Source organism: Camarhynchus parvulus, chromosome 1A (assembly GCF_901933205.1).
Source record: "Camarhynchus parvulus chromosome 1A, STF_HiC, whole genome shotgun sequence".
NCBI classification, from domain to species: Eukaryota; Metazoa; Chordata; class Aves; order Passeriformes; family Thraupidae; genus Camarhynchus; species Camarhynchus parvulus.
The window spans coordinates 55,127,569-55,415,926 of record NC_044586.1 but is presented as its reverse complement, the minus strand read 5'-3'; the positions used below and the strand labels follow the sequence as shown (position 1 = coordinate 55,415,926).

General features: G+C 43.2%; 5 protein-coding genes across 6 annotated transcripts; 3 read left to right on the top strand and 2 right to left on the bottom strand.

Moving 5' to 3' along the window:
• Nucleotides 1–45,918: 45,918 nt before the first annotated feature.
• LOC115910399 (putative Dol-P-Glc:Glc(2)Man(9)GlcNAc(2)-PP-Dol alpha-1,2-glucosyltransferase) lies at nucleotides 45,919–50,177 on the bottom strand. Its single transcript, XM_030960526.1, has 3 exons — nucleotides 49,928–50,177; nucleotides 49,475–49,672; nucleotides 45,919–47,747 (listed from the first exon to the last, which is right to left on the bottom strand). The coding sequence occupies exons 1-3, from the start codon at nucleotides 50,090–50,092 to the stop codon at nucleotides 46,692–46,694; spliced, it is 1,419 nt and encodes a 472-aa protein (XP_030816386.1). The 5' UTR covers nucleotides 50,093–50,177; the 3' UTR covers nucleotides 45,919–46,691.
• Nucleotides 50,148–52,399, top strand: TPRKB (TP53RK binding protein). The gene is made up of 4 exons (XM_030960527.1): nucleotides 50,148–50,421; nucleotides 50,867–50,989; nucleotides 51,277–51,453; nucleotides 52,279–52,399. The coding sequence occupies exons 1-4, from the start codon at nucleotides 50,281–50,283 to the stop codon at nucleotides 52,363–52,365; spliced, it is 528 nt and encodes a 175-aa protein (XP_030816387.1). The 5' UTR covers nucleotides 50,148–50,280; the 3' UTR covers nucleotides 52,366–52,399.
• Nucleotides 52,400–62,237: 9,838 nt separating this feature from the next.
• On the top strand, nucleotides 62,238–72,354 carry GTSE1 (G2 and S-phase expressed 1). Of its 2 annotated transcripts, none has more exons than XM_030961035.1 (11): nucleotides 62,238–62,250; nucleotides 62,901–62,984; nucleotides 63,630–63,693; nucleotides 63,770–64,373; nucleotides 65,237–65,387; nucleotides 66,563–66,934; nucleotides 67,122–67,194; nucleotides 67,672–67,920; nucleotides 69,037–69,235; nucleotides 70,831–70,971; nucleotides 71,916–72,354. In XM_030961035.1, exons 2-11 carry the CDS (start codon nucleotides 62,906–62,908, stop codon nucleotides 71,997–71,999), a joined length of 2,016 nt encoding a protein of 671 aa, XP_030816895.1. In that variant the 5' UTR covers nucleotides 62,238–62,250; nucleotides 62,901–62,905; the 3' UTR covers nucleotides 72,000–72,354. The 2 variants fall into 2 exon arrangements, with proteins under 2 accessions (XP_030816895.1, XP_030816897.1); XM_030961037.1 differs by lacking the exon at nucleotides 62,238–62,250 and adding an exon at nucleotides 62,261–62,283.
• Nucleotides 72,355–72,812: 458 nt separating this feature from the next.
• Nucleotides 72,813–83,289, top strand: TRMU (tRNA 5-methylaminomethyl-2-thiouridylate methyltransferase). Its single transcript, XM_030960108.1, has 11 exons — nucleotides 72,813–72,925; nucleotides 73,354–73,519; nucleotides 75,655–75,761; nucleotides 76,323–76,445; nucleotides 77,587–77,759; nucleotides 78,701–78,754; nucleotides 79,265–79,331; nucleotides 80,098–80,198; nucleotides 81,225–81,369; nucleotides 81,606–81,688; nucleotides 82,849–83,289. Exons 1-11 carry the CDS (start codon nucleotides 72,838–72,840, stop codon nucleotides 82,993–82,995), a joined length of 1,254 nt encoding a protein of 417 aa, XP_030815968.1. The 5' UTR covers nucleotides 72,813–72,837; the 3' UTR covers nucleotides 82,996–83,289.
• A 9,905-nt stretch (nucleotides 83,290–93,194) lies between these two features.
• On the bottom strand, nucleotides 93,195–256,801 carry CELSR1 (cadherin EGF LAG seven-pass G-type receptor 1). Its single transcript, XM_030959311.1, is given in 36 exon segments — nucleotides 93,195–95,356; nucleotides 96,662–96,926; nucleotides 97,226–97,468; nucleotides 98,347–98,514; nucleotides 99,321–99,424; nucleotides 99,880–100,016; nucleotides 100,327–100,452; nucleotides 102,376–102,502; nucleotides 104,052–104,131; nucleotides 105,418–105,530; nucleotides 111,194–111,368; nucleotides 114,770–114,970; nucleotides 115,353–115,479; nucleotides 117,846–118,013; nucleotides 118,335–118,536; nucleotides 119,730–119,873; nucleotides 122,559–122,742; nucleotides 125,335–125,544; nucleotides 125,849–125,943; nucleotides 127,711–127,812; nucleotides 128,677–128,788; nucleotides 128,791–128,862; nucleotides 129,956–130,076; nucleotides 131,760–131,901; nucleotides 132,586–132,760; nucleotides 133,087–133,200; nucleotides 133,491–133,676; nucleotides 134,136–134,302; nucleotides 138,883–139,008; nucleotides 140,027–140,190; nucleotides 141,090–141,247; nucleotides 161,290–161,378; nucleotides 163,995–164,110; nucleotides 168,447–168,669; nucleotides 189,428–190,066; nucleotides 253,921–256,801. Coding segments are annotated over 36 exon segments (8,283 nt in total). The 5' UTR covers nucleotides 256,604–256,801; the 3' UTR covers nucleotides 93,195–95,331.
• Nucleotides 256,802–288,358: the final 31,557 nt, after the last annotated feature.

Below are 288,358 nucleotides of genomic sequence, written 5' to 3'. Positions count from 1 at the left end.
GAGCAGAGCCCAGTTTTCCTCCCTCTGGATTTTGACAGCAGCACCTTTGCAGCAGGCTTACCAGGTCTGCGAGTCCACCCTCCCTTTATGAGCCTTGGCACTGGCTTGTCCACACACAAAGCTGCCTCTCAGCAGAGGAGACAGCACTAAATGTCCCTGTAAAACACAGAGATCATGGGCAACGGCAAGCCCAAGTGAAAATCATTATTAAAGCAATTTTAATCTGCATGCTGAGATAATTTTTAGGCTTTGAGTCCCAATGTTGAGGCTGTCCCCATGGCAGCAGGCTGGCTGGGGAACATGTCAGGCTAATAGCCCCTTTTGGGGCTGCCTGGATGTTCCCCATCCACAGGACCTCCTGTGCAGCAAAGTGAGCTTTGAGCAGTAGATCATGAAGATCATGTTTGGTCTTGGCTCTGCTCGTTCCTTGTTCCATGCTGACTGTGTTGTAGGAGATGAAAGTCTCCATGGCCCCAGGTCAGCCCGGCTGGCAGTGGAGGTACCCCTGAGACAGGAGTGGGGAGGACAAGGTGCTGAGACCGCCTTGTCTGTGAGCCCTGGGCTGAGGCCACAAGGGGTTTGGTAGGACCCAGCAAGGAGACCTTTGGTGCTTGAGCTCTCAGATGGGCCACCCCAGCCAGCTACAAAGCATTACAGAAAACACATCTGATTTTGGCAGGATCAGTCAGAAGCATTCTCACACCTCACCCCATCCCCTAGTACATTCACAACCCTTACCAGCATCCTGCTATTTAAAAGTTGAATGAATGTACTTCTTAGTTTATCACAAAGTCATTGGCAAAAATATTTGGTTCCAAGGGGTCCAGGAGAGGTGCCCATGGAAAGCACGTCTGGTGTGTCTGTGTTGGCCATGGAGCCTGGTCCAAGCTAGCTCATCAGAGTGCAGAAACAGGAGCTCTGTGTCACAGCCTTTCTGAAATGTGGTGCTGACCTCCTTCCTACAGCCCACGAGGCCTCTCATGCTGCTGTAAATGGAAATTACCTTTGTTAAAGATCTTATGTTACTGACAAATCCCAGATAGCTGTTGCTAAGTCTTCATTATCTTCTGGGTATTTACTGATGGTTGGATTATTTCTTCCCATTTTGGGAGAAGAAGACTGCAATTCCCCAGTTCACTTTATTCCCCATCATAATAATAAGCAGGCCCCCAACTCTATCCATCCTTTGGTTTCCAGTGATTAGCCTCTAATTGCTGTCAGATGTGTTTCATCTGGTTTTCAAAATTGCCTGTGAAATTTCATTAGCTACCGGAGAAATTTTTGGGGAAAAAATCAATTTACCGATTTCTCCTCTCAGCAGATTTTGTATTTCTACCTGAATTCATAGCCTTTTTCACTCTTCTTCCATGGAATGCTGAGGCAAAAAAGAAACAGAACAGTCTTCTCAGTATAATTTACAAATAGCTTTGTCTCTCTCTGAGAAGAAGACCAACTCTTCCTTTCATAACCCTCTCACTATTAATTTAAACCTAGTATATTTTCTTGTTACCTCTCATGTCCACTGTTAGATGTATGAGATTTTATGCACAGACTTTCTAATTTTCTCCTTATATGCCTGCACTATTCTTGCATGTGCCCTGGTGTCTAGCCCAGAATACTTTCAATATGCCATCTATATGAGATCACTGAAAAGCTCACTATTTAATCTCGTTGTCTTTATGATGCTTTCTATTTCCTCACCCTTTTCTTCTAATATGCAGATTTCTCTGGTGTACTGACTAGTAGGCACATACTCACACTAAGCCTTGGTTAAAATATTTGCCAAAATAGACTCCACAGTCTGAGCAGAGTACAAACTGTTTACTCAGTGGTAAATATGCTAACAAGGTCAACAGGGTGGTAAACATGAACATCTGCTGAAGGAGTGAGTAATGGAGAAAAGCTCTCCAAGGCTTGCACAGTGCTCATATGATAAGGGTGGAATGTGGATATACCAGTATGAGGGCAAATCAGGCACAAAGTACAGGACAATTTGAGAGAGAAATGCAACACCTTACTTGCTTTAGTCAAAATGTAAGAAGGAAGTGAAAAACTTCATAAATTTGTATTAGCCATGAAGATTACTTTTTTTGACATAATGATGTCCAGATGGATGATGCCCCATGGTATTCTCTTGGTTCTTGATCACGCTGAAGGCTCCCTGGCATTGCAGTAAGGTTTGGAGATACAGAAAGAGCTTCACAACCATTCATATTGAATTATCTCCCTTCAGATTTGCCACACTGTTCATCCTGGCTGCAAATCAAGCTTTCCATACCTCCTATCCATTCCTCACAGTCCTACCTCAGTGGTTCAAAAGCTCCAGTGCCAGCAGCAAGCCTCCTCCTACTCCCTCCTTTCATGAACTTATCACGACCAAACCCATGTGTCCCAGTTTATGAATCCTTCCTTGGCCATGCTTGCTCACACCCACAGCAGGGCATGTCTCTGTCCAGCTGAAGGCACAGAGGAAAATATGAAGGAGGAATACTCAATAGATGTAAGGGAATTGGAAGGGAAGGTGCCAAGAGGATGAAGCCAGGCTCTCCTTGGTGGTCAAGTAACCAGAGGCAACAGGCACAGGCTGATGCACAGGAAGGTGCAAGTGAATGTGAGGAAGAACTTCACTGTGCAGTGACCATGCACTGGAACAGGCTGCCTAGAGAGGCTGTGGAGTCTCCCTCACTGGAGATATTCAAGACCTTTCTGGATGCAATCCTGGGCAATGTGCTCTAGGATGACCCTGCTTGAGCTGGGAGGCTGGACCAGATGACCCACTGGGGTCCCTTCCAATCTCACCCATTCTGTGATTCTGTGAACAAAGAAATCTTCTGTAGCCTTTGCCCTGCAGATCCAGCTGCTAGTTATGGTCATTAGTTATAACTGTTACACGCATACATAACATAACATTGATGAGTACATATATTAAAAAACAGATAAGCGCCTCTATTTTCTGGGTGTACATTTCCATTGCAGGTCTCCTTGGGCAGTGTTCTTGCTGACTTGCACTCATACTGCAAAATAATTCAAAATCATCAAACTCTTGAAAATCATCATACAGGTACTGTACAGGGGAACAAGGTGCTCAGCCCAGGACAGGGTTCCACAGTAGGGTCTAGATATATGGAAATATCCATTGATTAAATTCAGTAACAAGCCATGATTACCCAGTTAATGGAAAAATAACTGCATCATTTGACTTGTCTTCATTCATCAGTGGAATAAACTCATTAAGGAAAAAGCAGTTGTCTGTGTTTCTGATTTGAGCTATTCACTGCACCACCTAAAACTAGCAAAGTGATTATTTTATTGTCATTTGCCCAAGGAACTGAAATGCATTATTCTCTTATTTTGCTGTAAGCAAAGTAAAGCTTTAAAATATCTCATCTCCTTATCCGTTATTATTCTTTGTCACCATTAAATTGTAGTCATTAAGAGAGTCTAAAAAGGACCATCTTGGTGCTTTCTAGTATACTGAAGTTATTTGACCTTCAGCTCAGCTCAAGAGGAAAGAAATTGAGACTCCTTGAGACTGTATTAACTGTATTCATTATTCAGCTCGCTTCCATTACTCCCTAAGTGAAGACTTCAAGTAACAATAAGAAATGCAGAATAAGAGTATTGAGAAGTTTTCTTCCTGCATTTTAATGGTATTCTGTCATTATGAATCACCTCATTTGATTAGATGGTAGCTCAGTGGGTTCTATGTGTTATGTTTCATTTTATTTCTAAGGATTTTCCATGGCATCTAGCAGTAGATAGAGATAATAAAAGCTCTGCTTTTTTGAAGAACATTTAGTATTATCTTCAAATCTTCTTAGAACCTCTCAGAAGTGCAGGAACAAGAATGAATGTTAACATTTAAATTTCTTTTCATGCCATATTTATTCAAGAATCATGATGGAAGTAATACAATTCAGAGACTATATAGCAAGAAAAAAGACTTGTAAAGAAGTTTGCTTCAAAGCTTACAGAATATATAGTAGAAACCAAACAGCATCTTTGTAAACATCTTTGGAACTCTCTAAAACTGTTGAAAAAATTATGGGAATTATATAATCTACTACATCATATACAGCTTTTCTGTCAGCCAACATATTAAACTGATTCCTCTGGACCCATTGCCAGTTGGGGCCAGAGGTCAAGTTTGATGGTCAAGTTTCTCTTCACTCACTTGTTAAATTGGCATGTGTCCCCTTCTTCCTTGCACTAGATTTTAGGGTTTTGCCTTCCACTAAGGCAAAGTCTTTTATCTCACAGATCCAAAATTCAAATGACAGGAACCCATTCTGGCATTGTCCCACATGTCTGGAACACAAGACTGCCATTTCCACAGTCTCATCCTCTAGGAGATCAACGTCTTTAGTCTGGGACATTAATGTCTTAGGCAGAACTGTGTTTATCCCTGAAATGTATAGTGTTCCACTTACCTTAGAATAAGGGAGCCAAAGGAAGCAGTTCTACACTTCATATTAGTCCAATAGTGATTGAAAAATTAATAGAACTTTCAAGAAGACGAGAAGGCAGATTTAAGAGATAATGGACACCCTGTACTCAAATAAAAAATCAGTTAAATTCAGTGGAAACAGCACAACTGGAAAAATGTCCTTTGGAAAATCACTTCTACCCCAGCAGCTCACAGTCTATGTATCCTGTCCTGTCCCTCCACTAATCTGTTTGTCAAGAGTCAAGCAGATCATGTTGTAAAGATATAGAGAGACAACGTTGTGTAGTACAAAAATACTCACATTGGTTGGCCTAAACAGAATCAGGCAATTCAAATAATGCACACAGTGCAAGCTGGGCACAGAACCACTGTTTCAGTCATTCCAAGGTTGGCTGAACCAAAAATATTTGAGCATTTTGAGAGTCCTTTCCTCCCAATATCCAAACTTGTCACTTTCATTATATGCCTTACTGCTAGTACAATAGTCTTCTCCCTAAAGTCACAAGTGCACTTTGCTTCTATATCCTTGAGCACTAGATCTACAAAAAGTAGATCTATTTTGCACTTTTTGATAGAAAGAATGTGCATTTTTCTGCCCACTCATTTAAAAATATTCCAGCTGAAATGAAACCTAATTACCTCTTTTTTTTTGTACTTGTTTTAGAGGTCAGTATTATGGCTTCTCTAGTCGAATATATCTCTGAATCCAGGAGATACATTAATTCAGAGCTTGATTTGCAGCATTCACAACTGGTGTGAGAGAAACCGGATTTTCAAGGTGGGGTCAAATTAAAAATGCAGAATAACAAAGTGTAAAAACAAAATAATGAACAAATTCCAAAACTATAAACAAAGCCTTTATTGCATGCTGGGAGACCTGCAAACAAATTTTGAATTTGTTGAATTTTGAACCAGAGAGCAGCATGAGTCATTGGTGCTGACCCACTGTGGAGAAGGGCACACATCCTGAGGGTGAACAGACAACTTGTCCTGAAAGACATAAGGATTAACCCTTCTATGGCTCCCAGCACTGCTGGTGGCCCTGCTGCAGCCCCATGTTCAGCTGTGAGTAATGCATCCCCAGGAAGATGTGGTGCAGGCAAGGAGGAGTTAAGAGGATGAAGATGAGAGGTCTGAGGTTCTATCCTTTGAAGGAAAATTGGAAAAATTGGAATTGCATAGCCAGGAGGAGAGGAGAATCAGTAACACTCCTTGAGGTCAGAAAAGGCTGTTGTGAAGAAGAATGCAATAAACTGGATTTTGTGTCCTAAAAATATCTGTACTGCATCAGACTAAAATTTTGCCTGCCAGGATGATCTCTGACAGCATCAAAGTGAATATCTGGGGAAGTAAGAAAACAGGGTAAGTAAGTGAAAAATACTTTCCCCAAGAACTCCAGCTCCCAGTTGTTGTCAGCTTGGAGACTTCCCTGTTGAGACTTTCATGTTTGCAATGAGTGGGACAAACGGACATGGACCTGCAAGAGGAAGTGGCATTTGAGGCATTATCAGGAAATCTTTCCAACACAGGACAGCAAACCATGAGCAGCCTGGCTGGGGAACCAACACTCCTTTCATCAATGCAAAGCAGAGATGCACCATGGCTGGGGAACCAAAACTCCTTTCATTCCTTTCATCAGTGCAAAGCAGAGATGCATCATGGCTGGTGGCCCTGCCACCATAGCTGGTGGCCCTGCCAAAAAAAAAAGCCAACAAGCCTCCATTTAGAAACAAATGCCACCAAATTCAAAATAACAGAGAGCAGAATTACATGTTACATACTTCTCCCCTAATACTCTGACCTTCTGCCAGAGTATTATCTGGCCTCTGAATTTACAGAGCTGGCACCCCTCATCTAGAAGGAAGGAGCAGAGTCACAAATGTAGAGCAGTCTGTTGGATTTACACACTGCCAGCTGTGCCACAATTTGGGAGAGAAACAAAATTAAACTTGCTGCTATTTTGGCAAGAGACAGAAGGAATGAGGCTCCAACAAACTGTTATTGGAAGAAGGTACTCTGAAAATAACCACTGAAAAAATATGTGTAAGGTGGGTCTGAGGGGTATGTGTAAAATTTAACAATTGAACACATATTCTTATATAATATGTATATTATTATACCATGTTTATGTTTTGAATTAAATATTATAACATGCCAGCTGGATCTTAACATAAAAATCTATTAGATATTTATACTTTTTAAAATTCAGTAAGTGACAGTCAGAGAGATTATGTTTCTTTTGCAGCTTTGGAAAGCTGTTGCACAGACAAAACACAACAGTAAAAATGCCTATATAGTACATATATGGTGTCTATATATACTGTGTGTATATATATAGTATATATATGTATATAAATGCCTGTATGCTATATATACAGAGAGATAAATATTGAAGATTGCTTCCTGTCCCTTTGATAAATCAGAATTCACAGAAAAACTGAAAAGAAAACATTAAAGCAAGGCTTGAATCCTCAGCTCACCTCTCCCCATTATTTCCACCAGCAAAGTGTGAGCTGGGCTATCACTTTTCTATACAGTCCCAAAGTTACATAGTCATTACTGGAGCTGACATTTGCTCTCACTCCATCCATTTCCTAAAGATTATTAACGTCAAACAAAAAGTTGGTTTTACACAGTTGATCCTTGACCTTCGCTCATGCTCCCAAGGAGCAGGCTCTTTTTTCAGCAGCTCCAGCCCCTGTTTCCTTCCATGAGTCATCCAGCAAAGAAACACTTGCATTACTAAACTTATCCTTCAGATCACCCTGTGATCATAGTTTCTCTGGCATATTGTTTGCTCCACTGTGCTTCTAATTTTCTCCTGGAATAGCTGTGTCTGAGGTACAGCATTTGACTGCTTGACACTCAAATAATTAAAATACTTTTTGTTTGGTGGAAAACTGGTGAGAAGTGACTAAGATCATTTTATTCTCGTGGATATGTAAAATTCACACACCAACGTGCCAGTGTCAGGGATCAAATCTACTCCTGCAGGAGCAGACAGGGAGGTGGTTTAGTCCTCCCTGTTTAGTTTAGTTTTTAGGTGGTGTTCCTGATATTTCTTTGACAGGACCAGACATCCCAAATGCACCTGGGAATGAATTATGAACATGCTTTTTGTTCCAATGTTTCATAGAGATACCTGTGTAAATAAACACATCTTGGTAAGGAGCCTTGTTTCAGTGGTTCTTTTGGGCTGTGGTCCAGCAGCCCTGGGAGCTCAGAGGCAGTTTTAGGGAGTCTGAGGGTCCATCTGAGACCCTAAAAGCATCAATGTTTCCCCACCCCATTTTGTAACCCTTCTTGATTTTTATTTTTTTTTTTCCTGTGCTCAGTCACACAGTCTGAACCGCACTAAAAATGGACAAGATCAGCCTCATCTTCAGCGTACTCAGACTGGGCATTGCTTTGCCAACTAAATACAAGTTTATTGTGGAAAAGATCTTAAAACACCTGAAGGTATTTCAAATAATGCACACAGTACAAAGACAGTTTCACTGTATCCCGCATTAAAGAATCAGATTTTAAAGCTGGCATTGGAATTAGCAGTTAACAGAGTCACTCAAGTGCAGTGCCTGAATTCCCTCTCTATGATCTGGTGGCACAACACAATGGAAGCATTATGTACCCAGCTCTTATTTGATGAGATCACTTTGGGTCTTGCTTTTTTCTATATCTCATAACAAAAACAAAGCATTCAAAACAAGAAATATGTGAATTCTTGTTTAGGGAGGTAGCAGAAGGACAGAAAATATAATCCCTTCAAAGGAGACCTGACCCCAGGTTGAACCTAGCTACTCTCTTCAAATATTGGACTGTTAAATACAGGGGACCTGTGATCTGCAAAAATGCACTTGAGAAGTTTTTATATAACTTGTTTATATATCACACCAGCATTGAGGTCAAGAGGGCTTATATATGAGCCAGAAGAACAGGAAAGGCATGTAGCAGCAAATGCCAGACACTCTGCTAATGGACTCGAGTGGCGTGGTGGGGAGCAGAAGGGCTGTTGAGTGATGGAGAGCTCCTGGTGACAGCACCAAGGTACAGCAATATGCCAACAATGCCTTGGCTTCCCTAGCCAGCATCTTGGCAATCCCTCAGGAGGAGATTTCTGTGAGAGCACATGCTGACCATGCAGAGCATTCCCTCATGGATAACCACAGAGCTCCCAGGCACTGCCTGCTCCTGACTTTCCCCCTCAGGGTTTGTTCTTTTCCTTCTGCATTTATAGACTGCCAGGGCAGGACCCTGTACTTGTACTCTATTTCCAGTAGCCAATGTGGATGTAAGAACAAAGTGAAACATTTACTTTTCCAATTCTTTTCAGCTCAGGGTAAGATCCTGGGAGGTGTATTTTCACTTCTACATTCTCTACAGACACCAAAGAGCTTTCTCCTTGTCATCACATCTTCCAAGGACCAACTACTGCCTGCAGGGACTTAGAAAAGGAAGAGACAGAAAGTTACAGAATATCCTGAAAAGCAGATTTGTGGGCAGCCAAGCCAGTAGGACATATTGTCCTACTAATACATTTCCTTTGTCGCCTGAACATCCTCCTTCCTTAAGTAACCTCCATTCCTCTCTTGTCATCTGTGGCATTCCCACTTGGCAGGACAGAACATGGGCTGTGGTTAGTCCAAACTAAATCTGGGGCCTTGCACTTACTGCTTGATTGTCTAGGGGTTGAAAAGCAGTGGGAAATACCAAAGCTTTCTGACCTCTTTCCTTGGTGGAGACACTAAAAACTGTCTTTAAAAGACTCTGTAAGCAGCTTCCCACCAATTTGCACGGAATCCACAGGGAAAATTGATCTTTGAGGCTTCCAGCCCTCTGTCTCATGGAGGCCAAACCAGTCAATGGGCTCAAGAGTTGAGAGAAAAGAGGAGAGGGAAAGATAGAGGTCATGCTCAGATGGTTTTGTTTCCTTAGGAAACTGGGATAAAGTCACGGTGGAACTAGAGAAATGCTTCAGGCAAGCTGTCGTGTGCTGTGTTTGTCTAGGACAGGTAGGATGCCATGGACCAGGGAACCTTAGCATTGTCCACGTTTGGAAATCACGCTGCTGGTTGCTGGTAGCAAACCATGGACCTAAATAACTTGGTTTTACAAGCAAACATTTTTAAGGTCTGCTTTTTTCAGTGTTTTTCATGGAATGCATAATATCATGGCACCAAAATCCATTATTAAATACAAAACAAACAGAACTCCCCCCAAACTTAATACATAACAATTAAATAAAAAGACATTTAGCCATACTGCTATACAGAGCTCTTCTCCATTTTGGCTATACATCAGTGCAGAGCATTTTAAGCCATTTGTAAAATAGAGCAGTTTGTTTCACCACCAAGATCCCTCTTGAAGTAGGAAGTAAAGGGCAAAGTGGCTCATGTTGCACCACAGGAGAGAAAGCAAATGCTAGACTCATGGGCCTTTTGTCAAAAGACGGTACCTTTCAGGCAAACATCATTTCAGATGTAGCAGCTCCTGGTTTTTTGCTGTTTTTTTGAGAGAAAACATTCAATTCTCCTCATAATTTGTTAGACCAACTCCACTCCAAGCAATGCTTGTTCTTGTTTTTTCACATGGGGGCAGTGGGGCATGACAGGTAATGGTTTACAGGTAGTCCTATTTACCTCTGCTGCTCAAGCTCAGAATCAGAAATAAATCTTTCTGTGGTGAACATAAGCAGCTATTCCAGAGTTATTTTCTGCTGTATGCCTCAAAGTGCTACAGGCAGGTCATTTTTCAATTTGTTTAGATTCAGTTGGCGTAGCCAAATGAAATGTGGCTGATGATTTCAGCCTCCCTTTTGGGTGGTGTTCCAAGAACCTGCAGTGGGATGCAACAAGTGCTCCTTGTGCAGAGACACTGCAGTGATTATGGCAGCACACAGACTGAATTTCCTATTGCCCTTTAGGCAGGTAAAACTGATCATGTACGTGGCACACTCTATAGAAAAGCTCAGACTTTGGCACTTACACTGTGTTTGTCTGGCTGTCTGCTGCCACAGTCTCTTGGTTTTTGTGAAAACAAATATTTTCTCAATTTGTCATTTTCTCCTGTGACTTGTGAACACATGCAAAATTAAGATAAACATCAGAAGGCAAAGCAAATCCTCTTTGCATGTTGCAGCACAAAGTAAAAAATGTAGCTGCCAGACTCAGAGGGACTCAGTGCAACTCAGTTCCTGCAGCACTGACCATCTCAATGTTCTCTTCACCACAAAAATACTGCAAGCTCAAGCTCAACCTCAGCTGCCATGTGGCATTAGCTGTCATGTGCTGCAAATTCAACTCTGACATGAAGGTTTCTTGGGGGATCTGCATTACTTTTCACTCCACTGTACAAAATGTATGAGAAGTCAGTGAATCTAAAAAACTCCCTTCAACCAAAAAGAAAAGCATTCCCCTGACATTTCCATGTTTGCTTTGGGACACCACAACACATACCACAGTGTGGGCAGGAGCTTGGCTGGCTGCTGGGTAAGGATGGGGTCCACAGCTCCTCTCCCCAGCTTCTCCCAGTGTTATACTGTCTGTATCACAGCTATCTTTCAAACACCCTTGCTTCCCCCACTTTCCTTTTTTAAAAATTTTTTCCTGGGATCCTCAATCGAGCTGTCTCCTTGGAACAACTTACTCCGATCCATTTTTCAGCCAACAGTCCAGCACTCCTTTGTCTGCACATTTTTAGGGATTTTTTCTCCTAAAAGTTCCCGTGCTAGGAGAACAATTCATTGCTGATCTTGCATTTTCAGTAGAGAAACACCTCAAGCTTTCCAGGCTGACAAAAGGGAAGGTGTGTGGCCTGCTCTCATCCCAGATCTCTCCTTATGGTTCTCCCTTGGCCCATCTCCCAAGAAGGCAAAGGACTTAAATATTTAGTTCAAGTTCTTACTTTGTTGTTCTCATTGCAGTATCTAATCTGCTTCCAGAAATACATGAAGCAAAGTGACTGGCACTTATCACATCTCTGCACTTTCCTCCTCTGCCCTGGGGAGGAAGTGTGTGCAAAGGAGTATCTTGGCTTTGAGCCCATCTATTTTAAGCTTGGTTTTTCTAATGTGGGGTTTATGTGTCATTTCCCCACCCCAGACACTACCAGAGCATCTGCTCACTTTTGATCTAACTCTACAAAGGGACAATAGTCCTGAAGACAAAATGCCCTGACAGGAGCCAGGCAGAAGATAGAAGAGAGAGTTTTCCACACCATGAATTCTTTCGTAGGTGCTATGCACTGCCTCAGTTGAGCAGTCACTGTCTGCTCTTTGTCCTGGTCCTCCAGCTCATGTGAGGGGACATGGAGCAGTTTGAGGCACAGTGACTGGCAAGCTGATGAGCAATTCCATGGGAAGACATTTCAGTGATGATGGTGGCAAGCCATGCCTCAGCCTTCTGTGCCAGCTGGTGCGCAGGGGTTGCCTTAGACTTCATTCCAGGGATGTTGTGATGCTCTAGGCAAGCTGAGAGGTCCAAGCTATGGAGGCCAAGTCAGTGCTGTGTAAAGCTGTTTGCTGAAGGAAAAGGAGGCTGTTGCTCCTAGGCACTGCGGCAGAGCAGTCAGCAAACACTGGAGCAGTGCTGTAGCTGAGGCTGAGGGATGCACCTTCAGACAACAGTGCTGTGTGTGGATGGGTTCCTACCAAAATGCTGCCCCACACCTGATACCTCCATCGTGCTTGGATCTTAGACAAGATGAATCCAACTGCATTGGCCATGTGTGGCTCAAGACCTGATCTTGGCAAATGGGAAGATATATTTTAGTGTAGGGGGATACAGTGTGGGTAAATGAAGGTGGTATAGAACGTAATCTTATCCCCCAACAAGTTGCAGCTGGACAGATTACTAAAGATTACGAGCAGGCCTGATCTTAACAGGCCACACCTGTAGCTAATAAGAGCAGTGTTATAAAAGAGTGGATTGGTGGGAAGAGGAGTCAGATGACTACTGTAAGGACCAGGAATAGTTAGTGATTAGAGGAGCTGCCAATGAGAAACATTGAGGAGGTGTGAATCTCTGGTGACATGGAATCCTTGCACTATAATGATAATGGAAGTTTTGATATATAAGACAACATTTTAGGGTAAAGATGAGACGTGTAGCTGATCACAGGGCTCTCAGTGCTCCTGCAGAAAGGCACTCAGTGCTGGAGGGCTCACTTGAAATATGGGGGCTTGCCACCACCATGAGCAGCCCTCAGAGCAAGTGTCACAGTAGTAAGCGAGTGCCTAAGTGTAGGACACAGCATGGGGACAGCCCTGTTGTGACACATTTTTGGCATCTGCATCACAGCTGGTGCACAGCACTCAGGACCAGGAGCATCTCTAAGGCAGCTATTGATCACAGCAACCCACACAACTGATAGCTCCTCTAGCTGCTCTGTTATCAGCCCCAAATGTTTTGGCAGCAGGCAGGAGCTGGGAGAGCTGCAAGGGGCTGCCTTCCTTATACTCCTCCTTGCCTGGGAGCAGCTGTGGTTCCTGCCTGGGCTGCCAGGGACTCATGGGATGTGACTCCGAAAAATATTTTCTCTTGGATCTGTTCTCTGTTCCAAGCATTACTTCAGTCAGGGAGGATTAATAAAGCTTCTCATTTATTAAATGGGAGCATTTGGCTTCAGCAAGCTCATGTGACTGTTTACTATTTGCTTTCCATGAACATTGTTTTTGACAAATGTTTCTGTTTTAATCTGTACATTTGCCTAATCCCTTCTTTACCTCAGCATTTCTCCAGGTTAACAGCATTAATAAACGTTTTTATGCCACATACTGAACAAAACTACCTGCCCACAAACAATATTTACTTAATTTGCTTAAGCCAGTTGGTTGTTTATTTACCTGCCACTTAGTTAAAAGGATAGCAGGCAGCTTTCTATCTTAACAGTGCTAACAAAACATATTGACTTAAAATTTATACATATGAATTTGATAGGAGTGAAAAGCAGCTCTCTGAAATAATTCTGAGCTCCTGAATAAACTTAATATCTTCTCTTGCTTGTTGATCATTTATTTTCTGGGCTTTATTGTGACTTTTTTTTGGATGTAAAGAATTTAGAAAAAGAGAATGGGGAGGAAGTATTTCTAAATCTCTAGCTCCTTTTAAAGCACACTAAATAGGTGGGTATTTTTCTTTTTATGCTTCTAAGAGCTACTGAGAATGTGGGAAAGTGAATTTGCTGGATGCACCAGACAGTGAATATTTGCCCATGTTTTATTTAAACAGCTATAGATTGGATGACTGATGCAAGCAGACTAAGAGGAGGGCTGAGATGATAACACGTGAGCTACCTTTAGACTCACTACTTAATACTTGCTTTGGTTTAGGCTTTTCTTTTTCTTTCATTGTCTTTCAAAATAGATGAGTTTTATGAGGCCCATGAACTGCAGATGTCTGGGATATCTGCCTGTTGTCCAGGTCAAAAAATAATGGTCCCTGAGCATAACTTCTCAAAGAAGCAAAGTGTGGTCAGCATATGTATGTTCTGATTCTGAATCTAAATATTTGAGAAAAAATATAAAAATATGTGAGAGATATTAAAAAAATGAAAGTGGGTGTAGTACAGTCAAGATGCTGAATTGCTGGAAGAAGAGGATGTCATGAAGGTGAACTGCAGTAAAAAGTTACCTGTGTTATTCAGTAAGTGGCAACACCTTGCTTGTCTGCAAAATACCATTTATCTCTGAATTTCTGATTGTTTCTGGCTCCAGTCAAAGACTGTTAATGTATTTTATCTTTCATGTTTTAAAAAATGTCAGGAACTAATCAAGAAATCAAGAGCAAAGCTCAGATCTGCTCTTGTTCAGTGAGACCCCTGTCAATGAGGTTAAAATTCTACCACTGATCCTTTCCAATTGCATGTTCTATTGGTGCAAGTAGAGATAGGTTAAGCTCTTCTGACTCCTCCTGGTTGCTACAATTTTTCTTTTGGAATTGTGTCTTTCCACAAGAAAGGCATCAGGATGGCAATGTCAGCTCTCTGAATTACCCTTCTGTACACTGTTTCTTTGTTAAGAACATAAATTATTGCAATTTATCCGCTGTGAAAAAGGTTTCTGCATCAAAATGTTTCTTAACTGTGTCGCGTGTGTTTTGCTTCTCAGCAAAACCATAAAAAACACGTACTCTTTTTCTGTAGTATGAAGGGGCTAAAGGTCTCCCATGAAAGTCAAAGACACGTCAGAAACAGTCTTGACAGCTCTTGCTCTGAGAGATGGGCAGCTGAAGGAGGAAGCATGGGAGATTAGGGGAAATGGCAGAAAGAAATAAAGAAACAATGAGGCAAGGAGGAGTTTTTTATCTTTTGTGTGAGAACAGAGGAAGGACATCAGAGGCAAACTTTATTATTTATTATTATAGCAAGCCAAAATATCAGAGCTGAGCAGAGGTGACAGCCCAGCAAACTCTGGGCAGGCTGGAAAACAGACCTCCCACACCTTTGGCATTGTTGCCCAGCACTATCACAAGCACCTTCTTCTCCCTTTTTGGAAGAAAAGACCTTATCTCTGTCATCTTCCCCGTTTCTCTGTTGGACAGACACCAAGCTGTGGGAAAGGCTGCAGGAGATGCTGCAGGGTTGGGGTGTCAGCCCAGCAAACAGGTGATGCTCCCCTTGGGGAGCCCAGTGCAGACTGCCTGAGTCTCCTGACAGAGGTGTGGAGAGCCTCGGAGCGTGATGCTGGTGTCTGGTCATCCTTCCTGGGTCTTGGAGCAACAAAGATTTAGGCACCATTATTGCTTTAAATTGGCCTCAGATTAGTAAAAGAAAAAAAGTAAAAAACCAAGGATTGGATTGAACAATGCAGGAGTGAATCAAAGAAACCACCTACGTCCACTTTGGAGTTTGTTACCTTCTTCCACTACATCCAAAGATCCAGCAACATTTTTTTACTTCCAGCAGTGAATTCATCAAGACATGCTAATTCCTTTTTTCAGATAGCAACTGGCCTAATCAGATTATAATCTCAAAAAATTAATTTTGTCTTCTTTAATTTATTTTCCAGCATATTCAGGATCTCATTACAGAACAGTGTTTCCATTCCAAGTGTGACATAAAGTTTAATAAAAGCTTTAAAGGATTCAGTCCTCCAAAATAAAATGTTTATTTTCCCATCAGATTAATCATTATTCACACAATTCTGTACCTCAGTTGTGCTGATGACTCTTGAACACAGACTATGCTGTCACCTTCCAGAAAAAAGCTTTGCATAGCAATCTAAATTATCACAAACCACAGTTTGTGCTTGAAATTCCATCATTGAGAATGTTTTTTATTAGTTTATGTTTTCCCACCTTCTATTGCCTTACACCAGAACTGCCTTTATCTAACTTGTGAAATATTTGTTCTCTGAACCCTTTTTATGTAAATGTCCTTCCATTTTAAATTAAAATGTGTTTCAAGGGGAGATTAGAACACTCTTAGAAATGTGTTGGTTTGTTTTAACAAACTGTGCCATCTGCTGAGGTAATATGTCCTTGTCACTCTGCTTGTAGCTTTATTATCAGAAACTTTCCCAGTACCTGAGGCTGAGTCTGGGCTGCATATTAATCAGTGCATATTAATTAGCTGCAAAGCTTTAAACATGTAGCATAATATAATGGTAATAATTTCTGAAGATCCTAAATGTGAATTTGGGTGAATGTGTTGATAATGAGTTACTTTATGCTGACATCAAGTGGTGTCTCTTCAGTCAAAACACACCAGCACAGCTGCTGGATGCTGTAACTGATTTGGCACAGGCACAACAGGAAAATATTTGTGTTCCCAGCACAAGTGAGGCAGTGCTGGAAATTCACAGCATGCAAAAGGGCCACCACTCATCTGCTCGGCAAACTTGTGACTCCAGAGCTGATGCAAAGCTTTCTCCCCTTCCCTTCCCAGCACCACACTGCTGTGTTGTGCCCTTTTCCCGTGGTCAGCATGGGTGCTCTGAGCAGGATGTGTCCCATGCTCTCCTGCACAGCCCTGGGGGAACAACTCCACTGAGCACCCCATGGCTGACTGACCCTGGGCAAAGCAGACTGCAGGGGGGCAGCTTTGTCCTGCCCTGAGCAAGGCTGATGCCTGCTTGCATCTCCTGGGTAACATTTCTGCTGCTGAAAAAATGCTGCACCTGCTGAAAAGCATCAGAAGAAAGAGAAGGGTGAGGCTGTGCTATGTCTGTGCTCACACTGCCAGGCAGCTGTGCAGCACAGGCAGTCCTGGGGCTCAGGTTTGGGGGACAGGCTTGTGTTGAGATCCAGCCACTCACTACAGATCATGATTAAATAGCCATTGTTTGTTGGATGGAGAAATACAACTGGCTTGAACTTTAGTCTTCACCTAATCCCAAGAAAATGGATCCATGGTACTGCCTTTTGGCTTGTTTTGTACATCACCCCTCTCCACTCTGTCTCTCCTGCAATTTTACATGAAAACTTTTTTCTACTTTCCTGAACTTTTAGATCAGGCTGGAAGAGCAGATCTTTTGCAGCACGATGATGAAAGCGTAGGAGCAGTGGGGGGTGTCAGCAGCAGCTGTGCTGTTGCTGCACCTTGGACTGTCCCTGCAAACTCCCACCATCACAGCTCCCTCCACAGCTGAGCCAGGTCAGTGGGGTGTGAGGACAACCTGAAAACACAAAAAGTACAACCAGCACCTCAGAGAAACACGCTTCTGCTTCCTTTTATTTCCCCCTCAATGTGATTAGTCTGGGTCTGGAGAGACTGGGCCAGGAGCAGGGTAGAGGTGGTTAATGAGGCTTTAACCAAAGGCTGTGCTGCTGGTCGTGAAGTTCTGTCATAATTGCCAGGTTTGCCTGCATTAGGGTTCAGCTGTGAAGGCAGCATGAGGCTCAGAGCCCCGTTAAGCCTGACACGATGTGCTCAGCTGGAGGGAAGCTGCTCTCCACAAGCTGTGACTCAGGCGGCCCTCAGCACATGCACACTTGTTAAGCCACCCCACACACTCATCCAGCCTTGTTAAAGCCCAACATAAAAATAAAATCATTCCTCATCTTGTGATTGAATTAGTGCCACTATGAAACTTTGATATGCCTTCTGAAAATTAGTCACATTCAGAAAGCGCTGTCCTAAATATTTCATCACAAGCTTTCCACGGCAGTGGCCACACTGCAAATCTTTTTATTTACAAGAACAATGTTTTAGGTTAATTGCAGTGTTAAAGACAATGCAAGTTCTCTGCTGAATTGCCTCTTGCACAGAGGCTCACTCCCACTTGCCAACCAACCTTTGTGCAGAATGTGTCTCATTGTGTTTTGAAACACACATCATTTCTTATGCAAAGATTCATAATTTGGGTAGGTTATTTTGAGTAGTCCAAACAAGACACCGTGGAAGCAGTGCTGGGATGATTAAAGGTGTTTGTGTGTTGCACAATGCCGTTCCCGAGGCACCTGGGGCACTCACCCTGTTTGCAGCATAGGCTATGTAGGAGGGTACAATTCCTCTCTGTGTGCTTTAATAATCAGGGTTCATGGTTTAAAGCCAGGGTAAGGTCTACAGTGCAGCACAATGCAAAGAGAAGCATAAAGCTACCAGTACAGCAGTACAACTGTTATCGTTAGTGTTATTTGTTCAGTGGTAATTACATTCTAGACTTAATGCGAGTCAGGAAACAACAGCTCCTGCTCTGAACTGTTTGCAGACTCTCCACCAGGCTGGCCAGTGGGTCTCCAGCCCTGCTGCATCCTTCCCCTCTCTCTGTGGAGGGGTTTGTTCCTCTGGCACCAGCAGCCAAATGCTGAGCAAGCTGAATGTGTGCTCTAGCTCTCGACAGGGAGAACATGCTTCATCTGCAAGTGTTTGCAAAGAGGGAGCAGGAGTTTGGAGCTGGGGCTTTCAATATTGGTGAATACCACCAAAAACATGCAATGGAGCAACTGTAAAACATGGATGTCAGTTTTCTTATAAAATCATAAACAATCTTAAATTCACCCTCACTTGGGAATGAAATTTTTGTATTAATAATTTATATCAATTAGTGAGGACTCTGAATTGCAAAGCAAAACTTGATGTGCTATTACATAAGGCACAGGAACAATGTTTTAGGGCTCTTTGTTACACAGGTAACAGGGACCAGCAAGTTTTCCTGAAACCAGGATATATCCCAGGGTGATGCCTTGTGTTCCAGCCCTCTGAAGAGCTAGTTATTCCTTCAGGAGTGACTCTGCAGTCTCAAACACCTTCATGTTTTTTCTTGACTAAAATTGGTAAAAATATATGTCCTCTCCTGGGAAAAAAAACCAAACAAACTGTCTCTGGAAATCTTTACTGTTTTTTATGTTCAGGAAAACACAAGTGCTCTCTGATTCATCTATTCTCTGGAGAACTCAATTACAGAGTTTCAATAACGACTGGAACTTTTCAATCTTTTAACATAAATAAGCTCAAGATACCAACAAATCCTTCAATAGATATCCTTACTGCCAGCTTTGCAAGGAAAGAAGGGCTCTCAGTTTAAAAGCAAAACCATATTAGCATACATGGCACACACAGTACTGGAATTTTTAAATAAGGTTAATGTGTGCTCAGCAATAGAATAAAAGAGCCATTTAGTGGTATCACATTTTCTTATTCTTCAAACATTGTTTCCAGGCTGCCACAATTTCTCACCATCAGAAGAGGCTTCAGGCAAGACATGCTGTAGGTAAGAAGAGAGAAAGCAAATGCTGCTTTGCTGATATCAAGTCTTGCCTGCCCCATTAGATGTGGATTTTCCATGGGGACTGGGGCTTTCCCAGAGCCACATCCCAGCACCAGCTGTGGCAATCAGCCACGTGCAATGAGCCCAGAGACCCATCTCATGTGGGCACAAGCTGCCAGTGCCCCAGAGCTTTCAAACAGCAACGTCATGGTGGTGGGTATTAGTGAAACCATGGAGGAGGGTGATGGGACACAGCTTCAGAGGAACTATAAACATGATTATGTGCTCATGCAGAACAAAACCTGCTTTTGAATGGTGTTATGTAAAAGAGCATGGCAGCAATAACTCTGAGAAGGAAGAAAGCTTTAGGGAGTTAGGAGACAGGCTCTGTAGAGATTCATAACCCAGGAAACACAGAGACCTTTCATCAGAAGGAAAAACAAAGTGCAAAGGATTTGTGAAGCACTGGTAACACTGCTTAGAGGTTATGTGCTATAGAAAGTGTCTTACCATTTGTGTACCAGAAATTGACAAATTAATAGTGTGAAATACTGCAAAGTAGGGTGTCCACTTTCTGAATTGCTAAAATAGAAAATGTCAGATGAGGAGTGTTTCCAAGTCCTAGGAAAGCTTACTAGCCCAGAGGCAGAAGGAACAACTGCTACCATAGCAAGAACAATTGCGTCTTTGAAGTCACACAAATCCAGTGAGATTCAGCCACAGAGGGTATCCTTCATAACAGAGATGGTCAGTCAGGAGGCCAGCTCCCCATCATCTATGGATGATGCACGGAAAAATATTTCAGCTAGCCCAACCACTTGTTGCTTCCTTGGCTAACCCACCAGCCTGCTGTAGATCAGCAGGTGCTGACGGCTGAGCTGAGAGCAGCAAAGAGCCCACCCTTCAGGCAGACCCTGCAGTGGGTGAGGAAACTCTCCTGGTGAGAGATCCAAGTGATTGAGCTTCTCAGTGCTCAGAGCTGAAGCAAAATTTCATCAATATGCCTCCTTCAGGCAAGCACTTTTGTATCATTTCAGCAGTTCAGAAAGAGGACTAAGCTCATTAGCTAGGCTGGAACTGATAAACTCCTCTACCAGGATGTACTCTTTTCAGTTGCACACAGAAGAAAAATCATCTGTCAAAGTATGTTTAGGTGCTGTGTGCTTTGAAGCCATCAGCATTAGCATGGATCTTATTCAAATCCTAGGTAAGCTGGGAGACCACATGCTTTATTCAATTGCTGAGGAATCTGATAAGGCCATTTTCCTCCAGACGTTAAAAAATCCTCCAACCAAGATATTTTCCTGACAGTAAGAACTGACCCCTACCCACACAAATCTTATTTGGGAAAACATTAATGAGGGGAAAAAAATTAAAATGACTTTTTGTGTCATGTGAGTGGGATTGCCCAGTCTGCTTTCCCTGGATCACAGGAAGATGGCTGGGGCATTTACCATGTATGACATGAAGAAGAGTCTGATGTGGACATGCCATGTTTAAGCACCAAAATGTACTCACCAAAAATGGGGTTCAATCAAGCTTACACAGCTGTGTTTTGGAGAGCCTGCAGTCTTGCCCATGATCAAGTCCTCTTAAAAAATGTCTGCACTCAAGGAGATGATGCAAAACAAGCCATTGCAGATCATGAAATTACAATACTTGCCAAAGCATTTTTGGGGTTGACCCAACTCTTCAGCAGAAAGGACACAGAAAACTACTGTGTTTTTCAAAACCTTGGTTTCAGGGCATTGGCCATCTCAAACCAACACATTCTTTATTGCTGTCCAGGATGTCCTCCTCTGCCCCACTCAGGTTTGTGTGGCTAAAATTTAACCCTGTCAAGCTGCTTCAGATGAGAGAAGCAGATGAGCCCTGTGCAGCAGCAGCATGGGTGAGCAGGGAGGGCTGCACACAGAGCCCAGGGGACGGAGAACAGCTCAGGCCAGACTGGCCTCTGCCTTCTTCTGCTTGCAACTTCTCATTTTTCCAGGGCTGAGGTGTGGGATCACCATGGGTAGGATAATGTAGCCTTGACCAAGAGTTATCCAACAGATGAGGAAGGAGCACCCTCATAACTGTGCAGTAGAGCTCCAAGAGGCTGTTTATGAAGCCTTTCTTGCATTAGCATGAAAAGCATTACTTCTCTGGGTATGGTATAATTTTGCTGCCAAGCATCCCATCGTCACTTGCTGGAAGAAGTGTTTAAGTATTTCAGCAATGTTTGTGACAACATCTGCCAGGCACAATTCAACTCAATGCCTTTTAATGATTCATTTTCATGAATTGTACAACTATTTTAAGTGCACTGCAGTTACTTCAGAGGCAGTAGTAAGGAAAACTTAGCACTTTGGATTTCTTACACTGTCAGGGTAAGCACGAGATGTGGACCATTGCAGGCACCCAGGGTAAGTGCCTTTACAAGAGCTCTAATATAATTTCTTGGGAAATGATCCAGATTATTTATGGTATAATCAAAGATAGGGTATAATTAATTTGTAATTCTTCACTTGCACTGCAAATTTCCTTTTGATTAGTAAATATGCAATGCTTAAGTGCTATTATGAAAAAATATATTTATCATCAGACAGAGGGGGTGTCATCATTAAGTACATAATTACAGATCTATAATTATAAGAAAGGCTATGTAGGCAATGTCTAGAGACACAGACATCTTTAAAAAACACCATTATAATTTGTGCTCTCAGGGGGCACAAGCCACTGAAATGTGTACCTTTGAGTGCCTGGCAAAGCACTGTGTGCACACCAGGAGCTCAGGACAGCCCACAGCACACAGCTGTGGTTCAGCTCCTGGAGACATCCACCTTCTCCAGCAGTCCTGCCCTTGCTTTAATTCACAGCTTCAGCTGTGAAAGGGGCTTTAAACAGAATGGCAGAAAGAGAGGACAAGTCTGCTTGGAGAACTCACCTTGTAGGCAGTGCAGTGATTTACATTCTACACCAGGGAAACAAAATTGGTGTAAAGTTCTTCTTCTCAAGGAAGGCCACATTTCAGAGCAACTTTGCCCTTCTTCTAGAGAGCCATAGATCATCAAAAGATGTGCAAAATAGTGGAAGATCAAGCTTTGACTGTTTTGTTTAAATCCTCAGGGTCACACATTTTTCCTCTGTCAGGGGGTTATTGAAGGTGAGCTGCAGAGCATGGGACAGATAGTTGAGATAAAATGTCAGTGCCAGAAACTCCTTCAGCATATGACACTGAAATGCCTCCCTATCACTTTGGCTGCATACACTTTGGGACTTGCTTAGTTCCTGCTGCTGGTACAGCTGTACAATAACCTACTCCAGCCATTTACCCCTGAAAGCTGGACTTCAGACACTTTAAAATACCCCATTACAATGTGGAAATATAGGCATAAGAGGATTTCCAGAAAAGGGTTCTAGCTGCTCTCCTAAGACTTCCAGAGATTTCTGATACTTCTTTTTAACATTTTGTCCATTTAGCCCTGCTGTTTGCAAGGAAGCAGGGATAAAGGCCATAAATAAAGTCTGTGGTGTGTGATCTGCATTTAGAGCTGGAAGCTATTGCTCTGGCACAAAGAATCATAGGTAATATTGTAGAGTGTCTAGAGTGTCGTGTGTGTGACTAATGGTAACAAATGTGCTTATTCCCCTGATTTTGCAGAACACAGAATTCGTGAGAGCATTTATGTAGAATTGGAAATGATTGATTTCTATGCAAACTTTCTAACTGGGCTTCTCCAATTCATCCTGAAGGAGACATCAAGTATTTGTTCTTGTATCATAAGTGTTCCGTTGAGATAGAAAATTTTCAAGTGTTTATCAAAAATAAATTCTCATTTACTGTCTACTTTTCACAGCAAATTAGTTGAGCTGCCTTGCTCAAAGGATACACCTCACTTAAAGTACAGTGCCACAGAAATATCACTCCAAGGGGAATGCTATGAATGTATATTCCCAGCAATGAACGGCTGGAGATTGCTTTTTTTAGGCCAGCCTCTTGCAAAAAAAGTTGACTTTTGCTTTTACACGCATCACATGAGACATTTCCCAAGTAGTGGGCATGAGACTAAATGTCCAATAAATATTTAAAATTAAGATTAAGCAGCTCTGCCAAAGTGTGGGCAGGGGAAGCAACCTCTGCAGGAGCAGAGTATCTCTGCTCCAATGGACCTGCAAGAGCAGAGAATGGCCAGGAAAGTCAAGGGCTTGATCTGCAGCAGATTTCCCCCAGTGGAGGCTGCAAAGGCACCGCAATAAATTCCCATTGCCTGCTTGTGTCTCTGCTCAAGGAAAATCTGTAGTGCTGCAACTCTCTGATGTTGGTGCCAGGAAAGCTTTCACCTGCAGCCCCTGGTTCTCTGCCAGCCAAGGCAGGTGCTGCCCACCACACTCCAGGGCTGATGAAGTGACCCCGACAACTCCAGGAGGGGCCGTGCAGTCCAGGCTCCCCAGCTGTCTTCTGCACCTCCCTGCTGTCTGCTGGAGTTGGGAAAGATCATTACTTCACCACCTGAAAAGCCAAGCAAATATGCTTTAATTGGATTCAGTGTTGACCACAATATTGATTTAAGTCGGAAGATAGCCTGTGTGTCTCTGTGCATTGAGGCAAAACGTATTTGGACGAAGAGGAGTCATTTAGAGCTTCCCAGGGGAGAATAATTCCACTTATAAGTGATGCTTGCCAAAATGCATTACCTGGCATTATAGATGAAGGAGATAAATTAATATAGTGATTACCTTTTTTAAAAGTTAATGCATTTATCTAAGCCTTGCAGTGAGTGCAAATGAGCTCAGAGACACACAGTCCTCAGTCAAATCCTTATAGCCAGGGAATGTACCCAGTTGTAGGCTCTGCCTACAACTAGTTGTGGGGGTTTTAAATAATTTTTATTTCTATGACTATATTGAGGCGTATGTTAGAAGCAGAGTCAAATCCTAGTGTTCTCATTTCAAGTAAGAAAAAATTGGTGCAGTTACTACTGATACATGTTAATACAATGCTCTGGAAATGATGGGTTAGTAAGAATGGGCAAGTTTCTCCCACATAATATTAATAAGTAAAAAAAGTACATTCTCAATTCTGATCTTATGGAAATACAAATTAACTCTGCCATTGCAGATATAAATTTAATATGGTCTTTTTAAAGGTCTACCTGGGGTACAACTTCTGTTCATTTTATTAATTAGTCTCATATGTTCTTCTGAAAATTAAGATATGCAGTCATTTGACTTCTGATGTCAGACAAAGCCTGAAAAAAACCTTCAGATATTTCCTTAGTTCCACCTCTTCATTTAAATTAGTTGTAATTTAAATAGCATCTGAAATAAAGGTATGCCATTGGCTGGGTGTAGAACATGATTCATAAGCCTTTCACAAACAGCAGGGAAATAACAGATATTCTGACTGCTATTTCATATATTTTTGGCTTTAAAAGCCCCTCTACCGTGTCAGTTAATAGTATCAATTTGAGCCAAAAATAACTGTCACTTTTTCATTTTTAATTACTACATCTGTTGCCCTATTTAATCTTGGCATAATGAGACAATTGGACATTTCCAAAAATAATCCCACCAATTATTTCCAGGCTCATGACTGAACTGCCGCTGCATAGCTGGAGCACAGACCCCCAGAAGGATTTGCAACAGTAAACAATGCTTTTTCTTGCACACAAATGGTTATAGTGACTTGCCAGATGTTTTCCTAACTAAAGATGCCTTTCTGGCATCCTTAATTTGACTCAGTCACCAGCGCTGCTGTGGTCCCGAGGGCAGGTGGGAGAGGAGCTGGTGATGTGCCTGGGCAGCTCCTGGTGGCACACCCACAGCGTGGCATCCTCTGCTAAACAGGCATTGATGGCACCAACGGGGCTGCTCTGCCCATGCCGTGCTCCCTAGCAGGAAATGGTTGCATTTTTTGTATCCTGAAGCGCAGAAGGCCCATTCATATGAGTGGCACTGGGTGTACTGGGTGGAGCTGGGCTGGAAACACTGGTGGGACAACAGGCACCAAGTGCAGCCTGCCCTGAAGTCACATCTGGCCATGAAGGGGTGCAGGCAGCTGCCTCATTCTCCAGTCTGCTGTGGGAGAGCCCAGGAGAGCTGGCAGAGGCAGAAAAAGCAATGCAAACCCTTGGGCTGGTATCACAGCCACATCTAGCAGCCTGTGGCAAGGCAGCATTGAAATGCTACACATGAAAGCAGCACAGGCATTCCTCACCACAGACAGACAGACAGACGAACAGACAGACTGTGTTTGTGGCATCCTGACTGTGCTTGGGTTGGCACAAAACCAAATGGCATAATTTCTGCACAGCACTAGGCTGGAGGGAGAAGAATTCATAACAAAAAGCATCAGTTCAGAGGGCTCTTCTGATTTCTCTACAGTGCTGCTCTTGAAGAGCCTTCTTTTCAAGGAAAACTTAAAAAACCTTTTCCTTTGGTTTCCAGCACATGAAAGCACGGTAGAGTATGTGGGAAGGGTTGTCCTTCCTGGCAATTTGAAATCTATTTTGACAGAGCAGCTAGAAAGAGTATTGTAACATTTTCTATGTACATTTTTGTTCATCTCCAGTTGCTGGGGCCTCGTTAGGTTTTTGAGTAATTTTAAATGAAAAAAAATTCTAGAATAATTCATGGCGCTTACTTTTTGTTTTCATCTGCCTTGGAGTTTTTTGGAAGTTAATAAAATCAACCTGCATATCTCAGTAATTGTGTTTACAGAAAGCCAGGCTGTAAATTCTGATTTCTAGCTTAATATTCTAAGATTACTGTCTTTGATTGCTTATTATCCATCCAAAGCACCTTATTTTTGCTGGAAACTTCAAATAAATTCATAGATTTATCTGCACCTATCAAATCTTTTAGATGAAATGCTTATTTTCCCTCCTTTTAGTATAACAAAGTCTGTGGGGAATGCTGGAAGCTATTTTTTGAGATGTATCAGAGTAGAAGAAATGGCAGGGAAGAGGAAGCAAAAGACTGAGAGCATGGGGAAGGAGAGACTGAGCTTTATTCAAATAACTGGCTCCCAGTGGCAAAAAAAAAAATTCAAAAGAAAACTCTCTTGCTGACAAATTAGTGGTAAAAGCTATGAGAGATTTGTGCCTTTCTGCAATGTTGATGGAGGTCCTTGTGTGCTGAAGCCAGCTGAATTAAATGCCATATTCTTCACACGAGCATCACAGCTGTATCTTTTGCTGGGTAGTGAACTGTAATAAGTTGGTGTTGGATTTCAATGGGCTGCTATAAGGTGTCAACATCAAAAGAAAATAAAACATCCCCTAGGAATCAAGGCTAGATTATATGACCCCAATACTGCTTTTATAAATGTTCTCCAAAAATTTTTGTCTCGATTTGCACGGATTTGAAAACTGCGTTTTTGATTCGTCAAATGAAATTATCAGAAGGAGACTACTTCAGATAAATACATCACTTGAAATGTGGATGAGTGCATTTCTGGCATTCAGGGAGCATTTCAATCAGCAGTGAAAAACATACCCCTTTTAGGTATATGGAGGAAAGACTACAAAACTCCCCTATCATGGAATATCAAAAAGACAACTAATATATATTGGATTATCTTCAACAGTATCAGCAACCAGATACTGGAGATTAGCTGAAAAAATGTATTTGCTCCATGCTGCAGGCTGTGTCTATTTTAAGAGAACATCTTTTACAAAACAAGCATGCATTATGGAAAAAAGATGCTCAAAACCTCCATTGGTTTTGAGCTCTACTGATCACCTGCTACACCATACAGTAGAGGACTGAACTATGCCATGGGCCACATCCTGCCCCCCTCAAAGCCCTGGGGAGTTCTGCAATTCACTCAGTAAACCAGAAAAAAACCCTTATTTTCTTGTTCAGGCAAGGCTGTGGCAGGGTTGGGGACCAGGCTCTGAGAGCATCACTGGGGCAGGGACTGGTGGTCCTGAACTGTGCTGAAACGGGATCCCAGGCCATGGGCAGCCTGGGCAGGGACATGAGTGCCCTTGGGACTGTGACACATTCTCAAAGACCCTGCATGTCACCACAAGATATAAATATGGGATAGAAAACATAATCTTCTGCTTTTACCATATAGGAAGCAGAAAGCATCCTTACTTGCAGGACACAAAGGAGCACAGAGGATTACAGAGGATTTTGAGGTGATGCTGCCTGGTTATCTCTCTTTTCCTTCACCAGGCAATCCCTTCTTAAATTACTACATTTCATTGATGCATCATCACTATTCTGTTCTTGCCTAAATCTGATCTTGTGCTGTTCCTTTTCTTTCTTTCTGACTGTGCTGTTTGATCCACTTCTCTGATAGTTCAAACTAGAGAGTCCTTTGTAACATCTGAGCTGGAAGTGTGTCTGCTCGCAGAGAGAGATTCCCGGGCTTTATCCATCCCTGTAAGCTGTTTGCCTTTTTTCTTTGTTTGTCCCCTTTTAGGGAGGGTTTTTTCTCTGTTGCTTCTCTAGAGGTGTATAATGGTTATTAATCCTCACCTATTTCCTACCTGTAAAAACAATATGATTTGAAAGCCACACATTGCTTCTGTGGCCTTTGAGAGGAAACCAGAGAGCCTAGGCAGGCTGGTCCTTCTGCTACAAAATACTTTCTCAAGTCATTGACAATGACTCTGGGAGAAACCAAAACTTGAAAATGAAAAACATTAATAAACAGCAGAGAAAGCAGGAGATTCTTGATGCAATGAAATCACTGATTTAATTAAGATATTTTTCTTGGTGACATTTCCCTCATTTTGTCCAATGGGAAATGAATTAATCCAAAACAGATTTTTTTCTTTAAAAAACCAAACCAATGGTCTGAGGCAAAAGAAAACAAGTATTTTTATTTTAAACTGTTTAAAGAAATTCTGAACATAAAAGTTCAAATATTCTTTAAAGCACTAGACTTCTTTATTCATCCTTACTGAGGACCTATGGTATAAATATTCTGATTACTCAAAGATAGCATTTGTTTTGCTGGGAGCAGGGCTATGGAGGACATAAATAATACAGCCCATTACAGTGTCTGGTGTAGTGGAACAACACTGAGTGGTGCAAACATTGACACATACAGTCCATATTTTCTGGTCTTTTCACCTCCTCAGCTTCTACATGCATTCTGTCACAAATGAATAATACTTGCTAGACTGGGTGACCTCAGAAATATAGAGGTCTTCCTTTTCACATTATGCTTCATTCCACCTGCAGTTTTTCCAGTTTTTCTTTGCTCTCTCTCCTTTTTTTTTTTTTTTTTTTGTGTGAGTTATTTGACTGAATTCCATTTTGTCTTGTGCCTGTGAAAACACCCATGCATTTTCCCTCCAAGCAGTTAATATCAACAGAAACAGGAGAAGTCTCTTGTCATGGTCTGGGCATATGGACAAAATTTCTGACAAAATATTTCATTTTCTCAGAGAATGATGATTATTGAGATTTTAAATTTGTTTTTCGTTAAATTGCAGAGAAGTTCCACATATTCAAAGGTATGATAGGTCTGGTAGAGGAGCTGTATAATGCTATTACTGTTAACATAAAATAATTAAATGGAGATGTTACGAGATACCAGTGTGATTAAACTCTATTATTACTAATATCAAGAGATCTAAGTCAGGCTTTAGAGACAGCTGGACTAGAGTGCCCTTGGACTAGACATCTCCATCTGAGTGCTAGGACTCATCTTCCTGGTCATCTGGTCGCTACCCATTTCAACAAAAGATTCCCTCAGAGTTTAGGTAGAAGAGAAGGAAATTAAGGGCAATAAAAAGGAAAGGAGGGAAAGTAAAACAAGCAAAGGACCTACTATCAAAATTCTGATTGTCAGTCCATGCAAGTGGCACCTTCAGGCCAGTGGGTCAAATCCAGTTAAATTATTCCACAATATTGCATGTTTCAGAAGTAAATACAAATATAATTTTAAGACTTTGTGGACAGATAACATAGACAGTTTTTTGAATATGTTTCAACACAAGGCACAGAGTAAAGTCCATGAAATCTTTGTATTGTTTATAGACAAGCTAAAAGGAACCTTTTGCTTACATAGAAATGTGCTTGTAGTGTTAGACACCCACTGGCTAATCTAAAAAGTACTTGTAAAAAAAACTTCAGAAAATCTTGGAACTAGTGGAGTGTGGGATGTGAAGCCAGTAGCTACTCCCATTGTCACTGAGAGCCCCAAGTGGTTCTTTGGGAGAAAATTCAAGCACCTGCAGTTCTTTGGGAGAAAATCCACCATAGGGATCAGAACACAGAAATTGTGACATTCATCCTATTTTTTACACCCAGAGGCATCCAGATATTTGTACAAATATGCACCAAGTGCAGCTATGCAGGGAAACATGCAAAGTGCAGCACACACAGGCTTTTAAAGTGCTAAATGAGCAGGGTGAAACATGGGCACTGTAGTCGTGTGCTTTGCAAGATCATCTGCAGCGCCAGAATACTGGAGTCAGCTCAGAAACCACATCTTAAAAGGATCTGGTAAACCTGACAGCTGCCAGTGACAAATGACATCCTTTTCAGAGCAAATACCCTGCCCTGAGTCCCCAGGTAAAAGGCTAAGTGATCTGCTTTAGAGCATTTTTAGTAGAACAGGCTCTGGTGGAACAGGAGATGCTGAGCAAGTAGGGAGGGAATGTGAGTGAAGGGAAGGAGCACATATTTCTGTCAGACACAGAAATGTAAATAATTTGTTACTGCATTCTTGAGATGAGTGATTAAGCCCGTGTTAAGAACTGTGATTTGTAAACAGATGGCTTCACAACCCTGCTGCTGCTGCTGCTTGCAAATAAACACCACCAAGTACCAACATCAGCAGAAATAAGTTCTGGTCTCTGTTATTCACTAGAATAACAGCAAATGGCCTGTTGGTATATTCAGTCTTCCTTACCCATACTGCTTGGAAATCTGATGGCACCCTTCAATTTGTTCATGTTTTACAAGTTGACATGCAGCCTTTGACTCTAACTGGAAGAGATGTGCTTCACTACAGATCAAAGAAAAGCTGGTTTCAGAATGCTTGTTTTAGATTTGCAACCACAGGCTCAACTAGAGCAAACAAGAGCAGGAGGAGTGGCTTTTAGCCAGACTTGTAGTAGGGATCTTCTCCAGAGCAGCTGGATGAGCATCAAAATGAGGTGACATGTAGTACCACTACAGTAAAGGCAGCCAAATTTTCACAGACACCCAGACAGGTGGTCTTAGGAAAAAACCTATGTATATTTGAGCACACTTCAGAAATTCAGAATTTGTTGGAGTTCATTTAAACACGGGTAGCTAAGTCCCTGGCCAAAGCTGATCTGACTTAGGCTTTCAGAGAGACATTTTCATTCCCAAATTCAGGCTGACCTCTGAGATATCCTGTGGTGTTGATGGGGGCCCCCAGGACAAGGTGAGAGATGAGAATTTGACTCCATGTTCCCAGAAGGCTGATTTATTACATGATGATATTATATTATATTAAAAGAAGTTATATACTAAAACTATACTAAAGAAAAAGAAAGGAGACATCAGAAAGCTAGCAAAAATGAATAATAAAAACCAGTAACTGACCAGAGTTCTGACACAGCTGGACTGGGATTGGTCATTAAGTCAACACAATTCACATGGAACAAATCAAAGATACACCTGTTGGTAAGCAACTTCCAGACCACATTGCAAAGCAATCAGATGATTATTGTTTACATTTCTTTTCTGAGGCTTCTCAGCTTCTCAGGAGAAAAATCCTGGGCAAAAAAGATTTTTCAGAAAATATCATGGTGACAATATCCCTCTTTTTTTCATCAAACACTTACAGTAGTAAAAGGCTACCTACAGATTTTATAATAATTCAGAAATGCACTCACTGACCTGAGTGCCCCAATGCCCCTGAAGAGGGCTCACCTGTCACCAGTGGCCACATCAGACCACACCCAGACCAGCCTTCCATCTCCTTCCCTGACCTGGGACCTTAGAGAGCATGGAACCTCTCTAACAGTGCTGTAGACTGAAACAAGGTCTTGGCTAATTTCCCAGGTAGATGTTCATCCTGCCCTCCTCCTGGCACTTTACTCTCTACCATCATTTCAAGCCAGTGCCTGGGGTCATGGCGTTGCTCCAATCTCAGTGAACAGCCTTTAGAAACAAAGTGGCTCCAGTGCCAACATCAACACAGACTTATTTCGTCATTCTGTATAAACTGTCTGACACTAATTAAGGCTCATTTTGGCAAGACCTATGGAAAACAGGCATGCTGGCATGGTGAAGTAATTTAAAAACACACCTGCGGTGTTACATTTTAGTTAAATGGTATGCTCTGTCTCACCCCTTGAAAATGTATGGTTTATTCCAGGCCTGTGATCCTCTCCTGAAGTAACATGGATCCGTAACCCCATTGGCCCAAGGCTTATTCTGTGCCCACTTTGAATCTCCCTGTTAAACTGTGTGAGGGAGACAAGAAGCTCTCTTGGCCCTTTTCTCCCTGGCTCTCCCTCTCTTCCCCTTCCCCCTTCTCCCTCAGAAGCCATGCTGCTCCCGGGGGTGGCACCCCCAATAAACCCTCACCTAATGAGCACCCTCAGAAGCCCTGTGGAGCCTCCTTGCCTGCCTGCTGCTACCAGGGAACACACAGCTTAGGGGGGCCCCGGGGACCCTCAAACAAACTGCATCACACACCTTCTCTGCCCTGCTTCTTTTACCCAGAAATCCTGCCTCAGGAAAGCCCTGCATGGTTCCCCTGACCCCTTGCAGCAAAGCCAAGGGGTCCTCAGGGCGCTGGGATGAAGGCCAGGAGGGACTTTGAGCTGATGTGGCCCAAGGAGAGGACAGTGCCTGCCCCATGGCAGCCAGGGCCTGGCAGGTGGTGCCCCAGGGCAGGAGCCCCATTACAGCCGGGGCCATGGGCTGGGGGCTTGTCTTGGTTTGGAAAGACAGGAGTCTGCTAAGGAAGGCAGGAGCCTCCCCTGAAATGGAGAATGTAAACCCTCCCCACCCCTCCAAATTGCTATAATTTTAAACTAAGGGGCTCTCAGGCAAAAATATGGGAGCAAGAAATAACAGTTCTTTATTAGGGAAGAAAAAAAAGAATAAAAAAAACAATGCAGTCCACTAGAACAACACTGACAGAGTCAGAACCCAACCTGACACCCTGTGGGCCAGGGTGTTGGTGGCAGTCCGATTGAAAATGTGGCTGCAGTCCTCTGAAGTATCAGGTGTGGTTCTGTTGGAGCAAGGAGGATCTGTAGAGAAGGATGTAGTCTTCCTCTGGAGATCCAGTGGAGGAAGAGACAGCTGCTGTTCCTCTGGGGAATCCCCTGGAGAAAGCCATGCTGGTTCTCCAGAATCTCAGACTATATCTGGGTCGCAGTGCTTGGCTCCTCCCTCTGGGCGGAGCATCTCACAGTGGGATGTTATAGTTCTTATCAGTCATGCACCGATATTCAATAGTCTGTTATCAGCAGAGGTCCCCTCCCGAGGGAGGTGTGAATGTGGTCACTCAAAGAGAGAGATAAAGCAAACTGCCCACTTGACAAAGGTAATCTGCCATACAGATGGCAATGGAAAACATCTTGCATGCAATCTTCAACTGGGCTGCACCTCCTGCACCTGAGAGTGCCCAGCAGGTAATGCTCACTAGCAGGAAAACCAAAATGAAAAGCAAACTTCTCTCTTCATCCTTATTGCAAAGATGAGAAAACAGAGATAAAAAATCAGCTTTCCCAGATAAACTCCTGGCCTTAATCACGCATTTTCATCAAACATGGTATTTCCCTTCACTTCATGCTTTTAAAAGGAGCTCTGGGAATGTGGTTTTTAAGTCTTGTAGGTATGATGACACAATACAACACTGCAAATGGAAAGGGTACTTCTTCCATTGTTCTATGGATGATTAAAATAGAAGATCCAAGGTAGTACTTAATGTAATACTAATCTCCCACACAAAGACTGTCTCTCTTCCCCCAGAATGAATTACAGGCTTTGTTACTAAAACAGGGAATCAATATGCAGACACCAGAGTCATTGATAACTTTGCAATCTTCTAACTCTGTTAGGTTATTTAATGCATATATAGAGACTCCCAGTTACTAGGCAGCATTTATATGTGAATCCATATTTCTTGCAAGTATTTGCTATTTTATATTAGGAATATAATTTTTAAGCCGTCCTCTGGGATCCTGATGCTATTGAAAATTTCTTTATTATTTTGGGTAAGCTGTGCTCTGTAGAAAAAGGATATTTTGCAAAGTTTTGGCATACATTATAATCAAGAGAAGTTAGCGTTCTGAAAGAAATAAAAATGAAAATACAATTATTTTTAAATTACGGCACATTGTGTTTGTACTATGATTGGTACTAGATTTAAGGGTCAACATAAGAACTTGCAATAAAATACATAAATTAAAATTAGATAGGGTTTGAGTCTGATACAGTAACTTCCTTTGACTCCTTACAGGCAAGTCTTCAGCAAAGTGATTCTAATGGATGGTCATCATACTAACTGTGAAGCTGTAGGACTTTGTTGATCACCATGTCACTATCAGCTTCAATTACAATATTTTGTCTCTGGCCAGGTGGATCAAAATCTGAATGATTTTAGTAACCAAAGTTTGAGTAAGAGTATACTTTTTTTTTTAAATCCAACAGGATCAGAAAGCTCCTTTTCCCTGAGCTGCGTAGTCATTTATTTGTGAGAGATGGATATACTTGGAACAGCTCCTGATACAGGGAGATGTCTATTATTCTGTGACATCCCATCCTTAAGGAGAAGGGAGTTCCTGAGATTCGTAGATGCTCACTTGAAAAAAAAAACAAAAGTCAGAGGATCTGCAAAACATACAGAGTTTTATTAGTAAATCACACACTTGCCATGTAAGTTAGTCCTTTATCTTCTAGTATAAGCATATGACCAGCTATGGGCATTTGAGACATGCACACCAGCCCATTATCTTCTGGGCTTCTGCAGGATCAAAACAGGAACTAAACACAAGGAGAAAGTTAAAATACCCTTTCAGTTTAATTTCAATGAACCTGGTATCTATTGAACAATTTCTTTTAAAGCAAAAACAAATAAAGGTTTTGGAAACCATTTAAGTCACCATCTGTTACGTCTCCCCAGATTGTGACCACAAGAACATGACAGATTTTTTTCTTTGCATCTTGTTTAATTAACGTGCCTTTGGAGGAGCAGTGGCAGTGGCAGCAGGGACCACCCCTGACACTCACTGTATTCCAGTAAGCATCTTCTGTCCTCCTGCAGACAGGCTTTATATGACAAGTGATTCTTTATGGCTGACTAATAAGCCTTGGGTCATGTTTATGGTTAGCACAGATACTTGTAGTGCAGATATGACTAACTGCAACATGTGCCACTTGTAATTTTCTAATGAAAATCTCATACTCTCCAAGAGAGGGAAAAAAAAAGAAACAAGCAACAGCTTCATAAAGGAACATCTTTCAGGATGTTCTACTTACACAATACCTAATTCCAAGCATTACCAACATTTTATTTTCATCTGAACGGAAGATTATTACTTTTTAAGGCAGGAATGTTTTGTGTTACAGAAATGCTATAAATCAAATACAGTAAGTTTCCAATAGTAAGACACTCAAGAAATCCTGGCTATTTAAGAGCAACACAGCTCTGTTTGCAATGAACTGAAAATTTGAAATGACAGAGTCAGTGGCAGGGTCTCAGCTTTCTCCTTATTATCCATGTTGTACAGTAATAGGTGAGGTGGACAACAAAACCCATCATTGTTTGAATCAGGAGCTCTCAGCTCTGTGGCTTTCATCCATAGGTCACCTGCCTGCTCTCAGGTTTAAACTGTCAGTAAGTATTTTAAGTTTCCAGAAAGGAAAAGGAGCAAATTGGGCACATTGCCAGAAAAGCAAAGGCTGATGGGAGCTCAGCTCTTCAAGAAATACAGAAAGTATTGCAATAGCTGTCTTGAATTCTTGACCCACCACGGCACCACGGCTCACTCCTGGGAAGGAGCTCTTCAGGCAGAAGAAAGAAACCATCTTACTAGAAATCTGGAAATGGAGAGATTACTGTTGATAAATACATAGTACTCAGGCTTCTCTTCTTCATCCACCTACTTTGGCTTCCCCTTTTTCTAGAAAATATATTTTTATTGATGTTTTATTTGCAAATGATTTATTTAATTTGACAATAAAGGAAAGGTTTAATAGGAGCAGTAGGAATTTGAGTATATTGACTCTCATTGTTCCAGAGGGGAATGAATCCAATCTGCGCTTTATGATTGAAGACAAAATGTACATCTTTATTTTAAAGCAAAATCTCTTTTTAATTAATGATAAAAGAGTAATCTTGAGTCTAATGGTTTTCCTTCCATGAGGACTTGTATTTTCTCAAATAGCTACAAAGCAAGGAGACTATCCAATACATTTCCTTCAATAAACACTGATTGTAATTTTTTGTTGGGTTACATGCATTGGAAATATATTTATCCAAAGCAATTTTTAAGTATTAAAAAGTAAATAAAGGATAGAAGAGGACAAGACTGGTTCTATGTAAATAACTCATTGTCTGCTTATAAAAAAGCTTTTTAAAAAGCCATGCTATGCAGGGAGAAAATAAGGGCAACACACAAAAAATCAGAAAAATGTCCTTATCCACTAAGAGGAAAGCCAATGACAGTAGTTTGTCACATATCACAGACAAAATGCAAAAAGAAGAAAGTGAGTGGAAATTGAAGAAAAAAGCCATTCATGAGTGCCACTTGACTGCTCTCAGCAGCTGCACTTAAGCATTTTGAAGGACATCAAACTCTTAATGGGACACCAGGGAACCTGTGTCACCAGCAGATACCAATGTAAGGTCTTTCAGTCTGTTAGATTCATGTACATGGAAAACAGTGAAAAGTGTATTTTATTCTGTAGTCACATGTCTAGTAAAAGTATTCTTTCATGCATTATCTTGTCCAGTCACCGCTACCTTCTATGGGAACCACACAACAAAAAGTACAGAACAAAGCAAGAGTGTTATAAGATGAACAGTTTTCCATGTTCATTTCAGTTCTAAAAACTACATTTAGCATACTCTTGAGTACAAGAAATTAAGAAAATATGACAGAAATTGTTTCTTCCTTCGTTTCTAAATCTTAGGACTTCTGAAGCCTGATCAAAAGACTTAAGGGCAGGTCTGCATTTGTGCCTTTCAAAATATCTTCCATGGGTGAATTAGGGACACAATTTATATTAGATCAAATAAGAAGCAAAACATAAAACAACCTTGGCTTTTGGGTTGCTGAAGACCCATCCATTCCCAGGCTGAGCAAATGCTGATGCTGCACCATCTCAGAGGAGGAGGCCAGGCTGGGCTAATAACTGACACGCAATTTTATGGCCATCTTTTGTGCTTCTTGAGGGTGGCGCAACACAGCCTGCTGAGCTCAGAGCTTTGTTACATTATCTCAGGACAAGGTGAAAGGGCTGTCAGCTCATCCCAGCTAAAAAAGATCAATCATCTGAAGAGGTCCTGCCAAGAAAACCAAGACAAGCAGAATTCCCACGCTGCATATTTTGCTTCTGACAGCCAGGGTAGGATGAACACATGCCCCTTTTGCCAGGCCAGTCTTTTTGATGCCATCCCAATGAAGCTGATGATAAGTACAGCCCACATTTACATCAATTGAAATCCTTGTCCAAATGAACACTGAGTTTTGTTTTTCAGCAGCAGGAATGACATAAAGAAACAGCCTCAGCATGCCAGGATGGCTAGGACAAAGCCAGCTACAACTGTGGACAGTCTGTGGCACATGCTTACATGGAGAAGAGAGCTTGGCACAAAAGGAAGAACAGCCAAGCAAAAAGAGGTACAGCCTATGGTGGGAGGAATGGGATCACTCACCCTAGAAAGGGATGAAAGTGGAGGCTGAGGGTCTTTACTGTGTAATTTATTCCCGGCCTAAGCTTCCTGCAAATGCACACAGCATTACTTCACAGAATTCACAGAATGACTGGGTTGGAAGAGACCTAATCTCAAAGATCATTGAGTCCAACCCATGCCCCAACACCTCAACTAAACCATGGCATCAAGTGCCATATCCAGTCTTTCTTTTACTTTTATCTTTTTTCTCCATGCAACTTACCAGGAATCCTACAGTTTTTACTTTTATTTGTTATGAAAATACAGAAGTCCTAGTGAAGGTTCAAAGGAAAATATCAGATTAATAAAGGTATTTAGAACGATAAAAATGCAGATGAGCACAAGAACAAGTAGATCCACCTTTTCAGATTTGGTGCACAGCTGCTTTCTACCTTATATGAGCTGACAACAGAAAATCTGTAAAAAGAAATCTTTTCACCTTTGTATATCTTTGTATTGTTCCATTGTTGTAAATATCAAACAGTAGTTTTACAAAAAAAAAAGAGTAGTCACTGCCCTGAGTTTTATTTTATTTTTAACATTATACATTCTAGTGGATATACAAATCCAAAAATCTGTAAGGTCTTTATGCCTGTTCTTTCAGGTTGTAGATTGAGTGCATGCAGCTGAAGCGTTCCAGAAGGCGTTATTATTTCTTTAGTGTGTAGTTCCTGTTGATTTATATCCTCTAGTGTCCTTGGAGAAAGCAGTATTGAAATGAAAATAGATCAATCTCATGAAGTTGCACTTACTACAATTTCAATTAAATTAGTGTGTGGGTAATGGAAAAGAGAGTTGGATGGTAATTACCTTCTTCAACTCTGCCTCGGAAGTATATGTTCAAAGGACCAAGCAAATTGTCAATATCTATACACTTGCAGAATAACATGAAAGATTAAATCTGATACCAAATTATCCTGTCTACTTTATGCTAGATTTAATGAGAAAATAAAGTATTGAATGGATTCTGTCAATACACACTGTTGTTTGCATTTTGACTGCAGGGTATAGATCCATTTGGTCGAAGTATTACTTGTGTTAATGCATAAATACTTCTCTAATGTCATAAAATAGACCTCCAAACCAATTTTTCATCCAAGAGGCAATAAAGCCACATTGAGGGAAGAGGATCTTGCATTGTGAAAGAAAACACAAAAAGGGCTGAAGAACATTTACCATGAGATCCATCACAGCAAAATCCCTAAAAGGAGACTAGAAGCTGATTTTGACAGGCTAGTTTTTTGCCAAGCAACTGCAGACTATCAGTTAGTTAAATGTTAGGACTGACTTTAAAGGCTTTTCTTGCTTGCTTATTCTCTGACAAACTGATGGGCAAGAAAGTTCAAGAGCATCATGTACTCTGTTGTGTGTGACTTAAATAACAAGGTAGAATCTTCACAGGTGGTAACATCTTTGATTCAGATTCAGTCACAAATGGCTTACTTTAACTCATCTTTGCTGTAATTGCATGCTAAGGCTTATAGAAGACTTAATTGCTAGTAGGATGGACAATTGTTTTCCAGAAATACTCTTTATTCACAAAGAAGTTTTAATTATAATGCTAGGATTTGAAAGTGCAAGAGGAATGAGCCCACCAATTGATAGTGGTGGTGAGCTTTTAATTCAAAATCAAAGGCTTCCTGCAAAGTTAGCTGATCTGATAGCTGTTTAAAACAATGCCTAAAGTCCTCTAGCCCTCAGGCAGAGTGATTCCATGTATTAGAGAGTACATAGAGCCTCATCAGGGCGAATGAAATTTGGTTTAGTCAGTATAAGGATAAGAAAAGCAGGCTTCCTTACAGAAATCTTATAATCTGAACACATTTATTTTTAATTTGACAGAAAATTCCTGTGCTTGATCTCCACAAAGAAACTGTGTCTCAAGGCAAACACAGCCAACCTCTCAATACAACAGCAAGCTACTTGAGTTAGCCCTGGCTTTAGAGGTTAAGACAGTAATCAATCAATTAAATTTGCCTCCAGAAGCATTTAACTTCATGGAGCTCTACAGGAAACAGCCAAATCAAAAACTGCTCAGCCAAAATTTCACGTGTCCTACTATTAACATAGTAATAATCAAGGAGAAGCAAGCAAACTGTTGTGCATATCTCCAGCCACTTCACTAATAAAGATGAAAGCAGTTGTTGTGGGAATTAATATATTTGTTTTGGAGTGATTTTTCCATTAGCTTGACTTTGGAAGTCAAAAATTGATGTTTTATGTACAAGGTAGGCAGCATGCTCCTCACAGTCAGCGTATCCATGCATACAAGGTGCCACAGACTTTGTTTCAGCTAAACAGAGCAGGGGCACAGGTCTAGGTAGATGATACTTCTTCCTTATAGAAAAATATCTCAGAAGTTTTGTGAAGTCTTCAATTATATTAATCATAACTTTATGTGCTGAAAATAAAGCTAGGGAAAAGCAATCTGGGATGCCAAATTCTCGTATCTCTGTAGGTCAGTAGGTTAAGAAGCTGTTATGATGTGAGCTGCACACACAAGCACAAATTGTATGTATCTGCACAAGTGGAGGAGGAAAATGGGGAGAATTGTCTTCGCACAATTGATGTCGCAAGAAGATCACAACTAGAGAGAAAAGGTTCCTAAGAGTAGAAGTAATTAACCTCTGCAAAAGCTTGTCTAATAAAATGGCAAAGTCACCACTACTTGACTGCTTTAAATAGAGTATGTTTTCAAAATATGAGCTCCCTTTCAGCTTCAAAATATTAAACTCCACAGGATTCACTTACATAATGTGGAGAGTAACTTCCTCCTTGGTAGGAGTTTTAGATAAAGTTTTGTGGCCTCCTGTCAGGCAAACAGCCAGACAAGGCCATTGTAATGCTACACCCCTCTTCCACCCGCCCAGAATTTAAGCAATATATATTTTATAAGCAGTATAGGAGGGAGAAGTGAAATTACTAGTATTTCTCTTGAAGGCGAACTTAAAGCTTCTCTCAGACAACAGCTGTTTCCAGAATCTCTAATATATTTTCTTAATTCTTAAGAAAACTGCCAGACAACTAATTTATTTTTTGTTTTAAGCAAACTATTCTTCTTCCTTGTTTCAGAAAAGAAGGCAGAAAGTTCCATCCTAGTCATAATTAAGAGAACAAAGCTCACTGTTATTGAAGCAAATGTGCACTGATATCATTTTAGTAAGGATACATACAACTCTTTACTCTAAACAGCAAATAAATTCCTTTTCCTTTGACGTGTTCCTGTTTCTTTCTCCAGAGGCTGGACCCGAAGAGAGAAGGTAATTCCATAAGGCTTCTTGAGATTTTAAAGCAAGTTAGCAACACATTGGATTGGGAGGAAACTTTCCAAATTTAGCTAGCAGAGTGGCTGTGAGGAAAATCAGCTGAAACACTGATCATTCTGGCCTCAAGCCTTGGATATGAGGCTTCCTCAGCTCAGGAGTGCCCTGCCTGGCACCAGCAAGCAGCTCACACAGGAAGGTGGTTTCAATGAGATGCCTGGCAGATGAATTCTCACCTTCACAACTATCTCTAATGTAAAATAATGCTATTGGCAATAAGCATGTAGTGCTGTAGCTGCTCAGGAATGCACAGAGCAGCTAGTAAGGAAGGAATCCCACATGCAGCATGCAAAACACCCTCACCAGGACTATGGTTATACTATGCTCACTCCCACACACCAACAATGTGGTGGCATTTGATCAGCACTGACCCCAAGGGTGAAGTGCTACCCCTGGAATCAGTGATGTTCCCAACTGTGTTTCCTTTGTTCTTTTGAAACTTGTCATTTAAATTGCAGTTCAGCCAGGCACTGCTTTGAGATTTGATGGGAACACCGGAAAATGCAGCATGATTTACATGTACTAAACTTGCAGGTCTGAAGTATCACCCTAAAATTAGACTCTTGCCAGTGATAATCACCATTCCTTTTTCATTATATTTCCACAAGATTATTTCTATGACAATACTTTTAGGAGGGTTGATATGAAAATGTCAAAATGTAATTTCATTACAGAAGATGCGAATGTATCTAAGGACATGAACTCTTGTAATTACATCTTTGAAAAGACATACACTGCTGTTATTAATAAGAGTTCAAGACAATTTGAATTAAATGCATGGGATATTAATTTACATCTACTTAAAACCAGCATATAGGGCACATGGGAAACATTGCTCTAACAATGTTTAATTTTTAAGATACATCAGTTTTGTATTATAAACCTATCAGCAATGGAGAGAAAGCTGGGGAGACTGAGTGGGTGGTGGTCAGAATCCCATTTTACTATGCATGACATATGCTTATATACTATTCTAGGAAGGCTAGTAATTTTTTACTACAATGATTGGGTTAATCATCACATAAACATACACATTTTGCAACATCTCTTGCTTGTAGAAGTTGATTCAATCTTCTTGCCTGTCACCAGTCTGATCCAATCCTCCCATAATCTTCAAAGTCCTGCTTGTTCTTGCCCAGGTCCAAAGTAGATCAGAAACCCACTAAAGTATCTGGGCAACTGACAACGTGAAAATCAGACAGACAATGTTTTTTTGAGATTCAATGGGAATCAAATGGGAATCACAGGAAAATGTGATTTACATATATTAAATTCATAGGTCTGAAGAGGGTGTCTGAAAGTGGTCTCTGAACCAAGGTTGTAGTGAAGTCAGGGTTGGTTTCTTCTCACATATAACAAGTGAGAGGACCAGATGAAATGGCCTTAAGTTTAGATTGGATATTACAAAAAAATTCTTCATGGTACAGGTAGTCAGGCTTTGAAATAGGCCGTCCAGGGAAGTGCTGGAATCACCGTCCCTCCAAGTGTTCAAAAGGTGCATGAATGTGGCAGGTGGGGATATGGTTTAGTGGTGAAAAAGGTGGTATTGGGTTGATAGCTGGACTCCATAGTCTTATGAGTCTTGTCCAAACTTAATGATTCTATGATTCCATAAAAATGAAAGTAACTCCTTCCACATTTGTGAATACTCAGCTGGGTTTCAAGTAAGCTCACATCTCCTGAACACAGCAAGAACAGTTTTTTTATTTACAGACGCACAGTGAAGCCCTAAAACATCTTCCAACAAACCAGTTCCCTGTCAGATTTCAGCAGGATCATTCTCCCAGAGATCCAGGCAGCTCTAGCAACAAGCAGACTCTCCTTGCAGCTGGAGAAGACATTCCCACTCATGTATGGCAAGCAGCTCTCCTGATCACCACATACTTTAGCCAGCCACAGTGCTCTGCTAAATTCAGTGGTGCCCTCTAAGCCCCAGAAGCATCCACTGACTCCTGCTCCTGGCAGCTTTGCACACTCCCACCTAGGGCAGCACTGCCATGACAATGACCTGCAGAAACATTTTTCCTCTTGCTTCCTGCTCCTCGTATCCCAACTATTCGTGAAGCTGAAGGAACAGCATGAGGTCCTGAGCATATTCTGAGATCAAGCAGAAAAACTGGCAAATTAAGGGCATTTTAGCTACACATGGCTAGGTAGATTAGCATTGCTGTCTCATACAGATCCTTTTTGTTTGCAAAAGGATGTTTGTTAGCAAAACCAATTATCTGCATCTATCTAAAGCATACTTTTGAGAATGATATTTTTCCATAAAACATGCCTCAGGTAACAGAAAAATGTCACTGAATTGAAAATAAAAAGTATGTCTTATCTAACAAGGGATGAGCAGGGAGTGCAATGATTTTCCGGGGAAAAAACCAGGATGCTGAATATAGACAAAATTTAAGATAATTAGAAGCATTTTCATGGACTGGACTTTACAATTTTTCATTACATGAAAACTAGATGATGTATGTAAAAGACGGTATATTGACTACTATAGGGCAAACAGACACTTCAGCATTTACAGTTAGTATGTGCGTCACCCAAAAAAAGACTGAATATTTCAGAAAGTCACCATGTGTCAGCCTCAAAAGCATAATTATTGCACTTTTCTCAATTTGTCCTTCAGAGTTTTTTTTCTTCTTAGACAGAAACAAACAGAATGAATATGCAAAGAAAGTAAGAATACTGTGAAATTTAATAATAAAACACCCAAAGGAAATCTGCTAATCTGCTAGAAACAACATCTTTACAACATTAGGATTTCAAGTTTCATTTTGCTCTCTTAGAACAGACATGAAAATTTCACAAACAGAAAAAAATGCAGGAAAGACACTTTAAAGACGAACAAAACTTGTTCTAGTAAAACTTGACATACTGTATATATTTAAAACTAACAAGGATATTATAGCTAAATCAGTTAGCCATGAGAGAACTTGAAGTTTTCTAATTATCAGAGTGTTGCTGGAACAACATTATGATTTCAAGCAGCATTGTACAAAGCACTTGGTCACCTCAACAAGACAGCACAGGACTGCCACCTTGTGAACAACAAAAAACACCAGAACTGCATTAGCAGGACAGAATTCAACTGCCCCCAGACACTATAAAACACTTTTTCTTTACTTTCTAACAGAAGTCATCCATCTTATTTATCAACCCTCTAGAAAATTAACAGAAAAAAATGTTTCAGCATTGCTTATGGTATAAAATTCTTGCTAATTCTGAACTTGAACATGTGTTGTCAAGGAAGTTATAAGGAATGAAATATAGAATGCTCATAAACAGCAGGAAATGCAGTTCACAGCATAAAGCATTATCAAACTTCCTATCTTGCTGAATAACAACATATTTTTAACTGAAAGAAAAAAAGGTTCAATTGTTTACACTTTTTCCTCCATTTCAAAACAATTCAGCTATCTTTATTATTCCAACAGTTACTAAAAATCATCTTATTTCTAAGAAAAAACAGCCTTTTTTTCCAAAGCAGCCTTTATAGAAATGTTAGCTATGCTATTTTTGGTTTTACCTTGAATACTTCAAGAAATTAGTAATTCTATTCTAAATTGATAACTAACAAAATTTACAAGAAAATAACATTTTAAAGCTGTTGTAAGAAATTTCACTGACACCTGCTGAGAATTAACCTAAAGTAAGCAATTATGGTTCTATTGAATGCAGAAGACCTTGGCAACATGAAGCACAATAAATACAGCCCTTTTTGCATGTCTTTAAGAAAAACAGCTAACAAATTTAAAACAACTACAATGGAAATATTTCAGGAGCAAAATACAAAATACTAAAATCCATTTTTCAATGGATTTCCACAGTGTTACTGCTATTTGTCAAAATTCTAGGAAATACTGATGGAATTTGGAGATCTTTCTTTATGACCAGTTCTGATACAATATAATGCCTCTGATTTCTGGACTGACTTGGCTAACATTGAATATTACCTGCAAACACCCTCAGGCTCATAGACAAAAGTGAAAATGTAGCTTTATTCTACAAATACATTCTCCTTTCATACTTTAGTAATTCATCAACTTCCCTCTTTAAATAAACTTTTATCAACTCAGCCTGCTTTCAAATGAGCAAAATATATTATCATTTTACTTTTAAATTAAAACCTGTAAGTGTGGTGATAAATTATATTATAAAACATTATGCCATTTCATAATACTGCTTAAACAGCCCCAACAGGTCACAGACATCTATGTGTCATTTTTCTAGTGTCTCCTGGGGTGGAGCTCATTAGAAAGGTATTGTGCTCTAAATTTTGGTGGGTGTTTTGCATTCACTTTTCACAACAACAACAACAACAAAAAAGTTTTTAAATTGTTTTTAAAATTGTACATATTTAAACTGGTTCTTTTCACTTGAAACACAGCAGCTACTTCTTTTAAAAATAGGAAGCATGAACAGTCTCTCAACAGAGTCGATCAAGGATGGCATTTGAAACCAGTGAAAATAGACATGCTGGATAAAACACCTGTTGACTACCCAGGGATCTTTGCAAGATGATTTTTTTTGTCAAGGGAATTAACACCTGCTCCCCTACATAAAACCAGAAAAAAACCTTGGATCTATGATACAACTTGGAATACTACACAGAGTCCCATGCCTTTCCATGTTATCATTCCAACTCAGTATTTCAGGGCACAAATGAAGTTGTACTTAAGCAGGCAAATGCTCTTTATCTTATGATTTTATTGGCATGGCATACAAAAACAAAACTGGAAGCAGAAGGCACACAAGACTTCCCCTCCCAAATCTGTGATACTGAAATCACAACACAGCAACCTGGACTCTGCCAGAACCACACTGGATTCTTCAAAAGCTATCAATTTCAGGTTTCTTTTGTTCCTTGAACCTGAAGAATCAAATAGGGACTGATTGAAAATGGCTTTCCCTATGGTACACATCGACAAAAAATTACCAGGCTGGCAAAAGGCCAAGAAGCAAAAAGGGACCGGGCAAGTATCTTGAATTCAATACAAATACCTACTCACTGAAGAGTGGCTGGAGGTTTCCTTAAGAGAAACAGGTTGCAGAGGCATTGATCAGAATCTGAGCTCACCAGACCCACAGAGGGCTAGTACAGGGAAGGAACTGGAGCCAGGACAGGGATCTTCGTGGTAAAACAGTAACAGTTCTGACCTGAGCCTGTAACTCCCCAGAACTGACCTCTTGAGAAATGATTCCAATTCCCAGTGACTTGAGTGGCAATAATAGGATGTTTGCACAGATTTGGCTGAAGTATTATCATCACAGAACAATAATGAATTTAAAGAAGCCACACAGTGCCTGAAGTTTTGGAGACCACTCTCCCCTGCCATATACTGTAGCAATCAAGTATATCTGAGACTTGAGATATAAGTGATTTACTCAGAGGAACTATTAAAGCCTTCATTTACTCTGATGTTAGTGCACACTAGATGCTTTTAAATATATATACGTACATACATGTATAAAAACATCACTTTGTAATATGAAAAATACTTAAAAGAATAGTTCAATAATGCCATTAGCACTTCTTGAAGATTACACATCAAAGATCTTTGAAACACTCAGTGCAACTCCAAAGTGCACTCAGAGTCGATTTCAGCACAAACCTGTGAGCACAGAGCCACAGGACATAAAAGCTCAATTATTTAAGAGGGCTGCAATCCACTGCACGTTGCAGTCTGACATCTGTAAACTGCTCCCTTTCTAACAGGTCACATTACCAACTGCCATTTATGCTTTATTGTACAGTAACACTTAATCCTCCAAAAGAGGTGCACACACATAGCATCCACTGTGTTTTCTAAATATCAGTTTGAAATAAAGTGTTCAAAGTACTCTAGTGGTTTAAGAGTCCATTCTCTTACAAAACTAATGTAAGCATTTACTGACAAAAAAAGTAATGAAAATTCAGTGAGACATAGGAGGCTTTGAAAACATTGTACTTTAATAGTGGTTTATACTTTGACCACTAGTAAACCTAGAAGGAAATGGCCTGATCTGAGGAATAAATATGAACACAGATAAATAAACAAAAAGGTTGAGTAGACTGAAATCCTTCCTTTGTAAAACAGAAACCTCTGAAACATATTTATAAACTATTTTACCTTCAAGGGCATGTTATATAATATTTTATTATCATGAAAAATGACAGTAAACATCCCCCTTATTTTACATTAATTACAGAAAGGTGTTCTCACATTTCCCCTCATACTGAATTTTTAAATTTTCATAAATTCAATATATGGAGTATCTTCACATTATAACAGATCTTGCATTTGGTTGCAACAATATAAGCAAAGAGGTTACTTCCCAATTCCAGCTAGGGAAAATAGTCCTTACATGATGCAAAACATACTGTTTCATTCCAGAGTCCAGTCCTGAAACAGAACTGTGTTTTCCTATAGGTATAAAAGTATCAAAAAAAAAAAGTCACCACATAAACCTCTGTACTTCATCACTATTTTCCCATTGGAATGTTCTATTTAGAAAAAGATAAAAAGTTACAGCATTTACTAAAATATAAAAAGCTAGCTCCAGAAGTTGTCTATATAGAGACAGAAATGGAATATTGAGCCTATATATTAAGAATGGCAAAATAAAGTAACGAAATTCTAGCAATTTTTGAGGAACTGTGACTGCTAACAAACACACAAAATACATTAAGATCCAGAATATTGATTTTGATTTTAGAGTATCAGCAAAACTCCAGCCAGCAAATAGATAGAAAGGAACTAAAAGGTATTTTACAAGCTCGTGTCTTTGGAACACTTTTCTCCAGACATAAAATGTATAATGTCTGTTGTCTGCTAGTAAATACTTATGGACATAGGTAAATTTCCAGATCAGGAATAAAGAGATGACAGTGACTAAACTATACTGCACAGGGTGCTTTTTCAATGACAACAGGAATTTCCTGATTTTAGTGGGGGTCAGTAAATGAGGAAATGAAAAAAAACCAGTAAAGGACAGAAAATAGAACAGCTGAGGAAAGTGCAAACAGGCTTCATGACTACTTCTGTCACCAACAACTATTCCACCATTGATGAAGACAAAAACAAAGAAGAGGGATACTAAAATGATGTATGGCCAAGTTAAAGCAATAAGTGTAACTAAATTTTTGGGTGACAAGAGATATTCAACAAGAAACTGCAGTATTCTGGTCAAATCTGAAAATGATCCTTTCCTGGAAGAAATCTTTTCATCTTTCTTTTTCTGCAACTCAATCTTCCAGGCTTCATTTAGCTTCTCTGCAACAACATTTCCAGCACAAAAAACTGTCCACACAATATTTGTCTGACGAAACATGAAGCCGCAAAATCCAAGGAGAGCAGAAGTTTTATGGTTACCATAAAGGCACATTAAATAGGAAAAAAGAGTAAAAAATACTGATCCTGGATCCGTATAATAAAGGAATGTAAAAAAATAAAGGGTGGGAAATGCTGCAAGAGTTAATGCAGACAAGATCCTCTGGAAACCAGACACAGCCTAAAGAAGAAGCAGAAAAATGTGGTTAGACAATGCCCAATAAAATAAAATACTATGTTAAAAGAAAACCAGTATAACTCTTCAGAATTCCATTAACACAATATAACATCTCCTATGTTGTTTCCATTATTGCACAAATGCTGTATTTTTCTTAAGTTCCTGCTATGTTAACACAGTTACACAATTTTAAAATCCAAGTGAAAAGCACAGAACTTTACTACAGGAGATTTAAAAATATGGCAATGAAAATACACCAACTTCTTTCCTATGTCAGGTGTGCACATATTTGTGGTATTAAAATCATGGTGGGGGCATAACTGCTCCCATACTTTGGATAAAAGGGCATCAATGGGCAGAAGAAGATAAAATCAATGGTTTATTCCCCTGCAATCTCACCATGAGATTCTATTTATCTGTGTGACAGCACCATTCTCTGCCTCTACTATCACCTCTTTTGAACCCAGTCCACAGAGAGGCCAACTCCAAGTTTCTGATCTTTAATGTAGCTTTTATTATTTATCCTCATTATAATTAGTCAGAAAATAAATTTTAAAAAATGTAGGAGACCATGCAGTTAAAAACTCTTCCCAGTTATTCCACTCACTACATAACAACACTACAAATAAATCACAAATGAAAAAATGCTGCATGATGTTTCTGAATGATGAAACCAAAGAAATGTCAAAGGATAACTAAATGCTCAGACTACCGTCATGAAATTTGTTCTTACATTTATGTTTCCACTTTGAAGTATAAAATTAAAAGTGGAAACCATTTATTTACTCTAATCTAATTCTATACAGTGTTATCATTTGCTTAAAAATTAAGATATTTCCTCTAAGAAAATACACCAATTTTCTTTGTAGTAAGGGAATCCTTCAGTTATCAGGGAACAGGAAAAAATGTTTTAAGGTTAAAAGTCAAAAAAAGTAACTTTACTAATGTGCAGCATTTTAAATAGGCCATTAACCACTAAATTCATTTACTGCAGTGGTGGATGCTTCAGATTTTTAAATATACAGCATTCTTGTATGTAAGCTGAACTGTTATGGTCTGGATGTGTGGACAGCTAGACAGGTAAGAACTGGCTGGATGGTGAACTGGTTACCCTCTACCCAAAGGACAGTAACAACCCAAGGACCACAGGGAGCAGTACTGGGACCTGTCCTGTTTAATGCCTTTATCAAAGACAAGAAAGCAGCAGGAGTACACTGTCACCAAGTCTGTAGTTGACACTGTATAAGCAGGACCAGGCAATTTGCTCAAAAGCACAGGTGTCATCTAGAGTGACCCACACAGGCTGGAGGAATGGGGTAACGAAAATATGATGAAATTCAACAAGGCCAAATCCAAATGCCTGCAGCTGAAAAATGATAAATCCCCTTAAATGGCACAGGCTGCTCACAGAGCAGCTGAGGAGCTGCTGTTCAAGTTGTGTGAGACTCTTAAGCAATTCCAATGACATGAGCATCCAGACCTTTGGATAACAATCTACGAACTTTTATTTCAACAGGACTCCTACTTATGTGCAAGAATGAATTTTTAGAGGACTGAACCTTATGCGAAAAAAAAAGATTAAAAAAGAAAAAGAGAATAGGAGTGTGCCTTCTTGGCCAAACTGATGGTGGTACTCGCAGTTACATAAAACCGAGTCAGTGAAGGGAACACCCACTAAGCCATCAAAGTTGCTTGCACGAGTGCATGACATCGCTTTACTTTGACCGTACCTTATTCTTCTGATGGATCTTGAACAGAAGCAAGTACAGTAAGTAGAAGTTCCCAGCACTGAAGAGGAGATTGATAAACCTGAGCATTCCCACAGAGCATACCACGCTTCCCGTCCAGCCGAGGAGCCACGCCGCGGGCTTCACCACTCCCACCGACAGCAGGTACAGGCCGGGCAGCGTGGTGATCATGGGGTCCCACTGCAAAGCGAACACAGCGTCACGGAGCCGCTGCCTTCACAGGGCTCCGAGCCCCGCCACGGCCACACCGCCCCGCCACGGCCCCCGGTTCGGCCCGCAGGTTCTGACAGCTCCCGGCACTGCTGCCCTGAGGGCTCTGAATTCTGCCCTTCCCGGCTGCTGCTGCGGCTCCACCCGCTACACAACCCGCGTCCGGCCAGCCCCGACCCCGAGCGCTGCTGTGCTGCCGCTGCTGCAAGGGTGAGCCCCCCTGACCTGCAGGAAGCGGCCGTGGCAATAGGCCTGCGCCTGCGGGACGTGGAACACCTCGTCCATGTAGGGCCCGCGCTGCCGGCGGCTGACGGCCGCGAAGAGCAGGCAGGAGAGCAGGAAGGCTCCGCTCATAGCGCCCGAGAAGCCGTAGGCCTCGGCACGCTCCATGCCGGCTCCGCGCCGGCCCCGATGGCGCCGCCTTTCCGGGGAGGGGCGAGGGGCCGCACCCGGCCGGGCGGGAAGGGACGCGGGGCCGGGAACCGGGGGATTCCTGTGGGAAGCGCTGAGGCCCCGGTCTGAGCGGCGCCCTGTTGTCAGCGCAGTGTTTTCCACGGTCGAGCTGCGATACCCTGTGGATGGAGCGAACGCACCGGCTGGAGCTGTTCCCTGAGCGCAGCGTCACGCTGCTCCTCTTCCAGCACGTGAAAAATGCCGCTGCTCTGCGGAAAAAAGCGATGGAGGGGTCCATTGAGGGAGCACTGATAAACCCTGCGATGGTGAGCGAGTGCGAGTGCCGCCCTGGCGGAGCGGGATGCCCGCGGCAGCTCACGGAGCCGGCCCGTGCTCTCCGTCGCTGTCACACGAGCGGCTCTGCGCGTCCTCCGGGCCCTGCGCGAGTGCCTTCTGATTTCATTATTGTGCCCTACCGCGGAAAGGGTCGGCTCTGTTAAACAGAGCCTTGGCAAGATTGGCCAAAAACATTATGTTTTGATTAATTTCACATCCTGCTTGGTGGAGTTTAAATCTGCCTCATGTGCTAATTAATTCATGCTGTCTAAAATCTACTGTTTGGTGCCTTTATTCTCATTTAACCCATAAATAGTTTCAGAATCTAGTCTTTATTTGTTAGAATTAGGCTATCAAAATGAAGTGGTCGGGATTTTTTTCAGATTTCAAAAGACTAAGTTAATTCTGTGTAACTCTTCCTGTTGTGTTTTACAGATTGTAGATCCTTTTCAGATTCTTGTGGCAGCCAACAAAGCAGTGCATCTACAGAAGATAGGTAAAATGAAGACCAGAACACTCTATGCAGAAATTATTTTCAGCCTTTCACCAAGCAACAATGTAAGATTTATTGAACAAATTTCTTTTTTGCCAGAAAAGCTTGCTAAGATCCACACAGCCAAACTAAGTATATGTGTTCCTTTAACACTCTATATAGCTACTAATAGAAGTTTTTAATTCTTATTTTTAATATGCTGTTATGGTTTGTAGCTTGTCAGAATTCCATTAATGTAAAATGTCTGTCAATTTATACTCTTGGTGTATCTGACGCAGTAACTGAAAAGGTTCCTGATATGTAGCGAGAAAGTGACTCAAAATATTTTGGGGTTTTTTCTCTTTTTTTTCAGATTTCAGATGCATTTAAAAAGTTTGGCATTTCAGACAGCGACACAGCAGTACTCATTGTGCTGGTCGTGGATGGAGACAAGAATGTAAATCTGGCAGACATAACGTCTCAGGTGGAAGGCCAGCAGGTTTCCCTTGATGAGCTCCCCCAGCTAACAGACACTGCCAAAGTTAAAAAGGTGTGTAGCCAAAAGAGAGGACTGACATGGAGAAAAGGGGCAGTTTATTTAGTTGTCTGATTAAATATCAACAGAAATAACTAACTTAGGATCTGTATTTCTTTAGCACAACTGAAAACTTGTTTTAAGCGGTGATTATTGATTATTTCTTAGAATTTTTTAGTTGAAACAAATTTTAGTTGTCACACCCTAACATCACAAAGTTTGAGTCTTCAAATTATTAATGTTGTCAGGGAATAAGAGCATAAAGATACATTCCTGATTGCTGCCTACCATCCAAGAACTTTTGTTTCCTGTTTTTCAGGCAAATATTAATTTAATTAAAAATTTCAGTCTAGAGCATTTTCATAAGCTTAAGTACATAGATAGTCCCAGAAGGGGTGGTTAAAATAGGAACAGGTTAATTAGCTGTTAGGAGCTGTCTTGGGGCATTTATGCTCTTAACAGATTTCCATATGCTAAATAGGTATTTTGAAGCATATGTCTTCTATGTGATAAAATTCAAGTAACTTAAGTCATCTTTATCATGTCTGTCAAAGTACTGATAGAAGACATATTTCTAAAATTGGACAAATCATAGCACTTAACATATGGAGCTAAAAGTGCTGCTCTCATTCAGTTTCGTAGCTTTCCTTATTCTTGCAGTTTCAGAATTTGCCTCAGTCCAAATTTTGTCTTGCAGTCACAAGAAGATAGGAATTTCCAATATAAAAGTAGGGGAGAGGGGAATAATCTTTTCTTGTGTACATAGTTTTAGAAGGTATGTCATCAGTTTTTTTCCTCCTTATACATCTTTCCTGTTTTTCTTGGTTTTTTTTTCTGCAGATGTACAAAGTCACTCCACAGGAAGAAAAAATTGGCACCTTATTGGATAGTGTTGTTTGCAGAATGTCAACAAAAGATGTTTTGTGAAAAGGTGGAAATAAATTTCAGAGGAAGTGAAGTAGTACTGAGTAGTGTGATAACATCTGAGTTTTAACCAGGCTTGGACACAGGCTTGAACTGTGTTCTGAGCACAGACAGCATGCCAAGCAGAATTTGCCATTGACACTTTGGTCCTTTTTCTTGACAAGGGAAGGTTGGCAGTACTTTAAGCTGAACTTAAACAAAAGGCTTGGAAATTTGTACTTAATTTTGTCTATTGTCAAATGTTTTGGTAGTCCCAGAGAGAGTTCAAACATTGTAAATCATTTTTATTAACCATGCTCTGATTTGTTTCGGTTTGGCAACCTGATGGATGATACCCTTTTAAGAATACTATTGCCAGAAAAGGCATCTTTACAGCCCAAGTATTTCTGATGGATTAGAAAGAGGAAATTTTCCATAAACAATCAGCAACATCTCCCTCTTTGTGCTCCTGGGATAGAGTTGCTGCCCACCCTTTGAGGACAGGAAGGGGCAGAGGGGTGCCATGCCAGCCAGTGGCAGTGTGGAGCAGGGGCACCAGAGATGTGTACAATGAAAAATAAGGTCAGTGTGGGTAATGTTGTGGTGGTGTCAGCGCCTGACAGTCTGATGTCATCCACTGCTGGCTTTAAAGGATAAAGAGTGGAGCTTTTGCTTCATAACACTGGGTTATGCATGGTGGTGCTGAACTCACAGAGCCAGGTGACAGGTGCAGAATTCATAGACAAATTTGCACCATAGGTTGTATCCACTTAAATTGTCAATAGAGCTTACATAGTATTCTTAAAGGACGTAAAACTTGTGTTTTGAACCACTGCTGGGAAAGGCCATCAAAGGGAACTAGGAGGACTATTGATTTCCAGTAGTCACCAGGTGCAACAGCTGTGAATGTGTATCATTTAATCACATGCAAGCATCCTGTTTAACTACTGTCCTAATTAGGTAGAAATCCATACTGTTTGTTATTTTTATGCTGTATTGTTTTTCTAAGATTTGCATAAAACTATAGCTGTCTGCATTTTTTTTTCCTGATGTTTTCTGAGGTATTATGTTTTGTGTAATTAAAAGATCTTGGGAAGAGAATGCCTCACATTCTTACACATACATTTTGAAGGAGAGGTAGGTCTTAAGAGTTGATTACGGTAAACAGACCAGTGAACTGACATATAGACCTGGTTTTGTCTGTGTTTCTGTGTTTAATGCAGAAATGTACAGCTTCAGTTTTGCATTTTGATTTAAGTCTTCCCTTAGTTAAAACACAGTAGTACAAATACTGTCCTTTTCTTACCAACCAGACCAATGGCAAATTCAGTTACAAAGTACTAAGGAATGACAAGGTTTATCAAAGGATTAGGGGCAAATGGCTGTGCTGACATCTTGCTTTAAAGATGGCTTTACAGAATGCATCATCCTCTCTAAAGGGAAATGTGATGCAGTAGTAAAAAATGGAGCTTGGAAGGAGTTGAGTCTTCAAAAGTCTGTCACATCAGCATGTGAGAATGACCATGGAAAATAAGAGACTTGTTTTCCTTTTCTGACAGTCTGGTTGGTACATGGAATATATCTTAAGGTTCACTGGCTGAACTACAATGTTTTTGTTAGTTTAAAATAACAGCAGACAGGCTTCCTTAAACCATTGCCTTTTTTGAACGCATGTAAAACATCTGTCCAGTCTGTTTAGTACAGGAGAAATAGTAATAAAATGATGACTGCATAAAGTTTTGACATACAAGTTCCAAACTTGGGTTCCCAGTTTCTACTGCTCCATCTATTTCATTGGTGTAGAAGCATTAAGTATCTCGTTACTGTTGACATAAGTTAAATTGTGATTTACTGTGAGACCCAAATGAGGTGTTTTCATGGGTGGATTTACAGGAAATTATTTTGGGAGCTGAAGTCTCCAGTGTCATTCAGGCAGGCAGATGATTTGAGTCTGTTTGTGTTGAAGACTATGTCCTGCAAGACCACAGGTTTTCTCTAGATGTGGTTGCATTATCCAAGTTAAATGAGTTATTTACAAAAACTGGTAATAAAAGTAGATTTTGTTCACCCTGCAAAGATACAGTTGTCTTTCTGAACACGTTAAAACTTACTTAATTTAGATCTCTAATGTTACTGTTAAATCAACTAAGGCTGTTTTCCAGGGAAGCAAAATTTTAAGAAAATTGTTTTTCAAAATATTTAATGTTCTGCAGCAGTCTCTTCTAAACTTTCATACCTCATCTCCTCTATCACAAGGTGAAAGAGGAAACTGTATTTTCAATACTGTATTTGGACCTCCAGTGCTTCAGAGGCAGGATTATTCCTGCAGAATTTAACAATTAAATGCTACATCCTGATATGTGGTCAATAGTTCTAGGTTTTTTTTTCCCTTGGTGGGGTGCATTTGGATTTTTGTGTTTGACTTCCAGCACCCTGAGGCCCACAGCCCTGATCACCAGGGGTTTTTGTGCTGCTGTCAGAATGTGTAGGTCCCTCTCCCATCTCATATCCTTCAAACATATATTGACAAGGGAGGGCCCATCCTTCTGTGTTCACTTGTAATGTTCACCCTACATGTTTTATGACTGGGTCCCTATGTTCTATGACAATGTATTTAATTTTCTAGTCATCTGTTTTCTTAAGTATTCCTTTGTGTGCTGTTCTCTGGGGACCATCACCAAAGCTCCCATGTTAAAGCAGGCTGAGGTGGTGTCTGTGCAGGTGGGGTAACGCTGGAGGAACAGCAACTCCACCTCACTGCCTGCTGAGAGCTGACACCGGTGTCTCTGGTGCTACACTGACCTTTCTTAACACTCCTGGAGCTCTTCTCAAAGACATTTCAGTTTATATACCCCTCCTGATTATGGATGGATACCAAAATGGGGTACACAATACTTTTAAGAATTGTTTTGTCTGCAAGTACTACCTAATTACAAATGTGTATCTGAGTCTGTAAAATGTCTAAATATCTTGCAGAGTTTTGGGGTGGTGGTTTTTTCTGGGTTTTTTTTTGGTTTGGTTTTTTTTTTGGGATACTGTGTATTAGTTTAGGCAATGCTAAAATTTGGGGTTTAAGCTGAGTTTAGGCTCCCAAGGCTTGGCCTATTGTCTCCAACAGTCACTGTCCCTCAGAGCTGCCAGTCCACTAACATGTGCTCATCAGCTGTAGACAAACCAACAGAGTTGAACAGAAGCTGCCAAATGGCTCTATGTTCAGAAAGCTTGCAGGTTGTCTGAGTGGGATTACTTCCTTGAAAATGTGGGAGTATGGAATGCCTCCATCAGTGATGGGCTGGTGTACGTAGGAGCTGGTGCTGCCATGAGATGTTAGTGAATTATGGAAAAGCAAGTGGTGGTTGCAGATAAATATATACACGGTGAAGACTGAGCCAGCTGGTTCTGTGACAAAAGATTCACAAAAGCAGCTTTTTCCATAATTTTATTCCTGAATTTACGAAGTCATTACCATAAGTTAAAGATAATGGATGCAAATCCCATATAAACTATTCAGCAATGGAGAAGAGAATTTGACTTTTTCAGTATTTTCCTTTGCCAGCATAATACCTGGGTTTGTTGATTATTTTTTCCTATGTTGTTGTGACACAGCAGATTATTTCCCTGCTTACAGTGTATGTTTTACCATGGATTGGGACAGGCAAATTTAGCAGAGGTAGAGACTCATAAAGTTCACAAATGGAAAGTTGGGGTGGATGTACAAAATATTGACCAATAAAACAGAAGTTGAACTCTTCTTTCTAGAATATCATGCTTAAAGTTTCATATACATGCTGAGGGTAATATAAATGTGTACAGGTCAAAGAGGTCTCTGTTATTCACAAAATGATGTTCTGTACATGGCTTGTTAAATTGCTTCATAGATTCACTTCCACAAGCAGCAAGCACTTAAGCAGTTTCAAGAAATACGCTGAGACCATTTTTTGTACCTCTTGAGTATGGATAATTGACACAAACATTTCCTTTAAATATTGACAAAGAAAGTTCCTATATTGCTGCTATAAGGATGAATCCTTTCTTGACCAGGCTCCCCAGAGTGCCCCTAGAAGGATCATGATGATCACTGTGTAAAGGGTGTGGACTGTAACAAGATCATCTCCATACTGGTGCTTGAACCCAGAGGTGCTGTTCCAGTTCTCACTTCTGTTTCCATTAGGTTTCTGTCTGTGAGCACGGAGAGAATGTATCCTGACATAATAAAAAGCAAGATTAAGGTTAAAATTATTCTTCTATATTAAGAGTTCAGTAGTGTTTGTAATTAAATCCAGAGTGTGCATTGAATCATTGACTAGATTTGGAAAAGAGCTCTTCAGATTGTCTGGAGCTAATAAAATAATTCCTATAATTGGAAATGCAAAACATTTACCAGCCATTTGGTATTTCTCTCCCACTGACAGGCACAGTGACAGGATATGGGCTTAGAGGAAAAACAATGTTCTTACTCCTCACTATTGATACAGATCATTGTATGAGAAAAAACATACCCTTTCATTTTGCAATATTATGAAAGAGGCAGGGTTCAAATAAAAAATTACAGTTTTCAAGCTTTAATGTACAGGAATAAGCACAGCATGTGATCTTCCCATCCTGTTCTGGCATGTTTTTCTATCTGTGCTTTTCAGAGGGGACTTGTGTCAAGGTTTTCATTAGGCAAAGATACCAGTCAGGAGTAACTATATAAAGCATATCTGCAGGATTCTCTGCAGTAACATTTGACATTGCTTTGTCACCTTTCCCAAAGGGTTTGAAACTAGAAGTATTCACCCATGGCAACAGACCTCCAGTTATTATCTTCACTGAAAATTGCCTGCTAAGCCCCTGTGCTAAGTCCTTGTTCCTGCTGCTTTTGCCTTTTTTTTTTTTTTTAAGAGAAAAGAAATGTTTAATGTGCACAATTACATCTGGAGTGCCAAAAAGAGATTAACTAGCTTGTGATTTCATTTTCATTAAGAAGGGGGTCTGAGATTGATTAGAGGTATTGCAGGTCTGGTTCATACATGTTCCTGCTGTTACTGTGACAGAAGAGATTACCACAAATGTTAGCACAGATAGAGCTTATGAGTAAAAACAAACTTTAAACCACAAATTGCATACTTAGGCACACTTGGAAGAGAGCTGTCAAAACTGATTTGTTGAAACTCTAAGACTAGGAAATGCAATCTCCGAAAGGGAATTAATCCATAAAACAGAAGTTCTGCCATTGAGCCTTTACAGTAGGTAATTGCAGAATTAGACATTTAACATTTTTATCAGGACAATCTGTCATGTGTAGCTGAAAATCAAGTAACAGTTCATGATCATTTGGGAGCATCATGTGAAGACCATGAGAATAATATTCTGGCAATAGTTTGCTTTTCTGTTCCTACCTGAGGGGAATGCAGTATATGCAGCTTACCTTCTGCAAGCATTCATGGTGTCTGGCTGATTGAGTTCCCACTGCGTCAGATTTCTTCTTGCAGAGAGGGAAAAAGCTTATTTTATCCTCGTTTCCTTGCACAAAATGAGAAAATTTTCTCTCAGTGCCAACAAAAAGAATCTTCTTTCCAAGCCCACCACCTTGACCAACAGTAATCTCAGAACACTTCTTATGTGTCAATGAAAGCTCTTAAATTAATGGTTTCTGAAGCTGATTTTGACACAGTTCTTCAAGAAATTCCCTTGAGCAGTTCACAAGGCAAATTATGAGTAATCCCAGTGACTGGCTTCTTTTAGCCGCAGGGATCTCTTGTTATAAACAGTAGCTTGCTGCTGAAGTGTTGCCAAATTTATAACGACACAAGTAATGCACAGATGGAGGGTGGTGGTGATGAAAAATGCAGGACGAGCTGTAACAGAATTACTTTCTATTAGATCACAAGCTATTTTGGGGTAAAACTTAGTTCCTTTCTACAACTGCAATTTGGTTTAAATTGCCTTGAGTGAAATTTCAAGCCACAATCACTTATATGTGTGGTAATACTAAAATATTTTTTATGAAAAAAGCAGATGGCTTTTTAAAAAAAACTTTGACTTTTATAATATAATCACATTCAATAAGCAGTCAATAATATCACCACAAAAACCACATTTTGACATCCAGGGTTAGCAACAAAGTCACATACATCCTATTATTCCCTGACCACCTGGAGGCATTCATTACCAAGAGGCTGTGCCAATGCAGAGTTCCTCCCAAGCTGGGTGTTGCATGACCAGCTGGGTTAATGGTGGGTTTGGTATAACCAGTTCAATGCCCCTGCAATGATCTGTAGGGCTTGTAAACAAACACATTTAAATTTGTAATTTATAAAGACAGACCAAAAACCTTCTTTCCCAAAACACTTTATTGCATCATCTTGAAAATAACTGTATTTCTCATTTAACTGTTACTTTCAGCTTATTGTCACATATAATTGCTATTAAGACAAATCTGAACTTGTAGTTCTGGTACATTTCTAAAAGCTTTTGCCTTTCCTTCACATTTTTCTTGGTTACAGCATTTAAGTTTTTATAAAAATAAAACTGGTTCCTTTTAGTTTTATCAAAACAACTAGTAATTTCCAAATATGTCCTGGAAGAATCACTTACACTTCAGAAAATTAAAACTGGGTTTGTTGACCCATGTGACTAAAACTGTGTCACTGGAACCAGTGAAGCTTGAAGCTACCAAGGACAAAGACTCATTCTTCATTATTAGTAATATATTAAATACAGAAAATATTACAATGACTTGGAGGAAGGAATCCAAACATCAGTAAAGAATTACTGACTCGAATCAGTTCTTGCTTTTTCAGACCTGATCCTGAGAATATAAGAAGTTACAACTCTTGGATTTGGGTTCTTAAATATTTTTCTTAAATAACAGATACATGGATAGATGCAACAATAAAAGGTGTATTCTGCTCCAGGGACACTCCAACTACAAAGGCCTGCCAAGGGGAGCACAGCCCTGCCCCGAGACTGCTCCCTGCACACCTTTCTGCTGAGCAGCACCCATGTGCTTGGCACCTGAGCCTCAGCAACAGGCTCCTCTTACTGCTCTGCTTAGGGTTAGGCTCAAGCTTAGGGCTGAGGAAAGCACAAAGCCAAGAACTTCAGGGACATTGCAACTACAAACTGCAAATGGGAACAATTCATGTCATCTCCCTACACTTGATGACAATAGCTTTATTTCAGAATTTTATTTTTGACTATTGAATTTCTTATCATTATAACCTTGCCCCAGTCTGTTTGTTTCACTTTTTTCTCTGACTTTTTTTCCTTTCAGGAAAGGAAATTCTTCATTTCCTGAAAGGAAATGATATCTTGTGATTTCAAACTGTACCAATTCAGCAAGGTTTGGTCCATTTCCCTGTGCTTCATGTCATCCCATTACCTTATAATTTTTTCACTTTGGTTCAGAAATTTCAACAATGAAATCTTGAAAACAGAGAAGAAAGTGTAACAAACACTCTGGTAAGGAGATATGATATGATAAAATAAAATGCAATTAAAAAACAAAGGAAATTTGGGAATGCAGTGATTCCAGCCAAATCAATTGGGATGAAATGAGGTGCAGTGAGAAGAGCTAATAATTACCAAAATTAAATCTACTAAAGTCCCAGAATCCGGGAATGAAGTCAAACAAAAAGACAGGAGAAGAAATAGATGAAATGAAACACTTAAAGAAAAAAAACATTGCAACAAAGGGAAAACAATCAAATGGCATGGAATGACATTAAGTGCAGGGAAATAGACCACACCTTTCCAAATTGATTCTTTTTGAAATGTCAAGTTTTCCTTCGAGGAAATGAAGAATTGCATTTCCTTTGAGGAAGTGAAGAATTTCCTTTATGAAAATAAATTAAGTCTTGAAAAAAGTGAAACAATCAGAGTAGGTAAGAATTATCATGACGTGAATTTGAATGGAAAGAAATAAAAGAAACCAATAAATTGAAATTGTTACATCCATAAGAGTAATTCAAGGAGCAATGAGGAAAACATCAAAGAGAAGAGGTAGAAAATTCTGATGTAAAAAGCTGGAAGACAGAAACTGTGACAATGAGGATTGGCCTATTTTACAAGCAACTAAGCTGGACAGTTCCCCATGACCACTGCCAGCCAGAAGGGACTCCCCAAGGGAGGGAGAAGTGTGAGGTGAGCATGTTCATACTCAGCAGAAACCTATTTGTCCCAGCCATTGACTGTGCATATTCTGCAATACATAGACACTTGCTATATACTCAAGTCACATACATACTGCTTCTGGGGCTCCATGAAAGGTAAAAAAATGACAAATGGTCAACTGGAGAAAGGATTAGAGAGTATCTTATCTATATGAAAATCTGCAGGTTATGATTAACTATTCTTATTCAGCTGATAAATTCCAGCTGGTTGATTTAGTCATCTAAAAATACTTAGAACAGAATACATCACTGGAACTCAATTTCTCATACCATGCATGCATGAAGAGAAAACCCTAAGCACTGCACAGCATTAAATGTCAGAAGAAATGTAAAGAGTGGTGTTTTCCTAGTGCTTTTTATGAACATGGTTCTACTTTTAAAATGATTCTAACAGTCAGGCTTGTGAAAGATGCATATTTTATGATTGGCTTTTCACAAATATTAAAATTAATATTATATGTGTTGTGTTAGAAAGTAATGCTGTATTAATTCTCTTAAGTAGTGTGTTAAATATAGTTTTAGGTTATAAAAAAATGTTAAAATAGAAACTATGCTATATAAGATGCTTTGTTTAAAAGAAAGGACTTGCAGTGAGATAGAAGCCACAGGACACATAAATCTTTCAGAGAAAAAGAATTTATTGCTCTCTTATCAGAAGAAATTAACTTCTTCCTGCCTCGAAGGTGCCATTAGGATTCAGAGGAATAAGTTGACAATGACCAGACAGAATCCTGTATTTGAATAGAATTTATGCATCATGTATGAAGTGTATGAATATGCAACAGGTTATTGTTTTTAAGGGTTAATCCTCTGTTAACATGTGTCCTTTTTCAGGCTTGTACTGCCCAGAAGAAGGTACCCGGACGTCCATAACTCTTTGGTTCTATTGCCTCATATTGTCCTAATTAAATTTGTCCAAATTATTATTATTCTAATTGTATTACTATTTTTATAACCATTTTATTACTATTAAACTTTTAAAAATTTTTAAAAACAAGTGATTGGCGTTTTTCATAGGCTGTTTTAATGGGACTGATAATTAATAGTTTGTAGCTGGGACTGACATCCATGGATCTTATTATTCCTTATGCCATTTTAGGATTAGATATAAATCCTCTTCACAGAAAGGGATATCACAGAATCTATTAGGCTGGAAAAGAGCTCTGAGTCCAACCTTTGAGCACCACCTTGACAACCAGACCTGGCACTGAGCGCCACATCCAGTCTTTCCTCAAACACCTCCGGGATGATGGCTCCACCACCGGCCCGGGCAGCCCATCCAATGTCTAGTCATGCTTGCTGTGATTAAATTCCTCTTATGTCCAAGCTGAACCGCCGCTTAGCTTCACTTCTAAAGTTAAAGCCACTAGGACAACCATATCCAGCAAAGGTGTCAAGGAAACCAAAGGAATGGGCGCAGAGGAGGCCGCACCGCAGCCAGCATGGCGCCTCCGCCCACTAGCACAGCCTCATGGCGAGACCTTCGGCAATGCCCCCGCCCTGCTGAGGCTGAGCCAGCACCGAGGCCGGCCAGGCAAGCCGGGCTGAACGGGGGGACGACGCACCACGGCCAGGGCCCGAGGACAGGATGGGGGGGGGCGGCCTGCGCAGCCCAGCCGAACAGAGCAGCCGTTGGGAGCCCCTGCTAACTACAAGCCCCAGAATGCACCGGAAGCGCTCGTGTATCCTTCGAACCGACCAATCAGAACGCGCGGGGCGCGTCACGTGAGCGGGGCGCGCTTTCCGAGTACGGGTAGGTGCGCGGCGCGGCTCGTGCGCGGTGGCGGTGAGGGGCGAGCGGTGAGGGGCGCGGGGGGACGGCGGCGGCCGCCTCGGCTCGGGCCCTGCCCCAGAGCCCCAGCGCCGTGCCCGGGGGCCTTTCCCCGTTTGCCGTCGCGGTCGGGGAAGGGGGGGGCCTGTGCGAGCTCGGCTGAGGTGGGGCGTTGGGCGGTCGGTGGGATGGTGAACTGCGTGGCGTCTCATAAGCCACCTTTTGGGTGGTGCCCAGCGCCAGGATGAGTAGCAGTGCTAAATTAAACTAAACCACAGGAAGCGTCATTTCAGCGTGAATAGGAACTTTACATTGAGAGTACACTGGAATAGGCTGCCCGGGGAGGTCCTGAAGTCGCCCTCTCTGGGGATATTGCTAACCCACTTGAGGCGTTCCTGTGTAACCTGCTCCATGTGACCCTGCCTTGATATGGGATTGGACTAGACACTCTCCAGAGGTCTCTTCCAACCCTCACTATTCTGTGATTCTGTGTGGCAGTCCCTAAATATGAGAGTCTTTAAAGGGAATGTTTACCTCCTCACTAATTCAGCAGTGTCATCAAGGTCTGTGACCTTGTTGTTCGGTTTTGGGTTTTTTTAAACCTCTTGCATGTCTACTTCTTTATTTTCCAGGTACTATGGAGGAAAAAAAAGAAATGTCAGTAGATAGCCTGAGTCATTTGACTGAAGAAAAGCTGGATATGTGCATGAGCAATGGTAGGTGGAGAACATGTTGAGTTATTGTCTATGTGGTATATCCCCTGTTACAGGCTAGGCCAGCTCAGAGCAGTAGACATCCTCTGTCTGCCTTACATCATGCTCTGTGTACTCACCTCCTTGGATGGGCTGCTGTTGCTCAGAAGCCTTCTGAGGAGCTTGTGGAGCATGGTGCTAAAGCTTGTGTAATAGTGATAGATGTCACCAACCTCTCTTCTGTATATCTAATCTGAGTTCATCCCTTATCCATCAGCTGCTGATTTATTTAATGTATATATTAACTAATAAGAAAAGTAATCTTTCTCACTGACTCCTGCTACTGTTCTGTAGTAACTAGAACAAGAAGATTACATGTTCTCACTTATTTTGATTTGAGGCTGCTGATAAGCTGCATTCCATGTTGCTGTTACAGCTGCTTAGAAATTACCATTAAGCTGTTTCCCACAGTATTTGGGCATCTCACAATTATGCTCATATTCACAATTGTACCTTAAATTTCTTGGACCTAAAATATGTTTTCCTAAGTTTAACATTTTAAACTTGGTAGCTAAACTTATTGCCAGCTGACATCACTCACCAAATTGTCAAAGCATAATGCAATCATTTTCATTGCAAATCCATGCTGTGACAGAATCCTTTTTATAGTTTCAGACTTTCCTCTTCTGACTGATGAAAAGTTTGATTTTGACCTTTCACTCTCTTCAACAAGGTAAGTTATGTAAGTACTGTAGACCCTTCAAAATGGACACATGCACGGTGCTGGCCTAAATTATTTTTCTTTGTAGTGGAAATGAAGATGAAGTTTTTGTTGGACCTGTGGGACACAAAGAAAGATGTATTGCTGCCAGTATTGAAGCAAAAAAGAGTGTGTCTGCTTTTGATGATAAACGCATGTGGAGCCCACTTCAAGGAGAGAAATTTGTGGAAATTTTCAAAGAAGCTCATTTGTTGGCACTGCAAATAGAGACTGGAAGCAAGGACGAGGAGACCAAAATAAGCCAATCAGAAGAACAGGAAAACAAGATTGTAGAAACATTTGTGGAGGACTCAAAGTCAAAGCTGAAGATACTGAGAAACAAAAACATAGCAATAAGTCCCAGGCCCGTTAAACGGGAGACATACTGTGTGCAGGATAGCCCAGCATGTCAGCTGCCACCTTGTTTTCAGAAGCCATCACAGAAACTTGTGTCAGATGGCAAAGTGCATGCTCTTCCTGCTCCTCCTAACAGAAGCCCTGTTAAAATTAGCGTGTCTCCTACAAAAAATGCCAGTTTACCCCTAACAGAGGAACGGGAAACTAAGGAGACAAATACAAAGGCAATTGGCAAACTGCCAGTGGCAAAACCTTCATCTGCTTCTGGAAAAAGCAATTTGTTGACAATTGACAAGGTAAAGTCAGGTTCTGGGCAATGTTTTCTTCAAGTGAAGTCTGTGTTTTATGAATATTTAATCTGTCTACAATATTTTTTTTTCAAAAGCAAACTTTAATCTTCTGGTGCTTCTCTACCTCAAAATCCTTAGTCAGAAAACATATATAGAACAAAAAATGAGGGTAGGTACCATGGTATAGTAACTGATTACTTTGTCTATTATGACTATGTAGAGCATTTGCAAGTAAATTTCTTTTGTGTTCTGGTTTGGTGAATACTATAATTCTTGGCTTCTCTTCTAACTGGTTTCTGACACTGCTGTGTTGCTGGTAAAATTACTACACTGTTACACTTCATGTGTAATTTTATACTTAATGTGTAAAAGCGGCTTTATTTAAACCTTGTCAATGGAAATGTATCCTTGCATAGCAAGGAAACAGTTGTGTTAGTGACCTTGTGAGCACAAATCCCAGTCTTTTGATAGAATGTATTTTATTGCTCTACACTTTATAGCTTGGCCTCTAGTATGTATTACAGATTTTACTGAAAATGTGGTAGAGGCCTCTCAAGAACCATCACCTATAGAAATAACAGGATTCTGATATACTGCTGCCTAGGCTGAATCTTTTTATTCTCTAATTCCTTTAAGTCCATACTCAATTTTGTGGCAGAATAAAAATAACTGTTTGCTTCCTAGATCTGATGTTCCAATTCTGTATAATAATCCAGATACAATGATTTGTCTCTAAGAAAATTCAGTTCTTAAAATGTCATCTGAGTTAAAGAGCTCCTCTAAAATTCACAAGTAAAAAGTAACAATACCAATATAAATAATGACAAAATAATGTGTTAAATAGGGCATTTTTTTTTCTTTTGATTCAGCCTGGCTTAAGGAAGATGACATATCTGAAATGTCCTCGTGTTGCCAGTGGTCTCACAAGGAAGACTGCGTCATCATCATCTTCATCATCAGTTTCCAGCATGAACTCAAGTCTTAATTCAAGTTTACCAATTTCTCCTATAGGCAAAAAAGGTAATTGCTGTTACTACAGATTTGTGACACAAATCAATTTTGGAAATAGCTAAGCATTTTCCGGACTTTGGATTTGGAAATATTTTAATGGTATTCAGTACATTCAAGCACTAAAAAGTATTTTGTATGGAGAATAAAATTTTCTAGGCTAGCCCAATAAATCCCTGTGGACTAAAGATAAATATTAGACATCCATGATTTGTAGATTGACTAGATTAATGCAAACCTGATGCCTACATGTGAACATCTGACACAGCTAGAAAGGAAGCAATGCCCCAAGAATTCTCTTCCCTTTGTGCATGATCTCCTCTATTGGAGCCAAGAACGTGAGCTTCTGAATGCTCTAAGATTGTCTGACTGGAATTAAAAGAAAAAGAAAACACCAAAACAACTGAAATTTGGAAGGAAGTGGGGAGGCATTATTCCATGTTTCTGTAAGCCTAAATAAAGGATGAGCTTTACTCAAGCGGATGGGAATAACACCTTTAGGGAGATAACACAGCCAAGAGGCTTGGACTGTGTTGAGACCATGAATTTGACCATTTCAGTAAGCCTCAAAGGATGAGGAAAATAGTCTCCTAGTAGTACTGATTGATGTAAGGACTACAGTTCTTGTACATCTATCAAAATACCAAGTTTGAGCAAATTTTTATTTTGCACCTTCTTTTTGGGAGATTAATATCATATTATAAGAAGCTTAGTGTGAACTATTTTATGCAACAGAACTGTCTAATCAAGATTCCTGTTAAAGTAACCTACAGGCTAAAAGTAAGAACTTCACAGAAATCTGGGAAAAATGCTTGTGTGGTAGTTTAGCCTGTAGTGTTAATCAGTGTAACTCAAACTGTTAGCTCCTTGAAAGGCTGCTTAAGGGAACAGGGCCAGCTCTGCCGGGGGTAATTGCTGGAAGTAATTTGAACCTGCATGCTGTTCTGGCATTTCTTGAAGAATATTCTTTCACTTGATTGCAATAATTCAGGAATTTGGTGAGAAGATTATAAAATAAAATTGCCAAAGAATTTGAGGAATAAATTTTCAGTACTTGTATATATTCTCCTTAAACTTGTACTGTTTGAACCTGAAGTTAAATGCTGTAAATTGCTGCTTTTATTTCCTGTGTTAGTAAAATTATTCTGCTTAGTCAAAAACTATAGAAGTACAACTTTCTATTTCAGGAAAATCAAGCATGCCATCAAAAGCTAGTGTGAGTAAGCTTTCAACTAGTACAGGCAGGCTGGCCCTTGTCAGACCTGCCACAGTGTCATCTCTGCAGGCTGCCAATACTGAGAAATTCAGGAAGCAAGTGAGATCAGCTAGCACTCCCAAAATACCTAGTGCCATGAGCCTGCCTAAATCTTCAGCTTCTACAGCATCATCTGAGGCTGCAGGCAGTGGAATTCGGAGACCAAGCTCTGTTTCCAGTCTGCAGCAGCTCTGTCAGCAGAATAAAGATGGGACTTCAGCAAAAGGAAGCCTGTGTCCAAAGCCCAAGGCTAGAATTTTGTCTGCTTCCACAAGTCAAACTAAGGCTCCTGTGAAGACTCAAGGTAAGCACATAATTTGTATGGCCTGTCTTCTACTTTGGTTATTAAAAGCAGATGTTACCTTGAAGGCTTGTTATTTGTTTCATTACAATTCCACCTTTGGGAAGGAATTAGTATTTAACTGAAAGATAACTGCTATATAAGAAATAAATATGAATCTGATAGCAATTAACAAAAATTTTCTCTTTAGATGCAACACCAAACAAGTTGGCACCAAAAGCAACACCGTCTCTTGGATTAACATTTTGTGGCACACCTGGAAGGTAGGGCTTCACTGAAAATTGAGTGCACTGAGGCATCCTTCTTAGCAGGCAACATGGTTGGGTGTCACAACAGTCTTTTTTAAAAGTTCTAACCTCATTGTCTAGTCCCTTGAGACCTGCCAAGTTAGACACATTCATTGGAACTGAGTCTTCATGTCAGTTCAAATTCAGAACTCCAGTAGAGGGGAATCCAGATAACGCCTATTGGAACTGATTTAAAACAAATCAAAACCCAAAACTAAACCAAATAACCCTCTCACTCTATTCAGAAGAGGTTTCTTTGCAGTGCTAAATAGACTAAAATAATTCATAAAAGAATTCTGATTGAGTAAAGCCTTTACTATGCTGTGATCATCAAACTTAAGGTGACTACTGTTCCCTTACTGACCGAAGGGAAATAGATTTCTGTCATTTGGTAGAATAGTGTTATTCAAACAGTTTCTAGAAGGTATTGGCTAAGGTATGTTCCTCTTCTAGTGCCATGGCAGTCAGCACTCCTATGAAAGGCTCAGAAGATAAGGCCTTCCAGGGTTTTTGTTTTCCTGAGAGGTTTGCCACCATGACTCCGGCCAGTGTGAAGCGGTCTGGCCTGCCTACACCTGTCCGTCGGATCTCAGGGTTCCCAGCAGTGACTCCCAAAACTATACCAAGAATGCCAACTTCTCCACATGCTGCATCTCTTCGGCAGAGCTTCAGCTTTTCTACCAAAAAGACTTTTACAGCTGGGTAAGACAGAAATCTTCATGTATGAAATGAGTATTGTAGGCAAACTGCCTCTTAGTGAACTCTAGTGATGACTCTCGGGTTTCAAGGGCTTCTGCGAAATGTTAGAATGAACCATTTGAGCATACAAAGCTGTGTAGGCCTAATAAAAACTTAACACTTGTGACTGGTAAAATAGTATAAGCCGTACTGAGGTGAATCAATATCTAACACTAAAGAATTACAGCTTTAATAGGAAATTATTTGTATTTCTTGAGCAAGGGAAAAATTTAAGACTTGTGTCTGATGCTCTGTTGTTGTTTTGCTATTGCCTTCTGATGAAGGGAAACAGCTGATTAAAATGCATATTACTTTTAACTTTTGTTTTATATTGTTGCCAATGGTCTGTAAAATGACACTTTTTAAAGCATCAGTCAAAAACCCAAGGATTTTGTTGAGTTGAACTTTATTTTCTGAGCAGTTTTACTTATGTTTTAATTCTCTTTTTTTTTCTTTTCTGTGAAAGTAGTGTTACCTTCTTCATATTATCCACCCAGCATCTTCTGACAAGGGCCATGTATATGTACGCAGGCCTGTTTTATGGCTGGTGGAGAGGAACTGTAGGAATGATTCATGGCTAGAAAACTGTGTCATGTTACTTAGGCCAAATGTCTCAAATAGTCTTTTCTCTCAAGGAAACAATTATTCTGTCTACAGTGATTTTATCATACTAATCAGATTACAGCCCCTGGTCCTCCAGCCAGTGTCAGCACTTCCTTTCAGCAGGGACTGAAGTGGGCTTGCTCAGTGATACACAAAATCAATGCCTCTTTGCTAGCTGTTCCAAGTTTAGAAAAAACAACAAAAATACTTTGTGTGAAGTTTAGGCTGGATGGAAATGTCAAGTAAGATTAAATTCTTCATAATCCCTTTTTTGCATGAGTAGGCTATACTTTTTCTGCAGAATAAAGTATTTTGTATTTTGTGGGTAACTAGCATTTTTTTGGATAAAAATATGGGAAGCCTTTTGGTCATTAAAGCTTGGGGTAAAAAAGGAGGCAATGAGGTTAGAAATCGGCTTTTCTGTCTTTAGTTAATACTGATTAAAAACTCAGTTATCTCTGATACTCTTTTCCCTAGTTCTAGACAGAAACAAGAGAGTAAAACACAGACATCTTCAGAGGATGATACGTCTCCTCCAGCTGTGCTACCTCTTGTACTTAACTTCTCCCCAGAGAAAACTGCTACGGAAGGAGCAGAAAATGCATTAAAAGAGGCAGAAGTACACAACGAGCTGGCTAAAACACAAAATGAGCTGGCAGAAGAGAAACAACCTGAGGTAAGAAATGAAAAAATATTTTTCTACAAAACTGCTAAGTAAAGTGCTTGAGTTATTTCAAGATAAGGAATAAGTAGGGAAACCACTTCAGTATACATGAAGTTAAAATGTATTAGAATAATGAAATAATAGGATATTCTGAGTTGGAAGGGACCCATCAGAATCGTCAAGTCCAGCTCCTGGCCCTGCACAGGGCACTCCAGTAATTACACTGAACACTTCTTGAATTCTGTCGGGCTGGTACTGTGACCACTTCCCTGGGGAGCCTGTTCCAGTGCCCAAACACCTTCTGAGTGAAAAACCTTTTCCTGCTGTCCAATCTCAACCTCCCCTGACTCAGCTTCATGATGTTTTCTTGAGTCCTGTCACTGATCATGAGAATGAAGAGATTGGTACCTGCCTGTCTACTTTCCCTCATGAGGGTGTTCAAGACCACAGTAAGGTCTCCCCTCATCTCCTCTTCTCCAGGTTGAACAGACCAAGTGCCCTCAGCTGCTCCTCATAAGGCTTCCCCTCCAGCCCCATCACCATCCTTGTTGCCTTCCTCTGGATGCTCTCAATTAGCTCAATGACTTTTTTTTATATTGTGGTGCCCAATTGGCTCTTACCATGTGCACCCTCTAGTGTCTATATTTAGCACTGATCATCATATGCTCAGTATTTCCATTAAGTGTGTTTCCATCTTAAATGCACTGTCAAATACTTGCAGATTGCATATTAAATTTCTACTTTTGGAAGAGTACTGTGAAATCCTTGTAGCTTCAATTAGGAAAGTAGTGTTGCAGTCATAAAGCTCCTTCAGGGATTAAAAAACCCCTCCAAACCCAAAACACAGCTTTAGCTAAATTCAGTCACCTAAAAGGAGTGTAAATCTGCATACAGTGAGGGAGGATTAAACCCCAAAGTCCATATAGCAGTAAACTTCAGTGCCAAGTAATTATTTCAGTGAACACTTCCCCTCTCTCAGGAATGTAGTGGCTTCATGCTGAAAGCTGGCACTCCACAGGCATTAAGAATAAAAGGGCTAAAGTTGTAGTTCTGAAATATTAACCTGACAAAGTGGCTATTGATTTACAAATATTGAGGTTTAGAATAATCTGTGGATTAATGCCTTGATGTTATTTTATCAGTATGTTCCTTGTTAGCTTACTTGGTGGCATAAGTGTGTGTTTCAGAATTGCTTAGTACATGTATGGGGTAGTTAAACTGGACAAAAGGATAACTAGAGTGTGAAGCTGTAGAGAATAGTTTATATGGCTAAATAACATTGCACAGTAACTGTAGTTAAATCATTTAAGTATTAAGATGATTACTAATCTTCTGTTTTAAATTTAACTATACTTTTAAGTGTTTTATGCCCCAAGGCATCTCTTTTGCTTTGCCTTACTGCATTTTCCCTGTGATGCTAGCCAGAGAGTAAGAGCTGAGGGTTTTACACTATGTGCAATGAATCCTGCATGAAAGATACCAAGCTGTAAATTAAGCCTAATCTGTGGTTATTACAGCTGTATAAGCTAAATTGATTGCCTCAATGTATATGAAGGAAACTTGCTGAACAGGGAGAAAACCTGATTTTCTTTTTATTTGTTTTAAAGGCTTTACTGCTAGATATTGGAGCAGACAAATCACTCCCACACACTTCTGAATGTGAAAGCAGACCTTTGATTGACCTTTCCAATACTCCTGAAGTGAGTAAGATTACTTCTGCAAAGCCTATGTTATCTGGGCAGATAAAGGTAAGCTTTATTCACATCATCTGGTGCAAATTATGTTAGCAGAAAAATGTTAACTGTCTGCAGAGCAGTTCCACACTATAGGAATTATTTAATATTAGCTCAATAGGATATGCATAATTAGGTGCTCTTAAGAGAATGTCTTGTTTAAAAACAAACAATGTGTTCTGAACTAGAGTTCCGTAAGCAGTCTGTAAAGGAAAAGGAGAAGGATGGAGAAAGAACTTAGGACCTAAAGCAGTTGTTACAGAATAAAACTGTTCTGAAGCAGGAAGTGAATGTTGTCTTCAGTAGAGTTGGCATGCTTATTCTTGTTTAACCTTTCTTGCACATTTTCAGTTCTTGGTAGCAGCTCATTTTTATCACAAAAGAAGGGATGCCTCTCCTGTTGAGCTCCTCTCCTGAGTTGGAAGATGTGTGCTGTTTGAATCTGCTCTAAATTTTACAAGCATTTTTATGCATTAGTGGCTTGAAGGCAGATGCCTTTAGATCATTGTTAGATGAATGCTGGTAACTGTGAGGATGCAGCCTTTGACAGAAGGTGTAGTTGAGCTCAGTTAACCAGGCCCTTCAAATTTTGTCAGAAGAGGAGTATTGCAGAACTCTGCCTTTGGGGGGCATGTTCAGAGGAGTTCAGAAGTGCTGTGTCCTGTCTGGATGGCACTGTCACTATAATATGCATAGTAGTGAAACTTAGAAAAGGCTTTGAGGTTTTTAAGGTAGGTATGGGCAATAACCACCTTTTGAGAATCTTGTGCTTGTCTAAAAATGAGTGTGTTTTTAAAAACCTGAACACAAAAGCTGGAGTGTGGTGCTTGTATTTGTCTTCTAGATACTAATAGGAACCCTAAACAAGAAAAGTACTTGAGAATAATAGAGATTATAGCTGCTAGTAGCTCTGCACAACAGTTGACTACAATAGCTAAATGTTTCTGTTTTTCTTTCAGCTAATTGATTTGAGTTCTCCTCTTATCACTCTGAGCCCTGATGTAAACAAAGAAAATCTGGATTCCCCTCTACTGAAGTTCTGAATTTGAACTGAAATGAAGAATTCTTAGCAACTGTGATCTTTGAAGTGGTTTTGGTGTTATTCCTCATTTGTGTAATTTTTTGAAGATGGCTGTAGATTGTCTGATGAACTGCATTAACAAAATAGAATTCTAACACTCTTGATACAGTCAGTCTGATAAAGGTTTTGTTCATGGATGTGCTGCAATGGATGTATTTAAACTATGTTGTTCTAAGGCAAAAAAAATTGGAATTGTAATTCCAGTTTCTGAGTTGTAAGCCTGGCTTCTTACTTCTTAGCAATTGTCATTTGATTCCTCTATGTACAACAAAGTTTTAATTTAAAATAAATGAGTTGTTTACTAAACCTATACAAAATAGCAACTTTTTATTGTGTGCTTTGGGTAGACTTTTCTAGTGTTTTGCTAACAAATGCTAATATGTAGGTAGAAACTACTGGACTTCAGGGTGGTGTAGCAAGTTTGTAAACAGACATTTTAAGTGAATGCCAGTAGAATAAATCAACAGCAAGGAGAAGATAACAGCTTGTTACTGCCAGATGATTTAGTCTTCCTCCAGCTGGGATAAACTTTGGCTTATTGAGGGATAACGGACATGAAGCAATCGAAGGGAGATGTTGCCTTTATCTGACTCCCGGCGCTGGTCCTGTGCTTTAGGGGCAGTGGGAGGGGGTCGGGCCGAGCCTGTGTGCGGGTTGCGGGTGGCCTGGAGGGGGCCAGAGGTGTCCCGGGCTCCTTGGCCCGGTGCGCTCCCCTGCCCGGCCCTGCCCGGCCTGGCCCTGCCCGGCGCGGCGCGCAGGCGCAGTGGGGGCGCGGGGCGGGCGGAAGCGGCGGCGGGGCGATGCTGGCGGCCCAGGCGCGCCGCGTGGCCTGCGCCGTGTCCGGCGGCGTTGACAGCGCCGTGGCCGCGCTGCTGCTGCGCCGCCGAGGTGCGGGCTGGGGCCGGGCGGGGGAGCGGGAGCGGTGGGGCCCTGCCCGCCCCTGGGCCGTGCTGCGGGGCCCGCGCCTCCCCTCCGGCCGGCGCCTCCCCCGTGCTCGGCCGCCCCTCGGGCCGGTGGAGCGGCCCCAGGCCGGGCAGGGCAGCGCGGGGAGCCGGGCACCGCGGGGGCGGCAGAGCGGCCCTGAAGAGCGGGCGGGAGATGTGATTTACCGTGGCGTTAGGTTGCTATAAGAGTTTGGATTAGCTATTACGGACAGCAAAAACCAGCTATGCAGTAACTGTACTGTAAAACGTAGCACAGGGCTGCTCACGTCTTTGGTAAGATGCAGTTACTAGAGCCATTCTTGAGAAACACTGACTTTGTGTCCAGGCTGTAAGAACTTCACTTTCTAAGTCATTCTTGCCTTCATTTCATAGGCTACCAGGTGACAGGTGTGTTTATGAAGAACTGGGACCCTCTGGATGAGCAGGGAGCTTGCTCCGTTGACAGAGATTGTGAAGATGCTTACCGGGTGTGCCAGAAGCTTGATATCCCCTTTCACCAGGTTTCCTACGTGAAGGAATACTGGAATGAAGTATTCAGGTAGAAACACATTTACAATAGCTGCTCTTTCAATATGTTGTGGTATATAATATACTGATATATATGTGGTGTTGTGTTACAATGGGAAGGAAGAATGGACAGATAATGAGCAATGGCAATTCATTGCAGTTTTATCGGTGCTAAGAGAAAGCCACGAAGCCTGTTAATTATTGAGGAATTATTTTTTTCTCTTGTTTGTATTTAAGGCCAGAATTTATATTTTGCTTTTAATATGTTTTTTTTTTTTTAGTTAGTAAGAGATTTCTGCTTGTGTGAGTGTTTAGCAATTGCTTTGTTGCAGCTTTTCTTCAGCTACTGATGTACTGGCCCAACCTTACTGCAACTAGAAAAAAATATTTAACGGGGTAGTGTTATTGTCTGTGTGTGTGACTTACACAGTGCATTTTACATAATGTGTGCTGAATCCAGTTTAGCACAAAATGATTGTGACCTAGGCTTGCTTCTTTAAACTTAGAACAAATCTGAAACTGTTCTCTAAAGAGGGTGCTCAGATTTTCTGTGAATTTGTTGCGCTTTAGGCAAAGTTCTACATAGGAAAAGCTGAGAGATTTTTATGGAAGGTAGGACAAAAAGGGGCACGTTGGTATAACATTATAACTTATCTGTAGGCACTGGACAAAAGTACATAAAAATTGTACCCTGATCTTCATCACCCCCTTTAAGTAGTGCTGTTATTACCTTACATGAAGCTGAGGAATAACCTGGTCATGCTACTTGTACTGCATGTTGAAATGACGTCAAGCTGAGCACCAAATTTTTGGACAGTCAGTGAAGAAAACAGCAAAACAGCTCTTTTCTGGCAAAGTTCATTCCATTTTCCCCCTTTTGGTGTGAGAGGATAACTAAGTGCTACAAAACTTCTTGGATTTATTTGTACAGTGTTTCCTAACATTCTGTTACAAGTTTGTTTCAGAATCCTTTTTTCTTTACTGTCATCACTGATCTTAAATTTACTCCTCCTCTGGATCTCTCTTTAAAGAGTTATCCACCTCCTCTTTTATCATGAGGACTGTTCCAGGTCTTGTCTTTTCCATGGTTTATGCAAAGCCTGTTTCAGTTCATCCTGTCAGAGAGAGATCCAGTAGACATTGCCTTCATTGCCCTCTCTCTGGCTCTGTGCTTTACTAGAGGCTTTGTGGTGACTGCTTTGTAGAGCTCCTGGGGTACCATAAGAGTCAGGTGTGAGGCAGCTCTGGGTAGACCCAGGTGATTTAATTATTAGTATGAGTTGTTGAATTCAGAACTTTTAAAAAGGAGTTAGAGAAAATAAGAGATATGTTGCTTTATTTTCTATTTTTTAATGTAGTGTCACATGGTAAAGAAGAATGAATTGATTCTGTTTCAGATGGAGAAAAGTAGAACCAAATAATAGGGTTGCTGTTGTTCTTTTAAATCCAGTCTGTGCCCTCAGGTCTTTAGTGCAGTGGCTACTGACAGCAACCTGGCAAACAAAATGATGCAGTGATAAGGCCTTTTGATATCTCAGGGTAGCAGTGTATTCTGGTTTAATTTCATTAGTTATTATTTCAGCAATTTCGAAGTAATTATGCAGCAGTGTAGAACTACAACATAACTTTGAGAAACTTGGAATTTCTAGAAGGGGGAAAAAAAGGACAGAAAAATGTCTCTAAAATTTAACCCCATGAGTGACTGCTTGTGATGATATTGCAGCTGAAGTTACTGTCTGTTCCGCTGAGACTCTCCTGGTGTGTACCACCAAAGTGTCCCACTGAAAAAATTAATAGGGTTGTTTAATTCTGTAGGTAAGTATTCCTTGAGAGATGAGTAGGATGTGCACAGAGGACAGCCACATCTGTCCAGAGATATGTATTAAATGAATATTTAATATTTATTAAATATTAATTTAATAAAGCACAGTTACAAGATTGTAAGTGATAATTTGACCCTGTCCTCAGTGCACTTTGTAGAAAATCTTCCAAACGTTGTTTTTTTTGCACAGCAAAATCAAATGGACATTTTATTTCTGGCATGAAATGTTTATGGTGACTGAGTCTTCTCTGGGACTGGCACTCAGCTTCTCATATTTGAACACTGTCCAGTTTCTGAGAGTATGATGTATGTTAATGATTCTGATTTGAGTCTTTATTTTACAGTGACCTCTTAAAAGAGTATGAACTGGGAAGGACACCTAATCCCGATATTTTGTGTAACAAGCACATCAAATTCAACTACTTTCTGCATTATGCTATGGATAACCTTGGTAAGGCATTTTCAAGTGTGTCAGTACAGAGTGTGTGCCATGGAAATGCTTAAAGGAAACAAACTCTTTAAAAGGTGGGGAAATGCATGACTTCATGTGCATGCCTAACTCTCATCTCTGTAGTGGTGTGTCAATCATTGCAAAGTATTTGGTTTTGCGGTTGCTTTTACATAAAGAATCATAGAATTGTTCAGGTTGGGAGGGATCTTCAAAGGTCATCTAGCCCAGCTCCCCTGCCCTGGGCAGGGACATCTTCCACTAGATTAGGTTGCTCATATGTAGGAACAGATTTATTTCAGAGACATGCATTGACCTGACCATTAAGTTCTACATTCTTAGGTGGTCCTTAAAATACAAAAGCACAAGTTCTGGCATGCTGGTGAATAGTTTGCATTATTTAAATAGCACAGGAGTATGATTATTGTCAGTATTAGACTTCTCTTTAGGTTTTCTTCTTTCATTACTTTCTGCTTTTTTTATTGTGTGTTTGCAGTTGTGTTTTGAACTGTGATTTCCAAGTTTGTACCTTTATGTTACGTTTGATTTTTCTTTCCTTAATAGGAGCAGATGCAATTGCTACTGGGCATTATGCCAGGACCTCACTGGAGGATGAGGAAGTGTTTCAACAGAAACATACTAAAAGACCACAGAAGCTTTTCAGAAACCGTTTTGAAGTTAGAAATAGTAAGTTGTGTCTTCATTTCATGTTTTGTCCTACATATGAAAGAGAAATTTAAACTATATTTGGTCTCACAGAATCAGGGATGTTAGTGACCTTACACGCAATGGTTACCAATTAAACCCCAGCCTTTGTAGATGATTGTTTGTGCTAAACAAGGGTTTATATTACTGAAAATGACCCTGACTTGTCAAGTATTACATTTTCTTGTTTTGAGAGTCAGATGAATGTCTGATATATGGTGATAAGCATGCTATACCCAAAGAGAAAACCTTGTAAACTAAAGGTATGCAAAGCTGCCCCAGTGATGATTTTACATTAGGGATTCCCTACTTTCATTTGTCCACCCCTGGGCTTAAAGGGCTTTATTTCTTTCTTTGTTTTAATCTTACTTCTGGAAAGTTGAAATGGCCCCAGCTGGACCTATGGTCTGTATATGTGCCAGACTGTGGTTTCAGATGTTGTGTGCTGTGATGGGCTTCCTTGCCCTGTGACTGAGATTTTGTATCATCAGTTGTAACTGAGCTATTGGCCTCTAGTTTGTGTTCGAGTCAAGAAACACTTAAGTAGTGTTTGTACAACAGCAGAGCTATTCATTTTAAAGAGAGGGGGCAGAACATGATTGAAAAACTGTACCAGTTCTATTTCATCTGGGTAATCAGGAGATTTCATCTATTGTAAAGAAAAAGGTCAAACTCTCATCTCTGAGCATGGGTAATAACTCCACTGATTGCTCAAATCATTGATTTCTGGTAGGGTGATTTCAGAGCAAAACAGTGTTTTTCTGAAGAACAGTACACTCCATGGTATTTGAATCTTCATTCTCTATTTCACAGGAAATGTGAAAGTTGTTTTTGTTTTTTGCATTGTCGATGTCCTTGCCAGGGATACATGCAGTATTGAAATAGATGAGGCAGTGTAAGTCTTTGTAGGATTCTGCATAATACAAAACCAGAATCTTCTAGATCTTTTTAGTGATACAGAAATATCCAACTATTTTTGTTGGATTTTGAAAAACATGTAAAATACTGTCTCTAACATGTATTTGAAAATAATAAATCAGAAATGTTGTCGAACAAAATACTAAATAAATTTGAACTATTAATAGTAGTTATGTTGAGATGCTTTATGTGTTTCACTTTGCAGCTGTGAAACTCCTTCAAGGGGCTGACCTCTTTAAGGACCAGACCTTCTTTCTAAGTCAGATTTCACAGGATGCTTTGAGAAAAACCATCTTCCCTTTAGGGGATTTAACAAAAACTTTTGTAAAGAAGATAGCAGCAGAACATGACCTTCATCATGTGCTAAAGAAAAAAGAGGCATGGTAACACTTAACACTTTTATTTGTATTTCTCTCTAAAACCAACTTTCTTGAACTTTTTGAACTTTAACCTGGGACAACACATCCATTTCTGATGAAAAAGAATAATGTAATAGGTTGGGAAGCATTTTTCATAGCTGGCTACTTCCTTAAAAGTACTTTTAGGAGCTTGTGGTTAGTTGTGTATTTTAGCTTGCAGGTATTTTGTCTGCTGTTGTATCTCAGAAGAATTAAGATGAAGGTGAATGTGTGGGATGCTATGAGCCTAAAGGAAAACATCCTCTATCACAGCAAGGGAGAAGCTTTTTTTATTCTCCATAGCTTTTAAGAGCTTCTTCACTTAAAATTATTTCCCAATATGTCTTTAGAGATTGGATCATACTGTTTGTCTACATTTACTCTTTGAAAAAAAAGTTATGTTTCTCTGACAGATGAGACTTCATGAGTTGATCTTAAAAGCTGTAGTGCAGGCAGTAGTTATGTTGCTGATGCTGCCTTGATTGCTTTTCGTGTTTATTATTCAGCCTCAGTAAATGAGTGTTTGAAGAATGTCAGCAGTAACTGGAAGGAAGAGAAAAGCCTATTTGGTTCTGAAAGTGTTTTTTTTTCAAGAGATGGACCATTATTGTATCATTTTGTTACTTTTGTACTTTAATATGAAAGAGACATCTGTTTTTAATATACATCCAACCTAGTCACCAAGGTTAATGTAGTTATTGAACAGATGTTCTATTTCCTATTGTCCCTCTTACTTCTTACAGCTCTCACTGATTCTGTATAGAATTATTTTACCTGTGTTGCAGAAGATGTTGTGGATTTGTTTATGAAATGCCTAGGATAGTTTGGGATACATGGGAGGGGAAAAATCTTGGACAGATAGACATTATTTCAAATATTTTTCTCTGCTTTTGTGTATTCAACTCCATGTTTCTTTTTCAGAGTATGGGGGTCTGTTTCATTGGGGAAAGAAACTTTGAAAATTTCCTTCTTGAGGTAAGCACCACTAAATCTCTGACAATCTTTGTTTTGTTCAGGTGTTCAGTTTTTAAAAGACTGTCTATAGAAAAATCTCAAGCAGCTTGTGGCCCACTGTAAGTAGCAATGTCCCACCTCCAAGCCTAGTTAGAAGCTGGCACCCACAGCCTGTAGGAAGTATCTTGCCCCTCTACCAGCTGTCACTCATTTTCTGGAGCAAAAGAAGTGAACATCCTGTGCCTGCCAGGCTCTGACAAATGGTTGGAATGTGAGAGGGACACAGTGCTGGATCCTGCTGCTCCTGACATATGTGAGGATAGGGGAAGTGAAGCCTAGAAGCTGCTCATAGGGGCTGCCCTTCCTGATCTTCATTGAGAGCAGCATCAAGAGGAATCAGTAAGCTGCTTGGGCAGAGTTTGCTTCTTAAAGAGTTGTTTTTCAGCTTTGAGAGAATGTAGTGACAGAATCTGAAATATGCTATGAGGTTTTCTTGGACTGTCTTGTGACTTACCTCTTCCTCTTTGTTAGTATTTGGAACCTCAACCCGGTAACTTTGTTTCCATTGAAGATAAGAAGGTGATGGGAAGACACAAAGGTAATTGGCTAACCCACCTTAATAACTTACTTTTAGATAAATGGAACAATACTGCTTCTAGTTGGAAGGATAAGTTTTGGGAAACTCCAAAGGAGTGTACAGGTTTTACCTAGTTTGGTAAACCATGGAAAATTTGCTGTATACAATAGAGGTTTGAACTACAACTGATTCTTTGTTATTTGTTCCATGTTGCAAGAAAGCAAATAATTATTAGGGTTACTCTGTTGATACTATCTACTTGTTAGTTTAATACCAAGAGACCATTTTTCACTTAATTCCTTCAAAATGACTGTGCCTCAGTTCCATATTCTTTAATACCTAAACTTTGCAGAAGAAAATGCACCTCGGTGATGCACCTTGGAGCACCTCATCATGGACACATTAACTTTTCCTTTTCTCCTGTGTGTTCTTCCTCTGCTGTCCTTAGTTCAAGCTGCCAGAACTGAGTTCCTCTCCCAAGTAATTTTTGACAACAGGATGCTATATGGGTACATAAAAGTGAGGGGAGACTGGTGAGACTAAATGGTAGATAACCCACAAATTGAAACTGAAATAAATAAAGTTTTAATCTTTAGTTTGCATTTCAGGTACAGATGAAATTTCAAGTAAATGTTAGTTTAGTTTGTGGCTGGCCCTCTTCTCTAAGACAGCTTGGTTTGTTGTTCTTTGTTTAGTGGTAAAGTTTTGAGGAAATTATTTTAATGTGTTCTTCTGAGAGTAAAAGATGAAAAGTTGCTAGCAGCATTCCACTTTCATATTTCTTTAGGTTGGTTCCTCTTCACAATAGGCCAGAGGGCTCGGCTGGCAGGCCTCAAGGATGCTTGGTTTGTTGTAGATAAAGATGTCAGCACTGGAGATGTCTTTGTGGTGAGTTAATTAACACTGGGTTTGCAAATGACTAATGCATGCATTTTGTGACTGCTGCTGTATGGAACATGGCCTAACTTGGGCAGAATTCTTGGCTTTCCTCTTGGGGGAGACAAGAACCAACTAGCATAGCATCAGCAGATGTGAAACATCTTTTCCAAACAGGCTTTTCATGAGCACCAAATTGTGTTAGATTTTGGCATAGAGCTTTTCAAAGCAAAGGGCAAATGCTGAAAAGAATCAGCCAATCTCTGAACTCTCATTTTCTACTCTAAAGCATGAGGGTTTTATCTTAGTTATTATGATATGGTTTATAAAATGTGTGTTACCTTGGTTTATCATATATCACTGCTTTGTTTTTCTAGTCAAAGAATGAGGAGTCAGTGACACAGTTTTACAATTTTGAAAACTGAGGCAGAACATATATGATAAATAATAAATAATTGGTATGTTAATGGCTAATCATATGAGGTGATGCAGAGCTCTGCAGCTTGCTAGCATTGATAATGTTGCTTCCTGTTCATGCAGTTGTTATGCTTCCTGGATTCTGATGTGATTATAATGAGGTGTGCTGCTACTTGTTGATGTTCTAGTGCAGGGGACCATAATCAAATGAGAATTGAGAACAGACAGGAGAACTAAGAAAAATTTGTATGTCCTGCAGCAAGTTTGTCAAAGGCAATGCCTTTTCTGGGGAGGTGTTAATTTGGGAAGTTGGGGAAGAGGGAGGTAGCATCTTGTTGAGATAGGATAAAGAAGTTCAGATTTCTGAACTCAGTCTGAAGAAGGCAGAAATGCAGTTGGAGGGAAAAGCATACAAGAAGAGAGACTAACTCTGAGGAGTAGGAGACTGACAAATCATTCAGGCTTGCTCTAGCCCAATTTAAGTGCTAATAAGTGTTTGCTTTCTTGCTCATATTGCCTTCACTTTGCTATGGCTTGATGCTTCTTCTGCATTTTGTGCTTCACTTTACAAGTTACATGCTCTTTGGCAAAGCCATCAGGCATAAATAAATGTATTTTAAGGCCCCATCACGAGATCACCCTGCCCTGTACAGAGACCTGCTGCGGACAAACCGGGTGCACTGGATCGCAGAGGAGCCGCCCGCAGAGCTGGTCAGGGAGAAGATGATGGAATGTCATTTCAGATTTCGGCACCAGATGGCACTGGGTAGTCAAACCTTGTTTTCCTTTTGTCTTACTCAGTTTGTGAAACTCTGTTAGCATGCTCATGTAGTTCTGCAGTAATAGTGGATTGGCTTTGGCTTGGCCTTCCTGTTTCTGCAGTGTCTTACAAAACAATTCTGTACAGTAGTATCTTTACTTAGATCTGTTTACCCTTGGTTTTCCTTCTTTAATGTAAACATAATAGTTAATTGTCAGATGTTTGATCATTTTCTGCTCTAGTGCCTTGTGTCCTGACTCTAAACCAAGATGGGAGTGTGTGGGTAACCCTAGTGAAGCCAGCAAAAGCTATCACACCTGGACAGGTGAGTTATTAGAAGTACTTTTCCTTCCACTTTTGTGCCTTACCTTATCTGGCTAACAAATCAGAGTGGCTTTTTATTAGCTGGAGCAAAGTAATTAATTTATTTGCATATGAGAGTGGTTTGCTCTATTTTGACTGTTTATCAACTATTTTAAGGGAGATTGTTTCTAGTTTCAAATGATCTGTTGCTATCTGTATAGTCTAAGACACTTGCTTAGAAATTTTAAAAATAATAGAAGCATCTCTGGTAATCAGTTGTATATGCAGAAATAGAAGCTGTTGTTGTTTGCAAGAAATAGATTTTGAAAGGCATTAATTTGGTAATTGCCTGCTTAATATGGGTTTAGTGTTCAAACCTTGTAGTGAGACTCTGTCTGGTGAACTCCATTGTCCCAGCCAGAGCTGAGAGGAGGTTCTGTGCCTAAAAGGGATGCCTATAACATTGATATAGAGATACTCCATCACATTCCAGCACACTGGCTCTCAAGCATTCCCTGCATCCCTTCTCCCAGCATACATTCCACCCAACATCCCCAGTACCAGGGGGTTTGTGGGATGCATCAGGAGGGAAATTATCTGAGAAGAATCCAGGCAGAGCTTGTGGGAGGCATGAGAATCCCCTGAGTGTCAGGAGCCGCTGAGCCTGTAGCCAGGCTCTTACTGCCAGGGAGTGAGACAGGGCAGGAGGTCTGGGCTGCCCTCTCCTGCAGGAACCTGCTGAGCACATCAGGGAGCTCCAGTTGCTTCCTTGGTCTGCTGCCATAGTCCTTAGCCCCCTTCATGTTTTGACAAGTGCCGCCATAGGCTGGGCACAGTTTTCTGGGGAAAAAAAAGTGAAGATGCAGGTGATGTTACATATGTCATCCCCTTTGGAAAAGAAACTTTCCAGCACAATCCACTCTGCCTCAGTGACTGAAGAGTTTTGAGATAGCCTTGTAGAAGTTCGTGATGAAATTTCCACCAACGTTGTAAATTTACACTCATGTGAGCCTACAAATTCTCTGTAATTTGGGGGGTTTTGTTTGTTTCAGGGTTTTTTTTTTAAGATTTAGACAGAACAGATAAAAATTGCTCGCTGTCCAGCAGGTCTTGCGCAGCCTGAAGTTGCTCACTGTGGGTTTTGCAGCTGCTAAAAAGACTCTCCCTGTGTTTGTCTCCTAGTTTGCTGTGTTCTACAAGGGAGATGAGTGCCTGGGCAGTGGGAAGATCCTGAGGATGGGCCCATCAGTGTATACCTTGCAACAGGGCAAAAACCGAGAGGAGAGCCCCAAGAAGGAAGAGGTTGACAAAATAGAACCAGCAACATAACACCTGGGATTGTTTATTGAAGGACTTTGGAGAATTTGCTGCCTGAGAACAATAAAAACTATAATAAATGTGGTTCATAAGGCCAGTTAACCAGAGAGTCCCAGCTCTTGACTGTTAGCACTGAAGGAGTTTAAAACTAAAGCCAGTTTGGTGCAATTTTGCTGGACTGTATGGTGCTGTTTGTATTAATATGTATCAAGGAATGTCCTAAGGTGTTCTGTAATAGCAGTAACACATACAGGAATTTTAATACAAAAATCATGGCTGAATAATAAATCTATCTCTCATGTGTAAGTGAAATGCCTTTTTTTCCCCTTACTTAAAGGTACCTGTCCTTAGTAAAGTACTTATGTTATTTTACACTAGGTGTATGTTTGTGCTTTGAACTCTGCAAGAGGAATGAATGATGTTTAAATTCAGCATTTGGAATGAACTCCAGGCAACAGATGCTTATTTTTCATTTTGCATAGTTTTACAAAAAATGCTTTGGATTCTTCAGCTGTATTAGGTAGTCACTTCAGATGTTTACATAAAACAGATTTACAAATCTTAGGGGCTTAACAGTCTTGAATGCTAAATGTTTTCACACAACTGACTAATTTTCTGTTAACTGCTGAGGTCTGAGGCTGTTTGGTTTGTCTCCTGGAGAAGAGAAAGCATTGTTGTGCTTGAGAAATTCACAGGGATTTCCTTATTGTAGATTAAGCTTAATATAGACCTGATAATGATTGTATCTTGCCATGTCTCAAAACTGAGTGCTCTTAGGAGGAGCTGAATACTTCATCTAAATCAGATACGTTTATAAAGACTGGGTGCATATTGAGGACACCGCAAGCTTATAGTAAAACTTCATTGCAGCAAGTTAGCAAGAATGAATTCCTGTCTTTCAGCATGGTAGTAGAAGGTAACTGTTCCTGAGGTACAGTTGTGCAGGAGCAGGATTTCTGGTGGTGTAGAATTTTGAGCTTTTAACTGGCAGTGAGATCCCAGGTTTGCTGAGAGCTGCTGAGCCAGTGCCTCACAGCAGGGAAGGTTAACTTTGTCCTGCTTGTAGCACAGCTGGCACTGGATGCAATGAATGTCTACAGAACCTGCAGAACAGAGGCTATTATATTCTCTGCTCCCTTCTTTTTGTTTAAGCATCCTTAACACTGGACACAGCAGTAATCCAGGATGGCTAATGCAGAAAATTCAGAAGCTAACATGCTGCTCTTCGGTGGAAACCTCTCCAGTAATGGTCTCTGTTCACTGTATAGGCTCGGGGGACTTTGGATTTTATCATCAGAAGTGAACCTCGTGGTTCTGCTGAAGAATTGTCATGTGAGGTAGAGATGAATATGAACAATGTTTGGTTAGTACATTGTCTGAGAAGGGTGAGGGCTGCAGCTCAGCCTCTGGCCAAGGTGGCAAGCAAAGCCCTTGGACATGATGAGGTGATTGCTGCTCTTCTCTAGCTCACCACACTGCTGTGAGCTGGGAGTCAGTGGGCATTTGTGAAATTCAGATTGCACATAGCTTCTTGCATGGGGTGCTTCACAGGAGGCTGCACGTGTGCAGCAACACCACACTTGCATGTTTAAAGCATCCTTTCCAAACAGCTTGGAACCAGGGAGGTAAAGGAGTGAGCTGGGAGCAGAGGCTGGTGCTGGGGTCAGGCATCCGTGTGCCCTGCAAGGGACCATCACTGACACCATTGCTCATGCAGCCTTTGCCAAGGCTGGAATTTGGCCAAGATTATGCTTGAATGAGGTAGAAGCACTCTGGTAGGTCAATTTTCTTTTTTATATCTATTGCAGAAGATTAGCATCAATGTGCTTTTTAAAATTCATTGGCTTTTCACTTTTATTTTGGTCATTTCTTCTGCTGCTTTGGGCAACAAATTGCAAACAGGTGATTTCACTTTCAAGATGTCATTAAGCTTTTCAGGTCTTGAAATATTTGGTTTCAAGGACTCACATGCATAACAATTTAGTAAAGGACTTTCCTTAAAAAGTAGAAAATGTGATAGCACACATTATGTGCTATCACAAATGTGATTAGGATCATGTAACTGAAAAACCACGACTCTTGTCAGCTAATTTCAATTTCTGAATTGAAATCTCTGTTGAGCCCTGTGAGTATATTTGAAGCCTGTGTTTCTGAGTGTATAATGGCTGAAAAATTGCACTCCAAGTGCAGTTTTATTCCAGAAGTGCTTGTGTAAAACCCATCTTAATTGCAGTCCTGGTTTTGCTCCATCTTGGCAGTGTTCCTGCCCCAGCTGGTGCTGGAGGACAGGAGTGTCCCCATGAAAGGAGAGCAGGGCTGTCCTGTGATTCTCTCTTCACCTGGGTAGGATCTTTGGAGCACTGAGATGTTGCACAGGTGTGGTGAAGGATTTCATTTGCACTGTGGCAGTGCAGTATTTACAGTCCTGCAGTAAATGCATTGGCTCTTGCTGTTTGCATTGACTTTTGGGAATGAGAGAGGCTGTCATCCTCTCATTTCAAAACTGAATGTTCACTCTAACTACTTTCCCTCTTTAGCTGCAAACCACAGGGAGCAAAGCTGCTGTTGTTTTTATAAAGCTTTATCCTTTTTACAGTAGGTCTATATTTTTAGCATACTTAAAAGCAAAAAAACCCCCAAATTTTTGGATGCAGCATTTAAATTTGTACTTTTATATATGTGAGTATTGAATCCAGCCCCTATGGACATGGCTGAGCTCTCCCTGGAAGCTGGGAGATGAGTGTGTGCAGGTTCCTGTGCAGACTCTGCCCCAAAGGCAATGAGGTGGGACTGGAGTGAAGGTTCCCAGCACAGCCTCTGCTGCTGGGGATTTCAGAATCAGGCTGTTTCAGAGTAAAGGATACAATTTCCCCTTCCACCTTTATTCCCAAACCAGAATTTTCTAACCTCTCTTTGTCCAAAAGAGCCCTTTCGGCCTGGAGGCTTCAGCACAGGGAGGGCTGGAGGGTCTCTGCTGTCCCAGCTTTGCTGGGACTGTGCTGGGTTCTGCAGCCAGGGACGGCACAATGAGCTGCAGGGGGATCTCAGGGCCATCAAACACTCTCAGATTTAATTTTAAAACCAGTTTCTCTGCATTTGTATGTATTTTCATGCTTTAAAGCACTGAACAAAATGAAATTATCTATAAGCGATAATCACACCGATGTGGCACGCAGGTGATGTGCCATTTCCAGCTTCAGCGCCAGGAGGCACCAGGGCATCATGGTTGGGTCTCCCAGCCGTGGGCAGCATTGCTGGGAGATGGGGACAATTAACACATCTGTAACTGTGAGTTTTTCCCTTTTGTTTTAGATTTGTGCTGAGCCAATCCATTGGAAGAATTGCCCCTCAGTGGGTTTGCTTTATCCATGGGCAGGGATAACGCTGCCCAGGCCTGGCAGCTCAGCCATGGGCTGGCTGAGAAGCAGCACCTTTAAGAGCCAAACTCTCACTGGGGCTGGGCAGAGACCACGGGACAGGTCGGGCCGGTGACAGCCTGGCAGCAGGGAAAGCAGCCACCTTTCCCTCAGAGTGCAGGTCCTGCCTGCCCTCTTGCCCCTGGGCCAGGCTGTGCAGGGCATTTGTTTCCTGGTCACTCTCAAATTTCATCTCATCTGGTTCCTGAATGGGTGGAGGTAAAAGGGAGTTTGGTTTTTGTTGGTTTTTTTTTGTTTTTGTTTTTGTTTTTCTCTCTTGAGAACTGGTACCAGATTCTTACACTTCTTTGAATAAGTGAGGGTTCTGATGAGCGCTGACTTTTGGGGTTTTTCTTTTCTAAAATATCTTGCTTTTACTACAGGCATAGCACCAGCTACAGAAAGTTGAGAATACAGAAACTGAATGGACCCCTCATTCTAGGCAGGTTTGCAGCATACAGAGTAATTTCTTCAATGCAAAAGAGCTTCCAACTCATTCTGCAAGCTTAAGGTCCTAGAAAAAATGACACACATGGACAGATACCCCTTAAACAGAGCCTACCTGGAGAAATTAAGTTTTTTTGGGTGGCTGCCCCACTCTGATAATTCAGTGGCACTTTTCCCATTCAGTAGCACCATCTTTTAGGAGGCTCAGGAAAATACCAGTCTTGTGATTACAGCATATCAGTCCCTGTGGTGAAAAGCAACAGAAGACCTACTTCCAGTGAGGAGATTCATCAAGAAAAAAGTGACCTGACTACTGTCCTGGGTTTCTCCAGAATGTTGTGGGGACTCATGACAGAAATTCCTCTGGTGCTTTGCATTCCTGCAGGGCTCCTGGGTTTGTGTCTCTGGGGTTGCAATGTTGGTGGCAGTTCTGGCTAGCAGATGGGACATCTGGGTTCTATCAAAAAACTTCAAGTTGGACTCCTAGACAAATGGTGAATTCTTCCTTTTCTCTAAGAATGCCCCTAGGGAGGGAGGAGATCTATGGAGCACTGACTTTGTGGGAGCCAGCTGTTTCATCCCTCTGTGCATCCAGTTCTCTTTTTATTTCCATGAAATTTGATCAGAGCAGAGACAGGAAGTTCAGCCATGTCCTTGGGAGCAGGGAAGATGCCCCATGTGCTCCTCTTCCCTGTGGCAGGCGCTGTAGAGATTTCCTCTGTCTGCCTCCCAGTCTGCTGTGCTCTCCAGGGCTGCTGAACACCAGCACAGCAGGAAAATCCTGGGCTCTGCCCCCTTCTCAGTGCAGCACAGGAGGAGAGACTGAGTGAAAACCAGTGATGGAACATTTCTTCTCTCATTTGAAGGACTTCAGTGAAATTTGCATATCAAAAAGGGTAGCACAGATCTCTGTGGAAATCTGTCCCAAAGGCTGGGTCCCCAGCTCTGCTGCAGCTCCTGCCTGGTGGCAAAGCAAACTCAGCTGGTCTGGTGTGGTCTCATTACACTGGATGAGGCTTTCCATGAAACTGTAAACATCAAAGAAGGATGGATTGTAAACATAGAATGGACTGGTGTGCAAAAATAGGATAACTAGCCATGTAGCATCTGGTGGATTTCAGATTGGTGCTGGATTAAAGGTACTTTTTATTTTAATCTAGTCACTTAACTACTCTTCACACATTTTTATCTCTCCTCTCTGAGAATACATGAAGGACTCCATAGGCCATGTCACACCAACAGCTCCATGCCTGTTAGCAAATTTGCTATATGTAGTAAACCCATGTGACCAATCTATTACAAGTTTAAAAGCTTTCAGATGTGGCTTTTAAACTTAAAATCACTTTACGTACTATTAGTACTTACTCATATGGTAACACCTTTAGAAATAAATCAGAAAAATCTACACTGGGTTTAAGTATTAAAGGTGTTTTATGGTATAAGATTGTTACACTGGGTTAGTTTTACACCTGCCTTTTAGGGTGAAGGAGACAGCACAGGAAGAATCTCTGAACTGATTAGTAGCCAGGTGTTGAGCCTTATTTAACACACAACCATTTCATGGAGCAGAGATTGTCCTCATGTGGTGTGTCCCCTCTGCACTGCAATGCAACAGCAGTGCTTGAGCTCCAGAGCAAGCAGGGGAATTCCATACTGAGGGGAGAGCTGATGACTTTGGGGGCTGAGACTGATGACTTTTAACGTGGCTCTCTGCAAGCTGCCTTCTTTCTGAGGCCAGAGGAGAGCATCACTGATGGATCAGGAGAAGCATGTAAATACTGTCTAAGCTCAATAGATTGATCCTGGGAATTGGAGCAGGCAGCTCTGCTCTGGTGCTTCTTGCCACAGCTGTGCAAGGCTTTAACCACAATGGACTTCCTGCAGCTGATGCTGCTGTACTGAGCACCTGGCATGAAAAACCAGCCCAGCAATAGACTAAAATGGAAAAAAATCAATAAACTAAAAATCAATAAACTAAAAATCAATAGACTAAAATGGAAAATTAGTCCAGTACAAATTGCTTCTTTTAGGGAGGAGAAGTGAGTTACACAGGTGTGAACAGGAGCATAAAGGCAGGCAGAACCTCTGCAGAGGAGGCTGTGAGGCCCAAATGCATTCCAGGCTGCTCCTGTTGCTGCAGGTGGTATGATGTGGGCAGTGGTGATATCTCACCAGGCTTGAAGCTCCATGTTAAACCTCCTAAGAGGCATGTTTGACACAGATGGAGCTTGCAGAAAATCCCAGGGGATGCATGGTGTGTCTGTGTATCACCACAGAGGCAAACTGAACACTCTGCAAGAAACAGGAGTGCTTTGTTGCTGCTCTGCTCCAGCAAAGGAGCAGCCTTGCTGGAAGCCCCTTTGGGTTTGTCTCTGTGGTGATGGCACTGGCTCTGGCATGGATCACATCACAGGGAAGTGATGCAGATGGATGCTTCAGGACCTGCCCTGTCACTGTGCTTGGCATAACCCAGATAAGATCAGCCAGGAAAACGTTTTTCCTTGGACAGCCTGGTGGAGAAAGCTGGGTGTCAGGAGTGCTTTGGTGGCAGCTCAGTCCTTCCTGACCAGCTGCTCACTCCCATTCATTTGGCCATTTTGTGCCAGCAGTATGAACCCTAACCACTAAAACCCCTAAGCCAACCGGACTTTTCCCTGATCCTTTCCATCCCTGAAACCTGTGCATCTATAAGTGATGGAGTTAATCATTCCTGATTGTTTTATTCAGGAAATAAACATGTAATAAAAGGTATTGATTTTTCTCAAAATCAATGGCCGATTCACGGTTTCCCCTGGAAACTTGTTCGCTGTGCTGGCTCCCAACCACAGCTGCCCCTGCTTTGTATGGGATTCAGTGGGATGTTCCAAACCTGAAGGGAATGGATCATTTACAAGGACCCTCTGCTTCAGCTGCCCTATTTATACATACACAGGGCTTCCCATGCTCGCTGTTTCCTTGAGTGAATGAATATCTAGCAAAACCACAGACCCAACTCTATGTTCTCTGCTTGGAAAAAACAATACAGGCCGAGCATGCAAACAAGATCATTCCAGTTGAACTTCCAAAGAGCTTCCATTAAATGACCAAAAGCAAGAGGTTTTCCTACACACTAACCCAGGGGCTTGGTTTGCAAACTGTTACATCTCTGGAGGGGAAAAGCCCCAGTCTGTAAGAAACTAATACAGCAAACCCAGTTGGTTACACAACTGTTTTAATGAAAGAGAGTGGCAGCACCTGGAAAGCCAGAGCTGTGAGCTCTATTCTATTTCCTGGGTGCATCTCATGTAAAATGATGGCTTTGAGGAGTCTGGGGGGGCCCAGAAGTCAGAGCATGCTGGGCAGGGCACGCCAATGGCCCTGGGACATGTGGCAGCTGCCAGGAGACAGGGCACCTCTCACCTCCAGCACAGGAGACAGGGCACCTCTCACTCCCAGCACAGGAGACAGCACACCTCTCACCTCCAGCACAGGAGACAGCACACCTCTCACTCCCAGCACAGAAGACAGCACACCTCTCACTCCCAGCACAGGAGACAGGGCACCTCTCACCTCCAGCACAGGAGACGGCACACCTCTCACTCCCAGCACAGGAGACAGGGCACCTCTCACCCCCTGCACAGGAGACAGCACACCTCTCACCTCCAGCACAGGAGACAGCACACCTCTCACCCCCTGCACAGGTCTCTCCCTATCAGGGGTCTCAGCTCTGCTCCACCTCTGCAGTGTCTCCTGACCCAGGGCAGAGGCTGGGCTCTCACAGCACCTCCATGAAGCATCAGTCCACAGGGAAATCAGTCTGGGCCTCCCTTGAAATACAGACAGTATGTTCAGACTGTGCAAAATCTTCATTTGAAGGAGTGGGTACTCTTCTATTCAGAAGTATCTTTGAGCAGAGGGATGGCAGCAGCAGATGTCTGACCAAGGCACACACCAGCACACTACAGAGCTCTGGAGGTTCCTGGGGGCACTTACAAATGCTTTGAAGTATTTAGAAGACAATCATGAATTAACACGGTCTCTTTGCCACACACACTTCAGATTAATCTGATTTTCTTTAATACAGTGCCTGGCACAGTGCATAAAGGAGCAGCAGCAGCAGCAGATGGAACATGTCTCAGTAAATGATACTGCCCCACACTTTATTCTCATACACAACACACTGTCAGGGCAGCTGATGTTAATCAATATGAGATAGGTGCAAAACTTGCTTGGCAAGAAGTGTTACAAAAACTCTCTTGGGTTTAGTTTTATTGATATTTTCATTCATAGTTTGAATGATAAAGTAAGAAGTAGCTTGTAAAGGTTGCAGATGCTGCCTCCAGGCATCCTCATGGACAGGACTAAAATCCAAAATGAGTGTGAGAAACTGGAGGATGGATCAAAAAATCAATAGACTAAAATGGAAAATGAGTCCAGTACAAATTGCTTCTTTTAGGGAGAAGTGAGTTGCACAAGTGTGAGCAGGAGCATAAAGGCAACAGGAGCATAAAGGCAGGCAGAACCTCTGCAGAGGAGGCTGTGAGGCCCACGCATCCCAAGCTGCTCCTGTTGCTGCAGGTGGTGTTGGTGTGGGCAGTGGTGATAACTCACCAGGGCTGCTGGGGATCTCCTTTCTGCGATCCCCCAGACCTTGGCAGGAGCATCCTCTGCAGCTGAGAAAGAAATGCTCAGAAATGCTATTGCAGGCAATTCTACTGGAGTTATTGTTTAGGATTTTAGACAGATCCCTGAGTATATTTGAAGATATTTGAGTATATTGAGTTGTTGAAGAGGCTGAGCTACATGACTGCTTGTGTTACTGCAGCCTTACCATGCCATGCTGCTGCCAGTGGTGCAACTCTTATGGAATTTTTTGCTACAATTTGCTTAGGCCAAATATCATTGTAAAGATTAGGACAGGAAAAGTGAATGACATGCAGAGTTCTTAAATTATTTCCTTTTTTTGGGGGGTGTTGACAGGCCTACTGCTTGCATTTTGTGGACTGCTCTGGTCTCCCCTCTCCCTGCCACCACCAAAAGGGCTGTAGTTGACCTGGTAATGGGCTGAAGAAGGGCAAGAAGGAAGGGTAAAAGATGCAGCAGTGTTTCTGCACATGGAACAGAGATCCAAGCTGCCCAGCTGGAAAGAGATTACTCAAGTGCTCTAGGACAGAGCCTGTCTCTCTCTTTGACCTGGGCAAGGTGACTGAGAGATGATTATCACTGACTCTCCTGCTGCAAGCAGCAAAGGTGTAGGGGACAGCAATGAAGCTGAAGGAAGAAATTTTTCTTACTGCTTGTGACTGAGTGAGGCAGCCTGCTCTGTGCTAGAAGTTTAAATGGATCCAAAACAACATGAGAGATGTATGAGGGAAATGGATGAAATGCTGGAGACAAGCACAACCCCTCCCTCTGGGAAGGCCTGAGCTGCAGAGAGCTGGGGGCTGTGGACCCTGCAGGGGCCACCTTGCCACGTAATGTGTGTCTGATAATCCTCTTTTCCTAAACATATGCTGTAGGTCACTGCTGGAGACAGGATCACAGGCTGGCCTGTCCCTTCACTAACCTGCTTATGTGAAAGCCTGAGGCTTATTTCTGCTTCTCCACAGAATGGTGAACTAATACTTGAGAAAAAACTCTGTGTTCCACCAAATAATGCACTTGTACAATAAAATTAAAAACAGTTTCCCTTTGGGATAAATACTTGAGTTTGTTTAGTGGCAAGTTTTGGCAGAACTGTTTCCAAACTGAAGATCCTGAAGATTTGATTTTGCTCCTAAGTCAGACGGCAGGCTCTCTCCACCTGGCTAGTTGACACTGAGAAATACTTTTATTTCCAGAAAGCTGACAAGACCTGTGCAGGTCACTGCTGGGCCTTGTGAGATGCATGAATGAGGACTTGCACAGCAGCCTGGAAAGGACTGGGTGAGCAGCACCATGGTTTGGGAGAGCCAAGGATGGAGCCCAGACTGTCCAAAAGGCCCTTGTCACTCACTGCAGGCTGTCGTGGGCTGGGCTGGCTGCCACTCCCCTCGAGCTGCTCTCACATGTCCTTTTCTAAATCTGATGCTTTCCTGGTGATCTGCTTTGCTCTGGGTTAGCAGAGGGCATTTCTCTTCCATGGGCCGTTTCCCAGGTCTGATGGATTCTGCAGGTTTGGGCTGGAATGGGACGCACACTTGGCATCCTGTGCCAGCATGGAGCCCTGGGCTGCAGGGGCTGTGCATTGGCTGCTTGGTGCTGTACAGCCTCTGCTCAGATGGGTACCTGGACGTTCCTGCTCCTGCTAATCCCCAGGAAATGACATTTGGACCCTCATTATCTGCACTGCACTTAGAAATAAACCACCAGAGGAAGAATACAAGTTCAAAAAAATTTCTTAATTTATTGTAAATTCTCCTTTCATCTGTGCTGCAATTCCAGTGTTCTGCACATTAATAAATATACATTTGTTAAAAAAAAACAAACTTCCAGTGTCTAATCTGCCATAAAGCTTTTAAAAAGTCATAAAAATAGGTTTTAATTTTTTTGTCATTAATACAACTGACCCTCATTTACTGCGACAATTCTGATCAAAATAAAAACTACCTACACCTACTGGGACAAAATATACATACACAGATATAAGAACAACTAGCGTGGGTTATACACAATGCCTGAGCACACAGCCAAGTGCCAGACCCTTAAAACATTCAAAATTTTTTTTCTGTCAGAAAATGTCACACAGGATGTTGCATAATTTTTAAAGGAACAGCATCTTTCCTCCCTCTCCCCTTCCAAAGGCCCCCTTGATACTTTGAAAATGCATAGGAATATAACGAAACCCAGATTACAGTACACAGTTTCTCATCTTTTCCTCAACTCCTGCATTTTATTTAGCCCCATTTTCTGTTTCTTCTTTTTCACACACATTTGCACAAACAATGGCCAGTAGTTTCCCAAAAGGGCTGCTGTGGTGAGCAAGGAGCCCCTAAGAGCCTTGTTGGCAGAGAGCAGGCACAGGCGCACCATTGTCATCCTTGGAGTCGTGTATTCCCCCCATGGGAGCCATTGGCTATGATCTGCCTCACACTGTTGGATGCAAACTTTTTCACATCTTACTTTTCCTCTTTTTTGTAAACATTGCAGGAAGGTAAAGACAGCAGACAGGTCACGCTTAACTTGTGAAACCAGCACATTTTGTGGGAAACATAAAACCTTAAGCTTTCCATGAAGCTTTCTGAAATATCAAGAAGGCCAGGGCTTTGTCAAAGAGCTGGGCAGACAAATCTGGACATCTTTGAAGTCTTGTATTTCTGCTTTGATTAGCGATGTGCTGAATCCAGTGAGCAAGAAAGAGGAAAAAAATATTGCACCTGAGGCAGAACTTGAGCCATGGGAGGAGGGCCCTCTCCCTGGGACTTGCAGAGTGCTGGTTTGTTGCAGGCCATACAATCACACCAATTATTTTCTTGTTCTTAGTAAGGGAAATACTGATTTGACTTCTTCAAGACAAGGACTATGTTGAACATTACACAAAAATATGTGTAGACCTGAAGTTCAGTTCCTGAACATTTCAATGCACTTGTGAGATGAGATCAAAATACCAAAAAATGAAAAAAAAGAAATTTTTGTGGATTTTAGAAGAGGTTATGAGAAAAGCATACTGTGCCCTCAAAGAGTTCCAAAATCTGTTAACAAAAGTTATAAATTACAGTCATGGACTCTGATGTAATCTTTACTGTATTACTTTGAAAACTGCATTGTGTCTGAAAGTGGCTTCCATGCAAACCTCAGTTACTTATCAAACGCCAAATTCAAGTAAAATTGTGCAATGTTCATATAAAAAATATCAAAACATCTTTTAAATCGATTTCCTATTATCAAATCAAGAAGATCAGTATAAATGTAAAATATACAAAGGAACTTTTTCTTTAGCAACACCATACAAAATATATAAAAGTATCTACACTTTTTATATATATATATAAAAGATTTTTTTTTCTTAAGACAACGTGTCCATAGAGGGGTGGACAGAGATGCTGGCATAGAAACCAAAGGACACTTGTTGCAATATTCCTCCCTAGAGCTCAGCAACCTCAAGGGTTCACTCTGTAGCCATCAAAACTCCACAAGAGACACCTCCTAGTGCTTGTCTTCAGGTTTATTGTAGGTCCACTAGGAAGCAATGTGTTCTTCCTTGGCTCTCCCTTGTAGCAAGCAAGCCCCGCAGCACTGCCTGCACCGTGCACAGGTATCTGTCCATCACAGTTCATCCCTGTTTCCATTTTCATGTTTTCAGCGTGGGTTCCTGTGGGAGGAGCGTACCACCCAAAGCCCTTACTGCCAGGGCAGCCGGGCACTGCGTCTGTGCCGGGAGCAGTCAGGGTTCTGCCAGAAGGTGAAGCCATGTGGGAGTGGATGCCCACCTCATCCTCCTCACCGTGCGGCCACTCTGGTGGAGTCCGAGGCGGCAGCGCGGCGAGGGGGCGGAACCGTGCAGAGGCGATCACGATTTCCTGATGGTTCAAATTGAAGTTTCGTTACTGCCGCTGTTAGTGAGAGAAGTGATTGTGCAGGCTTAGGGTTAAACAGGCACAGGCAAACCACTCCACCCAAACCCACCTAATCCTTCTTAGTAAGGGCTCATGCTCTGTGAAGTTACCATGCCTGTAAGGGGGATGCTGTCCTGGAGGGGAAGAGCAGTTGGGAGAAACAATTTCAGGCAGTACACAACAGAAATGCTTTAGAGGGAGTTCTACAGAGGGCTTGTATTTGTCTAATGCTTTGCTGAGGATACAAGGTTCACACACAGATCTTACAAGCTGCTAGAAGCCTGGTGTACCAGATGGATTCATGCAATCTGCTGCCAACAGCAGAGCTTTCCATTATGCCAAAGCTCTGGAGATAACACAGTTGCTTAGTACCAGTGGGTGAGTTATTCTCCAGTAATGACTGTGTTACCTGGTAGCAGCTTATTCAGTTATGGCTTATTCAAAACATCCATGTTTCCTGGCTAGCTAGGATCTATTTCATCAGCCAACTTCCAGCAGCCCAAAGATGTGCTTTTATAGTGAGGTGGAAATGGTCTGTGCACCAGACAACGGGGTATTTAAAGCCTGGTGGGAAGTGCCAGAGTTAAAGCTGGGTGAGAAATTTTCTCTTGCTTTGGTGAAAGACTATTATTCATGTTAACAAAAAATCAGACTATATGCATAAAATGCCAGCAGAGACTTTACATACGGCTGTTGTCATAATTTGAAATGCAAGAATTATGATGAGTAATGAGGTTTCTGAGAATTCCCTTTGGCTGAGAGCTTGCTCAGCCTTTTGTTTATATTTGATTTAGTTTACAGTGGTAAATTCACACACTGATTGCCATGCAGCCGGTGGGAATTACATGCCTGGTAATTTAGGATCAGTAGCTTGGTGTTCTCTCCAGCCTTAGGGTCTCCTGCCTCAGCCATCATTTCCCTCTGCCCAGATGGATGCTCACACCATGCCCCCCACAGCCTTGTGCCTTTCCCCACCCAATCCTGGCAGGATGGCAGGGCAGAGCAAGGCTGCTCCTGTCCAAGTGTGCCAGTACCACATCAGCCTGCCAGTTCAGAGCATGCCAGGGTGACCCAGTCACAGGTGTCTGTCACAGCACCTTGCCCATGATACCTGTTTTGGCCTTCTCATGACTGAAACCCCATGGCCTGGGGACATGGCATGGGCAAACCATCAAGACAGTCAATGGTGAAGGACTCTGGCCAGTCACCAGAGGAAAGTCTTGTTCATGTGTGAGTCTGGGGTTGGAAGGTGAAGGGTGAGGCCATAGGAGGTCAGCCAGGGCATCCCGACGTGGCACTTACTCTGAGTCTGAGGTGTCAGCATGCCCTGTTGCCACGTGGAGGCTCATGGCCATGCCATTGAGCTGGTCTCGAGACTGCTCCCTCCGAACATTTTTCACTGTTACCCCTGAGTCCGAAGGAGAGCGGAGCCCCTCGTTTGTCCCTAGGGAAGTAGTCCTGGATGAGACTGTGCTCTGATTGTAATCCGACAGCTTCTCCCGCAAGCGATTCTTCATATTCTTATCCACCAGTGGGGGAGGGTACGTAACTTTATTTTTTAAGATGCCTGTGAAGGAAAGAAGAAAATAATAAATTTTTTAAGTGTATCAGTAATTTAATTGATCAAGGTAAGCTTGATGTTACAGTCTCTATTTCTTACTAAGACTTCTACTTTGGCACTTCATTTCATAACCAACAGATTAGACTACAGCAACTACCGACTAGCTTCCCATGGTGTATCTGGCTACACAGGTTGGAGCCATTTGGAAAGTATTTTTCCCTGACAGAGCTACATTTTAAACTAATTAATGCTCGTTAACCCCCCAGTCTCCCAATCCAACTGTGAGGCTGGGTTGGCTGTGCTACCTTTCCTCTGTTCCGGCTGCTGGTTATTCTGGTGGCCCAGAGGTCTGTTCTCCTTCTGCTGCCCTTCATTCTCCTTGTCCTGGGGTGCTTCATTGCTGTGGTTCACCTGGTTTTCCCTGTGAAGCTCTACGTTGACCTTGGTCTCTACTTTGAGTTTTTGTTTCCTACCGGGGTCCTCGCCATCGCTGGCTGTTACGCACTCTGTGGGCCAATAGGGTTTCACATGATTGGGAAGGGTATCAACTGCAATGCAAAAAAACACTAGCTCAAAAAACACTTTTGATATCTTCTCTCAACCACTGCCTGGCCTCTGTGGCTGGAGAGGGGCTGTGTATCAAACCAGAGCAATCCTTCAGTCGGTCCTTGCTGGACTGCACTGCCCTCAGGGTACATTAAATCCCCAAAAATCACCTGGTAGGATGGCAGGGTATCCAAACCCTTCTCAGAGTGAGGTTGCCAGCTCAATTATGGAGAAGTGTGAGGCAAACCCGCCCTCTCGGCTCTCCAGGGTCAGAGATCCCTCCTTGGGGAGGTTAGTTTCTGAAGGCTGAGGGCACCCCAGGCACCCTGTGCTGTATCTGTGAAGAGCCACAGCACATAGCCTGGATGTTTGTCATTTAAAGATCCTTTCATTAGGACAGGATCAACTATGTTTAGAAATGCCTGCACCCTGACACACAGAAATTATATTAATGGTCAATGATTGCCAACTCTTTAGGTCTAGGACCTCCCCAACACCAATGCCTTTATTGCATGAGCAGAGGAAGGCATTTCTTCCCCCTGCCCTCAAAACAAGTGGCCTCTTTCTCCTCTTTTTCATATGAGATTTTGCTGGCTTGGTAATGCCTTGTCCAAGTGCTTTGGGGACCTGCCTGCAAAGCTGCCTGCCTTAAGGCATTCAGCATTCTGCGCAGTTCTGTATGATTCTGTACTCAGCCACCCCTGTGAACAAGCCTTTGGAAGAAGAAAGGTCTCCAAGCTGAAAACAACAAAGGATCTCTACAGAAGCAAGGCACAGAGGCAGAGATGCTGCCTCAGTCACGTGGTAGTGTGACAAATTTATCCCATCTAATCTAAAGCTATTTGAGAGCACCACTGCCCTCCCCTTGCACTGGGAGTACCTTTGGGTGTGCTGTGGAGTGGGCCATGTTCATTGTTTTTGGAAGTAGATGTGTTCCACTTCTTGTCTGGCTCGAGCCCATCCTCCTCGCTGTCGGATGAATGGGAAGAGGCGTAAGAACTGCTGTGCTCATCAAGGGACAGCTCGCTGTCAGAGTCTGAGTCGTGCTCTGCAAATGTGCATGGGAAACACAGTGTGACAGTGTAAATAGGAGCTGAACAAATCTACCTGACAAGTGCACAAGGAGAAAGGAAAGGCAGGCATTGGTCCAGGCCATGACAGGAATGAGCTCTTACACCTGTAAGTGTATATGGGATAAACTCAGAAGGACTGCAGCACAACCACTGGGAAGCACAACCACTCAGCTCAGCTAGTGGGCAGAACCTTTTACAGGTACAGGATGTGCAAAATAGAGTGGGAACATATTTCTCCCTATTTAACATGCAGAACAGTAACTCTATTGGATCTCAATGAACACAACACACAAGTAAAACAAGATATCTAGAAATACCAAGAATCTGAATTGAACTTAACTTAAAAACTGCTACAAGGAAAAAAAATTGAATGTCAAGACCAAAATGAAAGGAAATCAGACAAAAGGCACTTCTCATTTTTTGTACAAACCACAGAGCAGTAAAGATAATATTGCCTCAAGGTCTCAAACATTAAAATTCCTCCAAATAAAAATCAAGTGCAACAGTAAATAATTTGTGAGAAAGAAAGGGGACTCCACAAACTGTCAATAGCTGGTGCAGCATCAGATAAAAATTAAACCATCACAAGCAGCAGATATATGATACTTTCATTTCAGGATTTCCTTGTAAGGCAGCCACTGCACAGCTTGCTTTGCCAATAGCATAATGAGAATGAGACTGTCTAATTATTCCAACTATTCTTTCTGTTACAGAAAACTTCAAAGAAAATGATGAGAAGAAGGTGCACAAATGGGTCAAAGCATTTAGAAATTATTCTTACCATTGGATTTGGATGGATTCCTATGAAAAATGGAGGAATCTGCTTCAGTCTGACCAGCCCTTGCTTGACTTGAGGATCCACTGAGTTTATGAGCAGCCTCATCCCTTTGAGAAGAAAAACAGAGGACAACCTTCTTGGTCACTTTGTTGTTTTTAACAACAAGGCAGACATGCAGACAGTCACTCTGCCGCTGCACAGTCACTTTACAGTGAGACAGAGGTTATCCTGATGTGGCTATCTGCCTTGTGCCACATGAATCACACTGAAAAAGCCCAAAGCTAATGAGCTAAACTGTGCTCCTTGAGACACATCTGAATTACAACAGGCAAGCAGCAGGGCCCATATAGGTAACATCACTCTTAGATTAACCACTGCACTGCTGGAACCCTGTCCCAAAGACACAAGCAACAGAAAATGCACCAAGGAGAACGATAGTCACATGAAACAGAACTGTTAAGACATAAACCAAGTAGCATTTGAACCAGAGTTCTGGTTTCCACAAGAGTGATAAAAAAGGAAAGGCAAGCACCTGAAAGCCATGCACCTGCCACCAGATTACCTGAGAATATAAGCAAGGTAGCTATTGTGGCTCTTGGCTGACCTGACGGTGCTCTCGAGGGAGACAGTGGATTCCCCCATCGTTGTGCGATACATGTTCGGCTCTTCTATATACGTGTTGTTACAGTTCAGAGATCGCTGAAAGGGGAAAAAAACTATATAAAGCCACAGTGAATGATCCTTCCAGAAGTTCATGTTACCCACAAATATATTAAGTTTCAAAGAACCAAATGGGTTTTGATGCCAGGGAAAATAATTATTTTCTCTTGAAGGTTTCAATTAAAATAATAAGAAAAACTTTTGAGAGAAGCCATCAGTAGTCTTTGTACAAGTCACTGAAAGCAATCATTCAGTTCACTTAATTACAGATAAGCCACCTATAAGTTTATTTTAGGTAACTTCTGCCAGCAAGAGGATGTTTTTGTTCTCCCAATGCTTTTTTTCTTACCGTTAACAATGTAGCTCTTGTTGCAGTGGAATCATCTGGAAGAGGTTTCTTTCCAGTTAAAGTGTTCTTCAAGTGCTTTCTCACTTCTTTGTTAAATACGCAGTGGAAGAAGAAAATGAACAGCCCCTGGATAATTTTAGAGAGAGGAAAATGTAAATGCTTCACTACTACCATATTGCAAATCGGTAAGAGAACACCCATTGTGAAACAACTCCTGAATTCTAGTTTGTCGTCCATGACGGTGTATTTCAAAAGCAGTAACTACTTTCTTTCTTGACTGAAATGGCACTGACTGATCTCCTAGCACTCCTTCATAATTTGATTCCAAGTTCAAATATGCGTTACAGGCCTGGGAAAAGATACAAAAATATGCATTTCTCCAGAATTTACAGAGCAGAGCTTGATTTGGGAAGAAATCCAAAGGGAACCTCAATGTCCCACTAGAAAATTGCAGAGATTTTAGAATTTGGGATTTCGGATCTTTTACACAGATGATGAGAAAAAAATCAACAGCAGCACATGAAAAATGTCACAGCCTTTAGCGAAAGCCTCTGGAACTCGGCAACTTCTGTGAAAGGAGCCCTTAATACTGCATCTAAGAGAAATACTGCATTTTAGAAAGCCTTGTGAGATGTGAAGAGGTACTGGGAGCAGAGAGGTCCCAGCTTCTGTTGCCTAAGTTGCTTGGTTAAGCAATACCTCTGGTGGGAAAATCAGTAAAGTCCCCAGGGCTGGGCAATTGTTGGCTGCCAGGAACACACATTAACAGCTTTTGCTGGGGGCAGGGCACACACATGTGTGTGCCTTCACATGTTCTTGCTCTGAGGGAATTAATGCAGCTGCCAAATTGTTATCAACTTTGGTTGGACACACAGTATAGAAAAGTCAATACTCATGAAGTTGCAGCTGTACCAACATCAGAAGAAGCCTGAATTTCATGACTTCAGCCAAAGCAATTGACTTAGAGTAACTTTAAACTTCAAGCTCACTTTCTTAACATTCAATCAAATGTGATCTTAGCTAGCACTAGCACTTTGGGATTATTCATTAATAAAATTCACATAAATGTCTCTTTAAAAACATAAGTTCAAAGAAGGCAGTGATGTGAAATGCCACATTACCCTGTGCCTCTCTGGGCAAGTCTGCAGAATTCCGGCTGCTGACCTTCATCCCTTTCATCAGGTTTATGTTTAATTTAGTTTTATTTTAGATTTGTGGAAGCCTGGTTTTATAGCCTGAGTAGGTGCATTTATTACAGAGCACACAAGTTGCATTGGCAAAATAACCTTGCTCCAGGCTGACCTATCTGCTGTGTTTCCAGGGCACTGACTGATGTGTCCAAAGGGGACCCATCAGACTTTGTTTTCTCTGGCTGCAAGGTGTGGCTGTTGTGCTGCAGCTTGGGTGTCCTGCAGTAGCTGTTTTAGTACTGCAGGGACCTGCTAGGGCAGGTACTGTCATCCTTGGTCACATTCAAATTGTGACCACATGAAGCTCTGTCACTACTTCCATGCCAGGTCTCCTACAAATAACTATTTTCTGCATCTTTAATCAACAATTGTGTAAACTGGGACAGGCAACCCAGGAAACCCATAATACAGCTCACATTGCATTTGAAAATCCTTATTTGTCTCATTTCTATAAACAGTAACTTAATTTGTGGAAGCCTTGAACTTGGAGCCATTGACTCTGGGTGAAATATAGCAGTCTCTTGTTTGCAATAGCAACAGGATGACTTGACAATGAGCACACAGAACACAGTAACAAAGAATTTGTCTCTAGAATGACAGAGGTATACCTGTATACCTGCCTACTGCCACAGGTTACTATGGTAGTGCACTTACCTTGAGAATGACTAACAGTGAGAGATGTAATTACTCACAATTATAGTTTTGGTGAAAAGAACCTTCTCCTTGAGAAGAGAAAGCAAAAATTGCCTTGAGATCTCAGTTTTTCTTAAGTTAGCTCATGCTGAGCAGGTTTTTGTAGGTCTGGGTGTAGAAGTGTACTCATCAAGGTCTACCACAGACAATATACTACCCGACTTACCTGCAGGCAGCTGAAAATGGCAAAGAGATAGTGAAAGGTCATGACGTCGCTGTTGACTGCCATGAGCCCCAGCAGCCACGTAGCGCTGATGAGCAGCAGGAGCAGGAACGCTGTCCTCAGCACGGGGCTGTAAAGCAAACATAGATGGGTGTTTGCCGTGTGATGGGATACAAGAGAGCAGCCCAACTTCTCCCCATGGATGGTGCTATGACCAACAACTTGGCAACTGGAAAAGCACTTTGGGAAAATTAGGGCAGTGTTCACCAACTCCCAGTTTTCATAACTTTCCAACTCTCTCACAGAAACACTCCACAGCTTAGCATGTTCATGTTAAAAAAGTGATTTATTTCCAAGTTCATTTCCAAGACTTTCTTCAAACAAATCTGACTGTTTTACAAGCCCATGCTGCTCAGCCTTGATGACTCTGAGGAACATGTCTGGGCAGTAAATGGCTGTGTCCATCTCATTTCAGTTTGTCACCTTCACTCTCACATTCCTTCCCAATGTTACCACCCAAAGTTTTGGATTGAGGGCACTCAGGGAAATTTTCTTTGCTTAAAAATACAATTTCCACAGACACTTTCAAAAGACAGAAACAAATCTAGTGGCAAAAGCTTTATATTATGAGTAAAACTGCTGCCATTAGGTAGCAGTTATATTCCCTGGTTTAGGGAGATTTAGACCTCATCCTTAACACCCAGACACTACTGGGGGCAGGGTTCAGAATGCACAAAGCCAACAGCTGCATGGAAACTGGGGCTGCATGGGGCATGCCAAGGGGAGCATGGCACTGCACCAACATTGTTCCTTCCACACTGCTATTAACTGGGCCACCCATGTTGCCAGGGAGCTCATTCTCAGATTTTAGTTTTCATTAAGCTTAGTGTTAGGGTTAGGGTTCACAGAACCACAAAGTCTAGCTCCAGGGACACCAGGGGTGGAAAAGCCATGCCAATGTGTACACAGTACCCTACAGCCAGGGCTGAAAAACAAAAATGAAAAGCAGCCATTTGAAATCTCATACAGCTACCTCTTTGGAAAAAAAATCCCCAAAATCCAAGGGGCTGTACTGCCACTAGCTAATCACATTTGAGTTCACAGGTAAATTCTGAGCTTTGGGCAAAACAGATGTTAATGAGAACAGGCTGTCACAACAGCTCAGGAAGGTGGCAGGCTGCAACTTGCAATGCTGCTCATCCCACTGAGCATGGGATGCAGGGAGGCTGGCCCTCAGCACGGGAATGTCAGTGGGTCTCTGCCATGACACAGCTGGTAACCAGGCACTTGAGAGGGGAGGCCCTTCTGAGCCATAGGCAAGCACAGGGAGACCCAGAATGATGTCCATCTAGGCATGCTATGGGCAGAGGTGAAGGGACAGTGTAGAAGAGACCATAATGAAAGATCTGGAAGAACTGCAATGACACCACCAGGAGGATAGATTTTTCCTTTCTCCCTTCTCCTGCCTTCACTTGGTGGTGCAGAGCACCATGGTGGAAGTTTTACTGGATCTCCAAAGGAACCCCAGGAGAGGGTGGGGTGAAGCAGCTCCAAATGCCTCTACCAACACTCTCCTCCAAAAAAACATACTTATTTCATGCTCCAAAACTTGATTTTAGGCAATTTTGGCTTTTTTATTTCTGGTCAGAATGTCTACAGGTTTTTGCACTGAAACTTACATAACTCCTGTTTTTTCAAATGAACGTTGCCTTCGTCTGCATGATGCTTTCATTGCGAGTATAAAAATGACAGTGTTTATCTGAAAGACAAATTGAAATAACTGCATGGATTCTTTCTGTACATTTGTTACAGCTCTATTTTCAATAACAGTGCAATTTTTATCCTAAAGTGGTTTGTGGCACCAAGAATATTTCTTGTTCAACTTACAGGTCTCTAAATTCCAAGATTCACCTTGTTTCAAGGCAACATAGTCAAAGACATCCTAGCACTTGAAACCCACTAAGACAACCCTATGCAAAGATGCTTGAGGGAAAGAATGGCTGTCCTTGTCCAAATCAGTGTCCACCTCAACCCAGCACCTTGTTTCAGTTGGTCAAACCAGAATTTGGGAATATTTTCTAGCAGTGCATACAGTGATAATTACTCTGAATAAACCTCCAGTTTCCACTGATTTCCACATCAGCTGGGAGGTACTAGGTTGGTGGTGCATTTGTACTTATTCACTTCTATTGAATATTAATGCTGAGAATTTGTTGCATCACTCACTTTCCAAAACCCTGTAGGGTTTTACCACTGCCATTGTCCCGTTTCTAGGAATTTCTAACTTAAACTGCTATGGAGAAATGATGCAGCTTATTCTGTTTCTGCTAGATCTGCCATCTCCTGGTACTGCTTGTATTGAGAAAGATTTTGAATGGTTGGGTCCATAGCCATTTTCTCCAAATCAACACACGCTCCTGCTTCCTCCCTTCTCTGCAGCTTTCATTTCTCTAGGCTTAACACTCCACTTGTTGATCCTCCAGTGGGGGCTGTCCCATGTCTCTGATGATTTGTGACCATAACCTACACTGCTTTCAGGTCTGCTTTTTGAGGCAAGGAGACCAGAACTTGCATTTGGCATTCAAGATAAGAATCAACCCATGACTATTTATCTTCTGGTGTTACTTTGATGGAGAAGCTATAAGGAAAAGTTAAACAGCAGCCCATTTTTTTAAATTCCTGAAAGTAGAAATATTTAATATTCCTTTAGGACTTCTGGATGAAGTGACTTGTTATGGCTCATTCTGTTGATTTATTTACTAATCTCACAAACCAACCCTTCAAAAATGGAACAAAGCAAATGAGAAACGGGTTTCTGGACATACAGCCATTGTTCCACAAGCAATCTATGTATGGGCAAGCAGCCCTCTGATTTCCAGGAGCTTAGCTCATGTCTTATCTATTTAAGCAAAAGATGCAAGCTCAAGTACATTTGCTTCAAATGTAAAGAACATGGCTGCTTTGCATGACTACTGTTTGACAAAACTTAGGAGAAAGGTAGCAGTAAAGAAGAGACAGTTCTGGATGCCAACTCCCCCTACTTACAACAACAACCATTACGATGGGCCCAGCAAAACTCCAGATCAGGGTGTCATGAACAGACAGCCAGCAGAAATCAGGATTCCCATAGCCTTGTGGATCCAGACCAACAGCAAGCCCTGTGTCACAAAGTGGAGAAAAAGTAAATCAGAAAGGTGCTGCCTATAGCCAAATGTCATTTCAAATAAAGAAAATTATCATGGCAATTTATTCAACAGGAAATTCTGTGAAGGCAAAAATTGAAATAAAACTTTTGTAAATCAAAATCTTCTGATTACTTCATATCAAACAATACTCTGATTTTTGCCAACTAGAACAAAGTTCAGCTACATAAAAATGACAAAAAATGTAAATTCCAAATGAATTCTGTTTCAGCACAGTTTTATAGCGATTCTCACACAGTGTGAGCCTTGAGGGTGAGTGACATGTTGAGGAATTTCAATAAGCCTGTGCAGCAGAATGACATGAATCATAACTGAGGAGATGTCTATGCTATGAAAAAAAAAAAGTGCATTCTTAACTTGCTGTCACTAAAATAACATCAGAGACAAAGGAACCTGGGAACTTATGGGAGTTAAGTGCTTGAGCTCAGGTGGGATTCATTTTGAAGTGCCATCCCAGGTACCTCACCCTGCTTTCGGCACTGTCTGAAATGGAGTTAATGCTTCAAGGCAATTGAGTTAAAACCACACCTTCTATTATTTTATTTTTCAAAACCTGGCCAATTCCAAGGCGGTCTCTGAGCCCAACATTCACTTGCTGATTTACAGTGATCTCTGACTTGGTGACCTACACCTTGCTCATATGGTGATGAACTGGGATTTGCCTTTGACCTGCAAAATCAGAGTCATGGAATTGTTTAGGGTGGAAAAGACCTTTCACATAAGGTGTCCCTGAGACTTCTCCGGGCTAAACACCCCCAGCTCCCTCAGCTGCTCCCCATCAGACTTGCATTCCAGACGATTCACCAGCTCCTCTTGGACTTGCTCCAGTGCCTCAATGTCTTCCTTGTAGTGAGGACCCCAAAACTGAACTGATTCACAGTGTGGCTTCACCAGTGCTGGTATAGGAGGATGATCACAACATCCTTTTAGTCCTCCTGAGTTGCCTGCTTTTTCCTCCATTTTTCCCTTGGTTCCAGCAAAAGCTCTTTCTTCATCCAGGCTGGCCTTCCCCATTGGTTTGTCTTATACCACATGGGGAGCACGGCTGCTCCTGTGCCTTTAGGGCTTCCTGCTTGAGGAATCTTCAGCCTTCCTGGACTCCTATGCCCTTCATGACTGCCTCCCAAGAGTCTCTGTGAGTTAGGCCTCTAAACAGACCAAAGTCATCCCTGTGGAAGTCCAAGGTGGAAGTTCTGCTGAATCCCCACCTTACTTCTAAGAGAATTGAAATCTATCATTTTGTATTGCTGTGTCCAAGACAGTCTCCAGCCATCACATCACCCACCAGTCCCTCTCTGTTCACAACAAACAGGTCCAGTGGGGTATCTCCCTTTGCTAGCTCACTCATCAGCTGCATCAGGAAGTTCCCTTCCACACACTCCAGGAACCTCTGGGACTCTCTTCTGCTGTGTTGTATTCCCAGCAGACACCTGTTAGGCTGAAGTCTCCCACAAGAACAAGGAGTAGTGATGGTGAGACTTCTCTCAGCTGCTTGTAAAATATTTGGATTCCTTTGCCCTTCATGACTGCCTCCCAAGAGACTCTGTGAGTTAGGCCTCTAACAGACCTCGGCCTCCTCATCCTGGTTGGATGGGCTATAATAGACTCTCACCATGGTATCTGTCTCATCCTTCCTGATAATTCTTACCCATAAGCACTCAACTCTTATCACCAACATCAAGCTCTAGACAGTCAAAACACCCCCTAACAAAGGTAACCATTCCAATGGTTTCTAACACAGACACACCTGTGTCTTTGCTGCCACATGGATCTCCAAGCCCTGCCTCCACTGAGATGGCAGACGGAAGGAGTCACTAGCACACTATCCCACAAACACTGGCATCCTGCCCTCAGTTGCCTCTAGTGAGCTTGGCTTTATCCCTTTCCCCCTTCAAACCTGGCTTAAAGCTCTTTTAATGAGCCCTGTAATTCCCATGCAAAGATCCTTTCCCCCCTTTGAGACAGGTGTACCCTGTCTGCAGAGATCTCCCCTCTTCAAGGCACAGAAAGTGATCCCTGTGGCCGGTGGCATATGGCAGGTGGCTGCAGCATGCTGTCTGGGCACGGGGGCACCCACGGTGATGAGCGTCTGTCCTGTTTCCAGAGGGGCCAAGGCTGGCGGCGCTGCTGCTCTCTGCAACGAGGGCTTGTGCATTTAGAGTCATCTTTTTCTGAATTGAAGTCTGCATGCTTTGATGAAAGGACACTGAGAAAGGGAAAGGTAGCTGCATTTCACTCTTGCTGCTTAGAACTGGCCCACAGCCAATATTCACATCTGGTACAGGCCTATGGTCTATGAAAACTAAACTGGCTATTTGGCAAAGCAGTGGATATTGGATCTGTTTTCACTGAAATGTGGAATGAGATAGGACTAGTCTCCTTTCCTGCTCCCATTGGCCCTTCCACCACCCCCTTCAGCAGTTGCCATCCAGAAAGAATTAGCCATAAATGATTAAGGGACCATAAAGTATTTTATACAGATGTAATTCTATGGATACAGTCTGTTTCCCAGGACTGGATTTGCCCATTAATGGGACTCTGGCTCTACGAGTAATTGGCAGACAGCAACGTTTTTTCACTCTCAAAATCCTACCCTGAAGTTCTCCATTAAACAAATGGGGTAAATTGCAGTCTTCAGGTACATGATTCAAATATTACTGCAGTCAACAACACGTGAAATAACACTTTACTCAAAGGCAGAATTAAGCCAATGCAATGTAATACTGAGAAATATTTTGGCACATCAGTTAAATGCTGCAGCCTGGTTGCCCTTAACAGACTGAGTGTGCAAGCTGAGTGATACCTTGCTAACATTTGTAGGAACTGGGGCTGGTCCTATGGCCAGGAGTCCTGGCCATAGGACCAGCCCCAGCACACACACACAGGAGTGTGCCAAGGGCTGCAGGAGAAGCATGTTTTGACCCTTCTGAGCTCTTGAGGGCTCAGCAGCCATGTGTGACTCAGGCAGCTGTGGGGCAGCCTCAGTTCTCTCCCGCTTATTTGCTTTGCTTAGGATTTGAAAAGCGCCAGTTTCTGGGGGATATTGGTTTTAGGGCTCTGTAAGAACCTGTTTTAACACAAGGGCTGCAGTCTCCATGGCAAAGCAGTCACTGCACACATATGTCAAGCAGTTAGTGTGCTGCCACGGAGACAGGCAGAACTGGGGGGATCTTGCTGAGTGCCAAATCCAGCCCCTTGCTCCTGTGGCAAGGAAGTCATAAAATCCCTCTCCAAGATGGACCAAACTACAATTTAAAATGAGCAAGCTTAAAGCTGATTTAAAATGTTCCACTATCATTCCCAATGGAGGACTACTCCAGATCCACAGTGTTTTGATGGCTGTAAGCCTTCTCACAACTTCTATCCTATTCTTATTCATGGCACTTTGCATTTCTCTGCTGTGATTAAATGTGGTTCTTCCCCATTGGAGCAAGCATTTTACTAAGTTTTATCTCCCTCTAAAGGCCAAGGTTCCCATCTTCAAGGAGCTTGGTCCCATCACAAATGCCTTAGGACCACTATGTCCCAGTTTGAAATGAATATCAGTTTGAACATAGAAAGTAGAAAAAATAATATACAAAAAGCCACTGCTACTGTAGTTTTGGAGGGGTTTTCCCCCTCTCAGGATAGCTATGATGAAGATGAAATGGTATTTGTCTTTAAAATAAAAAAGTCCTCTACATGTCCCAAGACTAAAATTTCTTCCCATATCTAGACTATACCACAACTAAGAAAAATAAACAACCCTTCTCTCATAAAGCAATTTAAATAATGTTTAGGGTTCATGTTATGAAGTTGGAACCTTTTTGCTGTTTATAAATTAAAATTTATAGAGAAGCTTAATTGAAATATGTACAGTAAGTTATCTAGAGGCAAGAAATCCTACATTGTGCTCTTTATGATGAAACAATTTTCTCCTCAGATGATTTATAAGCCTGGAAGGGCAAACTGAAGGCTTAGTTTTCTTTATCTTTTATTTCACAAAATCCCCTTACTTTCTCAGTAATAGGGATCTGACTTTTCATTTAAACAGAACTGCAAATTCAGTAGATTTGGGGATTGAATTGCAGGACGCAACCTGGAAAGTTTCAAAAGTGCAAAATAGTTTCATATCACAGAGACTAAGTAGAAAAATGTAAAAATGGTGTGCTTGTGATATTTAAACTGCATACATATCTGTTGAGAAGGTCTGAATTTAGATTTCAGGACAGAAAGTAACCTTAAGCAGAAACCCCTTCCAACAAAATTCTTCTAAAGATAATGAGGTCTGAAATTTAATTAGCTTTGTTATTTAATGATACTTCTTTTCTCCTAGAAATGATGCTGCCAAATATCTGATTGCATTTCAGTGTTCCTGAAAATACTGCAGTAGTCCTGTATGTACTGGTAAAAGTCACACAGATCTGAAATGCTTCAGAAGTTCAAGGACAATTTCTGTTTTAAGAGTCTGGGGTACATCTAAAATGGCAGAGCCTTCTGGGCTGTGCTTTCTACTATAAGCTGATAGAAGTAGAAATTATTAGGCACAAAATGATATGGAAAAACTTACCAGCTCCCTGAAGAGAGAATTAACCTATACCAGCCTACGCTGTGATTTCGTATTACACCTTCTTAAAACACACAGAAAAAAGAACAAGTATGTATTTTTAAATCTAACTTGTTCCATAATATTTTTGCAAGTGTTCATGAGTGATAGCTATTTGTTTGATCTCAGAGACACCTAAACCTCTGCCATTGCTGACAGTATGATATTATCTGCAAAAATAAAACTAATTGGAAAAAAGTTAACTGCCTGCCTATGATGTGATTTCCCATATGGCTACAGATACATGCTGAAACAGTTGAACCAAAAATGCCCACTCCAACTGTTCCATGAAGCACAGTTCCTGAGGAGCTGTCTGCCTGAATTAACACAGCACCGTGTGCTTAGGGTAACACTGGAAATGTCTGTGGCAAAAATAGGCACAGTGAGGGCGGAGATGGATGTGCTCCAGTAGATCACTCTGGACTGGTTTAAAAGATTACTGCCTCCAGATTTTCATTACTTTTCCTCAGCTGAAAGTTACAGCCTTTGTATCTGAAATTAAGTAAAAGGCAGCTTTAGTATTCCCAGCTTGGTTTTATGCCAAATAAAACAGAGCCACTGAAATTCCCTTCAGAAGTATTTATTGCTGGTAGACAGTAGGCAGTGGGAATGTCCAGTGAAGGGCAGTAATGTCCTGTGGGCAGGCAGCATTGCTTCTGAAGCCACTGCAGTTACCTCAGAGACTGTGTGTGCATATCTGGAGGTACCAGCACAGAAAAGGAAAATTTCTGAAAGCTATTAGCAAAGTTGTTCAAATAAAAATACTGTCATTCCCAAGCAATGTTATGAAGTCCTGGTTTAATCTGTGCAATTATGTTTCTGTTACTGGATAACCATCAGTATCACTTCAGCTAGGGCACACAAACATTTGGTACACAGATCTGCCAAATTCAGGCTGACTTCTGCTAGACGTGGCTTGGTGCTGCCCTCCTTCAGGAAAACACCCACAGCTGTCTGGCATGAGGTAACTTCCCTGACCCTGGCCAGTGAAGATGGCAGGGAAACTAAGCTTTTTTGGGGCGCTTGAGGGTACCTGTTATGATGGCAGGAATGCCCCAGCCAACAACGTAGTAGAACCGCATGTGCCCGAAGTTGATGTTCCTCACTTCAGTCAGCATCCGGTAGATGTGCAGCTGCTCCACAAACATCCATGCAAAGGTGCTCATGTAGAAATAATGCAGGAGGATGGCAATCACAGTACACACAAACTGCAGAAGGGAAAGGGCAGGGAAATTAGAATTGCTCTTCTGAATCACAACCCAGTGAGTCACTTGTTCCCCCTGCGTAGCTAATGGCAAGTGTAATACAAAGATTTTGGCAGAACAAATATACTGCCTTTAATTAAGTTTTTCAGAGTCTAAGAAGACCTGCTCATACCATGAGAGATTTTGCTTTTTTAAAGTAAAGTGGATCACTAAGCTCTGTCACACTGAGAGCAGCAAAATTTAAGGACCTGCTGAAATCAGAGACCAGGTCCACAGTGAGACTAAAAGTAACAGCTACAATGGGCACACTGGTAGCTGAAGTCATCTTTGTGATCAAATAGCCACCTTGAAACCTACGACCATCAGATACGTGCCCTTCTGTAATACCTGCTGACCAATTTTCTCTCCCAACTTAACAGTTTGATGAGTGAAAATAAGAATGACTACCAGCATCTGACACCTGAATTGCAGTCTTGCAATTAACTTTCTCCTTTCAGAAGCCAAACAAAGAATTTTGCCACGGATCTGTTGATAAGCTTGAATTAAGAGAACTTTGTGCAACCATTCGGTTTTTGTACGAAAATATTTTACATTGTGTTTTGTAACCTTTTGTTGCTGTGCAGCACTGACCTTACTTTCAGACTTTGGCATGAGTTTTTAGTGGTTTTCCATGGTGTAATGCTCAGATATGTACATTTTCCTGTTTAAAGTACATTTAACCTCTTTGCTGAGCAAAAGAATCATACAAAGACTGCCAACTTTCTGGATTCACTTACTACATCAGCATATTATAACATCACATGTTATTGAAAATGTGGCTCACTAAATAAACCATCTTTCTTCCCTCTATTCAAGTAGTGCTTTTCTTGTTCCTACTCTCACATGCTTATGAGTAGAGTGCTGCCCTGAGCATTACCTTTTTCAGGTAAGAAAAAAGAAAGAAAATAAATCACTTTCTATCAATAGTCCAGGGAAAGATTAAAACCTCACCCAGAAATGTGACTGTTAATTTACAGAAACCCATAAAAGCCAGGCTGGGTGCCAAGCAGCACAGCATTATTTGTGCTCCAGCATTCTTTACCTCTTTATGTTCATCAGTGCATGACTCGTTAGACAACTCTCATTCCATACAGACAGATGAATAATTGTCTCAAGCAGACATGGCTTACAGCCCTCCTGCCTTCTCAAATTGTCTAGGTAGGCTGTAAGGAGCAGCTTTCTTGCTGTATGAAATACATTCTATAAATTAAAGATCTTTGTGTAAATGGTGTAAAGGTGTGGGGCGTTTCACTGAGTCCTGGTAACACTACAGGACATGATCACACCATGAGCCCCAAAGCATGAAAATGAGAAGGAGTAAAAGAGAACAATGTCACCAAGTACAACCATTAGGATTTGTGGTATTGATTTAATGAATGATGTAATGATGTAATGTTTTACTACTTTTATAAACCTCTGCTTGGTGCTTCACGATACTATGAAATGAATCTGGAAATGAGGAGCCATCATTTATGGCATAATTTTGGTCAAATTCTGTAGGGATGTGGACTTGGCACCCAACTCCTCAGCAGATATGTTGGAGAATGAAAGAGTATAAACTACCCCTTGCCAGTGAAATGCAGTGAAAAATGAGTGGTGTGCTCAGCAAGGCATGGGAAAGGTCAAGTTACAGAGAGTGCTGTGTATCAATTGGCAAGGTGAGCTCCTTTCAGCAAAGTTATTTTAGTATGTAAACATTTATATAATGAAACAAAGACAACACGAGTTCACACATGACATGAGACCATATCCCAGAGGGCAGGTCACTGCAGAATATCTAACCACAGCAGCAGATAAAGGACCTGGGTTCCTGGTAAAAGGGAATATTGGTATACAGAATTGGAAGTGATGCAACCAGCTGGAAAGCTTTATCCAGTTTGGCATTCACAGTTTTTCAAAAGGTAAAGTGGGAGAAGAAGGCCAGAAAAAAACCCAACAGACTAACCTGAATCTTAGAAATTGAATAATTTCAGCAGCTTAGTTTTATAGAGTTTTCCAAAAGCAATACTATTAAACAGAGGTTTCCTGGCAAGACAATTTTTATAAGAGATCTCTCTCAAATTTACTAGGAAAAGTTCTTGTCAGCACTCAGTTACTGGAAGCTGAAATTAGTCAAGGTTAGATACTTTTAAAAATGCATGTTATAGCTCAAGTGGATATTAGAAGCCAGAGTGACAGTGTAGGATTACGTTATACAGCCAATGCGGCTGTGTGTTTAGGCACCACAGTATCACTACTATGATGGTGATGATTTTCATTGAATGGAGGCATATTCCCCTATTTCTGCTGCTTGCATAATGTGAAATCAGCATGATTTTTTTTATTGTTATTGTTTTGTTTTGATCTCAACACTGTATTTCCCTCTCAAAAATTAAATTGAAACATGTACATTAATGGATTTCTAGAAGATAAATTTTCTTCACAGTGTTCCAATAATCTCTAAAGTAACATTCTGAATATTTTTCCTATCTATTAAGGACATACATTTTGTTGCATGTCATCCCTCATCTGTGTCCAGCCTGTTTGGCACAGGTGCCTGTGCAGCCTGGCAGTGCTGGAGCCCTTGTCTGTCTCTTACTTGTCTGAATGACAGCCACGGCTTTTGGGATGGGTGCTACTAAGAACAGCAGCAAGACTACATATAATGTCACATGGTTAAGAGAGCAATGAGGTCTTAAGTACAGAACACACTTCATGTGTGGTTTATATCTATTTCATACTCAGTCTATTCATAACTTGCATTTCTTGACATGCACAATGCTGGGGAGCCTTGCACTAAGGTTTGTCAACAGATGTGATGGGCTGAAGCCAACAACCACTGTGTCTGGAAGGCACAAAGCAAACTGACGGGTCTCCTGCTGAATCTTGGATGTAGCAAGCTGTCCCATGCCTGGCAAGTGGCTTCTCCAGAATGGCCAGTGGGTGCACAATGTGCATATTAGCACCTGACCAGCACCACATCACTGACAACCTGTGAGTCAACACCAGGAGCCACTTGGGCTTGGGAGGTACCTGCTGCAGGGGAAACTGGAGAGCCTCCTACTGAACAGGCAAAGCAAGACAGAAAACACACTGATGGAAAGAAAGGAAGAAATCGGTATTTAAGGTTCAGTTCCTGGGATAAACCTTCAAGAGGGCTGCTGTCATATGTTCTCTGAAAATAAGATATAGTCCTATTGCCTGCCATTGCTATTAATGTTATCAACCACACATGAATATACTAAAAATCTGATGTTTTTCAAGTAAGTGTTGAAGCCAAAAAGAGGAGAAAGTGAAACAGATGGGAGAAGGTAAAAGCTGCAATATGAACCCCCTGATTTAAAGCTCGAGAACAACTCTAGCAATGAACACAGAGTAAGTCTTACCGGGTTTTCAGTCTGGTTGATTCCAATAAGAAAGACAAGCTCAGAAAAGAAGAGGGCAGCCACCAGGTTTTTGTGGATACTGTGCAAGTTGGAGCGCAGTGTGCGGATCAGGACCAGCAAAATGAAGGTGATCAGCAATGCCGCCAGCGAGATGGATACGGTTGTGTAAGTGACGATCTTCAGAGGAAGCACCTCCCCATTCTGTAGAAAGACAGATTGACAGGAACTCTGGGGGTTTTCCCTTCCTTTTCCTCCAATCAAATCTACTACTCAGGATGCCAATGTTTTCATTATACTGAGCCAACATACAGATTTACTTAGGGACCAACAGGAGTGGGTGATGCCACCTCTTTAGCTGCTAAACATGTTGAGCGTGTATGGACAGTGTTCAGAGAATGCACCAACCAGGTAAGAAGGTCCTTTCAGCAAACCCAGTGGCAGGTGCTGCCAGGCATGGGCAACACACTCGTGACACTGGGACTAATCTGCTGACAATGTCCCGAGTCACACACAAAGTTCAAGCTCTGTGCCAAAGCCCTTGAAAACCAAAGTCTCCAAAAATCACAAGCCTGACATCACCCACCTCTCGTTTGGAAATGTCCATCAGGACAGCAAAGCTGGTTATATGGTTGCACTGGCAAGCGATATGGCTGTGGTTTCTGGAAAACAGCTCACACCCTCGGGAGGACCAGGCACCTGTCCCGCCAATCCTGTGGGGAAAAAAGGCATTTCTGAGCACCATCCTCCAATCTCCCCTCACCTTCCACTGCCCTCTGTGGCAGCTTGTGCTGCACAATCAGAGAGGACTGCAAGTACAGGACAGAATTATCTATAGTTGTCACCTGCCTGAAAGAGTACCTATCATCAAACTAAAAAGGCCTTCAGTTGAAGTAGTTTCTGATAAGACAGCTGGTCAGATTTTGGGGGTTTATAACAGTCTGTTTTGAGTAAAAAAAAAATTAAAAATTTTCTTTTGGGTCAGTGACCACACGCCCAATATAGGAAAGAGATTGCAGAACAAAATGTCTGTAACCAAGCTATATGATACCAGAACCACAAAAGGACACATGTTTTTGAGTGAAATATGTTTCAGCAATAATATGATATCATTATACAGTTCCTCTGAAAAGTACAAAAGAAAAGGTTAAAACCTTCTCTAATAAATAATATTTCATGCCAGAAGATCTCTTATATTAACAATGGGGAGGAACTGCTGCCTTAAAATTCTTCCCTGTGCAGTTATGGTTCACTCCAGTGACTTCAGGAATTATTTTCTATCAATATTAATTATTCTATTCTGAAGTTAATGAGTAATAAAAATAGTCTTGCAGTTACTGAAAGATTTTTCAATTAAATATGATAAGACTTCTTTTTCATTCAGCAATAAAATATTTGTTAAATTTTAATATCACTTCCTCTCAAAAAGCACTCTCTTTCTAAAAGCCCTTTCATTACATGCCACGTAAGAGCTGCTTTTCAATTGTGGCTGTAGGAAGACGTAACACAGATAACAATGCCACCGAAGTTGCCAGCGAATAGCTAACAGATGAATCACTTTAGAGCTAATGAGTTATTCAAGCTCAAACAATGTTTAAAAATTTAGGAAAAAGGACTTGCCATTCCCTCACAATCAGCAGATTGACAGAGTGCATATAAGTGCATATAAAAACACTACTTCACATGTGGGCAAATGAAGAGTTTATTACTGTGAAGATAAGAGATTTCTGTTGCATTTGATCCTTTAAATGATATAATCTCCTGAAGCCTTCGACTAGGAGGCACACATTCCCTAGGTTAGTTTGCTATTTTATTTCCAGCACAGGATATTGCCTTTAATGGATTTTTCCATAGGTTTACTAGAATTTTTTGGTTTTTAGGAAACAAGTAACAGCTATTCCTTTTGCCCTAGGCAGACCATGTCATCCTCTCACTGTGTACCTGGGTTTGTAGTTGGAAATTGCAATATATATGTTATACTTATAATATTGCGAAAGCATAATATGAATGTGGTTACCTCTCAAAACATTTTCTTTTTTTTTATCCACACTCTTGAAATATCTCCAACAGGACTGTGCTGTTTCCACAATGCCATAAAACCAATGAAACATCAGCATATACAGTTCCAGCTCATATAATTTTTTTAATTTTCAAGAAAAAGATGTCTTTATCTTGAACTTTACTGAACACAAAAGACCTAAATGAATGACTCTCAGAACATTTAATCTTTTTCCTAACACTTCCCTCCTAGAGAGTCAAATACTCTCTCCTTATATTCTGCTTCTATATTACAATTGCTTTCCATAAACTGAAAAGGTCTAATGTCCCAAAAAAGGTATTTCCACTCCCTCCATTTTTTCACTAAAACAAATGAAAGCAAATCCACAATAGTTGGTGAAATGAAAGTTAAGTTTCTTACCAGTGCAACTGCCTTTGCATTGACTTTTGAGTCAAAAATTTGTGATTCAGAAATTCATAATCTTTTCTCCCAATTTTATCTGAAAAACCTCAGTCCTCATTTCTACCAAAATGAAGGTTTGGTTTTGTAATTTTTTGCACTAGCCCTGGCTGAGGCACCAAGGGTAGGTGCCTGTTTGCTATCTACTCTGTCCATAGTCACCGGAGTGTAACAGGAGAAGATTCAGCCCATGGAAGAGCTGAATCATCTCCTGAAAATCCTGACTTAAAGACCCCAGGCAAGCCATGAATTCAGACATTGGAGTTGGACTATGTTTGTCCAGACATACATCCATGGGCAAATAGCATGGACAAATACAAGGAAATTGTGGGATTTATTTCTTCTGGGTGAAAATGAACCCTGCAGAAAGACATGACAGCTCTGTGTTTCTTAGAAACCGCATAGCTAATCCTTTGTTTGAGGAGTTATGATAATTATTTTCATTTTTCTCAGGTTAGTGGGAAATCACTACATGGCTCTATTCCACCAAAAATCAGTTGTCAGCTGAACAGACAGACCAAGACAGGGTTTCCTGCAGAACTATCTTCCCAGGATAAGGGCAGGAGTTTTCTGCTACTCAGATGGTGTCACTCACAGCCCTAAAGCAAGCAGGAGACATACGTGATGGAGTGATTCCAGAAGACACAGACAGGCTTTGTTCTCTCCTCTGTTTCCAGCATGGCATACTCCACTATGACAGGCTTTTCCACCAGGTTGGGAGGAAACTCCCCATCACTGTGAATGGCTGTGCTCACTACAGGTGTGTTGATGATAGGGCGATTTGGCAATCTGCACAAGGAGAAAGATTGCACAGTGATCTACACATCAAAATGCAAAGCTACATTCTGCAAATAGAAGATCTCAGGTTGCTTTTGCTCAGAAAGTGAGGCAGGTGTACCAAGAGCCTTCCAGATGTGTTTCCAAAAACTGCTGGCACTTCTGGCATGGTTATTCTCCCACAGTGTGCCAGAGGAGGACATGAAGCAGTACTGCAGTGATAACAGCAGCACTAACGACCCTTGGCCAGTATAAAAGCAGCTCTGTCTCCCCCACGCATTCAGAGAGCAGAAAAAGAGATCTGAACAATCCACAAACAGGTCTGAAGTTTACCTCAAGCTCCTCCTGTCAGGATCATAGTTTTCAGGCAGGAGGTGTCCCAGGGATCGGTATATAATGACCATGGCAACAGTGTGATGTGTCTCAATGTCTGGGTGTCGCTTCTTCCTCTTTGCAAAAGCACTCTCAGGGCTGAACTCATTGCTGTTCAACTTAGAGGGTATCTTCTGATTTGAAGGTTTCATTGTAGGCACTGCTATGGAATCAACAGAAATATTAAATTCTTTGCACACAGCTTCAAAGCTACTATTTAAACTGGTAATTTTACTTTGCCAAGATACAATAATTAGAGTTCTTACAACTCCAGGCTTAGAGCACTCAGCGTGCTTCTAATGTTCTACTTGACATTTTTAATAAAATTTCAGCACAATTCATAGTTATATAGCTGATAATCAAATAACCATTGAACAGTGAAAAGCCATTTAGTCTAGCTATAAAATAAGCAATTTCTAAGCTAAAAGGTACATAAGTATATAAGTACCCCAGGCATAACTTAAGGAGAAGATTAAAACATCTTCTCATCTTCTCATTATGCATGATGTTAAAATGCATTTATATATGGCAAAACTAGTATTAATGAACACACCAACTACTCACACGAGACTTCTCCCTGCTAATTCTGTCATTTAATGAGCTTTCTGTTTTGGAAGATTCTCTTAAAATTCCCATTCCCTTTTGTCTTACAGAAAAGATACAAATCATAGAAGCAGATACTCTGTTTCTAAGCAAAAAGCCATAAAGCTGTACTAGCTTATTATGTATTATTTTCACAAGAGCTATTATTTCCTCATTCAAAAGACATTCAACAATGGTACATCTCTTGAACTTTGAGTTACCCTCTCTCCCTTTGCCCAAAACCTTGTGGTGCTTTGCAGCAATCTTGGGATACTTCAGACACACTGGGAAGCAGGTACTCCCCCATGTATTCTCCCTGATCACCCAGCTCAAGACTTTTTCCTTGCTGCCTAGTTCTGAAAACAGCTCTCTGAGCTCCCAGATTTGGATTCTCTGTCTCTCACACCACCTCCCTCCATCTCTGCAGGGGCTGGAGGAAGGCAGCCGTGGGACTGCAGGCACTGGGCAGCCATCCCATCCCATCCTGGTGGGAACAGAGGCAGAGCATTTCTCCCACTTTGACAGGGCTTTGAGGGGCTGCAGGCAAGACCTGACAGACAGGTACAGCCAGTCCCACAGCCCCCCATGCCTCCATCACTGCCGGCAGGCAAAATGCCTCAGAAACACGCACAGCTGCTCCATCCCTAAATAATGCTCACTTGTGCAGACAATCGCCCTGCTCTCACCCCAGTACCACTCTGCTCCCTGAGGATCCATCATGCTCCCTGGGAGCTGGCCATAATTGCTCACCAAACAGCAGCAGAAGGGTTTTACCTTTCCTTTCTGAAGGTCTGAATAAAGTATCAGGGAAGACAACAGATGACTCCAGATCTTTTGGGTAATCTTCTTTAATCTCATGAAATCGTGGTATTCTAGCTCCCGTGAAATTAGACTTGTCAAAGATGTCAACAGCAATAACTGGGGGGGATAAAAGTTTCCCATCACCACAGTGAAACATTACTGAAAGGTTAAAATGACTGCACAATACAGATAAAAAATTTAAACCACAAAATAGAAAGTAAAACTTAATTTTTTTCTGTTAACACCTTATATAATAACTAAAAGTTTATGTGTCAGCATTATGTTACATTTATCAAATCATACATTTATTGTTCAGTGGAAAGGAATTCACAAGACGGTATCTCACACTATGAAAACATACTGGAAACTTTGGAAATAAAGAATGAAAAATTTGTTTAGGTTGCAAAAGATCTCCAAGATCAAGTCAAACTGTTAACTCAGCACCGCCAAGTCCAGCAATAAACCATGGCCCCAAGGGCCACATCTACAGGTCTTAAATACCTCCAGGGATGGTGACTTCCCTGGGCCACCTGTTTCAATGCCTGGGAATTGTTTCAATGAAGAAATTTTTATTAATACCCATCTTGAGGTAGATCACTTCACTGGTACTTCTCCAGCAGCCGACTGGGGTTTCAGAGGCTTTTCCCTGGCTGCTGCTCAGTGAATGCTCCTGCTTCACAGAGTCTCTCCATGTGCTGCTGGCCTGCTCCAGTGTGGGCTGCATGTTCCAATTTTAGACTTGTTTTTTAATGGGAAGATTAAATCGAGTGCTTCAAAACCATAGTTCTACATCTGTTGGATTGTGAAGTCAGCTGACAGAAGCAAATAACATGCATTTTATCTGGAACTACTCCTTAGTTCTCCACTGGCAGTTCCTCCCTAGCTTACCTATCATCTCTGCCTGTTTAACTGCCCAAATACTTAAAAGCAGTTGAGTTGGCTTTAACTTTCTCATTTAGGACAAGTCACTGAGTGCCAATTTACATGTCCTGGGGGTAACCCTACACCAAAAGGTGTGATCCTCTGCAAATTTCTGTATGAAGAAATACCCACGCTAAGACCTGCAAATTCCCACTCCTTTCCTAGGTTCTAACTAACTCCCAGATGAGCCATTAGGAAACTCTATTAACACCATGTTCACCTGGAAAAACTGTTCAAAAGAAAACAGACCTCTTTCAGGCCAGAGCTGCCTCATCACTCTCAAGCTCACACCTCCTTTACACAGGAAGAACTGATTGAAAAAAAATAATGATTTACAACCTGCAAGAAATTCTGGGGTTTGTTTTCATCTCAGTTCAGCTGGGTTAAAATCCTAAGCACATTTTTTTCTGAGTATGAAGATAAAAATATTTGATTCTCATAGTCCTGAATCATAAGAAAGTATTTCAGTTTATTAAAGAAAAATCAAAGTGTTTCAGTTTGGCATAGTTCAACAATAATCTATGCCCTGTTGATGCAGGATGCTACAGCCTTTGTAACTTGACTGCCTCATGCCTTTGATTTTCTGCCCCTGTGATTGTGGACATAAAGCATTCTTGGGACAAGGTTTGTAGCCAATTACTACAACAGCAGGTGTAGTTGGGAAAATAAGACCAACTTTTGGCACATAAGTCTTCTTCATATCTGAAATAAAAGCAACAGCTTGAAAAGCTAAACACAAGTTCAGGCTGATATAGTTTAGAGCAGCTCTGAAGGAAAAACCAAATAGCAATGCGGCTTTTGAGGGACTTCTGAAGTTCAGCTGGCTCCATCTCACCTCACACCCAGGGCAGGACTATCACCAACACCCCCTCAGCTCAGACTGCTTGTAGCTGGGAAGAAAATGAAATAGAGAGAGCAGGGGAGAAAATGATGAAAGAAGCTGACCAGGCTGTGGTTGCTGTGCTCCATCTACATACGCACTGCAGAGATGTCTATGAAATACATCACAGTCCAAAGTGCAGGAGCTGTTATTTGTTTGTCAGAGGAGACATTTCCTGTGATAGGTGAACAAGGTGTCTTGGTATGCCTGATGTTTCCTTCTCAATTTACACTCATTCTGGATATTTTGGATCCCATAGATTTTGTTCTGATTATGGGTTTTGCAAGACTAGGATGGCATTTGAAGGGCTGGTGATTCTGTGAAGATACCTTTCAGTACAAGCATCTCTACAGATGATGGTTTTCTGGATAGGTTCCAAGTTAGGAAAGCATGTGAAAAATCAGAGGAATAATCACAGAATCATCTAGGTTGGAAAAGACCTATAAGATCATTGAGTCCAACCTTTGATAGATCATTACCCTGTCAACTAGACCACAGCACTAAATGCCACATCCAGTTGCTTCTTGAACATCTCCAGTGCTGGCAATTCCACCACCTCCCTGGGCAGTCCACACCTATGCAAGTAAGATCAATAATACGCAACAAAATCAATAGTAGGGTTACTTTTTTTTTTGTACTACAGTAATTCTTCTGGTGTTGGTGTGACTCCTCCAAAAATGAGATCTACTACATTCAACTATATTTGTTGGTCTCAAAAGGCATTACCTTTGTTTACAAACTTAGTCCTTCCTACTATCTCTACACTGCTCTGACTGCAACAAAAAGCCCCGTGGAGCAGTGGCATGGTCCAGAGGCAAAACAGATCAGACACTTCCCAGGAGGCCCCCATGACAACTGAAAGATATGGATCAAGGTTTGATGGATTTGAAACTAATGCAATGATTTTTCTCAGTGGGTACTATTAAAACAAATAACTAGCACCTATGTCCAGCACATTTTTAAGAGTCAAAAAAAGGACAGTTTTCAACACAGATACTCACTCATGTTAGTGTCAACAATGACAAAAGGTCTCATGTAGGTTTTTTTCATGTTCTGGGCCACATTGTTGAAATATTCCTCGTAGTGCCTGAGCAGGTGAGCGGTGCCACCCTCTGTTCGCTGAATTTGCTCCCAGTGCTCCTTGTTGCCGGGGTCCAGCAAAGCACTACCCACTTTGATAATATTCTGAGAAATAAAGTACAAGCCTAAATTATGAATCAAACACAGAGCTGGGTTTCAAGTGAGAAGTATTGAAAATTATTTGCCTGACTGCCTTAGGTAAGTGTATAATGAAATATTTAATCCAGGCATGTTCTACTGCAGCCATATAAAATATACACACCAGTTACTCACCCAGAGGTTTTTTGGTCATGTAAAGCAAATCCCTCTAAACTTTTTACAAGTAAGCCAAAACTGGAGACTGTAAGAGCACTGCCTACTTTCTTCCTCCTAACGACAAGAAATCAAGCAAGAAAATGCAGGAGGAGAATCTATCCCTGTTTTCTTTGTTTCTGAGAGATCAGACGCACGAAAAGCACAACTCTTAGCAGGTACACTGAAGAACTTCCCCAGATAAATCAAAATAATGCTTTTTTGTTGAAAAACAAAAGAAAGCCATGACTAGAAATATCACTTCCTCTTTTACTTTAATTTTTTTTGCTTTGTTTCCTAGATAATGAAGACAACTTATACAGTGAAGAATGCTAAGAGTGAATATTAACTTGCATAGACAAACTTGAAAATGCGTAAGAAAACTTAAATCATGTCATTGTCTCCCCATTTTTACATTGCTTACAAATGGTATTAAAAAGGCATTTCTTTCTGAGGACCTGACTCTTCTGCCCTTTCTTAGAAAAATATGCAAAGGGACCCTCAGGGTGAATGGAAGGAGATTGACCCCAAAAGAGTGTGCTAAATGGCTTAAGTGAGAAAAATGCTAAAAAGCTTTTAATCTTGGTGTACATATGAACTACGTTGTTGTAACAAAATCTAATTCCTAACTAAGGTAAAAATGGCGTAAATGGCAGTAGGAATTAATCACCACAAACTCTAAAATAGCCAAGACAAATATTTAGGCTTCATTTAGAAGGAGCTATCTGTATCCTGTCTGTACTGTTTGAGGCTGCAAGCACGTATCTGAGCTGAAAGAGACTCCCAGTATGACCACCTTCACCTAGGGTGAGAAGCACAACATGGATCCCAGGAATGCAGGAGACACATACTGTACTTGGTACCAGGCCTCCTCCATGTTTGTGAACATTATTTATGGTTTTTTATTATCTATTTTTCAGGCTTCTATGTGGAATTATAAAAAAAATTTTCCTTCTCCCCTTGTGGTTCCTCAGCCTAGGATGTTGCCTCCTTTTATTCATGAGCTGTACTCATTAGTTTTCAAATTCCTGACCTATCCTAAAATATTTAGGGAGTTCTTGAAAACATCATCTGTATGAATTTCAGTGCCAAGTGCAGAGAACAATAAATTAAAGCATATGTTTCCAAACCAATTTTTTTTTTGCTTATTGTTCCTATTTCTACTAAACAAAACATACTAGAAATGAAGCTCCTTTTCAAGATCTGAATGGCCTGCTTCACAGTCCACAGGAAAGAAAAAACTGAATCTATTAAAATTTGGTGCATCTAAAACATAAAATGTTTCAGAAGTTCTCCACTCTCTGCTGATTATACAGCCCAAGACACTAAGGAATTTTCTCAGCTGCATTTCTTCCTGCTCCTAACTCTCTAGTGACATCCTCTCCTGGTGCAGCTTGGCTCTCCAATTTCACCCCTGGTCTGCCTGACCTGTTCTGGTCCTCCTGGAGTACTGTAAGCAGTGACTTGGGTGTAGCACACCTTCTCAGGGAGCCAAAGAGATCTTTGGCCAGCACAGATGCCAGTCCTGACCCATGGAGGGTCATTCCACATGCTGGTGCCCAATCTCTGGGCTCTGCTAGCACAGATCCAAACAGATGTTTTAGCTTGAACTCCATGTTGTGCCATGGCCAGGATCTTGGTGATAGTATGGGCAAGAGTGGAGAACAGTATCCCCTGTACACATGGGATTGAGGAAAGCTCTACAAGCCTGACATGGGTCATCCAGCCTTCACATAATCAGATCACAGAATACTCCCAACTGCCTTAAATTTCACATTTTCCCACGACAACTACATATTTTACCAGACAGGGAGGGTGCTACAGCTTGTTCTCTAGCCCTGCTCAGGTCTTTGGTAATAACTGAGACTTTCATCAATGCTCTGAGTAGCAGAAGCTCTCTGGCTTTAAGGCAATCACATTGCCTTAAAATACCAGTGATATAGAATGTCTTTCAATGTACCAACTCATGACTGAATTAGAGGAAACCTTCAGAGTCAGTAACTGGCTTGGACTTAATTCGCTGCACATTTAAATGAGCATGATCACATTAGGCATGTTTTACAACAAAAATAAATATAGTACACAAAACTGTTTTAGCCAGGAAAAACACATTAATGTGATGATTTCTTTTCATATGGGGGATATTGCTTTTGGCTGTTACTATGATGATATTTTTTAGAAAAGCACATTCTATTATATTTGTATTACACATACACATGCATGCACAGACACATGCATAACCAACTTCCCATTCTAATCTGAGAAGAAAGGCTTATTTGTGGAACAGATTAGGCAATTACACAATGTTAGCTTCACCTTGGTCAAAGACAAATTTAATTACCCACTGCCACCTAATTTTTAAGGGAAACTGTAAGGGTTCAGCACAGTATACAGTATTTCTCTTACCTCATTGAATTCCACATCCCTCGTGGCTGCCAAGTCAAACCCTTGCTGCTGGCTCTCATACTGGAGGACCCGTATCATGATCTGGTAAGCTGTCCTCACATCATTGCCATACAAGCTGTGTGTATATTTGGTGGCATTCTGCAGTGCTCTCACGATCCGTATGGTTTTATCTCCATCCAACCTGGTCTCATTGTGGTGTAACTTCTCATTCTGAATCAGATAAAAAGGAAGAAAAAATCCAATTATATATTGTTTTTTTCATTCTAGTTACAATCACAATTTAGGGATTTTTGGCACACAAATTGTTCGGTCAAAATTTTGTTTGTCTTGAGAAAGAGTTGGCAACAAAACTCAATGACAGATGTAACTGAGAGCCAGAAAAGCACCAGGGTCCTAATGGAAAATGAGGCTGTTCAAGGTTGAAGTCAAAAGACTGAGTGCAAGGATATCAAACTGGAGTCTAAACTGGTCATTATTTACAAAATAAAGGGAAAACTGAGAAAACCCAGCTTACCATGATTTTTAGATCCACAAAAGTGTTGGTGGTGCAGTTGAAAAGCTCAGGAGGCAGCCAGCCCTTCTCAATGTTACAATGGCGAACCGCATTTCCTGAAGAAAACAAAGCATGAATAGCAAACAATTTTCTGAATTGTGCAGGGTAAATATTCATAGATTTCAACCATCCTAGACTTTCAGATTTCCTACATTTTTAAGTTGCTCAAAGCTACACATGTATTTCAATGTCCCAACGGGGATTCCTGTGAGAGAAAAGTTAAGGACTACTAATCTTCAGGAATTGCTTTCGCCAGGCTTTGGAGAGAAGTCAGCTAAACTGCAAGCTCGGCCCAGCTGCTCTCAGCCTCACTGCCAGATTGTTTTCAAACTACTTAATTCATTTCTTTATACCAAAAAAGAGAAGTACTCTGCACTTCCTAAGTATTCCTGAAAACCAACCCCTACTGAGATTCCTGTGCAATAGCCTATATATAGGAAGACCTCCTGGACAATTGCTGTATTCACATCAACACATGCCCACACATCTGCATGTGCTAAACACTTTGACTAACATGCATAATTGCCTTTTTGCCACTTGTAAATGGACTGGGAGCAGCTTACTGTTTAATTTAGTCTATTATATTTTGTACTATTTGTCAAATAATTTTAAAGTGCAATTCTTGGCTGAGGATCCTTCACCATGAATTGCAAGTAATCTAATTCAAAATTGACATTTGTGCTAGTTAATTTGCACATAACATACTGCATATGTCTAAGCCATTTAATTACCAATATATAAATAAGAACTATAATTAATTTTACTGTATCTAATTATATTATTTCTCTTCCATTATTAGGTGAATACAATTAAGCCTCAGGTTCTTAGTCTGAATATTCATTATTATAAGGCTTACTTCTTTGAACAATTTGTAAAATTTGCTTAGAACGTGCAATTACTATAAGCAACATTGCCTAGAAGAGACGCTTGGGTGAACCACTTCAAGAACAGTGCAGAAAACTCATTTTAATTCAGCTTTATACTGCTTAATCACGAAAATATTCTTCACCTAAAAAAAAATTCTATCTCCTAGCATCTTTAGAACAGGAGCTAGGTTGACCACAAATCTTCTGCACATCTATAAGCAGTGGCCTCTTCCTAGAAATATTTGGGGCAGTCACACAACTATTTATAACTCCCTGAGCCTAAGAAAAACTCATAGCAGAGAGTTAGCAGGTCCAGAACCAAGACAGAGTTTTCACTTCCCACAGAACAGCCTTTGGAAAAGATTGGGAACTCTATTTTCAAAAATCTAATACATGTTTTCAGAGACATATATGAAAAAGCAAATTGTCATTTGCCTGTTGTACAAAACAACATAGCTCATCTGGTTTATAAAAGGTGTTTTTCAGCTGTTTTGCTTATGGAAAAGATATTGTGTGGAAAAATGTGAGTTTTGTTGCAACTCTTAGCTTTAGTAGGTTGCAACCCTAGTAAAGCAGTCATCAGGAATATGATTGTCCTAATTTTATCTTTGCCCAGAGGAACTGTATGGCTAAAGAACACTTATAAGTCACTAGAAACTGAAAGTTACATGTGAAAGAATTGCTTGATAAATAGAAAATTAGGCTCTGCTTTTTTGAAAATATATAGCTTCTGTGCTTTATGCATGTTTATCTGCTGTACTGTTGAATTTATTTATTGCTAGCATTCCAAATGTATTTGATTTCAGCTAGCTATACTTTTCTGCTTATGATATATAAGCTATGCTGCAGACTCTAGACCAAATGAATTAATGCTATTCCCTATGTACACTTTGGAAAAAAAAAAAAGAGAGAGAGGCACACAGATAAAGTAGGTAATTATTTACCCAGGAAACTTACCCACTGAGCCCTTAGGACAAGGCACAGCAGCTGGCTGGCCAAACTTGGTCTGTGGCCACCAAATACCAGCCTCGAAAGCTTTGGGACAGCCATTATAAATTACTGAAAGCAGAAAAAGAAATGATGCAATTTTTCTGACAAGATAAAAATCATAGCAGTGAGACATTTCAACCTGCCTGAAGGACCTTCCTGTAATTCCAAAGCCCTGTCAGGATACCTGTCCTCTGCAGTGCCTTCCAAGCTGGAACCCATCAGTTGCTCCTTATCCAACAGATTGGACAGACAGGTACAGGCAGAGGAGAGCTCGGGATGATTATGGGGCTCTGGATTTTGGCTCTGCCTATCTCTGCTTGCTCCTTTATTGTGGGAAAACATTTCTCCTTTATTTTGCCCACACACTGCTGTTGCAGCAGCTTTGTGCTGATCACAGGAGGACAGTGGGTGGGTGGGTGGGTGAGAGGAAAGGCAGGATGGGCAAGGTGGGGAAGGAAGGCAAAGTGCATGAGGCGCACGGCACGGTGCCTCTGTGGGCAAAAGGCGTGAGGGCTCTCACCAGCCTCTTCAGCTGCAGCTCAGCAATCCACCACTGCCCTGGCAGATGAACTTGGGTTTAAGGAAAAGCCGCTGCTAGTCTTTTGCTCCCCCTACTCCACCTCAGCTGGCTACATTTCCATATGAGAAAAATTATAGAGATAAGAGCTTTTTTTCCATTTCCTCAGCCCCCATGAGTCACACTGGCACATATCTGGGAGGAGAGGTGTACGTTCAGGCTGCTGCAGCCCCCATTGCCCCTACTGCCAGAGCAGTGCTGCTGGGCTCACAGCGGCCCAGGAGTGTCCCCACAGTGTCCCCATCTGTGCACTGCCAGTGGCTCTGGTCCCACATGGCCGGGCAGCATGGCTGGGCCGCAGGGCTGGGCAGCAAGGCTGGGCAGCATGGCTGGGCAGCACGGCCAGGCCGAGGTACCTTCGCAGCCCCTCACGGTGACCTCTGCAAAGGGGTTGTCGCAGCGGTTGCACTGGCGCCCGATGACGCCTGGCTTGCAGGGACACTGTCCCGTCTCCATGTCGCAGGCGCGCCGGTGTGGGAGCCAGATGGGAAGCAGTCGCAGGGGTAGCAGGTGTCGCTGCTTTGGGGCCTGTAGTAATTGGCCTAGAAAAACCAACATGATAGACACAAGGTTTTTGAGTTCCAAACTGGTTACATTTCTGAAACCTGCTGTAGCGGCATGTACATCATAAAAGGGCTCACTTTGCAGAGCACAGACAAAAGTTACGTTACTATTATCAGAGACCCAGGGTTTGTGTTGCCATTTGCAGCGGAGCCACAGGGCCCACATTACTCCTCGGGCACTTGTTGCAAGTGCCCACCAAACATATTCTTGGCGGATTTACAGTTTTCTCAGCTTTGCAATTCTTATCTTGTATGGCATGAACGAGCCACTAAGGGAACTTCCCGCACTGTGCATTTGTGTTTCACGTAGAGGGTGGAGAGCACGCAATGATCCCATATTCAAATCGCCTCAGTACATGCATTTGATCTGAGGCGTTAGGATTGCACAAGAGCCAGAGCTGGCACCCCACTGACTCCATTTCATGCAACAGTCACTGTGTGTCCTGCTGGCATTTTGGAAAGGAGCAGGGGGCCAGATTCACAGCCGCCAGTCTGCACAAGCCCAGCTCCTCTGATGTCATTCAAGCCACTTTAAAACCCATTGTGAGAAGTCCTTTGTAAAACCTTCATGACGAGGTGCCTCCCCTCCCATGTCCCCCATCTGTCCCTGCCTGTCCAGAGATGAGGAAAGCATTTAGCCCTGCAGCTCTCTCCAGCTGCCAGGCCTCTTGCTGGCCATAGCACAGGGGAGAGCTTCAGCCAGCTGGCCCGAGCTGTTTCATGGCCATTACTCATTTGTGATGCACAAAACCCCACTGACACTCCTCTGCACCCCGGCCTGATCTCCCCTGATAAACCAGGCTGCACTTCAGAGATCAGAGCCAGGCTTTCATCCTCTCGGCTTGCTTTTCCAAACACAAATAAGATAAGAGCTGTACAGTATGATTTGGAGAAGGGTGGTGCCAGCAAAATGTTTTGGGTAATGATTAACTCCACTGTGCACATACATATATATGTGATACAAAGCACAACTCTGTGTACTTTGTATCAGATACTCACTTGTAATTATTAGTGGTACAGTTTCTTTTTAAACTAAAGAAGTTTTGACTTGAGACTGGCTTCTTTTGCTTACCTTGCAGTGGCATTCTCCATTGGTCTTATTGCAATCAGAATCAAATCCTTTACTAGTCTCACAATTACATGGGCCACAGATGGGATTTCCCCACCAACCTCTGGGACAAGGTAGGTCGATCCTATTAAAGAAAATAAAATGGAAAGAAAGTTATTTTAAGTTCCCTCTTAAAAAGGGTGAAAATAAAGCTTTGGACCAAATCTGCACTCAACCTTATTAGCTTACAGGCAGTAATGTATCTGAAGCAACAATCAATATATATAAATATAAATATAGTATAGTATGGGAAAATTTAGAATATCAGTGCTATGAAAACCTAGAGAGAATGTTTTTCTAAGTACTTTCAAGAGCAGGTGGCTCTGAGCCTGTGCCCTGGTTTATCTACCACCACAAACTGCCTTGGAGTACAGCTCCCCAACACTTTACATCCCACTCCCCATCCCCACCCTGCCCCAGCCCACAGGGACACCAGTTCAGGTGCAAAGCTGTCTGCAAGCTCATCCTATAAAGAAAAGCCACTTTCAGCCAACCTGGCTTTCTCAGACTGTCACTACAAGGTCTTAAAAGCTCTGGTCTGCCTCAGAAGAGACAGAGGACACATGGCTGGAGACATGGAAGAGGGAAGGATGGGAGCTTGGATCTGGACTGTGGATCAAAGGCTATGATTCAGACTGAGTGCAGCAGCACTGGAAGCTATGCAGCAAACCAAAGGCCACCCCTGCTGAAGGAAAACCCCCATTCTCACTGGGACTATTTCATCTGGGTGAGCCTCTGAGCTGGTTATCCCACAGATGCTCCAACACTAATTCTGGCTAGTGCTCTGATTCTCTGATATCTGGGAGTCTTTGCCAAGCAATAGCCTGAAGGACAAGGGCTCTGAGACTGGGATCCTGGAAATGCACAAGGTATCCCCTCCCTGCTGCTCATTTTTAGGAAAGAAAAGCTATTTCCATCTGTTTTGAAGACCAATGCCAATTTTATTTATGGTAATTGGTAGGTTTGTACTTCTGTGCTTTAGAATATGAAAACCACAATGTTGCACTTGACACATGCCAGCAGATAATGACAAGGGACAATGTCTCTGTGTCGCTAATCCAGAGGAATGAAAGACAAATCTGGCAACAGCATGGCCAACATTTGCAAGCCCACACTACAAAAGGCAGAGGAAGAAGCTTGCAGTTTTCAAAGGGAAGGAAACATCACATGAGCCATTCCTAAACAGGCAGACAAATGCACTTCATTTGCACATCATGAATGGCCCATATTACAGTAAATCAAAGTGCCGCCTCTGGGATAAGGCTGGTTGCTGAATGCTTATCAGGGACCAGGAAGCTGCTGATGAGGGAATCAGCACGTTTCTCCCACAAAGCAACAGACACAGGCCCCAGACTGTCCAGAAGAGATGGCTCTTTGCCAGCCCAGGGATTGGACCTACACTGCCAAGAGACTATCTTGCTAGAGGCCACCAAACTGGTGCATTGCTCTCTGTGCTGGGGAAGCTGGAGGAGAGATGCAGAGCAAAGTCAGGCCAAGCCCACCACAAAGTACAGGTGAGATGCAGTGCTGTGCAACACAGCAGAACTGGTTGAGCCCCTGAGCAGCTGATGAAGCAAAGTGGCTCCTGAATAACATGTCTAGTTTCTGGGAAGAGTTCAGGAATGCCAAAAGGCAATGGAGCCTAAAATACCACTCAAATTGTAACAGGAAAGTTTATCGGAGCAGAACAGGAAGTGGAAGGACTGCTGCCTTAGGTGAAGAGCTTCCTGGCAGGATCAAGAAACCAAGAACAAAATAATTCTCTTACTTGCTTTCGCAGTACTGTCCGTAGTAGCTTTGTCCACACTCACAGGTGTAGCCGTGGGACGAGCTAGGTTTGTGCACGCATGTGGAGACATGCTCACATGGGTTCAAGTTGCATACATCAACACAGTCTCTCCCAAAGTACCCTGGGGAGACAAGGTAAGAAAATTACAGCAACCATTGTAATTTATGATTTGCATGTCTCCAAAAGACTGTCTGTCTTAAGCTTATACACTAACAACACATCTTTGATAATCAGTAGATTCTCCCTGAGATACTGTCAGAAACGAAGCACTCTTTTCCCTCTCAAACAAAATGATAGTAAGCCATTCTTTCTGACAGTCTGTTACCATGCTTGAGGCACCCTTGTGCCTTTGGTTCCCAGTTTTATATCTGGGCTATGTGCTACAAATAGTTTTGTATTCTCTTGCTGCATGTATGGGAGGTGACTGTGCTGGGCGCTGACAGCATATGCTGGCTACGTGCTCCAAAACAGAGAAAACATTCAAAGTATCTTGATTAGGATGCAGAGTGAGAGACTGAAATTCAACAGCAGAAAAGGCTGAGAAAAAAAAATTAAAAGGAAAGGGGAGATGCACAGGAATTTTTTGGATCAGAGACTGTCTTTCTGTTTGCTGGATACATTGCCTGGATTCTTAGCCCAGGAGTGCAGCTTCCAGGGTGCTACAGTAAGAGTGAGAAGGGTAATACTGATTGGAAGAGGAAGAATCAGAAGATGAACACTTTGCCAGCACGCTGCTGCTGCAGTGCTGCTTCTGATGAGCTCAAGGAGGTGTGATCCAGCTCCTGTACAAGTGCCAGCAGGTTACCTGGGTCACAGACACAGGAGTAGCTGTCCCAGTCGTCACTGCAGTAGCTGTGCTGGGGACATGGGTTGGAATCACAAGGGTTATCCACTTCACAGCCCTCCCTTACGTTGATCTTGATAGCCTGTTTCATGTTGAGTGTTGCTATGTTTGTAGATGTCTCTCCCATTCTTACTCCCTGGTGACAAAAGACAATTATTTTAAAATTAGAGTCTCTTTTCAGAGTACAGTATTATGTGTTTCACTATTTTCATCAATCAATGAGGCTACATTTTAAAGAAATCACCTGATAAGCCAAACCCAGATTTTTTTTTCAAATATTTTTCCCTTATGTGATCACATTTGTATCTGGCAAAGTGGGTAGCCTTTGATACTTTGATTCTTAGATAATTTTTATGGGGAAAACAGAAATGTTTGAGGGTGGATGAAAAAGAAATCTCCCACATTTTCACCAGGGATTTTCTCATGAGTTCAAAATTTATTGCTACACTTTTTATTTCATACCTGCATACATCCATAAAATCCCTGCTGAACAGAGACTTGGTCTCCAGAAACACCTCCCACAATGATGCTTTTCATTTTCAATCCAGGTAGTTGATTTCCAATCTGCACAGTGCTCTGTGAGGAAAACGACAGCTGATAAGAAGCACTATCATCCTCTCAAGCAGTAGCTGACAGATTACATAAAAATACCAAAGCTGTGAGGAGCCAGACATTGGAATGTGTCTTTTTACGACTTCTTTGTAAGATATAGTATCATAAAGCTTAATAAATTAATATCATTGATTAGGCATAAATCACTGCAGAACATGTCTCACAGCATAAGTACTTGTCCACAGTCCTCTATCCTGGTTTCTCCTGAAAGCATTTGTGCACTGCTCAGTAGCAAAGTTTCTATGCTGCCTTACCTGGTACATCCCATAGTCCAAGGACATGACAGCAAGGTACTTGAGATCTTTACCATCTTTTGCACTCTTCAGCTCTACTAATAAATGATGCCATTCCCCATCACTGACCCGTGACTGGCTCATCTTCAAACTAGCAACCTGGCTCAGGCCACTGTACACTTCAAACTGCACATAGTTGTTCAGTATCTGTTGGGAAAAAAAAAACAACCATGTCTTTTTTTGCTACATATTTGTACTTGATGCAGAAGGAGGTGGAGGGCAAGACAACAGTATTTCCTAAGAAAACGCAAAAGGAAAAAAAGCTCAAAAAGTAAAGATGGGAATGCTTGCAAGAACTCCTTGTATATAATTTTGGACATTCAGACTCCAGCTTCCCTTATGGGCAAAAAACCCCCAAAGGAAAAGATCCATTTTTTACATCTATATTAATGCCCACTACTACCTCTGACTAGAAAAATAATCTTAAATTGATATGATTTTTATAATGATATTTTGATCATGCACTTTTTGATCGTTGTAAAAGGCTAAAGTAATGATATGTTTTTACTGACAGGCATTTAGCTAGGTGGATGGAGCTGTGTAGTTCATCTGGCCATATCCACTGCTGGGGGAGTATTAATTTTTTCTAACCAAAAACCACTTTACCTGAATGTTGATCTTGGATGCAGCCCCAGCATTGGCTTGCATTAACATGCCATTGACTTTCCTGGTTCTGAACATCAGCCCAATGTACCATGGCACAGAGATGGTGATGTCAAGGTCACTCCAAATGATAATGCTCTCACCACTGAAACGCTGAGGAGAAGGCATTGCTGTGAATCAGAATACACAACAGAAACAGTTTTTATCCTTCAGGACAAATGTGAAGAGGAAAAATGATGCTATGTCACAGGGAGCTCATCCCTCTTCCACTGAACTACATTCAATCTACCATGGATGAAGAGCTGGTCTAGGGTAGCTACTGTGAAACAGTTGATAATACTGCAAATTCACAGCCTACCCTGGTTGTGGGTAGGCATCTTGGTGTCTGTACTCAAAAGCAGCACCTCCACACTGCTATGGCATTACCCACATGAGAGCTGTTCCTAGAAAGGGAAGCTCAGGATCTCTGCTGATATAGTTCTGCTGGTGAGTGGGTGGACAGAGCAGGAAGTATGAGGGCAACAGTTGCTTCAGATGTTTTCAACACAACCTTGATTACCTGCTTCTAATTAACAGATTAAACACAGGAAAAGGCTGGGAGGCAACAGGAAATATGAATTAATTGTGAATACTCCAGGGCCAGATTATTCAGCTGCCCCAGCTACACAGCCTTTTCACTGGGAGAAAGTTTGTGTGGAATTGCCTAAATCACCAGCCTTAAATATCCTGAGGTGACAGCTGCAAAATTGCCCCCCTCTCTAACCTTGCACAAGCACAGCTCCTACAGGGTGACACCAACGACAGCCCTCAAAAGAAAGCACTTTGCTGGTGGAAAATAGAGGAACACCCATCCCCTTGGACTTTTAAAGTTGTTACCCTGGGTAACAGGAGCTACAGTCCCATGGATTAGTTGATCCCATTGATTAGAAGCATAAATTAAGCCATGGGAAATCTGTGCTATTTGCAACACCTCATATGACACCTCCACCATGTGTGGAACCTTGTAGGAGACCTACAGTCAGCCCCTTCCTGACATCCTTGCTTATGGGCATGTTGGTGAAGTTCATGGCAGCTTTTTGCCAGTGGAAGCAGGCCTTAGAGACTGCTTACAACCACCACAGATTAGCACCCAGGCTTTTATTTCATCATGTGCTGAGTCCATGTCAGTCAGGGAAATCACAGGGCTTAATAGTCTTTCCCCTTCTGCTCCACACTACCACATCTGCTGACACTTTCTGGAGTTTTTGTAGTAGATCATGTATATACAAATGCATATGTGTTACTATGTACTATGTGTATATGTGTAAGTCCTTAGAAAAAGGTTGAGGGATGACACCATACCAGAAAATGGGGGAAAGTTGATGTGAGGTTGCATTTTTTGAGGAATAAAGCCAAACCTCAAATTCTCATATGTCTGCCTTGCTGATGTCTACAAAGGGAAAGACTGGGGTGAGGAGTGAAGTGCAGGGGTTAGAGTAAAGTGCAAGCCCTTTAGCTTCCTAATTGTAAGAAACAAAAAGTCAGAGACTACTGGGCTACCACTAGTCAAGCCAGAGGTGGAACTTGACTTGCCCTTCCTTAAGATGTGGTTACCCAGCCACCGCACATCAGGCCAAGGGCAGGCAGTCCCAAGGGACAGCCCTCCTCCCTCCTGCTCCAGCCTGCGCTCTCACCTTTGCCAGAGAGGGCATATGGTGGAACAACTGCAGCACAGCCTGCTCTTGAAAACCAGATGGCAACTTTAAAAAAGGTTGTCACCAGATACAGATGTCTCAGGTTGCTTAAAAGTTGAATGCAGTACTTGAATTCTGGCTGTCTGGGCCAGGGCACAATTCTGGGCTAGGGCACAATTCATCAGCCCACACTGCACCACATCAATGTAAAAGTAGCCAGGACATCAGTGTTGAGCAGGATTATTTTCTCTTACTCCACCTGTGCAAAAGTCAGCCTTTGCCTTCCTCCCCTACTCTGCTGACCTTCACAATAACCTCAGCTTCCAACTGTGCTGCTGGTTTTCTAGGCTGTTGCTGAGATTTTTGAGCCCATCTGCCTCTGGAGTGCAGAGGCAGGATGCAAACTTGTGGGATTCCCACCTGCTGAAGGCTGGGAATGTTGTGCGCAAGCATTTTGCCTTTGATCCTGGGAGAACTGGACTGGCATGGCAATTAGCCACCTTCTTCCTTTTCTCACTGGTGGTGACTTTCTGTACTTGCAAATACCGTTCCCTTCCCACACCTTCTCCCAGCCTCCCTCCCTTCCCTGGGGCCAGGGTGCACCTTTCCCTGCTAGTTAAATAGAAATCCCCATTTGTCAGTCCCCTCTGACCTCCCTCTTCCCCCCAGCCCTTCCTCATGGCTGGGACCAGGAGTGTCCATGGAGGGGTGGCACGTCCACTGTCCCCAGATGGGACCTGACCTCCCCTGTCACCACAGAGGTCCACATGCTTCCCAGGACCCCCTGCCATGGGTGGTGCAGCAATGCAAACTGATCCTGTGCTCAGGGTTTGCCACTTGAACCACTGCCCGAGTATCTATGCTCACTCTAAAGAGAGTCCTGCACTCAACAGGTCAGCAGAAACACATGAGGGCCATTCCCTGTGGAGACAGAGGGCCTGGGGAAACATCCCACTTTTGGGACGTCACCTGCAGTGTGGGTGCTGGACAGGCGGAAGCTTATGTTTAGGTCTAGCCCAAGGCTAGTGCAATGACACTGGCCATCCAAGAGGGAGTCAGACACAGTTCACAGATCTTCACAGAATTGCAACACCTAATATTTTAAAAGAATTAAATTACAATAAAGGTGAAACTAAGTTTTCCTTAATTTTATCTCCTTTCTATATATCAGCAAAGGGAGAGGGGAGCTGCCAGAAGGTGAATTAACAGATTCTAGGAGGGTGGTGAAGGTAAAACATCCCATCCTCACTAGCGTAGACCAGATCCCAGAGTTTTTGAAGAGCAGGAAATGAAAAAAAGGTTAATTGGTAACTTGCCAAAGTCTTTGTCCTCTGTTAGCCTGAAGCAGAACCAGCACTGCCATAGGGATTAAAGAAATGCAGCACTCCTACTCAAAACTGCAAATACTCTATGGAAGACTTTTTAAAAAATAGCTGCCTAATAATAGCTAATGCTCTTAGGATCATAGCTGAGCATTCAAATAAGAAATTTGAAAGACAGGAGAATAGCATAACTGTGACTGACTCTATCTCCTGACTTTAACTTTGGGCTCCTGAAATCTTTGGTCACATTCTCTTTCTTTCTTGGCTTGCAATTTTCCCACCGGGACACTGGCCTACAAATACCATTAAAGAACCAAGCAGCCTGCTGCCGTCAAACTGTCAGAAAAACCCCACAAAGTGAGGCATCAGCATGAACATGGGGTTTTTCATTAACAAAGGGGACATGCAGGAATGTACAGTGCTGGAGGCAGAGGTGACAGCTGGGACTGGGGGAGGCAGTGCTGCTGTGACTGCCATCATCCCTTTCACCTGAATTTAAAATAAGTTTCCTGGGATGGCTACAGGGCAGCTCCCAGATGATAATCTAAATCCCAGACTTTGTGGATTGGTCTTGGGTTTGGGATAAGAAAATAGTAAATAAAACAAACATTTGATCAAATTTTGAATTTCCATTTGTTAAACAGAGAGAAGGGGAGTCCTTGCATGTGATAGCAGTACTCCCATTTACACCAGTACAGGACACAGCACAGCTGGGCCCTGGCACTCCCCTCAGGATACATCAGAGTGGGTTAGTAGCACAGAGAACAGCCAATCACGAAGAAAACATAAGAACTTCATCAACAAATGTTCTTGACATGAGACACATGGAAAAATCAGATCTTCATACAAACCTGGGAAGCCCAAACTATTTGAGAAGCTGCTACAGAAAGCAAGTACTAGGCTAAGGGCAATAATAACAGCTCTGGGCTCTGTGTGGGGTGGAACATAGGAAGAGGTCTCCACCATTCCTTTTCCCTTTTCTTCACTCTGGAAACCTTTATCTCCAAGACAGAAACTTAAACATGTGTCTTCTCCTCTTAAGCTAATATTACTGCTTCTCAGGAAAGTGAAGAGAATTTGCCACTCCCTAGACTAGGCCCAGTAGAAACATGTTTTCTTTGCTGGAAGCATTCAGGAAGACTCCAAAGGAGCAGCCACCTTGCAGCACCAACTGCCATGGGACTCTTCCCACAGGCCACTCCTCACTTCTAGGGGAATAAACAGACTGCAAGTTCTTCACACCCTATAAAACTCACCTGCTGCTCCTTCCTTATCCTTTAGTAATGAGGTTTTACACATATATGCACCCTGTGCTCAATCAAAGAGAAATCCAGTAAAACCGAAAGTGCTCTTAGCACAAAATGCCTTCTTGCCAAAAAAGTAGTGATTAAAACAGCACATTCATCCCCAGTTTGAGTCAAAGCCCAGTAAAGTCAGCAGGATTCTTTCCACTGATTTAAAGGGGCTTAGGATCAGGCATTTTTACAGTAAACAAATTGCTAAATACAGCCAAGTTCTTTGGAACTACTTTGCTTATGTAAGTAAATCAATGAAAGCTGCTCTTATTCATGACAGTATGTCATCTACTACAGACGGGATCTCTAAAATAATTTCAAACAGATAATGGGTGACAGTCTCAGGTGCAATCTTCTGCTACCCTCAATCATCACAGGTGGACACAGGTGCTATGAGCTGGCAATGACAGGCAGTGACATGTGCACACATGACAAGCACAGAGAGCTCTGTGCAGCCTACCTTGCTCGCAGTTCTTGCCCCCGTAGCGCATAGGGCACTCACAGATGTACGTGTTCCACTTGTTGATGCACGTGCCTCCATTCTGGCACCAGTTGGTTTCACAATAGTTCCTCTGAGCTGCACAGCCTGTAATTCAGGAAAACCATCACTTTGTATGGTTTCAATTTAAAAAAAAAGGCTCTGAATGACTGTATTTGAGTTTTTACATAAAAAGAAGACATGACTATTATAGGTTTGGTTTTTTCTTTTTTTTATATATGTTTTTGAAGTCAGTGGAGCAAAATGTGTATGGCAAAAGTTTATGTAAGCTGATCATGTGTTAAATGCACAAAGATAAGTCTGTCTATCAAAGGCATATGCTATGATTCCCTCCTTAATCCACAATCAATGCAACATACTTTAGAACTGCAATTTAGCTCTTACACAGACCTTCAGCAGCATGGACAGAAGGGACTTTCCATTTTTGTGTGTAAGAGCCAGTTTTAGGATGATGAGAACATTCTGTATGCCTAATCACTGGAACTAATCCTGATCAGGGATCCAGGGACTGGAAATCAAATCAGAACTTCCAACAGGCTGCTCCATGAAGCAAGTTTCACATTTGGGGAATTGCAGAATTTTATTTACAGAACAAACACAATTTATTAAAAAGTCATTGTAAGTGCTGTCTTTTTCATTAACTAATCCCACTGGCTTTCAGAGCAAAATGACATTTAATAGGTAGTTTAAAAATAGAAGAGGAGAAGTCAATTTAGGACTAAATTCCTGGCTGAAACTCCCAGCAATGCAGAAAGGCTAAACAAGCCCAGTCCTTTCTGATGTGCTGCTGAATCCTGGAAGTGTGCCCTGTGCCACGGGCTATTGTATGCCTCCCTGGCACAGGTGTGGACTGCACATTACTCAAACAAATGAGGTCTGGCCAGAGACACAGTGGCAGCATGATGCCACACACCACCTGAAGTCCCTGCCCCGTAGCTGCTTTGCCCTCAACAGTGCTAACAGGGGGTCATTTCAGAACCCTGTGTCCCCTTCCCCTTCCTGGGGCTCCTCATGGTACCAGCCTCGACATGCTAAGCCATGTCCCACGTGCAGCTGTGGCAGAGACCTTTGTGGTGTTGACCCTTGGGGCACTGGTTGCCCATACCTGGCAGAGTGCCATTATTGGCAATGAAACCAGCCATGTCGATGGGCTTGCTGTCGATGGAGAGGTTCCTCATGCAGCCAATGAACTGCCTGTTGTGCACCGGGAAATCCTCAGGCAAGTTTGGGACACCACCAAGGAGGAGAGGGCCAGTTAGGTCCAAAGATCTGAAGAAACAAAGAAATGCTCGTAATTTCTTGCAAGGAATTTGTTTTCTTTTGTTCTTTATCTTACTGCTTCCATAAGCACAGTTAAGCTGCACTTCCCTCTGCTACATGAGCACTTCCAGAGCTTGTAATCAAAGTCCAATAACATCCACTTTTAACTTAGGAGCTGTTATGTCCATATAGAATCCAGTGACCAGTCCCTAACAGTTGCTAGTATGCAGAAGAAAATGAAAATTAGAGAAAAATGTGTAGCCACAGGACACTTCTTTCTGACCCCAGTCATGCAGGGACTGGCTGATGCCACTCAGCACAGGGTTGAGAAGCAGTACATTTTTATATAAGGACTTAATTATCATCTAGTGCCAACCCTCTTAAAATCCTCTGAGGATCTTAGTCTTAATAACATTTAGTGGATGTAGGTTCTACTAAATGACTCCACACTGTGTGAGAAGTGTTATCATCTGGTCATTTGGATTAGCCCCAGTTTTTATAGTGTGCCCCTCTCTTGGGATATTAGAGCACCAATGTGTCTCTCAGTGGTTACTCTGCTATCACTCATTACTTTATATCCCCCTGTGTTGTTTGCTGTTCACCTCCTCTTTAAACTCAAAAGCACTAATTTTTTTCTTTTTCTTTCTTCACAGGAAACCTTTTCTCACACCCAGTGATTTTCAGTGGTTGTTTGTTTACATCCTTTATTTCTACCTCCTTTTAAGACAGGACTCTCAAATGGTGGAAGCAATTCCATATCCGAAACTAAACTTTGTTACTTTTTCTTGTTATGTCATATCTGGTTTTCAACTTACTGGTTAATCGTTTAGTGCTCAGCGACTGCATGCTCGTAATTCTTCACTGGAAAAAGAGAATGAGTGGAAAACACAAATATAGGGAATCCTTACTTTTTGGAGCCAGTCTGAGTGCCCTGGGCAGCACAGGTGTAGTTCCCAATGAGGCTCCCGAAGCGCACGGCCACTGCCGTGTCACAGTCGTCCACAGTCACCACAGCCACCTTCTCTCCAGAGGGCCCATGGGGAATTCCTAATCGGCCAATGTTTGGCTTCAAAAAGGAAATGGCACGTGTCATACTGCTGCATACATATGGGATTTAAATGCTGGTTCCGTCAGCTCAACAACACACTTCTTACTACCCCCCGAAGAGGACAAAAATAGAAGATGTAAATGAAACAGCAGAAATTAGGTTATCCCATGACATTTAGGCAAGGAAAAACTCTGATGGATGACTTCAGTCAGAGTCCACATATGCCCAGTACGATACACAGGGTGGTCAGAAGTGGCTTTGGTCTTTTCCACAGCTGAACCTCTTTGGCCCAAATCACATCAAACAGGTGTTTTCCCACTTCTGCATAGTAAATTCTAATAAATTATGCTCATTTTGCACCTCTTCACTTCAATGCAATGAAAACCTTAAAATGATGTATTATTACAACTGAAGCTTAAATTAAAGGCTTAAATCACATTTTCTCTGATGGCTGCACTCTGTCCAGGCTACCAGAAACTGAGTTCAGGCCTCTATAAAAGCTGTAGTGAGGGGTTGTCTGATGACTGGGAGGGAACTTAGATGAAACCTGCTTGTTCCAGCTACAAGATGGAGTGCATGAAAAACCACTGCCCATTGCTAGGTCAGCTGAGAAGCCCCCAGGTTCTAGTTACAGGAGAATAGAGACCTGTGGAGCTGGACAATCAGAAATAATGGATGTATCTGTGCTTGCTCTGGTGCAGACACACAGATGCAGGTGCAGCATGGAAGATGTGTTTTAGAGCAGCAATAAAAGCCCTGGCTTTTCCTCACCTCTGCTTCTCCCAGGCAGTAGGAAACTCCTGCCCACCCAATCACAATGTGCCCTGGTGAACATGAGACACAAGGCTGGAATTATCACACTCAGCTTCACACCTCCACTGTTACTGGCTCACTGTGCCCATCACCTGCTGTCACTTGGTGTTCTCCCCACTTCAGCACCTACTGACTGGGAAAATTCAGTGATCCCAACAGACAGGCTTTCCTATGGGACTACCAGGAATTCAATACCAGCCATCAAACATCAGTGCTTCCACTACAAACAGATCCTTCATCATCTTCACTAATTTTGTCACTGATCAGATGTATTCCAGAGTGACTGACAGGAGATGATGTTTTTTGTGCAGAAACTCAAGAAACAGATTTGTCCAGTGGAGAAGTACATTACGACTGTTAAAAAAGGTGCATATGCAAACAGAAGCATAGCAGCCTCAGTGAAGAACTAGCAAATCCTGTAAGAAAACTGTCTTCATGTTTAATATTCATATAGAGCTGAGGGGTCTTCATCTATTGCAGGTGCAAGATCTCTGAGGACACTTTTGGGTACAAGAGACGCACTGAGCTAACTCTACTGGCTTTGCAAAGGGACACCCCACAGGAATGAAGGCAGCAAGATCTGACCAGATGCACTGAAAATCCATACATATTTACTGGATAATCAACAATTTTTTTATTTACTGGATAATCAACAATCAACATATATTTGCTTGTTAATCAACAAAAGCTGCATCCATATGAAAATTGAAGATGGCTGGGCATCTGTAGCTTGCTGTACACTTGCTTTAAAACATGTACTGCACAACTGTGCTCTGAAATTCCTTATTTGTACAGCAAACAAGGAAGCAGTAAGGGGATAAATGAATTCTTTCTGTTTCACTTATAGACACATAAATTTGTTAACATACTTACAGCCACTTTCATCATCTGTATAGAGACATTTATTTTTAAGGGTAAGTATCCCAATATATAAAAAACATTTTTAAAACATGTTTCCTGGTGTCAATTTCAGTTGGAAAGTATTTTCCATTTCCTCTACCAAGAACTAGTGTGATCACATAGTTTGGCAGTTATTCAGTACAAGGTTTTGACCTCTCTTTAGTGATATTAAGGCAGATTTTATTTTTTCCGTTACTCCCTGGACTTTGGCACTGCCTAGCTTGGAAAGACAGGAAACACACGTATTTGAAGTGCTAAAAATGTTATTGTATGCAATGATGGCAATGTTAGTGAGCAGCTTTTCAAAGTAAATTTAAAAATACATGGAAAACTAACCAACTGACAGGCAAGCCTTTCCTTCCAAAATTAAAATGTTTACGTTCTGGGTGCTACTTCTATTCATTCAGAGGAATGATTCGATTAACATTTATGTTCTTGTGCTTCACTGAAATAATCTATTGTCTCTTACATGGAAGCCTTGACAAAGGCAGGGCATTTATTCCCTCAGCAGGGGGGATCTGCCCAATGTTAATCATGATTGCAACCTGATGAGACTCAGCACTTTGCAGCTGCTCCTTCACAGTCACTAGCTGCAGTAGCAAATTGATTTTTTTCTACTTTTATTTAACATAGAAACTGAAAAGTGTTTCTCTAGATGTTGACTGTTCATTGCAGTACAGATCTCTGGCATCTCTTGGGCTCTGATGACCACACAGAACCATGAAGAAAGGGAATATTGCAGTCAATGAAAAGAAATCTATTGGCAGTTCAAACCATACTTAGTTCAAACACAAGGTAATTTGCTGACCATGTTAAAAGTCTCATTTGACAGAATTTGTCAGGTTTTTCCCAAAATGCAAGAATATGTTACTGGGAAAGGAAAGAGATCTTTTCAGACTGAATTAATGGGACAAGATCTCAAAATATGTGCCAAGTAATACGCACTATTCATCTTCTCAACAGCTGACATTGGGAATGATTTATAATTGAAATATTGGGAAATAAATAAAATACTTTATCAGAGAAAGCCCAAGTTAAGAGCTCCTTCAGCAATGAATCATGGAACAGATTTTAATCATTAAATACTTTGATTAATGTTAAATATAGGTTACTGGTGATGCAAAGGATATTTAGAGTATCGTGCATTTAAAAAAAAAATCACTTTGAATAGTTGCATGGAAGAGAATTAATCCCACAACATGAAACTTGGGATCTGATGACAAGAATTTCTATTGCAGACTCTGAAAACTCTCAGCACTAAATGATGAAAAATAATAAAAAACCCTACTAATTAACTACAAAACAGTGAGGAACCATGGTGAGACTGAAAGGTTAAAAAGGCAATACAACACTGGGCTGTTGCACAGATGCATAAGAGGAAAGTTTCATAACACTGAACAGGATGGAATGTTTGGGCAGTTTTGTTTTCATTTACTAAAAATACCTTCCAATTACAGCAGGTGCACAGAACAGCAGCCAGAGCAAGTTTACCATATCAAACAGGCAAAATGGACTTGGCATGTTTAGCCTAGCAAAGTAAAGGCTAGAGAAGAGTTTTGGAAATAAGATGCCATCACTGGAATGGACATAGTACAAGAACAAAGGGTATAAGATGCCCATGAGTATGTAGGGTGGTAGTCACCAGGGGATGCTCAGGCACAGGAGGGATCGTTGTTGGGAAAGTAGCAGGGCTGAAAATGATTTTTAAAAAAAGTATTTGTTTATGACTGTAGAAGCCACTGTTAGCAGTGGACTGGCCTATGTTTGAAAGAAAAAAAGTGACAGTGAATAGTACTTGGAAAATGCATCAGAAAGTGAATTGCCAACACTACATGACAGCACACACATTGACATTTCAGGCATGATCTTTGCCTCAATGAAATCCTACTGGAGCAAGACTGATCCCTAACAGTAGGAGCAGCTAACACTAACCAGCATTAATTCACACTATTATTTTCTGGAAATATGTTCAAGGAATTAAAAGCCAGATTTTCATCTGGGTACTTAGCAGTTCTTTCTGCCTGTCAGACCCATGTCCTGAAATACATGCTACCCGAAAGGCAAGTTTCATTAGCTGTGCCAATTCTGCACTCATGAGTAAATGTGCAATGTGGTGTACAGGAATTTACCAGCATGACCCCCATTAATAGTAATGCAAGTCATGTAACTGAGTTCCTGCTCATGGAGCTGAAAATTTACCTTTTGCTGCCTAACCCTAAAGGCTGCCTTTTCAGTTAGTGCTTCTCCAGAAAGAAGCCGGGATTCAAATTTCAAAGACCACATGCTGTAATACTGAGTAGCAAGGAGAGTACCAAACAGTGCCAGAGAGAAAACCTGGTCTCCCTTAAACAAACTATGAAAGAAGTGCATTATTCCGGACTCAAATGAAAGGAAGAAAAAGCAGCCCTAAGTGTTGCAGTGTTTTTATCACCATCACATGATGATTCTTCAAACATTCTGTGCATCCCATAATGAAATTCATTTTGTTTGTTATACTGACTCTTATGTTTTTATGTTATAGTCACATATAGGGTCACCTGGAGAAAATAAATAGTCCTGTCTTAGGATCAATATGTGGCGGCAAAAATCCCCTATCTTTTTCTCTGTCTGTAAACCAAGATAAATCATATTTATATTCCTCAAATGGTGGCAATTAGTACCTAAAACTGTAAACAATGTAATGAAACTTAACTTTGCCCCACTGAGTTTTCATGAAGATCAGTGGTTCTGATCTATGAATGACAATGTCCCATCTCATGTCTAACCCATGACATTCACCTTTGCCCAGAGTGAGTTACAGGCAAAATGTGACTACAGGAATGGCAGCCTCCTAGGATGTCTTTTGAAAATTGCAGCTCCCTTTCTGACCATAGCAGAGGTAACAGTGAGACTCATCTACTGTCCTCAGCAGTGACCTGGAGGAGTGACCTTCTTGAGCCACAACAGGGTATGGAACTACCTTTGGCCATTTGTAGTGACTTTCTCAGGTTGCAGTATGGGGAGGTATTTTCCTAGTGATGCCAAATCTGATTTTTGTGAAACTCAGTTATAGGGCAATGTTTGGACTTCTCCCCATAAATTCAACAGGAAGAAAGACATGTAGCTTCTCCCAGGTGAAAAACCCTGAGAAGCTTAATCTGTGAACTTGTGTTTTACAAGTGGAGACCAGACAGAGGAGAGAAAGTCATCAAAACACATCTGTTTATAGTTTGCAAATCTACTGCACAAATCCACTGTGATTACACTTAAAACATCAGAGGTGGATATTCTCATGTGGCTCAGTTTCGTTTGGGTTCTCTATTATGTTTAAGTAAATATTTAAACTGCGAGAGCCCACACAGTTACTTATTAGAGACACAGCTGGTGTAACGATGCACAGTGAATGGAAAAGACATACAGATCCACAGACAATGGGAGCCCTTGTCCTAAACACTTAACCCTTGTATTTAGATCATATGTCCTACTGTTTCCAAGTCAGGATGCAAAACTGTTGGAGAGGTTTAAGCAAGTAGTCCAATCCTAGGCAGACTTATTTTAAACTAAACTAGATGAGATAGTATCTGTACATGTAATAGTAATACTCCAAAGTTCAAATGTTTGTTTAGTCAATCAGCAGCAGTGGTGACACTCAGATTCCTAGATCTCACCCTTTTATTAGTTAATCTGCAAGATAACAGCCTATTCCAGAGGTCTCACAAACATTTCCTCCACCAGACAACTCTTTTCCAACTTCCATTCCTAGATAAAAACTTGCCACTTGACTTTTCTCACAGCTGGGAAGAGCGAGAGTGGTTTTGGTCAGCCATCAGAGAGTGCTCCAACATAAGGGATACTCCCTGAGCTCAGGCTGAAAGCTGTGCTCTCCAGCTCAAACCTCAGCCAGGAGGTCTTCCTCCTGCTTCAGCCACACCACTGAGTCTTTTGAAGGAGCTGAGGAGATGATTCAGCAGCAGACTGTAAGTATGGCCAACATTTAGAAAATGCAAACCGGTACTGCTCACAGATGAGACACAATGTACCTTGTTACACTTGGCATCAGGAGGAGACCCAATTTCTTGGGGGTTAGATGTTGCATATTGTAAATTCTGCATTTTCTCAGCTCACTGTACACATTAAAAATATATTTATTTTAGACAGTCTTCTCGCAAAATGCTTTGTATGGCATAGCTTAATATTCAGAGCTTGGCTTGTTTGTCTTTTTAATAAGAAGAAAAGCCATCCTGAAGTAAGTGCCAGCCCTTCAGTGATTCCAAGAGTTTCCTTACCAGACAGTAAGTTACCCTTCTGTTTTTGTTAATTAGTAGCTAATGATTTATTGGCCTTTCAGAGTGGTTAAAGGTTAAAAAGAATCTGTTTCCTTGTTATTTTTTTTAACACTCTCCTCTTCATTGTTAATGCGCTGGTTCAGACCCCACCACCCACAAAAGTGCTGGGTGGAAAATGCGTTATTCCTTTTGGGGCTCTTTGATTTTTAATGCTTCCAGCTATAGTAATAATGGGGGGAAACAGATCAAGTGGCACAGGGTCCTGCTGGGGGCATTGGAGTGAGTGGCACAGGGTCCTGCTGGGGGCATTGCAGTGAGTGGCACAGGGTCCTGCTGGGGGCATTGGGGCAAGTGGCACAGGGTCCTGCTGGGGGCATTGCAGTGAGTGGCACAGGGTCCTGCTGGGGGCATTGGGGCAAGTGGCACAGGGTCCTGCTGGGGGCATTGGAGTGAGTGGCACAGGGTCCTGCTGCAGGCTCTGCCAGGGTCCCATCCCAGCTCCCTGGCGCTCATTAGGCCGCCCGCCAGCCCCGCCAGCCCCGGCTGCTTCGTTAACCCGCCGGCCTCTGCTCCCGCTCGGCCGTGGGGAAGGCAGGAGCCCCTGCCATTCCCAGGCGATGCTGTGCTGCTTCAGTGCTCAAAAAGCTCATTAAGGGCCCATGGCAGCGGCCGTCTCCCCGGACAAGCTGCCGGAGCCCAGCCCCCCCAGCAAGGAAAATAAATAAACAAACAGGAAAAAATAAACAGGGACAGCACACTGCTCACGGTCCCGCTCTCACGGGGAGAGACTAGGAAATGCCAGAGGAGCTTAGCATGGACGTGCAGACCACTCTGATCAATCAGGAAACTCCAAATCAGGTCAGATTACAGAAACCACTAACGTTAATCTTTGTTTTCTAGAGTTTCCCCTTGCAGGTTTCCAGAGCACCTTGAAGATAGGCGGTATGAAGAACAGATCCCGATTAGTCACCAGGGAAAGGCAGGACAAGTCATTTCACATAACCCCCTTACTCCTTTGATGTATGTATCCCCTTTATTCACTGAATATTTTAATGGCATTTCTCTATACAAATTTGATTCAAGTCTGTACAGAAACATGAGAGCCTGAGACAGTGAAAAGGAAAACCAAAGAGCTTCCCATCAGTGAGTAAAAAATGCAAATCCTGAAAAGCCATCAGACCAGTTTCTTTTCCTAGAGAAACGCCCTGCAACACCAATCATCAGGATCTGGGCTGGCCCACAAAGTCAAGCGAGTTTTACTGGCCTGATTTGTTATCTCCTTTAGGGCTGCATCCAGAGGCTAAACTTTGATATTCAAAGCAGGAGGCTTTCAGCACAGCTATGAGACCTGGCACTAGTGAATGGCACTGCCTGAATTGTGCTGCTCTTCCAGTCCTGGGACAGAGATGGGGAGCAGCCCCTCCTGTCACATGTGGCAATGGCACAGCAGGGCTGTGAAAAGCCATGGTTACACAGGCACGGCATCCAGATATGCTCCTTGCCTCTACAGCATGACCAGGATCTTCACAAATATCATCCAGCTACTGCAAAGGGTATAATTCTTAGTTCTGACTAATTTTGGCAAGGGCTGCTGTAGTGCTGATGGGAAGATGAGTTTTCCCTGTCTGCAAATGGAAATTTTATCCTCAAATGTGTATTCCCAGATGCTTCTCAGCTCTTTGAGGCTGAATCAGTGACACAGCAAGACAGACCTGTTTTGGCTGTCAAGAGACCATTCTCTCTCTCCTCAAGACAACATTCAGCTTTCCATGTGGCAGACAGCACTCACCACAGTGCTCTGCTGCTGTGGGTGCCCTGTCCTTCCTCTGCAGCCCTTTCCTCATGCTGTTCTCCCCCTGTGGCTGATGTCCCTTCTCCCTGACCTTTCCTGCCCTCTGAACCCTTTTTCTGCCTATTTTGCTGTCTCAGTCTCTTTCCACCAACAAGGATGTTCCCCAGCACCTTTGGCGAACTGGGAAAGAAGAACATATCCCTTGATGCTGGAAGAGCCCCCTTGTTCTCCCTCCCCTGCTGTCCTCTTCCACTTCAGCAAATCCTTCTCCCTTTGCCACTTATCCCTATTTACCTGCCAAAGAACAATTCTGAAATATTTTTTGCTTTATATATATTTATATCTTGTAAGTTCTATGACATATTTTTGCATCCAGAATGTCAATGTGGCTGCTCTCAGAGTCCAAGAAATACCTGTGACACTTATGCACAGCAACTAACCCCTTCCTGGACAAATCCCTGGTGACACCTTGCCAAGCAAACTGCTTCTTAGTGTGGTAATGGAGTCACATTTCTGCCTATAACATCCAGGAATCCCACACTTTTCCATGGGCTTCCTCCCCCATGGCTGGATCGTTGTGAGGGTCCCCTGGCACACAGAGACTTCTGCAAGGCCAGGTAACTGCAAAGTGCTGCTTCCTCTCACTACACAGACAGATACAAAATACCTGAAAAGTTACTGCAAATCAGTGAGTTACTGTAATTTACTACATGATTTAATTGTGATAACAGTGCACTTCAAAGAACTCGCACCAAATTCCTGAGGTGCCATTCCAATGACTCCATGGCTTTGAGCAAGGCCTTGCCAGGCTGAGCTGCAGAGCATAACCTTCAAGCCCTGTCCCCAGGGCCTTAGGGTGAGCCAAGGACCATTCAGATTGTGCCAGGTCTCATAGAGATCTCAATAATCACCATTTTGGGAGGTGCCACTAAATGTTTTGGGATTTTTGCAGTGCAGAGGTGTCAGATGGCTTGAGCAAACTGGGCTCAGGAGCATCACTGGGTGCCGGGTTCCCCAGCATGACTGAGAGCCCCACACCAGGAGGAAAAGCCACACAGCTGACACTCAGTTCAGATGTGGGGTGCACACCCTAGATGGGCACACAAATGAAGCCTTTAAAACCTGGGTGATGCGAGAAGAGTAAGCACTGAACAGCCCTGACAAAGATGAGGCTTCCAAAAGAGGAGGGACTCAGGCTGATTTTGCCAAGACACAGTCCCTTACTGTGCAGATGTGTTCTGAAAAGTTACTGTTTGTGTTTGCATATAAAATCACCACCACAACAATCAGTGTTTTTCAGGTGGTGTTTGCAAACTCTGTGAGAGCAACAGTTCCAAAAAGCAGGCGGGGGAGAGAACAAGCCAGGCCCTGGGTACATGCTTTCCCTCCCTTCCCCAGTCCCAGAGATTTCTCAAAGCTGCCACTGAGAGCTGAGCTGCTCAGGGCTGGGGAGCAGGTCACACTTTACATCTCAATGACCTCCCCATGACTTTCACTGCTTTACACTTTAATTTCCCGAGACACAGATTTAGAGGTGAGTTATTTGTTATTTTGTGTCAAGACAATGGAATGTCGCTCCACAGCCAAATCCTGATTTCCTTTCCCAGATATCAATCACTTCACACTTACCCTCCACCAGAAAAAAAAAAAAAGCAAACAAAACACCAACAAAAACAATTACTAATTGAAGTCCACACGAATAAATAATGGTGGAATTGCAGGGAGGGACTTTTAAAACCAGGCTCACATATCTTTGTTCCACAAGGGCAGATCAGCTGCCCACCCCCCATCCCTTTACACCCACTAACACCTGCAAGGGCTCCACAACCAGCCAGAGCAAGAAAAAGTAAATATTAGCCAGGCAGCCCTCCAGTGCTTTTCAGGAGATGTTAGGAATGTAAATGGTTGTCATAGGCCAGGCCAAAGTCCCACTGAGGGAGTGGTAGATGCTGTGCAAGTGTGTAAGAATGGGGCAAATGTGCAGCAACAATTCTGCTCCCTCTGAGCTTTCCACCTGCAATACTGCAAGCTGGAACTCAAGACAGGTTTTCACAGGATTCTGTCACATTTTTTGAATCTATGGGACTCATGTTCTCATCTAATCAGTCTTCTGCTTTGTACAACCACAGAACATAACCCAGTGAGTCCTGCTCAATAACATCACGTGCACCCAAGAGAAAATGTTCCTTTAGAAAGGGAAATAGTGACTTGATTTAAAGATTTCAGGGGACAGCAAGAACATCAGAACTGTGGGCAGGTATATTAATTCTAATCAGAATCTGTCAAGGTTCAGTCTCTGTATAGCAAATCTACGGTCTTACCTAGAGGAGGACTTTCATTGACGATCCTCTGGATTTGGGTGGAAGAGGATGAATTTGACCTCAGCAAGGATGTGAGTGTATGAATCATGAGCCAGAAAACCAGGAAATGACTCACAAAAGGAACTATTTTTTCTGAGAATACCTTTTCTCATGGCATTTTAAAAATTGAGTTCTGAGCATGTGGGAAATGATATCTTTTGCATTCAGACACGAAGAACATATTTTATGTGTTTGACTAGAACAACATTCTGAACTTCAAATGCAAAATGCAGAATGCTTTCGGTAATGAAAATCTCATTTCTTTCTTTCCTCTAGCTGCTTGCAATTTTAATTGATAGGGTTTTTTTAATGGCCATGCCCAGTAGCACCAAAAATACAGATCAGTAATACAAATGCATAGCTACAAATCCCTCATACTCTCATATTGTACATGAGCCTCCAGCACTACTTACCACATCTTTCACCAGTATACAAGCCTACCCACCAAAAAGGACAATAATCTGCTGATACAGCAACTTCTGTTCTTGTAAGAAAGTTGTGAAAAAAACTTCATAACCTGCTTCTGGCTAATCACCTTGGAATTCCAGTCAAATTTCCTTACCCACTTGAGCTGAGAAGTAAATTAAACATGAATGTCTCTCAGGATGCTGCTTAAAAATTTTGGTTGTGGCTAGAAAAGAAAGTGACTTTTACACTTGAAACGTTTTTTTCTTGTAAAGCTGAAGAAACCCTGTGAAGAAACCCTTTCTCTATGAAGAACAGGCTCCCCAGGTACATGGGTAAGTACATCTAAGTCCTCAAAAACTTGAGCTAATGAACTGACTGTGGTCATGCTCCCTATGGTTTTGGTGTCCTGCAGGCTTCCCTGTGCATAAGCCATGGCAGAACTTTTGATCCCATGAAAATGCTGTAGAAGGAAAAGCATCCAGCACAAATTGATGATCTGCTGAGGTGTACCACCCACACTGCTGGAAGTTAGCACCATCCACCACCTTGCTGTAACATCACTGGCTTCCAGACCCTGCTGTACATTCTGCTGTTAAACAATTCACAATGAGATGGGTGATAAGGGAATGGTAACATTGGAAGAAATATGGTTAAATCTGAAGTAAGAATACGTGGTTCTTTTAAGAGGAAGCACTATGTTGTAATGTGCTGCCCTGCACACTTATGAGAGCCTTTAAAAGATCTATTGGCATTTCTTAGAAATATCATGAATTTAGGTTTTGAAATGCCACAAAATTCTATTTCCTTCTGGAAAAATATGCTCAGAGAAGTAGGGTGCTCCTAATTGAATATAATTTTCAGTATTTCCAGTACCTCTCCACTTCCATGGTTTGCTTGACATGGCAATTGCTATTCTGCATTTTTCTTTATCAAACAATGCCAAGCAATGCTGAAGCAGGTCTGTGTCAATCAGAAATGCTGTAAACACAGCATGTCAATCTGAGCCAGCAAAATCCAAACTCTGGCAGTGCCACATCTGATCAACAGTGGCATTACCATAATCTTCAACAACTGCATTGTTTGTTTAGAAAATCTCCCTCAATCCCTTAACAAATTAGTCTGGAAGCCACCAAGAGGATTAACTTCAAAAATTCTCCCTCAGCTCACAATTAAATCTGCTCCGATGTCACCAGTGATAGACATTTGCGTAAGTCATACCCAAACGTTATTGCTAATTGTTTTTCCAGTTATTTGGCTTCTGTTGGGGTCTGTCTTTTCCAACCAAGTTACAAAACTCAGCACTCAGCTGGGCAATCCTGCTCTGGTGCAGGAGGTGCTCCCCAGCACAAGGGGCAATACCAAATACCTATCTATGAATTTAATCACCAACCACTTTTCCTGGCTGCTCAGATTCAGAGGTAAACGATACTGGGTGGTGTCTTGGATACTGTGAGGGCAGTGTCTTTCACCCAGGGTCCAATGACAAAGTTATGCCTAGCTGGTGGCAGCTATGTGGCTTTTCTCCAAGGAGCTGGCAATCCCTATTCAGCTGCAGGCATGTGCCTGCCTCATAAATCACCCACAGTGCTGGCAGAGCCTTGGCAGGCTCAGCAGGGAGACCAAGAGCTGAGCAAACAAGGTGTTTGTGCTGGAAAGCTCACACGAGGTGGGAGTGGGGTGGCACAGGGAAGCCTGTGCTGAGCTACTGCCTGATGCTGCCTGCTGGTCCTGGGGCAACAGAGTGGTGAGAACCCAATCTAACAAGGATTGGTTCCCTTTACAGGAAAGAAAGCAGTAACCAGTGCCATCCTTGTTTTTTGGCACAATTTTCACAGTCTGAGTTTCACTACAATGTTGTAGTGAAAGGCACTCTGCCTTTTTTTTAAGGCAAAGTGGGAAAATCAATTGTCAGTTCTGGATATGGAATATATTTCCATAACAGGCAAATTTGCCATCAACAGAGATGGTCTCTGTTTTCAGAAGGAAACAAGATAACGTATCTGTCAGCTCCAAAGGCACCTCGTGCAGGGGCATGTGTGCCAGAGGCAGCAGGGTCTGTGCTTGTCTCTGCAGCAGACTGTCACAGGTTGCTGCACTCATCCCACCGTATTGAAAACAAATTGCTGCATTCACCTCTCCAGCACAGAGCTGCACCACTCCCACTGCCTGCACTGCCTGTGCCACCTGTGCTTCTGCCCTTGGATTAAAAGGCACTTCCTGCCTGCCCGTGTCAGGGGATTGCAAGTGGCCACCATGCTTCAGCTGCCCATGACTACAACAACACACAGCCCTGTAGATCTTGATTTTTGGGGTATGACTGTGTCACCCCCTCTTGGTGATGGGTGACTGCATGAAACTTGGTCTCAGCAGGCTCCTGGGTGGGAGAACAGGGATGGACCTGAGTTTTCAAAATAAAAATTCTGCGTACACATCCTCAAGTTGCTCAGCAGTGCTCTGCCTCTGGCCACTGTTAGGCAGTTGTGTCACACAAGCTCCCAGAATCAAAGCAGAGGCTCTAGTAAAACACAGGCAGTGATGAATGTTAGAGATTTGCTGTAAAGATAATCCTGAAGATAATTCTGCCAACAAGTGGCAGACATAAGGCGTGCAAGAGTATAAGAAATACAAGGTCTGTACAGGACTGTACTTCGCAACTGGTTGATTTTTCTGCTTCATTTAGAAAATGGGGGGGATGCATCCTTAGCTCCCCAGAAATGCAAAAACTCAGCAAACCCCAAACCCAGTAACCTTCCCTTTACATGTCCAAGCTTGCCAGGTACACATTGCAATTTTTATCTCCAGGTCTTTCCTTCCTTATAGAGGAACTACAGAAAGTCTTTATCTGTTAAGCCCCACACAGCTGCTCACTCTCTTTCCCCACAAAAGGATGGGGGAGAGAATCAGAAGAGCAAAAGTGAGAAAATTTATGGGTTGAGATGAAGACAGTTTAATAGGTAAAGCAAAGGCTGTGCATACATGCAAAACAAAACAAGGCATTCATTCACCACTTCCCATGGGCGGGAAGATGTTCAGTCATCCTCAGGAAAGCAGGGCTCTGTCACATGTAACAGTGACTTGGGAAGACAAATGTCATCACTGTGAACATCCCCCTATTCCTTCTTCTTCCCTTCAATCATATGGCATGGGGTTCCCCTCTGGTCAGCTGTCCTGGCTGTCCCTTCCCAGCTCCTTGTGCACCACCAGCCTCCTCACTGCTGGGGCAGTCTGAGGAGTAGAAAAGTCCTTGACTTTGTGAAAGCCCTGCCCAGCAGCAATTCAAATGTCCCTGCATTACCAACACTGCCTTCAGCACAAATACAAAACAGCCCATACACAACACAGCCCATATTAGCTACTGTGAAGAAAGTTAACTTTACCCCATCAAACCCAGTACACTTGGGCATGGCAAAAATTGCACATGGAGATGAAGAGTGTACGTGGAGTGAAGGTGGGTGGTTCAGAACAGACCAGCAGATGCTTTTTGTTTTAACATTAAGAGCATTGACAGATACTATCTTCAGGTATGCTCTTAATTTATGCCTCTTTGGACACCTATATTCACAGAACTTCCTTTTTCTGACCACCATATTGCCTGACTAGCCACAGGAACAGCATCATATAAAACTGTGACCTGGCCTGGAAATGCTTTTTTCTTCCTAACTTTTCCTCCATGACCCTGCCTCTCCTTCCACTTTATCCTGAGTCCTGAGCAAGTGCAGATAGGATCTGTTTCTCTGTTGTGAACAGCTTTATCCCAAGTCTACCTGAGCTGGCAGCAGTCCCAAATCCACACCATCCTCAAGACCCTCAGCTGCCTACAGCTGGATCACATAAGCTCTGTCCAACAGTGCTGGAGAGCCCCACTCAGATGGCATGAACAAATGGGGTTCACTGAGGTGTCCCAGATATGGAGCTGGTGGGTTTTGCCCAGAGGCCACCCCTGGCATCCACAGCCAGTCTGTGGGCACTACTAGTGATCCATAGTATGGAGGATTTGTGAATGCAGACTTCAAAAAATCAGCTCTGTGGTGCTACACACAGCTGTAGGGGCAGGGTAAAATAACCCTTCAGGATCAGCTTTGGCCAAGGAGCCCCCAGGGGAGGGAGGAAGCTGCCTTCCCACCCACCCACTCACCCACTGAGCAAGCACAAGGGGAGAGCTGCTGTACCCCCCCCAGGTATGGAAAATAAGATACAAGTGGGACTTGGCACTGAACCACAGGGTGTTCTGGCACTGTAAACAGCTTTCAGCCAGTGGATGAGGGATAAAACCTCCATGAGATGAGAAGGCACTGGCAAATTCTGGTGCATGAGTGGGCTGACAGCTAAATCTCTTCAGTATTAACTCAGTCTTCGGTGATATTCAAGCTGCAGCTTGCCCCAGCTGAAGGCCAGTTAACTCGAGAGAAACCATCACTTACCACAGGCAGGAAATTTTTGAATTCATATGTGAGTCTAACTGAGAGCAATGCACCTCTTGTCTTTTGAATTCACAACACACTGAAGATCAACCCTAATCACCCTCACTTCTTTCAAGTTTATCTCTAACTGAAGAATTTGCCTGTTTTCTCTGCAGTTTTCTTCAGGCTAAGTGCAGGTCTGTGTTCTGCTGGGTGGGAAGCACAGAGGGATGAGAGTCAGCAGGTCCCTACTAACTGTAATCACTCTGAAGGGGTGGGCTACTCCCAAGACAGCCAAATATCTGAAACAAAACCCATGGCATGTCTCAATCAAAGACATTCAAGGAGGGAGAGAAAGAACAGCAGCTTACTATTGATTATCAGATATGAGAATAAATCTCATCCCAGTTATGGAAAAAGAGTAATATTTGTCCTGAATAGCTCATCCTAGGAGACTGTAGGCTCAGAGACCAGTACAGTGGAGATACTCTCCTAGGCACCCACCATTTCACACCTCCTGACCATGGAAGTGGATCCCACCACAGGCACTGCCAAACAGCACACCGAAGTTGTTCCTTTTGTGAGTCACCCAGTGAGTCATTCAGGGCTTTGTTCACCCTATCCCCCAGAATTACTGCACTGCACATCAGACACTCACTGAGAGCTTGTTTCTATATGCTTTTCCCAGGTTTTCTGTCATTGAGGTAAAATTATCCTGTGCTCCTTTAAAGAGAGCACAAGGACCTTCTGCCTACAGAACAGTAACATCCTTAAGCAACTTGGATGTCATGTATGTATAAGTAACACATAATATACAGAGCATATAAATACAAATATACAGGTACATGCCCTCTATAATTAAAGGAACATGTCCATACTCAAAATATTTTTATGTTGTGCCAAATGATGAATTCTATCCTGAGGTAATGAGTCAGGTGAAACATTAACATAAGTTTGATGGTATATCTCAAATGCTGAACAGAACTGTGTTTCTATCAGGAGTTTGGGAGAGTGGCCTGAACTTTGCACTTAATTAAAAACACCACACACTACTGGGTTCAGTAAAATTTGCTGTTCCAGGTACTACCTACAATCATACATGACTCTGTATGTGCAATGAATGCCAGACAGTTCATATAATGCCATTGCTACTGAGCATCATCACCATCAAACATGGGTGTGCTCCTATTCCAAACAAGTATCAGCACAGCTAAAGCTGGTCGCTGTCACTCATGCTGCAGGCTCAGGAGAGCCAAAGGATGAGGACCAAGCTCCAGCAGAGGCTGACTATATTCGCATCACCTGGAGAGGAAGTATAGTACTGAGGCAAATAGGGCAGCTGACATTGCTGCTGCCCCCTACACCAGCTATCCTGTAAACAAGCAGCAGGCTGTTTCTACTATTTTTAAATTAGTTTCATTTACCAGGCTGAAATCTTCCCCCTCCTTCCACTTTTCCTTTCAAAATAATTTTTTAAATTCCATTTCTTCTAAATTTCTTATCAATATATACCTCTTGAGAAAGCAGGTCACCCACAGGTTACCTTTAATTCAATACCTCCCACTTGATTTTAATGGCTGCAAGATCAGGACCCCACTAAATAATGTGTCTGAGCTATCAGAGTCAGCAAGTGGCCTTCCTCCCTGTCTTCCCCCACTGTCAGCAAACATTGACAATGGCAAGTAACAGGTAAACTGATACTTTGCTACTGGGAAGCTGAAAAACTTCTAATATAGAACTGAAACCAGATAATGGTTATAAAACACTCCTAGTTCACTTCTGCTGTCTTATAACTTCTAATTCCTCCCCCTTGATGTCTTCCCTTCCAGAAATTCAATGCAGAGCCAACACTTGGTACAAGTTCCATGTGCCTCCTTCAGGCACTTCTACTGAAACCAGCTGGTTTCCTCCAACGAAGGGAGCATCCATTTCCATCACTACACAGTAAATGAAATGACATTGCTTCCCTTCCTCTGATACAATCTGTTTCCTTACTGCAATGTTTTACAGTGCTGGCACATAGCAGGGTTGGTAAGAAAGCATCAAATACTTGAACTGACAGAGAACTGCTTTGATGCCTCTCTGCAAACACAGAGGAGCAAAGCCAGCTCTGGACTTATCTTTTACTGATGAGGCTCCAGTGTTTGGTCCCAAGTGGCAGGGAACCTTTCATGATATGTAGTTAATTCTAAACCATCATTTTTCAACAACATTAAAGATAAACATTACCAAGCACATCGCTTCTGAGCTAAGTACAGAAAATACTTCACAGGAGTCACTTCTACACTTGTTTCTCATTTCATTATGGTTTTTAGCAAACTGACTTTGTGCAGGGTGACTTTGCACATCGCCAGGATACGTCTATTAAGAAAACAGCTGCTGCTCAAGTTTTTTAATGCAAGACAAATCAATAAATTGGATCTCCAAGGATATCTGTGATGATGATTATTCCCATGGACAACATTGGCAAGAGATGTCTAAAAAGGAGCAAAGACCAGAAGCTCCCCAGGCAAACAGCAGAATGGAAAAAGGGGGAGGCGCACCAAAGGGATGCTGGTGGAGGCAGCCCCTGTGGCCCTGCTGCCAGGAAAAGACAGAGGCAGACAGGAGGGAGGAGAGTCCAGAAGGGCCTGAAGGTGAGGATCAAACATGAGCCAGAGACAGGGAGGAGGGAGACAGCTCAGGGGAGCTTTGCATGCTCAGAAAGGTTTCTGAGCAGAACAAAGGGACTGTGTAGCCTTGGGATGATGAACTGCCACTGCAGTAGGATTCTGGAAAGCGTGGAAGGATGCAGTAGCTGTAAACTAATATGTGTGCATAATTTCATATTTCAAAACTCATGAGTTTTGGTCCTCTGTTATTCAAACATCTCAACTGTGTCAAGTTTAGACACAGCATCCCATTTATCTTGGCACAACTCAAATCCCTAAATTGTCCCTGTCTTTTCAACCTCCTCACAGGAACTTTACTTCCAGCTTTGTTAAAACATGAAGCAGCCAAGAAACTGCTGTACAAACAAATACCAGCTGAGGTGAAGGCTTAACCCTGGGGCAGGGTGTGGGGGCAGCCTGGTGGGCAGGGCTGCAGAGCTGCCTCCAGCTGTCACTGCCCTGCAGCACCCACTCCCTCTTCCACTGCTGGAGAGCTGGTGCGATGTGCAATTCTCAGATGTGCTGGGAAGTGCTGAGAGCACTCTGAATACATACTGGTGAGCATTTCCTACTTGTGCCATCTACTCAAAGTTGTGAGCTCCCCCCTCCAGCCCAAATTTAACCATCCTGCAATAAATGCTGCTAAGGGGAAGGTGATGACCTCAGTCTCTCACACGGACAGCAAAGGGCACAGTGCAGCTCTCCACACAGTGACCCTGCTTTTCATCACTTTCATGTCACACAAGTGGCAAAGGCAGTAAATCAGCAGTGTTTCCTGGTGTTTCACTCTGCTCTCCCTCTCTGCCATGAATTTTGTCCTGTTCAGTGGAGACTCGCTCATTTCACTTCAAAAAACTGGGGCAGAAGAAGAAAATGATGACAGGACACACATGTTAACAACGAGAAAACACCAGCTGCTAACATGGCTCACTACCAGTCTGCTTGAACCATAGCAAGCCCTGAAAATGAGGCAGGGGTTTATTTTTAACATCTGTGTCAGATCTCTTTGCCTTTTAAAGAGCGTTCCTCTGCTGCTCAGGCCCCTTATCTGCTCCTTGGCACTTCAGTGAGCTGGTCCAGCAGCTCTCCCTGCAGCTGTGCCCAGGGGCCTGAAAGCTGGAGTGTCCCTCCACTGCCTCAGCAAGTGCTGTGCACTCTGCCAGAGTAATCCTCTAACAAATATGCAGACCCGGAAACAGCAGAAGAGCTTCACAGTGTCCACAGATGTGTGCATAGCAACACACCAAGTTTCACTTCTACTTCTCTGGGCTCCAGATAGCGGAGAATATATTGCATATGTTAAGCACAAAACTTAATTAAGTTTAATTTTTTTTAAAATATAAAATACTAATAGAAAGCTTTTTACTACCTCAATAAAATATCCTTAGGCTAGGAGATCCTATCTAGGACTCAAAATAAAATTTTAATCCTCCCATTCAAACTGCCACACAAACTGTGATGAAAGGATGCAGCGCTGGAAAATAAAAAAACTTGCTGATCATATTAATCCTCCATCTTCCATTCAGCTTCCTACACCAGTATCCTGTTTCCTTTTTAACAGCCAACAATGCCTCTCTATTTCCTTATGTGATTCCCCTAAAATGCTCCATGTCAGACTTAAAAGCAACGTCTCTTAGTCACTAAATGAACTCTAATTTTTGTTATGGTTTATAGAAGATCTCTGACATCTACCTGTAAATAGTGACACTGTACACTCTAAAATCCTGCTTTGTGGTTCGTCATGAAATGGCTGCTCTGCACAGAGAGCCTGCAATGCTTTTAGTTTAGTCAGTCTGACCCTGTGACCAAGTGGCAGCAGAGGGACAGGGACCACAGAGTCCACCTCTGAGTGCCATGGACTGCATGCAGTGACAACTTTTGAGTTTCTCTTGTGTATCTTTTTATATAGCAGACCAAAAAAAACTATTTAGTAAGACAGTGCTTTATTACTGAAAGCTGTGAACCTTTTAATAATCATATTTTCCAGACCAGAGAAGCTAGTGCTAGCTAAACCCACCCTTTGACAAGAAAAGACAGCTATAGGAAAGAATTTTCTTTGTTTCAGGAAATTCTGCCCTAATGGTTGATAGTTATTACACTGAAGGCTGCTGCATAGCACATTTTTTTAACAAGACACAAATGAATCAGTTGGTTTAGATACACTGACACTTGTAACAGCTTAAAAAACTGAAAATGAAAATAGCTCCAAGTACATGAAGGTTTCCCTAGGAGTACTTCTGAAAAAAAACATACTACATCTAGTTTTGCTTTCCTGGGTCAAACCCCAAACATCCTATGAGAGAATTTTTGTCTCAGGCAAGGTAAGCAAGACCAGTACCATTTGTGCAGAGCTGTACCAAGGTGACTGGTGAAACAAATGCAATTCAGGTCACCTGCATATGTCAGGTCAGAGCTAGCTGCCCCTGTTGCTGTATGAACAGCAGGGCTAGCAGCAGCAGAATCAGCCTTACCTTGTTGTAGTACTGCACCTGCACCGAGTGCCACTGCCCGTCGCTGACCCCGCCCGCAATGAACGGCGCCACCGTCGTGGTTGTCTCCCCTGCAAAAACAGCCAGGAGGGAAAAGTGAGCCACCATCACTGCAAGGAACAGAGAGACTCTCACTGGGCACAGCATGCAGACACCTTGCTTCTTCAGGGAGGAAATTGGGTTTGTCCTGCAAGAAAATAAATACCTCCATTTCCATGGAGTTACTCTGGTGCACAGAAACCAGCTTCTGGCACATTTGGGTGAATTATGTTGGTTTTTATCACGCTTCTGCAAAGCATGGTAGCAGATGCATTGGGTAGATACAGCTATTGCTGAAGTGACCAACTGAGGGAGAAATGTACATGAATTTTTCTGCATTTTTGCCAAAAGCACCCTTTGAGGTGTTTTTTAGTATGATTATTGTGATGGGTTATTTTGTCAGGGAAGGGAAGCTACTCCCTGTTAGAGCTGAGAAAGTGAAATCCAAAAGTACTCTAGTACAAAACCCATGGTAACCTTGGGCTCAGCAAAATTTTACCAGTGATTAATGAAATTATTGGCAGCCTTTCAGTGTTTATATTTGAAAGCAAGGCTTTGCCATTGCAATTGGAAAGCTGAAGCTTTTAAGCCAGGACAGAGTCAGCAGACCCAGCTCAGTAACCAGGCATATCTGTTTCAAGGTAGCAGCAAAATAAACATTCATGTTGAAAGTACATAGGCCTGGCACAGCAGAGATTGCTCACCCTTTCTTTTTTTTTTTTTTAACAGTTGGAAAATTCTATATAATAAACCACAGGAAAAGTAACTCCCCCCGTAAACTAACAAAAGTCATAGTATTGTTGAGCTTAAAATGTACTTTCAACTCTATATTTGCAACAAATATCTAAGTCAACTATTATTCTTGTGTCCCCTACTCTCCTTTAACTCCCATCCTATATATTTCTGTGATTTAAACAATACATATTTCAGTTTAGCATGTATGACATCCTGCTATGATGGTTTTTATCATTTAGTGATAAAATCTATACAAATAATTGGGCTTTCTATTCAGCTATCAAGTGTCTGCAAAAGGAAGATCACTGTTCTGCAATCCTTTTGCTCTGCTTTCTGAGAAAAAGTTGTTGCGACACGTAACACAGTGAGATCAGATGTCCAAAACTTGTACTGTTCATTAAAAGCCACTTAAAACTATAAAACATAAACCATTCTCCTTCCAAAGAAAATACCATTTGTAATATGCAGGACCAGACCTGCTCTCAGGTGCAGCAGTGGAAATCTAAATTTAGTTTCATGTATCTTAAAGCAGTTCCTTCACATTTAAATGCATATAAGTGCAAGCAGAGTTTATTTTTTCCCATTCATCCTCAGGGTACCTTCCAAGCAATTTGATTCAAGTTTAGACAGGTGAAGCAGAGCTACAGAAGAAAGCACATCTCTCTGCAGCATGTTTTTTCCTTACACTAATCCATTCAGAAACCTGCCTTAAAATCTAATTTGGACAACTTTCAGGTAAAAAAGGGGAAATGTAACTGGATATCTTCAACCCAAAGGGCCCACAAATGCACTCAGCATTGCTGGTAAATCAATGGGGTCACATGGGATTTACCATGGGGTCTGAGGGCAGCAGCCATCACTGGTGATGAGTGTGCAATATCAATGCAGGCTGTGCTTCTGCTTCTATGGCTTTACTGCTTGCAATGTCTCACTTTCCACAAAAATAAAACAGGAGCTGACTGGGGCCCACATGTCTGCCCTGAATATGGATAATGGGAAGTAGCAGGATTATTTCCTGAACTACATGCCCAATATAGAGGCACAAACATCTCACTTGACCTACACATAACTCCACTTGACTTAAAGGACAACAGCCCTTTCTAGATATTTGTTTTAGTTTCAGTAGAAAAAACCTTAAACCTGTGACAACCAGAGTTTGTCTGCACTACTGAGATTTCATTAAGTCACCAAAGCCTTGCCACCGAAAGCACAGGTCTGCTTCTGGGCATATGTCCTGCCTGAACTTTGCTTTTCAGGCCTCCCCTCTCTCTTCTCCAACAAGCACCAAAGACACTTGCTCAGTCCTAGTGCAGAAAGCAGCCAAAGCTGCCACTTGTTGTTTCCTGGCCCACTGTAGCAATGAGCATGCAGCTCTCTTCAATTTGTTGTTTTTTATGGCTTCTTCTAAGAGGAGGTGCTTCTCCAGGGCAGAAATGCATTCTAGAGACAGCACTGCTCCTCCCCAATCCCTAATGAATGGCAGACCATTTTCACTTCTGCTAGCTTTTCCTTTGGCTTGCATTGATTTTTAAGATAACATTTATGCACCTCTGATGGTGTACTATAAACACACAACATTTATGACAGTATGATAAAATGAAGTCTCATTTAAATTTAAGCAAACATTGGCTTGGAGGCCCGCATTCAGGCTAGTGCCAATCTTTTATAGTAGTCATAAACTCTGGCTTTTATAACCGATATGTTGACAAGCTCCTGTCTACGACAGTGAGAGTAATCACCACAAACCGCTACAATCTGGAGTACGCCCGGCATCAGTTGTTTACTGTGCAATGTCAGCCAGTAAATTAATGAGGCAGCAAATAGCCATATAAAATCACTGAAGTGCATTTCCAAATGGCTTGAGAGGATCTCCTGACTTCAAGGAGGAATGCTTGACTCAAGTGACAGCTCACCTGCAGAGAAGGTGAGCTGGATCTGCTCCTCAATGATCTCCAAGGCAATGAAGTCGTGCTTCTCGTTGAAACGCCCATTGTAGAGGAGGAGGGCGTTCCTCTCCCTGGTTGCAAACCTAGAACACAGAGACATGGAGTTAGCTTGTGCTTAACAGCTTATGGATTAAAGAGTGATGGTCAAGTCACCCAGAAGAAAGGAGGCTTTGTGTTTAGCAGATAAACAAGCCTTTGAATCAATCTGCAGACAGAAAATTGTAAAACTGAGGAGTCAGCCGCAGGATAAATCTACTCTTTCACAATCAACAAGGCAAGCAGATGGAAATTACAGAAATCTACTCTGCAGAGATCTGCTGACCCTCACGAGGGCTAAAATTAGGCAGACACAAGATGCAACAGCAGTATCTGACACTCGCCAAACAGTAGCACTTACTACACTCTTCAAACAGTGTGACAGCTAGAAAGCATTTCACTTCAAAGGAGGGATCCTTGCTGCCTGCTTGCTGTCTAAATGCTACAGCGTCCTAGGACAGTCACCAACTGATTAAAAAAGCCTGATGGGGGAATAAGGCGAAAGATAAGAGTTACTTTAATAATGCCATGTGGAAAATCAGAGTTAGTCAATCAACAGGTCAGTCAATTGGAAGAAGGAAAATAAACACTCAAATGATTTCACTAGATCAGCACCAACAGGTGCATTTGGGTTTTGTTTTTCTTGTGCAACTAATATGGGATGTATCTTTCTTGCAGAAAAAGGGGAAACCCCTCTTTTAAAAAAGCCTATTTTTTTTTGTCAGCACAGACCATTTTTTAAATATTTCTGCTTGTTGTGAGTATTTTATATTTTTAATTGAATTCTCTTATCTCTGGAGAATTGCACACAGCTTTCATCTACTCAGAAATGCAAAAAAAAATTACACTTTACATAAACATTTTTACAAAGATTAATATTAGATAAAGAGAGAAAAAGAGAGAAATCATGGGAATTTCTTGCGTTTCCCAATGGCAATTTAGTCTGATTTTGTATCTTGAACTTCAGGAAATATGCCTGATTTAAATTAACCCATTTTCCTACAAATGAATGAAATACTGAACACAGCTAATGAAATGAAATCTGTCTTCCACAGACACAAGAAGTGACTCGTGCCTGTCATATCATGTCTAATAGCAAGAATCTCACGTGATGCAGCAAAACCTGCATTTCAGAATGGGAACCAAGCAGTATTTTAGAATACTAGGGTTGGTATTTGAAGGAAAAAGTTCCAAAGATAAAGAATAATTTTTACCAAAATTTTTTGTCAGACATATGTATGCTGTGGATCACACTGATTATAGAGACCTTTCAGAATTTGAGCTACATAGAAATGGGAAATTTTATTCATATATTTTTTAATGTTTTTGAAGGAAAATGAATTGTTCTGGTTCAAAAAACAGAAGTCACAAATTTGATATTTCCTGTAAAATTCAAATTTCAAAGAATATGCATTATAGTACATAAAAATATTAATTAATGTTTGATTACTTTTAATTAGTTTTGATATACATATTTATTTATAGTTTTATCATAGTATAATAGTATACAAGTAAAATGCAAACTAAATTAATTAAAATAATACCATTGAAATATACCAATATTATCAAAACACGGATTTAATTTTCACTTTTCACCATCACCATCCTGTTTAACAGGAATACAGTGCCTGTTAAACATTTCCCAAGACTAGTTTTTCATGGATAACTGCTTCATCCAAATATTTTGATCTGTGCAGAATAATGCCAGTGCTGCTTCTTCAGTGGGCAGGAAGATTTAGTCTGGCAGCAATAACAGGAAGCTTAGTTCTTTTTGAAAATATTTTCTCATATTCTTACAATTTCCTACAATAATTTTAAGTATGAAACCATTCTTTATTAAACTAATACGTTATGAAGCCATTTTGTATATTTCTTTATCTGTGTTCAGTTCCATTCTTTGCCACTAGTCAAAAGCAACTTTTATATTATACTTGTTGTTAAAAGCACTACTGCTTTTGAACTCGTCTGGTTGTCACCCACCAGCTGGGGGGAAAAATGCTGTTTTTTCATAGAAGGGATATTTTTCATTTCATGACACAGGAAGCAAAAGACTCTTTCTTACCGAATTTTGCAAAAATAATGAGAAAACCTCTCCAATAAGTGTCTCTTGGAGTGAAGGAGCAGTAAGTGTTGGAATTAAGCAAGGAAGATACATAATATTGGGAGCAGAAAGACATGCATGGTCAGTAACTTAAATACTTAAAAAACCCATTTTAGTTATGAGACTGGACAAGGCAAATATTCTGCTCTTTGCTAGGAGTGGGTCATTGAGGCTGAGGGAAGCTGCACTCCCTGGGATTTTACAAATGCTCCCAAATCACAAAACATGTAATGGTAAATCATCATCATTAGCAGTCAAACTGCTAATTCTTGCTGATCCTCACATAATGTTTTCCTCCTCCACTGAAGGATAATAAAAGCCAAAGAAATAGCTAGTGTAAATAAAAGTGAACTTCAGGTATGAAAAGCTAAATGTGTGGCCATTGCAGACAGTGGGGGATGAACCTCACAATGGCCTAGAAATCTTACAGTCACACCAAATGGAGTAGGCAGCGTTTAGCTCATGACTAAATAAGCCATCGTGGTTCTAAAGATGGTGAAGAAACCACGGTGTAAGGACTACTCTTGTACAGTACTTTGCTATTTCTCAACAACCTCTACACAGGGCATTTGAGTAATTTTAACTTAAAGCACCCTAAATGTCAAAGCCCTCTTTCCAAAAGCCTGAAAAATGATACCTCATGGCTGAGGGGACAAGTCAAGGGTAGTGCAGGCAATTCAAGCTGGCAGCCAGCCCAGACTGCACCTTTGTTTGCTCACTGTGGGTCTGACAAATCCAACAGAGCCATTTGCTCCTCAGTTTTTCTGTGTACTTAGACCTGATGCTCTAAAACAATCTTCACAGGCACAATTCTCTCTTGGCTTGTGTGCAAACCACATCTGTGCTTTCTGATTTAACCAAAATTTCAAGATTCCATAAAATTTTGACTTTAGGATTAAGGCAGATGAAAGATAAAATGGTAGAAATCCTAAAATGATAGAATGGTTTGGGTTGGAAGAGACCATAAAGACCATCCAGTTCCAGCCCCCTGCCATGGGCAGGGACAGCTGCCACTAGACCAGGTTGCTCCAAGTTCCATCCAGCCTGGCCTTGAACATTTACAAGGATGGGGCATTACTTACCTCTATTAATAGTAGCATTACATGGGGAGTCTCTCTGGGATCTTAGCTCAGGAAAGTAAACTATGCTAAAGAACAGTACTGAAAAAAATGCTGTAAAAAACTGACCTGGCTCCTGACAGATATGAAACACCAGGTAATGGCTGGGTGCTGGAGGAGACATGAGCCTGAAGCCTGTCTGACCTCCCAGAGCACTTTCTCTGGGCAGATACACACGCAGCTCTGCCCTTGCAGCTGCTGCTGTACCTATCAAAAATTCCCAGCTCTGCTCTTTGGGGTCAGGACTAACACATTTTGTGTTGTTTACTCAGTCAGCTGTGAGGGAAAACCAAAAATCAATCCTGACCAGCTAAACCATGGGAGAGCGGCAAACCCAGAAGAGGGGTTTTCCCTGGTGAGGGAGAGCCCTTGCCCATGACTGTGCCTGCTATCATTGCTTGTCCTTGCCCACCTGAGCACCCCCAGGAGAAAAGTGAGAGCCCAGAAGAAGACTTCCCAACATGTGGATGTTGGGGCAGGTTGGATGGGGATAAGACTAGAGCCTGAGAGCTGGGATGGGACCAGAAGCAGGACCTGGGTGTGAAGGCCAGAAGGAGCTAAGTGAGGAGCTGGACCAGTTGGGGTTGTCCCAAAGCAAGAACCTGAGAAGGACCAGATGGTGGTCAGCCATACGTCCTCTCACAGGTGAGGAAACAGGAGATGGGAAGAGTGCTCCCAAGCAAGGAGCACAAATGGATTGGTTCTGAAGCTGGGCTGAAGGTCAGGAAGCCAAAGGCCCAGACAGTAAAAGTATCAAACCCAACATTCACCCCAGCACTTCACAAATGGATTGGTTCTGAAGCTGGGCTGAAGATCAGGAAGCCAAAAGCCCAGACAGTAAAAGTGCCAAATCCAACATTCACCCCAGCACTTCTGCAGCTCAAGGCTGGTGATGGGTGGCCAGAGTGGTCCTGGTATCCATTCTCCCCTCTCCATCACCCTGTGTTACAACAGGGAAGGTTGTGAGTCAGCAACACAGCAACATCCACAGCAGGGCAGAAAGTCAAATGCTTTCAAATAACATGCCCTGCTCACAGGAGTCACTGTCAGACATCCCTGCAGTGACCTTCAGGGGCAGGTCTTTGGTGGCCATCAGTACATGCCAAACAGTCCCAAGCTGGAGCGAGAAGCCGCCAGCCCCAGAACCCTCCCTCTGGGACTCACATGAGGGAGACGGTGAAGTGGAAGCGCTGCCGCAGCCCCTTGAAGGTGATGAAGGACTGAGGGGGGAAGCTCCTGGTGGTCATCTCGCAGTAGGGCCGCTCGTACTCGCCGGGGGGGCACTCGCACTTGAAGCCCCCGATGAGCAGGTTCACGCAGGTGCCCCCGTTCTTGCACACGCCCGGAGCGCAGCGGCCGGAGCGCGCGTTCACCTCGCAGGACTCTCCTGCAACGGGAGAAACAGACGTCAGGGAAGGGGGCACCTCAGCCCAGCATCAAGCTGAGACACTCAGCTACCCAAGGGGTTCTGCTACAGGTCAAGCTGCTTCCAAACTTCTGCACCTGTTCCCCATAGCAAATGCGGTACAAGCCTGTGATTGCTGGGGATAAGAATGCTGCATCTTCTTCAAGCCTGAATTTTCAGGGAAGTGTGGAATATGATTTGCTGAGCAATCCTCTTGCAAATATCCAACAACATTGGCCTATGGTTTTCAGATTCCTTGGCTGCTTCCAAACTGAGTGACAAGTACAGACCTGGTGACGGATCTAGATGAGGGAGGTAAAAACCTGCACATTCTCTGTCAACCAAAATATGTGCAAATTGTTTTGGTATTTAACTATAGTTGGAAATTGCGTAAAACAGATAAATGGTTGCACTTTGTCTCAAATGGGATTTGGCTTTGCTGCCCATAGTGGCAGCAGGACATGGCTGAGCTCATGACAAAGCTCTCAAAATGTCTATAGCAAGAATAAGCAGGATACAGATGACAGAGGGATTGCTTCCACCTTTTCCCACACATGCATCCTGCAGGTGATGACAATTTTCTGAACCCTTTGGAGAAGGGCACATTAACTCTCCATAGAAGTTATGGATTCTGTGTGCCACTTGCTAAGTTTTTTCACCCCTAAATAATTTGTCTTTATTCATCCCCAAAGCATGTAGTAGGATGTGTTAAATACAATAGTAAAGAATGCAGTGTTTTGCTTTGTATGTATGCCATGGGTTTCTGTCCTGTGCTTGCTGAAAATCTGAGAATGAATCCCAATTTAAAAGCAAAAATGTACAGAGGATATTAATTTTAAAATATCTGCTGTGGCTGGGACAAAAGCAGCTGCTGCATTATCATTGTACAGAAAGCCAAACCCTCTGTGTGAGTTAATTAGTTAACACTGGTGTTTTGACATGTGTCTTCCTATGGTATGTTCACATCCCACATGTAAAACTGTTCAGAGAAACTGGAGGTGGCATATACAGCTGAATTGAACCCAGTAGCGGTGTCTGACAATTAAATGTAGAGCAATACTACTCAACACAGCCAGCTGAAGGAATACATTTCTAACACTTCAGTGTTTGCAAGACCACTGCCACCAGATGATACAATTACATTGGGACAGGCTTTTTACAGTGCTCAGCAACAGGACAAGCGGCAACAGGCACAGACTGAAAAGCAGGAAGTTCCATCTGAGAATGAGAAAAACCTTCTGTCCTTTGAGGATGGCAGAGCACTGGAATGAGCTGCCCAGAGAGGCTGTGGAGTCTCTTTCAGAGGAGATATTTGAAACTCATCTGGACATGATCCTGTGCAACTTGCTGTGGGTGACCCTGCTTTGGCAGGGGTTTGGAGGAGCAGAGACCCCTTCCAACCCTAACCATTCTGTGGTCCTGTGATTGATCCAAGCACAGTTAAAACCGTGAAAACACATTCCTGCACGAAAGTAAAAGCAGCAGGAGTTGTGGGCAGTGACTCATTAACAAAGGCAAATTTAAATGGAAAGTTTTGTTCCATTTAGTGCTCCACAGCCCAGCTCCCACAGGTTCCCACGCCAAAGCTGCCCACACCAGGAGGCTGAAGGCAGCAATACCCTGCACCCTCTGCACCCAGAGCTGGGTCTGCACCTCCTTTCTGTGCCAGGCTGTAAATGCCATGGTTTGCAGCTGGTTTAGCCACTGCCCCAAGGGCAGTGATCTCGGAGATAAGGTGAGGCAGGCAGCTTGGTGGTTTTGGCTCTCCGGCTTTGCTGCCTTTTTCTTCTTGCACCAACATCACTTGCCTTTCAGACCAGGTATGGCTTAAGCTGGCAAAATGCAGGAGCAAACACAAGACTGCTGTGATCAGGAGCCAGGCACATCCCATCCAGGTGGGGCCAGCTCTGGAGGATGGACCTGCTCTGTGCATTACTCTGAACTAATAACCCACACAGCCTTGAGTCCAAGCCTGGGCTTAGAGCTTCTCTCCTTCAGCACTCATGTTCCTATATTCTCACTTTAACATATTAAGTGAAATGCTGTGAAAATCACTTGATAAATATCTTCCTGTTTCAATTTATCAGCTCTACAGATCAGGCAAGATTATGTGAATACACTTTCCTTAATATTTTTAAACGCTCTATAATGTGTTTCTTTTGGAAAAATATGTATATATCATCCAAGACATCCCTCAGTATACTGGATATGGTGCACACATGCATCAGATGTTTTAAGAGGACACTACAGCAAGCACTTGTTGAAGATCCACTGCATAAGCACAGCCCTTATACACATATCTTGTGTACCAAAACTCTCAAAAAAGTGGAAAAACAAAATTCCTACAGAAAGAAAAAACAGAGGTTTGTTGCTTTAAAAAAGTAGTAGGATATTTTGTGAAATAACTCCCTGACTCACAGAAGAATGTAATCTTCAAGGCTTTCTGGGAACAGAATGATGTATTTTGTAAAAGCAAATAACACGAAGGTTTGAATACACAGAGAGAGAAAGGGTGAGCTAAAAGGAGAGATTCCTGGCATTGCAGCATGCTGTGGAAATGCCATGGCAATACAGAGGTGAAATATAAAAGCCTAAACTGGAAGTCACTGATGGTTCTGTATTAATTCTGTGTTATAACAAGAATGTATATACCATTTGTTTAGGTACCTATACAGCCATAAAACCATTTAAGAGAAAAGCTTACAGAAAAGTTATATTGTATTGTTTTTATTCCTTCTTTTCATTATGATGTGTAAAGAAGTAAATTAAAATAAAATACTTCAAGATTCTTTGTCCCATATTTATTCAGTTGTAGCATCATTGATGTCCCAGTTACTAAAATTATTCTGAATTCTCTTAAGTCTGTAATGTAAATGAGGACTGCATTTGATGCATACTCTTTGATGTTGAATTTTCATATTTTATGTGCATTTACCAAAATATATTAAAATAGTGGTTTTGAAATCTCAACAGTAAATCCAAGGTGTCACTGTGCTTTGAGGCACAAAGGTTACCAAAAAGCCTTTTGTTTTTTAAACTTAGAAACCTTAATTACCCTTTTCTCCAAAAGTGCCTGGAATTATTTAGAAACAGAGCATTTTTGCCCTTTGGAGTAGCCATCTGAGCAAGAATTTGAAGCTCTGCTTTGATCAGGACTGGCAACAGAAGGCACCTTTGTGTCACCCTTGGGTTTGTCATTTTCAAGGGCAGCCACCTCCCCTTGGACCCACCACTGTCCCACAGCTCTGCCCTGCAGGAGTTTTGAGGCACAGCCTAAAAACCATCCTCAGAATTTGAACCAAAGCCTGCATGGACTTGAAGGAAGAGCTGGTTGCTGGCTGGAGCCAGAAGGCCCTAAGGGAAGAGCTGCTTGAGGAGCAGGAGAGGAAGGAGCTGCCTGTGCCAGCCCTGGGAATGAAAAGCGCCTCAGTGCCTGCTCGCAGCTGAAGGTCGGAGGGCTGGCACGTGCCATCAAAAGGGTGGCCTCACAGTCTGGTAGGAAAAAATAGCACAGAAGAGGGAGAGCTGCTGTGCAGTGAGGGTCTGGAGGGGCTGGGGTGATAAAAGCACAGCCCAAATAGCTGTCACACACAGCCTGGGGTCAGTCTGTGAGGCTGGTGATGTTAGCATGGCTCAGCCACTCACCCAGCCTGTGAAACCCTCCTTTGCTCCTCACAGCATTTCCTTGACTAATATAATTTCATTTTTCACACTGGCTTGCATTTTAGGAATCACTGAACAAACTAGTTACACATCATAGCTCTGTGAGATCCAAGCAGGGGATGTGAAGCTCAGGCCCTCCAGCTGCTGAAGCTAAAGCATGCACTCAGATAACACGGGCTGTGGCTGCCTGTTATCTGCCAGCAGATTCCTGGCCTTTGAAAAAATTCTGCCCTTGCCAGAAAATGATTTACTGTAACATGGCAGTAGCTGAACTTATAGGCTCCCAATTAATACTGATGACTTTTAAAGTTATTAGTCCTGTGGCTTTTCTGCAGCCCTTTATGTAGTGCTTCCAGTGTTTAAAGCCCTTGAGATCAAAATGTCATAGTTGCTTTGGACACTGCAAACTATTTACAAACATCCTATATTTAATACATAGCTATCCTCTTTGATTTTAGGACTAATGTTACAAAGATGTTAGTCATAAAGTTTCTGTTATTAAGTTTATTTAAGTGAGGACACCACAATAGCAGGTGCAAAATAACAAGAACAGGCAAATACAAAGGCTGGCTAGATTTGGTCTTCCTCTGACCGATTCCAAATAAAGTAATAAAAGTTTAACTAATAAACAATAAATGGTGATGAAAAAAGGGAAAAGAAATAAAAATAAGCTGTCTTAAAACTGAGACAATAATCTCACAATTGCAGATGCCTTGTGAGCTGAACATTGTGGGTTTCAAGCAACACCCTGGTGTGCATCAATAAGCTGGTCTTCGCAAAAATCTGAAAACTGTAGTTTTGCTGATGGGTTGTTTGACTTTACCACAACGTTGTAAAATATTTGAAAGTTTACTGGAAACAAGATGATGGCATCCAAATACATACAGAATTCCTCTTCACGTTCAGTTAACTGCAGTGTGTTTCACCAATACCCTGGTTTAGGGACTAGTCCTCAAATTTTTTACTATTCTCTGATTGTATTCAACTGAAACAGTACATTAAATATATATTTACATGAAGCAGCAAATTTGCACTGATGTTCTTTTTTCATCAGTTTCCCTGGACACATTAATTTTTTACTCACTGTCTGTAATTGTTTGAACTGATTCTTTTCTCCTTTCCTCATCCTGCCACTTGCTCTAGACACATATTAATTTTCTCTACGCTTATAGTTGCTTTGCCAGAATAAACAGCATGTTGAGAAGCTGATTTAAGCAGCTGACCTAAAATTATATACTTTAAAATGGAAAGGAGAATCCATAAGAATTAAGGCACAAGGAGAAACAATAAGAAATAGAACAACTAAAGTCTTAAAACAATTCCTATTGACCATTTGCCCTAATAAAGAACCAACTACATTAAAAATGCATTTGCTGTCTTGCACATTATGGGAAATCAATCCTCCTTTTCCTCTAGTAATTAAAGCACTACTAACCTTACATGACAATTGGCACCAGAGCAATCAGTGCACTAAGAAATAAGAATGTTGTTAAAAACAAATTAGCTGCAGAATCAGCTTGGAAATCTACTGGGACAAAAGATAGAGGTTGGGATCCTGTGCTTCAGGGGTGGTTTCACTGTAGTTCAGAGGAGTAGGAGTTACCACAGTCCCCTCCTTTCCCCAGGCATGCTGCAGTTCCCTCCCCCTCCCTTGTGCAGGCATTCATGTAATCCTGCAGCTGACTGATTTGTAGAGCTAAGATGGCAAAACACCATTCATTTCTTTATTGAAGTGTTAGTGATCTTCAGATTAAGTCCCTTCTAGAACTGATGGGATAAATAGCACAGCAAGCACATGGGAAGGAGGCAGGACCACGCACCCAGGAATTCTTAGAAAGGTTTAACTGTTATGGAAATGCAGCTTTGAGCCATTTTAGATGGCTCATCTGTGAGTCCAGTGGCTCAATGCTTGCCTTAGGAGAACTGAATCAACATCTCCAGTAGATACCCACCTCTCTACACTGGTTGTACACGGATGTACTGCAGGAAAATTTGCCTAAAACATAGGTGTGATTCAAATAATAAAAATTAGCACAGGATTTTTTCCATAAAGGGAAATTCATTACTTGATAAAGGGAAATTCAGTGGCTCTGTGGTGCATGAGTCTACCCTCAGAACCTACTGGGAGGTCAGCTTTACCTCCCAGCAAATTGGCAGCAAATGCCAACTACCAATGAAATGTGACACAAACAAACAAACAGACAAACAAACAAACAAACATCTACTGGGTTTATGAGAGAAGTTAGAGAGCAGCTACCCAGAAACATTAGCCTGCTCATTCTGAATGGTGGAGAAACTGGATCAAACAGAAGTTAGAAGCCACTGGTGTACCAGTGGCAGAGATTAATTAGGGGACAACTAAATTCATGTACATTTTACATGAGTGACTCAGAAGTGTTATTTGAGTAACAGACATAAAAATCTGGGTCTCTTAGAAATCAAAGGCCAAACTCCTACTGCCACTTCAGAGAGGCCATGCAGACTCCATGTTATTGACACTGATGGGCATGACTTTGGGAGGTTTCTAAATGACACTGCTACTAAACCTTTAAAATTGAAAATACATTTTGGTCTTTTCTTTTACTCATTTGTTTATGTTTTTAGAACTGGGACTGATCTAGGTTAATTAAAATTATCCCAAATCCTCTTATAGGATTTTGCTTTCTGCTTCCTTTGCTGCTTTCTGACTTATAAAGTCATATTATAAGAAACATGTTAAAGTAAAATAATACATAAATACCTACATACACATACTCCATACACACACACTCAAACTGCTGACTTGCAGTGACAGCTGTCCTGCAGAATTTCAGTTGCTAACCACTCCAGATTTAATATTATGTATTTACAAAGTATTATGTATTTACAACCTGACCTTATAACACTAAACAAAGTAACAGCAAAAGCATTCCTGTCACACTATGCATATAGCTTGCCAAGCAGTTCTCTGAGGTGATATGTAGAAATGATTCTATAGTAAGATACTCTGGAAATCACCCTTTTATCTCTGGATCTGCTTTAGGTTTTCCGTGGGCATAAGGACTGAGCTCTGAGCTGGTGGGAGGAAACTGTGCAGATACCACTGCTCTTTTGGATACAAACACATATCTCTTACACCTCTCCTTTACCATCACACTTCTCCCTTCTCTGTGCTTCCATAAAATTCCCCCTAGGCATCCCTGATAACTCATCATTCAGATTTTCAGAAATCCTAAGACTCAGCTAAATAAGGGTCCTAAAATTTTTAATAATGAGATGCTTTAAAATAATGAATGTGAGAGGCTTTTTATTTTATTTTATTTGCCTCTGAAGCTGTGGGTGTCATCTGCTGGCCCCAAGGTACATGAGAGCTCTTGGTGGTCAAATTCCAGCCCAATCTGTCTGTTCTGAGGGAGCTCCCATTCCCACTCACACCTCAACAGGATGATGCTACCTGAGCCTTCCGAGTTCCTCTTCCCACCAGGGTCCTCAAGGAAAACCTCTGCACCCTGGCTGCTCTGGATTCCTGCAAGCTCCTGGGAGGAGGAGGAGGACCACCATGAAAATATCCCATGGGCCAAACAGGCAAGGAAGAGGCCAGGACCCCACTCTTCTTGCTGATCCTTCCCCACTGGAAACCAAGCTAAACTGTGTTTTACAAAAGCAAAAGCAGCAAAAGTAGGTCCCCATGTCTCAAACTGCTCCAGGCTGTGCCCACTGGTGCAATGCACATGCAGAGCAGCCACTGCAACAGTGCCTGGCCCTTTGACAGCCCCAAACCAGGCCAGGGTCCCAGAGCAGCATCAGCCTGAGCAAAGATGTTCCATTTTCCCTGGACTCCTCCCCTTCCCTGGTCACACAAGAAAGCAAAACAAAAGACACCCTGCAGGGAAGGATGGATGGATGGGTTGATGATTTGGGTTGTTTTGTGTTTTTGCATTTAAATGAGAAGGAATAATTGGGGGAGATGGCAGGGAGAAGAAACAATACTGAGGAGGATTAGCGATATTTGGGGCACATCTGTTGGAGAAATGAATTAGTCTGTGGATTCAGAAATTATGAGCATGTTCTCAAGAAGATACATGCTCAATGCTGCATGATCGCTGAACCTCATTCCCCTATGCAATTTTCACCAGTGCCAGCAAGAACTGGCACCAGTGCCAGCAAGAACAGAGCATAGACAAAAGTCACAACTGAATACCTGTGTTCCCTCCCTTGTGTGTATTTGTTGAGGATTAAAAATTCCCAGGCATTAAGTTTCCACTCTATCTACACCAGGCAACTCACCTTTCACCTTCCAGCCATGAGGCCAGAACAGTGTGAGCACCAGAAGTGAAACCAAGATTTATCAGGACTACTATGATTTTTTTTTCCTGACAGCACCATGGTGAGCAAGGAGCCAGATGCCACAGTAAAATATTCTCCATTTAAGAAAATACCCACCTCTGAAGTGCACCTTATGGTTTGGCAAAAAAAAAAAAAAAAAAAAAAAAGAGGTAACTCATATGATTTTCCAATTTTCCAGCCCATGGATTGGTGCCAATACCTCCAAAAGAAGATGTCTGTGTGAAACCTGGGCACTGGTGTCCTGAAGTGGGCCAGTGGGCAGGGTGCACACAATGTGTCTGCTTTCCCCCTGCTGCCTGCTCCCACAGCACCAGACATAATCACCCCCAGGCTTTTGAGGAAATGCTGAGAAAAAGCTCTTTTTTGGAATGCTTTAGATGTGGTGGAGGAGAAAAACCCATAGAATCCCAGGATCATTTTGGTTGCAAAAGGCCTTTAGCATCCAAGCCTTTAGCCTACCACACTTAACAAATTTTGCCCTATGGGGTCCAGTGGGTAATTTCTTAACATCTTCATCTTTACTCTTGACTGACTTGACAATGGTTGCTGAGCTCTCTAAATTATTGAACCATTTATTGTAATGTACAGGGCCCTCACAAGGTGTCATCTCCTTCTGCATTTGAGTTGTAAGGTAAAGCTTTAGAGACCTTTTAGGTTCTGTCTCTCTCACAGAGCTAAACGCAGTACAAATCTACACATGACAAAAAAGAAATTCATAAAAATTTCCTGTTTTGTTGAACTCTGGCAGGTTTTACATGTAAGACAATTAATCATAATGCAAATTGCAGTGATTTGGTGTAAGATATGGTGATAAAGCAGTGGCTTTCAATAAAAGCCTAAGCTTTATCTCTGAATGTATTATCAGGGGATAACATTATTATAGATGTCAAAGATAAACCTCAAACTAGATTATGCCATTGTGTCTGCAATTTGCATTATTACTTGGAATAAATCTCTTCCTAAAAATCCCACCTTAAAACTGGTGAAGAAGCTGGAGGTGTAAGAACAAAGCATCCCTTTGCATAACACATTCATTTACAGAAGAATATCCCTCCCTCCATTTATTTTTAAGAGGCACAATCACCCTCTACCTTTACTATATATTAATCTGATATTTACTATATCTTCATCTGATATTATATTTTGTTTTCTTGGCTCTCTGCCCCTTGATTCCTCTCCAGGAGTGTTACTTGAGGAGGGGCACATGGAGGGAGCCAAAGGCTGGAGTAGGCACCATGGCTGGCAGGACAGATTCCCTTTGGGACAACCTTTGCAGGCTGATCCATATTTGCATCTCTGCACGCCTGCAGGCACTCCAGCATGGGAATCACCTGCCAGGCCTAGTTCTCACCTCCTTCCACGGGCTGCAGCGAGGCAGAAGAAGGGGACAGTCTCATTGTGCTTCTGCTCAGATGACAAGAAAAATTATTTCATGCCACAGAGCTGCACTTCTTCCTGGGCACCAAATGCCACCACCAAGACCCTTAACTCCACAAGGCTGCTGTTCCACAGGCTGTTTGGGCCTCCCACTGGGCTTTTCAAAATACATTAAACTATTTATGTGAATGAGGAGAGCAAGCAAGGCGTGGTGGCAGGGGCAGGGGTGTGTGTGCAATAACATTTTTATCAACAGGAACTCAGGAGCTGGAAAACCAGACACACTTTCAGGCACCATCAGGCTTCCTGCTCACTTTCAGCCTGGTTTCCCTAAGCTGCTTTCCACAGAGATCACCAAAGGGTTGCAACGCCCAGCTCCTAAATTGGTGGGCAAGAGCAAAACTCTAGCACTTGTTTTTGATCAAGTTAGCATCTCAAAGCAGTTCAAAAAAGCAACACATCTGCAAATAACTGCCCTCTGAAAGAAGACGAAAAATGAAGACTGAAGAATATGCAGAAAAGAAGATCAGTGTCTCCCTTTCAAGGGCAAACATTGTTCTTCTCTTTAGGAGAGTTCAGCCCTTATTTCACTAAGATCCTGCTTAATTTTCTCCATGTAACTGTTACAGACATGATGATTCAGCTCACAGGAGACAAAACACAGAAGCCATCTCCCCCGGTCTCCGGCAGCCCGCTGGGACTGACAGCACAAGCAGCTAACTCTGCGTGTCTCCACTAAAGGAGGGCTGGTGAGAGCCCGCATTTTGTCTTTTCCATAAAATTAGAAGTTTTCACAGGAAAATCTCACTCTCCCATTTTCAGTGTAATCCAATGCTATGGTAAATATCATGGCAATTTAGAACCAGGCAGGCCCCAAATCAAACCATGCCCCTTCACACCCTAGGTGGTCCCAGAAGCTCGGGTGGAAAGAAGCGTAATGGCCAATTAGTGAGAATAACTGAAGATAAGCCATAAAATATTAATAACGCAACAGAAAACCATGCTTAAAGTCAATCTACTATTGTAAGTGAATGTTAGGAAGACCTGGCAGTTCAGAGCTCTATATTTTATTTTATATGAGAATTATCAGCTTAAAAGAAAGGTACACTTAAAAGCACCGTCTAACTGTCTTTACTGTGAATTGTAGGTCAGTGGTTTAGCATCATGGGATAGGTAGAGCTGGCAAAACAATCTGATGCTGATCAAATTTTCATTGTTATACATTGAAAGAAAATTCTGAAAAAAACCCAATCAAAAATGCTCCTTTGCTTGTCAAATTGAAAGGATTAAGGTTAAAAAGATAATCCTGTAATCTTATGTTTTGGTAGCCTCAAAAATATTTGGTACACAGCGCAGGAACACAAACTGAAAACAAAAAGCAACTTAACCAGGGAAACTGACTTGTTCTTAATGAATAATGAAAAAGGGATTGTAATGTCACACACATCTTGCTCAGAAAATCTCAAAATCCATGTGTTTTTAAACCTACAGAACAGATGGACATTCAAAAGTAACTTTCTTAAAAAGTGTTTTTAAATGAACTCTTAAAAAATTAATCCAGCCAGCTTTCATAGCTTGTACTTAACTCTGCTTACAGCAGTCCAGTGAATTAAAATTCAGCCTTTTTGTTAAATATCATTCAATTTTAAAGTAACCTTAAGTGATGACTATCTTATTAGAGTTAATACACTTCATTGTGTCAATTAGAATGTGTTTAATTATTAATATAAGGCATTCATCTTCATATCTTCATCTTCCTTACACACATATGCACATCAGTTGTGCTGACCCTTTGAAGCTGGCCTATCTAATTAAAACATGCTTTTTAATTATACTATATGAAAATGCTGTATAGAAGGTCTCATAAGCTTCTCTGTGGAGAATATGAGAAGTAAAGTATCCTCATGTTGAGTTGTAGAAAGTGAGGACTGAGCGTGTGGCTCCCTGGAAGGCGCGCTGGGGGCAGCGCACAAAACCCGCCCCAGGAGGAGCAGGGCTGCCATGCAGGCACTGAACCGTGGGGCTCCAAACAAAAGAGCATTTGCAACAACAATGAAGTTGTGGTTCCCACCACGCTCTGCACAACTGTAATTATCTTGATGTTCAAGGCCAAGTGCCTCAGTCTGGCGCTCAACTGTCGAAACTTTCAATCATCATAACACAAAGAACAGAGACACAAGAAACTATTTCATGCTTTTTTTCCTTCCTAACAGGATATCATCCTGATACCCTCCTCTCTGCACCCAATCATCCTTCCTGCCACTTTCCCATTGGTTATCCACTGATGAAAATAAAAATGTCTACTTTGGTAATTATAAATATAAATACAGAAGTCCAAAGTGTTTTTCATAATTCAGTCTTACTGCTTCCCAGTTTTGTTTCCCAGTTTTTTATTTGCAGAAAGGAGAAAAGGAGCTCCATTACCTTGATCCTTGGAAGCTAAATCTCATTTTTGATTTGGAAGATCTAGAATATTTCACTTCAAATGTCCTGGATTTTTTTTCTCTTTTGTTTTCAGCTCTGATCTGCTGTGCACACTGTGAGGGGATTTTCAGAACACAAGGTATACTGGAAAAAACCACTATCTCATGATGATTTTATCTTCTGCACAAATAACTTATAGGCAAGTTTTTGGGTTTTTCTCCTTGTTTCTCTCCTCCTTTTTTCCTATCTGATTTGTTTTCAGTGAGAAAAAACCACAACCACTTAAGGGGTAGTCTAACATATGGGTTGTTTTGACATTTAACAAGTGTATGCTTGGGTAATGAGAATGCACTTGTGCAGTGTAAAATTTTATGCAGCTGACCTTTTTGAAATTTAACAATGGGGAAAACCCCCCCAAATCTTACATTAAACAAGGCTCAACTTGGCTAAATTACTGAAAACACAATTGTAAACTACGGTCACAGAGAAATTTGCTGTAGTTTAATAAACTGCTATTTAAAATATTTTAATGAAAATAAACCTCCATGCATGTAATTCCTGACAGACCAAGGATCTGCAATGCATATATATGTTCACAATTATGACAGTGTGTGGGAATTTAGCTACATCAGTGAGGAGGGGTTTTACATGTACCTATAAAATTATTATAGCATATACCTCCACTTTGATTAATTACACTTCCCATGTTTTTTATTTCAGTTTGACCAATGATGATAAGAAAATGTGCTACAACAAAGGTTTTCAAAAAGCCTGGGAGAATTGTGACTCCCATTTAGGCGTGGTAACAGAAATACCATCAATATAAAACCAGGAAAATAATTCAAGAAACTGCTCAAAAATTGCCAGAGCAATGTCATACGCAATAAAATACAATAAAAGAGATTTCACATATGCTAGAATAAAGGGAATGCTAAATTTGGAGCAGGCTGTTGTTAAGCAGGATGCCAACAGGAAAGCTGAGGTGCTCTCTGTGTATTCTCTGCCATTGGACACCACTGAGAGCTCATACTCCCAGCACATTGCCTTGCCAAGGGGTGGGAAGCGAGGTCAGTGCCAGAGGCAGGCAGGCACCCACACCAGGTCAGCAGCTTGCCCTGCTCACACAAAGCAGGGTGCCTGACAGCAAACAGGAGCTTAGCTGGCCTTGGTGTCAGGGTCAAATGTGCTCTTTTCACAGCAGCTATTTCATGAAATTGAACTTGGAAAGAAAGAGACTGAAATTTTAGCCATGGTAGAGGGCTTGGACTAGCTGATCTTTAGAGGTCCTTTCCAACCCAGAACACCCTGAGGTTACACCTGGCCGTCAGGGCTAGATACTGAACACCTGCATTGTAGAAGAGCTGGGGCAGCACTTGTCCCTCAGCTGCAGCCCTGTCCCACCACAGTCTGTGCTTGCAGGCCTCTCGTGTCAGCAAGCCTTGACTTTGTACTGTACAGCCCACAGCCAAAACCCCACAACCTTCTCTCCATCTTCCACCTGATCTCACAAACACCAAGGGCAGTAGGAGTCAGCCAGTGTGAAAATGTAACTGTGAGAATGGAACCATCCTGAAACAGATTACTGCCAGAGTTTTCTGGTCACTGAATTCTAGCTGTATGCTACTTTTACTTTTTTTTTTAATCAAAATCTGTGGAGAAAGTGTAAAATTATCAGTGATAGACTCTTTGGCCGACAAAGGAGGGGTGTGGCTAAATAAAGGGAAGAAGCAGCCAGCCCCACAGCTGTCTTATGGAGAAGCAAAAGAAGATAAGCCATAATCAGTAAGGAGGATTTCCTGATACGGAACTGTTTGGAAGAGCTGAATTCATAAGTATATTGGGGATTAATTACTAAGGTAGCTCCTGAAACCAGAGCTAAGTGATTACATTGGTGTGTGATCTGCTACTTGCTTCCACAAAGCACCCATCGTGCCTCCACTGCAGGAGCACCCAGCAAAAACATGAGTCCTGTCAAATAATTATAAAACTAATTAAAGAGAACAAACACAACATGAGGTCTGTAGCTGGGTTTCCACATGACAGCAAAGGACTTTGATCAGTGCAAATATTTCCATGGGCAAGGAAGATAAGACACAAGGCTCCATATGAGGCATCTGAGCCCCCAGCACTTGCAGCAGGCCAGCTGAATCAAAGAGCATCCCACATGCAGCACCTTGGGGTGAGGGCAAGGAGGGTTTGGACATGGCTGAGGAAACTGTGGAACTTTAAACAGTAGCTAGTTTATGCACGGCAGGAGGAGGGTAATGCGATAAAACTCTTTGCCTGGGTTTAAGAAAAAGCATAGCAGATTGCTGTGAGGGTTGCAGGCCATGTACAGCATTTGAGAGCTAAACTGTCAACAAAGACACCACAGTAATCCAATTAGCAAAGGCTCTTTGCATCCTGACAAGTGAGCGTAGGTTGAAGATTAGCTGAAGGACATACCCTGCAGACAAAAACCCACCTAGAGAAATGGTAGTGAGTCCTGAGAATCTGATATAAACTCCAGATTTGCAACATTCATCTCCTGTGACTTGGTGATAGACATGGACAGGAATATAATCAGCAGAAACATGACAATAATAGACTTCAGAATTTGACTGATTTTTTTTATTCTGTTTTTATTGTTTCACTTATCTTGTGGAGGAAGCAGTCATGCAGTTGTGATATCTGGGCCACAGCCCCAGTGCAGCATCATTTGGATCCAGCTGTAAGGCTGTGCTGTGATGCTGGCCCCATCCCTGCATGCATGAACAGCAAACCTTGCCACAAAAAGAAGCAAGGACCTGTTTCAACATGCACAGCAAATCTCAGAGTTAAACACACCAGGTGAGTGGGTGTACAGACTTCTGCTGAGAATCCATGTCAGGCAAGAAATGCTTTTCACAGGGATCCCCCCAAGTTTCCAGCCATGGGCAGCCCAGGAGTGGCCCTTCTTCAGCTGCTCTTGACTTGCTTTTGATGCAGTCCAGGACACAGTTGGCTGTCTGGGCTGTAAGAGCACATTGCCAGCTCATGTCCAGCCTCACAACCACCAGCACCTCTGAGTCCTTCCTGGCAGGGCTGCTCTCCATCTGTTCATCCCCCAGACTGTGTTGGTACCACGGCTGCCCCAACCCAGGTGCAGGACCTTGCTCTTGGTCTTCTTAAATCTCATGAGATTCTCATGGCAATACCATGCATTTCTTGAGCTTGTCCAGGTCCCTCTGGATGGTATCCCATCCTTCAGGTGTGTGATTGCACCACTCACCTTGGTGTCATCTGGGAAATCTGCAGAGGGTGTGCTCGTTCTCTTTGTCTATGTCATTGATGAAGATAATAAATAACAACAATGACAGCCTGTTCCAGCTTTTACACCAGTCATGCTCTGAAAAGTGTTTGGAGGATTTAAGCTCTGCTTCTGGACCATCCACCTCCCTGCTTGTGGGGTCCTTGCAAGCTACCCAAGTGCTGTGAGGACTTGGGGGCTTGGAAGGGGCTGGGAGGAAACAGAGGCACCTGGCTGTACACAGCTGCTGCAGTGTGGGGGCACAGCTTGCCATGCCTACACCAACAGAGATAACTGCTTACAGGCAGAAAAGGGCTGATGAAACAGAGAAAGTTGAAGAGGGATGGAAAAGACTGTGCTAGGACATCAGCCAAGGAGTACTAATTGTAAGGATGGATCTTACAAGCAAACAATTATTTATCTTTCCATCAGATGTGAAAAAGCTGCAGAGAGTCAGGTCCACAGCAATCAAAGGAAGTGGGGATGCTGTTATGCAGTCCTAGTTTCACTACAAGCAGAATATTTCACTATTATCAGAGTAATGGCATGGCATAGCACTGCTGAAAAAGAGAAAAAATAGAAAAACATCTAAACCTTCAACACTGTCCAGACCTTCACTGGCATGCAATCACCCTCCACAAGCTTTTTCACAGTATTGCCACATAGAAACTGCAAGGTAAGGTAACCAGGTATTCTACTCGAGGCACTGAGAAACAATGAAAGTTAGTCAGCACTCTTCTTCAATTTTTCCTGCATCCAAAATCAGCAGAAAATCTTCATAAAACCCCATTAAAAGTTCAAATTCTGGAAATACTGCAAATCATCCACCACTCTAATAACTGTAATTGTATTTAAACTCTTAAATTTGACTATATGTTTTTTAGAGTATTAGACCTTGCCTAGGTTTTTATCTCTTTAGTATGTAAAACCATGTGGATCCCAGTAGCATAACTCTGAAGACCTAGACTAAAAGATATTGTTAAGGCAGCAATGATACAAAACATTTCAGTATCTTCGTTATTTCCCTTAATATTTGAATGAAGAATCAGAGAGATGATCAATGAAGCTGTCACAGGCAAGGACAATGTCTCTACATTCATGGCAGTGTTTGTGAATGACAGAATTTCTTGTTCGGTGTTTTGTATTAAAGAAAAACGGTCACAGCTGCTTGAAAATGTTGTCAAGCCCTATAGGCCAGTAAGGATAACCCTTGTGCATACTTGCTGTCACAAAACCACAGCCTTCCATAAGCTAAACAAGGAGTTAAAGATGCAGTGAGGAAGGAATCAAATTTAGATTTGCTGTACAGGATTTGGCTGTTACACACCTGTGATCCCAACAAGCTGCAGAAATGCAACTGAGGGTGGAATTTCAGACCTTCTTGCACGAGATAAAACACTCATTATGACTACTGTGGCTGCCAGATTTCTCTACCTCAAAGCTGAAATTCCCTGAAATAAATCTCTCTGGCCTGAAAAAGGAGAATCTGGTATCAGAGTGAGCTGAGAAATTACTATCTGAAGAATGGATATAAGTAAAGATAAAGCAGAAGATATCCTCACATTTACTTTTATGTTCTATGTTTGCAAGAGCCAAACACTGAGAACTTACTAAGCAATATGATTAGGAACTTCTGGCAGGATGCTAAGAAACCAGCTATAATTACCTTCTCATGCAACAAAGTTTGAATTAATAGCAGGCACGTTAGATGTAATGATTCCTCATGTCAATATGGTATCACACAAATACAAATTAGGAGGGGAAAAAGTGTAACATGCAGAAAATCTCTAATTACTGTATTTGATTACTAGAAGATTTACAACCACATAAGATTTCTCCTCTCTCTGAAGTGAAATCCAAGGAGAGATACAAAGGATATGGGGAATTCTCTGATGATCTTTTTCCCCTACAAACTGCTCCTTGCTAGGGGTTACATAGCAAAGGAGGCAGAGAGAATGTGATAATGCAAAGGAGAACTGTGGGAACACTGAATTTCTTCTTTATTTCAGGACTTGGTGGGGTTTCTTTTCCATTGGAGTGCTTTTGTTCTGTGTTGATTAAATTTTGCTTTTTGGGAACATGACCACAGAGGAGAGCAGTCTTGGTGGCTGCTGAGCAGGAGCACCACGAGAACAGCACTGGAGGAGGCACCACTCATGGCAGGGCAGGAACAGTGGGAATTCACACCCAAAAAGCTGCTGATTTATGGCCACAGTGGTGTGCTGTGTAGGAGGCACCAGGATGGGGCTGGAAGTACAGCTCATGCAGGAACTGCTGTGGCATCCATGCCCCTAAAACAGTGTCCATGACATGATCATTTTGCACTTCAGGGGTTGCTCTCTGGGAAGTACAGACAATTCCACCTCTCTCTAAGCCTTCACCCACAGCTCTCTCAGCTGCTTCTGCAGTGCTCAAAGATATGTGAAATGAAGCTGGAAGAATTATACAGGCTTTATATAGTGTTCAAGAAATTTGTTTGCTTAAGTAAAATTACATCCCTTAACCTTTAGTCATGCACACAGCTCTCTGCCATCAATGACACTACTATTAGTGTGTTCATTGCTCACTTCCCTACACTGATTTGTATTTAAAGAAGTTAGAGGTTGTAAGTCTGGAAAAAAAAGGATTAAAAATATATGTACTTCCTCACTCATATCCTTACATCACAGGAAGTGAAGTTCCAAATCACCCCAGCCTAGGCAGTAATCAGGTTTCAGAAATACCTTGTGGAAGCTCAGTTTACCTTTGTGCCCGTAACAGAAGACTCCTGAAGACAGAGAAACTTTCATCATGTATAAATGACTAACAATTACATGGAACCAAATGGAGGGCTTCAAAGCAGGGTGGAAAAATGGAGGGAAATTCCATCCTATTAAGATAGGACATAATTGTCTTGTACAGGAAATAAACACTATATTTTTAGCAGGTGACTAGTCAGAATCAGTACAGGGTTATGATTGTGTAGTGATTTCTCATCAAATTGCAGCCTATCTCCCCAGAGAGATGACAGATCTTAGTATTTTCTTATAATTATTTTTCTATGTAGGCTCTTAATTGGGAAATGGAAACATGAGAGCTCCCAAAGCAGGCTGCATTTCATAGACTATTACCATTCATATTTCATCTTTTACAATTAATTGAAAGATTTATAGGTACCTCATAGTGGTATGTTACTACACCAAGTTAGTACCATCATAAAATTTCAGTAATACCAGAGTCCTCCAACCTTCAGACCTGGCAATTCCCTGCTCATTCCAATTTATGGCCCCTGCATCCCATGAGCCAAGACACACTGCTGCTATTGAAACCAACCTGTGCTATTTACATATCAAACAGATAGAAAATCTGGAATGCTGTAAACAATAAATTCACATCCAAGCTGAAAACACAATATTATGATTAATAGTCATAAACTGAACTTGCAAATGGATATGAATATATTTAAATTATTAAAATCATAGGTAAAATAACAATACTTTAAGGAGATTGGGACAAAATTCAATAATGCACCTTCATGAAATATTTCTGGTAACAGATTTCTTGTTGATAACATTTTCAACCTTACTCTGTAAAGGGGGTGAAAATCAAGGAACTAATGGCCACCATATGTGGGTAGATGTTTGGGTTTGATGAACAAAACATTGTTATGCAACATGGAACCTAAAGGCATCAAAGTAACTTCAACCAATCCCATATACAGATACTAAATTTCTACTGCATTCATCCAGTGATAAGCCAGAAATATTGTACAATATTTGCATTGATTTTTGGGATAAAGCATTCCAGAGCCCTCTTTATCATGGTTGGAAGTGTTTTTCCCTGGCCAATCTGAATGTGATCAAACTGTCCTTCCACAGAAGAAAGTGTTTCACTCAAGTGTAGCTAACTCTGAAACCTAAAGACAACAAAGCTATACGCAGTGCTCCCTCCTTAACTTCTGACCACTTTAATATCCCAACAACAGGACAGTTAATTTTTAACTCAACAACTATGCACTGAAAATAGACTTACAGATCAAATCTTTCTTTGTGTATGAATAATATGGTGCTTCTCTTCTAAATATGTGCTGTTTGTTCTGACTACAGCATTAAGTATTAAACACGTTCATCAATTATTAATATAAGCTTATTATCTTTCATTCTAAAAGTGTATTTAGCCTTTTTTTCTGAGGATTTCTAGCAAGAGATTCTAAAAATGCGATGGAATGCATGTCATTCCAAAACTAAGACATGAATATATTAACTTCATTTTTATGCATATCCTTGATTAATGAATCTTGCTACTTCCTATTTACAGTAAAATAATATACAAACATTTTAAATGAAATCTACTGATCATAAAATCTATTTTGTGATGCCTAGTTCTGTGTGTATTGTGTATTTATGGATAATGGGCATTCAAATGTATTTCACTGTGGGACTCATTCATGAGAAGCTTGATGTGAAAGTAACTCCTCAACAAACACCAAATATCCCAACCATCTCACAGTTCTATTCAGGGTTTCTCTCATCATGCAAAAAATTTTTTCTCATCTTATCAGATTGGTCCTGCTGCCCCAAGCCCTACAGAAATTTGAGGGAGCATCTCCTGTCCCCTATGCAGGGAAAAGCACAGTTCCTTTGCTGCCATGTCCCTGCTTGCTAACTCCTGGCTCCTTCCACAGTCACATTTTTGATGACAGCCCTGAGGTAAAAGCCAGAGACTGTGAAGGAAAAGCCTTCCACCTGGAGGGCTGGATCCACATCAACGAAATTTTTTTTACATCAGAATTTAAATAATTTATGGTTTCAATTTTTTATAACTTCAGCAGTGAGAGGCAGTGTTGGGAACCAACCCCCTCTGCTCCACCCCTTGTTTGCAGGGGTCACAGCAGACATTGCTGAGCTGTCAGTGTAAATTACAGCTGGCAGCACGACAGTGCAGAATGCTTAAATGTGTGTGCAATTTCAAATACATAAATAATCTCACTGACTTTACTGAAGCACCAGAAAACATTCACCTAATGTTCTTTTGTAACTTCTCAGGAGTATTTGAGAAGCCGCACTTTGATCTTTATTAGCTGTCAAGTCCATGATGAGGCAAAGTATGTTCCTCAGCGGGCTGTGGAGACAGGCCTGGAAGCAGCTATGTCCTTCTGGAGTTTTATCTGAACATTTACAAACCAGAGCTGAGTTACAGCATTTCCCTTAAGTGTGCATTACTGCAGCTTTTTAGGAACAAGAACAATGCTAATGCTCTGTGCTGGCTGATGACCAAGGGCTGAGGAGCTCCTACCGAGGCTGTGCACCCACACTCTGCCCCAGTAGGTGAAGGGGCCTGCAGTGGGTTTACATGCAATCCCATGAACCAGGAGATGTGTCCCACCTTTTTCCTTCCAGACAGAAGAAATGTGTCTGCATAAAGCATTTTGAGCAGAAATTCACACAGTGCAAATCTCTTCAGCAGCTGACAGTCCCCGTGCATGACCTGGAGCAGGGCACCGTTCCTACCACTGTGCACACACAGAAACACGGGACTTATCCACCCTAAGTGACACCCACAAACCTTCTCCTGACTAGAAGGCAGTGCCAGGAGTTTCCCTCCCTTTGCCTAAGAATGCCAGCAATTTCAGCTTGCCACAGAGCTGGCCTGGCTGCTGGTCTAGCATATAAATCACGGGCCCCAGATAAGATAAGCACATACCGGTGTAGTCCTCGTAGCACTCGCAGGTGTAGCCGCCCTCGCGGCTGCGGCAGAGCCCGTTGCTCCCGCAGGGGTTGGAGTAGCACAGGTCGATTTCCGTCTCGCAGTAGTCGCCGGTGAAGCCCGGGGGGCAGCGGCACCGCAGCCCGTTGATGGGGTGGATGGGGCGGAACAGGACCGTGTTGGAGCTGATGAACGGCGCCGAGCTGTCGAACTTCAGCACGGAGACGCACTTCATGTAGTTCTCGCAGGGCTCGCGCAAGCAGATGTTGTCGTCGAAAGGCAGCACCCTCTGTGTGGAAATCAGGGTCAGCAGCGTCCTGTTGAGGTAGATCTGCTCCTGCAGGTCCTCAGAGGGGAAGAACTTGTTTCGAATGCCACCAGGGAGCAAGGCTGAGAAGGTCACGTTCAGGATGTTGGAGCTGACGTCCGTGTCGTTTTGGATGTTGAAAACAAAGATGCCGTCCTTGGCGGTGGAGAGCACGGTTGCCACCCCCTCCACAAAGAGGGACAGGAGGGGAGACAGGAACCTCTCCTGGGACATGTTCTCCAGGCGCACTGTGATGCTGTTGGTGAGCATGTCGTCCGTGATGATGGTGACACGCAGGGTGCAGACTGCAGTGACACTGTGAACACCATCTGAAGGGAAGGGAGAAAATAACAGCGATGTCAGAGAGCAGGCTTCAACCTACGGACAGGGAGGCTCCCACAGCCTCCTGAAAATGAAACAGACCTGCAAGACACTGAGTTCTGGGCACCAGGATGAGAGAGGTAAATGTATCCACCTTCTGAAGTTATTACCATTGCCTTTTCTTGGGAAAACAAAATAAAATTCTTTAAGAATTCTAACTCAAAGGACCCAAGACATCTCAAAGAGGCAAGAACACCTGGAGAAGATGCCAGGCAAATAACTAGCAAGGGTTAGTGTGGAAACAGTCTGAGGGCCCTATGATGGGCAAGGGAAACCAAGGGGAACGTGACTCTCATGACAGTGACTGCTAGACTATAACTGGTACTGGGAAGCTGCTGCCTTTCACAGCACAATACCAAAATTATCTTCTTCAGGTGTGGTCTCATGCTTAAGGAGCCAGAACTCTGCACAGATAGAGAATTATGGCCAGAGCTCTGGAAAAGTCATTTAAGGAAACAAGTCTTCACATTTGAGTGGCGGAACTTCTTCATTTCTCACATGTAACTTCTTAAAAATATTTTATGACTATTAGAAAAAAATTTAAATAAAATATGCCTGTAGCAAAAAGCAGACATTTAAAAACTCTTCCATTTTATCCTTCCTTTAAGGCATTTCTGATACTGCTGTGCCTGTTCTGCAATAAAACCCATAATTATAAAAATATAGCACTAATATCTGACACTGGACTGAGAACTGCCACTGTAAAATTTCAGCACACCCTGAGGCTTACAGCAGCGCTGTGAATTTACAAATTCTAGATTATTCTGACATTATGGAAAATAATTATGACACAGTGAGTGCTAAATTTAATCTAACTTCAATGCATGTGTGGAATGGGAAGTTGCATCATCACTGAAATCAAATCACTTACTTTAAATGTGTCTCCTTGTTAACATTAGGGACTCATTAAAATACAGATTGCATTACAGAAAATGTGGTTAGCATCAGAGCAGCATCTAGAAATCCCAGATGAGATCAGGAGTGGCTTCCAGTAGGAAATGTTCTTTCTGAAAGATGTCATAGTGTAAACAAACAACATTAAATGGGCATGAGTTCATCTGAGGAGAGAGATGAACTGATTTGAGTGACCAATATGAGCCCCAGAGTGGGGTCAAGAACAGAGCCCAGTTTCCTTAGGCCACAGCTCAGTGTCACAGCCTTGGTCTGAAGTATCCCAGAGATAATAGTGCACAAGTAACCTGCCATTAAGCCTGGTTTCAATTAAACCATAAGGTATGTGCAGAAATGGATTTTGAATCACATCAATGTAAATTACATCAGGAACTGTGTTTAAATCCATCAGTGTGAGATCAAAAGTCTAACAGCATAGACTGCTAATGTCATTTTGCTAAGGTTTGTTATCTCAAAGTGTAACTATGACCTATTATGGTCATGCAGGAATAGAACAGAAAAAATCAGAATTATTTCTTTCCTACTCACTGTCACCACTCCATCTCAAGTATGGTTTTGTTTTAAAAAGAAATGTATTGTTGGAAGATTTTTCCTCCAGTTTTATAGCAGCAATATAGTAAATCACAGCAGCATAATTAACAAAATGGCTTCTGACTCCCTCCTCCTATCAGGTTGTCTATGAAAGCTCAGCTGTTGACTTTTTCCCCACTAAAGCAGCCTTTATCCAAATAGAAAAATCTCTTCTTCTGTGTGCTACTTGAACTACTGCCTGGCTAAAACCAGTCCACCAGGAGGGGACATTGTCTGGAGTAATCTGTTTGACTTCTCCCAGGTAACTAGTGACAAGACAAGAGGAAATGGCCTCGGGTTGCTCCAGGGGAGGCTTAGATTAAGTATGAGGAAGAATTTCTCCACCAAAAGGGTGCTCAGGCATTGGAACAGGCAGCCCAGGGAAGTGGTGGAGTTGCCATTCCTGGAGGTGTTTAAAACATGTGTGGATGTGACCCTTAGTGACATGGCTAAATGGTGGGCTTGGCAAGGCTGGGTTAATGGTTGGACTTGATGATCTTAAAGGCCCTTTCCAAAATAAACAATTCTATGATTCTATGTGCCCATCACAGAAGCTCACATACCAGCTTTCATTTTCTTCCAAGTTTGCAAAAATCTCTTTCTTCTCTTCCTCAGACTCATTCTAGAAATCTGCGGTAACAGCTTCCATCAAGACCCAAAGCAACCTTTACAAATTATTGGTAGCCAAAATCCTCATTGCAAACTCCTCCTGTATGGTCTGTGGATTTCTGGTCAACAGACAATACAGGATTTCCAGTATTTTCATAAATGACATCCTCAGACTAGTTTACCATGTCTATCATTTGCACAGCTCATTCCCCTGAAAGGCCCGAACAAACTATTCATTTTTTTTTTCCTAAAGCAATTGACATTTGCCTGTTTGTCCCATAGGGTGCCTGAACTATTTTGCTATTTGTTGCACAATATGCTACAGAAATTCCCTCATACCAGCCAGAATGCTGGACAATGGGTCCTTTTTTTAAGAAAACACTATGATCTATAGCCCGTGGTATGTATAGTAAGAAGACAAAATAAGATCCACTGTCTGACAATGCAGTAGAGTCTACAAACTGTCATAATCAATATCAACTGTCACAATATGCAAGAGCTTCCCAGCATTCACAACAGCTATTCTGACACAGTTAATAAATCACTGGAAAAAAGCCTGGTGTCAGATACCACACAGCCTCCTTGTTCCATGGGCAGCACAAAAGAAAACTGGGCACAGACATATAGCTGCAAAATGAAGTTGTGTTTTAAAAGCCAACTCAGCTTTGTGCAACCCTGTTGCAGAGCATTAAAATAAAAAGAGAGTAAAAAAGGAGCAGAGCATGTGTACTATAGGCAACAAAAGAATGGCACAGCCATAGAACTGGCTGGACAAGCGCCTCTTTCATATCTCAGTTAGGCTGAGAGCAGCATCACAGGATCTGATCAGCTATTCATTCAGAAACTCAAGGAAAGTTGAAACAATCTGTGGTTTTATGAGACCAAATTAGTATCTATTCTCCTTTCAACAGACAACATTGGCTTTGAGGTTGGGAACAACTGCAATAAAGAAAGTGAAATATTTTTTGTCTTTTTTGGGAAATTATTTAAGTCTTAAATACCCAGTAACATATATGTTTTGAGATTTACAATTGAAATACTCCATTAGTGTTTAAAAGGTTTCCTGCCAGAAATGCCAGAGAATTATCATTAGGAAGTACTGTTTTGTGGAGTGGCCATACTTCGTGGCCTCAGTGTTTGAGGTGCCCACTATATGCAGCTACCAATCTGCTAAAAAGGCTCAAACCATCTGAGCTTCCAAAGGTCTCATGATCCAGCCATAAGAAATCCCTATCATGTTTATGGCAGGTGCAAGATGGTTTCAGTCAGGGGGGTGAAGCAACCTTCAAGTTGCTACACTGGAAAATTCTGGCTGCACTTTACTCTTTGGAGCAGATCTTGGAACAGATGAGTGCACACATATTCCCCAGGCTTAGCTGTCACCAGTTCTCACAGCCATCATCTGGGGGCTTCAGCAAACCTGCTGGGTGCAGGAGTCTTCCTGAAGGAGCTCTAAACATTCAGATCATGCTGGCAGATGGGATGTGCAGGCATCCTGCTAAGAGTGATTTGAGCAGACAGCCTGGATCTTAGCAGCCCCAGCCACCCAGATAGCTTGAGGAAAGGGAAACACAGTGTTTCTTTGGTCCAAAGAAAGAAAAAGGATCCAACCAATCCTTTGTTGGCTTGGCTCCTAAATCCCTGTACCAATGGTTTTTGTCACTTGGTCCTCAAGTTTCTCTTCCATAAAATAGGGATAATAGCACTTAATATGTACACTGTGAAGTAGTGGGTACAGATGATAAAATGTTGAGACACTGGGGTAACAACAAAAGCAACACAAATGTCCTGAAGAAATCATAAAAGGTTCTTCTAAGAGCCATTGCAGCCAAGTTTATCAAAAACAAGGTGGAAACATTAAAATAAGACTCTTACTGTCTCACAGACCCGTGAATGAACAAAGAGAATTCTGAGCAGCCTGGTGGCTACACCAGAAATGTGTTCTTTACAAATATGGTCCCTGCACACTGAATTTTTATTCTGGCAATATTATTCTATGTATAATTTCCACAAAAGCACTCTCTACAAGGTGGAAATCAAAGCAGACTGTTGTCTTTTTAGTCATTGTAATTGATGAATAGGAGACTTAAAACTAGAATTACTCATCTTCATCCTTCATCAAATTAATGAAAAGACCTAATAGCAAACACATACCCTGATGCATTACAAAGAAAAGGGAAGACAAGAAAAGCTGATGAAAGCTTGACACTCTCTAAAACACATTAATAACTAGAAAATTGACTAAATAGGCATTGTTTCATTATTACCTTTACTTTACAACAAACCTTATCAAATCAGATACTTTAATCTCAGCTTTCTATCTTCTCGCAGTCGATAAACCAAAGAATTTTATTATCTAGAAATGTAAACACAGCAAAGTTTAACTGAAATGCATATTTGGCAATGGTAGCACCTGGCCAGAAAGATTCTTTTGTTTCTTAAGTTTGCAGAAATAAAATAATTAACACTATTTTTAGCTTATTACATACAAATGTCTTAGTACCAATTTTGAAAGCTGCATACTTTATACTTTAGCATCAGAGCTGTCTTTCACACATATACCAACCCAAACCCATTCTAATTTTGCTTTATAACACATCTGGAAATAGCAGATGCCAGTTTTTACAACAGCCATGCAAAATCCTTGACTAGCAATCCACAGTTCAAATAACCTGTTGCTCTTCCCAAATCATAAGAAGCAGCCGTGGCCATGGGTAGCAGCCACTGCTTGGTAACAGGCCTTGGAATGACCAAAGCTGCATCCCCATTGCTTCCAGCCATGTCTTTACATACAGGAGTTAATGCACACCCAGCCCAGCACTAAACCTGGAATTTCTGATGAGGATGCTGTGCTTTTAATGTCCTCTCCACTGCTTGGGTGGCAGGAGCACATCAGTAGCACCAGGTCACAGAAATGAATATTGCAGGCAATGCTTGCCTGTCTGAGCAGGGATGGCACCCAAACCACACTTCCCACTGAGCAAACAGCAGTAAAACATCAACATGTGTCAATAAAAGTGTGACAGAGTGCACAGTCCTGCCCTGAGGATGGCCTCAGAGAATCTGCCACCATTGCAGGGCTGCCACCATTGCAGGGCTGACTCCATTCCTTGCATTGTGCTTCTAACACCATGGGAGCAGATTTAAAATGCATAAAATATCAGTGTGCTAATATTGTCCCTTCCAAAACATTGCTGTAGGCATTACAAAGCTTCACATCCATGAGTAGAAATAAGAACTCTATGAACACCCATTGATAAACTCCTTAAAATATCTTCTGTGTTACAGAAAGTTCAGGAGCTTACAATGCAAAGAAAATATCCTGAAAGAAAATAAACTGCACAGAAAATGGCAGATGAAAACCGAAGCAAGATTCCTTGCTGAACGACCAGGAAGACATGACCAGAAAGGAAGAGGAAAATGGGCATAATTGTGAATTTAAAGATCTCCCATCTCAGGGTTTTCCCAGTTAGCCTCACTGAGGAAGTGTTTCAGGTTAGATAGTGTGTATGACCCCAGTTTTAGTGTACCCTCAGGGCTCCCTGGAAAAGGAAGCAGGTGATGGTTCTGGTCTTAGCTTTCCAAAAGACAAGCATGATGCCCAGTGGCAAATATCCTCTGTGTGTCCCTAAAGAGTCTCTGTTTTGTAGCTGGAACAGCTCAAAGTGCAAAGGTCTCTTTTGCTAGAGAAAAGTGATCTTAAATGGTACAGTAACAGAAAAGTAACATCCATGAGAAATACACTCCATCACTTGCTGTAAAAAACATAACATTTGGTGTGTTATATCCTATTTTTTCTTAGACAGGCACTAATGAATTCTGTCTAAGCCTCCCTTTCCTTGGAATGGGAAACACCGCTGATGAGCAATTCTGTCAATACGGCAAGTTGGGTGCAACTATACAGAGACTGTCCTTGGCCACATGAAGCTTATGTTATTGATATTGTCCCTTTGTTTCAGGCTGCCAGTCAGCTCCCTGCATTTAGGAGCACTGACTGCCAACACAGGTTGTGGGCTTTGGAAACAATATATAAAAATAACTATCTATTATTCACACAGTGCCAAAGGTTCATGCTGGAACCGCTGCTGGAAGAATGTCAAAATCCAGGTCTGCTCCCAAGCCCATTACACCAACAGGAAGATACCCATGGACTTCAGTGGGCTTCACTCCCTGCCAAAATCTGGCCTAGAGCCTTATTCCCAGAGTCACTGCCAGTGCACTCACACAGAGCTTCACTCCCAACCCTGCAGCCCCAGACAAGAACAGTCTGCCCAGGAAATGGTGCAGGGTTGAAAAATCAAAAGAGCAGAAAGCAAAACATGAGGGATGAGCAGGGCAAGCATGTGGACACTAGAAATGTGCTCCATGAACAGCACCTCCTGAGCTGTAAAGGTAGAAAAGGGTTTTCCTAAAATCAGATGTCTGAATCTGTACCTCAACATCTCCCATTTTCCAGGAAGGATGAGCAACTGCAGCCACCCTTCAGCAGATGCTCTGTTTTGAAAACATTGGCCAATGTAGGAATCTATAAAGTTAGAGGGTCAATGTGTGACTGTGCCAGTGACCAGCTCTCCTTAAACCAGCATTAACCACATCACCTCCAGCACCTTCCTGCTGCCACTGCAGCAACTCAGACACCCCAGGGGTCTGTCCCAGGCCACCCAGGCCACGGGGTATGCACCTGGGTCATGGCTGTGCCAGGCAGTGCTTTGCCACTGCACTGCCACATCCCCACTTGTGAAAGGATGTCAGGGTCATTGCAAGCAACAGATCCCAACAAGTGTGTCCAGACAGTTCCAGGCAAAGCCACCCCTTCTTCAAACCTTAATGTACTTCTTTTTGCAGAGAAGATGAATATCTGGGACACCTGGGGAGAGTGAGCAGTGGCACTTGGGGCTCTCACCCCACAGTTCCCTTGGCAGCAGCCATAGCTGTACCAGCTAAATCAAACAGCTAAAAATACCCAATTTGTGGGAGGACAAATTGTGCATAAAGGAACTGTGAATTCCTGATGTGCAAAAGAGAAAAAAACCAAACCAATTTTGGCATCATTATCTTTAATGTAGCCTGTGCTGCTCAGGATTATTTACTTTGTACACAATACTGAAAAGAAAAAGAGCATATTTGAGTCTGCAGCTTGAACAGGGGTTAAGTACAAATTGATGCCAACTGGATTGCTCAACATTGTACAAGATTGCTGTTCTGAAACCAGCACCTGCAAGCTGAGAATTTTGAAATGTTAATTGGGTTGATAACACTAGTCTGGGGGAACATTTCCGGAGGGTAGGAGGTAAAGCAAGTTGGATCTGCTGGCAGGAATAAGCCCTCTTGACTTCTCACTGCAGCAAGGCTGAAGATAGACCTCATTTCCTCGAACACCCTCCCACAGAATCACTTCTTGCTCTTCAGGTACCTGGTGCCCATGGGCTATAGCTTCTGTAGAGGCTGAGATGCAGGCAAGGGATGCTGACAGGGATGCAGGAGCAACAGGTTGAACAAGGAAACAAATCCCTGTCCTGAGCATTAAGCACAGGTAGAAGGGATTTGGGACACTGAGAGGGAAGTATGATATGTGGGAAGATAGCATGAGCATGCTAACAACCAGCTCTTTAACGACTATTTAACTAAAGAAGAGATTTCCCTTCTAACTAAAATGCAAAGCAATTTTCCTTCTGGGCTCTGCACACCTCCCTGTACCTCAGCTGGTTTTCCTTGTTAGCAAGGACTGGCCAGACTTCCCTGCCCAGCTGTGCTCGGCAGCAGGGCCAGGTCCCCACCTGTGCATCCTGCCCTGCTCCAGGCCATGCCAGCCCCAATGGGGGGCACAGGCAATGATCCCTGTCCCACTCTGGGCCACGCCAGCCCTGGTGGGGTGCACAGCTCCAGAGCCCTGCCCTGCTCTGGGCCATGCCAACCCCTGGTGGGGTGCACAGCTCCAGAGCCCTGCCCTGCTCTGGGCTGTGCCCAACCCCTGGTGGGGTGCACAGCCCAGGAACCCTGCCCTGCTCCCAGTGGGGTGCACAGCCCAGGAACCCTGCCATGTTCCAGGCCGTGCCAGCCCTGGTGGGGTGCACAGCACAGGAGCTCTGCCATGTTCAGGCGTGCCTTGCTGTAGGCCATGCCAGCCCCAGTGGGGTGCACAGTCCCAAAGCCCTGCCCTGCTCCAGGCCATGCCAGCCCCGGTGGGGTGCACAGTCCCAAAGCCCTGCCCTGCTCCAGGCCATGCCAGCCCCTGTGGTGTGCACAGGCAAGGAGCCCACCCCGCTGCTTCTCCACAGCCAGCTCCCAGTCACAATGCAGGTTCCAGACTCCCACTAAAGACAAGATTTCCATTTAATGCTAATGTCTGTTGTGCAAGCACTGCTGCAAATGTCCATGAAAACTGTGCACTTAAAGCACTCATCTGACCTGTTCAACTGAAAAACCCCTGCTCCAGATCGCTACACCCGATAAATTCACAGACTGACTTGCTGGGGCCTCCAGCACCTCCCATAAAGCTTGATCTTGTTTCATATATAATCAAAACTATTGCCTAATTACTGCAATAATTTTCTCTGAACTTTAAAGGAAGAGGGGTTTAATATCATTCACATTTTCATTCTAATTAAATGCAGAGCTAAATGTTGTTAGCCAAAAGAGTTTCCCAGCAGACTCTCATGGCTTGCAGCCCCATCTCACAGTGTGCTGCAGTGGTGGCAGCAGTGGCTTGGTGGGGCACTGCTGGGCAGGCAGAGATCCCAGCCAGCATTGAGGTGTATGAAGCCCAGGCACAGGGAGCACTGCTGTCCCCTCACCCTACAGCCAAAGGGCTTTTTCTGGGTCTCCAGCTGTACCCAGTGCTACACAGGAGTTGAAAATCCATGGAAGCACTGGACAAACAATTGCAGTCACGGGATGCTCCAGCGTTAAATCTCCACTCAGGCCATGGTCCTCAAGTAAATGATGCATTTTGTGCAGAGGACATAAGAACAGTGTGTTTACCCAGAGATGCTTTTACGTCATTTACCCCACTTCAAAAGGGACAGCCCCTGTGTGGGGGGCTGGCTGTGCTGTGGGGGGACAACCCATGGATCACCATAAAAGCCTCCATTCTCCTCACAGCTACACATCCCCTGCAAATATTTTTACTCAGTGTCTGATTAAAGCAAGAACTTCCCCAAGCAAGCCAGAGCTCTATTCAAATCTCTCTTTGCAGTTTCAAAGCAGGAATGGATGAAAACTGTTTTGAGGATGGCAAGAGTGAGGTGGGATGAATTGGGGTGGGGGCCTGGGGGTTTCAAAACTGGGAGCAGTGCTAAGGAAATTGCTTCTCTGCCTCACTCTTTGCACCTATACTGCATATTAGTAACCTCAAAGGTATCCTTTCAAAACAGCATCAGCAAAATGAAATCAAGTTTATTTCTCTAAATGTCTCCATATTCCCATGTTGCTTTTCCCTGGAGATATGCTCTGCTCCTTGCTGTGACCCCCAGTGAAATCACAGGGACACTGCTGGATGGGGTTCAGGTTTGCTATCTTGAGTGGAAAAAAAAGAAGGGAACAATGAAAGAAAGACAACAGTTATGTTTACAGACAAGCTTTCAAAACAGCTATGTATCAGCTGAAAGTTATTGATATATGCGGTGATGCAGACTTGCCAGCTCTCTGAAACAGAAAAACCACCAGAAAAATTCAGCTGTGGTAGCTCAACAGGTGGCTGACTGTGTTTGTTCACTATGGAGGCCCAGCTTGGGGAAATAAGAGGGTTCTTAGGCATATGGGCACTTCTTTTTTTTTGGTTTTCTGTGGTTTCTGTCATCCTAAGGCATTTGCAAATTAATACAAGGTAAAAACAGAGGGCTATGTCTCTGGGACAGGGCAAGCAATAATGGCTACACGTCAGGTTCCACATGCACCAGGCACAGGAAAAGTTGGTTCAGGAGACCCTGGAGACTCAGACTCAAACATGAGGGACCCACATAAACAAAGTAATACTCTCAGGCTACTTCAGTTCTCAAACTTTTTTGATGGGAGCTATGACAGAGCATGGATCTCTCACTTGTAGCACACATATCCAAAAGTAAAGGTTTCAGAGACTTTATAAGTCTATCTTTTCTCCTTTCCTCTCTCAAGCTTGATGTTTAAGCATTTTTAATAAGAAGTAGATAAAATTCAAGAGAAGAGATGGGGACCATCATGCTCCATCCACTGGGATCTGACAAAAAATATACCAATCTCCCACATTCTGAAAAATGTAGACTTTCAAGTAGCTTAATTCCATTAAAAATCTCAAGAATGAAAATATTAAACAAAATATCACATTTTCCTTCATTTTTGATTTCAAAGGGAATAGATTTTCCTTTTTATTACTAGATTTTCAGCTGACCAGTTTAGCTGGTCTTTTCTGTTAACTGAGGTCTGCTGACTTAAGCAGAGTAAGAAGAGAATAAACAAATCAGAAACTTGAGGAAATAAATGTAAGCAAATAAGAAATGTAAATAAAATTGCTTGCATCATGTGATTAAAGAAGTAGGAACACAAAGCAAAAATAAACAGGTAAAACCACCCTTACCAAACTTTCACAGTTTTGGGAAAGACTCACCAGACAGTGGGAATATTTATAGGGAAAATGCTGGGTACTTTGTCCGGACTCTCTCTTGATAGGTGACCTACACAATCTTCTAAAAATGTCATGCAAAAACAACCCCCTTCTGATTGACTAACCACCTACACATCACTGGCCACTGGCAATGAGATCATGGTGGGCTTGGCTGCATGGTCAGCTGAGATTATTCTTGGATCCCTGCCGTTAAAACTAGAATGCTGGACAAGAATCAAAAGAGACAAAGCACTCGTTTCCTGTTTCTATAGTACTGAACCTGTGGTGGGTATTTTTCTCCCCAAAACTTTTCCAAAGACAAAAGCAGCCGCCCATACAAAATGTGGAGAATGCAAGAGCTCGGCTCCTATCACTGCACGCCATCTGGGGAAGCCCATGCAGAGAAGGGCAGGTCAAGTTATGGCAGATGAAAGTGGGTAAGGCAGTGACTCGGAGCCACTGGTGAAACACAGAAACTACACTGATCTTCAGAAATGATACTGCAATCTCAAATGCCTATCTAAGGGTTCCTATTCAGCTGAACTGTAGAAATGAAGTCATAACTACATGATTCACTTCTTTAAGAATCAGATAAGATTTTCTGCCAGACACTTTGTAAGACACAGATCTGGAGCAAAATTTTGCATTCTAGGACTAATGTAAGACTGTCCAACAAATTCCACAAGGAAAATATTCTCTTTAAAGGAATTTACTATAATGGATAAACGGAGAAAAAATTAATGCTGTTGATACATGCTTGATCTTAGCACAACACAGCAGGGCATCACCAGGAGTTGCCAGGCTGAGCTCTGCCAAGCAGCCACATGTTTCTGGCCAAGGGCAGGATGACTGTGTCTTTCTCTTCTGGGTGATGGTTCTTTCCTTCCTATTCTGCCAAATTTGCAGGCAATCCGGGCGACTTGTATTTGGTGAGATCAGGGTATTCAGCAGCAAACAAAGCCTTACTACAAGAGCATGGCAAGACCCAGCAGGCATGTGCCCACCACAAAGCAGGGCAGGATGACTCCCTGGGACACCTGCATCATGGACAGCACAAAGTTTTTCCAGTTCTGTGAGAATTAATTCACCATTTCCAGGCATCCCATTGTAACTAATGCTCCCACCAGACCACTGGACATCTTAACATCTGTAGAAAAGCCTTTTCTTTCAACCCAATCAGAATTTCCAGGTGTAGAAGAGGAGATGCACAGTGAAAACTGGATATTTGATGACCACAATGGTGCCATGGAAGCAGCATTTTCCAACTAGCATTGAATAAACTACCCATGAGGAAAAAATGTTTCATTGTCCATTGAGTTTTCCCAGGGCTGTTTGTATATTCTACAAAACCTAAAGAATTTATGTATCTCCTTCATTATAGTACCAGTAGATTCCTATTAATATCTTTAAAACTATTATTTTTCATTGTTTTAGTTATGTTTTATGGAAAAATATAAAATACTGAGCAAATGTAAAATATACTCAAAACCTATCACCATTAATGTTGAGCCTTAAAATGTAAATCACTCTGGTAAAACACGAAAATCTTCATTCTACGAATCCCTATCCCTGTAATCCCACTGATCTCAGCACAGCCTGACCATTACAGGACTGATGGACATGCAGCCTTCAGCCTGAGCTCTGAGACTACTTTGGTACAATATCAAGAATGTGCAGCTTCCTGAGAAACCCCTGAGTCACAAGGATGAAATTTCACCAAGCGTTAGTAGAGGTTCATCCTATCACCTTTCTATAAAACATACCAAACCCGTGTCCTCCATTTGTAGGCATGCAATGAGATAAATGTTATCACTGAGAAAATAAAAATACTAATTTTATTTTTAAAATTTAGTAGTACACACTGTGAAAAGGAGATGTCTGTAAATCAGGATTTTTCCATGCAAAGACCTAATCTGAATTCCTGCAGGATGCTTCACACTGTGGAGTCACTTCCCAAGAGCTCAGACAATTGCAGAAGTTTAATTACTAGAAAGCATTCATGTTTCAGTGTCCAGACCACCTCTTTTCACCACCTAAGCTCTGAGGGCCACTGAACAGACAGTACATCAGCTCTTTGGACCATGCCTTTGAGTCCAGACATTCATTCTCTCTCTCCACTTATAAAATTAGGCTTATGCCATGGCTCAACTCAATGACAAAGTTCTCAGAAAACAAATGTATTTCAGCTATTTTAAAATTTTCTCCATTTTCAAAAACCTCTTTAGTCCTGTTTATATTTAGCCCTGATATTTCTCTATTTAGCCAGTGAGCATCTTCATGAGAGAGCTTCCTAAATGCTGAAAAACCACTCAGTTTTAACACCTGCAGTCAGTGTACTGCATTAATAACCCCAAAAAGATCCCACATGGGAAGACTCACTCCTGCTGATCCCTGAGGTGGGTCCTAACACAGCCAAATTCTACCACAGTGGTCCTCAGCCAGAGAAGCTGGCTTTTACTCCTCTATTTTTTTCTTTCCATCTTCCCAGGAAAAACAAACTGCCACATTTGTAGCTACAAGGACATGGAGGTAGGAAAGGACAACTCACATGGGCATTCTGCAGTGATGCAGAAGCAAACCCCAACAGTGCATTTAGTGGTGGAAACTGTTCGTGGGCATGAAGCCCATGGGGTGAGGTGGGTTTGGCCAGACTCCAGCTTTCATGAATTCCAACTTCATTACAGTAAAATTTAAAAGTGCTTCCTCAGTTGAAAAACATATCTTCTACTTTGGTTCCATAAAAAAAAAATATAGAACAATCTTCTAATTAAGGATGGATGTAGAATTAAAAAAAAAAAAAAAAAAAAAAAAAATCCCATGAAAATTTCAAAAAATGTTCAAGCTCAAAATCAGATATTCTAGCCCTGAAAAAATCACCAATTTGCCTTTGTGTCCTTTTCAGAGACCTGTTTGGCAAAGAGGACATTTCACAGTCTCCTCTTACGGAAATCCAACGCCACACTCTTGCTTCAGGACTGCTGCCAGCTCTGTGTTTAGTGGATAAATCCTTTCACATTTGTCTTTGAAAGAGGCTCTTGTGAACAGGAAGCTGTGCTGTGACACCAGGCTCCTGTGCTCTTTAAAACAGCTCAAGCTCTGCAAATGACCTCCCTCAGCTCGCTTTCTCAGTTGGCTCAAGCCATCTCCTACACGTTGTTTCTCCAGCAGTAACCTGAGGCTTCAGAAAATGCTGGAACAGGTGGCCAAAGTTAAGTCAGCACCCAGAAAAAGGAAACATTTTGATATTACCTACCTAATGCACCCTTTGGTCTTTAGACGTTTACACTCAGAATTTAGGGGGTTTTTGTATCAGTCCATGACTCATACCCAGACATTACTCAAGGCCAATAGATATGATATTACAATTTCTTTAATTTAACATCATTTAATATCTGCTGCATTTTACTGACTGAGCCATCTGGAAAGCACAGGGTACCCTGAAGACCATGGAAGTACAGAGGGGCTCCTTAGGTCTCTGAGTGCATCTTGTACCTCTCTTTCACAACTGTTTTTATCTGCCAATCAAGTAATGATATTTCTGTAATTACTTTAAGGTACTGAGCTCACTTGATGCATGCTGTGCAAGGCATGGGATTTGAATAATTATACTGTCCTAGAAAATACCAAACCAACATCCCAAGACACCAGCAGAAGTTGAGAAACGTCAAAAGAAATAATGTGGCAACAACAAGGTCATATGAGCATGAAACAGACTATTTCTCTATTATCACTAACCACTCTAAAATAAATTGGGTGTTTCCCTCTCCTCTTTCCAAGCACAGAGTTACACACCCAGCAGCACTGAGCTCAAAACAGTCTCTACCCAAAGCAGCAAAGTAACTGCTCTGCTCTGGAACACCTTTGGTGTACTGGAGTTATTTTAGCTTTGCACACAGGCACCAGGAGGCAGAATCTGGCCAAATCACTTTAAAAAGACTGAACTGCTTGAGATAAATACCTGAGAATCCACCTCTTAATACGCCATTGCTCTAATTTCTCTTCTTAAAGCATTTGCAGCAGTAATCAGAGGTGATCACTGAGCTCCATCCTGCACCTTTAATTAAAGTCTGTTTCTGAAAGCCCTGTCTAGAGAGACTAATCCCTCTCTTCTTAGCTGCTAGACTTGCACAGGAGGGCAAAGAGGCAGATGCATGTTTGAGGAGGTGAACAGGTCCCAGTTTGGCACCCCAAAATGTCACAAAACATCTACTGATACTCAAGCCGGCTACTTCAAATGCAAATTGCCAACAGTCAGTAAAGAAATGGGCAGAGAAGCACATGCAGGGGAAAACCATGAATGCAGTTATGAAAACTAATCATTCAAGGGAAACTACATATTAGTTTTTGTTTGGTACTACCAGTGTGGGCTCAGGTCCTGTCAGTCCTTGCCTGAAGCTGATGCTTCTGTTGGATTAGATGCAGAGATCTTGCAAAGAAAACTGTAGGAAATTCTACCTCAGAGCTCAAAGGAGATGGGAAAGAAAGGAGAGGTGTCACACCAACAAAAGCAAATATAGTCCTCAAAGCAGTAGTGTGGCGGCTCACAGGATCCTCATGAGCTAAGGAATAACATCAGAGAGCTGCCATGCTGCTGTAGGCATGGTATATCAAGATTTCCACATCATTAAGGTCACTCTGCATCTTCATTAGTAATACATTGTCATTTACCCTCTGCTGTGTCAGCATAGCAGGGTTCCATCTCCCAGCATCAGATTTACCCTACAATTCATCTCCTCTCAGTGTCTGCCCCTTTTTCTACCTCCCAGAGTGACCACAAAGTCCTCCCTCTGTTTCTCACTATAAACTTCTCTCTTCTGAAGCACTGCTGGGGAACTGCCTTCCTGTGATGGCAGGTGACAGCAGGTGACAGCAGGTGACAGCAGGTGCAGGTGGCTGCAGCCACTGATGCCTTTTCACATGCTCATGTGGATAAGGGAAGGTCCCAACTGCAAATGTAGGTGCAAATATAGAGAGACAAATGGCCTTGCCCTTCCACCATCCCTCACCTTGCAAACTTTCACCATCTCTTTTTTCAGTCCCTAGGACTGTCTGTGTTCGTACACCTGCCTCTGGGTCTCAGCAAGCTGCTAAAATGCAAGGAGAGAAGGGTAACAAAGCAAAGGTATCTCTTGCAGAAAGGGATTTATGGTCCCAAGGCATATGTTTGTGGAGAATTTACTGTGTGGGCTTAGAGACTGCTCAGACTGACTGAGCCTCAGCTCCTGCAGAGAGCAGTGCATGGAAGGGACACAAGGAACCCAAAACTCTGCTAACTCACAGCCAAGAAGCAAACATGAGCCAAAGCCTGGATACACACAGGTGACCTGAGTGACCATGACTGCTATGTTATGGTGAAGAGCCAAAACCTGCAGTCTGTGAGAATGGGATGGGATGTGACCTTCTGGGAGTTTGGGATTAATACAATAAACATATGGAGTGTGGATCAGCTCAAGAATACCAGGGAATTTTCTGAGTCAGTATTTTCAAGTGAAAACTACTGAGAAGGGCAGCAGGGAAGTCAGTTCTTAACAGGATCATGTTAGAAATGTGTGGCTAGAAAAGGAGGAGAAAGGCCCCTCTGCAACTGCTCTGGTACCCACTGCAGGTCAGCACAGATGGCACAGCAGCCAAGGGATGCAGGAGTGCCACAGAAATAAACATGCAGTGGCAGGGCTCAGGGGTGCCTTCTTCAATGAAAGGTTAGTACTAAGATTAAATGGTCTTAAGCAAAGAGGGTGCTAACCTCCCTGTGTTCACAACTGACAGTTCAGAAGAGCTTCAAGATAAGTGCAAAACACCAGAGAAGGCACTTGGCTCAGAGGTCTCTGTATAGGCTCGAGCATAGAATCTAAAACAAAATATAATTGTTTTTCTTACTCCTGAAATACACATTCTCACAACAATATACATTACAAGAAACAAAGCCACACAGGGCACACTGATGGCTGGTGTTTGCCTCCACTGCTGCCAGGCCCCCGGTATGTAAACATCTTCCTAACACAGACATACCTCTCAGGTCTGTGTCATCTGGGTTTTCTGCAAGCCTGGGGAAATGCCTGAATATGTTACTCTGCACAGCCAACTCTCTGCTCCTTTTTATGGCTTAAAGAAACTCTGAAGAGTCAAAATACTAATTTAAAAAGTGAAATATAAGTGACAGCTACACTGATGTACGCACACACAATGTAGAGGGTATGGGAAAGAAGTGAGCTATGCAAAAACGTTAATAAATGATGCAATTTGTGACCTAGGCAACATCACCAAACAGAGAACAATGATTCCTGGACTAGCAATGGAGATAGAGAATGGAGGCAGAGGGGTGGTGATGCAATGCTAGAGTTGCTAACAAAAACCCATATGACAATGAAGAAAATAAGGTGGTAAAACATTGTGGGAGTGAATAAATGGGACAAACCCCAAAGCAGCTAAAAGAGGAAGCCACTTGGACACCAGGAGCAGACCACACCACAATACAAACTTGCTTGGCTTTTCACACCTTGTAAAGAGGTAGGGAATTTTAGCACACTATGCATTTCCATGCATGCTAGATTCTGCTAGTAGATCTATAGACCAGCTCTGTGATACAGAAACAGTAGAATCTAACTAGAAGAAAAGAGATTTGAGAGGACTTAAGAATTAAAGGAACAACTAGCTGGTAATGCAACATGTGGCAGTTTAGTGCTAGTAATGAACAAATACAGCAGTCAGCATAGTTAAAATTGATTTACCAAATACAAGTAAATTGTTAATACGAGTAATGCTTCCATCTGAAGGATTCAGACATGACAGAAGCCAGATTAATCCAACATGAACTTCACTGCTTGCACTTTTCTAAATATAGATGAGTTACTGATAAAAATGATACATGGTAAAAGTGGAATATCTTCAGAGCGTTTTTCCTGGAATCACAGAAGTAACTTCCAATCCACCTGGACTTGAGAGATGGTCACAGAGAGTTGAGTTCACAACTGCTGCCTGTGCCAATCTAACTGGGAGCTCCACAATGACTTCCTTTAACTCTTACCTCCTCCCTCTCCTTTAATTCCCCTCTCTCTCTCCCGGCAGGCTGCAGTGCCAGTTCCCAGCACTCCATGGAGGGGCACTCCCGGCACTCCAGAGAGCAGAGCACACTCAGGGCTCAGTGCAGAGAGCAGAGCGCACACTCAGGGCTCACTCACTCTGAGAGCAGAGCGCACACTCAGGGCTCACTGCTGAGAGCAGAGCGCACACTCAGGGCTCACTCACTCTGAGAGCAGAGCGCACACTCAGGGCTCACTGAGAGCAGAGCGCACACTCAGGGCTCACTCTGAGAGCAGAGCGCACTCAGGGCTCACTCACTCAGGGCTCACTGAGAGCAGAGCGCACACTCAGGGCTCACTCACTCTGAGAGCAGAGCGCACACTCAGGGCTCACTCACTCTGAGAGCAGAGCACACTCAGGGCTCACTCACTCTGAGAGCAGAGCACACTCAGGGCTCAGTGCAGAGAGCAGAGCACACACTCAGGGCTCAGTGCAGAGAGCAGAGCGCACTCAGGGCTCACTCTGAGAGCAGAGCGCACACTCAGGTCTCACTCCAATGAGCAAAGCTCACTCACTGGCAGTCCTTGCCAGGGACTGCTCACTGAGCAGCACACAGCATCCACAGCAGCGCCTGCCCCGCAGCCAGCGCTGCTCATCCCCCCACCCCAGCCCCTCAGTACCAGTTTGTTCAGCTCAATTAAACATCCCCTTGTCAATGTGCCTTGGGAAAGGACAAGCTTTCCCTTCCAGTGAATGACAGAGATGGAAGCTCCTGCACTTATTATGTTCAGAAGGACATATGCCTCTATTTAGCCTAGTGACACCCTGACAGGCATCAAATGATGTTTGGGGATTTTACAAGCAGGAAATACTTGGTTCTCTTCTTGATACCTTTGTTACAAAAAGTTACTAAGTGGTTCATGTAAATAACTCCAGGAATACCAGAACTTATAGTTATTCTATTGACATATTGATAAAAGTAATAACAGATGATTTTTTTAGAAGTGAGTATTTACAGTACTTCTGAACCTTCTTTAAGGTCTCCTCTTGAGCCACCTGATAATAGTTTCAAGTTCTAAGCTCTATTTCACCAATAAAGGGTATTTTAAATCAAATTATTTTAAATCAAATCCCAGTCATCCAGAAGGCTCCATCCAACAGGCACCTCCTGCTTGGCAAATGCACTGGGCTGTAATCCACCTGCTGCAGCACAGCAGCTCTGTCCTCATCTGTTGAGAAACTTTCTTCCATCCTCTCTCCACCTAACATGCTCAGGAGCCTGTTCCTCTTGACACTATTGCCCCAGAGGAAAAAAAAATACAAACACAGGCTTACTAGCTGGAAATGGTTTAAGTGTACCCCTCCTCCTTGCAGAGCTGAGAGTGAGGAGCTGAAAGGTGATGTGCGTGAGAGTTCCTTTGATAAGAGGCCAAGAAGTGACATGAACAAGATAATCAGGCCTTCAAACCAGGCATGCACATCTGGGACAACTATCTCCAGCTCCCATCTGACAAGAGAATAATCCTGCTAATAGGAGTCTTTCACACCAGGTTGAGCGCCCTGGCAAAAGAAAAAAATTAAATGAGTTTCATTTAGCTTCTCTCTGGCTCTTACTGGTGTTTGAGACACTAACACATGTCATGCAAGAAGGGGTGGGATTTTGTTACAAGGGGTTTTCCAAGTGTAAATTAAATCCCAGTTTGGACACTCTGGGACCTTTTGCACTAAAACTCCAACTATAATAATTTTGGGTGCAAAGAAAGTGGCCTCTCAGACACAATTGTGGAACTGCACACGAACCATCCAAAAAGCCAAACCCTGCACACTGATCTCCAGCTTTCCATTGTGAGGGAGAGCAGGGCTGTCCCCTACCACCCAGGGCAGGACTGTTCTCAACACCCTGAGTGCTGCAGGATAAGCACACACGGTGGGGATACCAAGGGCATGACACAACACCTCTTGCCCAGTGTTAGGTTTGGCAATGGCAGTGTCCAGCTGGGCCTCTCACAGTGCTCCTGCATGGTGGCCTCTGTGGGAGCCGTGAGCTGTCTGACACAAGAGCAGAAGTGTTCGAAACATCTGGCCCAGCTCACATTGGCAGGGAAGGAGGGATCAGCCTCCAGAGCGCAGACCGGGTCGGTCGGGAAATGCGCTAACTCCAAAAGAATGAGCAGCTCGGCTCCTGGTGCTTGATGTCAGCTGCTCCTGACTTCTCTTGCCTCAGGTGAGTTGATTCATGTGTTTTATAGACATGAAGTATGAAGTATGAAAGATGCTATTGTTCCTTGAAGATCCCCACAGGATGCAGCTTCCATTCTGCTTGGTCCTGGTGTTGCCTCCTTACCAATAGCTCTGAACCACAACTTCACAATGCAATACTGCCAGTTTTTGAGAAGATCAGGTCATTCCTTGACTGACCCTTATTTTCTTTCTCCTGAATCCAACTAACCACATCTCTGAGCACACCAGATCATGGGCAAAAAACTGAACACAGACCAGGCTTCTGCTTTCAGCTCCTTCCCTGATCTGGTTCTCCTTGCTCCCCGCCTTTGTTTTTTTCTCACCAGTCTGGTGTGGGTAATGAAGACAGAATATGCGTTTTGCCTCCAGCAAGACTTTTTTAGTTCAGATCAGCTGCCTCTAACTGGAGTAAATAATTCTGGTACAAGAATGAGATGCAATGCACAGCAAACTGAAATAAGAAAAACCTGATGGTAAATTTACTGGCTGCTTCAAGGACAGACTGTACCCTGACCCTTACTTGCCTGCAGCAGCTCTGATGCTTGACATTCTGCTGCTCTCCCACAAAGAGCAAGACCATACATGCACTTACAGCTGCTCCAGAGGTTGATTTGGGGCTGACACAAATGTCTGTGGACAGCCAGAGTCTCCACACTGACCTAGTGAAGGTGGCAGCTCCACGGGAGGTCTGGCAGGACACTTTGTGCCTGGCTGGGACACCCTGCCTAGCCCGCATGGCAGCTGAAATCACCAACGTGCTCTGCAGCCTCACCGGAGGAAAGCCAGAATTTGGATGAAACCCATTAATACCAGCCTAGCAATTAAGAACCCACAGCTCTCAGTACAAGAAAATCAACTACTGCACCATTTGAAGTGTAGCACATGTACATACATGAAAATACTCAAAGAGAGCTTCAAAAGATATGCTGGGGAGAGAGAGGAGGAGGAGCTGGAGAGGCTGAGCGCTGCCCAGAATAGGAGCCTACAGCAGTTTTTGTCTCCTTGCCTTTGCCAGTTGCCCTTCACAAACAGTGTTTGGGAGAAAAAGCCTCCATAAATGTCAACAATTGCAATTTATTATATGGTCCATGACCTGTTTGTAAACCAACTAAATTTCTTAATTATATATGCCTTTAGATGGTAAGAACTACACAAAAAAATTGGTAGCTTTTGTGAGAGGAGAGCAAATTACCAGCTTCCGGCACCTTCCTAACAGCTCAGCAAATTCTGGCACCAGCTCATTCAAGGAGGAGTATGGAAAAAAGAATACGTTTGTGAGAAAGAATGTCCATCATCTGTTATTGCTGCATTTCTCTGAAGCAGAGCAAACAGCCGAGCTCAGGTAAAGCTCAGATCCAGAGCACGCCTTCCAAGGGCACTGAGGAGGGATACAATTCAGCTGATTAACTTGTATAGACTAGCATTTAGAAGGTTTTAGCAATATTTTAAAACCTGCTGTGAGAAGCACATCAATCTGTCTCCACTAGACTAATGCTGGTTAGCTCAGGGGTCTGCAGCCTTTCAAGGCTTGGCATCCAGGGCAGTTCCTCCTCCTTGCATGAGAGACTACCTTTGCCAGGAGAAACCAAGCAAGCTCCTGGAGAAGCTGCTTCTGCAAGGGATGACATGCTGCAGACCCAGTGATCAATAGTACCACCAGGCAAGCCAGTGGCACCCTGCTCCTGACCAGTTTTACTATTAGCCTATGTTTCTTATTCCTCACTTTATTCAATGCAGACTTATTTTACAGGACACAGAGAATTAGCACTGAAAGATTTCTTAAAAGCAAAATTATTTACCTAAAAACTAAAAATATTCACAAGCTGACCTTCTGGCCCCAAATAAAGTTTACCTTACAAATTAAAGAATAATAAGCAAAATAATGCCTTCATAGAACATAGCAATTAAGCAATTTAAACAATAGAAAAGTGCACTGGACATATTTCAACTGCGGATGGGAACAGCAATGTAACACCCTCTCCTGTATAAAGGTCATTTCATTTGCCACCCCAGCTTATTTGGCAGATCATCATAATTCTACCATTTAATACAGCATGTAAAAAAGGATTTAAAAAGAGAAAACATTTGCAGATTTTTCATCTAGCCCACAGTAGGCAGTTAATTACTATTAGGAATTTCAAAGCACTCCTCCATTGCAACTCTCTCCAACACTCCCTGCCTGGGCTGCTCAGCTCCTTTACACTGCAGCAGTAAACTTTGCTGAGGTGCCCCATGTACAGGTGCTCCCAGGCAGGGCACAGGGCCACTGCAGCAGCAGCTCCCACCCCACTGCCCATCCCATCCATCCCCTGCCCCACACCATCCCAAATGCTGCCCACCCATGGGCTCCTGAGCACCACCTCCACTAACACCTCCTGGAGCTCCCACTGGGAAAGGCTGGCAAAAGCAACGGCTCTGCTTTTTGGGCCATCAGACTGAGCACCAAAATGCCACCTGAACAGCATGTGTTAAATGGAAAGCACCATGCAGCTTCCGAAGTGCTTCAAAGGGGCTCTCTGTGCTTCTTTGGAGATCACTGTTTCAGAAACAGAGGTTTGAGAGTCTTCAAACAGCTGCATGTTCTGCAACTGAGGCTTCCACAGATCTTTCTCATTGCAAGGAAAACAACTGAGTAATCCTTAACTCTGCGTGAACACGGAGAGAAAAATACTCCTTTCTGGGATTTTTGTTTGGTGTGCAAATGCAGATGATGTAGGGCTCAGAAACTCAGAGATTTGCTGAGATCTGAGATACCTCCCAGTTCATGCCAAGCCCCAGAGTAGCCATATTGAAAAACATAAAAATAAACAACTGGATAAAACATTACAAGGTTTTGTATCCCACTGCACAACAACTAGGAATAATTTTTTATTCCTAGAAAGATACATACACACACACACACTAAAACGTCCATTAAAACTTCAGGGATGAAAGGTTTACAAGATTTTTTTTAACATGCTGAAAATCTCACTTGCTGCATTCTAACCTTTCAGCATTTTAAAGGGTCTTGTTGCAACCTGTTTGTGGTTCACCTCTGGTTGCTTGGGGAGCAGCAGCTAACATGTACAAAACATAAGACCAGTGACTAACCAGCACAGGAACAGGCATCTTCAGGGCAGGAGTGAGCTTTAGCCAAGCATCAGCCCTCAGAAACTGAGTGTCCCACCAGCAGTCCATGCTGTGGAGCTCTTAGAAGAGCCAAAGGGCATCACCCTCTACCCAAACCTGATTTTAAAATGCACCAGTTTGGGAAGTGGTTGATGTTCTGACTGTCCCCCCAAAGCTTTTCTCTTCCTCCTCCATGCTCAGCTCTATGGAGCTCATGGAGTCAGCAGAGATGTGTTTGCAAACCTGGACAGGAGAACAGCTAGGATTCTCACTTCCATCATGAACAGGATACTTTTACCAGCTTTATTTCCTTTTCTCTGCTCTATACATGGCAAATGGCCTCTCCAGTAAAGCCTTTATTTGTGAAGGGTGGAGACATTTGTTTTTACAGTGCTTACAGAGACTATTTCAAAAAATTTCTTGCTTTCTGGCGTTATATTGTGTAAATAGAGGGAAAGGATTTGCCTATCACTGCTTGACTTCAGCTGTTAGCAAGTAATCCACACCTTCACTAAGCCTTTTGTGAAGAAAATGATAAAAAGGTATTACTATCCAAACAACCACCTGATTACTATTTGAGCTCTTGTGTTCTACTAAGCTTGTGTTCACCCACCTGAGAGGCCTCTCAGACAGTATAAGGATCAAGGGATTTTTTTTAGGCAGGTAACACTCCAAACTAGCCACAGAAACTACGTGTTTCTCCTTTGAAAGGAAAAAGCAGAAAATCTCAGCAGTGGGTGGCTCTGCTGATGTCCTTGCAGCTGCACCATGAGGGATCACACCTACTGAAATCCCTTTGCACAGCCCACAAACCTGCTGCAGTCAGAACTGACACAGATTTTTGAGTATGTGCAAAGGGGTATCCATCAGGAGCTGCCCCTCCAGCCCTTGGCACAGAAGTCACCCCAGTGCTTTGCAACTTCAGACTTGTCACCACATGCCATGAAATAATGTAAATTTGCTCCAAAGCAGAGCTCATATGATATTAGACCTCCATAGAAAGGACAATTTTATTAGCAATGCTTGGGTGGAGTGTTAGAAGACAGCTGAAGAATAAAACCACATAGGTTCAGTGCACGTTTCCAGACAAGCCCACCCAGCTGTGAGCATGTGCACAGGGCTGTGGCAAAGCAAGGGAGCAGCAGAGCTCCAGCAGAGCAGCTTCATCCCATGCTTCATGCACTCTGGATGACAGACTCAAGGCACCAAAACCCACTCAAATCTGTTCAGAGAAGAGCTGGTTCTTTTGTTGCAAGACAAAAGAAACCTGTCCCTTTTTATCTATGTATTTGAAGTCTGCCCAGGAGTAAAACACTGTCCTTACCCCCAAAGATGCAGACCTGACATAACTCCACTGATTTTGCTGAGGCTTACAGGGCTATTACTGAAGAGAGAACTTGGCATCCCTGGCTCCAGCAGTAAAGCTAACAGCTCTCTGAGTCTCAATCAAATGCTCAAACAGTAATACATCTGCCCTGGGCATATGAGAATGATCTGGAACACCCATCTCAGCAAGACCCATCCCAAAATTGCCTTTATAGTTCAAATCAAGATTTGCATGTGGTCTAGCCTACCCGGTCTGGCGCCCTGTGAAGGCTGCACCCCCTGGTTCCCAGCCCTTGGCAGGCTGCAGGCTGCCAAATTCAGGTTTCATTGTCCCTGCATGCTGCTCATTCCTTTTGGCAATACCCATTCCTTTTGAAATGTATGTAGGATGAAATGTATGAAAACAAGGGGAAAAACCTAGGGACAGCGTGTCTCTAGCATTCCCATTAACTGAGTTTATCTAACTTATGCTTCTTTTCCTGATCCAGCCAAAAAGGGAAAACATGCTCCAGCTCCCTAAGAGCCACCACAGAGCACTGAGTGAATGTAACAGATTCCATTGCTCCTCATTATCCCTGTTAAAAACCTGTCCTGTCACAAGGACAGTGAAAATTTTTGGAGGCTGTAAATGTCTTCTTCATTAACCAGCAAAGGCCTTGGCCTGAGCTTCACAGGGAGGAATAGGCTGCTGGGACTGACTTAGGACTCTGCATCTAACACCTGTGTGTCCACGTGTAGAGAAAAGAAAACAATGTTTGAAGAGGGAACGAGGCCTCTTATCACACCACTATTTCCTCAGTGTCTGTGTGCACCACCTGAACACCCTGCTCATGCAGGTAAGTGACAGAAATGCCCCAAAACAGGTGCAGCTTGCAGAACTCCCCTTGTTTGTGTCAGCTCCTATTACTTGGTGTAATATGAAAAATTGTATTGCATATTGTAGATAGGAGGCTGGTCTATTCACTAAAGCTTTTTCAAATCTGAAAAATAAAAGCATTTTTCAAACTGTCTTTAATTGTCTGTAATATTTGCTGTATGAAGGGCTAAAACATTACAGCAGTGCTCCTACAGCTGTCCTGTGCAAAGGCTGGAGGCAAAGGAATTGACATTGTGGAGACCCAAAGCCAAAAGGGCATAAGACACTTTGGTTCTTCAGTGCAAACGTTTTAGATGCAATATATCAATTTTCTTAAAACTTTATCTTTGCTGTCACATCTTTAAATTCATATAAAAATCATATAAACAAAAATAAACCATGATCAATCAGCCTGAATGACAGCAAAGTTGCACACTGACAGCCTACAGTATCTCCATTTATTTCTACATGCAAATTCTGAGCCAATACACCTTAAATCCAAGTTTACAATTTTTCAGAATTATGCAAATACACAATTTGGAAGATGGCCATGCGGAGGTCAACTGTGACAGAATTTACTATGTTGACACTGACTAAGAACTATTTATTCAGATCTACATATAATCCTCAAATAGACACCTCTATCACAGTCTTGTAAAAAATGCCAAAGTGAACGAAGATGAGATGTAGCTGATCCAGCACCCTCTGACACCTGAAGTCTCTCACTGCCCCTGCTCCCAAATCCCTGCTGCAGCAGCTTCTCCTGGGTTTATAAGGATACTTCAATCCTTTTATTTTTGTTTCCTTGTGGAGAGTCCATAATAGCAATTTCAGTGGCTGCCAAAATAGAGAGGCCAGTTCTGTGTTCTGGACTGGTCTCCATTGGTTTGGGGCTGAGCACTGCCAGGCATGCTCGACAGAGGCCACTGAATAATGCCACTGAATTAATTGTTCTGTTAAAATACAACATGCATAATCTGCTTAATTTTTAATTATTCAAGTACTAACTGTAAAACAACTGAAAGACCAATTATTTTCAATTACTTTGATACTCTAGAAACCTCGGGAAAAAAAGGGACAATGAACTGAAAATTGATTAGCAAGCAAAAAGAATAAAGTTTAGATTCTATTGTTTGCCGCAAAGAGAGAATTGCAATTATGTGAATGCATTTTAATTTGTATCCATCTGCATAATAATTTAGGTGCATCAAGTTATTTTTTTCACCGAGCTTTATTATGCTGTGTTATAAGTCTTTAATGAAACTGCAATGGAAAAAGTGATTGTCAAGATCAAAAATAAGAGAAGGAATTCAAACTGGCATGATATCAATAAAAGTCTTAATCCAGTTCCTAAGGAAAACAATAGGAGTTTTGGCATTCACTAAAATGGCAGCAGATCTGGGCCTAAGTGTCTGTGTTTTGGGACTTTGCACAATTTCCTCTTTCAACTTCAATGATACCATTCCACACATTCAATTTTTGCCTTGTGAATTCACACTTTCACAGGAAAATATCAGCATGTTTCACCTGTGGATTTGAGTTTTCGTAGGAGCTAAAACATTAGGATCACGAGACAAACATTATTCTCACATATGCCAACATGAAATAATCCCAGTGGTTCTGATGAGGTTTACACTTCTGACTGTAAACCAACACATGTATGTATTCTGAAAAAAGACAAATGCTTTTCCCTTCTTAGAGCATGAAAGCTCAAACTTCTGAAATGGAATGGTCCCAGACTTGGGATTTTTTTTTCTTTTTCTTCAACTCCTTCATTTTAAGGAAGTTCCACTTTCAGACCTGAATTTGAAGCCATTCCATCTACAGACTGAATACAATAATTTTTCACGTATTGCAATTGGATTTTTAGTTTGCTGGGGGGGGTTTTAGTGTTGAGTTTTTTACTCACAGGAATTTTGTTCACTATTTTCCATTTATTTCAAATGCTGCTGAGTAATTATATGACAATACAAGCAATTTCTCACTCTATACTCTCTTTACAGAATCAAAAAATCCCAATATATATCCATGCATTACATGGGCATAGGCACATAGAGGTAAATATATATAGGTACATATGGACTGAGGACAAACACTGACAATGAATAAGAGTCACATCTTTCAAGCAGGGAGTTTAATTCCCTTGTCCTTCACATGCTGGGAAACACAAGTTCCCCAAGACACAGCATGCATTCTTCCCCTTCCACTCTCCCCTTTCACACATTCCCTCTCTTAGTAAAGCTGTAAACAGGAATCTTTACGCCTTGAGAGACAGATATTTTGCCAGATCCGGGACAACAGGTATTTCTCACCCAGGAGGGCTGGGAGGAAACTCTGGGGCAGTCAGGAAAGGAAAACTTTTCAGTTTAAGTGAGAGTGTCCAACTCTCGCAGCTTCCCACAACAGCCAGCCTTCTCCTTTCCCTCCCAATCCTCCAGGTCTCACCCCCTCACCCTGCTTTGCCTCAGAGCCAGTTCCTGGCTCTGCCCATGGCTCCCAATTGAAGGAAGTCAGAATTAGAATGACTTGTGTCTAAAAGAAAATGCACTTTATTTCTTTCACAATATAAACCCAAAGGCCCTGGGACTTGACTTCTTGAGGCTCTGTACATCCAACTCTCCTCCGTTCAGGCCCAGACTGCTGTTTCTCTCCTGATGCACGAAGCAGCAAAGGTTTTCACTATGTTATCCAATACCACTTTTGTGAGCCAGAACAAAATAAACTACTTGATTTCTTTTAAAGAGGCTTTATCATGACCCAGGGCTGGAAACACTTCATACATGTGTTTGTACAAAGTAGCCCATCACAAACTTCAAAAGACTGTCACCCAGAAAACTGAGTACCTAAAAACACACGAGTCTCCACAGCAGTGTTATCTTTAAAGCCAAAGTAGCAGTGGTGCTACTTAGTGCTCTGGTTCAAGACTGGAAGATGCAAAATAAAGCTTTCAGCCTTTTAAGTGGCTCCTCTTCTGTTTATACAGAGAATAAACTTCCATAAATATCCTTAGCACATCTGCCCTAGTGCTTACTTTTAATTAGTCTAATTATCAAACACCTCCTTAGGCAAAATTTTCACACACTAAGGACCTGACATAATGTGCTTTTATATAGGCAAAGTCCTGTCTTTCTGCCTGGACAAAACTGCTGGGAAGAGAAAACCTAGAAGTGTGATGACATTGTAGATAATTTTTACAGAATTCAAAAGTAAATTTAAACAATTTACTACCTATCTGAATTGCCAATGCTTTCTGAAAGAGAGTGAAATTGAGAGAGCATTTGACATATTCCTTTTACAACTATTGTATTTAAATTAGAGAGTCTTACTACACCATGTATGCTGTAGAATAAAAACAAGGTTTAAATGCAAGGTTTCTGCTGTGAAAAACTTGAGAACATACGATCAGTTGTCAAGCAACTGATTTTGGATTTAATAAAAGGGGAATCTCAGTCAAGTATGCTGTTTTCTTTCTCTCAGCAGCAAGAAAGGAAGTTCCTCATTCACCAAGACAGCCCATCAATAAACTTAAATCCTAGCTTGGAGAAGACCATTGTTACGAACACAAAGATAAAGACCTCCCGGACTGAACAAAGTGACAAACATTTTGACATATTAAGCTTTCACAGTCTTAATATTTTTCCTGAAAGTAAATCTCTTCTTTACAAACTTTTCCCCATTATTGCATTATCAAAATTATCATGCAAGTAAATAATGCCTATGGATTTATACAGGAGTGCAACTTTACAGTATGCAAGGCTATCACTATTCCTATTTTGGGCTTAAACAACCCCGTGTAAAATAACTTTCTGAGCTTATACAGCCAGTAATTGTTTAAAGTCTTGTGTCCCTTTTCTGGTGGAACAATCATAAATCACTGGACATTAGCTCACACCTTTCTGCCTGATCACTTCCCAAAGCTAAGAATGCATGGAATTGTGCTCCCCCAAAATGTGCAACAATGCCAAGAATGCATTGCTCCTGCCCAAAGGTTTATAAAAGCAGCACTAAAAGAAAAAAACCAGAGGGCTAATATTTTTAATTGAAGACAATGAGTGGTGACCAAAGAAGACAGTTACTTTACCCCAGGTGCCACAGCTATGAAATTGTTACATGGCTCTAAATGTATAACACATCCCACGAGTGGTCACTTCAGTTCTTAAATACCCACATACATATCTGACACAGAAAGTTTATAAATCTCCTTATTAAACGCTTTTCTGTTAATCCACTCCTCTGGTCCTAAAAACCTTCCCACCCCTTAGGAATCTCACTGCAAGGTCTAAGCTGAGAGGAGCTAGGACCCGTGGCAGAGGAGTCACCTCAGGTCCACCCTGGTGCAAGTTTCTTCTCAGAGTCGCACTGGCCTCTGATCTTGGTCCAAGTGGACAAATGTGATGAAGTAAGCAAGGATTCTCTGATCAAGCTGGTACCTGAAACAGCACAAACCAAGCTCTTTTACAGCCATATTTTTGCAAGCAGCATGGGAAGTCAAGCAGTGTTTTTCCTCCAAGCAGCTCCCGCTGGCGCTGCAGGAGCAACGGGCACCTCCTCGATGAGCAGCCCCAAGCCGCCCCAGGCTTCATCTGCCAGGGCAACGTGTTCTGCAAGAGCCTTCATAGCTTTCACTCATCATCTTCAGGTGAAAACACTTACTCATCAAAACAGAAAAATACATTGATGAAAGAGTTCTCTATTAATAATTGAAAGTGGTGCGTATCATGCCATTAAAAGCTTTATATAACTTCCTTTATTATGTTGTTCAAATAATCCTGTTTCAATAGATGTAAGTTTTAAAAGGGAATTTATAGATTAATACTTTTTCCATGTAACAGAGAGGGATTCCTACTGTGAAGGGGCACAAATCTTTGTCTTTCCATTGTCTTCCACTTTTCAACATTTCAATGCTGCCTGACACAGAGTCCTCACTCAACACTTTGGAGAGGGCAAAAGTAATGAAATAAGAAATGTTTCCCTCATTTAGGAACAAGAACCACCCAAGATATTGTTGTGGCACAAGGAATGAATCTTCTGCTTGACAGCTGCACTGTGCAGAAGGTACAGCAGGCTTGGTGTCTGCAGTATTCCAGCAACCTTACATTCAAATTTAGTAATATATACTGCAAAACAAACACGGCATTTGAATCCAATAATATCTGCGAGTCAGGCAGTAAATCATCAGAGCCGATTTTATATAGTTAAAATGGAGTACACTTTTCCTCTAAATTTCTCTGAATACCAAGGTAAGACGCCAATGAAAATGCTATCCAAAAGGGCATAGTTTCTATAGGCATTTACAGCACTGCAGATTTTTTAAGAGTTAAACAAAATTACTGAGCTGGTATTTATGAATAAAGAGACCACAGATTATGGACTTCCCTAGTCACACAAATTTTTCAGACAATGAACAAAACGTTACACTGTGTAACCCTCAGGATGTGTGACTTGGGAAGCAAAGGAGACTCTAATGCTGGATGCCTAATGGCTGTCCCTGCCCTTCCTGGGCTCACATCCTGCCCTGGCATTTCCAGGCACCTTTTCCTCACCATGGCACGTGCTACAAGGCTGGCTGCAATAGTCAAGTGGAGAAGGCAAGACAAGCAACCAACCCAGTTTAGTCTGCAAACCAGAAAGGACCCACTGAGGGAAGGAGACAGATCCTGCCTCCACACCCCATGAAGCTAACTCCTAAATTATTTGAAGATAAATTGAGCACACACAAAGATCTCCTGCTCCCCTGGCTTCCAACTTCAAAATCATCAGATGACAAGAAGCCCCTTCAGAGTCAGAAGGTGAGAACCCAGTTCTATAACTTTATAGAGACAAACAATAAAGAAGTCTACGGGACAGCAATACATCTTTCAAACAAAAGCCTAAAACACTCAGTGAAGAACAACCAAGAAAAAAAATAAAAATCAAGAAAACCTCATTAGCAACCAGTGGATTCTTTTCCACCTGATGAGAATATACTGTACAGCACATATCTCCTCCTTCAAGCTAGCTGCAAACACAACACACTGACAAGAGTTTTGTCATCAGAGATTCTTGCCACTCCCTCTGAAAGAAAATCTGATAAAAGGTGCTTAGTGCATTATACATAAACAGACTTGAAAGGAGAATTTTGCTAATAAAGTCTCTATTGATTAGTGTCCAGTAGAGATCCCCAAAACTAATGTGCTGACAAACTGTTGCTCTCTCTCATTAGAGTGTATACTCTACTCTTCTGTTACAAACCTTTTCAGATCTCAACATGCTAAAATATGGTACCCAACAGACATTATTTACTGCAAAGGATTAGGTTAGTTAATTTATCGGTGTTAATTTAGAGGCATTTACTTGTTGAAGTAGTTGCACATTTAGTCCATAGGCTTACCGTGAGAATGTGACCAACATGAGTTGTTTAACTGGTCCCTCAGAACTAAGCACACTGATCTTTATCTTGCTCTTCACCAAGTCAAAGGAAAAATTCCCATTCCTGGGAACGGCACAGGCTCCAGCCCATACCACAATTCTTCCAGAACTGTGGCCAACTTGTCCCATTACATTTTTACTGTGAGTTCCTGATGTTTAATTACTACATTTGGTATTCAGATAGAAAACAGCTTTATATACTTCCACCAAAGTTCAGGTATTAGATTTTGGAAGGGTCAATATTTCTTTTTACATCAATGAGAATCTCCCATGAGCTAATTAAATCACATGCTTACTCATGGTGTGCAGTAATGTACACCTGGTAATTGCCATACAACTGCTCCTGGAACAAAGCATTGCTTAATGCAAACATGGCAGAATCAGGCCCCAGGACTCTATTAAAATGCAGCACAACTGTCAGAGCACAGCTTTCTCATAACAACACGTGATTTCAAAATGAAATTGCAGCAGGTTGGGAAATCTTGTATTAAAGCAATTAAACGTTTGCTCATTAAAGTGTTTTGGTTTTTTTTTAAACCCAAAAATGAAAATTTGATAGCTGTGAAATCACAGGGCTCCAGGTGTGAGGGGATTCAGAAAACTAGTAAATGTGCTTGCTTGCAAGGGTTTCATGCCATTAAAAAGTGCAAATGCTCTCCCCGTTACTCCTCTGGCTCAGGAACCTGCTTTGCCATCCCGACCATGCTGCATCTGCTCGATGGGCAAAGAGCAGCCTGGAAGGAGGATGAGATGCAGTCTTTATGCAGGAGGCACCCACGGCCCTTTGAGGCTGGACATTGACTTCTACCAATGCAAATCTGGAAACCTCAGCATCAATTTTACCAAGAAAGGGAAGGAAAATGCAAACAAGGAGTCTACACTTAGCAAAACAGTTTTATAATATGAACTGTCCATACTTGAAATGAAAACAACATTTTAACTAAAAAAGGAAAAGGGAGATGCTGAAAGGCTAATAATTCATATACTTCATTAATTTGTTGGCTGTGTGAAATCCAACAAGCAACTCAGCAAGTCAAAACTTCTTGTGCATGAGTCAAGATTTGATTCACAATCTGACTTTATAAGCCTGCTAATGCACTCATTATATTCTCACAGCCCTACTAAATCACTCTCCACTCATCGTATTTGGGCTAAATATAAGAAGAAGGCAACATGCTTATATCTTTTAACAATACCATAGTTTGCCATTGCCTTAAAAAGTGAGATTTTTAAACCATTTAAAAGAGAAATATATATAGATATTGGTACATTCCCAAATATATACAGAGAGACAATTTATGAAGAAAAACACAGAGGAAATGCAAGTCTGTACACTATTCAGAAATAGGCCATCTGCACTCCTTGGAAAACAGACAACTAAAGTTAAACAACAAACCAAATTCCCCTGTGAGCTATAGCTGTAGTTCCTTGTCTTCTGTTTTTGCGTACGCAGAAGGATCCTGCTCCTAGATTGCCATCCACATCCAGTGGGAAAGTGAGAAGTCCCATGAGGGCTCACTAATTAGCAAGAGCTGTGTTGGCACTGGCAATATCAGTAGAAGGACTGGAAGGAAGCTTAGGAGAGCACTGAATACATGGGAGGGAAGTTCTTGCTTTATTCTGTCTGCAGTTAACTAGTGCATGTCACCTACCCTGAGGGAAATCATAATCAAGATAAGATGCCCATATTTTCTGTAAGGTCAGCTCAAAGGGCTCAGGTAGGATAACTCTACTGACCTCAGCAAATTTGCAAGAGGATTATAGAAGTCCCTCACCTTCTTGATCCCAAGTCCCTCACCTTCTTGATCCCATGACTTGGGTAACTGAAGTGAATTGTGTGAGCCAAGCCAGAAAACATAACATACTTTCCATAGTGAAAACAACTGAAAACTCACCTGACATAACTCATCCACTAAAAAAGTTTTTGGATCATTTCTGAAGAACAGGTTCCATATAAAAATGGAAAAGATCCATTCTAGATGGGGCAGACCTGACTTGTAGTTGCCATCTCTTCACACCATCCCTGAACTGTGTCCAAGAAGAGAAGCACTGATAACAGCTATCAATCACAGTTTGATAATTATGCTCAGCCCAAGGAAGCTGCATTCCAAAAAAGGACAAAATGCACTTCAAAAGGGAAAGGAGAAAGACCTTGTATTTCACAGCAGACCTGCCTAATGCACAGTCTGGGGCATCCCAGTCCACATCCACCCTGCTGGCAAAGTCCCAGTGACTGCCAGCCCCGCCCCTCTGCCTTCCTAGCTGGGCAGTGAAGGTCTTCTCTTCTCCTTGAGGTATCTCCTGGTTAGAAGTCATATTCCATCCTTTGAAAAAGTAATTGTGCCCTAAAAAAGGATTGCGTCTACTACATTTGTTTGCTTTCTTTTTCTTATGGCCATCACTGGAAATGTCACTTTAAGTGCATGCACCAAGAACAAACTGTGCCTATGATCTGTCCAACAACCCATGATGCAAGTATAAAATAAAATTAAGAAACACAAAAGAACTCATTGATTCCCTTAAGTGATCACACAAAAATCCCATTAAATAAACAAAACAACCAAGACCTCAAATATCTTTCCAACGGTAAATTGCAGTGCAGAAGAGAATCTGGACATTCTGGAGATTAAAAGCTTGACCTGGAAAAGTCCAAGTTCTCCCTGTCCCAATGACTTTTGTGAGAGAGGCCAGTCCCCAAACCCTTCAAATCGAGACCATGAATTTTCTACTGTTTCTGAGTGCTCACATCCTATCTGTGTCTGTTACTTAGAGCTGTCGCTGGTGCAGCACTTCCTAAACACACTGCATTGGCCAAGAGGAAAGGCAGACAGGCCCAGCCCCAAGGTGTTTACATGCATTTGAGATCCTTAATGAAGCAGCCAGACAGGGCAGAAAAGATTGACAGATGTTCCTAGTGGCACAGCAAGAACGGTTAATCCGACAGGGAGACAAATACGCGAGACGTGGAAATCCACTGTAGAAGCAACCTCAGCACTTTGGGTACACAAATCTCTGCAAGCAAACAGCTCTTACCAAAAGAACAATTCCTAAAAGAATAGATCTCAACAGAGAAAAATGTTACAAAATCCACGGGGAAGAAAAATCCATATGAAAAAAGGACAGACAATAGGGTCTATATCACTTATCAAAACGAGCCTTTCCTCCTAAAAATGAATTGAAAATGGTAACAAGGAATTTCTTACAATGAAGTCTAGCACTACATGGGAAAGGAAGTCAAACTGGTGACCTGGTCTTGCAAATCTCTTTCTACCCTGGCAGTTAGAATGGAGTTAATGAAATCACTCAAGGTAGACAAGATAGCTCACTCAGGCAAGAATTTGTAGTGTCGGTGCCTAAAGAAATATTTATGAGTGACAGAATTTTCAGACCTGAAAGTTATTATAATACTGTTTGGTGTCTCTGTTCTATAAAGAAATGACCTGTTTATATCTGAAAACTGTTTTACTACTTGCAACCAAATTACACACATTCTAGTATTTCTGGCATAAACAGAAAACGTGGTTGACAGCCATGCTGAATCATGCCAAATATCCCTGCAAATTTATCCTCATTAGTGCTGTTCTAAAGCATCTCACTGCAGCAGTTTGTTTGCCAACAGTTTCTCAGACCAATTTATTCTGAGAGTCAGCACTGGAGAGTGTGCTCTCTGCAATGATGGGTAATGGCAGGAGTGGGTATAAACTGCTGGTAATCTACAGGGAAACCAAAAGAGCTCCACCAAAAAGTGCAATTAAACCAGTATTTATCTCTCCCAGCAGAAGGGCCATTCACATGCAATTCAGCAAGAATATAAACAATTTTAAGATACTTTTAGCAGGTAAAAGCTTTTTCATAGTACAGACTTCTTCTAATGCAGCCAAAGTTACTCAGTAATAAGAGTGATAGTGCCTAATATCTACTATTTTTAATTTGATGGTATAAAAACTTGGATCTTTTGGGTGCTTTTTCTACTACAGTAATGAATAACTATTCTCAGGTTCCTAGTCCAAAGTGATGTGACATTATAGGGACTAGAGGATGCACACAGACATTAACAACACAACAGAAGAGCTGCTTTCTCAGAGTATTCAAGTGGAAGAAATGGGAGAATTCTGTCTTTACAAATGGGATAGATGTTCCAAAATTACAAGAAAGGAGCAAAAGATTTCCTGTAAATTCAAACACTTCACAGTGTCATTGTATCACTGCAATTTCATAGGCTCTAAGGCTTCACACACCAGACCACACAAATATCCTCAACACATTTAATGTCCCACATCACACAGACTCTGCTGGACAGGCATTGGTCCCACTAGCAACCAAATTCTGCTCACCTCCCCAGTGAGAACAGACTCATGGAATCACCAGGACACTACATGACTTTAGGCTTGTGGGAGCTGGTTGTAGTGAAGTGACAGAATTCACTGTAATATGAGCAAATGTAAAGAGATGCATTTTAGAACAAAATCATGTAAGACACACTATACGATGCAAGGTAACCAAAACGTACTGCCAGTGGTTAGGAGACAGGCTGTTTGGGAAAAGAAAAGGCTAATGGAATTCTTGGCTGCACTAAAAAAGACCTTTTATGCCACAGTACAAGCCCCAGTGAAACTGTATCTGGCCTATCATCTCTGTTTGGGGCTGTGGTCCTGCAGCACCACAGAGCCCCCCCTGCTACACCTGCACACTTGCCTTGGGATGCCTCTCCTTGCAGCACCTCTCAAGATCTGAATGCAGCTCCCAAAGTGGCACAAGGGGAGCATCTTCAAAAGCTCATATTGTTTGGCCAGGCTGAATCATACTCACTTTGGGAGCTTCCCACAGTAGCAAAGAGGGAACTAAGGAAAAGCCGGATGCAAGTTTAACTGCATTAATTCCCTTGGTTTCATTCCTGACACCATCCAAGAGACCAGATGTTCACCCTGTCCCTGAAACCTGGAGCCAACACAGCATGCCACTGTCACCCCTTCATGTCCTCTGACCCAGGGGCAGGACCTCCACTGCTGGCTGCAAGATGCCATCCTCACCCTGTAAGGGCTGAGGATCTGCTCACAGCCATCACACAGATTTTAAACTCAGACAGGCAATAATTTCTTGTATTTTATTTAACTGCACAGGTGCCAGTGTATTTTCCATTTAAGAACTGAAAGAATAGGGGCAGATAAGGCCTGAACTCCTACATATGGGAAGAAGGAAGGGACTTCTAAAATCCTAAGAAGAGCTTGGAATGTCTAAAGCACACAGGAAAGGGCAGAGTCCCAGCAAGAGGGGACAATCCCAGCACCTGCACGTCTTGCACTTCCCTTTCAGCCAGCATTGCACCAGCCCCTTCCCCTGTTAAACCTGTGCCTTGAATTAAACATTTTAAGCAATTCAAGTAAATAAAAATGTGGTACAGGATAGATACATATAGTCTATGCATACAAACTCCCCTGGAAAATAAAGTTATTAACATAATGTAACAGTAACCAAATGAGACAAAATACAATGGTAAATTAAATGATATTATGATGTCTCCAGTGCTCTGGCCCCAATTTCTGTTTATTCAGTGACCCACCACTTTGAAACAGGTAAGCAAAAAGTCCCGACTGAGAACACCCTCCTATAGGCAGGTGATCACAATCTTTCAGGCTAAAGCATGTTTATTGTCAGATCCTGGAGAAACTTATAGTTCAGCTGTGGTTTTGTTGCTGTGGCTACGCAGACAAAGACTTGAGCTCCTTTTCTGCAAGTTCAGCCCGTAGCTCAGGGCATTCAGCACGTTAATTCTGCTGGGGCCAGATGAGTGATACCCTGGAGCAGATACAATCTGGCTGCTACCGATGAAAGACTCATTAAAATTTCCTTACTGCGAACACACAAGTGCAAGAACTATTTTGAGTGACCTTATACCTCTGCAAATGGCCAACGGCCAAACCCCTACCGCTGCCTAGGACCCTTGTACCGCAGCTAGAGAAAACAAATTTAACAAGACCATAGCTGCAAGGGAATACGCCTGAAACTTTAAAATCTTCCCAACATTTCCCTCACTGTGAGGCAGAGGGATTCGCTTTCACACAGAACAAGCCTCCGCTTCATCCACCTTGTATCAGATAACCTTTTACATCCCGGCTCCCAGAGTTTTGTCTTCTCCGGGAGCTGTGAAAATTCCTCCGGTGCAGTGGCTTTGGTCAAAGATCGCATTTACAAGCGGAGCGCGATGCTGCCGGTCACCACGGCAACGGGGCAGCCCTCCCTGAGCCCCCGGTTGATGAGTAACTCGGAGACAATGCTGCACCCAGCGCTCCCGCGGGTCCCTAACGCACCCGGCAAGGGGGGATGGAAGGCTGCAGAGGGAAACAAACCCCAGGGAAGAAGTCTTCAAGCTGAAACAGCAGCTGGAGAGACACCCGTAGCTGGTGGGAGCAATCATAAAGGGAGTATTGAAGTAAATTTTGCCAAATTTTGCCAAATGCCTTTATTATTCTTCCTAAAGGATTTTTGAATTATTATTTACAGCACATTCTCATGTGGAGAAAACACATAAGAATTATGAGTTGGATCCAGATTTTGGTCCTCCTTAACTTCAGAGCTTTCAAAAAGGCAGACAAAAGTGCAGACAAAAAATTATTCAAAAGGCAGACAAAAGCACAGAAAAAAAAATTGTTCACAACATTATTTCAACCATCAGTTCACCTGTAGCAATCCCTTTGCCGAGTGTAATGCCACATCCAACCGTGCTGAGCTGCTTTAAAAATCTATTACTAAACATGTTTCAATATTCCAGTATTTCTGAAATATTTAAAATCAGCTGCATATATGAAAAGAAAAACTTTTCTATGAAAGCAGTAACTCAGCACCTGCTGCAGCACCCTAAGAGCAAGAGAAGGCAGACACGGGGCAAACATGGCTGTGTGCTAAAATGACAAAACCTGTCTCCTGTTATCTTGTGAGCTTAGTGACCCTCCTGTGCATTTTCCTCACCTGATGAGACCCTGCAGACTTGCTCCAAGCTACTGCCTGATATCCAGACAAGGATGGGCAACTGGGAAGCTCAGGGTGGGGCACATATTCCCCTCCAGGCTGCTGTGGCAGCACAGGCACATGATGTTGGCATGGCAGTGCAGCAGGACCTGCGAGGTGAAAGAGAGCAGGGGCTGACAACCTCTCTGCATGCAATTCAGGGGTTCCTGGTCTTGCCTGTCCTGGCTCTGTCCTGAGAGCTGGCTGTGTTTAAAGTGAGCACTCTGGACAAGTTTCATGAGGGAGAAGCCCAGTTCCTGCACTCACAAGTGACTGCACAAAGCACACTGAAGGGCACATTGCAGTGGAGTCAGTGGGAATGATCAGCAGACCTGCTTCAAAAGCACACTTGTGATCTGAACTAAAATGCTGGCACCTATGGTGAGACAGATTTAAACTACACTGCAGCTTTCGGCTTTGCCCAGCTCCCCAGACACCCTGATGCAACACAAAAAAATAGCCCCTGTTTCTCCCTCAGATTGTTTTTCCCATACCTATAAACCGTGAAGTTAGTATTCTGGAACTGGTGAACTCTCACTGCAGGGAATGAAAGTAAAATAAATGGCTCCCAGGTCCTGCTCCTTTCAAGTCGATTGCAGAAGTCCCTTTGACTTCAGAGACAACAATAAGAACAATAATAGGTTTTCATTAGGCCTCATTCCCAGCAGGGCTTTGGGTACTTCCAGAAATAACAAGATCTTCCTGAAGGTCTCTTTCTTTGTCTCTTTCTTTAATCCCAACAGGATTGGAATTTGGGGTCAATTTTGTTGCAGGAGCAGGCATTGAAATCCAGCGCAGCTCACATCAACACCTCTCATTCTGCCACTGTCTCCAAATAGCTCAGGATCAGACCTTTCTTGCTGGGCAGCCAGGTAAAAAAGTAGGTTCCTAACAGATGGCTCTGGGCTAGCCACAAGTTTAGCTTTCATCTAATTAATATCCCTTGCATGTGCATGTGTTATGAAAGAATTGAAAGTAGGTGTATGGAATAAAGCACATCCAGGGACTCCAAGTAGTGAAAGATATAATTGCCAAGAGACTTCTGCAACCTCACCCCAGCCCCTGCACATATTTTATCACTAGCTTAATTTTTTTCAATCTTTTCCCAGATTATCTAGCATACATTTTTATTCACTTTATATAGTGAAGATCCCATCCAAGAAACATGTGCCTCCTCATCTTATTTTAGTCTTATTGAGAAATACAGCACAGATATAGCAGTGATTCAAATAAATAATTACATCTCTCTATAAAAAATCCTCACCATACTGATTCAATACTGTATTTCTAGATTTAGCATAAAAATGATTTGTTCATGTTCTCAGCTGTCTCTTTTGTATGTGCATCGTTCTGTCCAGAGCCAAACACACTGATGACACATTTGGATCTGCCTGCTCCAGAGGTAACAGTTAATTCCCGACCTTGTTTTGGTCTTTTCAGGCAAGAGACCAAACTTCTAAAAGGAAGGATTTCCCAGGCTGTGCTTTTCAAGCCTTCTCAGAGCTGGTCATTCAGGGCTCACTTGGAGTGTCTTCCTCAAATCTTTTCCTATTAATCTCAGAACGAAGCTGTGATCCTGGTTTAAACCTAAAAACCTGGTTCCTTGCAATAGCAAGAAATTGGAACTTAATTCCCATTGAGTCATTTCTTGTAGAAAGTAATTAAAAGAAGCATTGATACACAAACAGCACTCCAGAGTCCTATTGTTTTACAAGTGACAGAAATCTGCATTTAGACAATGAAATAGGCTCTTCAATTTAAAGGGTCCCTTACTTAAAAAAGGGACTACAAAGGTGCATCTTGCAGCCTACTTTTCCTAAGGAATGTCTATGAGGAGGTTTCAATCACTATGACAACCTCTTTTTAATGCCAATGATTTTCTAGCCCAGACAACTCTTTCTTGAGAAAGGGCATGTTTTAAGGCTCTGCCAAAACTGTGGTTAAAAGCCTTGCTGACAAGAGAATAATCTATGAGGTTACCGTTTTGGCAAACATGAGTTTTCAAAAAGAATCAGGAATTTTACATTATAGCTGGCCAAAAGATTGCTGCTGTGAAGGAAGAAAATAACAGAAAGAATAATAAGAAAAAAAGGCCAGGCCAACCTGCCATAAGCGTCATTTGAGTAAAACACGGGTGTTCTGGGATCTAAAGGTTTTGGTACCTCATGAGTTTGTAAACTTATAAAGATGCATAGGAACAGATAAGGAGAAGATTCTATACCTCTGCACATTTGCATTTTATTTCAATCCACAATATGGATTTTTTAGCATTTGTCAAACTCTATCTGCCAAGTCTCTACCATATCTCCACCAAAAAAATCAAGTGAACCATTTCTTGCCACTCATATTTACACAGCATTTCTTGTACTACATTGCCATCTCTCTCTAGAATAAGTAGATAAAGGGCTTCCCTTTTATCAATGATTTGATGTTATTCCATAAGAATTCCATTTAATCAATAATTTGATGTTATTCCATAAGAATTACCTCACCGGGAGTACGATAAAAGAGGCTCCTCAATATTCACAGTGCAGTTCTCACCCGGTGCCAATTGAGAGGCCCATAAGCTCAGCCCCTCAAGAGCTCAGCATTCCCATGGGATGGTCTGCAGCCGTGAGCCACACTGTTTTCCCTTTCAGCGAGGATTTGCACCCACCCAGGGCACAGCCAGATCATTTGCTGCTCTGACTTCTGACCTGTTACTACTTTCACAGGGAAACGAACAAACACAGGTTACATGGCACAGCTAAGACAGCACATGGCAGAGAACCAGCGGCAGATGCTGGGGTGCAAAATGAGGATTTTGGAGACTCCTCCTGTACAAATGGTCACGCTAGCCAGAGCCTGCACACAGCCTGCTGCAGGGCTGGGCACGGGGAGGAACAAGCCGAGAGTGGTTTTGCAATCAGAGCCAGCACAAAAGCCTTGGCAGCTGTTGCTATTGAATCTGAGGGATGCAAAGGCTCCACACAGCCGGCATCAGCAGCTGACAGCCCCAGCAACGTGCTGCAGGAATTGTTCCCCTTTACCACACTGGTGTTCTCCACACGTGTAGGTACACACACAACAAAGAGGACTCCGGTGTTATCCAATAACAATACTATGTTATACAATACACAATAGTTAAAAGAAAGGAACTAATTTTGTGTTAGACATGCCTGAGTAGAATACAGTGCTGCAGGGTAGCCTTTGACTTGCTAAGAGGGCAACTACTGTACTGAGCCTTCTCTTCTAGAAGCAACACATATATATAGGAGAAAGAGATGTTACAAAAACTCCTACAACAATTTCAGATGTTAGGGAAACAACAGAAACAATGTTGTTGTTCTGTTTCTGAAAGAATCCACATAAACCTGTATTCTGTTCCTCTGACTCACCAGGATCTGCTGCTTCAGAAAGCTGTTGAAAGGGTCAGACTAACCCGAGATACTGTCTCATGCTCCTGCCACTATTTAGGGTTTAAAATGCTGGAACAATAGTGGATCTCTTAATGTTTTTACCTCAACAATAGTTGCAGTGATATGTAGTCACATGCATGTAACAATATAATTCTATTTGTAGACATCCTAGAGGTCCATCCACCAAATACCTGGTAATAGTTGTGTACCTATCATGCCATCATCAGAGAAAAAAAAATTAGGCTCTGAAGTGTTAAGCCACAGGATCAGAGGATCCTTTCTTCTAGAAAGCATTTACGAATGCCAATACATTTGGCTGATGAAAATAAGCTTTGTCAGAAAAATTACATCAGTAAAGAGACAAGAAACCAGATCTCACCTTCAAGACACAACACCCAGTTAAAGCCCCTCAGACTAAGCAAAAACAACCTCTGGGAGCGGGCAGGACATGCCAGTGGGGTAGGACTGGTAATGCTTCTCTCCATGAGAGCAACAGATTCCTTTCTGAAAATGCAGCCTCTTGGTCTTAGGGCAGCAGAGCCATGAGAGCATACAGCTAGTCCTGGGCCAGCTACAACTTCTGTAGACAGATTACGTGGTCTCTCAGCTAAGGCAAAGGCTGGTCCTTGTTTAGACTCCCAGGACAGATGCTGGCCATGCTGGGAGGAGCTTGATCAGCGACAAACTCGTGCATCCATAAAAGTCAGCAGAGGCACAGGCGCAGAAAGTCAGGCTCAGCCTCCATAATCTGCTGACAGTGATGGAAAAAATCACCCCAGAAGGCAACACCTCCCAGGCTAAAGCTGGTCAATCAATCTAGAAAAGAGGTGAAAAGGCAAGAGAAGCTGAAAGTCATGACTTTTGCTGACCACTGACCAGGTCATTTCTTCTGTTAAACTTCTGTCAGGTTACTTTGCCACCAAGCACCAAGCAGCCAGGTGTGCAGCTCTCCAGCTGGTCCTCTCAGCATCCCCAAGAGCACATGAGAAAGCTGTGGTCACACACTCAGGACAGCTTCTGGTAACTCTGGTATGTGTGAGCAGTTGGGGAACTGATGGAAACACTCCAGTCCCCACTGCTCTGCCCTCCCGCTGGCCTCTTACAGGCACCATTTACACATTTCCCACAAGGTACAAACAGTACAGTGGTTTTCAACATCTTCCAGTTTCCTGGAGGGTGATCTCAGCCTCTCAAGCAGCTGATAGTGAAGAACAGTTCCTGGTTCTGCTGCTGTCTTCCCTTCTTCTATCTCCAAGGGTTTGGCAACCTAGACAAATACCTCCTGAAATGATCTAAAATCCAGATACTGCAGATGCTGGAATCAAGCACATCAGTTACTCAGTGGAGGATGCTTTACATGACAACATGAGAAGCAGGAGTGAAACATCTCAGATCCCTCAGAGCAATGGAGCCTGCGCAGAGCAGGTATGTCCAAAGGAGAGGACCTCTCCCAGCACCTGGAGGAGGAATCTGATGGCTGTGGACGCTGTTCCCCAGACCTAGCCACACAAGGGTCCTTGCAGATGTCTGCTTTGCACTGCTTAGGAAAAGGCTGAGCTTCATCTGGATTGCTCAGGCTTTAGGGAACTGCTCTGTTTCAGTGACCTATCAACCTGGCAGGGCTCAGCCTCAGCGAGATGGATGTGCAGGTGTCACCAGCCATATGGAGCAGCCAGCCAGCAGTATTTGGTCAAAACCAAGCTTTGTGATTCAGATAAAAACAGAGGTTGTCCACAAGACAACAGGAGCTTTGCAGCAAGTTCCCATTCAAGCTGGTGAGACCCAAGTCACAGCACTGCCAGGTTCCCTGCTAGAGGCTTTTGGAGAGACGGGTAACATGTTTCCAAAAGCCTCTAGCAGGGAACCTGGCAGTGCTGTGACTTGGGTGATGTAGGGGAAGGCAGCTAGGCTGTAACTCTGGAGCACAGAACTAGCCCTGCTTGGTTTAAACAAAATAGGCTCCCTTTGTGAGCCCTGCCTGAGGTGGTCAGCCTCTAACAAAAGACCACTGACAGTCCTCTGGCACGATCTCAAGCAATTTGAACTTTCTGCAGCTTTTGCAGTAACACAGTTCACTTAAAGCTGTCACAGGCAGGAACTTTCCAGTAATCCTCATGTTAGCTCTTATCCTGGGTTAATAATTCCCTGCTCAATAATCTGTGACCATGACACAACCAATACAATTCCTGTTAAGTCTAAAAAAAGAATCAAAAGCATATATGGAAAATTTGAAAAAATTAAATAAAGGAAATGCTATATCATACTTGTGTGCAAGGCAAAGCAGAGTTGCGGGATTTTTTCATTTTATTATAGTGACTCATAATCCAAAGCTTGATCCAAGATCAAGCCCCTATGACCCAAAACATAAACACAAGAAAAACAACAAACACTTTGCTTTTTATGTCATTTGAACAATGATGCTTAAGATTTTCTTTTTACTTTTTTCCCCTTTTTAAATCAGTAAACAGAGAGAAATTTAAATCTAACAACTAAAAATAACATCCAATGTTGTTGCCAAGCACTGAGCTCCCATTTTGGGTGAAGTTGTTCTCCAAAAGCCTGGTGACAGGGGCCCCATGAAGATGCTCTCCCACAGCACCATGAAGCTCCCAAAGCCCTGTACTCCATATGCTAAGCAGAAAATATTCTCATTGCTTTGGTCTTCTTCAGAAGCCTATAGAAATCTTCTTTCTTGAGTTGATTTTGACTTTGCTAAAAAAATTCAGTGTGTTCTGATTTTAGCAGAATGAGTTCTTGTAAAAAAAATAATAATCTGTCCACGTGCACTCACCTTGGTCTTTCTATCAGAAAGGGCTGAGCAAGGGGGTCTAAGGAACCAGGTAGCCACACCTGCCGCACCTCAAAGCAAAATCCTGACCAGGTCGACAGAACCGTTGAAGGAAAAAACAGGGATTTTCCCTTAGCAACTCAAAGGCAATTCATACAGCAATTAAAGTATCAGGTTCAGATGTGCTCACAATTCATGTGGTTACAGAAGCAAAAGTATCCAGATGCATAAACAAATAAATAAAGGAATCATGAGCGGGGTAAAACGTTTAGCTGGAGTCAAGCCTTTCCCCAGGCATGAGAAAGCCACAGTGGTCCCTGCTCCCTGCACAGAACCCAGCAGGGATCAGCTGGGCAGGTGTGCTATCCAGCTCTGGCTTAAGGTGTGCAGAGACCCTGACCTCATGGGTGTCTCCCACCCTCTCCTGGTTGTTTCCACTACCAGGAATTACCTGGAGCTGGGCCCAAATGTAAGCAAGAGCCCAATAGGGATGAACATCTTAATTCTGACATGATGCTCAGTCCAGGGCACAGCTACCCTCCCTCAGCTGCAGCACAGGGGGAGAGCAAACACTGCTCAGCACAGCTCTGCAGGCTAAAATACTATCAACAAATACAAATATAAAATGTAAAAATACATTTGCTGCACCTGGCTCTTCATTCTTCTCTGAAATATATGACTAAGCTTTGCTCTGACATGAGTGGGAAGGCAATACAGCTACTATTTGTGTATTGAAATGGGCATTAAAACAGCTCAGTATCCAAAACAGCCCAGCTAGAGAGATGAGCAAAGAAGGTAACAAAAAGCTGTATAGGGTACCCTGCACCTCTTCAAACAGCAGCCACCAGAAGCAGCTATCTGGGGAAAACAATGTTTCTATATCCAAAGTTTTGTAAAGAAGTTTTAAAAAATAAAATTTTTTGCAGAAAAAATACAAAACTCAAAGCATCTGAGAACATTGCAGATAATTATCATCTCTGCAATTTGCCTTTTCCCTGGAAATAGTATGGCCATAAATGCCCCCCCCATATACGTTGGGATGCTTTCATTTGCACCCCCCTAGGCAAGTCAGGCACATCTGGAGAAATCATCTTCACAGTCTATTACAAGACTAGGAGCACTGTTCATAGGATGGAAAGACAATGGCTAAGATGAAGCATGACAAGGAAATAAAAAATCACAAGAAGAAGAAAAACAAAAGATAAAAAATCCCAGTCCCTCACAATACAAAACCAAAAGATCACTCAGTGAGATGATCAGGCAACATGTTTTAACAGAAAACCATTTCTGCAGGTGTGTGGATCTGAATGGTGGGGACTGTGATCAGGCACTGGGGAAAGCAGAAACTTCAGAGGGATTAAAGAAACTGAGAGATGAGGGGACCATGGGCTGTGGCACTGACTTGCCCCACAGTGAGTCAGTGCCATGATCAGGGGAACCCTGTGGCCCCAAAAGCCCTCAAACATGTGCCTGCTGTATGCTGGAGCAGTGCAAGGAGGGAAGGATCAGTCTGTACTTGTCCTGTTTCTCCTACACTTTCCTTAGTGTACGTTGCTAGGCAGAGCAAGAGTGGGGATATTTGCTTGGCTGTCCCTTTGTCCTCACAGCATTTAGCAGGTCTGAGAGGTGATGCTTGTGGCTCTAAATAAAGCAGGGCACCACAGACATTTATACATTTGTACATTCAAATAGTGCTGCCACATAACACAGCAGTTAGCCCTGGACCTGGTGCAATTTTTGGCAGGTGCAGCAGCACCCTGCTGAGCTGGCACACTTGCAGGGACAGATCTGGCCACGCCAGGGTGGACAAAGCCAAGGGAACCACTCCAGCCCAGCCAGCCTCTGCCATTCAACCTGCAGGGCAGGGAAGCATACCTGTCCTGCTTAATGAGCCTCTGTAAACATTAACAGGGCAGATCTCTAAATTACTTAAACATGCAAAGCAGTGGTTAAAATCATCCAGACTCTTTTCTGCTGTCTGTATGGCAGCTGGGCTCACTGATCTCACACATCAATAAAAGGGCCACTAGGGTTAATTGCAGGATATATCTTTGTTACCTCTATCCTAGAACTGACCAGGCAGCCCAGCCAAGCCCCCGTCCCAGTGGCCTCCTGGCTCTAAAATGAGCCATGCCAGGAGATCCCCTTACACTGTTTACCTGCCTCTCCTGCAGCCTTGCTTCCCCTGAAACAGAAGGAAGTCAGTGCACTTTTTGACTAACAAACTCACCCAAAGAGGGTGTGTGTTGTACCTCACAGAAATTGTACCTCACAGAGCAGGATACACTCAAAAAATGTCTCCAGCAAGCAGCAGCTTTTCCCAGAGGCTTGTTTTGTGCATATTATATTCAAGACCATGCTTTCATGAGGCAGCTCCTGTCTGCAGAGATCAGTGAGAGGCAGCCCTGGGGCTCCTTCCCGCCCACGGCCACCATCCCGCTGCTCCCACGGCTGCTCCCGGCCACCACCCGGCTCTGCACCCACAGGAGCTCCCATCTGCAGATCAAACAAGGTTCTCCTCCTCCCAGAGCTTCACAGCTGGCTCTACCTTCCAGTTCCCCCTTTCAGGAGGTTTTTTTCTCATGCAGGAGAAAAGCATCCCTGACTGGATTTCTCCTGAGGGAGAGTAATCCCGGTGTCCATCTGGCCACCTTCTCCCTGCCTCTACCTGGGTCCTCCCAGTCCATTAAGACAAAAACCTGTGATTTTATGCCACAAGAGAGGTGAAGATTCCAGCATGTGCTGAACATCTTTAACACACAAGCGCCCAAGAGAAGAGGGAGAACGGTGTCAAATCAAAACACAGCTCAAGAGACAGCAAAGCAGTGCCTTTCCTCATTGCACGGCACGAACCTGGCTTCAGGGAAGTAGTTACCACACTTAAAACCAAAACACTGAATAATTGCAGGCTGTTTAGCCCAGCACTGCTTATTGTGCAAAGTCCTCCGTAGAGGTTTCCACACAAATGAGGGTTTTGAGCAATTTTGGTCATTTTTAATGACAGGGACAGCAGAAAGGGAAGCCCAGGTGCAAGCACACAGGTTTAGCCTCAGCAGTCGCCCTGCAGCAATGTGGTTGTCCTTGTCCAGAGCCCCTGGGCAGTCAGGTGTCAGGCACACACAGACTTCTCCCCTGGCTGTGGCTGACAGGGACTTCATGGCCTTCTCCAGTGGCTCCAAAGAGCAGCAAACCAAAGGGAGGTAAGGATTTAACAACCATGACAGCCCATTTCCCAACTCTGAGCATTTTCACACAAACCACTGCAGGAACCTGACTCCCATGAGTCACCCTGTTTAGTTTGACTCCTCTCTCTGCTCCTCAAGGAACACAAGCCAGCACAGGCCAAATCCTACCCAGTTGATACTGGCTCACAAAATCAATTACTGGAAGCTGCTGCTCAGATTGCAGGGCCCTCCTGTGCAGCCAACAAGCAGCGAAGGAACACGTGGATACATCCTGCATACACAACTTGCCTCCATCCATTTTTTATTCCACTCTCTCATGAGCTTTCTAAACTCATGGACTTCCAGACCCATACATGGTTTGGAGGAAACAAAGCAGGGGAGAAAAAGAGAACAAGTGTGGACAAAACTCAACGTAGCCTGAAATCCCAGCAGCCTCCCCAGAACCACCTCTCTCCAAAGATGGGGCTGCACCCATCTTTGCAAAGATAGAGGCGTTTTTTTTTCTTTTTTTGGAAGTGTAACCAGAGTTACCAGAACAATCCTGTGAAGCCAGCAAAGTTTCCTTAAGTGTGAGAGAGGCCAGAGACCAGCCCTTTCTATTCCCCCTCTTTGTTTGGATCATGAATTTGCAATCCAAATCCCCGCCACAGAGCAGGCAATGAGCCTAGCTGCTGTAAAAAGCATTTCAGAGAGTTCATGAGGCTGTGTGCCAAGGAGCTGCTGCAAGACAAGGTGAACTGAGTTAGAAAAAAACCCCTGTATGTATGTAATACCTTAAAGATAGCAAATAAAAAACCTGTCCTGCAGTGCAAAGGAATGTGATAGTAACCGAGTGCTCCCCTATAGCTGCAAAGCCCTTGAAATATTAACAGGCTTATCAGCATTCACTTATCAGTTACAGTAGTGCCTAGATAATTCAAAGGACTGAGCCAGAGCTCATTAATATGTACACTTTCTCAATGCCAAACTCTTATTAACAGAGAATTTGTTACCTTTTTTAACTGAAATTTGTTAATCTTTTAAATTAACAAACTTAGAAAGGCAGCAACCTACAGGGAAAATATATTCTGTTTTTATTTTTGCATCCATTCATTACTATTTTTTCATGCACTCTGTGTGTTCTCAAGACAGGTATTTTTAGCCATGTTAATTGAGGTTTTGATGTTAGTACAATGCAGCTGCATTTTGTATCATAACATCTCTGGTAGGTTCAAGCTGTAGAATTTCTGGGTGGCAGAAATTCACACAGATGAAAGCTGGGAGCTTTGTACCCACAGAAGAAAGTGGTGAGTGCTGACACTCTTGCCTACATGGATTAGGTGCTGAGTATTGCACACAGAGCACTGGAACAAATCCTTCACTTGATATGAGTCCACGTGGTCACACAGGCCTGAGGGAGGGACAGTACAACTTCTTCATAACTTAAAAGGACTTTCTAGAAACTTTTGACCTTTCAGAGGGACACAATGCAAGCATGAGCAGAATTATGTAATATCTCCTTCCAGAAAAAGCAGCAAAGAAACAACCAAGCCAAGGGCAGCGCCTAAACCCACCTAATTAATGCCTCCTCTTTCAAACCATCCCTATGTCTGTCCAACCATGTGCTGAACTGCTCCAGCATAAGGCAACAGAAATCCTACTTAAAAAAAAAAAAAACAAGAAAAATTAGTTGTGCTTTGGTTGCAAATGCAAAGCAGCCCTAAGCTAAAGGAAGGGCTGACTACTGCAGCTCCTCTCCACCTCCACGCTGGAACTCATTTCATACTGCACTAAACTGTTTCTTCACACCAACGAAGAACTTTTTGGTCTGTTTTTTATTGCTAGTTTGGCTTTTTGTCAACACTCATCCTCCCTTGCATTATCTTCTACTCATTCAATGAACTCAGCTGTTTCCTCATGCTAAGTCAGAAGCTTGTTTTGTTGGGGTTTTTATTGGCAGATTGGCTTTTTAGAAACTTGGTGCATGGAAATAGCCCAGCACAAGGTCATACAGGGGATGGGAAGCAAAAGGCTGTAACAGCCAGAAGCAAGATTGGTTCATCTTTGCTGTCACTTGCATCCTGTGACATTTGTGAATAACTTCCAGCCCCATTCATGTATCTGAACCACGTTACCTTGTGGATTTTATACCTTCCTTTGATACCAAGCTTAGGAGAAGATAGCAATGCTGTTACCAACACACAGCAAATTACACAAGCTCAGGCAGTTCAAAGAGCTAACTGCTCTCACAATTTATTAATATGTATGTTTAATTTCTGCAGCAAAAAGAGAACAGGAAATAATTTTTCCACCAGCAAGTTCAATTTTCTGCTTGAGGAAGGTTCTCAAGGAAATGTCTTGTATATACATGATATTACTTAAAACTATGAAGCTTATCAATTTATCAAGCTTTATCTTAAACCCAGCTACACTTCTTTGGATCCTTTCACAGAGGAGTTATCCCAGAAATTTGCTTCCCTGAAGGTTTCAAACTGCCTTCTAACATCCCACCTAAATTTATTACATTCACTTACACTTTTTTTTTCTTTAAACTGCCCTGCTCCTGTATTTCAGGGGTGTAGGTAGCAGTCATACTTTTCTTTGGTTTTTATTTTGCAATAAGAAGGATGCAATCTTCTACCATAAATGATACCTCCGGTAAAACAAACTCTCTCTGTTCCCCAGTTTTACCATATATATTAACTTCTACAATATATATTAACTTTACAATATATATTAACTTTTCTTGACTAGGAACAATCAGAACTGGAGAGAGATGGGATATTTGCAGTGCCTTGTACAGCAGCATGTAATACTTCCCTTCATGTAATAAACCCATGTCACTTATTAAGCCCCTGTGGTGGGAGCCCCACACATCACTGCATTTTTTCTGCTGGTCTGATGCTTCTCTGCATCTGAACCAACTCAAATACATAGACAGAGGGGGCAGGAAAGAAAATTAAGTCCCCCAAATAGTGTCATTTCAGAAAATGGAGTAATTTTCCATCCCAGTATTTGACAAGCACCTTAAGTACCGTTTAAGTTGACGGAGGGCCCATCTCCAAGGAGAGGGCAGTGCGACCCTGGCACATCACAGCCAGGTAAAAATATATTGATTTCTTCAGAGAAGCAGCAGCATTTCCTCAAACAAGCAGCAACACATGATCCAGCTAAATGAAATGCAAGAGGTGCTGAAATGCCATCACATGGAAGATAACCAAGAGATTTTGTGACTCATAAATTATCATGGAGAAAACGAAATGCTACAAAATACCCAAGAACAGAAAGAGAAAATAAACTAATCAAGATGTCTAATAAGGAACAGAAACAGCGGTGCTTTCTAAGTGTTGGATTATTAACTATTGGATTTGTGCTTTCCAAAAGGGAATATATTACCCTGAAGTTCTAATGGATCACCTTCTCATGGTTCTAATGGACCAGCTCTCAGCTGCAAGCTCAATACCCCACCCCATGACCTGAGCACCTCTGCAAGGTGCCTACACCCGTGGGGCCCTCCCACTGCATCAGGAGATGGAGCCAGGGCTCAAGAGGGAAAACCCATCCCCAGCACAGACCACCAGCTAACTGCCTGCTGGCTGCCACAAGTGGGATGCAGGAAGGGATGACACAGGTCACAAAACTAGTCAGAGCCTTGCTTTTGGTAATCATGGTAGAATAGAAGAAAAATGCATGGCAAAAAGAAAAAAGTACTGGAAATGCAAATACATGGCTGTGAAACCATCAGACTGAGCTCTCTGTTGAGTGCAGGGACAGATTCAGTGACCCTCAGGGAATCTTACCTGCTGAATGAGCCAAGAATACGCCTTGCTGGGTATTAGGCAATGTCATGTAACATGACTACAGCAGTAAACACAAAGGCTCTACAGTGCAAAGAACAACACTGGGAATTTCACAACTGCTGAAATCTCACCCTGATTTCTCTAAAATTCCGTTTCATCACAGGAGAAAAATTTAATTAGGGTTTTCTTATCATTAGTCACTTACATAAGTTCATTAAAATACCTGAAAATGCACAATATCCAAATTTTATGCAGCACTAACCCATCCTGTATGACCAGTATGGGATGCTGGAGTGTGAGTAAAGTTGTTTGCCCCATGGGATGCTTTCCAGTCTGAGAAAGCTTTCAAACTGCCCATCAGAGTTGTCACTTTACTTTCCCCTTAGGCCTTGAAAAGAGCAATGGAATCTTTTAACAGTTACAGACTGATCAAAGAAACTCAGAGCAAAAACTCAGGGAGTCACTGACACAACCTCAGAGCAGGAGAAACTCTCCTGGAGGACTTGCCCCAGGGAAAAAAAAAAAGGATGGATACTTAACTGCCAGAAGTGGTGTGAAGAATTTTATCTGATCATTTCAGCATCTCAGCTTCAGCCCAGTCTGATGCAGGTTGGCTGAGATAAAGGAGTGAATCAGTCATCTCAGCTTAAGAAATCCCCACCACTTGGCAAAGGACACATTTTAAAAGCAGATCATACAAAAGTTCGTAAAATTCAGTCATACAAAAGAAGCATGTTCACGGCACAGAACACAAAAAATGTCCTTGTCTCTCAGTTCTCACCTGAGTTTATTGCCATTAATCAGTCATGTCCATCAATGCTGTCAGTAGTAAATAGGAATTTCTTAGTTTAAAGCTTCTTAAAGCTGAATAAAGTCCCAGACAGTGTTATTAGCTGAGCCATAGGGTAGCTGAGGCACAAAGGCACAAGTCAATAAAGGCAACTGCACCTTTCCACAAGGGATAGGAAAAAAATACAGTCAACATCAACACCCAGACTGGGCCACCCAGGTGTTGCTCCCACAGACTGCAAAGACAACAAGAAGTGACACCCAGTGTGCAGCATGCCCTGCAGCCTGGAGCTGGACACAGATGGAGCTGGACACAGATGGAGCTGGACACAGATGTCCTGGGACTGCTTGTGCTGGTGACCTCTGTGGGACTGTCAGCAGCACCTTATGCTGCAGCTCCCTGGGCTCTGCACAAGGCCAGGGGCCGAGGACTGTGCCTGCAAAACCTCTGGAAGCTGCAGCCTGCAGCCATCACTGCTGAAGGCTCAAACCCAGAACTGCCAGGGGAAGTGCAAGGGCTGCATGGGCAATGCACTGGTTCACCAGGAACGTCTCCATCTCCAGGGGCATCCCAGGAAGGGACAGACCCTGCCCCTTGCCCTGCGCCAATATACCCTCCTGAGGGACAGCACAGTGCTCAGAAGAGGTGCAGAGTGGATGAGAAATCTGCCCTGCCTCCCCAAATGCAAGAGGGAAGGCAGTGCCAATGGAGGCTGCCACACCAAGCAGGCCCTGTGCCTGGTGGGCAGCTGCCAGCCAGCTCCCAGGGCCTGCCACACACACCATGGGCCCAGGACATCCCAGCACAGCTGGCTGTTATCTCACAGGGCAGTCACTCACTCGATGCCTGCTGGTTATGCTCATTATTTACAGCAGGTGTTACAAAAGCAGCCCAGCAAGGTCTCTGCTGTGCTTGGCCCTGTACAAACTTGCAGCAAGCAAGTTCCAGAGATGCAGCACCTTGCTGCACAACAGGATAGGGCAAACAGATCCAGTGAGTGCAAAGGGAGAAAGGAGAAAATATATGGAAGAAGGAAAGAGGAACACCAGCACATATTGTGTAACAAGCTCTCAGCATCCAGCAGGTCCCAGAACATACCCAGGGTTCCCACTCTGCATAACCAGTGCAAACAACCAGTGCCTGCTGTCAGCAGCTTGGTCTACAAACCCAGGCGTCATTCTGCCAAACTCAATGCGGAAAAATGTCAGGTAGCTTGGTAAGTAGGAACTAAAAGTTAATCTGTCTTACATATCAATCAAAAAAACCAGAGACATTTACCCACATCACTATAACTTGCACCAAACCCTTTTGCAAACACCCTGCAAAACTAACCAGAAGGCACCAGCAGGTTCATGAGCTTGAGAAACTGAAGTTAAGATGGGATTTAAACTAGCAGGCAATTATCTGCCAGATGGAGAGCTCATCGTGCAGAGCACACATCACCAAATTACGCTGTGACAGTAAGAGGAGGCCAACACCAGAAATGCACCCCGTGAGAAGGGAAACTGAGTCACCAAAGGGACAGCTCAGCCCAGTCAGTGCTGCCAAGGGACCTTTAGCACACGTGTGGGGCAGCAGTGGCTGCCTGCAGCACCAGAGCACGCTGCAGGAAAAGCCACTGCAGCCAGGGGACGAGCAGCAACGCGTCCATAATTGCCAGCAAGTCTGTCATCATGGCAAACTGCAAGGAGAAAGAGGATTAAACAGTAGGCAAAGATGGGTTGGACTCTGAATATTTAGCAGTGTAATGTAAGTCTGAGCCCATGAATTCTTCCATAATCGAGTATTTAGCCCATCAGGGGGCTGCTCCACATAAAGTCAGAATAAATAGTTAAAGCCAGGAGGCAAACAAATCATCTCTGATCAACAGGAAAGTACTCCATTAAATATCCAGGGTTCTTGTTTATTTTAAGTTCCCAAGTGAGAAGGATTCAGTTCCTGGTTACAACCAGAAGTGACCTAGTCCTGACATGGAATGGCTTGTGATGCCACTTTTGTTATGGCCCAAGCAGCATCCAGCAGCTGAGGGTGAAGGCCAGAGTGCCCACAGTGCTGCTGAAGCAGAGATGCCCATGCACATGACCAGAAATCCTCCTGTCCTGCAAGAGTGAGCATGATCCTGTGCCTGATGGCACTCACCAAAGAGATGGGAAATGTGAGTCCCACAGCAGCTTGTGAACCTTCTTGAGCTCCTCTTTAATGTACAGCACAGTGAGAGCTCTCAGATCAAGGGCTGGAGCCCAGCCCATCTCTGCCCTGCTGAGTGTCCTGATGGCTGTGCTGAGTGAGGTGCCCAAACTGTAGTGGGATGGTATTTCAAGTATTCCCACTTTATAGGACACTTAACTGCCTAAAACAGAATAGGGCTGCAGGGAACAAGCACCTACAAGTGAAATGCTCTAGCACTTGCTGGTTAGATCCAAGTCCTCTTACTAGACCAAAGGCATGAAAGGTGCCAAATGCCTCTCCCTAGTCACCACTGAATGGTGCCTGCAGTGTCTGAAGTATGCTAAAACAAGAAATGCACTGGTGTGGGGCAGCTTTTACATGATTTAAACCAAATGCACACAGCCAAATCAATTTTAAAACTAAAAGTCACAGCTTGGATGTTGAAGGGTCTCCTTTAGAAACGGAGCCAGCACGAACACAGCAAGCACACAAATAAATGAGAGGCTGAGCCGGTTCCTGGAAAGTTCAAAAGTGCTGCGACAGGAATTCAATGCAATGAGCTCAGTGACTTGCTAACATCAGTTTTGAATAGGATCAAGGAGTCTGATCTGCAGCAAGTGAAAGGAAAGAGCAAACCTAACCAATCCAGTGGATCTTTGTGTCCATGATGCGTGCCCCGCTGGCATGGGAGCTACAGAGATCCACCTTGAGTACATTAGCTTCCAAACCTACCAGCCCCTTGGGATCTAACAGCAATGTCAGACTGCTAGGTGCTGACCATCACATCTTGGAAACCCAAATCTAATAGCATAGTCCTTGCTTTGCCCCTTTTGGTGGGGTCCAGAACCTTTTGCTTCTTCCTAAAACTGGGCCAAGCCCACAGACTTCACGGCAGGCAGGAGGTGCCACGTTGACAGCAGTTGTTAACAAGGGATTTTTCTTTTGACTCCTTCAAAAAGCACTGAAATATTTTGACCATATGCATAATTTCCAAAAGTGCTGGAGACCTGACGGAATGTAGCATCTATCATATGTCAGGCAATGGTGTTGAAAACAGATCACTTTCCTTTGTATGTGATAAACATAACATGTCTATGTTTATCATGTGGTCCCCTGAGGATTTATTGCAGGTTTACTGTTCCATTTATTTGCTTTTTTTGTGCTTGGTAAGGGTAAACACTAGAATAAATATGAAGGTGGTTATGGCTTAGCAGCATGAACGACTTGTTGAAACAAAGTCCAACAGTTTTCCTTTCTCTCCAGCAAATCCTACTTTTCTGTTCAAGTGCTTTTTTTCAAGTGTGAAGATCATCTTTCTGAAGTATTTAAAATTTTTCTTTCTTTGTTGAATGCCAAATCCCTATAAAAGCATACTTTCTCCCTTCATTCACTCAAAACCTTGATCATATTTAAAGTATATCCTAACATTATTCACAGCAAAACATTTTCCTCTTTGCAAATTACAGCCTCCCCCATCTTTTCTATCTGGTCTGCTAAGCCTGTCACTACAGGTAGTTTGCAGTAACAGAAATAAGTACAATCATCCCTCCAAAAGAAAACAAACCCTTCTGTTCTGGCCCACACGTTCAGGGTGGGTTCATCCCACTGAACTTCAGCCACCTAACAGCAAGGCACTCAGCCCAGGTCAGTCATTTCTGTTCCCTCTTTAATCAGTGGGGCAAGATGGACATTTCCAGTCAACAGCCCTCCTGCTTATCAACCAGTCATGGCTGCAACCTACATCTGAAGCATTTGAAGAGATACAGAGGATGATCATGGTACCAGATAGAGATCTGACCATAAAAGCCAAGCTGTACCTTTGATAATGCTGTTTTCAATCCAACAAGATCAACACATTGCAATTCATTCTCAAGCAAAGACTTAAGAATTTTTTAAAAAAGCATTAGGCGAATCTCAACAGATTTCAAAATTTTTTATAAAGATTACATTCGGCCCCTTTTGGAGAACTGTATTACTTCTATAAATAGCTCAGTGTTTTTCAACGCTGGAAAAAGAGCTCCATTGGGCGAGGGAAAAATAATACTGTCACTTGTCACAGAAATACAAAGTGGCAAAACTGAATTTAATTAGGTCTCAGGTGTTCTTTGTTTCAAGCGGACAACCACTGTGAAAAAATCTTTGAAGAACTGAACTCCTTGACAACTCGTTCTGTATTTTATTTATGCAATCTTTTGCACAACTAGTCTTAAAAAAGGAGCAGACAACAAAAAAAACCTATCCTTCAGAAAAGACAGTACTACCATGCTTGTTTCTTGGATGGCAAAGTAGACATCAGAGTAGTCAGGACTACTGTATTACCTAAAACCATCATAATTCCCACAGAAACCAGAACAGAAAAACTGTAACATGGAAGATTGCCAAAGACTGTCATTAGACCTGATCTGAGTATCTTCAGCTCTTCTAACCCTCCTACATTTCCTAAATACTTTCCATAGATATTTTTGGAAATGCAAGTCAGTAGGTCAAAGGAAGCCAACAGAGGCAGTTGCCCAAACCCTGTAACTTGGGCAATACTGAGGTAAGCAGGTAAGCTGTGTTGTTATCTCAGGTACTCAGACGAGAGAGCTTGTCCTCACCAACTGACTCTCAAAAGCCTGAAGGCTTAAGAAAGAGAGGGAGAAGGGATGAGAGCCCTAGATCTTGTGTCTTGACATTTGATCCTTCCCTTACTCATCCTCCATGCATGAGCATTACTGATAGAGTTGCCTACACTGCTAAATATTGAAAAGGTGTTTGCACACAGGTTTAAAGAGGTTTCTGCTCCACATTTAGTTGTTTCCTGCTCCAGCTTTCAGAGCAGTCATATTCCCAGGGTCTTCATATCAGTCTCACCTGACCCACAAGGGAATTGAGGGGCCCAGTGAAACTGCAAACCTGTGCCCAACAATTGCTGTACCCAACATAACCAGATGGATGTGAGCTCAGCTATGCCAGTGTGTGCAGCAGCTGCACATCTGGCTGAACTGGAACCACCATCAGAGCTCTGGCATGCTCTCACAGGCCCCTGGACCCATGAATTCCCCAGCCAGCCCAAAGACTGCAGATAACTTGTCAGCTGTAGGGGCGTCTGACAGACCTGCTGCACACTCTGAGGGGGAGGCAGATCATGATTGAGCCACCCCAAACCCTCCATGAAGATGCTGGGAGGTACCAGGATGGCAAGATGCTCTGATCAAGATGCTCTGACCAGACTGGTTGAAACATGAGGATGTCTGGGTCCCCATCCAAGTGTCTGCTACGGGTCTCTCAAACGCCCTACAGAACAGCAGTGAGCACACTACCTACTTCACCTCATGTTATACTTTAAAACCTCACATTATGTTCCTCAGTCATGGGATGTCTTGAGAAAATTTCTTTAGTTCAAAGACGGGAGTCAGCAATGGATGGGAGTTCCAAGGTATCAAGTACATACACTGAAGGAAAATGGACCATTCAGTGAGCAGATGTAACACGATAGGCGTTATCAGCAGCCAGACACTTCCTCAGGTAACACCTGGGATGTTGGAGATAATGAAGGATAAAATCCCACTGCTCCACATCACCTACTTTCCCCACCACTACCTCTGCTGCAGGTTTACTACCATGGTAACATGGAAACTTAGAGAACTGTTCCTGTATTCTAAACAAAGGGTTCTTTTGCCATTACCTGGACAACAATTCAGTGTTTTTTCTGTATTTGGCAGTTTGCAGCAGGCTCCACAATCCCAGCCTAAAACAATTCTGAAATGCCTGACCAGAAAAACAGAACAAGACAGGTTTCTTCTGAACTCAGGGGTGCAGGTCAGAAGGAAGAATACTTCAGTCATGTCTGAGATGGAAAAAAATCACAAGAGAATACACCAAGGAAAGCAATTCTTTAATATACCCTGAGGGTTAAAAAGCAATCAGAAATGTAAACCAATTACTAATCCAATTTTTAAAACTGTTATTCCAACTATCTCCTTCTTTGCAAATAATGCGAAAATGAGAGGAAAAAAGTTTCAAAGGTAATCCCACCACCATACTTCTCTACATTTAATTTCTTTCCCATGAGACTTTTTATCAAGTAAAGCCTAATAGATCTTTCTCACTGTCATATCTCCATTCTCATTCTTCTTATACTTTCTCCTTGCTCCCTTAGCTTCTCTCTTTCCCAGAAACTGACGAGAAAATATCAACATTTTATTTATTGAGAGACAGAAGATACCTTTTATCTCATAAGAAGTTACTTTGTCAGTCAGACTTCCACTAAATAATTCCCCCTCATTGCCATACATGTTTTCCCGTCTTTTGAACAAAAAATACACCACTCCTATGAAACCCAGGCATGAAGTAGAAGGAAGCCTGTAGGGAAGCAACAAAGGCAACCACAGCTTTTTTATCAGCTGGAACACCTCATGCAGCTGAAAACAGAAAGTCACATTCCAGCACGCTGGAGGGACACACATCTATAATGGATCCTATGCAATAAAGGATTCAGGTAGCCACAGCAGATCCAGGACCTACCCTAGCTTTAATTGATGGTCACTGTTCTTGATTTGCTGTTTTAGGAAAAGAAATGCAAATGTCCAAATTCACCACTACTAGCTATTATCAATCATCCTTCACTTCAGTCCCACCAAACACACCACACAAGGACTGGGATACAATCCTGCAGCCCGTGGTTCCATGCCATCTTTCCAAATGGGTCCCTCACCACTGCCTCCCATGCCTCAGCAGCCTCTGTGCTGCTGCCTCCTCCCCTTGCTCTACAGCGGGATGGATGCACAGGGAAGTGCAGGAGCCCAAGGTGCCTGGGGTGTCAGCGTGCAAAAGCCCTGCAGCCACAGAACAGGCCCCAACACATCTCTTGCTCCAAGGGGAGGACTCTCCACCCATCCATTTCCATCATCTCCCACCTGTATAACCCACAGGGATCCCTACACCAGCTGCCTGTAGCAATGTTTCCCTGGAAGGGGGGCCATGGAGAGCAGTCTGGGTGCTAAGTGCCCCTTGCTGTCCCTGGAAGCATGTCCTTGGTGGCAGCCAGAAGCAGCTGCCCTGCTGCCCAATGGTGGGGACATGAGGCTGGGCTGTGCCCTGGTGCTGCCCTGCACATCCTGAGAGGTCACACCCTGCTCACCCTCCGTGCCCACAGATGTCTCTTTTTGCTGGAATTTCCTTTTTCCCTTTAATCCCAAATCTTGCCACACACCAGTAACGCCCCAATACTTTCTATCTCAGGCACAGCTGTGGCCTCTCCTTTCTGAGTAGGGCTGCACCAAAGTACTGCATCATCTGTATTTGTATGGAGAAGGCACAGACCTGGAGATTCATTAGCAATAATGACTTTAAAATTACAATAATAATGAAGATTCTTTATGAAGCTCTGAATAAAAATTCCTAAAGCTGATTGTAACACAAACAAGCTCTGTGTTAATTTCTATTTGCTGATAGTCAATAACCTCACTGAATGCCAGTGGATATTTAAAGCTAAAGAAATGTAAAAGACAATACTTGAGCTTGCACAGTCCTCAGAAATGCTTGGGTATCTATCCCTCACTGCCTGAGGTGCAACACCTTCCCAGAATTGTATATTGTCTGTTGCATAATGATATTTTACATTTATCTGGACCACTGGAAAGCTGTAGCATCCAGCCGGTTTGGGTTGTGTCTGCGCTGCTGAATTAGGCTGGGTTCCCAGAGGGGTTTGCACACACATCCATTGTGTCCCACCGAGCTGTCGTTGATGATAAGTGGGACTACTTGTGGCAACACAGCCAAGCAGGTGCCAGCAGTGTTTGCAATGTGATACCCAGGCAAACTTGTGTAATGTTTGTGAAAAGCTGATGCTCATACCAGCCTTCCCCTCCTGCTGCCCCAGCAAGAACTGCAATATAATGTTTAACAAGCAAATGAAACGTGACTTCAACAATGTTTAACCCATTTTGGACCAAATAAATCCAACTAAACATTATAATGAACATCACTGTGGACAAAAAATAATCATATTTAACCATCCTGTCAATTAGTACAACTAAGAAATCACAGACTGATAGACTCTTGACCACCTGTTTCAGAAGGTCAGAGTAAAATCCTGTGCCTCCTGGAAAGTAGGGGAAGGATTTCAGCAGAGTCCAGATTTTACCCCAGTTGTTAAAACAACAACACAATGTGCAGACATGGGAATATAAAGCTAAAGCTCTGCCTTTCTGTAGGAAACCCTTGAAGGTACACTAGAAAAAGGAGAATGTGCCTTTTTAAGGGACCCTGGAGCATGTCTGGAAGAGCTGGATGCAAAAGGGGTCCGGTTTGTTCACTCAGACAGCTCTGCACAACAGGCACAGGCAGAGGGACACCCAGGGAGACTCACTTCAAAAGAGACAGACTTCAAAAGCTCCTTCCCAGTCCAAAGCAAAATGCTAATATCCACACCACCCACACTCCTCCCTCCTCTGCCGGGGTTGGTTCCTGCCTGGCTGGGGGCACAGCCCACAGGTACCCCACGGGCACCCCGGCAAGGGCAGAGCCTGCCCCAGCTGCTCACCACGCCACAGATCCTCTGACAGTGAGGACATGAAACTTCTGACAGCTTTATGAGGCCTATTAGCTCCATTTGCTTGCTCTTCATGATTCTTACATTTTGTTTATAAGGAGTAAGCAAAAATTACCATGCTTATTTGAATAATGCCCAAGTGAAATGAAAGAGTGCTGCGTTTAGCCATGTATCAGCGTCTCAAAGCAGCTCCGTGAGTAGCAGGGCTCCTGGCTAGCACTGCACACACTCACATGCCTCTGCTGCACAACACATTGCTGGACAGAAATAAGATTTTTATAGCACCACTGTTATTTCCGACTCGTATAGGGATCAAATCCCCCAAGGATTCATATGGAGTTCCAGTCCTTCCCTGACCCAAGAGCAGCTGCAGTAGCGGAGGATTTTGTGTTTGCCTGGGTTGAGAGGTTAACGGCTACTCCATAGACACGTTTTTTCCAGTTAACTGGCAGGTCATTTTAGCAGATGATTTGCAGGTGTTACGCAACACTTAGAGATAACCCCGGGGAGTACTTCTGTCTGAGCTTCTTCTCTGTCTCTCTTTTTTGAACTGCATCAGATAAATCGGAGAAACCAGGCAGGTGAGACTTTCATGGACTAATCACACGACAAACTGCCCTTCTAATTTCCACACAGCCAACTTCTCCAAATAACTGTCAAATATAGTTTAGTGCTCGTTAAAATGATTTTAAAATCGTAACCATAAAAAACATAAGCATTTCAAGTATCTCAAGACACGCAGCAGACAGTCCATTTTGATGAAATCACAGCACAGTTTCAAAGTTCACACCTTCACAAAACATGAAAAGGATGCTGGAATAATCAATCTCCTGCATAAGAAAACAGGTCTTCACTCCTGCCTGAGACTTCACCCACTTAAACCGTGTAAATCATTATACTGAGAAAGGAATCATCCACGTCAGCTATTTTTCTGCACTGAACACACTCTTCACCTAGCCTAACAACTCTTCCAAGCTTTGTGCTCCAAGATGAGTGCTTATCTTCTGCTACCAGATAAAGAGCTACTGGTTCAAACGGACAGTGCCCATGCAATCATCTGCACCTTAATCCAAATGTTTTTCTTTAAGGTCACAAGCCTACTGTCTGTTTTTCCTGCTAGTCCTCACAGGACATGGAAACAGCATTTACCTTAGCACATAAGCTGCACCCGAGCATTTTGGAAGAACCAGGAGTGGCTTTTCAGGGGATACACTGCACCAAAATCAGTCAGCTCAGTTAATGTCACTTTCCTTTTTCTGAAGAAAAAAGAACCTCAAGCCTACAAACACAAGGGAGAGTGTGGCTCACTTTTCCAAGGCCTTGCTGCACACTGTGGTCACTTTTACAGCAAAACAATTGCTGCTGGGATTATGCCACAGATTGATTATTATTTTTCTAATAATCTCCCCAAGTGTGATTTTACATACCTAGAACTTTGAGCCTTTTTTTTAAACAAAATAACACAAATCTTAGTTTTAGTTTGCAGAGAGAGGCAGCAAGAAAAGTATCTGGCTAAACCTTTGAAAGTCAACAGAAATATGGGATCAGGTCCACAGTAAACTTTATAGAGTGGCACCTGAAGAGGAAATTACTCATTGCACGATTGATGTCACAATTAGAGGCATAAAAAGTAATTCCATGATAAACAAGCAACTGAGCAGAAAACGAATAATATCCTAAGAGTGTGTTTGTGCTCAAATAAAAGTACCTATTGGACAATATGGAACAGTCTTCACATACACACAGAAACACAAGTTCTCCAGTGAAGTTCATGCACAGCATCCCTCTCTCTCCCTGTCTCTCCCTTCCTGTAACAGCCCTGATTTGGGGCTGCATTTGGCCAGTATCCGCCCCTAGTGCCACTAAAGGAGCTGCAGTGCCATTAGCCATGTCACACAGCTGTCACACAGCCATAGCTCATTGCTTTCAGAGCTGCCATTTCCCACAGGAGTGCACGTCAGCAGTGCAAACACAGCAGAGCATCCACCCGGGCCACACCAGCTCTGGGCTGAGGTCTAAGGAGCTACTGGCCAAACCTCTGAGTACACAGAAGGGAGTGAACATGTTTTGGTGCTGAAAAGGCAGAGATATTAAAATCTCAACTTTTTTTTACAGAAAAATAAAGAGGGAGGGGAGACAGCATTACAGATACCTGTGCATTCCCTGCATCTTTGCGGGTTACATCATTTACTACCTTTGCAAGTTACATCATTTACTACCTTTATGGAACCACATCAGAAAAGCTCCAGCCTCAGTACCACCTCAGCTGAGGGAGTATGCTCCCTTCCATGCACACTCATATTTATTTATCCTTGTGATCCACGTTTACTAAATAACTTCAAAGCACCACTTCAATCCACAGCACATAGACTTGATAGATTTTCGTGGTTCCTCTCCAAAAATTTCACAGATAAATTGCTGCTTCAGGAAACCAAGAGCTACACTCTAAACTGCAAGTGTGTTATTTCTGCCGTGCCCCCATACTGGTCTGACAAACAAAATCATGCACTCAAATGCTTGCTTACCTGAAACTGACACTTTCATAAGGGCTTCCAGGGGTCTGTTGTTGTCCAGATCACGACTGAGTTTGAGTTCCCCAGTGACAGAGTCCAAAAGGAGCAAGTTTAACTCATTGCCTTGGACAAAAGTGTAGGCCAGGCTATCAGACACATCGGGATCATGAGCTGGGATCTTGCCAATCACGCCCGAGGGAAAGCTGTTGGACTTGTTGGTCACGTAGTTATTGAAGAGGATCTGGAAGTCCTGCAGCACGGGGGGATTATCGTTCTGGTCCAGCAGGCGGATGTGCACAGTTGCTCGGCTCACGAGAGGCGCTGAAGTGGCCTGCACCACAATAACATACTCTGTCCGGCTCTCATAATCCAGGTCCATTAGGGCTGTGAGGTCTCCATTGAGCAAGTCTAGTTGGAAGACCTCAGGGATGTTCCCCTCTACAATCTGGTACATGATCTGTGCGTTGGTCCCCTCGTCGGGATCAGCTGCACTGATGCGTGCCACAATAGAGCCCACGGGGCTGTTCTCCTCCACAAAGATATCAAATTCATCCTTCTCAAAGACAGGGGGGTTGTCATTAATGTCCAGCACGGTCACCTGGATGTCCACAGAGGCTTTCAGGGGCGGGCTGCCCCTGTCCACAGCAAAAGCCCGCAGGCTGTAGACAGCCACATTCTCACGGTCCAGCTTGCGCAGCGTGCGTATCACTCCAGAGGTGGGCTCAATGTAGAAGTCCCCATCTCCATCATCACCCCCTTGGAATGTGTAGAGGAGACGGCCATTGAGGCCTGAGTCACGGTCAGTGGCAGACAGCTGCAGGACACTGGTGGAGAGCGGCACATCCTCAAACACCGAGCCCTGGTAGCGGTCGCGCAGGAAGCGGGGTGCGTTGTCGTTGGCATCCAGGATGAGAATCTCAACGTACGTCGTGTCCGACTTCTGGGGGATACCATTGTCGTGGGCTGTAATGGCCAACGTGTAGGAGGCCTGGTCCTCATAGTCCAACTCCATCAGGGTGGTGATGGTGCCTGTATCGGGGTCAATGCGGAACTGGGGGATGTTATCGTCCAAAATATAAGTGATTCTTGCATTCTCCCCCGTGTCCTCATCAGTGGCACTGATGGTGACAATAGAGGTGCCAATGGGCTTGTCCTCACTGACACTCACTGTGTAGTGGGAGCTCTGGAAGACTGGGCGGTGTGTGTTGGCATCTGTGACATTGATGAAGACCTGGACGGTGTCAAAGCGAGTGCCGTCAGAGGCAGTGACCGTGAGCACATACTGCCTTTCTTGCTTGTAATCCAGGGGCAAGGCCAGCGTGATCAGCCCTCCTCCACTCTGACTGGTGATGGCAAAACGGTTCCTGGTGTTGCCACTGGTAATCTGGTAAGTCACAACACTGTTAACGTCCCTATCCACTGCTGTCAGGGTCAGGACACTGCTGCCCACAGCTGCATCCTCGTTCAGTCTGAGGTGGTACACCTTCTCTGTGAAGGTGGGATTGTTGTCATTCATGTCCAGGACAGTGATGGACACGCTGGCTGAGGAGGTCATGACCGGCACGCCGTGGTCCCTGGCCTCCACCCCAAAGTGATAGTTTTCCACAGTCTCTCGGTCCAGCTCTGCAGCCACAGTGATCCACCCCGTGCTGTTGTTGATTTGAAAAGGGAACCCAGAGTCACCTGCTACAGGGGCACCTCCAGTGGATGGTGCCATCTCTATGAGTTTGTACTCCAGGCGGGCATTTTCTCCAGAGTCAGCATCCACAGCCTGGATGTGCAGCACCGAGTAGCCCAGAGGAACATTCTCCAGCACCGTGGCCTGGAAGGGAGTGCTCACAAAGATGGGGGCATTGTCATTCACGTCCACAACCTGCACTGACACCATACCACTGGAGTTGATCAAAGGAGGTCTGCCCCCATCCTGGGCTTTGATCCGGAGCGTGTACTCCCGAATAGTCTCGTAATCCAGAGGGTTGATGAGGTCGATGGCGCCAGAGAAAGAATGAATGTAGAACTGGCCTTTCAGGTTGCCACTCACGATGCTGTAGTGCACCTGGGCATTGCTGCCCCGGTCCCGATCTGTGGCCTGTACCTGCAGTATCTGGCTGTTCACGGGGGCATCCTCTGGCACCTGGACCAGGTAGCGCTTCTCACTGAACTGAGGGTAGTTGTCATTCTCATCCTCTACAGTGATGTGCACCATAGCTGTGGCACTGCGTGGTCCCGGATCCTTGCCCTGGTCGTTGGCTTCCACCACCAGGTGGTACTCGGAGACCTCCTCACGGTCCACGGAAGCTCGGGTCCTCACAACCCCGGAACGTGGGTCAATCTCAAAGACTCCGTCACCAGCTCCCGGCTCCAGCAGCCGGTACAGCATGTTGGCATTGGCTGGGGCATCACCATCAGTGGCACGGATAGTCAGCACCTCATAACCCACCTCCAGGTTCTCCCGGATGCTCTCCCGGTACTCGGGCTGCTCAAACACTGGCTCGTGGTCGTTGGTGTCACTCACAGTCACTGTCAGATAGGTGGTGGCCGAACGGCGGCGTGGGGAACCGTGGTCGGAGGCGGTAACCTTCAGCACGTGGGTGTCCTTCGTCTCCCGGTCAAGGCTGCGGGCAGTGACCACACTGCCCGTCTCGGCGTCGATGGTGAAGTAGTCGTTGGAGCGCTCGTCAAAGAGCGCCTCCATGGAGTACGCCAGCCGGCCGGCTTCCCCCTCGTCAGGGTCCTGGGCCCGCAGCACGATGACCGCCGTGCCGGCCGGTTCGTTCTCGGGGATGGAGACCTGGTAGCTGGGCAGCTGGAACTGCGGGGGGCTGTTGAGGCTCCGCGCCCGCCGCGCTCCCCGCCGCCCGCCGCCCTCCGTGCCCGGCAGCGGGGCGCAGCCGGCGGCGGCTCCGCGGGGCTCGGCGCCCGCCCGGTGCCGGGCTCGCCGCGGGCAGGGGCCGCCGCCGCGGGACCCGCGGGGCTCGGCGGGCGGAGCGCGGCGCGGCGCGGTCCCCGCAGCCCTCAGGCGCCCGGCGGGCGGCAGCGCCGGCGGCTCGGCGGCGGCAGCGGCGGGCGGCCCGCGGCCCCCGCGTGCAGGTGGAGGAGCGGGGCGGCGCGGGGCGGCCGCGGGTCCCGGCCGCCTGCCGAAGCCAGGGCGCAGAGCAGCGCGGCCCAGGACACGCAGGCGGCGGCGGACAGCAGCCGCGGCATCTCCGGAGCTCAGCGGGCAGCGGGGCCGGGCAGCGGGCTGCTGCACAATCCATCCACCCGCCGGGCTGCCCGCCCGCCCGCATCCATCAGCCGCCGGCCCGGCCCCACCACCGCCCTCGCCTCCCGGGCACCGCCGGCCTCAAGCCCCGTGCCCCGTGCCGGTCCGCGGGCAGCAGGCTGGAGAGCTCCAACTTTTCCACCTTAAACTTTGAAGTGAGTTCAAAATGGCTCCTCTCCTCCTCCTCCTCCCGCCGCCGCTCCCCAGAGGGCGATTACCATAAACCTGCTGCTTCTCTCCTTCGCCAAAAAGAAGAAAAGAAAATCAAATACCGAGGTCCCCCCCGCGGCGGGGCCGGCCCACGGGCGGCGCGGTCCCGCGTGGCTGCGCGACACGGCAGAGCCGCCGCGCCTCGTCCGTCCCGTCCCGTCCTGTCCCGTCCCGTCCCGCACCAGCCTCCCGGCTCGGCTCGGCTCCGCTGAGCAGCGCAGGCAGCGCGGAGCGCGGCAGGCGCTGCCCGGGGCGGGGTTTCCTGCCGGCCCCGCCCGGCCCCTCCCGGGCGGTGGCGGCGGGGGCCGGGCCGACTTCAGCCCCGCGGGGCTCCTGCTCCGCCGCCCGGCGCCCCTCGGCGGCCGGGGATGCTGCCCGCCCCGGCGGGGCCGTGCGCGCTCGGGCAGGGCCCGCTGCGGCTGCTCCGCTGCTCCGCGTGGTCGGAGCTCCGCGGGAGGCGACTCTCGGCCGCTTCCCCACGCAGCAGCCACCTGTCGTCCCAGATCCGTCGTCCAGGACAAAGTTAAACAGAAATTCATTTAAATTCGTTTTATTAAATTCTCGCAATGGAGGGGGAGAAAATAAAGTGGAACTACTTTCCAGGGCAAAATGAGCATCATGCGGGGGCCCAAGGGGGGCTGCCAGTATCCCGGCGCAAGATCTGCTGCCGTGCTCACGCCTGGCTCTGAAACACGCAGAGCACCCGGCGGGATCTGGAGCCTTGAGTTAAAGATTTCTTTGGGGCAATCGCAAATAATGATAAACAGCTCGCAAACTTCTGTGGGAAGAAGCAAAGTTCAACTCCCCATGAAAATGTCGCGCCGGTGATTATAATGTCAATTCTAGGAATTTATGCTGATTACTGTATATCGCGCTACTTCTCCCTCAGCGATGCGGCCGCCTGAGTGACGCGCCCGAGCTGCGGCCGCATCCCCGCGGCTGCAGTGGCCCCTGGTGGGGGCGGCGGGAAGGACGCGGGACGGGATGCGGGAACGCGGGAACGCGGGAATGCGGGAATGCGGGAATGCGGGAGTGCCGCCCGTCGTGCTCGCCCTGCCTGCCGCCGCCGGCAAGGACAGAGGCTGATCTACAGAGATCCCGCGTACAGGAGCTTCACGCAGGAGGAAGACACGAGATGGTGAACAACGAGCAGCCCAAGGTCGCCGACTGGGATTTCGCAAAAGTTTGTTACTGGTGGGAGCTGGGAGGCAACTTTCAGAGCGATCTGTCACGGTCGGTTCAGGCTCTTCAGCACTTATATGAAGACTATGAATAAAACAGATTCTTTCAGTGGCTTTCATTCCCTGAAACGCATTGGAAAGGAAGGAAGGGAAGAGAAGGAAGGGAAGGGAAGGGAAGGAAGAAGGGAAGGGAAAGGGAAGGGAAGGAAGGAAGGGAAGGGAAGGAAGGAAGGGAAGGGAAGAAGGAAAGGAAGGGAAGGGAAGGAAGGGAAGGGGGAAGGGAAGGGAAGGGAAGGGAAGGGAAGGGAAGGGAAGAAGGGAGAAGAGAAGGGAGAAGAGGAAGAGAAGAGAAGAGAAGAGAAGAGAAGAGAAGAGAAGAGAAGAGAAGAGAAGAGAAGAGAAGAGAAGAGAAGAGAAGAGAAGAGAAGAGAAGAGAAGAGAAGAGAAGAGAAGAGAAGAGAAAGAAGGAAGGAAGGAAGGAAGGAGGAAGGAAGGGAGGAGGAAGGGAGAAAAAAGGGAGGGAGGAAAGAAAGAAAGAAAGAAAGAAAGAAAGAAAAGAAAGAAAGAAAGAAAAAGAAAGAAAGAAAGAAAGAAAGAAAGAAAGAAAGAAAGAAAGAAAGAAAGAAAGAAAGAAAGAAAGAAAGAAAGAAAGAAAGAAAGAAAGAAAGAGAAAGAAAAAGAAACCACTTGGATAATTGCCAGCATGTCTGTCAGGAGGAAAAAAGCTTTTTAAATTGTTTTTTTGGAAGATGTTTTGCTGATTCAGCTTTACTTAATTTGAGATTTTTAAAAAATGGAATTTAGAAGCTTACTTGGCTTTGCATGTCTTCTGATTAAAATGATTGCTCATGAAAAGAAAGTAAAAAAAAAAGAAATTTAAACTTCCATTCGTTTATTCAGTTTGAGTGGATGCGGCGACCTGCTCCAGAAACAAAGCAACCCGGTAGCTGAGTTAATCAATATCAACTTGGGATTTGCATAAGGAGACTTTAGTTTAAGTCCATACTTTTCTTCCTTCCTTCTACATTTTCTTGCTGCTATGCTCAATGCCCACAATTGGAAAAATAACCTCTTGTTATGAAATAATATCTTTTCTTGGCTCTTCAAAAAGTACATATTTCAAGACAAAATAGATTTGTAAGAAAAGACAGTTTAAACTTTTTTTCTTTACTTTTTATTGCAATAAGGGGTAACTGTGAGTTGGAAAGATACTGTAATATAATCCGTATAGACCAATTTTGTGTATGATTACACAAAATGCTCCATCTTTTCCCTATTTGTATGACCTGCCTTCTATTTCCAGTCAATTTCGTCTTGTTGATTTAATGTTTCACTGTTTTGGGATTAAATATGATATCCTTATTGTTCCTTGCATGCATTACACCATTTGTCATTTTATTTTGCCATTAAAATAGATTTCAAATCCAAAATGGTGAATACAATTGTTACGACTGACTCACTGCTCTAGCAAAAAGAATGGTTTAACACTCTGGCAACTCAAATGACTTTTCAGGGGTGAAATGACTCATGCCTGCGCCCAGAGTGCTCTGTATGGAAACAGGGGTCGCTGTTAGATCAGAGGTGGATCTGTCCCTGCTGCTGCCTCTGTGGGTCCAGAAGAGCCAGAGAAGGCAGCAGTGAAACAGAACGTTTGGTGAAGGCAACTCAAGGTGGGGAACAAAAACAGAATTACACGTCTTCTTGTTTTAGCTGGCACGTTTTTAGTGAAGGCTGATCCTCCAAAGAAAAGCAGATACTTTGTGTCTGATTTTTCAGATTTTCTCATATGAACTGTCCTTTTCCTATAAAGAAATCACACTGACATCACCATGATGAGCAACGTTCATAAAAAATGCAAGTGGGAGAGGTTTTCCTTGACCCTTTGTTTCCTTAGTACCAATTGATGACATATCCATTTCACAGCTAAAAAAAAGCTCTGTTTCAACTTGTCTAGGAGTGAAATATTTCAAGTTTCTTTCCAAAGTGATTTAAAAAAATCAGAGAAATGAATTTTTAAAAAAGGATTAAATTGTTACCCAGCTTCATTTAGTGCTTAGCTGAAAAAAAATAGTAGTTAAACTGTAAGGGATTTTCCTAAAACATGAAGTTTACAAGACCAGGGGAGAGATCAAGAATCATTCCTTAATTGGGGCTGTAGCCCAGAGGAAGACTCGTGCACAATGGTGTTTCCTGCATCTAGATCCAAGAGTATTTTTAAGGTTGGGAATAAAATGATTCAGTGTAAATCCATCCCTGTGGAAGAGGTGGTTCTATAGAAGGAGATGGAGCTTTTCTTATCTTAGCCCACCAGTACTTTGAGAAAAGACTTAAAAATTCACATTCAGTAATGCTGTGTTAAAATAGTTCACCTTTTTCTTTTTTTTTAAAGAACAAGTTTTTTACAAGAAAACTTTGTAAAGTTTTTTTGGCATCGGATTTGTGAAGTACATTGCAAAAAAGTGATATGCAGTGTGCACCCCCCCAAACCAGGGGTTTTTTCTTCTAAACTCTTGCTTGGGGAAAGAAGAAAATTTATCCTCAAATTTAGGTATCCATGCAACACAACCTATATCTTGTATGAGATCTCTATATACATAGTGTTAACATAAATTGATATATGTATCACATCTTCATACCTGCATTTATTCATTTCACAAATGCACCAATGATCTATTCCTGCTAAAGTAACACTTTGAGAAAATAATCTAAGAAACCACAACAGGTAGTAATAAAACAGCCTTTAACCACAATTTATTCCACAACCTTACAATTTTCCAGCAACTTGAAAGAAACTGGATGTTTTGTGCCACACATTAGAAGTGAATAATAGTGGATTTTGGAGGGGAATGTTATTTATTACCCGTTATTTCAAATAAACTAGCAGCATATTAGACATGAAAAAAACCAAAAGAAACCAAACCCAAATAACAAATAGCTCACTGGTTTTTAGACTACCTGTGCTGGCTGCTGTTACATCCTGCCCTCACAGCTGGGTGTCTTCATTGTCTGGGACTGCACATCAGCAGAGAGCAATCTTCTGTGATCCCAGACAAAGCCTAATAAAAAATGAAAGGGGAGAAAAGAGGAATTCCCCAGTTTTGAAGGTTCCCCGTGCCTGTGGCAGGAGTCAAGGAGGAGCCCTGGTCTGTCACCGGCTGAGACACCCCTGGCTCTCTGGGACAGGGCACCCCTGAGAGGATCTCTGTCTGCTCACAGCTCCTCCAGGAGACCTCATCCTGCCACAGGGTGCAAACTAGACTGAGGACATGAGCTGACAGGGTCATTGTAATGAGTTTAAGTTGGATAAACCCAGAATTTTAGACTATTTCTCCAATCACTACAGAAAGAAAGCATGAGATATTTCTCTGTGAGCAGGCATTTGGACTTCCAGTCCCCATGCAATCTGTTCCATGTCCAGCCCAAGAATGGTCAAATGAGCAAAACCAATTTATGTTTCTACATTGAATCTGAGTTTATTTTAGGAATAGAAGAACTAGTTCAAGCTCCATATGGTGAAATTTGATCCTTCCCCTATTGCAGGAACCACACAGGTTTGGAAGTGTTCCAGAAAATACTTTTATTGCTAACATTCATTCTTCTTAAAGCCAAGAATGGATTTCAAAATGCTGGGATCCTTATTGCAGTAATTGTGTTCAAGGCTTCTTGGCTGTATGTAGCTTTTCTTTTCAGAAAGGATAGAAACAATTTTGAGTTCTCTTGGTGTTTGTTGTAGCCAATCACACTGTTGCCTCTTTTAAAATCCTCAGTGGATACAGCAGCGATTCGGTGTTGGAACTTGTTTATTTCTTTAGACTTCATACCATGCATTTATAATTTACCCTAAGGAGCTCAGCCCCACCCTACTCAAACACTGCCTGTGAGTTTCCTCACTCTAAATTGGTTTGGGTATTTTCTCCCTCCCCACTTTAGCTAAAGGCTCCACTAGTTACAACATGCAAAACGACAAATAAACCAATAGAAAAGCAAATTTCATGTTCAAAAGTTGCACAGTGGCCAAGAACAAATAAAAGCTGAATAAGGCTTGATTGTTACTTATGAAGGAAGTGATATGGAGATCAATGCATCAGAAACCTAGTTCTACATAATAACAAGCTCTGTACCACATACTGTAACAAACTAATAAATAAAATGTGAGACTAATCATCCAGTTCAAGTAAACAAACAGAGGGGAAAGCCCAAGTCTGCACATTGATGTGTTTTTCTGTACTTTGCATATCTTGCCTGTACATTAACTGAGGTACTGAGTGAAAAACAAACCCTTGGAAATTACCTTTTGTTGTTGGTTTTGCAGGATTTGCCCTTTCTTTCTCACAGGGTCTCACCTTATGATGTACAAACAGATTTAAGAGTCAGCTCTTGTGGCTTTGCCCAAGAGTTTGCTGGAAGTTTGCTGTCAGCTCATCAAATAAAGGAGCAGTAGGACAGATTTCCTTACCTTGCCAGCCCCTGTTGCTTGATGGGGGATTAGGGCACTAATTAATGATAACGGAGTACAAAAGGGAAACCCTATCTTGGTAGGCATTCTAGCTTGATTGAGTGATGGGTTTGGGACTGAAGTCCAACAACACATTACAAACACCCTGATGCGGCCACCAGGGAGCAGTTCCTGGTGGTGCTACAGGAGCTGTGAGGAGCAGGGAGATGGCACAGCATGAGCAGTTTAATTACTGGAGTTCAAGTAGTGATAGAGAGGCTTCGGGCTGTGCAGAATCTGCAGGGCTGCACTGCTTATGGGGTAGGCATGCTCTGCATTTACATGGGAATATGGGGATGCTGCTCTTGTACCACCATCAGCAGCTACCCCTCAGTACCTACATGTGGATGCTTGCAATATGATTTTAGAATCCAGACTGCTCCAATTTCTCCCCTAGTATTTCCTTCAGCTCTCTCTAATATTTAGACACCCATTTTATATTGAAATACTCTTTTCTAGGATTTTAATGCCTCCAAAATATTTTTTTCTGGAGTGAACTAACATTTTCTGAACTTTTTATGGTTTACATAGAGACAGGATTAGGCTTGTTCCTCTAATCTCTGTTATTTTGTCTTTATCACCATCAAGCATCATCTGCCATTGTATTGCCTACTTGCTCAGCGCCAAGAGATTCTTCTCCAGAAGCTGGTTAGATTTGATGCCATTAGATTAAACAGTGCTGGTTACTTTTGTAACATCTACACACCCAGCCACCTTCCTGCTTGGCTCCTTCCTGGCAGGAGGACCCTGTAGCCTGCTTTTCGTGAGCTTGCCATGGGCTCGTTGGACTCAGCAACATTTGCAGAAGAAAAGCATGGAGGAAATTTCTTTTAACAGCTTATCAAGGAGTAATCAACATGAAGGTGGAGTGAAAGAAAGGACACTGTGACCTTGGTTTAACCTGTTCATTTTCTAGAAGTTCAATTACATTCAAAGACAAGGGATTTCAGCCTCTTAGGGGAGGAAACACGCAGCTCTAATGAAACACTTGCAGGCAGGGAATTAGTTGCCCTGTTGGAAAAATAAAAATATTAACTGAAATGCTTAATGTGGGAATTTGAAGTCAGAATAGCAGGTTGCTCAGACAATGATGGGGGTACAGCTTTGCGGATGTTTCAGCTAGAGAAGGTGAAGTCAGCATTTAGCACCTCTCCTAATCACAGTAGGATTTACAAGTGAGATATTATGACTCCCCCCCTTCCTTAGTTTTATTTCATGCCTAGAATTCAATGGAAAGACGGAGTCTTGGTTTCTAGTCCTGGCCTGGGAGCACACTCTGCACCATAACCTCTTTTCATCTTTTCCCAGGAGACCCAAGAATAGTAATTTTTTCTCACAGATGCATTTTGTAACATATTTCTGAGCATTCATTAGCATCCCTGAGGCTTGGCAACTCTGAATGTGGAGAAATAGGAAGTGTTTGAAAAACTACTTTAAAAAGCCTCACTAATACTGTGCTCAGGCTCTCTCTGGCTCTGGGATGGGTACACAGAGGCACCACGTCCATCTGCAGGCATCCAGAGGGATCAGGGCTGTGTGCATTGCACTGCTGCTGGGCTCCCAGGCTGAGCTTTGCCTGTGCCAGCTCCCCTCCTTGGGCAGCCCACGCCAGGCTGGGCTTTGCACAGCCGTTGGGACCATGCCCTGTGAGAAATTTGGACAGAGCTGCCCTGTGTGTGCTGGGAAAGGTAAAAGGGCTGCTCTCTGGGAGCAAGCCATGCCACACCTGTGGCCTCTGTGATGAAAAATGGCCCCTGCCCTGATTTACTTCCCAGTTTAAACAAGCTGAAAGACAGATCTCACTCCAAATGTATGAAACACGTTGCATTTTCAAAATCTAGTGTCTTAGCTGTTCTATTTTCTGCTGCTGTGCTTGCTACTGAGCACCACAGTTCATTGTCCTGCCTCTCCAGCAGCTTTCACCAGGCTCACCACTTATTAACCAGAGACTGTGTCTCTGGCTGCTGGATTTCTTCAGAGATCACTCACTGTTGTTTCATAAAGGAGAGGAAGAGCATTTGCACTCTTAATGAATTTAGTTGTCATCACTTGTCAGCTTTGTGCTCTGAGGTCTCTCTTAGATAGTGTAATTATCATTTTATTTATATATAGGTAATTATAATCTGGGAAGCAGTCCAAATTCTGCTTTTTAAGTAAAAGTGGTGAAGCTTATTTGCAGTGACTGGAACCCCTCAGCGCACAGCAGCCTCGCTGGCAGCACCACAGTGGCTGTGGTTGGATACAAGAGACCCTCTTTCCCGCTTAGTTACAGCCAGGAGCCATTTCCTGTTCTATCTGCCATGCCCCAAAACAGCCTTATCTTCAGGTGTTCTAGTCTGAGCACTGTAGTCAGGAAAAAGGACCAAAATTACCCCTGGTTACACAGGCTGGGGAATGGAAGCTCATTGGGCTGTCAGGCATGTGCTCCAACTCTGCCTCTGCTGCCAGGCTGATTTCCCTGTACCCACAGGGAAAATGGGCCTCACAGCCCTCAAAGAAACAAGAGCCACACAAGATGATTTCCAGAGAGCAGCTTTGGGTCAAATCCCATCATCAGCCATGCCACAGCAATGGTTTCACAGGGCTCTGCAGGGCCAAAAACTCCCACCCTGCTTCTCCTGAGCACTTCAGTGCTTTAGGGGCACAGGGGTAGTACTGGGCTGGCAGTTTGGGCTTGATGATCTAAAAGGTCTCTTCCAGCCTTGATGGTTCTGTAATTCCTGACCTGAACTTCAGCTATAACTGCCATTTTGATGATTTCATTGTCCTCAGGGGCCCAAAACATATTTTCAGGTGAAAAGAATCCTCTGAGAATGTCTCTAACCATTCCTACTGGAGTGTGCAGCGTCGCCCTTAGCTGCCGCCTTATGGTTAGTTGCACCTTCTGCCATGTCATGTGAGAGAAATGCAGGGTGCCCTTGGGTTTTGCACTTTTTTCCCACTGTTTTCAGACTGTGGCTGAAACACTGGGACTCTGCTACTCATGCAGAGAGCACTGCTCTAACATTAGAAAGTGCTGATCTCCATTTCCACCCACAGCGGAGAAAATGAAATATTTTCTGCACTATGAGGAGGCTGAGAGACGTAGAAGTAAAAGCATTCCCACAGCTGTCACTGATGAAAAAGGTTGTCAAAATTGTCTTATTCTGAAAATTTTAAACAACAGAGCATGCTGTCAGCACAGATTGGGACAGGGAATGGTCCTGGGGTAGGCATGGGGCAAAGTGCTGGGGTGCTGGGATGCTGGACTTCCCATGGGTGGGTATCACTGGCTGCTAATGGGCTGCTTCTTGGGAAAGGCGGTGAAGGGAAACCTTTGATCTTGTTTGGAAGAGGAAATTCTCATATTATTTCTTTGCTTTCTCATCCAACTGCATGCTGTATAAACCTGCAGATGCCAGAGATGTGTTTATATTTGGGTTGCTGAAGGCATATTGCCCTGAATCTGTGTTTTACTGTTCTACAGCCAAGATTGCTTCCTGTCCTAATCCATGATCTCCACCTGTAGTCTTGTGACCTTCTGAACCACACAATAAAGATGTAAACCAAACTCACCCTTCCTACCTATGTAGAAGATAAGAAAAATAAATCACAACATCTAAAAAACTCAAAAATCCCATCTCTAACTCATTCAAAATTCCTTCAAAAATCCCCATATTCACCTATTTTATGGATTGAGGCAAGGCTGTCTTGGAAAGTCCTTGCCTTTTTCATATGCTGTAACTTTAGATCAGATGGTTTGTTCAGCCTCACCGTGGCATTTGTTACAATAGAGAAGTGGTTAGCCTTGCTAATCCATTGGTAGGGACTTGGTGGCTGTTAGAGTCCTTTCAATGGAACATCTCTTCTCAGGTGAGCTCTGCAGTGTTGCTCCCCTGGTACTGTGGAGTGCAAAGAGAGCTACTGGTGTCCTCCCAGGCAAAGTATTCCCAGGAGGAGGATGTCAGGGAGATCCTGCCCCTCTGCTCAGCACTAGGAGCCCAAACCTGGAGTGCTGGGTCCAGTTCTGCACTCCCCTGCACAGGAGAGACATGGATGTGCTGGAGACAGCCCAGAGAAGGGCCTGGAGATGATGGAAGGGCTGGAGCACTGCTCCCATAAGGAAAGGCTGAGTGAGCTGGGGCTGTTCACCTGGGAAAGAGAAGGCTCAGGGGATCTCATCAGGTTATACAGACACCTGAAGGGAGGGTGCACAGAGGATGGAGCTGGGCTCTTCTCAACAGTGCCCAGTGACAGGACCAGAGGTAATGGGCACAAACTAAATCACAGGAACATCAAGGAAACCTCTTCTCACTGAGAGGTGACTGAGCACTGGCACAGGCTGCCCAGGAGTCTCCATCTTGTGGAGTCTCTGTCCCTGGAGATACTCAGAGGACATCTGACTATGGGCCTGGCCAACCAGCTGTAAATGACCTTTTTTGACCAGAGGCTTGGACCAGATACTTCTGGAGGTCCTTTCCAAATTCAGCTATTCTGTGGTTCAAAACAGGACAACAAATAGTGGGAAAAAAGCAGGATAAAACAGGGCAAGGAAGATAGAGCCAGGTAAATTACTGAGGCAGAACAGAAGAGAGGGATGAAAGTGCCAGGAGAGAGCATCAGTTAGTGTTCCCTTTCTTCTGGCCCTATCTGAAACCAATATCTTACGACTTACTGAGATATAATGCTGCAGTAGAAAGTGGTTGCAAAGTGGAAAATCATAATAGTCTCACAATTTGGCAGGCTTTCTACCTGGTACTGACCTTCTCAGGGTGGTTGTCATGGGTTGCAGTCAGCCTGTGCCAAGCCATCCCATCCCCCTGTAACACAGAGCCAGTGAAACCTGGAGCTGCTGTAGGAGCTGCCCAGGGTCAGGGCTGGCACTGCACTTTGTCACTGGCACTGCACAGCCTTCTTTGGGTGTGCAGAGGTGTCACAGACATGTTTTATGAAAAATCCTTTCCTTAGGAGTTTTTCTCCTGAGAAGCTGAGAGGCCTCAGGAACAAAATGTAAACAATGGTTATCTGCTGCTGTGGAATGCAACAGGTGCATCTGTGATTGGTCTCATGTGGTTGTTTCTAATTAATGGCCAATCACAGCCCAGCTGGCTCAGACTGTCTCGGTCAGTCACAAGCCTTTGTTATCATTCCTTTTCTATTCTTAGCTGGCCCCCTGATGAAATCCTTTATTCTATTATTTTAGTATAGTTTTAATATAATATATATAATAAAATAATAAATCAAGCCTTCTGAAACATGGAGTCAGATCCTTGTCTCTTCCCTCATCCTAAGACCCCTGTGTAACCCACCGCACAGAGGTGATGGCAGGCTGATCCAAGAGACATGGCTGCTCCTAATCAAGCATATTCCTGTGGTCTTCCCTCTCCCTTGGAGTCTGAATCCCACAACTGGAGCTGCTTGGGGAGCTTGCAGTACTGCAGTGGTTGATCAGGAGCAGCTGGCACATCGAACACATGGAGAGCTGGGGGGACCTCCCTGGCAGCCCTCACTGGTGCTGTTCATTGCTGCGTTCCGTGGGTTTCTGGGCTTATATGAATCCAATCCGGCCAGCACGAATCCAAGCCCAGCACGGAACCAGCATAGACGATGGACAAAAGACAAGGAGCGCTCTTCCTCCACGTGGGTGTAGGTATCCGTTTATTAGCTTGAGACAGGACGTGAGGTGATGCAGCCACCCAGGTGAAGCAAGAGACCCCAGACCGCCTGCTATGGGGTTTTGTCCAGGGGAGAGGGGGTGGGGAAAGAGGACCGTGGCCAATGGGGAGGGACCACCCATGGGACAGCCCACCGAACCAGGTATGGGAGGGGACAGCTAGATGCAATACAACACCTCCACCTTTTCTGTTAACTAAAACTAAAAGGAACTGTACCAGACTATTTCTGCTGCTGATTATGAATTTGTCCACCACTCATAGTTTGCGGGCCTGTCAAATTGCTTTAGTTCCACAAAATTCTGAGCGGTTGACTCCTGTGGTGCTGGAGACCAAACCATTAAAAGCCTTTAAAAAGTATGCGGCATAGAATCCCAAATGCTAACATGACTAGGAAAAGGAACAACAAGAAACAACAAAATTGTCCTAATTATAGAGGCCCACCACCCCTGAGAGTCCCCAGTCCTTAGACAATTTGCAGAACCAGTCTTCGGGCTCCTGCTTGACTCATCCGATCAGGCCTTTCATTTCTAGAGAGCTGCGTGGGACGTTGGGTGCTTTTGATGTTAGGTTCATGCAGCACAGTCCTTCAAATTCCTGGCACTGTGTCCATGCAGCAGCAGGAGGAAATCTCCTTTGCTGCTGCTGTGGACAGGCATATTGAGTGTCTGTGCCAGGGTCACCCAGATGTTTGGCATGGCTGAGAAACGATCCACGCAGCTGTGCGACTGCTCAGCGTGAAGAGGATGACCACTCGGGGGCGGGGCTCATCTTGAGGTTAGGTGGGAGGTAGATTTTCTGTTCTACAAAGGAAAACAAACATTTTCGAACAAGACACATACAAGTTCATGGGTCTGCCGGAATACAGCTAACTGGTTTAGGAAGCTTCTTCTTTCTTCTTCCGGCGGCGTCTTCTCTTGGAAGCGACAGCTGCTTGCTTCTTCTCCCCATCTGCTGGAGCTGGGTTTTTGGGGACAAAAGGTTTTACCCACTTTTGGGGTATCCATCGAAGGCCTGAGGGGTGGATACCACGCGTAACCCCCGCCGCCCCCCCCAGGTAGACGAGCTCATAAGGACCCTTGGTTTCCCAAGTTTCCGGTCCTTAATGAGAACTGGTGGACGCTGTGACAACTTAAACCGTTGTTAGTATTGAAATGGCGTATACGGGAGGATTCATGTTTTCAAAGGAACAATTGAGAAAATTGATAGTAAACAAGGCCTTGCAGAGCTTTTGTTGTGGAGTCATCCACGCTGCAGAATTACCCTGCCTGGCCAGGACCTCTTTGAGCGTGTGGTGGGCACGGCCAATCACAGCTTGACCTGTGGGGGAGTGGGGGAATGCCTGTCTTATGCTCCACTCCCCACTGCTGGACAAACTCTAGGAACTCCTTGGAGGCATACGCTGGGCCATTGTCAGTTTTAATTTCCCTAGGGACCCCCAATACTGAAAAGGCTTGCAGCAAGTGCTGTTTGGCATGCGCAGCCCTTTTCCCCTATGTGGGCAGAGGCATAAACCCGCACCAGAGTATGTGTCTATGCTGACATGTACGTATTTCATGCACCAAAACTGGGAATGTGTGTGTGATGTCTGTCTGCCACACTTCACAGCTCCCAAGGCCTCGGGGGTTAACCCCAACCCCCAGGGACGGCACTGCCTGAAGCTGGCACTTGGGACAGGTGGCCACAATGGCTCGAGCCTGACTGGCGAGTTAGTTAGGAACTGGACGGATTAGACCCGGAACATTTTGGTGGTATTGTTGGTGGCTTAGCTTTGCCTGCTGAAAGATGTCTGGAAGGCGTGCCATTTCTGCTGGAGTGGCAAGGGCATCTGCCTTGCGATTACCTTCTCGCGATCTCGCCTGGCAAATCGGTGTGTGTACCTCACGTGCATCACATAGAAGGGGTGCTCCTCCCGCGAAACCAAGTAAATTAGTTTTGAGAGCAACCTGTGGAGATGCCCATCTTTGATTTCTTTGAGAACTGCCTGCTCCGCCCTGGACACTACCCCCCGCCACATAGGCTGAATCAGTAACCAAATTGATTGGCTCTGAGAACCTCTCAAAGGCTCTTACCACCACAGGAAGCTCAGCAATCTGGGGACCCTTCCACAAACTCAACATCAGCTTCCCAATGCTGGGTCTGTGGATTTCTCCAAGTCATCACCGACTTGTGGGAGGCTCCGGATGCATCAGTGAACACTGTAAGCGCCTTGAGTGGCCTAAGACTCCTTTTCTCAGGAGCAATGAGGTGGAATTCCTCGTGGAACAGCTTGTGTGATGGGGCCTGGACTGATACCTGTCCACCGTAGCTGTCCAGGGATAGCTGGAGACTGGCATTGCTCTGGAGCAGGTGGTCGAACCATTTTCTGGTCAACCTCTCGGAGAGCTCTTTCCCTCCTTAGAAAGGCTGACTGGAAGGTGAATACACTCAAAGTCACAACCGGCCAGCTCACGCCAATCTTACCCTGGCCTTCCAGATCAGTTGAGCTATTAGCTCCTGTGGCTGTGTGATGGTTTTGGATCGCTGATGAGAGAGAAAAACCCACTCTATGATTAGAAGTGGATCCTTTTTGTACTTCAAACCATTGGAATATCAACCCGTGTAAGTGTGGTAACTTTCCCAAAACAATGAATTCAAAAAGGCAGCTCAGGCTTGTAACGGTGAGCCTGCCTCTCGGCCAAAGCCTTCTGCACTTTTTGGAGGGGCGGTTTTTGCCTCTGGGGTCAGTTCCCTGGGAGAGGCTAGCTCTCTCTCCCTTCAGTAAATTAAGAAGGGGAGCTAGGTCTCTGTTAGTGAGACCAAGCCAAGGTCTGACCCAGTTCAAAGCCCCACACAAGGAATGGAGGTCTGCTAGAGTTTTGGGATCAATCTTAATTTCCAATTTCTGCGGAACAATGGTCCGCAGAGTGATTTGTAAGCCCAGGTAATTCCAAGGTGGCATTCTCTGAACCTTGTTTTCCTGCAGTTGGAATCCAGCAGAGGTTAAAACTTTAACCACTAGGTCAAGTGTGTCTTGGAGTATTATGTCATCGGGGCACACACAGCACATCATCCATGTAGTGTAGGATGATTGCTTCCTTTTCTGGGTGCGTACTGGGGACAGCAACGAAGCCACGTACCCCTGGCAGATGGATGGACTACACTTCATGCCCTGAGGCAATACTTTCCAGTGGTAGCGCTTCATTGGGGCCTTTCGGTTGGTGGTGGGAACCGAGAAGGCAAACCATGGCGCGTCCTCTGGGTGTAGGGGAATATGGAAGAAACAGTCCTTGATGTCCAGGACAGCCAATTGCCAATTCTGGGGAGCATCGTTGGGGGAGGGCATCCCTGGTTGGAGAGACCCCATGTCCGCAATTCTCTTGTTTATTTCTCTTAAATCATGGAGGAGCCGCCACTTGTTCTTCCCTGGCTTTTTTATTACAAAGACCGGGGAATTCCAGCAGCTAGATGTCTCTTCAATGTGTCCTTTGGCCAATTGTTCTGCCACAAGCTCCTCGAGCACCTCTATTTTTTCATTACTGAGTGGCCACTGTTTTACCCAGACTGGATCATTTCTCAGCCATGTTAACTTGTGGGCGGGGCGCTCGACAGCGGCCGCTTTTAAAAACCCTGGGGTGTTTTAGGGATGACCAATTTGACCCCCCACTGGGACATGGTGTCTCTACCCCACAGGGGAGCTTTGTAATTAGTAACAAATGGACGGACGTTGGCCAATTTTCCGTCTGGTCCCTCAATTTGCACGATGCTCTTTGATATCTTTGCCAATGTGAATCCTCCTACACCTTGAATTTGACCAGCCACAGGCTGCAGATCCCAATGTGACGGCCACAACCTTTCAGGTATGATTGTCACATCTGCCCCAGTGTCAAGCAACCCTTCCACGTGGAGGTGTTCTGTTCCAAGCTTCAGGTTGCATCCCATAATGGGTTTGTCCTCGCCAACCACTTCTGCCCAGTATACACCTGGTGCCTTGTCATCTACTGAAATTTCTGCTGGAACGGGAATGGCCTGGGCGATGATTTGCCCCTGGGCCAACTGGAAGGGTGGCTGTGGACAGCGCGCCAGGAGAATGAGGTTAGGTATGTCCCCTCTGATGGTCATGGGGGCCACCTCAATCTCCATAGGTGTGTGTGCAGTGTCCCCAATGACAAAGTACTCACTGTACAATCTTGTGTGATCTTTGGTCAAATTCTGGAACTCTTCTGGCAAGTCCACTCCAATGACCGTCCACTGGGTAGACCTGAAAGCAAGAGCTTTGGTGGTCACAAGCCTGAAACGCTTGTGAGACCACCAGATTTTGCCCTGTAAATGGTTATTTTGTGTTCCCGCATCCCGCTTCCCTTCCTCCCCCTGTCCTGTTTTGGGGGAGGCCTCCCCCTCAGGGAAGCCCGCTGCATTTATGTCGAGGCGCCGAGCGGGTGGGCGCTGGCATCGGGGTTTTTTGGTGTGAAGGGTGTCTTTAGTTGCTGGCTTTGGGGGCAGTCCTGGGCAAAGTGTCCTGGTTTTTTGCATATGAAGCAGATGACGTGTTGAAGTTGCTCTGGTGACATGTGTTGCCTCCTGACTGCAGCGGCCACCGTCTCTGGGCTTGCCAGCGTTGACCCCGTCTCCCGTGCAGCAAACAGTTCCGCCTTCCTAGCACAGGCTTCGATCATCTCTGCCAGTGTAGGTGGGGGGTTGAGGGGCAGTCCAAGGAGTACCCTGCTGCAGACTTCATTAGCATTCCTCTGCGCCATCTCTTTCACTATCTCCATCTGTGTGTTGGGGTCCCGAACTTGTCTCTCAACCTGTGCACGGAGCCGGTCGACAAACTGCAAGAAACTTTCTGAAGGAGACTGTTTAATGTCAAGGAAGCTACCACTAGCTTCAGCAGTTGGTAGCTGGTTAAAAGCCTTATGTGCAATATTTGAAACCTTATCTAGAATGAATTTTGATAACACCCGAGCCTGGTCTTCCGGCTTAGCCCACTCCCCCTCACCGCACAGATGTTCATAAGTAATGTTATTATTTTCTAAATCTTTGGCACCCTGGGGGGTTTGTTTAAGTTCTTCCACAAGATCCCTAAGCGATCTCTTCCAAGAGCTTTCCCATAGGTCGAACTCTGACTGGGTAAGCAAGCACCGGAAAAGATCTACAATGTCAGCAGGAACAAATTCAAGAGATGTTAACGTGGCTTTCATCATGCTTCTAAAAATTTCACTATTTCTCCCAAATTCTAATTGACTTTTACATAACTCACGCTTAGAGTGATATGAGAAGGGCTGGTATGTTCTAGGACCAGTCCTACCACCTGTATATTGGACAGGGGCTACCATGGGAATAAATCCTTCCTCCCAGTTTGGGACTCCAGGATTTGTCCCTTCAGCCCCACCCCCATGGGACCCGGTGGGGGGGCTACCCCCTCCCCATGCCGCACCGCCTTGGGGACCAGGAAGGGGACCACCCACTCCCCCACTGCGTGGAGAAGCAGGCAGGGAAACATCCTTTACCCCACCCCCCTGGAGACTGGGAGGGGCTACACCTCCTGCCTCTGCCCCCCCCACCCCAGCACCTTGGTAACTGGGAGGAAGGACCTCCCCTCCCCCTGCCCCACCCCTGTGGGAACCAGGCAGGGCCCCACCCCCCCAGGCCCTGGCCGCATCCCCCCAGCCCTTGACCCCACCCTCTTGGGGCCCAGGTAAGGGGGTGTGGGCTGTAGGCAGGGGGGCGGGGCAACCGTGGGAACCGGGGGCTGGGCAACCATGGGAACTGGGGGCGGGGCAACCATGGGAACTGGGGGCGGGGCAACCAGATGATGCAATGGGGGGCGGAGACCCGAAGGGAGGGGGAGGAGCGTCTAGGGGAAGGAAGGGATTGTTGGACCGGAAGGGGTTGGGGGAGGGGACAGGTGGGCCAAAGGGATTGTGGGAAGAAGAAGGGTGAGTGGGGGGCTGAAACACGTGGCTGCCGCCATTTTGTACTCCGGCCATGCGGCCAGCAGCATTATGCATGCCCACCATGTGGTCGCAGCCATTTTGGGAATGGGGGGGAGGGCAGCAGCATTGGCAGCACCAGGCACCCCGTAATTGCCGGGAAACACCACTTTCTCCCAGTTCAGGGGCGGAGGGTTTGGGCTTGGGGACAGGGGAAACTGCAGGTGAGATTTCCTCTGGCTTTCCTTTTGAATCTCTTTGTGAAACCTCTTTCCGAATGACCAGGAACACAGGGAAAAACGGAGACACTGTTTTATCTCCCTGTTCAGCCTTTGCTGTTAACACCGCTCCAATTTTGTTCCAGGTAGAGATAGAGTTAACATTGTGCTGGGTAAGCTCAGGAAAATGAAGATACAACCAACGTGCAAACTGTTTCAGAACTGCTTTGGAAACTGTAACCTTTTGACTACTTAGGAGTTTTAAAAGCAGGGTATAAATGCTCCTCTGGGCTACAGAAGAATACTTAGCACCCATTTTTAGCTTTCTGTAGCACGTAAATCTACCTTTTCACAGCCTGTACAAACGAAAACCGAAAGCACTTAGTCCACAGCCAAACCGGGAAAGAATCCAGGCAGCTCCCCCCCCCCGCCGCCTCTGCGGGGGAGACGAAGCTGTTTACGTAAGCCCGCGCGGCTTTTTAACAGGGCGAGCAGCAGCTGCTGGGCACCCCCCACCACGTGGCTGCCACGTGGTCGGCTGGAGCTCCTCCGTGCCGGGTGCCGGCGCCGCTCTGGGACCTCCGCTCCTGGCAAAAACACCAGCGGCAAAGAGTCTGCCCCCCCCGCCCGCGCTGCCGCAGCGGTGGAACGCGCGAATCTCGCCTGCCGCTCCCCAGCAGCAGCGCCGCCGGCCCCGGGAGCCGCTCGCCGCGGGCGAACGCTGCTGGAGCCCCCGAAACCGCGCACGGGCACTGCCGGAGTGGCGGAGCCGCGCCGCCGCGCAACCGCGCGGAGACCGCAAATCCTCTTCAGGACTGGATTTTCCCTACACCGGGAGCGCCCCCCCACCCTCTGAGGGTCCCCCCGGGGTCCCCTAACAGCCGCGGGGAATACTCACCCCGCGTGGGGACTGTGGCTAGGCTGTGGTGGCTGTAAAAAGTTCCTCGCCGGAACCGGTCCGCCTCGGGCGCTGGGCGGGGTGTCGGTCCAACCTCGGGCTTTTCGCCAGCAAAAATGCGACAAAAAGGCAGAGGAAGGTGGAATTCCCAAAAGCTAACGTAATCCACTAGTGGGGAGTACCAGCCTCTTCGTGGTCGTCGTGGGTGACAAACACGTTGGGAGCCACCTGCTGCGTTCCGTGGGTTTCTGGGCTTATATGAATCCAATCCGGCCAGCACGAATCCAAGCCCAGCACGGAACCAGCATAGACGATGGACAAAAGACAAGGAGCGCTCTTCCTCCACGTGGGTGTAGGTATCCGTTTATTAGCTTGAGACAGGACGTGAGGTGATGCAGCCACCCAGGTGAAGCAAGAGACCCCAGACCGCCTGCTATGGGGTTTTGTCCAGGGGAGAGGGGGCGGGGAAAGAGGACCGTGGCCAATGGGGAGGGACCACCCATGGGACAGCCCACCGAACCAGGTATGGGAGGGGACAGCTAGATGCAATACAACAGTTCATCTAGAATGTTCTATAATCCACTGACAGTTCTGCTAATTGAGGTATGCTGGGATGTGATAGTCACAGCTGGCATGGTGTCTGCTGGCAGGTCTGAGCCCAGTTCTCTGCTTGGGTTGGATTGCCTCTGTATTGCTGTAACCAGCAGTGCCATTGCAGGGGTTTGTCTGCTGCTGTTGGCTTGTCTGAAAGGCACACAGGCCTGTTCTCCTGCTCTTGGTGTTGCTCTAGGCTGCCTGTGCAGTGAAGACCATGCCCATAGGTGGGGGGGCCATGGCAGGGGGTGCTCAGCACCAGTGCTCACCATGGGCCATGATCAGGCTTTCAGGGCTGGGGGAGCACTGACTGCCCTGGGACACAATCTGAATGAGAGGTGCAGGCAGACTAAACCTTCTAAGGAGTCGTTTCCATGTCTGGGGCAGGCTTTGCCTACACTCACAGGAAGAGAGCAGCTTGAGCCATACTTGGTCTGATGAAGGAAAATCATCCCAAACTACAAAACTGTACACTACAAATGTAAAGTTTTGGTGATTTTAAAAATTATTTCTACTAATTATTAACACAAAACCACACAGACACCAAATTAAATGAACTTTAGTGCCTTTGCAAAGTCAAGCTCACCAGAGTATGCCAGAATTAAGGTGAGGTATAATGCTACACAGACTCCCTAAGTACACATACCATGGGAATTTGTTGCAATTTCTCAGTGTAGCACTTGTTGTACACTGTGGACTTAGTAATATAAAGGAATTTATATTTAGTTGAGGCTTTCCCATTTTCTTTCCCATTTAGTTGAGGCTTTTCTGGCTAGCTGTCTCCATTCCTGTTATAGACACTGTAAAAGACTCTTGCTGAGGTTTGAAATGTCATCTGGTGGGAGATGAGATGTGTTCCAGCAAATGCTCGGTAACCTTTGGTGTTTTCCTTCAAATGTGAGATGTAATGGATATAAATGATACCAAAAAATCAAGAATAAGCAGACCAAAGAGCTTCCTGGCTTGTTACCCTGTCCCTGGCAGTGACAGGTCCTGCAGGCAGAGCAAAAGGAGGTGACAAGAAAGTGCTGGTGTTTCATTGAAGTGCTTGCAGACTGCAACTATTTGAGGTCCAAAGACTTCCTGACCAGAAAAAACACCTTCATTTTCAATAGTGACAAATGGATTTTTCTTCCAGGAATTTGGCTGATTGCTTTCTGAACTGTGCAAACTTTGGCATCCTCCCACAAACTGCTGTGGAACTTCAGCATTATTGTGTGAGAAACCCTCCTCTTCCTTCCCTGTGGCATCTGCCACCTGCTCAGGGTTGCAAACACCCTCAGACAATGTTCTCTGCTCCCTTTCTCCATCCTACTCAAGACTTCATGCACACAGTTCCCACCCCCCCCAGTTATTTATTTTCAGGGCTAATGGCTGCAGTTTTTTCTGTAACATATTTTCACATTTATATTTGCCTTGAAATGTGGGCCCAGAACTGTGTATCTTGTTGTGATTCGCAATAGCTCGTTCAGGTTTTATCTCTGCACATTGGAGGCTACAGCTGGGTTTGCTGATGAATTTGACTTCACTATTCTGTATTTTATCTGCAATTTCACCTGCCACTTTATTGTCCAGTTTCTGTGTATTCTGAAACCCTTCTGCAACTGCTGAAATAACTTTTGTCCTTGTTATTTTGGACAGTTGCATACAGTTGACTGACTTTACTCAATATCCCAGAAGGTCTATTTTTCCTATTGTAGGTCTATTAAACTTTCATTTGTGGGTTTTGTAGAAGCTGGTTGCTCAGAGGAGCTGCATCATATGTCAGTGTAGGACTCCAGCTGGGACTCCCCTTGCCTGTGAATAATGCTGCTCTATCCCTGGGTTTTGCCAATTGCTTGCTCACATGAAAACACTCTCTCTTAATCCATGGCAGCTATTTCACAAGTTGCTGTTGTGGGATTTACCCAATGCCTTTTGAAAATAGAATTGACTGTATCTTTTGGGTTTTGCTTGTCTGTTTGTTGATAGTTTCAAAGGAATCTTACAGATATGTGAGCCATGACTGCTGATGCTGAGATGAATGTACCTTATTTATTCACATATCCACATGACCAGTCCTTTCCAATAGTTACTTGACCCAACTGTGGGGTGAGGAAAAAAGATAAGTCCTCAAATAGTAAAATCTTAGCGGGCTTTTCATGTTTATATATATATTCTTATCCAAAAATATATTCTTATCCAAAAATACTGCCTGCCTTCAACCAAAACCACCCCTGGGAATCTTGCAATTCATCTTCCAGCCACCAGGTAGAGGCAAAAGCCGCTGCAAAAGAGCCACCCTGGGATAAAATGCCCATTTCCAAAATAGCAGTCTGATTGACATCAAAAGCAAGCTTCTGACCAATCTGTCTTCATGGTTCTTAAAATAGGTCTGGCCAAATTCATATATAAAAATTAATTTTGAATCTCATTAGCTCTGCAGTCATCTACTTAATTAGAAAGCCATTGCAGTCAATCGGTGTGAAGCACACTCTGATTATCCCTTTCTACTCAATACGTGGAAAATTAATCATGCTAGAGTTGCTCTACCTTTTAATACAATGATAACAACATTTGAATAACTGTTTGATCTCTCAAAGAATAGCCAATGAACTCTTTACAAGGAGGGTTGTTTTTTTAATTAGGAAAATTTAATAATTTACCTGTAAGGTGTTTTCTAGATCACAGATTTTTTAAGTGTGGCCTTACAAAAAGAGTCATTAAAAAGGGTCCAAGTCTTGGCACCAGTATTCAAAGGTGTTAAACCTTAGATATCCACAACAGTGTATATATTATACTCATGATCTTTTCATGAGTTTTTATCAGTTTTACTAACATGGAGCAGAAACATTAGCAAATGTAAGTTAATGGAAAACTGAGGACAAAATTTCCATAGATCATTCATTCTCTGTACAGGAGTAGCATCAACCCTGAACTTTCAAAGACATGAATTTTTCTGAACCTTATATATCACCTGTACCTATCATCATTCATATTGCAGAGCTCAGTGATCCTCATGTGGCTCAGGACCCCATTATACCACATGTGACAGTGTTCACAGGGGTCTCAGGTTGAGGGAAGAGACAAGGATCTGACTCCATGTTTCAGAAGGCTTGATTCATTATTTTATTATATATATTACATTAAAACTATACTAAAAGAATAGAAGAAAGGATTTCATCAGAAGGTTAGCTAAGAATAGAATAAGAAAGAATGATAACAAAAGCTTCTGTCTCGGACTCTCTGTCTGAGCCAGCTGGGCTGTGATTGGCCATTAGTTAGAAACAATCAACATGGGCCAATCACAGATCCACCTGTTGCATTCCACAGCAGCAGATAACCATTGTTTACATTTTGTTCCTGAGGCCTCTCAGCTTCTCAGAAGGAAAAATCCTAAGGAAAGGATTTTTCATAAAAGATGTCTGTGACAACCACAGACCATGCACATACAAGCTGGAATGAGAGCACTGATAGTACATGTCTGTCTTGGCAGAGCAAAGCTGTAGATATTCAACTGTCCCCCATAATTACAGCATAAAGAACTGCTCATTCACCACTGAAAAAAAGGCAAAGCAGACCAAAAACTCAAACCACACTCCCCTGGAACCCAAAGGGTGTAAATGATGGGCCTAGGCCCATCTGAAGGGTGCTGTGGACACCCTGGGGTGGGGATGTGGGATGTGATTACACCAGCCATGTGCTGCTGCAGGGGGTCCCAGCATGGCCACACAAAACCATCTCTGCCATCCCAGAGATGGGGGCGGTGCTGGGAGGTGCACATGGCTCAGCAGCACACTGGTGGCACTCAGCAGGGTGACACTGCTGTTGAAAAGCACCCTCTGGGTTTATTTTCATGCTGTTTCCCTGCCAGCACAGATCCCTGAGAGCCTGGGATCTGGTCACCTCTCTGGACCATGGTGTTTCAGTCTGAAGCCCCAGAGCTACAAATGCACCTGGTTCCATTAGCTGTGATCACTCTGACTGTGCCTGGCAGGGTGAGACCAGCTGGCCAGTCAGCCTTTCCAGTGTCTTCTCTGTGAGCTATTTGCACCTGTGATGTACTGTGATGGAGCTTTTCATAAGCTGAAAGCTTCACAAGAAAAGCGGAAACTTCTTTTTCATCATTTTCCTTAGTGGGAGCAGACCAGAGAAGGGCAGGATGATCCAGCACTCACAGGCTTTGGCAAAAGGAGACATAGGCTATATCTGTCTTTACAGATGAAGGAGAGGGGTGAGCACATGATGATGAGGAGGAGGACAAGGAGGAGAAGAGCTGCTGGGGAGTAGGAGCCATTTTTGGGACAGCCTGGGAGGCAAAGGAGAGTGCTCAAGGTCCTTGGCAGCTGAGGTGAAGCAGGGGGAGCCTCTGAGGCTGGTCCTGGCTCCCAGGGAATTTGAGCCATGACCCTTGTGAGGGGTGGGGTCCTGGAGGAAAGATGGTAGAATAATAGCAATATACAGAAAGGCAGCCTGGTGGAAAAAACTAAATGTTTTCTTTCTAGATTTTCTGAAACTTTGAAATCTTAACTAAGTGATTAAAGGGATTGATTGTACATGTAAAACCCTTTACATATAAATCATTGACCAATTTTGGGACTAAATCTGGGTCCAGCCATCCCTAAACTCTTCTCAAAGTAGGAGTGTAGAATGCAAGAGGATCTTTCTGAACCTCAGGACTCAATGGGAGAGTCTCCCTGACAGTTTTGTGTTACTCTGTCCTCTCTGCAGCAAATCACCAAGTGCACCTTGCCATCAAATTCATTAAATCACTGTTGTATTTACTGTCAAATGTTTTAAAACTCATATTTTAAACTTAAAATACTTATATAAAACTTATGTTTTATAGCAATAAGAATATTGCTACATCTTTGTTTCAAGTGCAGTGCATCACTCCATCTGCAACAAGGTGTGCCCAAGTTCTTCACTGTACTTAAAAATAAAGTGCATGTTCTCACATTACAAGCCTGCATTGCCTGCCTGTCCAAAAATCAGCATGGATTTTATTTCTGTGCCCACTTTGCTCTAAGAGCAGGCGGTGTTGGAGCTGTCAGAGGGATGGAGGAGGAAAGCTGGAAGGAGCTGGGCACTCCTCCCTTGGTACACACATTAGAGAGAACAAATATTTGTCATTAACTTGTGACTCTCCAGCCTGAGTACAGGAAGATTTATACTACTCCTAGAACTGTGTGATTAAGTGCTGCTAATCCCCCAGACTTCCACTGTAGTAGGATCATGTTAGTTTTAGGGAGAGATGTCAGATTCTGCTCCCACAGGTACCTCACGAAGTAAATTGCAAAGCATTTTAATTTCACTTGCAAGAAGAATTGAAGGGACCCAGATCTCTGGGATCTAAACACAGCTTGCTCTGCTGCTGAGAAAAGCACTGTGCTCTGCTGGCTAGATCCTGGCTCCTTCAGCACCAGGAGAACAGACACAGGCTTCAAAAATCTGTCCCTACTCCCCCTGCTGCCTCTGTGTGAGTGTGTGGTGGTGTTCTCAGGGGTCCCAGGATGAGGGAAGGGATGAGAATCTTGACTCCATGTTTCAGAAGGCTGATTTATTATTTTATGATACATATTATATTAAAAGAAAATGATATATTAAAACTATCTATCTAAAGAATAGAAGAGATTATTTCATCAGAAAGCTAGCAAGGAATAGAAAGGAATGATAATAAAATCTTGTGACTGCTCACAGCCTCAACACAGGTGGCTGCCATTGGTCATCAAGTGAAAACAATTTCACATGCTGGGTAAACAATTCTCCAAATCACATTCCAAAGCAGCAAAACATGGAGAAGCTGAAGCTTCTCATCTTCTCAGGAGAAAAAGATCCTAGCAAAAGGATTTTTCATAAAATATGTCTGTGTGAGTGTAGAGGTTTGTCTGCCTCAGGGCATCTCCAAATCAGGGCACAGGAGGGAACCTGCAGTGCCACCTTCAAAATTATTCACACTGGGTGAAGCTAACACCCACTTCATGGAATCAAAACTCTGCTGCAAAATATGCCCATGGGAGATATGAGCACCACAGATGTGAGCAGAGCTGTTAGGCACAAGGAACACTGGAGGGAGAGCAGGGATGGCTGAATACAAAGCCTGGTCAGTCTGTGACCATGTTTAACCCTCTCCACAAGCTTCAGGAATGTGTGCTCTCCTTTACTCCTTTTCTTATGGGAGGCAGGGTAAAAAGAAGGATAATTTCCCTGTTTTGTTTCTAACTAGAAGATGAAAGGGCATATTTAGGCCATTCCATGACCACTGGCACCAAAAGCTGAGTCCCTGAGCAGCTGTTGGTTGAATTTGCCCAGCTTTGTGCAGCTCTGTGCAGGAGAAACCCAGACAGGTGGCTCTGCCTTCCTGATGGCGACAGCCCAATGCAGTCAGCAGGTAAAGCTGAAGCTCCTGAGTCTGAGACTGTTCTCAAGCTGCTGCTGGTGCCCACAGTCTCCAAACAGCAGAGAGACAACTTCTTCCAGGACAGATATGGGAATGGCAAAAAACTTCTGGCAGCAGCTGCAGGCAGGACAGTTGTGGGCAACTGATGTCAGGGGCCTGCAAAAGCTGTCTGCAAAACTTGCACACTTTATTTTTGCTTTTTTCCCCTGCAGATGGATTTATCTTGCACTCTGTGGGATTCAGAAAGCAGCACTGGGTTTTCTCTTTCAGTGGAAAGGCTTCCAGTGGGGAAGGCAAAGCTGCTGTGCCAGCTGAGCAGGTGAGCGAGGACAGATCTGCAGGAAAATCTTCTCAAGAAGCTCCCCACTCTTCCAAGAGGGATGACCCAAGTCCCTGACATCCTGCTTTCAAATGAGCCCTGCTGAGAGGTGACTCAGGCAGAGTTTCTGCCCTAAAAGCCACACAGATGGTAAATGGATGCCTGGAAGGGCTGTAGCTCTGGAAGGGTTTTTGGCTGCCCCTGTGAGCCTCAGGTCTGTGGAGAGGACATGTTCATGCCAGCCTGAGCTGAATGAGCTTCACACTGAGCTGAATCAGATGTTGTTCAGCATCTCTCAGCCCAGCAGCTCACCATGGGGAACAGTTAGCAACTTACACACAGCTGCTGGGGGCAAGGTCAGGAATGTGACATCCTGGGGGATACACAGCCACCAGACACTGCTGGATGGACTTTTCATGGATCTGTGCTCCCCCTCAGCCACACCTTACCTACCACAGCCTTGCCTAATTCCAGACATTGCTCTTCAAGGAAGGTTGTCAGGCTCCTTCCATTGCAAAATGAGAGAAGTGTGCCCTCCTGGGGTATAGGTCACTTCCTGCTAGTGCATGTCAGCTGGCTCACAGAATGGAAATTGCTCTTAACTCCAGTGATGAGAGACAGCAGCACATCAGATATCTCATCCAGGCAGAGAGGAGTAAAGCAAAATGATGTTCCTTTATCCATGCTGGGCTTTTGCAGCTGACAGCATGTGTGGGGACTACAACTCCTCCCTCAACAGCAGTGTGAAAACTTACCTCCTCCATGCAGAGGCATGATGAGCGATCCTTTGAGGCTTCTCACCTTTAGATTGTTGTTGTGGGACTTTGAAATGGATAAGCCCTTCATTTCTTCAGGTTTAATCTACTTCTGGAGGCAGGAGCTCAGAGGGAGAGGAGCTGGTACCTCCTTGTCTGTTAGGGAAGAGCAGCCAAAGCCTCCTTGCCTGTACCAGCCAAAGCCATGTGCAGGGAGGAGCAGCAGGAAGAGCAAAGGGGGACACTTGAGCAAAGTGCAGTGAGGGGAGGGCAGCAGAGCCCTTGCCTGCAGCAGCCCTGGCACCTGGCAGCATCCCTTGGTGCTCCTCCTGGCCATGCCTGTCCTGGGCCTGAGAGCAGTGTCTCTGGAAGAGAAGCTGTTTTCTTTGGTGTTGAGACTCCTTTTAATTCTTTTAGCATTTCTAAAATAAAAATGAAATGTTTGCGATGAAATCTTTCAGGTTTATTTCAGCCCTGACACAAGCTGGCTGAGCTTCAATTAACTGATTTATACCAAAAACTGCTCTGCCGTACCCACAGCTTACATTTATCTATGGGAATGACAGTAACTGTCAGCAGCAGGTTTAAGCCAGCTTGCACAGGAGCTGCTGAAGGAGCTCTGTGTGTGTGCGTTGCCTTTCAGGCTCAAGGCTTTGGACTGGACTGCTGGAGAGTGTTTGCTGTGCCCAAGGCCTCCTCCCCTCTGGCTTGGCTTGTCAGTATGTCATGGATGCTGTTTCAGCTCAGGGCTCAAAGCCCAGATGATATCACACTCATTCCTGCAAGGACAAGGTGGTTCCATCTTCAGCTGAGTGACTCAGCACCCTGCTGGAGGTGTCTTGGCTGGCTGACTTGAGGGAGAGAATTTAATCTTAGATGATGAAAAAGGATTTTTCCACCTTGCTAAAAATATTTAAATTCTTAATGAAGTCTCACTTAATTCAGCCTGAGAATCCAACTGGGATCTTTCACTGGAGCTCACTGGGCACAGCAACTGGCATCTAGCAAGACACACAGGATAGAGCACATTACATGGTTTAGACTGTGCAGTCCACAGCTAAAATCTCAGTTGTGAGGGCTCACTGGCAGAGCCAGGGAGATCCAGGCCAAGAGAAGAGCAGCCCTGCACAGAGAAATGCAGCCTGATGTGCTGTGCCATGAAATCCCACAAGTGAGCAGAGATGTCAGCTTAACCACATGCCTTCCAATGAATTTTTTATAGCACCCAGTCAAACCTTATCCCTGGCTGGCTCCAGGGGACAGAGAAATCTGTCTGATGTGGCTCTTACCTCTCCTGGGTCATCATCTGACAAGTGCAGGAATGTGACACAACCACCAAATGGAGAGGACACCATTTTCAGTGCTGGAAACAGTTTCACTGTCAAACTGCCTTCAAGGACAGGCAAAAGAGCTTTCAAGAAGGTTGGTAACAGCAACAACAGGTGCTGGTACTACTACTAGTACTTGGATCATCAGACCCAGCTAATGCATCTGTTTTGAAACTCGAATGAGAAGCAGAGGTTGGATTTTTATCCAGAGCAGGCACTGAGCTGTGGTAAAGAGATGTGTGAGAGATTTAAATAATACTACTACTGTGTCCGATTTCCAAGGAGTTCTCACCCTTGGCTGCCTCCTAAATTGATCTCTTGTCCAAAAATATTAGTAAGCAAAAGTGCCCTTGGTGGGGAACCTGGAAAAGATGGCACTCCCTGGGGAAGGATTTCTGCTCCAAGTCACACACACTTCCTCACGAATAATTTATGTTAGAAAAACAGTTTCTAGGGTACTGCTCTGTTATCCTTTGCTTCAGAAATTCTTGCTTCTTCCTACACTTGTTTTACTTGATTTCTTTTTTCCAAAAAGCTGCCCAGCCTCAGCAGTGGGGTAGAAAGGTGTGCCCCACGTTAGGCACAAGAGGAATGGCAGGACCATTGGCAGGGAAATAGGAGTCTTGTTTCCCACACAGCCAACCAGATGGAAGAAATCAGGGTGCTTTTTCTTCCCCTGAGCTGTAGCACTGAGTGAGCAAGCAGTGGCTCCCTGCTCTTGCATTTCCTGACAGCTTGATGGAGACAAACAGAGAGAGCATCAGCAGGAAGTTGTTCAGCCCTGTACAGGCACAGGTGCTTTGGCATCTTTGTTCCCAGAAGCAAAACTGCTGATATTGGGTTCACATTTCCCCCACCACTTTCAGAGCTGTTGCCTGCTTAGGCTTTGACAGTTTTGTAGCTGTGTGTCAGAGTTATCCACAGCCAGGTTAAAGCCCAAAGAAAACATGGATAATTTTATCAACATGGTAAATTATAAACAAAATAAACAAAAGCAAAAGAAACAGAAAAACCAAAACCAAAACAAAAAACAAAAACAAAAAAAAAAGGGGGGAAAATTTCCAAAATCTGAGTATTTCTTTCTGAACAGTCTGACCTGACTGTTCATTGACATGAATAGGGCAGCTAGGGCATGAGCTTCTGGGGAAGGCTCCTTGCCTGGAGCAGTAGGTCTGGGCTGTTTCTGAGGATGCTGCAAGCCCCACAGCAGCTGGCAGCGTGGGATAAGATTCCTTCCTGTGGTTTCTTTGTATCTAGTGTAACTTTCCCATAAAGCAGAGAGCTGCTGCTGCTTGCAAACTTGCATCTATTTAGTCCTTTGTTATGAAAATCCCTCTTGCCATCTATGCACGTCTAATCCTTTTAAAACCTGGCTGGTTTTGGTTGCTGGGCTGCCCTCCCTTGGGCAGGGAGGCCCCTGCTCAAGTTGCATGGCTCTGCATGGCTTGCAGCTGCTGGCCCCAGCTCTGTGCAGTCTGGGTGCTCAGTGTCCTGTCCTGCAGCTGCTGGCCCCAGCTCTGTGCAGCTTGGGTGCTCAGTGTCCTTTCCTGCAGCTGCTGGCCCCAGCTCTATGCAGCTTGGGTGCTCAGTGTCCTGTCCTGCAGCTGCTGGCCCCAGCTCTGTGCAGCTTGGGTGCTCAGTGTCCTTTCCTGCAGCTGCTGGCCCCAGCTCTGTGCAGCTTGGGTGCTCAGTGTCCTTTCCTGCAGCTGCTGGCCCCAGCTCTGTGCAGTCTGGGTGCTCAGTGTCCTGTCCTGCAGCTGCTGGCCCCAGCTCTGTGCAGCTCAGGACGCTCAGTGTCCTTTCCTGCAGCTGCTGGCCCCAGCTCTGTGCAGTCTGGGTGCTCAGTGTCCTGTCCTGCAGCTGCTGGCCCCAGCTCTATGCAGTCTGGGTGCTCAGTGTCCTGCCCTGCAGCTGCTGGCCCCAGCTCTGTGCAGCTTGGGTGCTCAGTGTCCTTTCCTGCAGCTGCTGGCCCCAGCTCTGTGCAGCTCAGGACGCTCAGTGTCCTTTCCTGCAGCTGCTGGCCCCAGCTCTGTGCAGTCTGGGTGCTCAGTGTCCTTTCCTGCAGCTGCTGGCCCCAGCTCTGTGCAGTCTGGGTGCTCAGTGTCCTGTCCCTGCAGCTGCTGGCCCCAGCTCTGTGCAGTCTGGGTGCTCAGTGTCCTGTCCTGCAGCTGCTGGCCCCAGCTCTGTGCAGTTTGGGTGCTCAGTGTCCTGTCCTGCAGCTGCTGGCCCCAGCTCTGTGCAGTCTGGGTGCTCAGTGTCTGTCTGCAGCTGCTGGCCCCAGCTCTGTGCCGCTTGGGTGCTCAGTGTCCTGTCCTGCAGCTGCTGGCCCCAGCTCTGTGCAGTCTGGGTGCTCAGTGTCCTGTCCTGCAGCTGCTGGCCCCAGCTCTATGCAGCTTGGGTGCTCAGTGTCCTGCCCTGCAGCTGCTGGCCCCAGCTCTGTGCAGTCTGGGTGCTCAGTGTCCTGTCCTGCAGCTGGCCCCAGCTCTGTGCAGTTTGGGTGCTCAGTGTCCTGCCCTGCAGCCCCCAGGTATGGCAGGAGGATCCATCAGCCAAGCTGCCTCTGGAACAGAGATGGTGCATGCAATCCTGAGCTCTCTCTTTTCCATCTAAAGACACTGAAATGCCACAAAGAGCATTTCAGGGGTATGTTCAGGGAATTGACCGTCTCAGGGGTTTGTAAGAACTTTTGTCCCTCGTTTTTAAAGCCTGGGGAGAGGTGTGATGTGCAGAGGCATGGGGGGCTGCTGCAGGGCTGGAAAGGCTCCTTTGTACTGAACCATCCGTGCCAAAGGAGCTCGGGCTGGGTCCTGCTCAGTGCCCAGTGATTCCTGGCACACCCCACTGAGACAGCCTCTGCTAGCCAAGATCAGCTGCAGCGTGAGGTGTCTGGGGCCTTTCGCTACAAAACAAGCTGCAAGAGGCACTGGGGGATGAATTCTGGTTTTATGCTTTTGCTCTACTGTCACCATGATATTTTCTGAAAAATCCCTTTGCCAGGATTTTTCTCCTGAGAAGCCTCAGAGGAAAAGAAAAACAATAATTATCTGCTGCTGTGGAATGCAACAGGTGCATCTTTGATTGGTCCATGTTGGTTGTTTCTAATTAACGGCCAATCACAGTCAGCTGGCTCGGACTCTGACAGACACGAGCTTTCCTTTTCCTTTTCCTTTTCCTTTTCCTTTTCCTTTTCCTTTTCCTTTTCCTTTTCCTTTTCCTTTTCCTTTTCCTTTTCCTTTTCCTTTTCCTTT

Bases quoted from the DNA above. Each gene is read 5' to 3' on its own strand.
- LOC115910399 (XM_030960526.1), bottom strand. From the start codon at position 50,092: ATGGAGCGTGCCGAGGCCTACGGCTTCTCGGGCGCTATGAGCGGAGCC. The intron at 49,673-49,927 runs GTCAGGGGGGCT...TTCGCTTTGCAG, and splicing joins GCCACGGCCGCTTCCTGCAG to TGGGACCCCATGATCACCAC. The intron at 47,748-49,474 runs GTACGGTCAAAG...CTTCTTCTTTAG, and splicing joins AGATCCATCAGAAGAATAAG to GCTGTGTCTGGTTTCCAGAG.
- TPRKB (XM_030960527.1), top strand. From the start codon at position 50,281: ATGGAGCGAACGCACCGGCTGGAGCTGTTCCCTGAGCGCAGCGTCACG. The intron at 50,422-50,866 runs GTGAGCGAGTGC...TGTGTTTTACAG, and splicing joins CACTGATAAACCCTGCGATG to ATTGTAGATCCTTTTCAGAT. The intron at 51,454-52,278 runs GTGTGTAGCCAA...TTTTTTCTGCAG, and splicing joins ACACTGCCAAAGTTAAAAAG to ATGTACAAAGTCACTCCACA.
- GTSE1 (XM_030961035.1), top strand. From the start codon at position 62,906: ATGGAGGAAAAAAAAGAAATGTCAGTAGATAGCCTGAGTCATTTGACT. The intron at 63,694-63,769 runs GTAAGTTATGTA...TTTTCTTTGTAG, and splicing joins CTTTCACTCTCTTCAACAAG to TGGAAATGAAGATGAAGTTT. The intron at 64,374-65,236 runs GTAAAGTCAGGT...CTTTTGATTCAG, and splicing joins ATTTGTTGACAATTGACAAG to CCTGGCTTAAGGAAGATGAC.
- TRMU (XM_030960108.1), top strand. From the start codon at position 72,838: ATGCTGGCGGCCCAGGCGCGCCGCGTGGCCTGCGCCGTGTCCGGCGGC. The intron at 73,520-75,654 runs GTAGAAACACAT...TTTATTTTACAG, and splicing joins TACTGGAATGAAGTATTCAG to TGACCTCTTAAAAGAGTATG. The intron at 81,689-82,848 runs GTGAGTTATTAG...TTTGTCTCCTAG, and splicing joins AAGCTATCACACCTGGACAG to TTTGCTGTGTTCTACAAGGG.